This window comes from Cygnus olor, chromosome 4 (genome assembly GCF_009769625.2).
Source record: "Cygnus olor isolate bCygOlo1 chromosome 4, bCygOlo1.pri.v2, whole genome shotgun sequence".
Taxonomy (NCBI): domain Eukaryota; kingdom Metazoa; phylum Chordata; class Aves; order Anseriformes; family Anatidae; genus Cygnus; species Cygnus olor.
The window spans coordinates 50,732,238-51,020,595 of record NC_049172.1 but is presented as its reverse complement, the minus strand read 5'-3'; the positions used below and the strand labels follow the sequence as shown (position 1 = coordinate 51,020,595).

Here is a 288,358-nt window from a genome sequence, read left to right as displayed (position 1 = left end):
TGTATTTAAAACTTATGCATATCACAGGAACAAGATTAAAGACAAAAGACATAGGTTACAATACGTGAGAAATTCTGACTGAACGTAAGGATGAAGATTTTCCCCATGAGGGCAGCGAAACACCAAGACAGGTAGCCCAGAGAGGTTGTGGAGCTTCCATCCTTAGAAATACTCAAAACTCAACTTGTCAAGACCCTAGGAAACCTGATGTAATTTGACATGCTGTCAGCTGGAGGTGGTTCTGCGGAGGTTTCCTCCAACCTGTGTCATTCTGTGATTTACATATGAACTTGTAGGTATAGCTTATAAAGAAACTGAACACCCACATGCTTTGAAATGTTCAGATGGAACTTTGGGAAGGTCTTTCAGAACAGACGATTTTAAAAAAGAAAAGTTCATGAATTCTCATATTTTCTGCCATCTTTCAACCACTGTAGCATAAAAATTACTCTACATCAACAGTCTGATATATTGATTTTTTAAATGATGTTTTCCATTACATATTCGTCTATACTTAATTAACGATAAATTGTTGGGTGGGGAGTTTCTTTTAAAAAAGAAAAGTGAGGTGCCATTTGCTCAAAAATATTTAAGGGGGATTTTCATTTTAGCAAGAAAACTGAAGTTTTTAGTTTTGGGTGATTTAAAATTAATAGAAGTGAAAGGTTTGTAAAAAGGGACTCCACACTTGAAGTATTATTCAAGGAAGTGATTTCCTGAGCTGTCTTCTGATCCCTTCTGATCAGTTTTCTGATCTCTGAGGAGCCAGCCTTCACCTGATCCTTCACCCTCATGCCCCAGTACTTCAGATTCCACATCCTCTCCATGTTAAGCCGTATCCTTCCCCAGAAAAAAACATCATGAAGGTTTGGATGGTTGATGATGACAATTCCAATAAAACATCTACAGACTACCCTACTGTTCACCCTCTATCAAAGGGGGATATTTTCATCAGGCAATTTAAACCAAAATTGTCTCTTCCTGTCTGCAGGGAGCAGCACAGCCTAACCTCACAGCTTGTAGGCATTGCTGGAGTTGCCACGAATATCTTTGAAGCTGGGGGAGGGATGAGTTACTGTCCTACCTGAAGAACACGTCAGGAAACAGCCCACAGCTTTAGGAGGGGCAGATCCAGCATTCCCTGCTACTGTTTCAATGCTGACAGTAAAATAGAGTATTTGTCAGAAGTTAATTTTTAACAGTTAGTTCTCATCAGTGTGTAAAGCAAAGGCATAGCACTGAAAGTCAGAGCAGGTAGCCCAGTCAGTGTTGACTTGTGAAAGAGCTCTATCCACTGCACACAACTCTCTTCTCCTGGCTTCCCAAACTCATGTTAACCTGAGCAGCCAGAGCTGGAACTGACATTCAGAACCCTACTTCTTTACTCACCTGACCTTCTCTGCAACTGCCCCAGCTTGAATTAATTTCCTTGATGATATATTGGATGACACCCAGTGTTCCCAGCCCTGCTTGCTCATGGACAGCAGGGTTAGCACCTCCCTGACTCATCTGCAATACATGACAGTAGGATCATATTTCGCCTATTACATCTGCAAAAGGGTGGCGTATTAGACTGATAAATATCCAGCTCCTTTCTTCTTTTCTTTGTCCCATTCCCCAGTGAAGTCTCAGCTGGTAAAATAAATCCTTGTCATTACTCTCCTAGTCCATGACCTTGTCCTTTTGAGTATTGAATATAATCCTGCTTCTATTACCCCAACATTCAGGATAATCATTATGATATTCTTGTACTCCGTGATATTGACAGTGGCTCCCAGGTTAATATCAATTGCAAATCTGATTGACACAATTTGATTTTTTTGTGCCAAGTCATTAAAGACAAAATAAAAAATAGTCTCAAATCTGATCCTTGAAGATTGCCGGACGTATTCTCCCTTGGCATGTTTCTTTGATGTTCAGCACACACTACTGGGCCATCCCCTTTTTCCAATATCCTAACCATTCCACAGTTCTTGTAGAAGAACTTTAGTACAAGAACTTTGTTCTTGTGACTCCCATCTTCTCCAAATTAGCTTGCATAATCTCAAGTGATTCACTGAACACCACATAGTTGACATCCACCACATTTCTTTTATCTAGACGATCAGTTATCAGAGAAAAATATGAAGTGACATGATCTACACTCCCTGTCCAGATTCCCTTGTATGCCTGAGCCACAACTAGGAGCCATCTGCCAAGTGCAAAAGCATTATTTGTTCATATTCTCACATTAGTCTTGGCCTTGAGCAGAGCCCCCCATACTGCTGTGGCAGAGCTCAGGCATCTACATCCCCCCAAGCAGATCCTCTTTCAGTGAGGACACTGGGTGGTTGAAATGAGGCACAAGATTAAGTGAGTTATTGACCATGGCAGCACCAGTGCAAATCAACATACATCTCCTGCAGTGATTCAGCAGATTAAAACAACTGAAGATCAAGCAGAGATCTGCATGTTGATTTCAGTTCTGTGACAAACTTAATCTCACATCTAACTTTGCACACAGAAGTTGTCCTGTTGAAGTCAGCTTGCACACTTGCTGTCACACAGCAGTGGGCAACTCAACAGATCTCTGTGATTCTGATCCTTGGCCTCTCTGCTAGGGTTTTTAGTTGTGGTTGGCTTACAGGTGGATAACCACCTACTGCAGAGAACTGTGGTAGGTCAGCAATATCCACACACCCCCCTCCACCCCCCCACGAAGCAATTAGATTGAAATTAGGTACTAGTCAGGATGAGAGACCTTGATATAGCAAACACCAGCCAACTTGGCCATGAAAGTCATCTGCTGTAGCTTGCAGAAACTTCCATGCTTCATAATGTTCATAGCTCTCATAATGTCTAAAAGTGCCTCCCAGTGATGTCTTGGCAATATTTGCAGCTGGAAAGGAATTGGCTTTCAATCATTTTTTGGCAGACAGCATTGACACAGACTGCTAACCAGAGTGGTGACTAAGTCTGACTGAAAGATGTCTGACTGAAAAAAGAAACCAACATGCTTTGAACTGTGTTTTAAACTTGTGTGTATTCTTTCACTTCTTATGTAAGCAATCCATCTATAATAGCAGATCACTGTCTTGCAAGGAAAAGGTTGCAATGGAATTCTCCAGAACCAACAGTGTCTGTTTTAACACTTGCAAACACAATCCCAAATGTCTGGGAGTGTCTCAAATACATATTTTGTTAAAAGCAGTCAGGCTTAAATCTTGGGCTCATCGCTAGAACTGGGTGGTGTAACCATAGTGATTTTCCTTCAGTTGCTAGACTTTGGCTTGCCCTGAAACAGGGAAGGAAAAGGTCTGGGGAGAGATTTAAACAATTCAAGCGATATTGAACTGACACAGACTGCTGAACCTACATTGATATTGCAGAGGAACAAGGATATTTATGACAAACAATCTTTGCATACAGAACTTGAGGAAGTAAGGAATACAGTTAAAAACTGACCACGACTATATAATTGGAATGGTTCCTGGAAATACAAAAAAAAAAAAAAAAAAAAAAAAGAAGAGAGAGAAATAGAAGGCATTGTTCCCACACAGAATACTAGGAACACTAGTCGTAGTGATCTTTCCCACTATAGGAAAGCTTTTCCAAAATTTCAGGATGGTGATATAGGACAGGATATCAAAAAAAAAAAAAAAAAAAAAAAAAAAGTGCTGGGTGGGAATTAAGCTTACTGAGCTGCTCCCTGAGACAAGACATAAGTCAGAAGTGTTATCTATGTCTCAAAACTGCAGCAGCTGTCATTTAAGCTGGCAATTTCCAACGTTTCTCTAAGCCTATAGAATTTCATTTTACTACAGCCAAAGCCAGCTTATTCTCCCATCCAGCCCCCTACACATTCTAAGTAAGATTATGTATGTTAAATTAACTGTCAGAGTTCTTGCAGAAGCTACAGAGCTCTTCCTCATCTGATGCTATTTCACTGCTTGATGCACAGATATTTGTTTGCCTGTTTTAACGTCTGCAATCCAGGAGAGATCCATGAGTTAACATTCATACAGCTGTCTTAGAACAACAGGGCTGTTGTGCTACCCAAGACAGGAGGTCGTCTATAATCCTGTCTCCAGTAATGACCAGCATCAGATACTATGTGAAAAGATACAAGAACCCTCCCCATAGCTTTATGGGTCAGACTGAAAATAACAGGGAAGTTATTGTACCCTAAACCATGCTAATTTATATTCCTCTCAAGACTTTTTTATGACACATTTTCCTCAGCCTGTTTTTAAGACTGCAAATTAGGTGTCAGATTCACTTCTATCATTAAAAATAGCAAACTGAAAAGCATACCAGGAAAGTCATTGATTTCACTCATCTTAAATTATGAGGAATTATGGGAGAAGATTTCTCCCTGAAAGCAGTAGTGAGTGCTTGAATGAGACCTGCTGCTGGCTTTGTGCTCTAGAGCTCAGAGTGGTGGGGATGGAGGCAGGACTGTCCTTTTCTAGTGGTAACTCATATTGTTAGAGCAAGCTCATCCAAGTCCCAGAGTCACTACCTGATTTTCTATTCTGCCCCAAAGAAATTGCATGCGGCGAGTTTACTGTAGGACATTTTGGAAAGCCAGTCTAGTAAAAGGAATGAAATACTAGGATGAGAGTTAGCAAAGAGAGGCAGAATTGTCCCTAGCTGTTTCCTAAACACCATTCTCCACTCCATTTATTAGCTCTACAATTACTGTTTGTAAAGAGTCAATCTCCAGGAAACAGATGTTCATATTAACCTGAGATACCTAGAGATATTGTAATCAGCTGAAAGCAAGCAGGAAAACATACTATTTAGTAGTTTGGTAAATTTATTACTGTACTCTAACAGGTACCAAAGCCATTTGTGCTATAAATTGACAAACTAACCATCTACTCAGAACAACAACAACAAAAAAAATCCATCTGGAAAGTCCTGCAACTAGCTACTGTGTTTATCTCTAAGCCTTTCAGCAAACACTGATGTAAATCCATTAATTCTCTAATCAAGCTTTATGTGAGTTTGTAAGGCAAATAACAGGTGATATATACGGAAAAGGTTCACTCCACTAAGGCTATATCTGACTGCACCAGTAACCTTAACAGAAGCCATTTGCCATGTTCCTTCATAGCTTTTGTTACTGCATGGCATGGTGCTATGTCCTACTTTGTGATGGAGCATTAGTCACCTAGCCACCTGTAAGTGCCTTATCTCCATCTAGAAGTCACCAGGCAGAGCCATTTTATTCCAGTGAAGAATTAGAAATTGGAGACTTGCCACCAGAACCACAAAGAAGAACCTCCCCATCATCTCCATCACTGCTCATGTCACGAACAGCATCATGATTTGGTCACCAACTCAGCCATGCAGCAAAATTGACAAAGAGCTGGTTTCCTGTCCTAGCTTCAGTTTCTTACTACCATCTCCTCCTTGCCACAAGTCAGCTTTACAGGCGTAAAAGAAGAGCTACAGCTCTCCCATATTTTGCTTCTCTGCCAGTATGCTTCGCTGCCATTGCTTTTCCATTTATGTCCACAAATGCCCCATTTATCTTCAGAAAGGTCATGCCTTCTGAACCTTCACTTTTCATATGCCTCTGACTCCAATGCCTTTGATCAGCTCTGTAATAACTTAAGCAAGTCCTACCAAAGGCAGCTGTCGGGACAACATTACATTTTAACTTTAAACAACAGTGGCACAGACCTGCTCTTCACATAGCTTGGCCAGCTGCATGAAGAACATTTCTGGCTGAATACAAGTGGGTTTTAACAGAAAACATGTCTTTCTACTCAGTGGAGGCATTAAGGAAAAGAAACAGAAAAATAGTCATATTTGTAGAAGAAGGAATAAAAACATAGGCACAATTTGAAGTGCTTGTTTCACTCCTGAAAGCACACTGAATTTCTATTCCTCTATGGGATGGAAATTGTCTAATTTGCAAAGCAGTGAAAACTTACCAGGAGCAAGCAGCTGTTTGCTTGTTTTTAAATGAAAGAAATTCATGAGGGCTTTTAGCTGACATGGTTAAGGCACTGCAATGACTCCAGAATTAAAAACCCCAGAAGTAAACATTGCCTGGCCAACAAACTATGGATTTAGGAACCCTCAGCACTCATCAGATTCTCTGGCATGTATCATGTCAGTCACAATAAATTAAGGTCACACCAAATCTTCATCTTATGTGTCAGTGATCAACACATATGAGTCACCATGAGATGTTTTAACTTAACCATTCATACCATGACACAGCTGTCCATGAAAAACACTAAATGGAGTAAAGCTGTGTGCAAAAACACTGCTATATGTACTGCTGCTGCCATGTCAGGATGGACCAAGAAAACTAACATTTCAGTAGAATAATAATTATTATTATAGTAATAATAATGTCTCTCAGAAAGGTTTCCAGTCTACCCTTTTCAAAAATCACCATGCAGGACAAGCTTCAGAGCAGAGCCTCAACATTCAGCAACCATCTCTAGCAAGTAAGGAAAAGCTGAAGGGCCTGCCTGTCTTTCCTTTGGCAAACAGTTCAGATATTAATTTTTCTTTAACTTAATTTATCTTTTTAAGTACACACAAGACTTTTTTCTGCTGCTAATGAAGAAACAAATGCCAGATAATACTGACCAGTTTAATAAACAAACGTAACCAATGCAAGATAGCAGATAGGTCACCAGATACCAAGTCGCAGACTTTGGGTGCCACAGTCATTCAGCAAGTGTCAGCACAGCCCTAGCAGCAGACCTGAGCTTCTTCTATCACTCTGGCCTGGACGCTGTAGAAGGGCATTACAGAGCTAACATGACTGGCCTCTGACGTATCTACAAGCATGGCCCCAAACTGCTGACTTGTCCTGGTTACTCCTGGTCTCCTATGACAAACAATCAAAAACTTCAATGACATTTGCCTTCAGCTGAGAACAATAAGCATGCTCTACAAACTTTCACAAGTCCCTATATTTTCCTTGCCTCTTTTTTGAGGCTTTAAAACTGCTCTACACTATAGCTTCACGGCCACTCTGAGATGCTTTGCCTTCCCCCTTCACTGCAAGCTGTCTTCTCCTGCATTATCATTAGTATTTGGGTAGCCCTCATGGTGGTAGGATCAAGGAACATATTTACATTAGAAAATAATAATAATAAAAAAAACATAGTATTGACAACGTTCATTTTTAAACTGGAACAATTTTCCCTGCTTCCTAACTAGCTATTCCAATGTGTGCTGACCCACAGGAAAGGATGAGAATAGTGGTCATCTTGGACTTCAGTGAAGTGAAACCCTTCTGAGGCTTCATTCTCAGAGAGAGATTTTTCACCTTAAGCTGATTAAGGTGGTTGATTTTTGGTTTTGCTTTATCTTTAATCTTGTTTGCAAGACAACACTTTCCTAGGTTTTTGATGTATTGGTGCCAACTTTCCACATGAAGCTACTCAGTTTTCCAAATAATTACCTTTCCTATGTTCTCCCTAGTTACTTATTTTTCAGAAAAGAGACACTGTGCTTCCGTATCCTAGTCAGTACTCAGGGGTACTCACATGCCTTCAAACTGACTGATGGGTTATTATTGGTCTTGCTTGTTTTTCTCTCTCCTGAAATGCCTACACATACTATAAAATGTTTTGAAAAGTGGATTCCTATGAAGCTGGCAATGACACTGGATTTGTAGGGTTTTAATCAGATTAATCACATTAAATTGGCCAACTCAATTAGTTATCCAATTGGTTATGCTATTAGTAAGATAAAAATAAAATAAGGTCCTTTATTAACACTCTAAAAATATCCTGGATTCTGTTCTGAGGATTTAGTGTCAATGATGCATGCATCTAAAGGCAAACTGAGTCCCTGCAAAAGCCAAAAGCAAGTTTTCCACAAAAAATTTGCATCAGTATTATAAACTCATCAACTACGATGTTAGATCATCATGTAAGCAGCTTAATATTTAAATTATGCAGCTCATGAGAAATCACAGGGGGAAGAATTTTTCTCAAGCTGCCTTTTGTAGAAACATCCTGGATGCGAGCCTTCACAGCATGCTTGGTTTGCAGTGACCACAAGATGACAGATTCAGGATCTGGAGGACAGCTGGAAAAGCGGGCAACAGTGTTAAAACCCTGGACTTCAGGACAGTAAAATTTGGCTTGTATGGGTAATCGCTAGGTAAAATTCCCCAGCAAGCTGTCATAAAGGATTTTTTAAGAAAAAAATTCTGAAATCCAGAAACAATCCATCCTGTCATGCATGAAGACCAGGAATTTCAGCAGAAGGCCTATTTGTCTAAGACGTATGCTTCTTGATGTACTGTAACACAGAAGGGAGCGTACAAGAGATGAAAGCAAGGTAACAAAACTGGCAAGAAAAACAACAATAAAGTTTTTGTGGATGAACAGGCTATGTGGATTTGGATGAACAGCAAGGAGGGGCAGTTTTGCTTTATGTGAGAGAGCAGCTGGAATGCATGTAGTTTTGCCTTGGGATGGATCAGACACCAGTCAAGAGTTTGTGAATCAAGATTAACAGGCAGACACACATGGGTGTTGTTGTAGTTAGTATCTGCTATAGACCTCCTGATCAGAAGGATGATGATAAGGTCTTCTTCCAAAAGCTGGAAGAAGCTTTGTGTTCACAGGCCATGGTCCTCATGAAGGACTTTAACCACCCTGATACCTGCTAAAATGATGATACTGCAGGGCTCAGGTGCTCCAGGAAATTTCTTAAATTCATTGACAACAGCTTCCTGGCACTAGTAATTAAGAAGCCAACAAGGGAAGGTGCTCTGCTGGACCTGATAGTTACAAACAAGGGAGAACTGGTCCAAGACATGGAAGTCAGAGGCAGTCTTAGCTGTAGTGACCATGAGATGGTGGAGTTCAGGATCCCAAGGTGAGGTAACAGGACAAAAACCAGGACCCAGACCTGGATTTCAGGGGGACAGACTTCAACCTCTTTAAAGATCTGCTTGGAAGAATCCCATAGGATATGGCTCTGGAGTAAAGAGTGGTCTGGGAGAGCTGGCTGATATCCAAGGATCAGCTTCTCCAAGTTCAAGAATGATCCATCCTGACAAGCAGAAATTCAAGAAAAAGCAGCAGGAGATCAGCATGGATGATCATTTCTAATGAATTCAGAAATGAAAGGAAAAGTACCAGAGGTAGAAGCAAGGGCAGGTGACCCAAGAGAAGTACAGAGTTGCTGTTCTGTGTTGCAGGCATAGGGTTGGAAAAGTCAAGGCTGACCTGGAGTTGAATCTGGCAAGGGATGTGAATGGTAACAAAAGACAGTTCTGCAAGTACATAAATAGAAAAAGAAAGATCAGGGAAAATGTGGGCACACTGTTCTCTTGTGGGGTCATGTTCTCTTCAACTTTCTGTCCAGTGCTAATAAAATTAGCACGCAATGTGTTATGGCTTACACAGTAGTGTATAAGATAAAATTCAGCAAACAACTTCCATCTGCTCCCAGGCTAACAATCAGCTCAGCTTTGCCTGCAGCACTGTTCACTGACACCATGAGGAATTCTGAGCTCTTATTGCTGTGCCATCCTCCATAGACATGCAGTACACTTCCTAATGGGCTCATAGTTCACGCCTGCTGAGCTAACTGGAAATTACAAGAAAAACATCAAGTGCTTCAGAAACAACTGTTGTCATCAAAAAGGGCTCCTTTCCAATTCTCTTTCTTATTGGTACCAAGGGAAGTGGTGTTTGTTTAATTCTCCACTTTTCTGCAATGTTTTCACTTTACTGAAAATTTAACATGCTGCATCTTTCCAGCAACATTTTCTTAGTTTTATTCCTCATATCACACATCAAGTGGTAGACCCTCAGAGCTGATCTATGCCCACCCCTTTAAGAGTCATCCTTCCAGTCCCTAAGGAGCCACCTTCAAGTAGTTCAATGCTAGAACCTCAGAGGTACTGTTTCCTACCAAATGACCATCTTCACTCCTGTGTATTCATGCTTTCAGCCCAAGCTGGCTGGAATATGAAATATTTTGAAACATAAATTAAAGCTTGAAATTCCTTTACCTTGGAGTGCTTGCTCTGCAGAGAGGGTGAAGATAGCACTACTTGGGCAAAAAGTCACAGTCCTCAAATATCATTCCACTGTTCCCTTTCATACCTGCATATGAACATACACAAGGTTCTTCACTCAGAGGGTGGTCAGGCACTGGGACAGGCTCCCCAGGGAAGTGGTCATGGCACAGAGCCTGATGGAGTTCAAGAAGCATTTGGACAATGCTCTCAGACATATGGTGTGATTTTGGGGTGCCCCTGTGTGGAGCCAGGGGTTGGACTCGCTGATCCTTGCGAGACCCTTCTAGCTCGCGATATTCTATGATTCTGTGATCTCTTTTCTTCCCATACAACAAGCAGCATGTTCAGGCCTCCCAGGCTAGCAAAGCTCAAATAAGAGAGCAAAAGCAGAGGGCAATTAAATGGGAAACCAATCCCAAGTACAGAAGTACTAACTCTTCTTCTCCACATAACACAGAGTAGAAAAGAGAAGATTTTAAGAGGGGGATTTTAGCCTCCTCTAAGTTAAATAATGGCAGATCAATGAAGCACAACTATCATAACAGCCCATTTAAATCTCAGAAGCAGTAATAAATACATGCATCAAAACACTGAAAAAAAAATGCAACAAAATAGATGGTCTTCTTTCAAGAACTGAGAGATACTTTGCCTTCTGCTTTCCTTTTTTCAGTAATGATTGAAGACATTGGACATGATTCTAATCCCATTGTAGTTAAGGGGACTTCTGCCATTGACTGAAAAGAGTAATATTGGATCCCAATACAGTAATGATAAGTGCATTCATTTACAACATGCTACACTTATAATGAGCCTAATCTTGTTCCTGGCTGTGCTTTGAACAATAAAGGAAATCATCATTACAGCTATGCGGACTCCTGCCAGATCTCTGCTGCTTTCTGTAAGAAACAACTGTGATGCTACATACTTAATTTAATTGTGAGGTTATAAATGCCAACAAGGTTTATGAGACACTTCTCTGGAGAATTACCAGCACTTCTGAAAAAGTGCAGGGCACTTCACTATCAACTAGAACTACCAAATGGATCAAACAAAATAACAGTATCTTACACAACTTTTTCTCCTACAGAAATCTTGCATCTTCAAGCGATTGGCAATTTTCTGACAGAAAATGTGATTTCTGCAAAAGTGAAGCTTGCTTTGAGAAAATTCTAATCCTGTTAAAAAATATATAAAATAGTTTATCTCACCAAAAGATTTTTTTTTCTATCATCCTGTAGGCAGTGGAGCTTCCTATCTTGTTTCCCTGACAGAAATCTAATTCACAAGAACCATGTCCTGTGAAACAAGATAGCACATTGAATAATTTGAGTACATGCTTCCAACCTCCTTCCCCCTCCTCCTGCTACCTTAGGCTGAAGAGGGGAACGAGACAACATATGCTGCTTCAGTCTTCACTTACAAACAAAGCCAGAAGGAGCACTAACCTATGCCCTTGGAAAAAAAAAGGCAAATACAATCAATCACTACAACTCACCGACCTCCTTGCTCAGCTGGACTGCAGGCTTAATAGAAACATGTAGCTTCCCTGACGTTTTTAGAGAACAGAATGAATAGAACATGAATTTTCTTCCTCCATAATTTGGGTAAAAATGTTTTCCACTAATTTTTGTACCCTGTATGCAATTAAGCACAAAGTATGTATTGTAATTACACACAATTTACATTCCTTTGCCTTAAAATAGCTCTTTTGAAGGTTGAGGGCATGAATCTTCCCTAGGTTTCCAAGATGGACCAAAGGACAGCTGTTACTGAACAAACACTAACACCTTCCTCTGATGCCCTAGCATGCTTACAACATATGAATGAACGTGCCTTTTCCAATTTGCAAGTACAGCAATTACCTTGTCTTAAACTCTACCTTTCCCTTCTCTGTATCCAGCAAACATGGAAGGTAATCTTCCCTAATTAATCACAGCTTGCAATCACTGCAGGATTTACGTACATTGGTATTCTATATTTATGGCCTTTTTTCAGTCAGTATTAGTGTCCTGATCATCACTCCACATTTAATTTTAAATTGTGATTTCAGTTATGTTTGTCTTGATTAAGTTATACTGTATTTGAATTGCATTGCATCTCATTTTCTGTAGTGCTGCCAGATACTTGATTATTGGATGCTTCTCAAGGACGTGATTTAAATTTAAGTTTGTTTGGGTGTACAGTATGTATTCCACCGCTATCAATATACACTGTTATCTATTAAAAGTATGTAACATTGATGTGTTTCTCATATTTATTTTGCTGCACAGTGCCCTCATGCACAAACTCATCTAGAGTTCTAATCTTTGACGTTGAATTGAGCTAGAACAGCTATGGATTCACATAATATCCTTCCATTTACTATTTTCTGCTAAGAATTACATTCATAGTGTTAATTTTTTGCTGTTAAGACTTTTGGGATGTGTTTTGATATTCACTACTTAAACATATAAAACAGTAACAGAACTTAGACTGAGACAATCTTGGGAAGAGGGAAAACATTTTAGATCATACGGCTGAACACTGCAAGTTAAAAGATTCCCACTATTTTCCTCTTAAAACATGCATGCCTGCAGTCTGTTAAACACCAAAGTGTGTGCCAGTATAGCAGACATTTATACTGGTCTTTTATTCTACTGGAGTCTGTAAATTAGCAAATAAGCAGGGTGAGACCAGCGTGTCCCTCAGGAAGTTAGATTACAGTAAAGCAACATATTTCACATGTTCTGCTGTGCTGAACTAGTAAACCACACAGTGAAAATTACCAACAAGTGGAAATTACCTAGCCATTTTAATGCATCTCTACTGGTTTCAGAGAGATGCAGAGGTTTATCAGGAAAGAAAATATCCATTATTGCCCTTACATCATCTATACACATTGCACAATGAAACTATTCAAATATATAGTGAACAAAATAATAGAAATAAAAAGGGAATTAGCATTGTATGACAGATCTCCACTATATTATTTACTGGAACTACAAATTGCTTTTTTTAACTTCAAGTCCAAGAGGAATGAGTAGTCCATTCATTTTCTCTCATACAAGAAATTTATATTACCTAGGTGAAGAGTGAAGCTTGGTGCCAATGTTTATTTATGAGCCTGATTAAATTCAGATTAAGAAATAAATTTGCCAGTTAGAGGAAAATATGTTAGTTTCTCTTATTCACATTTTCACAGAATCTTTCTCTTACCTGAGACTAACATGTAAGCATGTGTCTTAACCTATTACACCTCATTAAAATGCCTCACACAAGCCAAGCTAATGAGAAATGTCTCCTGTTTCTATCAGTATTATGTTATGGAAATTAGCTCAGCAACCCATCCACTTGAAGTCTACCAATATTTTAACTTTAAAATGAATTCAACAGTGAAAACAAGAAAAAACTTGTTTATTGAGATATTTCTAAATATGTTGAGCATCTTTAGAAAGAGGGGAGACAAAGTTTTGTTTTTTCCGACTATTTCATTTCACTTTGGAGCTACAGGAAGGCTTCTTAACTTCCACTGCCCTACATGGAGCCATTTCAACCCACCAAATTAACTCCTAGTTTAGTTCATACTTGACAGTCGGTTTTGGTGCAAAATTGACCTGAGCTCATAATCCTGTCAGTTTTGAATGAAGCTCAGCTGAAGTTTGGGAAGCTTTTCTTAATCTTCCAAAACTGACAAAGGGTAATGTAAGATAGTGTTTCCAACTGGGTTACAGGGTACCATATGGAAGTTACTCCATGTAATCCAACCAGAAAAGTAATTACACACTCCAAACTCAGCAGGACCCCATCTAGGTGATGCCTCCTGTCACTCATCACATCCTACATCTGAAATCAATTTAGCTAAAATCAAAATGTGTTTATCGATAATGCGTATGTGTACCCATATGACAGCTTGTGTTCTTGCTCTAAGAAGTTTTAAACCCAAAAATGGAGATGCCAGAGGCATCCTGAAGTCCAGCAGGCATTCTCCTCTCACAGTTCATGTTACTGATACGCAGATTGACTTACATACTACAGTAGACATCCATACACACTTACTCACACCTTTTCAGTTTCATTAAAAAAAAAAAAAAGAAAAAAAAAGAAATTGCACGATTACTGAGTAAATAAAAAAATCATCTAATTTTAACACATCAGGCTTCATCACATACAAAAAAAAAATCACTATACATCAAAACAATGTTATCACTAGTGCTTAGGCATTTACCACTAGGAAGAAGACTATACTATAGAAAAATAGAGCAGCATTTCACAGAATCACAGGATGGTTTGGCTTGGAAGGGACTTTAAAGACCACCTAGTTCCGCCCTCCCTGCCATGGGCAAGGACACCTCCTACTAGGTCAGGTTGTCCTAGATCAGCTCCATCCAACCTGGACTTTTTGAGGAAATCATGGACAGCTCAATTATAGATACTGAAATATCATACATTTTCAGGAATATTCTAGCTTTTTTTTCTTTTGTTATAATAAGTACAGTTATGCAGAAACATTCAATGTGTTTCTCAAAACTGATTTTTTAAAGCTAAATTATTCAAATGAACAGTTATCTGCAGAAGCAGATTCATTTCTTTCTTTCTTTTTAGTTTTACATTGGGCTCTTCTTTTTAAATTCAGGATTAGAAATCCCTAAATGCAAACATTAAACATAGTCTGATTTATTTTCACATCTAGACAGATGCTTGAGATCTTAGGAAGTTGTCATATAAACTTAAAAAATTCTGCAGCCAACCACCACTATAGATATGGAAGATTCAGATATTATTCATATACCCTAGAGCTTGAAACTACAGAATCCTGAACAAATTGTACAGGCTAGAAAGTGGTTAGTCATTAAATTCTCACCTCACATACACTACTGTAAAATATAACAAATTGTGATAATAGAAAAAATCCCAAGGTGAAGCTAGCCATATGTTTTGCTGGTATTTCATTCCTCACTGATCAAATAGGAGAAAGGTAAGACTACATTCCATACAAATATATATATATATTGCACTATTATAGTTCAGATATATTTTTACATCAAAATAACCATTACATAAAATTACATTACCACTAACTTTAAACTTTTCTTTTTAAAATAAAAACTCACAATGAAATAAGATTCTCACAAACACAATATACAACTTATTTTCTTCATTAAAATATTGAAGAGTAACTCTCTTGGGTTCTAGAGAATGGAAAGAAAATACAACTCTTTCTGAGTTAAGAAACATTGACATTCCTTTAAGATAAAGCTCAGGTTTGCTCTTCCCACTAACACTTGTTGGTATGCCACATATTTCTATAGTACAACACAGCTGTGGGGCACAGGCTTATTGTCTCTCCTGCAGTGTCACCAACAGTAGTATTCTGTGTAAAGCACAGCTGGATGAAATAAAATTTCTGAGACAGACTGTGATGCTAAAAATAGCAATTTATTTTCTACCACTAGCCATAGCCAAGAGACTTTTTTTTTTTCCTGATCACATCCTTAAGATATCTTGTAGCCTATCTTGGCTATTTTTCTCTCTGATTGATCTTTGGGATCCATCACACACAGAAAATCCTCAATTTTTAGCCTTTTTCTCCAGGGTGACATGACAGCTTTACAAAAGCAGCTTTTAGACATGGTGAAAATATAAAGGAAAGCAGGAAGGGAAAAAAAGATAATTATGTGTAATTGGAATTCGTATTCCATCTGTACTGCAGACTGCATTGTCTCTGCTGAATTAGACAGAAGACAGAGGGTACCAAGCAAAGGGCTGAGCATTGAAAATTTAACTTGTATCAGACATTTATGAAACCTTTTCTATGTAAAATTGGTTGAAATAGGGCAGGATAGAAAAAAGATATATGAAAACTGCACGAGAATATTGATTTTTTTTTTCTCATTCAGCTCACATCTGGTCTCTGTGTATCTCTAAAACGAAGGAAAGGCAAGGATTTAACTTCTTTTTAAGTGCTTGCTTCTAACCCAAAGCTATCCAAATTGTACATCACATTCTCAAAAATTTGCTTCCTCAGGGTTCATGTTTCTCCATGCTTTTTCCACCATTTAAATTACAAATCACATATTCAGCAGAGTGTAGTGCACACCTCAGCACATTACTCCTGTCACATAAACCTGTCAGCGCAACAGCCCCTTCAGCAACAGCTGGCAGGGCAGCATCAGCACATGCACTGTGCCTTCCTTACACTTAAATTTCAGGAAGAAACACAAAAGGCGACAAAAGGGTTTATGTTGTTCTTTTTTATTATCATTATTGCTGTTGTTACTGTTTTTAAACCATGCTGTTGTAGAAGTGGCAATGGATACAGCTGTCCTTTCCCTCAGCAACCTTTGAAATAGAAAGTGAAATTGGGTGGTGACTTAAATTTGTACCACACTTGCTAACGATTGGTAACTCATCAGCAGCTGAGAAGCCAAATAGTCCGCCCATCCAGATATTTCTGCAGCAGTGACAGTTACCCATGACAAAGGTTTTGACCTCTTTGATTCTCCAGCTGGAAGATGGCTGTAGAGGCAAGGGTGGGTTGAAGCCTTTCCGCCTCAAGTTTCTACACACTGAGTCAAGCATACATGGTCAGAGTCCAGCCAGAGACTCCTTCGCAGATTAAATTAATCTGAGGCAAAGTTAGAAATAAACAGTTGCTTTGTCCCCAAGGAACTTTGTAGTTCTGTGCTTAATCAGCGTGCTGTGAAAAGGAAAAGTAGCTGTCCTGACCTCCTCCTACCTGCTCCTAGTTATGTGGTCAAGACTTACACCTTCTGCATACCACCTCTTGGCTCTGCCATGGGTAACCATCCACCTTGTAGTCCTGAAAAGGGCACATCTAGGAGATGCTTGAAAATTGATGCTCAGAACTGATGTAAATTACATAATGTATAAGTCTGCTGATCACCAAGTCACGGAATGTCCTCTACACAAGGCAACTACTGCAGGCCCAGAGCAAGCAATATTTTTATTAATATTAACTTATTTTATTAGTGATCAGCCTATAGTTTATAGCTCTACTAGGTGCAACATTCCAGGCAGAAAGTCTTTTTGAAAGGTAACAACAGTGCTTTGATTTTCATGGTAGTGGTACATTCTTAAGAAGCCAGTGAAGATGAAGAGAAGAAATCACAGACAGCTTTTATGCTATTTCTTCCAAAATTACAGTACAGGCTAGGGTTTGTAAGGATGACAGAGGTGAGGCCTTCTCTCACATAAAAGAAAATCTTACCCAACATCTATAATGTTACTGCTCTTTTATTGCTAAAAGTGTGACGAAGTGACCTGCCACTTGAAAAAGGGGGTGGGAGAGAAGATAAGGAAGATAAAACCAGCAGTCCACATACTGCTGTTCCAGACATGTTTAAGAACTCCATCAGACATAAAGTATGTGGGCTTTTCCACATCAAAAAATTGAGTACGTTTGAAACGACTAAATGCACAAAGTGAAAGACTTGAGGGAGTAAGTCAGACCAGAAGTCTTTTACAACAGTTTCTTTCCTGACCATGTGCAAAGCTGAAGGACTTCGTAAATGGTACTTCCCCTAAGCTACAGTGTAATAGTCAGGCAATGTTCATTTTCTATGCAGTAATGTTTGATTGCCAGTGCCAGAAAGCATCGCATTCTCTGGGCTCAGGTGAGATGCACCCAGCTACCAAAGGTCATTACACCTGGAAACTGCAGCACTCTCAGCATGAGAAATTGTTCATTATACTTTCTGCAGTCATTTTTGCTCTTTCTCAGACAGACTAGGGACTGCTGGCTTTCTGGATTGTGGGGGGAATCTTTCAGGATGAAGACAGCAAATATCAAAAGGTGTTTTCAATCGTGTTCAAGGCTATTTGACTGAGGTCAACAAAACCCTGTTTTTTTCATGTTAAAGAAAACCTATCAAAAGATGGCAAGCATGGTCTGTAGACTGGAGACCCTGTAGCCTATAGACTGGAGACCCAAACATACTATGCATTCCCCCTGGCACAAGAGTTTTTTTAAGCCCATGGCCAGGGGTGTTGGGGTGGTTGGTCACTGCCACTGGGGAGTAGTGTGAAGTTCAACATTAACACAAACAAGCCAAGACTCATGGTCATGGTTACTGACGACATTGCGATGAACCTTAAACTTCCTGGTGCTTTTCTGGTATTCAGCTACTGAGCAGAAAGTTATTTAAAACTAAATTTATGTTAAGTTATTCAGTATGCAAAATACAAAAAGCCTTTCTCATTTATTCTGTAGGATTACACCCTTACCATGTACTTCCAGCAGTCCTGGAGGGATAAAAGGCTTTCTTATTCTGGAATACCTCTGAACCTAACACTGGACAACAGAGTGGCTGACCAGCTCTGGGTGCCTGACACATATTTCCTAAATGACAAGAAATCATTTGTCCATGGGGTGACAGTGAAAAACCGAATGATTCGGCTCCATCCAGATGGGACAGTCCTTTACGGTCTACGGTATGTTGTGATTTTTTGGTTTTGGTTTTGCTTGTTGTTTGTTTGCTTGTTTTAAATCAGACATATGGCTAGTGGTTGGTAAGTGCAGGTGTTACCAATGCTCTCCTTTTTCTTGGTTTCTCACTGTGGCTTTAAAAGTCAGCAAATATACTATATACAGCATAAAAATACATCCAACTATTTTCCACAAGGCATCAAAATTACTTTTATTAGCTATAACTAAACAAAGTAAAGTGTCTTTTTCAGCTCTTCTGAGCATGTTAGTACTGTTCTTACCTGATAATCAGCCATAACTTAGGCAAACACTTCCTTCTGAAATCTTTCAGGCAGTTCTTTAGAATGATATAAAATGTAAAATTTGGGAGTCATCTGAAGAAATGCATCCAACATTTGGTAGGGAATAAAAAGAGTGAATTTGTAAATTTACATGAACTATTTAAGGATTACTGATGCTTGTGAATATAGATTTTCTTTAATCTGCCTTGGTTTATCATTGTCTCTTCACACCACCACTGCTACTTTATACAGTACAACCTATATTCACCCCTGTAGATAAAATATATTCTAAGATCTGAACAGACATGATCTAATGATAATGTTCAAAATGTATAATTAAAACCAAACCAAGCTGCATCTTATGCTGCAGAGCTTGAGTAGGCTTTGCATAATTTTTAAAGTTAAGGTAGCTTTGCTGAGGGGTGGGTGGAAGGGGAAAAGACATTGCTTGCTTGAAACAGCCTTTGATCACTGGTATCATTCAACACTGAAGATGCCTGGAGAGCATAAAACCAAAACCATACTTCAGTTAACAAGGAAAAAAAAAATCACATAAAGCATAAAACCTAGATGAAAATACCTTAAAATAATTCATAAAACAGGAGGCGAAAATGGAGGGGGGGGGGGGGAGCAGGGGAGGAACTGCTGTAGCAATTCAAAATGAAAGTAATATTTTGGGAAAGATAACTTAGAGTTTACTGAAAATAAAAGTTTAAAGGCACATGTTACCCTATAAAAGCACAACCTTCTATAAATATATCATTACCCATGCACTCAGAGAGAACTTTCCAACCCATCAACTCAAGCGTCACAAGAAACAAACAAAAAATCATTTAAAAATTATTACTTTGGTTTATCATAATTTTTCTTTTGAACTCATTAGATTCAAAGGTCATGCATCACTTGCCACCAAGGCACTTTGATACAGCCAGATCTGTCCTGTTACAGAAAAATTGCTGCTTCAGTTGTGAAAAGGAAAACAAGGAACCCATGAGGAAATAGCTGATAGACTACAGGCTGTCAATATGACCTGCTAAACAGAGCATGTAAAAAACACATCTTTCCCATTGCCTTCTGACCTCCTACAGTTCTTTTCAATCAAACTGAAAATCTATTTAGCAAAACCGTTATCATTAAAGGACACTTTGGCCTGAGAATTTTTCAAAATACTTTTTGTTTGTTTGTATAAGGCCAGGAAATAGATTTATTTCATTCCAGGGTTTGCATAGTGGCAAAAGAGTATATTAGACCCAAGTAGTCCTTCACAAGCAGTTGTGTACAACATAAACTACACCTAGCAGTATATGTTGTGCACATATTTCCATATATATGCTGCACATCTGATATCAATAACTGTCTTCTGCAGAATACAGCAAAAGAAGCTGTAGCATCTGGTGAATCTGCTGCAAGTCCTCTTACAGGCCTCATCCACAAAGTGTGAGCCTGGACAAGAAGCCGTGACACTGCTGAGCATAACAGTTTGTGCTCTTAGTCTCAGAGGTGCTCAGGCAAACCTCCAGTGCAACAGCAAAGATGGTATCCTTCACATAACAAGGCTCCTGGTTGGTGTGATTAAATAACCATTCGTATTGGGATGGTTAAGCATGAGCTCTGCAACTGATGCAGCTCTGCAGCTTAATACCCCATTCAATACCTCAACTATCTCAGTAGGAAAAAAAAAAAAAAAAAAAAAAAAAAAACACCACCTCACTGACATACAGGGCAATCTATATTCCACATGCATTCCAGAACATAAATGGCACAAGGGCAACCTAGGCCTCTCCTGGGCTTCTGCTTTTTCTCTCCTCACCTCAGAGAAGACAGCAAGGGCTCAGGAGAGCCAGGCATTGCCAGACGTGTCCCTGTCTCCACCAGCAGCCTCTTCACCTCTTTCTGCACATGGTTGGTGATGTTCAGCTGTTGGGTCTTGTTTGCAGCTCAAGCTGCTGTGCCATAATTTCTCCAAGAACAAAACAGCTGCTTAGATGCATCTGGTGAGCAGTATTTGATCTGCAGTCTGCCAGTGAAAACACATGTAATGTCCCAATCCCACATGAACGACCTAATCGAAGACAAAGAGCAGAAGGAAGAATTAAGTTAAGAGACATTGAAGCGGGTTTCATACTACAGATGGCAATTACTGCGCTGAACATTTTGTGTCTATTAGAGGTCACTTTCCTTATGGTAATAAACATGCCTCTGTCAGCCTACAGATTACCCTTAGTTCATACAAGCAACAATTTCTTCATATACAAGATGACACACATGCCTCATAAGAGAGAAGACATTGCAGAAAGTGTTTTGAGGTGAAATTAAACATCGCCTGTTCGAAAATTCAGCACAGCTCCAGTCTTAGCCTCGTGGGCAGAGAAGAAACTTTGCAGAGTCTTAGTTTGCATAGAGCTTCTACGCAGTAGAGAGTGCAAAGAGCGTATCACCAAACCTCACACAGAGGAGCCACAACCTGTGAGTTTCACTTCAGTTACTGACAATGGAGCATGAGCCTGGCATGGCTGGAACAAGGCAGACAGCACCAATTACGCTGCAGACTGGGGTCTGAGCTCCCAGCAGATCACCAGTCCTCTCAGACAGAGCCTAAAACCATCCCTCATGGATGATTTAAATGCTTGCTCTCCCCCATGGCTCCTATTCCCCATGTACATGTTCTCTTTTTCAGTCCAGAGTTAAATGCTTCTTTTTAGGTTTAGATATGAAATTTTACTGGCTTCCTTAAACAGGAACTGGAACAATCACAACAGCTCTAAAAACCTGCTCTGCTTGCATCCACGTGCCCAGCAGTTTGGCAGTGATGCAATGTTCAGTCCCAACACAGCTGAGGAAAAATAAAGCAAGGTTAATTGTTTGGCTTTACAGATGAATAAACAAAGGAAATACATACTGAATACACTGTGCTGGTTTTATCTCATATAGCAAAATATTATCACTTTCATATGTCTCCATTATAGTACAAATTCTATGAGGAAACAAACAGACCCTTTAGCTATTTTTTTCCAGTAACTTTCAGCTGCTATATCACAACAGATTGAAGAATGATGCATGCATATCAACTTGCACAGACACAGAATACTCCTAAGCCTTCTGCCCCCTAAAACTGTGAATTACTGTTATGTGTCCCATTGCAAATTCTACTTGTGTTTATTATTCATGGTATTGAATAATGTGCAGCATTACTTACCAAATAACTTTTTCATCCTATTGCCCAAGCAGGTAAACACACATAAACATATCTAACTCTATGTTAATATTTCCACTGAATTCCATTTCAAATATGCCAGGGAAGTTGAGTGCAGCTGTTAAGCATTATGTACCTGATGTGTGTGACTTCAGGTTCTATCAAATACTCCTTCCAGCAGCTATTATTATTTTCTATGATGTATTGGGATAGAGAAGCTACCTGCTTCCTCAGGCAGATTCCCTTTGAGCCAACATGCAAAACTGCAGCATGGGGAGGGTTGTGTCTGAGACAGCTCTAGCCTGGTCCAGCACAGCCTGTAAAATAGGGGATTCTTCTTCCACCTCCTCCACTCCCCCACCCCTCCATTTTTAATAAGCTATCAGACCACATTAGCTGTAGCCCTTTTGGTGCTAGCAGTCCCTCTCACTACTTTTATTGCCCTTTCAGCTAAGATTACCTACAAATCTCTCCCAAAGCTTTAGCTTCTCAAACAAGCATGTGATGTGGGTTTTTCTTTTGCTTGCCCTTTCTCTCCTTCGTTTGAGTATGATGCTAGAGATATAGCCTGTCTTTAAAAGGAATTATTTTTAATTTGTTGTACTGAACTCCAAACTCAAATTCTTATGTCATGATGTTATGAATGGAAGCTCTGATTTAAATCATCCTTTCCTAGTATTATTCTGCTATCTCTTAATTCTTCTCCACATTTCACTAGAAGAACAATGACATCTTATTTCTCCTGAGACATCTGTTCTGTTATCGTGACATTGCCTCAAAATAAATGACAGCAGAATTTCATCTGGTGTGTTGAAAGCAACAATGGGCTGCATACCCTTCAAAAAATATTAGCTAAGAGGAGCAACATGACTTCAATGATACCTTTACACAGATCTCCCTCCCTTCTGATGTTCAAATACAAACCCATCTGTCATCATTAAGAGTAGATCTTCATTCATTTCAAGGCAGAGGTACTGAGCATGCCTTGACAAGTAAAAGAAAGACTGGCTTACAGCACTGACAAATTTTGGTTTAGTGAGACCATGTTTTCATACTGCTGCAGCAACACTAGGCACCAGTATAACTGGAAAGGGGAAGGTGGATCTTTGCCTTCAAGGTAAGGACTTATTTCACCCTTTCTTACATGCAGAAGTTCTGCTATAACATAAATACTGTGGGACAGTCATTCATCTCCAACCAATTCACAAATGTGAATCAACCCATGCAACACTGGATTTACTAGCCATTTACTCATGCAATATCCATGGAAGTCAATCTAACGAATCCTAAGGGTGGAATACAAGAAAAGCTGTATTTAAATGCAGAACACTGTTTTAAATTACAATTTTAGATTGTAAATTTGATTATAAACTTTCCTTCATGACACTCTATTATGGCAATACATCTGAGAGTGTTACTAAATAAATTTGCTAGCCAAATCTTTTAGTACAGTGAAATTTCACTGTTTTGTGTATTGTTTTTATGTTGTCATGATCTGGGGCTATGCAGTTCTGGTTTTCCTCCAAACACTCTCATGGATTTGATTAAAGAGTCAGTTATCAGGTCCTTTTCAGGACTTGCCAACTTGCCATCATGGCAATGGGCAGCCTGCTCATGCTGGTAATCAATCTGTTGTCATCACCTGTGTTTCTAAACAGCTCCAGCCAAAAAAAAAAAATGCACTCATTCAGAATGATACAAAGCAACGTAATCTAAAAAGCTACTTTTTATCTCAGTCTACAGAAAACACAGAACAACTTACAAAGCATCTTTTTATCAAGAGATAGAATGGCTTTGGAAAAAATATGAGGTGCCTTTTTTTTCCATGTATCAATACCACAAGATTTAGCAATAGGTATATTTAAAAAAAAAATAAAATACTGAAGTAAAAAATTTGGGACTTTCTTTATATTTTTGAAACCACAAGATTTGCAAAATTTTTACAAAAATAAATCAGCCAAACATTTGTCATTTCTTCTACCTCCAAAAATCATTGCTGGTTTCCCTTTCAAATTCTGAGTGTCAGCTTTCAGGATTCACAGGTAAATGACTATACTCCTACATTTACAGCTATTAGGAGAAGGTAAGGGTGCATTGCAGATGCCAGTTCAGGCTGCTGCAGGTCACACTAGACTCCCTTTACAGGAGCAAAGACGCCTGATGGGCAACCAGCACAGCTCATAATCACAGGAGATGCTAGCACCAAGTGCACTGCTAGGAGCATTTGTTCGCCTCAGAAGGAAAAAGGAGCCAAGGCTCGACACCACAACCACACTCTGCTGTCCTGGGGAAACCATACTCGTGTCTGTATTCACAGAGGAAGCAGTCCCAAAGCAGAGAAAGATGCCTGACTAGTGGAAGAAAAATGCTATTTTTTCAGTTTGGGACCTTTCACTCTGTTCTTCTAGCTTTTTCAAAAGGGTTGAGTCATGTGTTTGAAGGAACAAAGAGAATCTTCCCACACCAGTCATGGAGCTGTGCAGCTAAGGAAGGGAATTTATGCATAGATCTAATATAGATTTAATGTAATTAATTATATTCAGACACACACACAAAAAAAAAAAATAGCAAGGATCTGCAACCTGGCTACTCCTAAGCTCACGACAAATAACCACTGCATTACTCTAGTTCAAATAAAAAGTACTTTTTGATTTTTTAATGGTTGTCTTTTCCCCAGACAGAGCATCCCCTGCATTGTTTAACCTGTCAGCCACGGGCAATGCTGTAGTAGCAGCACAAATCTCTAAGTCTCCACTGTGTATATTGCATTTCAGAAACATTATTCAGATCCAGACAGACTTTCCTCCAGCTTAGATGTTGAAACCTGCATTTACGCTGCCCATCAGCTCAGCTGCACCCTCCTGTCCTGGCACGAGTGCTTGTCCCCAAACCTGGCTCCTCCTGCTCTTGCAGGACTCTTCCCTGACCAAATCATTGCTTCTTACTACTCCACTTAATGTAAAAAGATTGGAAACAACATAGTGCTACTGGATGATAGGGATATAAATCTGTGGGTGAGCAGTACATTTAGTCCATTCGTCACATGAAGCTCAATTCAGCCTGGCTTTATTTCTCTGGTATTTAGCTGGGCACAGGAGGGAAAATCTCCATAACACATTGCTCCATACCCGTCCCAGAAGGCACTTCCCCGCCCTGCAGCTGTTGGATTTGTAACCTTTATGCTACATCTATAGATGGACTAACACCTATGAAATGCTATATGTACAAGGAAATGCAATCTCACTACTGCTTTATTCACACATTTGTTATACATATTGTGGCTTGTCAACCAACACAGGTTTTTATAATTTAATATCATTTGATGAAGAATACCCGTGACTGAGATCTCAGCAGTAATTTATAGCATACGGCCATAACCGAAGAAATTTAAGACAAAAGCAAGTGCACTCTTAAAACCACAATGGTGTTTTGAAAACGGTATTTTTGGTTTATACCTAGAAGCAGTTACAGGTTTTCTGTTTTACCTGCAGTAGTAAAGGTCTATATAAATCACACCCCATAAGTTTTATTTAATGTCAATCACAAAATGGAGCCTGGTAAAATGAAGTAGTAAATTGTTAGTTAATACATAGGACAAATGGAAATGGAAGACTGAAACCTATAAGCTATTTTAAAAACCTACAAGAAATGGGAAAAAACCCTAGCGCCTTCTCAGGTGTAATTCAGAGAAAGCCTTGCTATCTTCCATTAGCACAAATGTCCTCACAAACAACATAGGACAAGCCACCTCCACCCCAAAAAGAAGTGCTCCCCTTGCCACTGAGGGGACATGCACTGAATTCCCCCAGCTGGGTCTCCCCCCGCTCTTTGCCCCCATAGGCTTTATATACATACAGAGAAAGCGCAGCTCTGTGTGGAGCAGCTATTAATGAACTCGGACTGAATTAGCAAATAATACCCAATAATTGATTTCATAGAATCATAGAGCTTTTGGAGATTTTAACCTCCCATTTCAGCCAACTAATTCTTATTCTATTTATACTTATTTTGTTTGTTTGCTTGTTTGTTTTTTAATGTAAAAATAAATGAGGAAAAGTGGGGAAACACTTCAGGTGGAATGAGTCCTATAGAGAGTATTTAAAGGAAAAAAAAAAGTATTGGATATGGACTCAGCTGTAAATATGCAACCAGTAATGAAGTACATAAGCATTCTGGTGGACTCACAACAGGCTTCATGGGCTTGAATTTAAATACAAGCTTTAGAAGCTGTAATTGATCACAGCTTTCAAGCACAGCACTCCGCAGAACTGAATCATAGGAATTTTGTAGAGCAAAGCCCAGTAGGCCTTATTCAAAGACCTTTTAATTCAAGCATATTCTGGATCAAACTCAGATTACTGAAAATATTTGTCACCTACTTAATTATCTTAATATTGTTAAGATAATATTTAACTACATTAATACCATCCAAAGAATTAAAAAATAATAATAATTGGACAATACAAGAAGAGTAAAAAATGTTTAATTTTAAAGCTGAAGGACACTGTAAAGTATGTATTACATATTTTCAATGCAATATATCATCTCTTGCTTTCTTGGTATGAATTGGGTTTGGATTATTTTCTTCTCTCCTCTCTAATGAACTGTGTTCTGTCTATTTGAACAAGACTTCCCTTCTCTCCTATCAGAAGTGGAAACATCTTCTAATGCGTTGGAGTTATTACTCTGCCACTGTCAACACAATCTGCATCAAAATTCCATTTCTTAATATAATGGCCTTTAATATATAGATATAAAAAAAAAAAAAAAAAAAACTCCATTCAAATCATAGCTCATCCCTGGTGTGTAAAAATAATGCCTCAAACATACTGAGATACAGAAATTATGTAAAAATAAATGTTGTGGCAGAGATTAAGACCAAAGTACCTTTGATGAAGAAGAATTTCAAATAAATTTATAAACACTCTAAGAATCCCTTCTATAGAACAAGCATAGGCAGTTTTTAAGGAGTATTTCATTCTTTACTTGCTTTTGCAAGGTGAGAGGCAGGGGAGATCTGAAAAATAATACCCACAAGGAACCTTCATATATTTACCGTCACAGCTTTCTCCGTTCACAAACCATAAAAGTTCTTGCCTGATAACCTGTTAGTTGTACAGATAGCACAAAACTGGCCAACCGAGAAGAAGACCTTTCATCATGAGAAAGACATTTACTAAAAGCAAATCCATTTCCCTCTAACAATAATGAAATAAATTATTAAAATAAATAAATAAATAAATAAAGTTGTACTTTGCTGCAGATTTCCAGTTTGCATACTATTAATTTCTAGCACATTGAGAAGAACAATTATCACTGAGGGAGAAAATTATAAGTTCTTAGCTGCTTAAAACCCAGCCTCACTCTCATTGGATTTATATTGATGTTGATCAGTGGCATCAGTGAAGAAACAGTGCAACCAAAATCAGAGAGGCTGGAAGACAGGAGGGAAATCCCTACCTTTTATATACAATAGAAGTACTAGGTGGGTAAATAAAAGCCATAGGGAGGCAGTGAATATTTACCAGAGAGACTTACCCTAGACTAATGAACACACCTAGATGCACAAAAGGGCGAATTAAGGCATTCTAAGAGTAAAGAACTGTCCTGACATAAACCATCCAAAAGCTGCTGAAATGCTGCTTGGGTGCTGGGACAACAACTTTGGTAAAGGCACACAAAGTAAAAATGGAGAATGAATAAAACCTGCCAGTGTGGGGGGGCTGCTGTTTGTCAGAGACATCTCCTTTGCTAACAAGGCTCAGAGCAGCTCCGTGCTGCACAAGACAGAAGATTGGCTTGGACCCTCTCAGGTGTTCAGGGATATCAGCATCAACAGCAACCCTGCCTTGAGTAATTTACTAAGGCAATCACAAACAGTGTTTTCAGTAATCTCAGCACAGATGAAGTGTTTTCTGAGAATAATGCTAAGATGTAAGCAACCGTGTATATTAAAAGAAATGCTTTAAAGGTATTTTCTTCTTAACCCTCACTCCTCTACAAATCTCACTTAAAAGAAAAATTTAATTCTTCTCAAATATTGTTGACCTAATTTAGAAGTAGTGGCAAGAACAATTTACAGTCTAGAAAACAACTTTGTTTTTTATTGTTTTATATATATACACTTATATATATAAAGCACCTATCACCATGTTGATAAACACTCTTTGGAACCTCTCTGATGGCAGGGGCAAGAACAGGAGCTGGCCTGTTAGTACCTCATCACTTCTATTTCCAGCCAATGAAAAACAAAGAAACAAGTAATAATAATAATAATAAAAAGCCACAGAATTTTGTTGCCAGCCTGGCTGGTGTTTAATATTGCTACTCCATCAGGGTAGGAGGGAGACTTATTGTGAATGGCAACAGTTTGCACTGTGAGTCCTTGAGGATAATAAAATATAAAATGGCAGATGAATTACTCTATAAAATACAAGAGTGCATTTCTCTATTTAGCACATTTGCTTTAGTACCAACATTTGTGATCTCATAACTGCCAGGCCAAAACACCCTCATGTAATTTTCTAATAAAAAAAAAAAAAAGAGAGAGACAAAATGTGTGGAAACTAGAGGGTATAATTTATAAAGCCATTAACAAGGTGACATTACTAAGTAATGTAATGGCATTGGTAATACAATCCCACCTTAAAACACAGGTCTGATGATTTTTTCTTAGACTGAGAAACCAAGCCCTACAGACACGAGAATGTAGATACTACACATACATACTTAGGATGATGTATTTTTGGGGATTATGAATGCAACCAGACATTATCTTTCAGGGAAGAATCTAGAAACATCAGAAGCATTGGAGCTACCAGGAGCCTAAATCAAGAGTCAAAAGCACAGACAAATATAAAACAACTTAAAACTCACTCAGCAGTTGAACCTATGGTAAAGAGGTTTACTTAGCAGCAATCTACACAGCAATAACCACTTGGGACTCCAAGCTAACTGCAAACTATTTCTTGACCTCTGGGTAAATCATCATGGGGGAGTGGCTTTGTGGTACCAAGTATATTAAAAGCCTTTAGTATACATTACTACATTCAAATATATTTAATCAGGGGAACAGATCCTTTGCAAAACACAAGTCCATCCAAGATTTTGGGTGTGAGGAGGTTTTTTTTGCTTGTTTAGTTTTGTTTTTATAGAAAGCCCTAATTATTTGTATTTAGTTTTGAAAAATTGTGTATTTTGCACAGATGAGGTGTCCAATTATTCATGTTCTTGAAAAAATACCAAGGACAAATTTTTCAAAAACACATGAGCAGAAATAGGCTTAGCCCAACAAGATAGTGATACAGAGTATTTGTATCTTCCAAAAAGATACATATACTCTTTTACATGACCATCATTTTCATAAATCACACAGAAAAGTTTAGTCTCTGAAGATAAGTTACTTGCAAAGGGTAAGCTGACATCTCCCATGCATCATGGCACAGACAGAAGAAATTGGTGAGTTTCAGAGCCCTTGGCACTTCTCAGGCCTGCCACTTTACCTATCTGATGATCAGATGCGTGCTGTTGATGTCCCTTTCAGCACAGCCTCTCTAAAACCACCTCTGAGGGTATGGCAGGAGTTGGCAAATGAGGCATTTTCGTAATTGTTAGGTAGACGGATTTGTAAACTATGTAAGACAGGGTGATCAAGTGGTTTTATTGGGAGCATAAATTATGAGATCCATGTTCTGCTTCCAGCCCCGTTAGTAACATATTTGTGTAAATGAATAGCAAGTCTCCTGTGGAAATCTGTAATTTTGGGGTTTTATTAGGTGGTGTGGGGTGTTTTAAATTTGTCCTCAGGTTTTGATGATAAATTTTTCTACAGAAGAAAGACCATCCCTCTGTTTGTTTTTTTGTTGTTTTGTTGTTGTTGTTGTTGTTGTTTTTAGTAGAATGGGAGCCAATCTTTGTGAGTTTTTTAAAGGCCTAATAGTTCTTCAAGCAAATGCATCTATATGTCCCCTATGCTGTGACAATTAGCTTTAGTATGTTCTCACTGGTGATCAAGGGACAGAAAGAAACTCTTTACATGGATCTATTTTATTGGTAAGAATTTAATTAAAATAATATCTTCACCTATTTTCCGTAATTTTCTTTCATCAGAAAACATCTTTGGAACATACCTTCAGAGTCCAACTAAAAATAAATAAATAAATATCTCAATTGCTATTCTGTAGCTAACAAACTACCTACAAGAGATATTTCAGTACCTTAAAAAATATTTCTGAATAAATACTTTTGAAAATTTTCTAGTCAAACATTTGGCAAATGGAGCGAGAAATAAATTGTCGGACTATTTCCTAAGAATTATTTCATTGACCTCAGTTAGTACCATTTGAAATACAGTTGACTACTGGCCTACTTACATTACAAACTCTCCAAATATTGAGTCTGTCACTGAAAGAAATAAATGAAACAGTTATAAAATAGTTACAAAAAATAGCTGTTAAAAAAAAAAAAAAAAAACCAGCTCTAAAATTAGCCTTTTTTTATAGGAGGGAGTGGGATTCAAGGATGGTGGATCACAGTTTTTTTATTTTTTAAATTATTTCTTCACTTGAGAGTGCTAATTCTATTCTTAGTACAATTAATCCTGCTTCTTCTTTATACAGAGTACACATTTAATCCATTTGCAGAAAATTACTAAAATACAATCAAATTCTAAGATCTCTCGGAGATGTTAGGTAGTGTTAAACCTAAATTGGCACAAGACATCCATCAACCAGATTTTCAAAAGGGCTGAGGAAAAATTGTAGTTTTTCACTATCTGCCTTTGAATCCAAGGAACAGCAAGTTCCACTGAAACACTGCATGATGAGCCAAAGGATTTTAGCAACCAAAACATTTCCTAAGTAAAATGCTTTTAAAAATATTAATGCTAAGCGATAATTTAACTCAGATTCTAGGAAGTTTAAAAATACACAGCTATCATCCAAATGTGGGCAACTTGTATGCATTAATGCCTCCTAAAGATTTCTCAGTGTTACCTGGGAGCCCCCTGCTGGGACTCTGCAGTTAGAAAACGAGCAAAGTTTTGTTTTGAAGGTGTGTCACAGATGTTTTGGTAATATTTAATTACTCTAAATATGGTATATTATCATCCTTGGAGTCACTGAATGCTTAATTTCTCACAAGCAAATCACTACATAGGCAAAAAATAAATAATTTTGTCCTGCATAGAAAATGTATTTTCTCAGTATTAGTTAAATAATTCAAATGTTTAAAAATAGTCCTAATTCTAGGAAAGGCGTGAAGATTCAGATGGATGGCCTGTGTGCTGGATATAAAGGATACAAACCTGCAGATGGTCTCTGGTTGTCACTATAGATGCCATAAACAGAACTATGTTTATTCAGTTTCATTAACAAAAATAAAAAATAAAAATTAGAAAAAAAAATCACTAAACAATAACCTGAACCCAAAAAAAAAAAAGAAAGAAAGAAAAAACACTACAAGAACATTTTTAGGACTGCATAAGAAGAAAATGCCATAATATATCTTCACCTGTTTTGGAAGAGTAATCTTTTTATCACACCACCTGATTTAACTGCAAACACAAAACAGCTAAGTTTTCAGGTATGCAAACTGCTTTTTAAGGACAAACAGAAGCAACAGGGCTAAGTACAGAAAATTGCTCTGAACTGACAGATTCACCAGTATTTTCTTTCCAAGCAAAACTCGTATAAAAGGTTTCAACCCATAGTGCAGCCACTATCTCCTTGGTTCCAGCAAGTGCTGCTGGGCAGAGCACTGTGAACTTAAACTATGTGGGATTATAAACACCAGATTTTCCAGAAGTGTTTTACACTACAGCATTTCACTCTTCTCCTTATGAGCCGTACAGTCTGAAAGCTTAGTTTCTGGACTCATCTTTGAGGATCTTTTATAGGTCTCCCTGTAAACTGAAGATTGAGATCTCAGTTGTGGAGTGATTGTTTCATTAGAAGTATTTTTTTAATGGCAATGGGAATTTCTGTCTTTTATGAGCAATGAGCTGATGGCTGTTTGATATGTATATGAGCTTTCATTCACCAGTGATCTTTTATCCCATTTCTAATTCCTTTTTCCATTATTTTTCAATTGCAAAATGTCAGACTTATTTTTAAGATGTCATGAAAATATCAAAGCACATTCTTGAAATAATTCAAAGGCCTGCATGCACACAAGATTATAAGTAAAGCTGCCTGAACACAGCATAACACTGTCCATGAATTTCCACTTACATTGGGAATAAGTCTATCTTCTGCCATACTCAGTCACCTGTATAAATCTTTTTTATCAGTATAAGTATAATTTGCCAAATTGAACAGCTACTAGCATGCTTAAAGAGACAGCTCTGGCCATGGCAAAAGGAGTTAAATGACAATAGAAAAAAACTTACCATAGTTATTCCCATCAATGCCGAGCAAGCACTTGTTTCAAAGCAATAAGTAAAAAATTAGATGTAAATATTCCTCCTTCCAAAGGAGTCTTAAATTATACCCGGGAAGAATGCGTTGAACTAGTAGAATCTTCAACATATAAAGTTTCAAATACAACATTTCCAAACCAGTTTTCAGATCCTCTTCTGGAAGGGTTCCCAGCTCCTTCCTTCAGTACAAAAATAAGGTGTCCATTCAACCATTCTGTGAAACCACTGAGTAATGGGTTTAGAATTTGAGCACAGTGTAATAACTCCTTATAATGAACCATTTGCAGCCCATAAGAGAAGGCAAGAAGCAGCAAGAAACATTGAGCCTGTTCAACCAGAGAACTCATGATCTCTCAGATGATTCTGAAACAGGCGAAAAAAGAAGGGTGAGCTAAAGTGAGACGAAAATTGTTCTCTATCAGTTACATATTCCATTTGCATCTTAATCTTCTGGATGTACGAGAGGAATTTGTTTGCTTATTTCTGGCTTATATAAGCCATACATCTCTTTGAGAAAACACAGTTCATGATACCACTGAGCAGCCATCAGAACTGTAGATTATTAGAGCACCTTTTCTTTAAGCTTAACTGAACACTGACTCTTAGCAATAACAGGTGATTCAGCTACTAAACAGAATGAGAATAATAGCAAAAGAATTATACAGGATGGAAAGCGGAAGGCTGAGAGTTTCAAAGCAATACAGCTTGGCATAATGTCTTTCATATTTTCCTACATTTTTATTAGTTATCTTTATGAAAGAAGGCCCATGTGATTTATTATGTCTTCCCTCATTAAAACATTTCAGAGAAGAACTGCTGAACCATGAAATTCAGAAGAAAATACAATACAGTAAGTGAGCAGCAGTGTCTCACTTTGTATTTCTCTCTTGTCCCAGAAGAACAAACAAGTGAAATCATCCAAATGCCTCCTGGGGCTTCAAGCAGCCAGGCAACACAGCCAGGTTATGACAAAACAACAGAAAGGGAGAGTTAAACATCACAAACCACCTGATTTTATCTGAAAATTCTATTTAATGAGCCAGATAACTTGAGTGGAAAATAATAATCTATTTGTATAAGCTTCAACCTTAAGTCAGTATTTTTACATTATGATAAAGAGCATCTTCATCATCTAAGCATTATCATCTGTCACAAACACAGAAGAAACAGTCATGCATGCTATTTCCATCATGTTTAGTTGGGTATTTTTTGAAAGAGAAGTTTTACTGTACTTATTTGTTATATCATTGTCTTTATTGTTGGAATAACAAACAACCTATTGGAGGTAGAGGTCAATTTGGGCAAAGAAAAGGATCATAAAAGCCACAGCTGAATACTTGGGGAAAAAAAAAAAAAAAAAAAAAAAAAAGATTTTTGTTTATTCTGTCTTCATGAGCATTATATGAATATAGATACAATATCTTTTCATAGAGTCTATCATAGTGTGCTCTTAAAGGTAAATATGAAAGAAACAAGCACAACAATACGTTTTGGCTGTGAAGAACTATATGTCAACTATTTGTAGAAAACAAATTCAGATGTGTAGCAAGGAAAGAATGAAAACCTGAGGAGTCTAAGCCTGCAGTATATTAAACTTTAGTTGAAGCAGGAGAAAAAAGGTTACAGGAAGGCCTGATACAAGTCAACAGCAGAGCATGAGCCAGGAAACTCTCATGAACATCATCTGTCTTGATGTAAACAATTGTACTCATTCAGCTCCTGGCTTCATTTCGTAAAATGTGCTCATTTTGTTTCTTTCATCAAGGCTTTGACTCTCTGCCAGAAGAGCCAATAGCTAATACACACTCATATTCCTATAACATCCAGCTGGCACTATTAAAGTGCCAGTCCTCTAAAATGTTGTGTTGAAAAGTGTCTATACTGCATAGTGAAGCATGGAGTGGACAACCTGAACTTTAAGTACTCAGTGGAACCTCTTACTGTCCTACTTTAACAAGTCCCATATTGCCATCTGTTTGGAAAAGGTTCTCGTTCAAAACAAGGAGAAATCGCAATAGATAACTTAGATGACCAGGCAGTCTCAATATGAAACTATTAAAAGCAATGTGCATAGTTTGGAATAGGAAAAAAACAATACATTCAGATAAAATAAGATTGTCCTAGATACCTTGGGGGGAACATTCATATGAGTATATTATCTATAAGATATAACACATTTGTTTATGTTATGAGTTATGTTTTTAGCTCCTGAAACAAAAGTGTTTATAGTATGCCTGTGTTCTCTGTTTATGAGGGATGTTTGGTTTCCAGAGCAGTAGTGATAGATTACGTGCATTCAAGATGCTGCACAACTATTTGTCAGTCTTCTGGATCCCTGTTGCAAGCAGCATTCGGTGAATATAAGAAACAGATTTTTTTTTATTATTATTATAACTGAAGTCTAAAAACAAATAAAACAGGACAAAGCTTCAACATTGGAGCAAGTCACTCTTCTCCCCCAGTTCTGCACTAAAATATAAAGTTAAAAAATATTATATTTGTAAAACTGTAAAACAACTACCACTACTAAAGGACAAAAACAATAAAAACACCCCCCCACACACACACACAACACATTCAAATACATAATATCCGCCCCTACCAATTAAAAGTTATCAGTATATTTACCCTGAAAAACCTCCTAACTGAAAACAATATTTCATGGGCACAAATCTGATTTTTTCAGCAATGTGAAAACTCAAGGGAAATTTGCATATGACTCATCAGTGTTGGCAGTCAGGAGAAGCTAATGCTATAAGGAGGAGCTACACACTGTCTGGGGCTTGTTAACCTGCTCCATTTTACGGAAGTCCATCCAAAGAACTGGGTGAAAAGGACTAGCTCAAATAAAGCATGCACACAGGGGAGCTGCTCACATAAGTACACATATATTCTTCTAATCTACATTGTGCTGATTTAAGATGGGCTCTCCTAGTCCACTCCAAGTTACCCATCACTATCTCTCTGCTAGAGATTACAGCTCTCTCATAGATGCTAACTGAGGTTGCTTTGGTGAACACTTCTTAACCTATTTCAGACACTATGAGCTAGTTACTGTCTTACCCAATTTAACTACAAGTCAACAAAAAGAGATTCACAGAGGCTATTCAAGGTGTTTTCACTTTAGTAGCTCTGCTAGTAGATCAGAATGGATTTTAATTTCCAGGGAAGGGAGCTAAAAGTAATTAGAAAATATTAATCTCTTCATCTAATACTGTTGCAGCCAGGAAAGGACACAAGTCTGCTTAAGAATGACGGAGAAGTTTGTTTCACCCAGCAAAAGAGATACCAATAGGAGGTATGCTTATTGTCCAGAAAGGGGAGAAACACACTGTAGGGAGGAGTGCTGTGTAAGCCGAAGGACAATACTATCCTAAAGACAAATGTGTAGAGAGCAGCCATAAATAAATTCACACTGGAAATTAGAAAGCTAGCCATCACAAAAACATGTTTCCTAAAAACCTCACTATGTGATAGTTTACCCTACTACTCCCAAGTATTTTGAGACACGTTGGTCAGTTTATGAAAGAAATAGCATGAGGTGGTACTTGCAGTAGTAAGAACAGTGACCCAGACACCCTTTCCTTCCCCTTGTGTGACAAATCTTGTTTTTTAATTAAAATGGATGTTAGGGTACAATTCTTGTTCCTATGTTTGTTATACCTGACCTGACATAATTCATAAAGACAAATAAGGTGTAAGAAATACAAAAGAGCCATACCAAAATAACAGAAACACCCCACTGTCCTAAATTTACTTGAAAGTTATTGTTAATTTATGCTCATTCAAAGGGGTTATGAATTAATAAGCTGCTGTAGCTAGAAATTTATTTGATATAATACATGCCTTACACTGATTCATTATCACAGAGTAAGTCTTGGACCAAATACACTGAAAACATTCATTTCTTCTCTGCTTTGTTTTCCAATTAAGATCCATTGACAGGCCATAGTCATCGATCAGTTTTCCATATAAAAGTCACATCAGCTTTCCTCCCAGGTCAGGGGCCTGAAAGAAGACAATCTAATTTCTCTGTTCACACTTTACACTGCCAGAAGGGTCAACATTTTTGTGAAAGCAAAGATCTCCTCATTAAGCTCCTAGTGCAAGATTTTCATTTCACTTTCAGTTCTCCGATGAAATTAGTCACTGCACACGGTAGATTAACTGCAGCTCATTTTCTTCAGATGCGCTTGAGTTTTCCTCTCAACATATGAATCAAGACATAATTATTCTGCCAGCTTTGCTGGCTGGAGTTATTAGTTTTCACATTCAACTACCTGTCTGGTACAAATGGAGTGTGCTTACTATCTGTTCAGGATCACAGAGAGTAAGGATGGGAGAACTAGGGAAATTAGCAAATACTAGAGACCTGAGAAGAACTTTAGAAATTGATTACACTTAATATTAAAAATTATTTAAGTGGTCTGTAAAGGCTTGATAATTTAAGCTCTGCTCTATAAATGGTAAAAGCATACCTTGATTAGGTCTTGCAGTCACTTACAAGCATAAAACAGCACAATATCATATAGTAAAGAGCCATTTATTGCTGCTATTACAATCTCTCCTAGTTGATAAATGTTGGTAATAGATTTCATAGGTAAGTTCTTTATAAAGTGTGGCCATAAAAGCTAATCACAGAGTCTAGTGGAAACTCTCTGCCTTTGCATCAGGGTTTCTCCTGCTCTTTACCTTTCATCTTTTTTCTCCATGGGACCCCAATAAAAAATGCCACCCCCACTTTCTGTTGCACTCTCCTGGGTACAGGGGCAAGTTTCAAACCATGTTGGGCCATGATGTCCTAAAATCCTCACATCAAATTTCTTTGCACTTGAGTAGTTACTGTCTTCCTCTTCCTTCTGGGTTAAAAAGAAGCAGGGTTCATCAGTGTCAGGATAACCCATGTGCGATTTGCAAGTCATACATAATGCAGAGTCAGAGGACACCCTGCATTCAAAACCATTCTGTGTCCTACTGGTGTTTGGCAAAATCAAGAATGGATTAAGCTTTTCTACTATCAAAGAGTTTCCGTGCCACCCAAGAAAGCTTGTTATACCTCATTTCTCTTCGTTTAAAAAGACCAGTTGCCTCTGTCTCACTGTTGGAGTAATTTTAGTGCTGAAGCTACTGTTCTGGCTAATTTTTCCAGTGCATAGGTAAAACTACAGCCACAGAAAAAGAAGCAGACTCCTCCATCCTTGAAAATCCAACAGGCCAGGCATCAGAAGAAAGCAAGAAATAATTTCAGTCCTTGTCTTTGTGCATTTCCTCGGCGCTTCTGCTTCAGAGTACAGGTTTCAGTTTGAGACGTGCTGCAGTGGTTGAAGTTGATCTGGAGTAGCTATGTGAGAAGTCATAGAGGTGTTCCTGAAGAGTTACAGAGTACCTATGAGGAAATAGCAACAGTCTCTTTTAGCCCCATTCATTCTTTCAAAATCCAGGAAGACCTCCCATGGTTACAAGGAGGCAAGATAGCAGTGGGTCAATTTGAAGCATGTCTGCTGCCAGAAACAATCCATTTTTTTTTACCAATCCAAACAATCCAATTTTTACCAGTCATTTTGAGCAAGCAAGCTCTTAAGCCTTCCATTTGCAAGCTAGTCTGGGTGCGGAAGATGTTGCCTGGATTCCTCTTCTGTCAACACAAGGGGAAAACCTGAAAATGTCTTTCTTTCACACATATATATCTTGGTGTCTGGTTTGGTTTCATTCTGGAATAAACAGCAACAACAAAATTTAAAAAAACAACAACAAAAAAAATCAAGATATCAATCAGCAATGACACCACTACTACCATCTAGCAGATCTCTATTCTCTCCTGAATAGGCAGTTCAATCTGTGGACACTTCCTATGACTAGGAATTTCAGTAGTAACATGACTCTTCTTGCATTTAGTCAAGTTTAGAAGGGTTGTAGAGAGATACTGAAAAAGTTAGAGATTTAGAACCATTCTTTTTATTAAAACCGTTTTGAAAATCAGTTATCTAACTTTACTTTCCTCTTGGACCTTCCCTCATGTTAAGCACTTCCCATCTGTGTCTCTCTCTCTCTCTCTCTTTCTTTTTGGCTTGCAACATACTTGTGCTGTCAAACTGAACTACTTTTTGCAGTAAATTTCAGCTCCAATACTCAAGCACTTTTTATTGAAGTATCTTGTTTGCCCTGGTATAGCTATAGCTCTCTTGGGATTTATCTTATGAAATATATTTTCACGGGTTTATAGCTGTGCAGTAAAAATTCTCACTGCACTGAAATTTGGCTTACAAGCATCAAAAAGACCTTTTTGCTAATATTTAAAAAGTTACATTGTAACTTTTTAATGACTTTTTATATTTCTAGATCTTTACAAGCAAGTAATTCATCTTCACTCTAAGCTGAGTTATTTTCTATACACTCTGTGGAAGAGAAAAAGATCTCATATTACTTATTCAAAATGTATTTTGCTTAAGGTTTTGATTTTAGAAGCTTCTAACTCCACTCAGAGCAAAACGCTTTCTTACAGACCATTTCTTCCACCACTTTTATTCCCATATTTCCTGCACTTTAGAGCTCTCCCTTCCTCACTGCCTCCTACTCTGGTCACTGCCCTGCAGCTCCAGGCTGTCCTCTTGGGGAAGGCAGGAGTCAGAAAGCTTATTTGTCCCCATTTTGGGTTATCTCATCTCATCCTTGCTTTGTGTTAGTACCATACAACTGTTCCCTGAAGCATAGTTCTGGCAGAGAGAGAGAGAGGTTATTCAACAAGGATTTATTTCTTTAAACAAAATAACCATGATTAATTTACTGACAATTGCTTTGAGTACTAAGGTAAATAAATCTCTAAAGCCAACTAAAGCCTGATATCCCATTTCCCAAAATATCTTGCTGTTTATAGCACCCAAGTCGAAGATTATCTAACCTCCGAGACGCTTCTACTTAGCTACTTAGCACAGAAGAAGTCCTATTGAAGGACCTTGACAGTAGAAGTCCTATTGAAGAAAAAAAAAAAAAAACAGTTTGTAAAAGGCCAGAATGCATAAATAGTATAGCATAAGAAATCCTGAGTTTGTCCCAGGAATCAGATGCCTTGAAAAGGTAGAACCACCTCCTCACGTGGGTTATTGTATTATGTTACACCTTGTCATGTAGCAGGTCTAGTTCAGGGGCAAGTATGAGTTGAGCTAGTGTTTATAATATACTTGGTTTCCTTCTACTGAATCTAAGACTTACAATCAAATCAACCTAACCAGAAAAAATAGTCTGCATGCATCAACTGTCCACGTATTTAAAACAAAACAATTCTAAGTTTTAAAATCTATTTCAACATGTCTGTATACAAACCAGAATTATGGACATCTGAGAATAATTGGTGCCACTTAAAGACACCTGAATACTTGATTACCTTGAGGATCCAGAATGTTAAAGACCCCCCCAAGTAAATTTATCTGACACATATGTTCAAATTAACAATGTTCATTACTGTTACTTTCATTTACCAATAAAATACTGAAAGGTATGCCAGAAATTATTGACACATTTGAAATCACTACCTTGGACAATTTGGACAAGTGGTTCTTGAATCAGCAAAAAGAGAGAAATTCAGTGGTAAGTCAGTGTAAGCTCAGGCTCATATCTGAGATATATATATACCATATATATATATATATATACACCCATATACCTCTCCACTTTCCTCTCCCACCTACAAACATTACATTTCCAATGGTTAAAGATCAAGCTGCTTGCATGAGGCCAACCAGCTGCTAGCTAAAAACAAATTTTAAAGCATGATGTGATCACAAAGTGCTGGATTTCAGTGGGAACCACAAGATAAATCTGAAGAGAACACAAGGCAGCCTGTGAAGGAGAATAATGAATCCTTCCCATTTTGCTCTTACCTTGATGTCTGGCATGCCATAGTCTCAGCCACCCACACACTTGTTACTAATGAGGAGCTCTTACTCTGTATTTACAGAGTTTGAATGACAAGCTGCCTTTAATGAGACCTATTTTTAAAGGAGAACAGTGCCTGAGACTGTAGGTTCGTGAGCTTGGGAGGAGGAGGTCAGCAACAGGGCCAGAAAAAGAGGTGTTATTCTCCAGGACGTGTCCACTGTCTAGCCCCCACTCCCTGCAGCACACCTAGTCACTGAGACAAGCTGTGAACAGGATCAGGATATTCCTGTGGATTAAAAACGCAAATTTCCTGTGTAAAAGTGGATATTTGGCCCTGAATATCTCAGCAGTTCAGGTAACACTGCTGGCTCACAGACACCTCCGCCAGCAGAGTGGAGGGGCCAGCATGCAGCCCAGTGCTCAGGGTAGCAAAGGAGTTGGAATATCCAGGTCATCTGCTCATCACAGGCACTTCTTAGGCAGCACAGAGCACTTTCCTATAGATTGCAGCACCATGACTGCAAGGCAATACAGCTGCAAGCCGTTACAAAAAAAGCCATAAGCTTCAAAGTGCTTCAAGTCATTTCTGAACCTGGGATCCTTAAAGGAAGACCAGAAGTGACCTTCTCCAGCAAACAGACCTTCATTATTAAATGAAAAGAAAATTAAAAAGAGGTCACAGAAAGGAAAGAAAATAGGAAAGAAAGTAGATACAACAGGTAAGAGGGAAAAAAATAAATAGTAGATGGATAACAGGTTTCAAATTCAGTCACCTCTGTCTAACAAAAGAGTATTTACACTTGAGTAGATGGTAACACAAAGTTGATGATTCTCGTACTGTAGTCTTTAATAGTTTGCTCACCCTGAAATGGCTGGGATTGCCAGAAATAAAGACACAGCTTTGCTGCTCCTTTACTTTGTAGCGTGCTTTAGTTATTTACACTCGCTCCAGCTTGGCACAAAATGCCTGAGACTCAGGATGACAACATCACAGACTTGCTTACAAAGGCATAAATCAATCTACAATATGCAAGTCCAAGAGTGCTCCTTCTTAATTTTGTATGTCTTGCCACTTTGTGTAATATCTAAAGAATGAATGAGTTATGAATTTTTTAAGATATTTTGTGATAGCATCCACATCTCATCTCTCAGTCTACATGCTCTTGTCATTAAGGCTTTTTAAAGTATATGTTACTGTATACACTAAAGACGTTCAACACACTCACCCACTTCTGCTTGCCTTACTCCACAGAACCCACAATCTCCCCTGACAAAAGTTTAGGTCCCTTGAGTGACCACTCATATAATTAGGACTCTAAACATACATACATATATAAATACATACCTTTTCCAGAAAGCTGCATCACAGGATTTCCAAGTTTAAAAACCATTTGTACTTCTATGTGAGTTTTATTCCATTTTTACATTTTATTTTTCAAAAAAAAAAATGATGGAGGAGAGGCAAAGCAAACAAACTACTTACTGCTCAGGCATTCAATAAAACCCAGCAGAAAACTCATACTCTGACACATTTTTCCTGGTCTCATCTTTGTAAAACTGTATCCAGTATAATAAAGATTGTTGAACCCTTCTCACACTGGACCCTGTTCTCAGCTTCTTACAGCTTTGAGATGAATATTCTCTGTATGTGTCTTCCTCAAGATGTTTCTTTTTATTATTTTTTTCATGTTTAAGCAACTTTGCTTTTTTCTGTGAACAAAGATTAAAAGGAGATGTATTCATAGAATCATAGAAAATTTAAGGTTGAAAAAGACTTTCAAGATCATTGGGTCCAACGATCCCCCTACCACCAATGTCACCCACTAAACCATGTCCCTACACACCACGTCCAACCTTTCCTTGAACACCCTCAGGGATGGTGACTCGACCACCTCCCTGGGCAACCCATCCCAATGCCTGGCCACTCTTTCTGAGAAGAAATGTCTCCTAATTGTTTTAATTATTGAAGGGTAGTGCCCTTTGTTCAATTCTTTGTTTTACTTGTTGAAGAGTAGGGGCATGACATTTCCATTTTTCCCTTCACAAGGGACATCGCCCGAATGCCAAGACTTTTCAACTATGATGGAGAGAGGCTTGGCAACTACATCAGCCAGTTCCCTCAGGACCTTCATGTCATCAGGTCCCATGGACTTATACCTGTTTAGATTCATCAGGTGGTCTCAAACCTGCTCTTCACTTACAGTGGCTGGGACTTTGATCTCCCAGCCTCCATCTACAGGTTCAGGGAAATGAAAGACTTGGGAAGCCCATCTACCAGTGTAGATGGAGGCAAAAAAGTTGCTGAGTACCTCAGCCTTCTCCATGTCTGTCGTTACCAATTACTCAGATATAGAAACTCACTCCTAATAAAAGAAATTAGCCCCTATAATCGCTTACACACTACTATTTTCACTCCTCAGTCTATTTTCACAAATGTTAAAGGTGCATGGTGGCCCTCGGGGACTCCTGTCACCCCAGAGCAGCAGCCCGAAGGAAGCTGGGTCCTCTCTTGTGCTGTTCCTCAAGGCTCTGTGCAGAAGGGATGGCACCTCTCGCACAAGGGCTGGGCGATGGGAAAGAAGCACTCACACAACCCCTGAGAATCAGCAACAGAGTTCTTTATTGCTGGGGCACCTCGCAGGTAAGCCTGCGGGATGTCTGTGGTGTTCGGTGGCTCCAAGCTAATGCTTGGAGCCTGAGGGTTGAGTAGGGAGCTCGCCAGGCACTTCTGCGATGCTGTTTGTGCTCTCTGATGGCAGAGAGTGAAGACATGCCGGGGTAGTCCCAGGTCTGATCTGGCCTAGGTGAATCCACTTCCATTGGTTCCTCTGCCTCTTCTGGTGGACCCAGCTCCATGGGCTCCACGGTGTTTGGCAGAAGGACAAGCCAGTCCTTGCCTGGGACTGCCCAAATAGGATGCCTCCCATCAGGTATGTTTTCAGGCCAGGGTGCCGAACCAGGGAGTCGTCCATTTCCACACCTATGTCCCATGCCACTGTCCAGTTCACTTCCATGCATGGTTTCGACGCTGCCATTTGTTTTATGGCCATGGCTGGGTCCCTTGCTGTATTCTGGATGACAGGCACACGTCTGCTCCACACAGCTGTCCAACTGACACTCCTGCTTTTGCTCCATGCCACGTTTGTACCACTGGGAAGGCCCAGGCCCCCTGTTGCTGTATGGCTGAGGGGGCGGCCTATTCCCCACATCATTGCGATGCCAGTGGCACCGCTTATACATGTCTGTGGGCTGGACGCCAGAGGTCCCTCGGACACTGGTGTCTGTTGTGCCGCAGGCGCTACCCCTCTGCCCATGACACTTCTCCTTCCTTCTTGGTGCTTCCTTGGACTGCATTGCTGTCCTCTCACACTAAGGAGGGCTGCCTCTCGTTTCCCTGCCTCTGATCTTCCTCCTGCCGCACAAGCTGGCTGTCAGAGCACCTAGAAGCTCAGCGAGTGGTGGGGAGATGCAGGGGTCCTGTTTTATAGGGCCCGGAGCAAGGGCGGGGCAGTGGTGGCCGCTGTGACCTCAGCAAGCCTCTGTGATGGAGTGGCCCACGCATGGTCAAAGGTGGCTGTGTTGGGAGCGGCCTGGAAGATGCCCTCACGTGGGGGAAGGAGGAGGGTTGGTGGGGGCTAAGGGCCCCTTTTCTGGGGCTGGCTCCCCTGGGCCATTTGGCTTGCCAGAGAGAAAGGCTGCCCCTTGGCCACAGGGACTGCCCTCCACCTCCTGTCCTGTGCCCTGGGTTTATTTTTAACACTGGTTAAAAATAAAAATAAATAAATAAAAATAAAAAAGCCAAATTATAATCATTCTGTAATCTAGAAAAACTGTTTTCTATGTGGTCATGAACTCATCTCTAAAACTAAGTACATAAATCTTTTACTGTATCTGGCTCAGGAACCAAGAATCCAATTTTCTCTCAACTCCTAATGAGATCGTTAAAGGCACTAGCATGTCCTAATCTTACTAACACGTACAACTTCTTTTTTACTAGAATTTGATTAGACAGGCAATACACCGACCAATGAACATAGCTTTTGCAAGTACATACTATATTATATAAAAGACATGAAACCAACCCATGGTTAATGCTCAGATGTACCTCCTGTAAGTGGGCTTCTCCCAGCACTAGAAGTTGGGCATGTTTGCAGGTTCAGAGCTGACATTTTCTCCCAGGGCCAAGCACTCAGCTACTGATCACCCAGGCTTTGCTTGGAAATTTACAGTGTTGGTAGGCATAACAACCTTGTACACAGCATGAACAGAGAAGAAAAAAAATTGTATATCAAATGTATAGTTTTTCTTCCTTTGTCTACCCGTACAGTGTTTCTGCCTACAAGAAATCTTAAGCATAAACTTTCTTTGACATTCCTGAAAAATTAGGGCAATTACACCAGGGACATGTGACTGGATTCTGATGTCAAAAAGTTACTATGGAATTAAGTTCCCTGATATTACTGAAGTGAAATTAACACAGATTTAATAGAAGCAATGTGTTACCTGGGACGTGAAAGTCTATTTTCAGCGTGTACTACAAGCCCCAGCTCTGCAATGGTTAAGAGAAGCATGGCTACTTTTTATTTGTTTTGACGATTTCAGTCTGCCTTTAAAGAAAAAAAAATGAGTTCTTCCCAGCTCATATCCTCATATACATTCAAAATTTGTGCTCTGTTGACTGAGAGAAAAAGAACAAACCTATTAAAGTTTGATACCTTTTCTCCAACTGGGAGGAAACATTTCACAACATAATTCTCATTGTTTAGCACAGATCATCTCCACATTTACTTGCCCTTGCTGTATTAAATATTGCTTCTCTTCTTCAAGAACTAAGGAATAGCTTTTTTGACAACATTTTCATGAAATGTTCTAAGTACTGAAGCATAACTCCATTTTCTGTGCTCATTCTGAACTTACTTTAACTGCTCACTGCTGTTTTAACCAAAAATATTAAGCTTTAGCTTTTGTTCCTACAAGACCTACTGCCCTGCAGGGAAACCTCTGACAGTATTACACAAAGAAGTCTGCTTTGCAAATATTGGACAACAATGCTTTTCTTTCACATAGTTTTATTTTGGGCCAAAATAATTTTATTATATAGCAAGAATATGGTATTCAGAGAATCACACAGAAATAAAAGCAAAGCAATGGATTAGATAATTTCAAAGGCCAAAAGTTTTTTAAAAAAAACATTGTTTTCTTCTTCACAAATATGATGTACCTTGCCTGTTAGTGATTCAGACTTCATGCTTTCCCAGGATGTCTGAGTTTCACATGAGTGAAACTAAGTAACATAATGATATATGTCTACCTAACCATATCTTCTTTATTTAATCCTATTGTACAATTTGCCTTCAAAAGAATCAAAAGAATGTAAGGAAAGTAGGGTAAAAAACACTGTACAAACAGAATATGTTAGCCCCAACACTGAAAAAATACAGAACTTAAAACACAGTCAATAAACAGAAATCCTGGAAAAATCGTATCCTGCTCCGAGATATAAATAACTGTTTCAAGTACTGGATTAGTCCTCCCCTTCCACTTTTACAGTGCATCATCATATTCCACCATTTTCATAAAACACTTGTGCCCAGGGATTTTCAGGATTAAGCCCATGGAATACAGATTTATTGTAGTTTTGTCCTATCTTCGAACTATTGCATTCTCCTTCCTGCCATTACACTCTTGTATTTTGCATTTAAATATCTTTATTTTTAAGTGTCTGGTGCACGTGCAAGCCATCAACTGCTGTCTCCACTGAGAGAGTAAAAACAGTAACAGGTTTGCATTTTTTACTCTGCTTACAACAAAAGATCTGATTTTATTTTTTATCAAGACAGCAATTACTATGATTGCATATGGGTTTAATTTATCTCCTTAAACAAGTTTTACAGTTACCCAGAGCATAATATAATTAAAAATTTTACGCAGCTGAGATCTATCATGAGGGAGTAAGAAATGCTTGAAAGCCAGATTTATGAACTAAAGGTAACGAATGTTGCTGGATCCTGGAGCACTCCTACTGCAATCACAAGTAGCTCTTGTCAAGGAAGCCAGAGATTCCCAATAAGGGTTAAGAACCTTCAGCTTTAGGAGACACCACATTGGGTTGGCAGGTTTCTCCACTTTGGGGAGAGCTTCCAAAAACTACAACCTGCCTTTTCCAATCTAAATAGGCACTAGGTTCAGGTTCTGATAAATCCCTGGACAGATGCCATTCATCATCCCCAGTACCATGTCCAAAGCTGCAGGTCTACAAGTCAAGAGGGAAGTCATGAGCTTTCAGCCTTCCCCAGCTTAACAAGGATCTCCAATTTTCCTTCCCACCTTGCATTGTGTGGCTTTCATCTCTGCAAACTTCAGCTAAAACCCTGTCACTCCCCTCTTCATTTAGAAACAACTGCTTGCTATGGCATCAGAGAGCTAAGAGGTAGAAGAGCCATGAGATGGAAAGCTACTCCCCACCACCACCTTTAGGGACCCTTTCCCCAGACAGACTGACCCATACACAGTGCACTGCCTTACAGGTGTTACAGGGAATGTGAAACAGCCCTGAGGGAAACAGAGATCATAGAGTGCTTCTGTTTAACCTTTTCTTAGAGCATAAAGACAAGGAGTGATTTAACAAGAATGAAGGATGAGAAATTACTAAGAGACAGATTGGGCAAGTTTGGATTACTTTCTGCTGCAAGAAACCAGTACTAATAGTTTATTATCTCTCTTCTGCATAATCCAAGTATTCACTTCCAGACTGCACCTTCAATTAACAGTGAAGTGTCTTAGGGATACAGACATTTATTTTTGTTCTTGAATTATAGTAGTCAGACAGACCAAGCCAACTCAAGGACTATGCACAGTGAGGAGACAATGCATTTGAACAAAGACTTACCAGAATTACATCAGAAAAAAAAATGTGGAGCATTTAAATATCAGTTATACTACAAGTGTCTTACTTATTATTGAACCATGTGTCAACAAAAAATCCTTGATGTTATTAAGAATAACAGATTGCTACTGCTTAAATAGCATATTTAGAATATTCAAAGCTGCAGAAGTTAGGAGTACAGACAGACTGGCCATTAAGAAATAGTTGGCCACTCTAACCCTGTGGTCTAGGAAGCACTATCTCAACTTCTACTTCTGTAAACACTTAAATAAATCTGGTTGAAGATAAATGAATCTGGTGAACTAAATTATCTTAAAGGCTGATTTATTTATCAGGAACAAAACATTGTCCTGCGAAACCTTCATTAAAAATCATTTAACTGTGACTAGTGTTAGCATATGGATATGTATGATCTTAAGCCTTACTAAGTAGGAGTCTGACAAATCATTACTGCATGTCTTCTCAGTGTCTCTCAGTAAGGCATATTTAGCACAACACTAAACTAAATGAGGTCCTACCTCTCTTGAAGTCTTCAACATTTTCTATGACAAATGCAAAACCCATTAAGAAACATGCAAAACAATTCAATGTGCAACACGAGACAAAAATCAACCTCACAGGAAAAGCAGAAATATGGTATTTTACACAGTGTTATGCAGTAGTTTCATGGACTGGTTTCTCTGTCACATCATTTCGTAGACAGTGCAGGTAGATAGATGGATTTTGTGGATTTAGGAAATTTGAAATGTGTCAGAGTAAAGAAGCACGTGGCTTTTCTTTTTTCCTTTTATTTTTATCAGTTCCATGACAGCACAAATTATCATTCCCATACAGCATGTAAACGTGCTTGACTTCCAGCACATCAAAAAGAAAACCTCCAGATATGATCCTGTGGTATCAATTACCATGAAACAGGACCATATCTAGATCAAGAAAAAAGGCATTTCTTAGGTAGGAATTTTTAGAGAGAAAGAGAGAGAGGCCAATAAAATTCCAAGCCAAGTTTGCCCATTTATAACTTCAGAAGTTTTATAAGAAGGTAAGAACCCTTCTATCACACAAACACAAAAAAGACAACTGCAGATGCCAACTCACTTCTGTGAGTTTGAAAGCACTACTGCAAGTAACTTTCTTAATTAACCACAAGACAATGTTACATTTCATAAGTTTTTGATGTCATTCTGCCATTTTTATGAGGTGATGTTCAATTATTATAATGATAAACTGATTATGAAACCATAAAAATGATTCAGATATTACTAGTACTTCCACAGCATGAATGAAAACATGCATACATATTAGACAAATTTTAAAACGCAGTAGATGACAAAAAAATGAAAAAAGAGAGGTATGTAAATACTAGTTATTTAAAAACATATGCAAACCAATTTGAAGATATTGAATTGAGAACATTAAAAATGAGATGTCCAAAGAGAAATCTCAAAAAATATTCTTCAAGACACTACACTTTTGCCTGTAAAGTTTTCAGTCAAAATCCTGCTCTATGATATTCAGCATATCCTTCTATGCTTCATACTGTAACCAGTATGTTGTGCTGTAGAACTTATTTATTCATGAGTTACAAGCCATTTTGTATGCCAACAATCCTTGTGCACCACCATTCAGTATTTAAACAAATAAGAAAAGCTGCTACAGAAAAATTTACCTTCTCAAACAAGTCAAATGTGGTTTCAAGTTTCCTGATTTTTTTCACCCTCCTCTTGCAGGATCACGACAACAGCTGCTTGCATGATGGATCTACGCAGATATCCTCTGGATGAACAAAATTGCACACTAGAAATTGAAAGTTGTAAGTTATTGGAGGGAGAGGGTTGGCTAAATAACATCAGTGGATTGGAAGGCAATCATGGGTTAAACAAAGCAGGTGAAAGTTGTTCAACTATTTTACATCCAGTGAGCCTGCACATTGAACATAACTTTCTACAGTGTATAAGCTAAAACATGCTTATTTCACAATATTTTGTTGATCCAAACTTGTACGATGTCTTTCAAAACCTCTTGCTGAGTTAAGGGGGAGAGTACTTCTTGATGAGCAGATCAGAGGACAGCAGCAGAGCACTGCCCATCTTCAACGCCTACTCGCTCAGTGCTTCACCTCAGTGCAATCATCTCTAACATCAAGATTAACAACTGCCCCACATGATGTTGGGAGGATCGATCAATTGCTCTTATCAAAATGGTTGGAGGTTATAAAAGGAAACAACTTAATCCTTCTGCACTGAGGTTAATAAGAGCTTTGCCATTGTCTTCCATGAGTGTAAGATCAAGTCATGCAGTTGCAAATTTTTATTAATATAGTCTTCAGATCTTTTACGAGGCCAGCCTCTAGAGAAAAGCTTATTCAGGTTTTCGAAAAGAATCTTTATTCTGTCTTAGGTCAAGCCAACTACTGACACCAAGGACAGAGCGGTCTGCCTAAGCAAAGTTATTAAGACTACATAAAGTAGGGTCCAATGCAAAATAATGCAACAGTTTTCTAAGAATTTTAGTTTGCCACATTACAACCGTTACAAAATTACAGTTATAATTAACCAATCTTTTATTATAATAATACTATTTTCTAAGGTATCAGATTTTAGAACATATTAACAGATTTCCTCACATTCAGTGTTTTGTTTTAGCTCACTAGAAGAGAAATAACAGTTTTAGCATTTAAATCTGTTTGATGGATATTTTGAACAACTAAATAAATAGAAACATGCTGATCTAGGATTAAGGATTCTTCCTTGCCTAACAAAATTATTTCCTAACATTTATATCATCAATAACAGCAATTTTTTTATTGTTCATAGCACATCCTATTCAAAGATCTTAAGGCCCAGGAAGTACAGTTTCCATTTGCAGAAACTCATGATATAAGTTTTTGTGTAACTGAAAAGAGGTTAAATTCCCAAAAACTTCACAGTATGAATTTTCAGAGAGATTCCATTAGTCTTCAATCATTTAGATTTTGACAAATAAAAAGATTTCCATAGTGCCAAAACACTGGAATATTCAAGTATAAAATGCTTAATAGTATTGTAATACAACTATAAAATAAATTAGTCTAAACCAAAGAAGAAAAAAACACTTTGAGACACAGAAAATATTGCTGGGAAATAATTTATTTGGAAGTGCAGCCCCCAAAATAAAACTACAGAATTTTTTTATCAGTTGAATATACATACATGTTATGTATCTCAACATATCTGTGAAGTGGCTATTGTCAGGCACTGAGAAAAGCATATACCTGGTCTAGAGCACTGATTAGGCAAGATGGGCTGTCAGCCTATTGTTTACACTTCTTAATAATTTTTAATTGATAGCACCAGAAAGGTGTCTTATTTAAAGCATTTAAATGGGCATGTATCTACAAAATTATTCTCCATACTCAAGTAATTTTTTTCTTTGTAAGTGGATAATCAATATCAGCCTTAATATAATCAGCAGAGCAGCAGCTTTTGATTTAGATTTTAAATTGTTTGGTAAGAAACTTAAAATGTTTCCCCAAGAGTTATTTCCTTTTGCTGTTTTTCCCAGCATATGCTTTTATAGTGATTTTAGAAATTCTGTGCCAGGTTGAGAACAAATTTTTTATTCCACCAGCAAAAGATTATAATCAAGTAAACATTTCAAGCATGTTTAATGAAATTTTTTTTTTCCAGAGAGAGCACTGTCTGAACAGAATCAGTTAACTTATTTCCTTAGAAATTCAAAAAGAGCATCTATTATTTTTAAGACACTAGTGTTTTGGCTCTGCAGGCAGACATATCAGAAAGAGAAGCAGGGAGGCAATGTTGTCAAGGTTCCCATGAAGCACATCAGTACCTGCAGTCACAAGTCACCACAATTACATCTTCTCTATTCTCCATTCAATATGAGCATGGAAATCTCTGGAAGAACATAGTGGTTGTGCACCATAGTTAACCCCCCACAAGAGACAGTAGCAGAGCAAGCCGGGCAAGTTGATGAGCCTGTAGTGAATAAGACAAACATACATGAACCTTCCCTGTACTTCTGCTTTCAGTTAGCACTGTCCATATCTACATTGCTCTGAGTTTACTGAGGCACCACAAACCCACAGACCTGTATATGACCATGTATACAGATATTTTCTGCTCTTCTCTGGGAATCAGTCAGTAGTCAGACATTAACTTCCCTGTCCAGTGCTGCCCATCATCCTACTGTTCTCCCCACTTACTTTCTGCTGGAGCAAAACTCTGGCTGAACTTCATAATCCACCACATACAGAGCCGCTCATTAAGCTGCGTGGTTCTCATGCTTGTCCTTGGGCTTGGCAGTTCACTACTGCTTTTTTTGGCACAGAACAATTTTGTTGATGTTGCTTGCTGCTGCTTGGCTCATCTTCCAGCTTAAATTTAACAGGACATGCAACGAATGCATTTGGAAAATAAGTCATTTCTTGATTTTCAAAATAAAGTGCATAACACATCTCTTAAGTAGAGTTTCTAGCTGATCAGCAGAGGAAATTGATATATACGGTACCACAGACATCAAGTTGGTGACTTTGTGCTGAAGTCTCTTTCATACTGAATTCACACCTGAATTTATGTGCTGGAAGATAGTTGATTGGAAGTTTCCAGTCCAATTGTGACTAAAGCTGATCAAAGTACATGATCATGTATCAGCCAACAGCCTAAATAACTGGAAAAGGCTGGATCATACCTCTCCATTCACAAACTTTCACATAAATGAACTTTCGTAGGGACTCAGTGGGAATGGGCTTGATACTATCATTGAGACTTCATCAAAAATCAGCATTAGATCAAATAAGCAATTAAAATGCTAGCACAGTCAGGGATGAGAAAATACCACGTCACTCATGTGGCCAGTCACACATCTCCAAAAGAAAATTGTTTTCACACCTTTTGAACACTAGCTACAAATAATTCAAGCCTCCAAAGGTATATATGTTGATATGTTAATACTTGTTGAGCCAATTCAAAGAAATCAGCAAAATCTTTATTCATAATTTGCCAGCAGGTCAAAATTAGTATAATGCGTTACTTCTAATGAGTATCTAGATCAGTTCTACTAACAAAAGAATGATTGCACAAAAGCAGAAGCATGCATAACTACTACTGAAATTTTCAGGTATTGTATATACCAGGAACCCTGGAATCTATGACAATTCACCATCAAAAATATGTCTTTCTAATGCACCCCCAGCTTTTCTCTTATGCATCTCTAAAACTCTTGAAACTTATTGACGATGTACTTGGAAGAAGAACATTCTGGACACATTTCTGAAGACCAGGCTGCCTCATTCTCAGGCTTTTAAGCAGTAGAAAACCAGTCATCCTGAGTACTCAGCACTTAGTAGTCCCCATTAATCTCCATGAAAGCTACCAAGGGGCAGGATGGATGTGAATTAACAGGTAATAGCCATGACCACTGCCTCTCTGTTAGTGCCACACACACCAGAAATGTGACATTTTCTTCCATGACAGAACCAATTTGTGAGATTCCCATCTTCAACCTCTCACTCTAGTTCCTGCATTCCACTTCAGCTATCCAGCTTTCTACTGTGCCACTATATAAATCTTTGCAGAGCTAGGATGAAAATAAAATTGTTAGTATATTCTTGGTTAAATATATATATATATCTTTTTGAAGGAAAGTCTTATACATCTCAGGTTGGAGAGAGACAAGAATTAAAATAAGCTGTCCTTAAATAAAAGGGCCAGGGAAGGCAGTGCTGTAATCACTAAGCTATCGTGGATCTGCCTGTGTAGGATTAAGGAGCATTTCTTACCAATAGACAGATACTGTGCACCATGTGCACTGTTGAACCATCTCCAAAGCACTGGAAAGTGGTTGTGGTCATCTTTATATTGTGTTTACACTGTTGATATGCTTAACCCACAAGGCACCGTGTTCCAGAGCAGTGAGGAGGTGTCATCTATGTTGCAGTTGCCACCAACTTTCTTCTGCTGCTACCTACAGTCTTTTTGGTTTCAGCAGGAATTTAATAAGAGTTAACACTGACCTTTTTTTAATCCCAACTTTATTTCTTAACAACATTTTTTTCCTGAGTGCTGTCAGTAATCTTGCAAGCTTTGTGCATGCAGAAGGAAAACAATAAATGAAACTAAACACATAGACTGCAAAAAGACCTGTATAGATGTGTAAAACTATGCAATACTGATAGCCCTAAACCCAGTAGCTGGCAACAGCATGTAATCTGATATAGAAGAAATAGGTCTGATCTTCAGCTGGTGAAAACTGGCATGGCTCCATTTTTGTCGATTAAAGCACTGTAAGTTGCACTAAATAAGAATCTTCTCTTTCTTATTAGTTGTCTGAAATTTTTGTTCCAAGTGAATGATCCTTCCTCATCTCCACCCTTTAAATTATATCTGGTCAGGAGAGACTCTGTAAGTGAGCTCAGAAATGAAGAGAAATGTTTATAAGGAGAGTTCAGTGCCTGTAGAATATGCACACGACAATTAGGAAGTTAAGCAAAAAGTCAAAGGCAGAATATAAACTAAATCAAAGATCTGTATGAGCTGGTAAATTATCTATCCTACATTTAAAGAGAAGTAGTTGTTAAACTGACCTCCACTGACCTGCAGGTGTAAATGTACAGCTTGCATGAAGGTGCATGCCTGCAGATGCAATCACAAGCAATGCAACTCTGCAATAGAAACAGCAAGCAAAAGCCTGACAGATAAATAAATGCCAAGACACTTGACCATGCCCAAGAAGAATCATGTGTTCCTCACATTATTGTTAAATGTCTCTAAAAAATCCCTGAGTTTTATGAGCAGATCAGGACTGTTTCCTGTTCTTCTAGTCCCACACACAAGGAAAGTAGGGCTGCTACACTGTCCCCACTCCTTCCCACAGCTCTCCATCAAAATGAGAGCAGCAGGATTTCCTTCGTCCCAACAAGGTGGCAGGAAGTTGGCACCTGTGAGAGTCCTCTCCCTGTCTCAGTGTGCTTCCCCTCATCTAAACCAAGCAATCTGGAAATATATTTGGCCCTCCAAAAGTTCAGTGCTTCCCAGTGTGTTTACAGCACCTGTACAGCTCCAGCAATGACAGGGCACGCTAATATTGTTGCACACACCAACCGGCCGTCTTTTAAGTTTCCCTGTGTTTGCAGTGAGACTTACTCCTACTGTGGAAGAAGCATGCTCCAGAGGAATCAGGCAGTCTCATAGAAGAATTGCTCTTAAGTTACTCAAAGAATAGAACATATCTCGGTCAACACACTAGAAGAGGCTTCCTAGAGAGGTGATTGATGCCCCATGCCTGTCAGTGTTCAAGAGCATTTGGATAATGCCTTCATTTATATGCTTTAACTTTTGGTCAGCCCTTAAGAAGTCAGGTAGTTGGACTACATGAACTTTGAGGATCCCTTCCTACAGAACTATTTTATTCTATTCTATTCTATTCTATTCTATTCTATTCTATTCTATTCTGTTCTGTTCTGTTCTGTTCAGTTCTGTTCTATTCGTGAACTGAAGGGCAGAGTCATTGCATCTTTTAGGGATTTTGTGGGAGTTAGCCATAAACAATCCCTTGAAAATCTAAAGTGCTAAGAATTGGCCTTGATAATACTTACCAGTGAGTAGCATAAGGCACCGCCAAGAGCAGCAAAGCAATGGTGCTACACAGGAATGGGAGAAGAGCGCAAAGAACCAGAACACTGCCCTGTATCTAACCTCTCCAGATCAGCCAGAGCAGCGATAAGACATGCTTATATTGAGCCAGCAGATTATTTTCACTTAAAAAAAAAATACATTTCCAGCCTTCCTGAAGCTATCTTACAGGATGGCAGAAGCTATTTCTGCACAGTTGACAACCAGATAGATGTATACATTTAGGAGGAGGAGAGCATTTTGGCTGCACATGATCCTTCACACAAATTTTCACTGCTTTGCTCAAGCACTTCTCCTTACTCCAAATTTTGTGGAGGCAGATGGGAGACCATATCAGAGGCTTTAAACCTGTTTCAGTGTGTAATATCGTGATGGCCACTGGAAATTTGTCTGTGCAAAAGCAAGGGATTTTATAACTGGAATTGCTTTGTCAGCAGAGCTGGGATCTGTCACAATGCAGTTCTCATGGATTAACAGACCCTGGACGAGGAGGCTTAATACTTGATTGGAGGTTACCCAGGCTGCTTGGCATTCTCACATGAACTCTGATGGATGTCATCTTGACAGTTTAGGATGTTAAATCCTCCCACTGTTAGTTCTGCTTTACCACACAGCCTGTGGCAAGGGCTACTCCTGCACGTATCAAGCTGCTGCAGCTATATCAGCCAGAGCTGGTCTGGCAGAGACTTTTGACTGCACACAGCCACCCCACTCTAGCATCCTTCATTACAATACAAGTGCTGACCTCACTGCACCACCTAGGATGGGATACTGTTATTACTCTAATATTCTGTCTCTTTGAAGTTGCAAGTATCACAGTCACGGCATGACTTTGTGGTCTAAGCCTGCATCTGGCTTTCACTCAGCAGGAAAAATGATGTGCAGGCAGCACCACTCTAACAATAAATCATATCCCATTTGGGCCTGCCTTCCAGCATCTCCCAATCTCAAGTGAAGCTGGTTTCACTGTCACAGGAGAGAGAAAGCCAGGCTGTGCTCCAGCTTGGCAAAATTATTTACTTGCTGGCAATCTGCTATGTGTTTTACAAGAGGTCTGAGCAGATTAGCAAAACTCTCCCTTTGGCCTTAAAAATCTGTGTCTCTATGACAACAGTAATGCTGCAGCATGATTCAGGAATCTACATTGCAACACTGAACCATGCCTTGTCAGTAGCACTCTCCTAGTAACCACATCACTTGTGTGGGAGAAGTGAACAAGCCCAGAGAAGCCTGAAAAGACCAAGTTGGGGGAAGGTGGGAGATTTATTTAGTCAGTTACAGAATAGAAAATGACAATTTCATTTTGAATCCATTGTCTTTATGGCTGTCTTTGCTTCATATAAAAACAGACATAATACTAAATATACGTAATGCTTACATGAAAGAGCAACAAGCTCACAGTGGTATTGCAGTCAATCAATAAAATATTTCACTTGAACCTCTAGATGGTTTGTTGCAAGAAGAAACAACAACTGTGTTCATACCTAAACATTCATTATCACCTCTGTTGGCACAGAGAGGTCTGACAGGATGAGATTTGAACAGATTTATCACAGCTCCCTGCTTGAGACAAGACTGCATTGATCCAGAGTATGATTGCATTTGAACTACCATGGATGTAAGAACCTACACCTCAAACAAAAAGGGCTATTTTTATTAGAGATGAAAAGCCTGTCTTAAATCCAATCTTTCCCAGAGAGCTTTTCCTTTACCTGCCTGCAGGCAACAGATATCTAGTAATATTTTCATGCCTGACAATAAAAATTCACTGATGAATATGAGTGTGCTGGTACCTGAAGCAGCAGGAGCTTTGAGATGGATCCACTGGTGCCTTCTCCCTAAAGTATCAGGGGGGAAAAAAAAAAAAAAAAGATCTGGTCTCACCCTGCTTCTTCTCACCAAGCATATCATATCACTTCCAGAGAAGGCATGATTTCCCCTTCCCAAGGGGCTCTGCTTGATCCAGAGGGCAGCAGCCAGGACAGAGCGGGTGCTCTCCTCCAGCCTGCCCAGCCTCATCTTTGTGCTGGTGAAAGTCAGTGGAAAACTGTTTTTTTCCGTGGATTCCTAGGATCTAACAGGTGCATTTGGGTTGCCATCATTTACTCTGCACCTTGCTCTCAGCCCTCGTTCCTCAGGCACCCGTGGGTGTTATGGAGGATTTGGTTGCTCAGAGTATGCTAAAAACAAGTCACAAGTCTCCTTCTCAATTAACAACAAAGCTGGAAGGAAACTCATCTCTATGCCTTTTCCAAAACATTCAATCTTTCTGACATTTGTAATGAGGGCAACTCCCATTCCCCACAGAAACTTGGGTTCTGTCACATCCATAAATGAAGAGCTTCTCTCATTCGCTCACTTGTCAGACTCCCCCTGCTCCTCCGTGAGACGTGTCAGCCACAACCCCATGTCCCAGAATGTGCCACTTCCCATGGGCCCTGCCAGCCTTACAGAAAAAAAAAAAATTAAAAAAAATAAAAAAAATCTCATTTTCTCCTCTTTGACTGGTCTCCGTTTATTACAGCATAGAGCTGAGAATGAGAGCGGTCATCTGCTTCTGGCCAATCCCTTTAGCTGTTCTAAAATACCAAACCATCCTAAAATTAAGTTCAAACAGTGTAATATGAGAGAGTGTACTATGGTGTACAAAGAATGAGACATCTTTCCAGAAACTCAGGCCAATCAAACAGTGGCATCTTTTTGAGATTAAGTTTCCGAATGCAAAAGCCAGAAAAGTTCCTACCCGCTCATCTTTCTGAGAACTGTCTCTAAAGTCACTTAGCCCATCAATATCACTGCAAATCTGACATCTATAGAAACTGGAGCAAAGGCTATCATTGAGTTTTGTCTGCCAAAACTTAGTCAAAATTTGGTTTGTTTGGGTTTGTTAGTTTGGGGTTTTTGTTTGTTTGTTTGTTTTGTTTGTTTTATTACTTTTGGAAGAAATGTAATCTAAGTACAGAGGACTCATGGGACCACTTACCAAAAGAAAATAAACCATGTATGCAAGAGCAAGAGGAAATCTAAATTCAAAGATGCCATGCTGGAAGATGGGAGCCAAGTCCCTCTGTCTGCCGTACATATTCAGAGCTCTGGGACCCTGCTCCTTCATCCAAGCACAAGCCCCTCTCCCCAAATGCTGCAGGAGAAATAAGAATGCCAAATTACACATGAAGCATGATACTCTGAGATATGTGTCCACCAAAGAATAAAGCTTGATATATAATCAGGGTACAGCACTGTTCCAGAATAAGAAGAAAACAAAAAATCAATCGGATGAATCAAACCATTCACATCTTTCAGATTTTCTCAAATTATACTTAAATCTAGTGTGCATTTGAATTTAGATGCAAGTGCCAAACAGAAGGCTATGCCATTTCACAACCATTAGAAAATCATTGCCAGTAAGCACTGACATTTCCAAGTGTTCAGACTTCTATATTTACTTAGTCAGACCTGAAGTACGGTTTTAACAGACTTACCACCTCAGCTACATGCATGAACATGCTCTTCTTTCTGGTCAGTGCAGAGTACAATTATACAGAAACTTCACTTTTATGTCAAAGCTGGCTTAAGGAGTTGCCATTACTTTTTATCTCTTTGTTTATTTGATGCAAATGTTTGTGAAGCTTAACTAGATGCCTGAATCAGTGACAACAATACAGATGAAAAATACCATCCACCCCCAATGGCAAAGTATTTATATGTACATTGCACACATAAGCACGTTATTGACTTTTCCTGTCAGTGAATTATCTGGGAACGAGTGCACTTACTAGCTGTCCCCCCACATCTTCTACCTTTGTCTAGTAGCAGCTCCCCAGCCCCTCTGAGTGGAAGTAGGTGCCAGCAACACCTTTCCCAAAGCCCACACAGATTGAGATACCTTTATTCTCTTCTCTCCCACCTCCTTTTACACCAAGAAAGGTGAGGAACTCATCTTAAAAGCCTCATCTTAAAACCCCATCTTAAAAACAGCTCCCAAGAAAAGGAGTTCGAAGTCCTGGCGGCTGTTGCAGGACCATACATAGCTGAAGTAGATATTCTTGTTACACCAGATCACCCTCTGCCTCATCAGATTGGAACTAATAGAGCTACTAATAAACTGAATTATTTATAGTGATGACAGGTATTGACATGTCAATTGCATGAATGGCTTTTCTGCACATGCTCAAGAGCAGCTCCCCATGTTTTGCTGAGACCTAAGGCCATAGGGAAAAATAGAAAAAAAGCAACAAGAAAGTGGAACAGTTAATAATTGATACAGAATTCAAATTGTCTCGATATAATCAGGATAACAGAAAACAGACCTAAGAGAGAGCTAAAAATGGTCAGTTGGTGCTTAGAAGTGGGTTTACAGCAGTTACACAATGCATACAGCCTCAAGGAAGGCAGCACAAAGGTGTTAAATATGAAATACAGGAAGGGTGAAACAAAAGAAGGGAGTTACAATTGAACAAAATCTGGCCATTCATTAAATCTTTCAAACATTAATCTCCCCAGTTTTGATGTGCGCATTTTAAAATTAAAATTGACATACTTAATTTTGAGACAACCTTCTGCAAGCAAAAATAGCGGGAGGATAGGTTCTGACTTGTTAATTTGGCACATGCTGCAGAAATCACTCTTGCAGACATCTGTAGGAGCAATCTTACCAAGTGGGCAATTCTGCCAGCCTCTCTCTGACTTAATCTGCCTGCTATAAGGGATACAAGGATTTTAGCATTTCATCCCATTCACGGCAGTAACCAGCATGCATGTGTGCCTCCATCAGTTAACATATAATCCATGGCTGCTTTTGTACTCCCATTGCTTTCTGCTCCATGACATGCACAAAATGCCACATTTCACAAGGGTTTTGTCATGGTTCAAACGGCATATTCAAGCAAGTAGCTCCCACAAACCCTTGCAAAAGAACAGTTAAACATATTTTATCGCAGCATGCTCATAAAACAAGGAAGGTAGTGTATAGGAAACATCTCTGCAAGAGTTGCAAGGAAGTCAGCATGCTCGTGCTGCTGGTATTGCCCACTGGGACAACAAATTGACCACTCCCTGGGGAAGAGCACATTTAGCAATTCAAAACACACCATAATCATCTCTAAAGACATTTAGATAACATGTCCTGAGTCCCTCTGTATATCCTTTGCAGGATACACATGCTGAGCTTGTATCACTGTCTGTTCACTGCTGAACAATCGTCCACAGAGGCTCTGCACATACACAACAATGTGTAGATATACATTATCTCCTAACCTAGCTGAAATGCTGTCCTTCAAAGTTGCAGAGAATGCACTGGCAACAAAAAAAAGAGTGGCTTTAAAGATACAGCATGAGCACCCACAGCAACAAACACCAGTGGGGACAGAAAGCCCAGCAAGGGGAAGAGCTTGTAGAGCTGACCAAGTTGTTGCTATTTTTATTTTTTATTTTTTCCAGACATTCTGAGAGGCAGATTCACAAATACCTTGTTGATATTGATACTGAACACAAATGGGATTTTGTATTGTTTATTCATGACAAATTTTATTTTTTTTGTTGTTGTTTTTGTTGTTTTGTGTTGGTTTTGTTTGTTTTGGCTCAGTTTCAGTTATTACTTACCCTTCATAACTTAAGTCAGTCGCTAAATCAAAATAATCCATTCTTCACAGTACACTAGTATTAAGCAATGGAGACTGCTCTGTTCACACACTTTGGAAAGATTTCTTTCCCTAGAGGGTTAGAAACTAGTCATTTCACTTTCACCATGCATCTGTACGCTGCACGCAAATTTAGAAGTTACTCAGGAGCTGACAGTGTAGTTTAGGTATCTTTCCCTTTTTATTTTCAAAAGGATGGATAGCTATACAGATCCATAGATTTTGGTAGCAAACACTTGACACTCAGTACTTGCATGAGCACATGAAATTAGCCAAGCTAGTCACCTAGCCAGTGTATCTGAAGCCCTCTTCTGTTGCACACAGCAGAAGGCAGAGTCAATTACAGCGAGTGTTCTGCACATTTCTGCCCCTTCTTAGCAGCCTCAGAGCCACTGATGGGACCAGGCTGTCCCCCAGTGACCAGAAAGAGCCAAGCTGGGCTCACTTTTCAAAAATAGGGGCTCATTTAGAGGAGGAGTGGATTTCTCAGGAAACAGCTGTGCTTGTACATGAGCCTATATTTCTGTAGTCAGAGAAGCAGCAAAAATAATCTCCAAACCCGGTCATATCACATCTTTTGCAGAGCTCGCATATTGTGCTTTGAGATAACGCAGTTGTGCTAGGATATTACAGCCCTAAGTACGGTTTATGAATTTACTTGTCCTCTGCCAAGGTGTGAATTGCTGCATAAAATAAAACCCAGAACAAATTGGGAGATTCTGGTACTCATGGATTCACTTCAATTCGTGAGAATGAATTCTTGCCCCAAATGCATCTGAGTATACAGATGTAATAAATCTTGAGAAATTCTCTGTTCAGCGCCAGTACAGTCTGTCTTGAACTTCACCTATGGCTCCTTGACACTGCAATAATACAAATAAGCAAAACACAGTGCTTCAAGTCACTATGCTGAAAGACTGCTTACCCAACTTGGTGGAGCATGAGCACAAAGTAGTTAATTACTAATTGGGCTGTACATTCATGTACCAGACCTCCACTCGTCAGGAACCAGGTTGCAGAACTGAAAGCACAACTGAGTCCATCAGATAAAATTCTTAAATATTCCTCTATTAGCTTTCTGCTACCACTTCTAACAGCTTTTGCTGATGCAGATTCATCTTCTGCATAAATGTCAAGTAACAAACATGGCATGCAGAAGTAGACTGCACAAAGAAACATTGCTCATTATGAGCAAACCACTGTGTGTGGGAAATTTCAAGAAGAAAACATTGAGCATTTCAGTTTTGTTTGAAGAGTTCATTCATGGTTATATTATTTTTCATTGAATTCATGTTTTCTGGTGATTGGCAGCCTTCAATTCATCCTTAGAAATAGCAGCACTAAGTTTTCCCAATCACAAATCCAATCTCCCTGGCCACACAGGGAGCATGTTTCTGTAACTCAGTCTTATGAATATCTGTTAACACCGAAGTGCAAGGCTGTTTTGTACAATGAAAAACTGCCCATTAGCTTGTAGGTGGAAATGGAGCTAAGCAAAGATTCATTTCATATGAGGCACTGGATGCCAGGATCAGGTCTGCATAGCCATAGTGCTGATGGCCAGGGAAAACCTAAAGGCTGCACAATTACTCTAAGTATAGATATGGGCTAATGAAGCAGCACCTAAAGGCTATTGAATTGTTACCCAGCATCTCTATTCCCACTGGTGGGATGCAATTTTTGCTAATACCATCAATGACTGAGTTTTAACTCAGAATATATGGCTGATCATTTCAGCAATCTCTCTGTATTCTCATTCATTTGTATTCTGTAAGTGCCTCTGAACACTAAATTACCTATGGAGAGCTCTTCCTGAGAAAACACACGGTTATTTAACATATTACCATTTCTAATCCAAACCACACAGAGCATGACAGCCTTATTTGAATTCACATTTAGGGTCAAAGCAACAAAACCTTTAATTCAAATATTTCACACACTGTGGGCTGGAATTTGTATCAACAAGATTAAGCACACAAAAAATTACCCAGTGTCCTTTGATTACAAGACCTTGGACCTTCCCTCTCTATGGAGAGCTTGCCCCTCCATCATCACCCCCTATTAGTCCACTAACGAGTATGTGCTGCACATCTGCCTCCACAAAAAAAGGTAGATACCAAGCAGATTTTGTACATAACCCACCTAAAAGAGTCTGCTTCTCTACTTAAAATCATCAGATGAAGCCACTCACCTCCTGTACTCTCCTCCTGAATCCAGCCTGCTTTTTGTCCCGGGGAATTATTGATCCAGGCTGTCCAGACATATTGGGCTAGTAAGACCTAACATTTCTCTATATAACCCTGTATTCTTTGGCTTACCTTTCTTTTTTATTTATTTTTTTTTTTGAGGTGAAATGAATATAATATGTTGGTAAAGTTTGCTATGTTTGTTCTGCACTTCGAGTCTCCCTACAAAATGAAGATGGATTGGTTTTGTATCATATTTAATCTATGGATGAAAAATAGTGTATGTTTTGTGTGTATTTTCTTAACAGTAGCAGAATTTTGTTACTTTGTACTGAAATTTGCTATTTTTCTACCAATCATTGCTAGCACAAATTCAATCTCTGAACACAGGCAGTCACAAAAATGCTGGTAACCTGCACTTTTTAGCCCTGCTGTGACCTGCAGTATGCGCTAAGGTGTTTGAAATTATGCAGATGTATCTCCATGCTTTCATGGAGGTACATTTCCTCAGGAGAGGATGTCATATATGCTTCATAAGCAATGAGAGTAATTTTTGTAGAACAAAGACCAGAAACCAGTCTGACGTCTCATTTTCTTTTTTCTTTTCTTTTTTTTTTTTTGTTACAGTTATAAATCTATTTATCAAGAACACATCTAGATGTACTTTTCCTTAACTTTTGATTCTTTGTAGGACTTTCTTACTCCGTACCTGACAATACAGATTTAGTATTTACCTATGGCTACAATGGTAAAGTAGATGCATGAAAAGTTTTAGAACTGTCAAATCAATCTACATTTCATTTCATGGTCTTGTAACAACATCACAAAGAACAGCAGAGTGTTTTTCAGGCCAGGCTTTTTCCCCAGTGAAGTATCAATTCAGTAATGTGCAACAGTTTTCCCAAGATATGCATGCAGAAAAAGTGTAATACATGCACAATATGTGTGCATTATATATTTTTTTCTTTAAAAAAAAATACTTAATTTTCAAAGTCAAAATAGGTGGAATTTTTATTTGAAATGAATTTTATTTAGAAAAGTTCTTTTTTCATTCATTCTTAATTTTGGCTGAATGAAAATTTTCATGTAGCTCAATGTTACTTTAATTTCTTTTCTACAGTTGTTCATGAAATGAAAATTCAGCATCTTACATAGTCAGAACACTGAACAAGACCACCAGGAAAACTTCATTCTCATAGTTTATCTAAAAAGCCCAAGCTCATTGGCCTAGTACTTGCCTCAGTATTTACCTCTCTGAAAAAATTAAGAAACTGAATTAAGTAGTTAAAATTTTAAAAAGGTTTTCACTACCACATCCAGGGGGGCAAAAATATTGCACAGAAATATAAGGTGTACTTGCATGAACCATGCTGGCATAAGTAAAAAACATGCAGTGTCTTGATTCATATACAGTCAGAGGCTCTGCTGCCTTCAGCAAGCACAGGTTTTGGTCTGACACAATGGAGAACAAAACAGATGGACCTGGACTTCAAATGGTTTCTTCACAGAGCACAACAGCTGTACCCAAATTTGGGAGAATCTGCCTGGCAACAAAATGGGAGCACTTAGAAGTAGATCTTAATTAGTCAAATGAAATAAGTGCTCAAGGGCAGGATGTGTTTACAATACAAGCAGACAAAACTATGTACCATGCAATATTGACTGAACTAAATTAATTGAATGCTAAGCAGCTGGACCTCTGTTGCTAATGTTTACATAATATGCTTATATATATTGTTGTTCTCTTTTTAACTTTGTCAAGCAACTTGTCAGAAAAAAACTTCCAGGATTATAGCTCAGACTGACATAGCTATGCAGTGCATAGCAGTTCCAGACAAGAAATAAAGAGCAGCAAAGTAAGGGATGAAAAGAGTGGTTTACATCAGACAAAATCTCCACACAAAATGAGCTCCTGACAACACTGAAAGCAGGTTACCTTCATCTGATTAGCAAGATGGAGTGGAAGCCTTTTGAGATAGCACAAAAGGTGAAGGACTGCAACACTTGGCTTCTTAGGGGAGGTCGCACTGATGTCCCCTGTCCAGAGTCAGGAGCTCCCAGCTGGCACTGCCAGGATTGGAGTAGAACCAGTTTGTGGTGGCATTTTGCTGCTCCCAAATATGTCTTTTTTTCCTTCTCATCAAACCAGGGAGGGTTAAAGGGTAGAAGATAAAACAGAAAGCAGTAAGGAAAAAAAAAAAAAAAAAAAGCAGATTAACCTCACCAAAAGCAGCCAGGAGCTTTGGTTCAACTTTTTGCAGATTGAGATGTAGATTTTTGTAGATTGAGATGGTATCTTGTTTAAGTGTCCATTTCAAAGGAGAATAAGAAAGGAAGAAAGTGAAAGCTCAAAACAGATTCAGGAAAAAGGCATCTCAGAAAGAAAGCAAGGGAACAAGGCTGGGATTTCTGACACCTACAACTGTAAAGAAATATACTCTTTTTTTAGAGTGCCACACTCACAGGGCTATTCTGGTACCAGCAGAAGTCCATCTGGATGGAGGGCAAGGGGAGTTCATCTCTGCATGCATAGCTTCCGCTCTTATCGATTGCTGTATAGCCTTCAGACAAGAACATTAGGAATTAAGAAGTTTGCTGGTTTCAACCTCACAGCAGAATAGGATTCAGTCCAGGAAATGAGAAACATGGAAGCAGATAAACAAACAGATCAACAGCAGTTGTAACTACCAGAGTCACTAAAGCTCCATTTTAAAAGACCACATTTAAGAGCCACTAAAGTTAGATTATAAACTGAGAAACTGGCTAAAAGTGTGTAGAAACTAATGTATGAAGGCTATTCTTACCAGGGCTAATCTGTAAATAGCAGTTGGGCATCTGTGCAATTACACAAATATCCCGTCTGCACAAGTAGACACTGCTCAGTTGTTAACTAGTCTGGAGCACATATTGAATGCTAGCTCCATTTAAGAAGTTTGAAAAGCAATATCATTGCTGCTAGTTTTGAGACAAGTCATCAAAATGTCTCAAATCCCAAGTCATATCTCTGGCACTGAAGTCAGAAATAGTATCATTATATTTAATAACCTGTCAGATTTTTATTTTGTGAATATATGATAGCTTCTAAATAAGCATAAACTTTTGACATCACATCACCTTCTGCAAAGAGTTCTGCAGTTTATCTGCATATTTCCCTGTAGTTCTTTCAAACCAACCACTAGGCAATGCCATTTATTGCCTTCTTGATCTGGAAGTGTAAGAGATTGTGAATAATTGCTTCCTATTCAAGTTCATCATGCTAATTTGTGATCTCATAGACTGTTGTCATAACAATCCTTCAGTCCCTTCATACATCAGGCTGACGAATCATGCCTGAGCCAGTTCTGCCTTCAATGGAAGCAAGTCTGTCCTTAATCATCCCAGTTGCCCTTCTTTGCAGCCAATTTAGTATATCTGTCATGGAGAAAGAAAACTGCATGTAATAGTCAAGATATAGCACAACATGGATTGGAAAGCATATGAAAGTTTAAAGGATTTTGCTTATTTTTTCCTAATAATTCCTTGATTTGCTTGTTTATAGCCAATAAGAATTAAATTCTTACTAGTGAAAGGAAAAAAAATAAAATAAAAATACCAGTATGCCTTATAAGAGGTACTTTTGCACACAAAAGCCATACTAGATAAAGCATGTTATTGTGTTTTTCTGATTGTGAACAGTATTATCTATATTTTAGACTCAGTAGGTCCTCTGACATCACTGACATTACCCAGGAAACAAATAAACTGGTAAGGCATTTTTAGTACAAGTCTCACTACTCATATGACTCTTTCACAAACCTTCAAGAGGCTCTGAAATGTTTCCATTTATTGAGACTACAGTAATACCAAGAAGTCCTGCTGTGTTAGCCATTAAAGAGATATTAAGCAAAAACAAACACTTCCTCTCCCAAAGCACTTCCAACCTCGTATCAAGTCTTGATGGCAAATGAGATGTAAAAAGTTAAAGGGGCAAAACAAGATAACAAGGAAAAATAAACTGATACTAAAGGTGTTTGCAAAGTAAGGCAAGGTTATAATTCACTCCCTGAACTAGATTAGAATGCTGCAAGAGTAACTTTGTGCAGTAATAACATTTATTTTTTGCTTCTAATGGATAGGAAATGATGTCTCCAACTGGGATAGAACAGATTCCCCCATATGTTAGATTTATTTTTATTTGAGAAACCGTCTTAAATAACTGACAATTTGTTATACTGCAGCAATCTAACCAAGTATTCATTTGGGTCACTATTGCTTAGGCTAAATTCTGACTCATATCCCACATTACAATCTGCCATCTGCCTATAGAAAGTAAAAGGCTGCTTTCCTTTGGGTCAGCCTGTATTCCTCACTGAAAATAAATAAAGAAATAAAGAAATAAGTCACTTATAGATGTAAACACCCACTCTAACACAGTGACAGGGAGCCATTTCAAGCAATTCTACCACTTTAATGTTAACTAGTGACATTGTATTCCAATCAGACATTTGGCTCTGTGGTGCCCCAGTCCCACGTTGGGCTTCAGCTGAAACCATCAATTTACCACTGTACGGATCACCTCTGTAGTGTGCAGAAAAAATGTTTTATCGTCATAAATACTGTCAGAGGAATGGTAGCTATATGAAACAAGAAAAATGATGCTGTAAAACTACATTTAGCAATCACATTAAACTTCATGTCATTAGGAAAGGGATGAGCCAGTAAAAAAAGAGCTCCAGCTCCATGTCCTTAGACAAGGCAGGATGGTTTAGGGCACACAGACTGGAAATATTCTTTTGAAACGCCCTATTTAGACTCAGATCCCTAAGGAAGAGATCCTTTTGCTTGGTGTTCGGAGCTGCCTACCATGAAGAAGCAGATGGAAGAAAGGGGGCTCCATTTGTACATCTCTGTGGAATGGGTCCTAGGAATAGAACCATGACTTTGTTTGTAAGTTAATGTAATATGAATCTTTATTTATCCCGAAGGCATTTGAGGTGGCAAGAAAAAATGCAGTGGAAAATAAAGCAGTCTGGTGGCATTAACATCTAATACACTGTTAACGTCTGCTATATAACATTTCTAAAGCATTTTTTTCTGTGAACAGCAAGATTTATACATAACCAGTTCTTGCCATGTTCAAATCCAATTAGACCTGTGGCACTTCTGCCTAAGTATTTTCCCTTAAGCTTTCAGCTGCGGGTCCAGAAGCAAACAAAACGAAGTGTTGCCACATCAAGGACTGTATTACCATTCCTAGACATTATTTTCTTGGAAGCAGAAGCTTAATGTCTGGAGCTGAGCAATAAGACACATTTTAATGGTTTTGAAGATGGGAAAGAATCTAGAGAGCAAACAAAGGCTTACACATATCAAATAAGATTTATTAATAATAATAATAATAAATTCAAAAAAATCTTGGCAATCACGTAGTAATTGCGCGAGGGAGGGCGCGGGATCGAGGCAGCGCTCCGCGGTGCGTGGGCGCCCCCGCGTGGAAATCCGGCCCCCAAATCTTTGCAAGGACTGCCAAGGAAATCCTGTGTGCTGCCTGTTCAAAACCACAGGCAGTGTTCCTGCTCGATTACTCGTCTAAAAGCAGATTTAAGAAACGTGAATGATCCTGGATAAAAACCATCATCAGCTCTTTCTCATTATCAGTATATCTCTACACTGGCTGAGGAAGAGGCAGAATTGGTGCAAAATTGGAGGGAGGGGTGTGGAACAGGCCACAGCTGATGGCACAGGGCAGAAGAAGCAGGTTCATCACTTTCTTCCACACCCTGAAGCAGAAGCCCTGATTCTCACATCTAAGCCTTCCCCTGGTTCACTTTGCATCAAGCACTTCTGAAACTTTTGGGTAGTGCTCACACCGTTCTTCTTTCTGGTACCAGCCCCTAAAGACAAAGCGATAACTGCGACTGCTACCTCACGTAGCAGATGTCTGTGTGGTACCAAGCCAACAGATAATCAATACGCTTTCAGTGTGAGATAATAGCTTACCTTTTCCTCTATTGTGCTGCATCTTTCTAAAAAGAGGGAAATATTCAATATACTTTTATAATACAGATTTGCAAGAAAAGGAAGTTAAAATTTCCCTGACTTTTTAAAAAGATTCATCAGTTTTCAGTTCCTGCTTCTGCCCTTCAGTATTGCACCACGCATGTGGTTCACGTTGGCCCCATGTCTGTGTGCCGTGCCTTTAAAGCAGTTACTGAAGCCCCACCACCAAGCAGCTGTCTTGACTTTTTCCAATGAGAAGCTCCTGGGCTTCTACCTGAAAGCAATGAAAACCAGCCACGCAGAGCACCCGGCGTGACACCCCTGAGATGGGTTATTTCAAATCAATTGGTATAAGTAATGGAAAGCACCGAAGTTTAAGCAAACAGCAATGATCCATATTACACAGGTTAGTACAGTTTCAGCAGCAATTCAGACAGTTAGCAAACCATGGCACAGTTCACAAATAAGATGTGAACACTTAACCTTGTTCAATCCGTCACTGTATGTTTGCATCAAAAGATATCCGTTCAATAACTGCAGAATTTCTAAGTGGTCTCTCAAGCCCTGTGGCATGCTTTGAGAGCTCCTCCGACTGCCCCCAGGGGACCTGCAGATCCATTTTGCATGTAGTCAGCCTTCCTGAGACGAGCCTATTACCAAGCACTATCATAGGAACAGACATCTCCAGTCTAATATCCCTAGCTAGAAAATTCATCAGCAGTGCATGTAGAATGAAAAGTTCCTAGCTCTGCAGAGGCTTCTTCTGATGCTGTGGTTTGTTCAGTGGCAAAACCACTGTCCAGTTTTGAGTTCAAACTCATGTTTCTATTTGATCTGTGTTACATGATTTAAACCTGTGGTTTAACTCTCACGCCTGAAGGAAAAGTCTAAAATTGGATGAGCTCTTCTTTCTGTCAGTGGGCATCTGGAGAAAGTAGCAAAATGCAATAAACTGGAAGCAGCTTAAGCATTAGTTCAAAAATGACATCAATTGTGAGATTTTGAAATTCAACCACTTTTGAGCTTAATCAAAATGTATTTGAAATTGCTAACAATAATGTTTACATTCCCAATGGTAAAATGGCAGATTAATTTTTAATTACGTGAAAAATAGTCAACATCACTGTTAAAAGAAGGGAGAAGAAACACACTAGTTTTAAAGTAGACAGGAATTTTTTCTATGATAACAGAAGATCAATAATGGTGTGGTCTAATTAAAATATAAAACACTATGAATATCAAAGGGGTAACTACAGCTCAGCCAGATGGTGTCAGATTGTAGTACAGACTCCTGAATTCTTCTGGAATCATCTTTGCCTCTGCTGGATCCAAACTCTGTGTTTTGTCACAGGCTGCACAGGAAATCAAAAGCAAAGCTGGACGTGGAACCTGATTTTACTGTCAGAGCTCCTCCTAACCAGTTTAAAAGTTTTCCTAATGTTATCAGTCTATTAGTAAACTGAGCAACTCAAGCCTGAACTAAAAGCAGTATTATTAGAGCTAGCTAAAAATTGATTTTTAATCTTAAATTCTGTCCTTATTTTCTCTTTTCTCACTTTCTGCACTAAGAAGCTTCCCCTAGGCACAGAGAAGTGGAAGTGGCTTCTGTATAGCAGGAATTTCACAGAACAGCATTCAAGAGCAGCTCCTTCCACTTTAACAGCAACTGTTTAAGCTAAGTGATGAAACAAAAAGAAAAATCAATAGCCAAACTGTGCCTCTGTTTCAGATGGATACACAACTGATGATATTGAATTTTATTGGAATGGAGGAGAGTCTGCAGTAACCGGAGTTAGTAACATTGAGCTCCCACAATTTTCTATTGTTGATTACAAGATGGTATCAAAGAGAGTGGAGTTTACAACAGGTAAGCACCAGCTAGTTAAAAAAGCTCCCCCCCCCCCCCCCCCCCAACCCCAGAGATATCAATGTCTAACTTATCTTAGGCATTAGTCATTGTATGGCTTCTTTCTTTCAGGAGCATATCCTCGGTTATCACTTAGCTTCCGGCTCAAGAGAAATATTGGCTACTTCATTTTGCAGACCTATATGCCTTCCACATTGATCACTATTCTGTCGTGGGTATCTTTTTGGATCAATTATGATGCCTCTGCAGCCAGAGTTGCTCTAGGTAACTTATTTTCAAAATCACCGCAATACATGGATGCTTCTTGCCTTTGAACACAGTAGTGCCAATTCTGTGCAGCTGATTTCAGAAGTATTAACTGTGGTCTGATGCCGTTCAGTGTAGGGTCTTCACTGTTGGGAAGGCAGGCAGATGTCACCTTGCCTATGTCTGATGTTTGGCTCTGTGGTTAGTTTGGGATCCTGACTGACTTTTTTTCATTTTTTTTTCCAATTTTTTTTTTCATTTCATTGATGTTAAAAAGAGTTGCCTTCAGCTGGATGTGTAGCTTGAATGAATACACAAGGTCCTGTGGACAACGGTGGAAACCAATTTACACCAAATAAGCCTGTTTTACCCCCATGGTTGCTTATTTCCCATACCATGTTCTTTCCTACAATTTACCATAAGAACCAAGATCTTCTGCCACTGCTGGTGCTTTAAGGCAGATACCCTCTTCAAATTAGAATGTCAGACAGCCGTTTTCTCCCACCTCTATTTTGACTCACCTCTCTGTAAATTCAACTCATTGTGCCTGTGCATAGTGTTATTATCTAGATACATTAATGGCCTGTGATTAGACCAGACTAAAAATAATTTCATCCAGCTAAAAACAAAACAAAACAAAACAAAACAAAACAAAAAAAACAGAAGTGAGATAGAAATGTTTTAATTCAGAGCACTCCTTTAACAGGAAAAGGTCTTTGGCACAAGAATATCATCTTCTTTTCACCAAAGACCATCATTTTATCACAAAACTTCCCTTTCAGAAGGGAAAGGGAAGGTTTTCAGTCAAAAGTTAGATACTTATTCTGGTTCCCCAGGACAATAAAGGATACTCTATGGGTCAAGCAGGGTTACTGCTGTAAGTAAAGTGTTCCAGAAGTATTTAGGACCTGATCACATTATTAAGCTATCAGCATCAGAATTGCATAGTAGGTGAACAACGCCTTTACACTCATCTCTTCTTCACTGTCTTTTTAGTCAATGTCCACCTCTCTTGCAGGAATCACAACCGTGCTGACGATGACCACCATCAGCACCCACCTCAGGGAGACCTTGCCAAAGATTCCCTATGTCAAAGCAATAGATATTTACCTGATGGGATGCTTTGTGTTTGTGTTTCTGGCCTTGCTGGAGTATGCCTTTGTAAACTATATATTCTTTGGGAAAGGACCCCAACGTCAAAAAAAGACAGCAGACAGGACAGGACATGCTGCAGGCGAGAGGAACAGACTGGAAACAACTAGAGTCCAGGTAAAATGTTCAAATTAACTTTTCAAACATTACTTCTGCTGTGACAATGTTGATGAATATGATGATCGAGAGAAATACTGTTCAAACACATGCAAAAATCACTTAAGATTGTCTATAGAAAAAATATATTTTAAGGAGATTACAGTAACGTATTTTTTTCAGTCTTCAACTCAAAACAGAGTAGGAAACTACAGAATATGTGAATGGCTATTGAGAAGAAGCATTTATTTGCAGCACAGAAGAAAGAAAAGGGGAACAAGGAAGTTGAACATTTACCATTTCAACTGTAAAGATGGACTTTTCTATAGAAGTTGGTACAAAATAAATATTTAATATAGAGTTTCCTTTTATACACAGAAACCTCACCAAAAATAGAAAGCAAAGACAGATTCTGTTGCTACAGTGAGTCTTGAATGAAACCCACACCACTGAATTCTCAGAAATTCTCAGTGGAAAATACGTCGTAATGAGCCCAAAGAATTTTTGCTGCTCTCTTATTTTCTACAATATATTCCATCCAAGTATCTGGATGGATCTTATCCAGGCTACCTCTTAAAATTCTGTTCTGCTGTGGCCTGAGGTGGTAACTTTTGGACAAAAATCTATTTGAGCTCTCCGTTCAGCTTGAAGAAAAAGACTAACATATAAAACTCTTAAAAGGTAAGCCATTAGCTTGATGGATGGTTGCAGTTTCACATACATGTCAGGAAGTGCATTTCCAAAACTGTGGTGTTTTATTAGTGCTAGAGTTGTGTGTCCAACTAGATGTCTTGTGTTCCAGCAGCCACACCACTGCTGTTAGGCGTCATGCTCTCAGTCCCAGTGAACTCATGAGCCCATTAAAAGTCCTTACCTGCATTTGCCTCCTGTCCCAATATGTAGGAGATGCTTTATTACAGTGAATGCACAATTTCAGCTCAGACTTGCAGCAGTCTCCGAGGTCCCACAAATTGTCCTCCACAAAGCAGAGGAGATATGGATTGTTGTCGCCATTTTGGATTGCTGTGTGTAGATACTGTCTGTCTGATTCTGCGGAAAATAAGGAAGGAAAAAAAAAATCCACACACTGGGACCAGCTACTTCCACAGCTTCTGGGCTAATCCATCCTAAGTGAAAAAGCACAACAGGGGTTCATGATGAAGAGGAAAGCCTTGGCTACATAGGCCCCAGCGCACTCACCGGAGTCAGGATAAGAGAGTCAGAGTGGAGGTAAGCTCTTTTTCCTACACATTTGGCTAGTTTGATTGAATATCAAAAAGACCTAGCTCATATAAAAGAGCTTTGTCTAAATGTTATGTTGGTGAAGATTACCCAAAGAACAATAAGCAGAATGGGATGGAATAGATTTATTAACACACTTGAGCTTTTCAGAGCACAACATATATACACCAGCATTCTTCTGACAGCAAATGTAAAGAACACCTATTTTATATGAGGATTTGTAAGTGTTCACACTTTAGGTTGAAATTACATTTTGATACTGAGAACTCTTAAATTCAGTAGAATGCTTTCTGTCTGTACAGTGCAGGTTTGTGATTTTAGATATATGTATACACATAGACAGACACGCATATACATATAGAGACAGATGAACAGATATCAATGAAGTTAGTTATCGCACTGGAGACACATCAGTGTGTGACGTTGTGAGCACTCATTTTAGTCAGTGTGGAAATTATGATGTCCCACAGCAGTATGTCTGTCTTCAGCAGGCAGAATGCACATGATCAGAGCAGAGCAATTCAATAAGCTTGTGTGACCTCTAGCGAAGACAGCTCCCAGCCCTTCTTCATCATCTTTTCAGATATTTCATTGATATTATAATGGCTTGTACTGGAGCAGGGAAAAGCTTTTTTGGAACTCAAAAGAAGTACAGCTGTAAGTATGTGCAGCTACAGGAGATTTATTCCCTTTACAGGGAATCATGTAACCATACAGGGACCTATAACTAACAGGATGTATGTAACAGTGCTTCCTCTTTTTGTGCTAGGTGAAGATATTGCTTATTTCCATCTGACTTACAGCCCTCCCAACTAAAAGAGTTTGACTTCCTTCACCAGATAACAAGCTCATTAGATATGTGAGCAATACTCAGCAAAGTGACCATGATATTAAAACAGAGAAGACCAGACGGAAACTGATACCATCCTACTGTTTCATCTGTAGCTGTTCTCTGCTCTACAGACGGAAGAAAGTGAAAATAACGCCTCTTCAGTTTCACAATTTATGCCTTTCTAATTTTTTAATACATGAAAACAAAACAATGTAACAAACAAGATTTCTATTTCTCTGAATAAAATGTAAAAAAATGCTTATATGTCCTTGTCCATTTGTCAAAGCAAGATGTCACTGAGGAAATCGCCATAGTTATGTATTAATAGAACAAACAGTCCTTTAAGAAAATATTCAGGTGGTCCACATGTGCAGCAGCTTCTGTTTCCCTAGACAATTCTAATGTGAATAATCATTACACAGATGTGTCTTAAGCATGAAAACAGATAGGACGCAATCATAATGCAAGTGGGGAAGAGGATGAACCATTAAGGAGCCAATAAATTACATCACAAGGCAGGTGACAAGTGGTCTCTTGCCCTCTAATTCTGCACAACATCATACCTTCCTTCCAAATCTTCTGTGAACCTCAAAACATCTGTGATGGAGAGCCAGAGACCAGCCAGAGGATCCAAGGAAGGCATAATTTTCTGGCACTGTGGTAGTGGAAGGATAAAAAAGGAGGGAGCACACCACCACACAACTAGCTCAGCCTTCATGTAAATCCACACCTGAATAAGTTCATCCCTGTTGAGTATAACCTGTTTCTTTGAAGAGGAGATTGTGATACTTTTACTGCAGATAAAAGAATATCTGTTAATCAAGAAATTCTGTTTTCATCCCAGAAATGGCCAGTTTACATAATAAAATTTAGGGCAGGATTCATCTCTTTCCTGGTCAGTAACTTTATCCTTGAGTCTCCAGCACAGCCTTTCTCCACGAGCTTTCTGCCAACAAATGCCACCGTTGTGTTTCTAAACAATAGTCTGAGCACACTCAGCCACGCAGACCCAAGTCTGTGCTAAATCACCACAGATTGAGCATCACAGATACTTCATTTTCAAAAGGCAAAAATTACATGGTTTTTGATGCCCTTATGTTTTACAGGGAGAGAACTTGAGACTCCTTAATGCAGCACAGTCTTGAAGAAACAAGCAATGCCTTGCAAAATTTAAGCGTATGATAAAAGATATGATCCATCTAAACTGAAGATGTTCCAGGATAGCAATATAACAAAGAACATTTCCATTAAGAAACATAAAGGCAGTATTTGAAAGAATAAATGGGTTATATCCAAGCAAGGAAAAACTACTCAGGGTTTGTTATGGCTCATCTTTCCTACCTAAGAAGAAGGCTGAAATGCTCCACTCCAAAGCCAGCAGCCAGCCAGTGGGCCAGAAAACTAAGGAGTAGACAGAGCCTGGGTTCAGCCCACCCCTGATCTTCTTCAGCTGCACAAGTTTTAAGAACATTTTGGAGTGAACTTCAATAAATTCTGAAAGGGTTTTTTAAGACACAGAAGCTATGAGTCCAACTATTATTTGACTATTAGCCCAACTTCTTGTTGCATAAGCAGAGAATTTGACCCAGGTACATCAGAAGGACTTTTATACTTTCCTGAACTAATTTATTAGAGGTCCGTGTAAGGCCCTTTGCTCTTCAAAGCCTGCAATTCAAAGACTGAATTGTTTCATGATGTATATAAATCATCTCTCCTAAAATGATCTAAATAAAACTGAGTTAAAAAAATAATAGGATAATTCATAATACTTAACTTAGGAACTCATATGCTGCTTGGCTTGTAATAAACTGCCAGGACATATTAATTTGAGAAACATCCCTATGAATCAATTTAGGTTGTAAGCACTTATGTAGTTGTCTTCACAAAAGAGAAGCCATAATAACTGCTTAATGATGCTTGCAATACTGTTATTACTATTACAACATTAAAGTAAATTAGTTTAAATATTAGATTATACAATCAAAGACAGCTCAAGGAGTTATTCAGTAAAACTGAAAAGAAAATGTTGACCCATCAAAACTTCTGGTATTATTTTTTTTTTTTTTTTTTTTAATCTCATTTTACTTGGAGAGAAATCAAAGAATCATAGAATGGTTTGGGTTGGAATCTCCCACTAGATCAGGTTGTTCAAAGTCCCATCCAGCATGGCCTTGAACACTTCCAGGGATTGAGCTTCTCTGGGCAACCTGTTCCAGTACCTCACCACCCTTATAATAAATTTCTTCCTTATATCTAACCTAAATCTACCCTCTTTAAGTTTAAAACCACTACCCCTTGTCCTGTGAACTACACTCCCTGACAAAGAGTCCCTCTCCAGCTTTCTTGTAGGCCTCTTTATGTACTAGAAGGCCACTATAAGGCCCTTATAAAGACACTATAAGGCCACTATTAATCTGAGACCTTTACTTTTTCCACAGAAAACTTCATAATTTTCAGGCAATGATTAGTCCCATAGCTACAGCAGTCCTCTAGAGAGTAAGAAACCCTAGCTTAGATCTTCCTTCTGCACATATTAGAAGACTTGACCTAAAAAGTAGAACCTCAGTAGCCCATATCTCAAGTAAACATTGCAAACACCATGCTGGTCTGTGACCAGCTAGCCTCTCTAACCCAGAATATTTAAGCTTTTCCCACTAAAACGGAGGTGGAAACTGCGACATTCGCACTAAATGATCATTTCAGTATATAAAGAATCAGTTGCTAAACCTCACTAAGTGAATTCTGTGTCTGTGGTGACTCCATTACTCCTTTTAGAAGGCTTTTTTTCCCACTGCTCTCCTGAGAGGCTCCTGTACAAACAGTCCCTTCAAGTCTTTGTTTTCAGTTAGCAAATACTTAGTCTGGCAGAGTGTAAATGTGCCAGTCGTCATCACACATCCTTTTATCCCAGCAGCAATGGGAACAAACATCTTGCACACTGCCAGGTGGAATGGAGGCTTTCACTGGCTTCCTGCTTTCCTCCACTGCAGGCCCTGGAGACTGGATTTTCCCTGTGTGCTCTACTTGGAGATTTTCCTTGAATGTGCTTCAAACCCGATGTAGATTATTATACCAATTCCTCACTCTGCTATATATTTCTGAAGAGGTAAAGCCCAGAGTGTGAATAATGCATGGCATATCACTGCTGCTTCAATAGACAAGATATTGTCAATGGGTGATTTTTTTTATCTTTTGTATGAAGGCTTACACAGACAGCCTTGTATCAATTGTGGTATATTTGGAGCAGACATAAGGCCACAGTATATGAAAACCAATTTTAATAGTAAGCCTCAAGGCAAAGTCTTAAAAGTTTCATATAAGAGGTCTGTTTCCTGGTGTGTATTTCCCTCATTTAAGATACAGTGGAAGTTTAAATATCTGGGAATTTGAAATATCTAGGAAATCTTTATGGGAAAGTCAGAATTCATATTGGAAATACCAGAAACATCTTCTGAAAGAGGTTCTACTACAAACTGGTGGAAACCTAAAGATAAGTGAAAAAGTAAACCTCTGTAGTAATGCAGCCATTCATGTGTGATCACACTCATACATGAAAAAAGACAATGATACCAAAATGTTTATGTTTGTGTATATATATGTATATACCGGTTGCCTTTTCCAGTTCTTTACTCAAGTATTTTAAAACAGTGCCCTAACAGCACAAATAAACATGTTTGAAATAACTACTTCTGGTAACAATTTTAAAAAATGCAACTGCATTTAAAGTTTCCTTAAGTAAAATGGAATCACCTATCTGCAGATGAACAAGTTAATGGTATGCTGTGGGGAGCAGGGATTTCCATCTCTACAAGAGATTAATTCTCCAAAATTAATTATCACCACAAGATTTTTACAATAACTGATAAAATTTATTTGTACATACACATTCTTCATATGATGAATCCGTCATCACAAAACTTTTTGAAACTAACCCACAGCACTAAAACTGTACAAAACTGTATAAAAATGACAGAGACAGGAATGTTTTATTTTCACCTTGAGTACAAGAGTAGGGTGCCAGGTCACCAGACATTAAACCTCAGTATTTCATATAGATCATGATCTAAATGAAAGATAAAAGTAGAAGTGTTCCGTTATGGAGGATGTGATAACTGAGTTAAAAGGTCTCAGACCAAGAAGCTGGGTCAGGATGGAAGATATTTAGATGCTTAACAGCTGATTTCATACTAGTGAGGAAAGCATATTCAGCATCTTTTCACTTCTGTCAACAAGATGCAACCATCCCTGCAGTACCAGGAGCAGCTCAACAGTAGAGCCAGAAGGTACCTGCCCATCTGGGATGCAGCTTGTGCTGGCTGAGGAACTTAGCTAATTCACATTCCTTCCTTGTCACAGGTTGATCCCCATGGAAACATGCTGCTTAGCCCACTCGACATAAGAAATGACTTCAGCAGCTCAGGCGTGTTCACAAGCCTCCGTGACACCCAAGCCACCACGTATACATACGACAGCACCAGCCTGCAGTACAGAAGAGGCACTTCCAGCAGAGACCTCTACAGCAGGAGTGCTCTGGACAGGCACAGGCTTCATAAGAAAGGACGCTTACGAAGAAGGGCATCCCAAATCAAAGTCAAGATCCCTGACTTGACTGATGTTAACTCCATAGATAAGTGGTCCAGGATGGTCTTTCCCATCACATTTATTCTTTTCAATGTTGTTTACTGGCTGTATTATGTACACTAGTTTATACAATACACTACCATTACCATACACTAACACATCTGGACTTGTTTGTTTTCCTTCTCAATGTTGTTAACTACGAAGGACTGCAGTAACTGTGTTACATTTCCAAGGTAAAATACCCAGCCATTGACTACTTCTAGATTTAAACTTTCAAATCAAACAAAGAACAACAACAACAAAACACAAACAGACACCATATTCAGATCAGAATAGTACAAGACTGCTCTCAGAGAGTGAGCCTGGACACATGGCTCCTGAGATGTTGCTTCTGCCACCGTCAGAGCTCAGATTAGGCTATAGCCACTGCATATTGCCAGACATAACCCCAGCCAAGGAGCTGCAGGCAAGATGCCAGCAAGGTGCGTGCAGCTGAGGAGCAATTGGTCGGTCATCTATCTGTATCAAGTACCTTCCCCTTCCTTATGGTCAGCTTTTTCCTAATAGTGTTTATATTAATTTGCCTAACATAGCATTTTATTGAAACATAACTATTATAAGTTAAATTTTATTTTGCGTTGAAAGCGTTCATACTTTTAGGAGAGTCAAGGTATACAAGTCAATATGGCCTATGTAAGTAACAAGACTATCAATCATCTACAGAAAGAAACACTGATCAGGACAGTAGGCAGCAATACACACATGTAGGCATTAGTAGAGAATACCAATGTGCAGTCTGGAAAGCTTCTTAATCAGTTCCTCATTGACTGGTGTAAGGTCTACTGATGACCTTATCACCAGTTGACATACAACTTTGCCTCAGAATGTAATAATAAAAGAAACTATTGAATGTTAACATTTGTCACATCTCGCCAGAACTGAACCTCTTAACAGATCAGGACACACTGCCTCTTCCCTTTGCTTGTGCAGCAGGCCTCTACAGAAAGAGTCTAGAATGATAAATCACTAACCAAGAAAGGCAATATCTTTAATGCACTCATTACAAAGTATGTGAGGCTGCAAAACAGGTATTTGGCATTGCTTATTTAGGGGGATCCTCGAGTCTATCAGTTTTGTTGTGAGCTCCAAAGTCCCAGCCTCATCCCAGGTTCATTGGACATCAGGTCCAATGTGAGATGATTCAGAACAATATTAATACAGTCAAATGAGGGTACAAGTCATATGACTGTGCCCACTCTAAAATAATTCCAAATATTTTTTCAACATTTGCATTGCATCAGCAACCCTAAGTACTGCCCCACATCATCTGACTCAAACTGGGACAGTGTAATTAATTTTTTAGTCAAATTTTTAAAATGCTTAGACTGAGAATACTTTAATGACAACTAATAATAATACATTGATATCTTGAAATAAATAATACATAAAACATCGGCCAGTCTCGCATGCTAAGCAAGCTGAATGCTTCATAACTGCAAGAAATAGCCCCAGGAGAGCAACGGTAGTAAGACCATATTTGCTGTCCATTCAAAACACACACACCCCATTACATGGTTTTGAATTTAACAAACTGGCATTAGAGTTTATAAGCACATTAGAGTTTATAAGACTAAGTCAATGAGCCAGTGAACTTGCAGGCCTCTAAACCCCTCAGGCTGCAATCTCTCCCAGATGCATTTTTGGAGAGGTTTTCTTTGTTTGTTTTCTGATGTTTGTTTGTGGTGGGGTTTTTTGTTTTCTTTTTTTTTTTTAATAGATTGGTACTCATTACACATCATGTTGCCATACTTTGGCTCAGCATTAACTATCTCAGTATTTAGGAGAATAATAGCTGTAACACCTTAGAGATCACTGCATACTTCTCTTTTACAACAGTAGTTTCTCTATGTGCTACAGAACACCAGAAAAGGCTCCTCTGATGGTCTAAAAAACCTTCAGTGTAAGGTTGAACCTGGTTTCCTCTCAGCATTAAACAAAGCACCTAGTACAACCTCTACATAAAATCCACCAACAACTATAACTTTGCATACACATATACGCGTATCCACCTGCTGCTGTCAGTTATAAAGGTACCCAACCTCAAAGGCAGTCTGCAACCCACTCTTAAAAAATAGCTCCCGATTGTTACACTCAAGATCATCTAAATCAAAAGAGAAAATGGAAAAAAAAATAGCTTTCAGATGTTACCCCACTCCTGTTAACCTCTCTCCAGCCCAAGAATACAAGTTCAATGGATTGGACACCCTTAAGGGCAGAGGAGAAAAAAAAAGACCACAAAGATAGAAGTAATAACTAAAGTATAAAAGTATAACAGACTCAAGGCCAGTTTTGTGGTTATACCCAGAAATAAACTCAAAGAAGGCAATACATTCTGCACATTTGTAATGTAAGATGTGGAAGACAGCTGATAGTGACCCATGCTTTTGTACTAACTGATTTCCCAGAGATATTCTGAGAATAATTTAAATTACTGGGTCAGTAATTTAACCCAGCTATTCCAGTGGTGTGGAAACAGAGACATTACAATCCCTCCTTACTGCTACAGCCATGTGGACATTTAGGAAGAGCCAACATCCAACGCAATACTGAACAAGAATTTAAGTAATAAAAAAGGATACTTTGCCTTCTGTTTTAAGATTGAAGGTCTGCTCTAATGGTCTTCAACATATTTTCTTGTAGACTCCTAGCATCTAGATACACATAATTTCTAGCTTGTATACCATCTGGCTAGTTCATATACAGGTGCTAACACGTGGGCTAAAAGCAGTTACACATACAGTGCCAAGAAAGAAAGAAAGAAAGAAAGAAAGAAAGAAAGAAAGAAGAAAGAAAGAAAGAAAGAAGGAAGGAAGGAAGGAAGGAAGGAAGGAAGGAAGGAAGGAAGGAAGGAAGGAAGGAAGGAAGGAAGGATATGGAGCTGAGGAAAGGTCACTAACAAACTAGGAGCTGTGCAAATGCAATACTCCTTCAAAGTGGCATGTTCCAGAATAGCAGGGTCCAACCTAATGCATCGGGAGTCCCTCGGTGCACGGCACAGACAGGAACCCCAGCCCCGATGCAGGTTTTGTACAGCATGCACCAAGTCCTGGCTGTGCTGAGGGCTGGAAGCCACCATCCTGAGTGAGGAAACAGCTGCCGGCTCTCAGCAGTAAGATTTGGAGCAGGGGCTAAAAGCCACATCACACACATGGGCAAGCAATATCTTACCCCAGAGCCAGCATCTCCTGCCTCCTACTGAGCTCCTCTCGGCATATTTAACCACTAATTCTGGTAGGGAAAACAGAATTTGGTGTACAAGCTTGCAAGGCACATCTGATTTAAACAAAAACCTGTTTCTAGCCTTAAAAGAGAATTAAACCAAAACGGGGGAATAGGGTGCATAACCATAACTAGCACATTTCTTTTTTCCAACTGCTTTTAGAAAAAAAAGAAAAAAAAAAAAAGCAGAACACTTCTCACTTGAGAGCAATAGCTTGGCAGCAAGGAAAAGGCAGCGGTTATTAGAGGCACAGGATGGAAAAGAGGAGCTATAATAGGGTACCCCTGTACTTTGCCATCTGGTGTTAGAAGTTAGTGAGTACAAAAGAAACAGCCTCTTCCCATGAGTAGGCTGGAGTCATCTGAGTGGCTTTAAACAATAAAAGTGAATAACAGACACTTTAGTGCTAAGCTCCGTCACTGCTATATTTTGGGAGTTAGTTTGCATGCCCTCAGGAGCAGACTTCAAGCTCAGTGTAGATAAGGTGCTATTGCTAACTAGATTTCAGCTAGGCCCCCTTACAATTTGTGTTGCTGTTTCATGCAATTCATGAATTTGAATAGATTTAAATAGACTTGTACTGGAAGTCCTTTTTAGATAGCTTTCCCAAGGATATGATCTTCTGTCCCTGCGTGTGTGCATGACTGTGTGTCTACCTGGGAATATGCCAATAATATTTGACTCCACTAGCAGTTTCAACCAAAAGGTAACAGAAGAGTAAGCATCTGTGATGTATTATATTCTTACAAGTTTCATCTAAACAGGTAGCTGAGGAGAGGGCAAAGCTCCTGTTAAACCATCCCTCTTTTCCGGGAGAAAGGGAAGTGTAGCCTTATTAGCCATCAGAGAATCCACTTGGCGCTGCAGTTCACTACCCAGATCCACAGAAAAAATGGGGTTCATTGGTTCTCGTAGTGTTAAAACTATTTTTTTCAGAGTTATAACAATCTGTTAATCTCACTCTAATCTTACTTCTCTTCAGCACTATCCCACTTAATTATGAATGAAATGGCCAAGGGCTAACCCAGTAGGTAGCCTCTCTGAAGCACATAGCTCTCTGAGAGCAGAGCTGATTAATCTGATGGTTCACATCTCTGAAACATCATTGGCTCTGTTTTGACCTCGTTAACAACACATCACCTGATGCTAGGAATCTTTCCCCCCAAATAGTCCTCCACCAAAGCAGTCCCTGTGAACCTGGAGTAGTTTCTAGTTAGAAAAGGCTCCAGCCCTTCCAGTGCCTTTTATTGCTGTTAAATGATTAATCTGAAGGTAAAAAACAGCCAGAGCTTCTCTATGTTATGACTCCCACTGGTGCTAGCACATATGGTGAGTACCTTTGAGTAAAATTCCCAGCTATAGACACCATGAAGGGTTTAACACCCAGTATTATCCTCCAGAAACCAGCCTAAAATACAATCTTCTGCTCTTGCAATGACCTCTGCACAGACTGGCCTGGTCAGCCCTGGGCTGAGCTGTTTTGAAACCCACAGGCTTGTAAAAGTCCACAGGATGACTCTTTGTGAGATCTGTCAGCTTCTCCACTTTTGGCAGTGGTCTTTTTTTTTTTTGTCTGGAGAGGTCTTGAAGTAGGTATAAAGCACAAACTTGCAGAGGGAATGAAGTATACTGCCAAATGTAATTGAAGTAGATTCAAAGTAATAAAAAACTATAGACTAACGGTGCACTTATGGAAGCATGCTCTAGTAGCAGAAAAGGAAAAAGAATCACTTTTTTTTCTAATACTTTATTATGTATATTAATTCACAATTCAAAGTGTTACTAAAGTGTGTATACTTCAGAACAAGCTGTTACTGTTCCTTTCAAATAAAAGCAATTTTGTCAGCATGTTTCTTATCAGAAAGGCTTCCTCCAGATCTCAGATACTTTTTACAGGCTAATTGAGGTCTGGGTCTTCTAAAAATACATCATTTCGACATGCACAATTGCTTTGTTGCAAAAGCAGTTTTATTGTAGTAGTCACTTCCATGTTCACAGCTTGCTGGTCTGATCCATTTCTGATTTACTTCAGCGTGCCTGAAATGATTGATCAAGAAAACTATGTTTTTTTCTGAAATCAAAGAAAGGTTTCTGTCAAGTGGAGAGACATGCAGTGAATGCCACTGGGGGGCAAGTAACGTTCTTTTTATAATTCACTTTTATACTTCGTATCAAGATATGCTGCATTTTCTGATTCAAACTACAGGTCTGTGTATGCAATGTGAATTTCTGTGGGTGCTTTTTACATGCTGAAATTAAAACTACATACCGTGTGTGCATTAATTATATGTACCTTTTTGTTAGGGCCTTTGGTTCAAAGAGCCTACTGTACAAAGTTTTGTTTCTAGTCTTAATTGCATGTTTAATAGGTCTGCATATGGTACCTGAAAAAACGCAGAGGTTTTACCAAAAGATATTTATGACACATTTTTCTTTTTTTCCCCTTGAATGTAGTCTACATTTTTGAAGTGCCATTCTTCCATAAAGTCCTTAACACTGTGACTCTTACGTGTGATGATCAACTAAGCTAGAATGGACCAAATTGTGACTTCACTCAGAATCCCACTGACTTTGAAGCAAATTGAGTATGCTCTGAGAATCAAACAATGCCAAATCACACAACTGTCCAAGCAGTTACCAAATTAATGTGGACAGAATCAGGAATGAGTGAAGAGGAACGAGCTCAGTAAAGAGTTACGCTTTTGTCATGTGAGAATACAGCTGCACACTTTGCAGTAACCATGATTCTTTGTTGCCACAGGCAACTGCGGCCCCCAAAATGAGCTGCTCCCCAATGGGTACACACTGCACTAGAAGAGGTTTTGTCTTGAAGGAAGAATTTTTTTTACAGAGAGAACAATCAATCAGTGAAACAATCTTCCCAGGGGTGGTAGAACCCCCATCACTGGAGGTTTTCAAGATGCAGCTAGACTGGGCGCTGGATAATCTCATCTAGGCTTCCTTTTCACATGAAAGGCTGGACCTGATGATCTGTGGAGGTCCCTTCTAACCTGGGCTGTTCTATGATTCTAAGAGACAATATGAATGTATGTCGATGAAACGGGCTTAAAAGGTCAGTACCCTCTGGGAACAACAGTCGCAAATTAGCGTGGTGGGATATGCAAACACCAAAGCCATTCAACTGACCATAACCACCTAACTAGAGCACAGGCCTGGAAGCACACAGAAAAAACAACTAGGCAAAGACGAAATTAAGTTATTTCATGTTCATGGAGTCTCTTTAAATCCTTGCCCCTTGGTCTAATTCCTATACCTTCAAAAGGAATAGGATTGCTTCCTGATCGCCCCTTAGTGACAGACTCACATGACTCCTCACAATCACAGCCCCTCTACTGCTTTTCGCTTCCAGTGCAGTGCCTGTGTTTTACTCTGCTCACAGCATACAATTTCTCCAGGGTCTAGCACGTGCACTGCAGTGCTTTGCGTTACATGAAAACCTGAAGCATGGGAACGTAATGCCAACTTCTTCAACTAACCACCTGCTCCTTAGCCCAGAAGGGAGCACTGCTGGGCATACTTCATGCATAAACTCTCTTCTTACTGCCTTGACCCCACAAACTTGTCTTAGATGTTTCCATTACACATACATTCTTACTATTGTCTGCCTTTGCATTCCTACCTGCATTCATCGAAGTATATTTGAAGCTGAAAACAGCATAAGGGGTTTTGTGAAATCTCTAGCTTTTTGCATCAATTTGGCCTGGTGCAGTTTCCACAAAAGCTTTACTGTCACAACTGAAGACCTTTCTTGCTCCAAAAGTACCTACTTCTCAGAGCAGAGAGAACAAAACCATCTTCTGATAGATGGTGTGAAGCATCTTTTCTGTTTTGCCCATTTAATTTCAACCTACTGGAGGTCATTATGTTTTTTACGCAGGTTAGTTTGTTTCCCTGTAGAGCCACAAGGTCAGGATGCACGTTATCTTCAAATGCTCTCCCATCACCATATTGTAGCTCCTAGCTCTTGACTGTTCCACTGGTGTTCCTCTCTATCTTTAGCCATTCACACGTTAGTGCTCTTTGCTCACTGTCAAAAACATCATTTGTATGATTATATAAACAATACTCTGACTTTCAGTAAAACCCACCATTTATAAAAAAAAATAGCTCTTGCGCACTTATTGCTGTTATGTCATAACACAAACTATTTCGTCATTTAAATAATTGTGAAATGATTCTGCACCCTTTCCTGTTCAATGCCTCAGTAAAGGGCAGGACAAGTGTAAGATGATAGTAAAGATGAAACGCCACCCTGTATCCTTAGTCCTGGCTGATCAGGAGGGTTGGACCAGACAACCTCCAGAGGTCCCTTCCAACCTCAACCATTCCCTGACTCCATACCGCTTTTGTTGTAGTGCTGATTTTCTCTGAGCATGTAAAAATATGTCTGAGTTTAGTGACTAAATACATCAACAAACAATTTATTGCAACAATACACACACAATCAACTATTTATTCACTATTTACAAGTATAAATACATCACTGATACAAATATGATGTTGTGTTCTTCATTATCATGGCACTTTAGATATGAACAACATACTATGCAACTAAGACTCCTTAGTTGTACTAGGCACCTGCAGAGTCACCCCCCAAAATTTAACTGAAACAAATAGCACATTATAGCACAAAAGTTATACTTTTTCATATTTCTATAAACCTTTAGTACTAAAAGCAACTGCACACTGAATTTTGTATTTTTGGTTTAACAGAAAAAGATTTTGTTAGTTTCATAAGAGACTTAGTGTATTTGGTCACAAGTCATAACTGCCTTCTCAGTTCAGCATTTGACAGCATGAACAGCTTCTGACTTTGCAGAGAATGTTTCTTTTTTTTTCCCCAAGTCAATTGGGAAGCCATTGCCAGCAGACATTATCGATGATCTGAATTCTGTCATTTCATTTGCAAGACAACCTTCAAAAAGAAGAAAAGGGATGAGATCAAAGTTGGATGAGACAAAAACTTAATCAGTCCAGGAAATACACCTTTATGCTTTCTGTTACAGTATACATAACTGTATAAACATATCTTTTCCCTGGAAAATGTGCCATCCCTCTGCCAGCTCTCTTGTACAACCTCACAGTTACTACTTCCAGCCACTTTCTTTAGCGCTTACCGCTCACTAACCACTTCATAGTTCCCCAAAACCAAAAAAAGCAAAACGATTTTCAGGTCCACTAGAATTCCCTTTACATAAAGCAGACGGGGGCACCATTACTAGAATGAATTCCTCCTTGTCCTCACCTAGAAGTATGGACATGACAACCACCCATAGCTTCTATACAGACTTTCAAACAGACATGGGGAACATGGAGACTACTGAAGTCTGTTCTGGAAGAACATTTGAGGGCTCTCATTTCAAGAGACCAGCACTTGTATCTGGACTAACATTTATCTCACTGGGAACTTCGTAGTTATTCAGAGGTCTCACACCAGCAAATTCACAAGGACTCAGGAAGACAAGACATCAGTAAAAGCTACCTTATTAGCGGCTTCCAGTGCATTTATTAGGTTCTGCAGCTCTTCCTTATTCATTTCTATAGAAACTGGTTTAATTTCACCGTTTTCTCTCACATCCAAATCAAGATTGAGAAGTGGCATTTGCAGCATGGAGATCTTATCACTGGAAAGAGCAAGCTAGGAAGATCGATGAAAAAACAACAAAATGTAAGGTGGAGCCATTAAGTTTTTATGCTTTCACAGCATCAGATCTTTACTTTATATTGAATGGGTGCTACCAGAACAAACATCCACATGACAAAACTAACTGCTCACAATCCCTGCAGGCTTTTTTTTTAATTTGTCAAAATAATTTGTTAGAATTACTGGTTTGCTACATTTTTGTATTCTAGATGAAAATGAAAGATCATGGCTCTTTAAAAGTGAAGTATGTAAATTCTGAAGTCACTTTATAATGTTGACTAGCATAATTATTTTTGAAGGGGGCAGTAGGGAGAAAGAGGGCAACTCTGTGCAGTTTTCAACTCTCTACAGCTGATCAAATATTGTTTATCAGATACCCTACTTGACTGATACTGATGAAGATTATATACCAGTTGTGCTGGTGTCTTTTTTGTTTACTATTATACCCACTCTGGTATAAGTGGGCCTTTTATAAGGTATTAAGTAGAGGATCAGTTAATAATACTGTTCATCAGCACTGTACAGAACTATTTTATTACTCAGAGCACAGAAGGCGTTACAACAAAGGACAGACAATCTCCTTGGTAGGATTCAATTAGAGCAAGTGAAAAAAAAAAAAAACAAGTTCAAGGAAGGAAAAAAAGTTGTTTAAAGTAAAATTAATACAAGTTCAGACATGTACCAGAAATGTATGTCACGCAATAGGAAGAAAGTAAAAAAAACTTCCATGAGCAACAGTTAAAAGAAACCACAAGCAACTAAAAAGTTCACACGAGTCTGGTTTATATTTTTCTCAGCAGTAAATGCAGTTAGCAAGATCAATGATTAATAACAGCTCATCTGAAGCACAATACAATGCACATTTGCTCTCACAAAATCTTGTCTTTGGTTGGGCAATGTTCTTTAATTTCACAAGCTGTTTGCTACACAAATTATTTAACACTTGTCGAAATGGAAAACTATTCAACTACTCCCATGGACTAAGTAAACAACATTACTTATGCGGTTTACATTTTAGTCTTTGTCATAGTTTAATGTAAGCAGCAGTGGCTTTGTAACCCCAAAGCACCATTCAATTTTAGGTAGGGCAGTCATCTTACTTACTATCACAACAAATCTAAAGATAAATGATTCCAAACTAATTAAGTAGCTGTTTAATACAGGAATCTAGAAGTTTGAAAAAAAATCAGGGAACCACATCCTACATCAGTGTACTACTCTTTATTTTAAATAAATATTTCTTCTTCCTTTGAGTAAAAATACTGTCTATTCAAGTCTCTAAATCATGACAGCATACAAAACTCTGAACACTTCCTAGGAACACTTTTAACTCCTTTTAGGAGAGAGAAAGAGAGAGAAACTGCAGCATTAAAACACAGAATTTTACTTTCAGTTTATACAAGTGTCTGGTAAGTCTTTGGCTTGTTACTATGAATGTGGTTTTCTGTTACCTTTAAAAATTGAGCCATGCCCCAGAATCAGCTGGCCCTACTAAGGAGATATAAAGTTACTTCTACATTGCAGGACGCTTCTTTTATATTCAAGCAACATTAAAGAAAAATTCACACCTTTAATTGCCAGTCAAAATCCTGCAGCTGGGCACATGATATTGCATTTACTCTTTCTACCAGTGCATTCCTGATTTCTTCTTCTTTCTGCCTTTTAGACACTTTGTGATCGCTTCTTGATAGTTTTCATTTAACTCCTGTATCTGCTGAGCAGCCTACAAAAATCAAAACAAAAGTTATGACGGTTTAAATTACTAACTAAAGAAATGAGATGTTCCACCTGTAATAGTTCCATTTTTTAGGTACCCAAGCTTTTATCTAGATGTTATACTATGCTCCACAGCCTCAGCCTTCTCCATGTCTGATAGACAGTCAGTATTTATTACAGCAATGCAAAATAAATAAATAAAAAACACACCAAAATCAAAAACATCAACAATGTTCTTGTTTGGCAGTAATTCACAGTTGATGCACGTGGGCATTTATACTAAAAGAGACCAGAGAACGAGGCCTCCTTATGCCATTTCAAAATCAAAACATCATACACAACCAGTCAGGTTTAGCTCTGAAAGCTTCTGAACATCAGAGTGGGAACAAATACATTAGCTCAGCTGAAACACACTGATGTACACTTTTCCACAGTTTCACAAGTATCCTTGTTAGATCTAACTACTAGCAGGTAGTCAAAAGAATAACAACAGGCAAAAAATGAGAATCAAGATTCCTGATAATGGAAAAAGCTTTTGCAAAAGTTATACATATTGGAATGCCATTGAACGATTGTCTCTATGCTGCATGGTCTGCCCAGTCTAAGTATTTTGAAGATTTACATACAGTTTATTTACAACAAACAAGAGCATGAATTTTTATTTCTATTGAACAGTAATGACAGGTTATATATTTTAAGGAAAACATAGATTTAATTTATAGTACTTATCAATTTAAGAAACTAAAACAGTATTTTATCAAGTATTATTCAGCACTGTTTAATAAAAATGCCATCCATTTTTTCTTGTAAAAGACATCTCATTTTACCTCCAAACATTGCTTGCTTTCTACCTGTTTGAGGGTACTAAAATTTTGTCTGCTACTATTCAAATGCTACACTATAGAAATATTTTAGGGCTAAAAAAACTAGAAGGCTAATCACTGCAGAATGATTTCTCAAAGTCAAATCCAGCCAGTGATGAGCCCTTACCTCTTCATCAGACAAGTTCTTGCCAACTGCAGTTTTGAAATACCTCCTTGTTTCTCCCAAAACCTCCATCCACTCCGCCAAACTCCAAACACCGCCATAGTCCTGGTACCGAGGGTATGCCCGGCCACATATGCCATCGACTATCTTATGAAGGAACTGGAACAAGGTGACACATAAAGATATTGAATTTTAAAAAATACGTTAAAAACACGTCGCTATCACTGTTAACCTACACCAAATTCATCAGGCAATGCAGTTATCCCCCCTCAGCCCCTGGGTAGGGCCTCAGGCTCCCCAGAACCGCAGCATCCCTCTGGCAGCCCCTCTCCGAGCACCAGGGGGAAGCAATGGCGCCGAGGCCGCTGCCTCCCCAGCAGTCTCAGCTTCAGGCAGACCTTGGGCAGAAATGAGCAGGAGAAATCCCCGCTGCTCCGGGCTGAGAGAAGGGGAAAGAGCAAAGCACGCCCCAGCCTGGGCGCCCTCAGCGCCTCCCCATATTTTCGCTTTCGCTTTGGAGAGGCCCGCAGGGGTCAGAGCAAGAAGACAACCCCACGGAGAGGCGCGCTGAGGGGACAGGGCCCCGCTGCCGGCCCCAAGCCCCCCAAAAAGCAGGCGCCCCCCACCCGGGCCCGCGCCGGCGGTAGCTTCTCCAGCAGGCACAGCATTTCCCGGCCCTTCCCTCAGCGGTCCGCAGCCCGCCCTCGCCCCGGCGGCGCGCATGAGCGCGGGGCAAAGGCCCCGCCTTTCTCCCTAAGAGACCGGGGGTTCGAGGCCCAGGCCCGCTGCTAGGCCGAGCGCTTTCGATTGGCTGCCTCATGGAACCGTTGAATCGTTAAAGTTGGAAAAGAGCTCCGAGTTTATCTGGTCCAACCGTCCCTCAACCACCAATATCACCCATAAAACCACGTCCCTAAGCACCATGCCCAACCTTTCCTTAAACAACCCCAGGAAGGGAGTGTGCGAGCAGGTACCACATGAATACCCACCCTACTACTACACCTACCCTAACCTGCACGGCCTTGAGGCAGCCTGCAAATACAGCCAGAACCTTCAAAATTTCACAGATTTTTATCTGCAACAACATTTCAGCTATTTTGAAGTTCTCCCTGTTTTGCAGCTTTGCTTTTCACCTTTTATCAGCCTAGCTTTTTAGCCAATCTCAGAGGAGTGAGGTCAAGGCTTCCAGCACCGAACAAAAGGCTCAGACATTAAATGAAATTGAAGAAGTTAGGGGAAATACTAAGCACTAAAGCTCATGCTGCAAGTACAGTGTTCGCCAGGAACAGCTCGTTTCATGTCTCTGCTTTGCCAAACCAGGAGGAGAACGCCAGCCAGACTGGGACGGGGCATATGGAAGAGGTTTTAATATTAGCAACAAGCTTTCCGCACCTTAAGTTGATTTGAACATGAACATGAATAAGCAGGAACCCCCCGATCACTTGTGCAAGAAAAACAGTTCAAATTCAAGCTCCAGCAAAACACCGGGCACAGAAGCTGATGTACCTGTAGGCAGATCTTATTTCACTGAAATCACTTGGCTGATTCACAGGAAAGGATTATACAAGCGTAAGCATAAAACCAGGCCCTAAGAATGCAAAAAGAGCTACAAGTCTGTACTGGTGGATGCAAGGTCTGTGGAAAAAAAAACACAGGCTGGTTAAATCAGTTTGCAGCACGTCTTCTGTGACCGCCAGTATGAGAGGAACAGAGTGGTGTGTGGGAGTTTGGGGGAAGAAACAGATGGGGAGGAAGCAATTCCATGTTTTGCTGACTGCAAACTTTCAGATGCACCCAATTCCTCTCAGAGATTGCAAATGCTAATAGATTTTTAATAAAGGCTTCTGGAAAATGTATTTAAATTTATTATGGAGAAATTACTTCATGCTGCTATCGAATTCAGGAAAAGTTGAAATTGCAAAGGAAAAATTTTTTATTTTAGATCATTTTGAATAATAACTTCCTTTATTCTCCCAGAATGTGCTTTGTTAGATGAATGGAAAGCTATCCAGTTTCTAACTGTACGATGTTGCACACTACAAACGAGAGCAGAAGGGGGAGCTTCTGCTTCAAAGAAGACAGAGACAGAGAGGACACGAGTAATATAAAGGAAATCCAGATTTAGGGAGAAATAAGATAGGGGGATAAGGAGAAAGGTAGTGAGCGTCCCACTCAATTGAATAGGACCAAACAAGAGATAAATGCAACAGATTTACATAACACTTGAAAGACAGGAATGTGTAAAAGAGGACAGGGAACCACGCATCCTGACAAAATGTCAGTGAACACCTCTCAAAACAGGTTTTCATTTGTTTGTTTGATGGTTTTTCCAGGTCTTAGGAATAAAGAGTTTCACTTTTCATAGATGTATAGCTTTATTCTTATTATTATTATTTTATTTGATTTTTTTTTTTGGATCCACTGACATAGGAGGAGCAGAGTAGGACTGGGCAAGGAAATCAGAGCTGGGTTAGCTGAATGCATGTTTCTGAGCCCGTGTAAAATTACAAAGTAGTGCAGCAAACAAGACTGGCCTTGTCAGTTTGAAGTTTGTTTGGATTTGCATTATTTGGATCCACCATCAGGTCTTAGGCCTTGAAAATACCAACTTGTCATGGTTCTGTACCACAGCAGCAATAACCCACCCCACCCCTCTGAATCCAAGTTGTTGAGTAACCACAAAATCAGAGACAGGGAGGGAAACTTGTGGAAAGATAAGTAGGTAGACAAGAGACTCCAGGATGATTAGGAGCAGCTTCACAAGTGAGAAATGTGGAGAGAACTTTGAATTATAGTATCCACATTGCTACTGGCTCCTTGATGGTTTTGTTTGATTTTACAGATAACCCACAAGCTAAACTGCAATAATTAAACCTATTTTTAAAATGAATTCTTTTGTTGCCCTTGTTTTTAAAACATTTGGAAATAATCTAATAATCAGAATCTCTTATATTATAGAGTTAGATATTATAGCGTAGAAGTGGTTTATATTGCTCTAAGCATATCTAGTTGGAGGGAGCATCTGAAGACCAGTATAACTGTCCCACAAGGAACTATTAAACTGGTATATTAGTAGAAATAGATGACTATGTATTTTACCAACACAGAGGTACCCGTAATGCTTTTTAAGTGCAGAAGAAACATGAGGCTGCGGTTCAGATCAAGCTGAGTTAAATTCATGTTGGCCTGGAAAAGGGAGGTCCTGCTACTGTCTTTACTCCAGCTCTGCTTCCTTTTCCTTTAGGGTGCTTGTGGCTGCGGGATGAAACCGCAACTGCAGAACATAGCTGATACAGCTGAAAATGAATTGTTATTTTTTATTTCTGTATTTTGTCACAAAGTTATATTTCGGCCGGGTTGCAACAGAGCACCACTGCTGGCAGAAGAGAACTTGGTTAGGATGTGGTTAGGACTGAGGGGGAAGACAAAACTAACCCTTCTGGCAGCCCACGCTTAGAGCAGATGAAATTGGTCCTGAAATGAATATCAATCAGTGAACCACTTTAACTATTAAACCAGAAATATGAAAAGCTTTTGTAGAAGCTTACTTATAAACATACACATTGTGATATGCTACAGCTAAATGGAATCAAAAATAATGTATCTTCATTTAATTTTTACACTCTGACCACCCATTCAAGCTTATAATAAGCAAGGCTGGATAAACAATTTGACACTGATCTGCAGAACATTCTTTATTAGCTATTGCTCTTCATAATCTATCATCTGCATCATTATCCTTATTCTTCAACAGCTGAAATGTCTGCAGGTTCACTGAATTTAGCATTCAGTCTTATTTAATTTTACCCTGGAGGTGACTTACACTCTTGAGATTATAGTCAAATCAGAGTTTCCTCTCTTGAATGAGAAATCAGTTTCTCAAATAATTTCACTTGTAAAATTTAAGCACACAAAGCCATGGCAAGTTTTGGTCCACCAACTTCTGAAGCATAAGCTGTGGCACTGTGGCACACTCGTGTTTACTCTATGACACATGTTAAGTATGGTACACCATACATAGTGGATATTGACTATGTCCGTATTTCTATACTTGTCTCCATCTTCTCCAGATTTTCCAACAAAGAAATATAATGAGGGACTTTCTTAATTATTGCTTTCACTTCTCACTCTCTGCAGCAGTTCTGTCCTTCTAACAGACAGCACTAAAGATCTAGCAATAGCTGTGAGGGATGTTCTTGTTGCTCAAAATCACCTTAGAGACACATAATTAATACACTGAACTCTGTACCACCTTTCAAGAAAAGAACATACTAAGCACTTGCTACACTGCAAGATATTCAGAGAAGAACTGCTATTGCCAGTGACTCTCCAAGTGTAGACTGGACTGAAGTACCAGTGGATAAAATCTTGCAGATATTATTCAAAATCACATCAGTTTTGTCATAAGATTTTCAAGTATCTGTACTCAATACATCTTGACAACTTCCTGGCTGAGGTAGTAGAAGGGTCAGGAGCTGGTTTCACACCCTGTACAAAGAGGAATAACTTTGACCAGAAGAGCAACCTGCTGTAGGCCAAGGAGCCTGTAGTTGGCTTGAGCCATATACCCACTGGAGTAACAGCTCTTAAGACAAACCAGAGTCAGTAACTGGGGCTTTATGCTCACAAGTCCCACTTGTCAACATCAGTCCACAGATGGGCAGGCACAGACTTACTTTGGGACCTGGATATCTTGCCTTTCCTCTCCCATAACCACGATACTCTATTTTGCACAAGCTTCTTTGACAGTAGAAGGACGAGTCTTTGCCCTACTGCAGTCTCTATGAATATTCTCCTAACTCTCTCTGCAATTCTGGCCCCTCATTTCCTGTCTTGGGTTCAGGGAACATGCAGAAGAGTTTATTTTCATCTGATCTATTGCTACCATTTTATAAGGAAAAATCTATTGTTTCCATTTCTATTCTTCCACATTCCTGTTTTCATTTTTAAGAGTCCCAGGTGAACTGAAAACCAGGTACATGTCGGGACTGGAATTTTACTTGCCATAGTGCAGATTTAATGATTGCAATGGTTGGAATGCAAAAAGACAACAAAAATTAATAGTCACTTTTAGGTCAGATGCATTAAAAACATAAGCCAAATCTTCGTCTCCTCCTCTAATCCTAACCCTAAAACTGGAATATTAATAATGAATGGTAATAAAGTGTTGGTGCTTTTCAAAATTATTTGGACATCAGAAAAGATAAAAGAAAATGCCCTAAAGGTAGATTATGATGACTCTTCGCCCTATATATAAACAACAATTAGTAGACACTGGAATATGCTGCATAGCAAGTTGCACCAACATGTCATAATAGCAGTGGGGAGAAAGTATTCCTAAAATAATAAACACACTACTAGGTACATCTCCCCTCATCCACACAAGGAATTCATGGACTGTATTTATTATATGACTCTGATTTGAATGCCACTATATATTTTATTTTATCACATAATATTTTATGGTAGTGGAAACAGCAGTTGGTCAAATACTTATGCTGGCAAAGCTGTTTTTGCTGACAGAGGTTGTTTCAACAAGGGCATAAAAAGAGAAGGTAATTTTACTAGACTAAGTAGAAGCACAGTTTGCTGATATAACTACATCCATGGTGAGGGTGTTTTTGCCAGTACAGCACAACAGTGCTTTGTTGCCACTAACTCCCTTCCAGTGAAAATACAATCAACTTACTCCCAGGGCAAATGGCCTTGGGATTTACAAGACTTTCTCAGTCTTGTCAGTCTGTGTCCAGTTTGGCAGGACATCATGCTGGCCAGAAAGCCTGGACTTTCTTGGGGTCTATAGTTAATATAAGGGGCAGCTTTCCACATGTACATCCTACTTCTGTCCTTTCCTCTTCCATGGGAAATAAGAGTTATATAGACTTCACTGAAGACATTCCTAGGCTTCTATTAAAGAGTAAATCCTGTCTACCCATGCCTGTATCCAAGCTCAGGAAAATGGAGTCTGTTAGCGTACTCTAGATATATAAGTTTCTTTGAAGGATGTTTAACATCTGTTCCCATTGTTTATTTTTGTTTGTTTGTTTGTTTGACTCTTTGACTCTTTGACTAATGCACTTAGCACAGAACTAGGATAAGGAAAAAATCCCAACTCTGTCATATATTATTTCCTCGACACAGACAACCCACTTCATCTTCTTACATCTAAGTTTCCCCACCTGCAAAATTAAAACAGTAATGTCTTACTGTTCCTACAGGTGGTATAGGAATCCATTAAGTCTGTGGTTTTACATCATCGTGTTTATGAACTTTAATTAACATCTGATAAAAAACATCAGTTCCTCTGTATTTTGGAAAAGTATGACCGTGGCAGCAAGCCAGGTCAATGTGTCCAAAATGATGGAAATTCTTTTTTCTTGGGAAACGTGGTAATACAGTATCAAACAGGGCAAATATAGTGCTCTTGAGGAATACAAGGAATATATCACAGAGGAAAAGGAGGCCAGAAGAAATGCATTGAAAGCGAAGTTACCTCTTGTCTAAATATGCATATATTAATAAGAAAAGTAGATTTGAGGAAGCAGCTGTAAGAGTCCTGGACAACTTCCTTACAGTTACCAGCTTTTCAAATCTTGCCAACTATTGCAATGTTGCTGCAGTTTTATGACCTGCAAGACCTAGCATCCCATGACAAATTCTGCTTTGAATTATATTACTGCAGTTCCCCTTTCTCTTCAGTATGAGAGTGAAAACCCCAGCTGTTAGCTTCTGCTATCTCAGATTAGATACAAAAACAAGAGAGGCACTTTGCATACTTCTTTGCAATGGCAAATGATTTTCTCATGACTTAGTCATTGATAACTGCAAAAGTGTGAAATATCTATGGCTCATGAACAAATTCAAGATAGTTATCTGATATAATATCTGTTATACTGGTTCCTGCAGGTGGTGTAGGAATCCATTAAGTTTATGGCTTTACTCCGCCATGCTTACTAACTTCAACTAACATGATAAAAACCATCAGTTCTTCTGTACTTTGTGAAAAATATAATCATGGTAGGAATATGCATATAATTATAAATATATAAATATATTTATAGTGAGGTAATGAATCTCATTATGCAGGTGACAATAGCTTTGACTAGAATTTTTCAAACCAGATTTGCAATGGTTTAATACTATTGCATTAGTAGAGATATTGATTTTCAGTGAAGCAGCTGAGAGTAGATTTGCTGTTATTTAGAATTACTCTGGAGCAAATTCTGGAGTAGAGCTAACCACATAATTTCTCCTGCTGGACTTTGCCCTGTCAAGATATGATCTACTCTTTCTTCTACAAGCCACTGTAAGGAATGAAGTAAGAAATTTTCCTCTCATAGTTCAGAGAATATTCCTGAAACATTCTGATATATTCCTGAAATCCCGAGTAACTCAAAAGAGAAAATTTAGAATTACCTTAATTTTCCTCAAATAATTCCTCTATTTGTAGCAGGAAAATAAAAAGAAAATATAAATTGTTCACTAGAAGATGGTATGTTTTTTTTTCCATATGTTACTTACAATGTCTTATATGGCATAAAATCCTAGCAAAGAGCAGTTATTCAGATATTGTCACATATAGTACTAGTCAAAGTAAACACTAGGCTTACTTCCAAGCTTGAACTTGACCTACAGATACTTGTGAAAGTACGTCTCTCTTCTCTTCACCAAGGCCATGACTTTTCATTAATTAATCTCAGATCTGTAATGCACTGGGCTAGCTGAGCGGACCAGAAACAAGCATGTGATAACTTTTGGGCCAAGTTAGTTAAAGCCACACTTGTGCTTTATGTTGTTGTACTTGTTCTAGAAGATGAGGTAATCAGATAAAGAGTCTTGCTGGGGCAAAGTTCCCCTTTCAAAATTGTTTAACTACTTAAATCCCATGAAAATGAATTTGTATCAGTGTGGTGTCTTTTTTCAATGGCACTTTTGATTTGATGCTAGACTTCCTAAAATTAGATTAACCACCTCATGAAAAGCCAGCCTTGGGTTTTCCCTTGTGGAAAATACCCGAGAGAATCAAAGTCCAAAGTGGCACTTTCCTATCCATCTGCTGGATTACAAATAATTTCAATTTGTCCAACAAATGGGTATAGTAGTTGTGACATAAGTTACTATGTAAAAATAGTCAGTGAAGCCCAAATTTTGTTTAGCAAGCCTGATCTGTCTGTTCAGCAGAAATGATGACTGAGAAAAACTGTTAAATGAGCAGAAGAAAATCTTGAGAAAAAATGTAACCTAGACAACTTTCCACAAGCACAGAAAAATAACATTTAGTAAGTAGCTTGTTTGATATCACTGACTCAGCTCGTTTTATGGTTTGATATGCAGAAGATAGAGAATTAAGTTTATTTTGTGGACCAGATAAAATCAGCAAGTTAAATAACTTGCAGAAATATATACAATGCAGCTTATATATACAATGAAAAGGAAGGCACCTAAGTACATTCAGATTGTGTATCAAAGGAGTTCTGATGCACAATAAATTTGTAGCAGTGTAAACAAGCTAATAACAAGTTTACAGCTGTAGATAAGATAAGGCTGAAGATTAGCCATGGGAAATTGCCACACCACAGTAAACAGAAAAAGAAGGGATAAAGGAATTTATCCAAGTGCATCAAAGCCATCTGTGTATAATTCCACTTAGCTGGTACTACTTTCCAACCATACACACCTTCCTATTATCCCAGAAGTAGTAACATTAGACGATGTGTTTCTCTTCTTAAGAGATATAGTTTTGTGGCTCTTTATTCATTCAATAGGCAGTATTAATTCCTTAACACTGGAATTCAGAAGGGTAGTGAACACGTGCTCTTAGAATCCAATGAACTAAAGTTTCTTTATAGGTTACCAATTCATCTGTACTGTAGAAAGTAGCAATGCCAAGATAAGAAGCTGTAGGAAGATGATGAGATCTCATTTAAGATTTTTTTTCTGTTTGTCATGGTAATTCAGAGCTGCTTGAAAGTAAAAATATTTCCAGATTCCTTGCTAAATTCCAGTTGATAGTTAGTGATTTCCTGCAGAACAGGCAACAGAATGAAAATCTCTGAAACAATAATTCTCATCATCTTAATGACTTTCAGATGGAATTACATAACAAACTGATCAAGCCACAAGTAAGTGTTATATCAGCAATACTGCATCAATAATAACCACTATGGCTGCTAGTAACTGCCCCCCAAATGCCAGATTCTCAGCATTCTGCAATTGGCTGCAAACACTGGTATAAACCATAGGCAAAATGTGAGCACTGTACAAGTGAATAGTACAGTCATTTATTCCTTTAAAAGTTGTCTACACAAGCTACGTCATGGCACTTTATTCAATATTATTAAGGTCTGCATAGATGTGTTAAACTGCATTACACCTTTGGGTGGACACTTTTATACGCGAATTTAGTTAGCCTTCATTCAGTTTGATATAATTCATTCTTATCATGTTAACTTTAGCAAAACAAATGTAGATGGATAAACACCAGGAAGAAAAGAACAATTTAATACCATTAAAACGATGGTCACATGCTGGTACAAGGACCAAATGGTTATGGGTTTAATTTAGAAGCTTGAAGATAATTCTTAACCCTCACACAACCATATTCTGGACCAGTCTTCTCATACAGTAATAAGAACAAAACACCTAATTGTTTTAAGATAAGCTCAGCCAGCTTATGAACCAGATTACTTGGTATGCCTGCAATGACAAGGGTATAGATTCAATGACCCAGAAGGTACTTTCAGGGAAGTTCCCATGATAATATTTACATGCCTCCTCTACCTCACTAAAGATTTGCAAGGTGTACATATTATGCACAGAATATATCTTGCACTGTAAATATATATTCACAAAAGCAATGTTACATCTTTAAAGCTGAGCATGCATGTTCTGAATCACTAGCAAATACTTTCACAATATGGTGTTATTCTCCCTGTTTCAATTCTTCATTTTTAAAATGAAAGTAGCAATACCTTCTTGTCTCCGCAGGAAGCCATGAAGAAATTCATGAATATTTATAAATGCTTACTCAAGTGATGAAACACAATCTCTCCATGGGAGATCAATAACCCATTCCGCTTTAGACACTGTACAGTAAATAAAGGTTATAGCCCACACAGACTAGAACAAAGACCAAGACAGAACAGCTGTCTCATTCACTGTGCAATCCATCATCTGAGACTGAATCAGCTGAGCTCCCGTCAGGAAATGGATCTGAAGATCTTGTGGTAAGAGACTACTACCCCACACATCTGCTAGAGGGCAGCTGTACTTTGCACGGCAAACCGAGGGTTTTAAAACAATATCATTGATTAGGACTCTAAATGCATTATTTAGCCAATGATCTTGTAAATAATAATTCAATACAATTTACAATTTAAGTTTTCCGGTGAAATCTCTGCTACAGTTAAATTATTTGGGTTTACTGTAGAGCTAAGGAGAAGAAAGGTGATCAAATTATTGGGTGATAGTCAAGCCATTTTCTGGCTACAATTTATGAGTATGCTACTGTGTCTTCAAAGATATTTAAAGCAGATACGTCATAGTATGTCACTATTTATACTGTAAATACACACCAGATCTCTCAGGTACATCCATGGTCCTGACACTGACGCACCTTGTACTTGCTAAGCCAGTCCAGGAACATCAACACTGCAGTAATAATAACCATCTATGTCTATAAAGCCAAATCCCCACTGGCACTGCTATTTACGTGGATTTGGCACTAGAATGTCTGGGGAATCATATCCAGGTTCTTAGTATTTCATTAACTGGAGGTGCTCCAGGAAATGCTTGATGGCATGCTGTGACAAATTTCCATCCTCCTTCCAGGTGTTCATGGGAAAGTTTTCAATCTGCCAACACATTTAGTTAGCACGGTTCCCATGACGCACATTCCTCTCTGTTCATGTGTCCCTATCAGTGCCAATATGAGCACAGCTGGATGAGCTGTTCATGCTATAGCTTCCAGAGTTACTGCAGCCACAAACTTGATAGAGGGTTTGAAGAATACAGAAGACCAAAGAGCTCTCCAGCTATGCTGGAGCATCAGTCACTCTCTTGTGCCCATAGTTTTTTCCTTCCCATGTTCAGGAATTAATACGGAAACACACCTGCATCCTGCACAAGAAAAATAGAGATATATCCATGTGGGAGACGTTCAATGTCATTATCTCCACACACACAAAAACGTTATCAGGGAGATTTCTGAATCAAGTATTATCTCTGGTGTTTGTCTTCTCTGTATATACTCTTCCATAAGCTATTTGGGAGAAGACAGCTTAATTACACCTTAGAGACGCTGGATGGTCACTTTGCATGCTTGTGTCCAATACCATTTGTACTGACTGGACAGTAACACAAAAGGATAAAAGTGAAACCAGGTACTTGTAAACTCTAGTAAACCCACGCAGTCAGACCTACCTCTTGGAGCAGCTCATATACCCTACCTCTACAAGTACTAATTAAACTGCAAACAAGTGCCGCCTGAGGCAGCTGTGTTTCTTCTGGCAGCCAGCTAGCTCATTCAGGTTTGGCCAGGTATTCTTGCAGTACACTGATATGTAGGCCTAGCTCGGGCAATTGTTTTGCCAGGCAAACAGGGAAATAAACAATGCTTTTTGTAGTCGTAAGCTTACAGAATGGAATGACATGCATGAACAAATATGAATGGGGAAATGTGGGACTCGTGCGTAATCAATTATTTACAACTCCATGCGATTACAGGAGAGGTAGCTATTTTGTTAAAGCTTTGTGATGTTCTCTTCTTTCTCAAACACCGGAATGTTCCAATAAATCAGTACTTTAACCAATAAACAACATTAAAACACTCGCTTTCTGGCAGGCCTATCATCTTGTAGCAGCTCACTCTGCCTTCCTGTGTTGCATCCTCTTCCTATAGCACCTAGCCAACAAAGGTGGTGTATCCTGCCAGGGAAACAGAACATCTTATTTTTTCCAATCCCCAGAATAAAACCGCGTAATTCAAGGCAGCAGTTATGGACTTAACTTCATGTAGATGTATTTTTATTCCTTCCATATGCCAATATGTTTTGAAATTCTTGATTGCCATACAGGCAGTTCAAAGAACAGACTGCCAGGTGCCATTCACTGAAATATAATGTGAGGGTTTTTAGTGTGGGCTCAAGAGACAGGAGATGCTAAAATGCAGGCGAACACAGGAAAACCCTACCACAGACACAGAAAGGAGAGCCAACCAGCAGCCACTGCTCAGCACAGCCCCTCTCCATTTTCTGGTTAGGACTTCACTGTTCATACTGGGCAAGCACTTGTAACTCCATTTCAGTGAGGACGACAGGGTCTGCAAATAACTTTTTTTTTTTTCTTTCCTTTTTCAGCAGAGGATGACCCTTAGAATAGAAAACCTCTGACTTCATGTGGTGATTTCTTGTGAGTTCTTTGTAAACAGCAGCCTTCAAGAGTACTCTCACAGGCCTTAAGTGCATGAGGCTGGGTTGGGCTTCAGAAAGGTTATTGATGAAAAAGCTCACTGAGGTTCTGATGCCAGTGATTGTTTAAGATAATTAGGGCAGTTTCTCAATAGCCAGAGGCTTACTTCTTAGAAAACGAGGGAGAGTGTTTGCTAACCTCGATTAGCCCAGTGGCTAGAAAACTCCACGTTTAGACAGGCCGAGCTGCCTTCAGCGCCAGGCTGCGCTGGCAAAAGATCAACAACATCAATTTCCAGGCGAGCTTGTCCAAGCCCTGTCACAGCAGGGCTCCTGCCGTGGCCTCCACCGGCTGAGGCCTCAGGTCAAAAAAAGAAAAGTCCTTAAACCATAACAACCTTTGGGTTGCCAGCACTGAAGCCGAGTTTGTTGAGGGCAGCTTGCTTATTTATTTATTTATTATTTATTTCCACTTAGAGAACTCTGAGCACGGCCTGCTTGGAGCAGATAGGAGGAAAGCGAGCGAATTTAGTTCCAATTCGCAATTGCTTTTTTAGAAGACGGAGGCGATGAGGTGCGAAGGGCGCTGAAGGGAGCCGGGCTCCCGGCGGAACCAGTCGGCGGAGGGGCGCGGCGCTAGGCGGGGCTCGCCGGGGGAGGGGGAGGCCTGCCGGGGGCCGGGCAAAACCAGCGGGGCGGAGCGCAGCCGAGCGAGGCGGTGGAGCCCGAGCCGGAGGGAGAGTGGCAGCCGACAGGGGGGTCGCGGCCATTACGCTGGGATGTGCGCGGGACACGGGTAAGGCCGTCGGTGGGGGCGGGGAACCTGTGGCGGAGGAGAGGAGGAGAAAGAGGAGGGCGCCAGTGCCGGGAGCTGGCGGGGGGGAAAGGCGTCGAGGCGTGCAGCAGGGGCTGCGTGTGGCCGAGGGAGAGCCGCAGCCTTGCCGAGGTGCCCGCCGCCCTGCTGGGGGGCAGCGTCCTCCCAGGCCCCGCCGTGAGGCGCCGCGGCCCCCGGCGCAGCCTGCGCGGTGCCTTCGGAAGTTTTAGCGGGGAGGGGAAGATAAAGACCTGTCGGTTCTCGCCTCGGAATCGGATATGGGTCTGGTTTTTGTAACCCTGCCCTTCCGCAGTGAAGGTGATGTGCCGGTTTAAAGCAGGAGGTCTGGGGGACGCCGAAATGCCCCACGCCAAACCTGACAGGAGCGACCGTCCCTTTAGTTACTACCACTGAGTTAGGGCAGCTGCAGTTAGCAGTGGGAAAGGGTTGTCTTGTGTCTTGTTTGTGTGCTCTGATGTGTTCTGTGTGTTTCCAGGGCCATAAGGCCACCCCTGTTCATGTTAATATCATCGACTGAACTTCACGGGAAGCAGATTAGGGAAAAGACAAACAAAACAAAACAAAACACTAAAGCATAGTTAAGACCTTGACTCCAGAACAATAGTTTGTTGGGGGGGACATTTTAATAGTTCATGACAGTAACTGAAAGAAAGGGTGGAAGCTTTTACATAGTTTATGGGTTTATAGCAAGGTCTGGATAAGTCACACTGAAATCTCTGAAGCTTCAGGACAGTACAGAGGGTGCATGTGTGCACACAGTAAGCTACGCGATTAGGCCACAGCAATAATTACTTGCTTAGTAATGAAAAGTGTTCACGACAATGTGAAAGAGAAATCAGAGTTCCTGGAAGGAAATTGTTTTTCTGCCAAAAGTATGGCTACTGAAGAAGAAAAATGTACTTTTAATATTCAAATTGCCATTATTTTCATACTGAAATAATACTTACATTCATGTCTCAGCAATGACCATACGATTGAGAAATCTCTTATTTAAAAGCATGCATCCTCACATCATCGCTATAAGATACCAGAGGTGTCATTATCCCTATTTCATAAGTGATGGATTGCAGCAGAGAGGCACTAAATGATTTCTCCAAGATCAGAGTGGAATTTTATTCTCACAATACCTTTGCACATCCCCAAATCTGGTGCAACACCATTTTATATTATATTAAGCTGGATCTTTACAGTTTGTGGACAGGTATTATTTACAGTAGCAAAAGCTGTCGCACACAGACTAGGATCACATTCTTTTGTTAATTGCCACTGTTGTGGATGATTGGATTTCAAAGGCAATATCCACAGCTGATATGTCTTTCTAATGAAAACTAGACCAAAATCAGAACTGAATGCCCTACGTAAATACTCAAAGACACTCTTAATCTGACATTCCTGTCCCGCCTCCCTGTGCCAACAGGAGTACTTTCACAGCTGTAGGCTGGATCAGGAAATACATCTAATAGTTTTGTTGTCTTTGGCTTAGCGAAAGGTCTTATGGATCAGTGTATTGAACCGGGTTCAGTAAGTACCAGATGCATTATGACAAAGCCAGGAGCAGGAGGTAGGAGAAGCAAGACCCACTCCTTTCAGTGTCAGCTTTAGATCAGTTCACCTAGTCACAGCATTGTACCTTCAGTGTCTTATGCCTTAGTCTCTTAAAAAATGTTGAAGTTACTAGGCTCTTCTTTGAGCATTCTTAACTTCCTGCGTTTGTTTCCAGGCTACTATGTCTTTTGTCTTAATTTTAATATTAAAACCTTTAAAGATGCACAGTTGTAGTTGTATCATCCTGAATTGCTGGATAATACCTTTCCCTTTCAGGCCTGAAACATCCTGTCAGGCACATTTTTTAGGGTTGCAGAAGCTCTGTAGTGGTTCAAGTGGATTCACAGGTTGTTCCTGTCAAAATATTCCCAAGCAGTAGACAGGTTCATTGTTCTATGACAAATAACTGGTTGTATTCTTGAAGTTGTAAAAGACTCAGCATTATCAAAAATTTACTTGAGTGTTGGAAAACTATGTTCACAACTGTCATGAATTCTGTTGAACAGTGTTGTGGCTGATGACCACCTGTATCACACCTAATTGCGATTTCGTAATGGCTTTTAAAAGCCCTGTCTTATTCATGGAAACCCAGGAACTGTCAATATATTCTGAAATTCTGTTTTAAATGTACATAATACTGGCTTAATTTCTTTGTCGCATTAATGAAACAAAAATACATGTATATGTTCCAAGTACAGGGTGATACACAATTACTGCCTTGGACAACTAGCAGTTGAATAGTGGCATGTAATATTAAGTAAAGTCTGCAAGATCCGAGCCTAATTTTAGACTTAGATAAAATAAACAGTACTGAGAGGGAGAAAAAAAAAAGATGCAACAAGTGGAGACCAGTAAAAAAGGCAATGATGGAATCAGCAGTGCTAAATTAAGTAGAAGTGATTGCAAAGGATTTCATGAAGCTGAAAAGAGGAACCAGACATCTGCTTAGTTCAATTCTGACCCTCCAGCACTGCCTGTCTGAAGGGATCTGTCAGCAGTAGAATTGCCATCCTTTTGAAATATGCAGGTACATCACATCCATTGCAGCTGTTGTTTCAGCTTCTTAAAAATCAGAAGGCTATACGTAAATCGTTTGTACTTAAGATATACTTTTGGTAGTATGACTGCAGTATGCTTAAAGTAGGTTTATTCTGGCTGGCTAAAAACCAGAGAAGCTGTACTGGTGCAGGCCTTGACATGAACTGTGCAAGTCTCCACAGTGCTTGAAGGCCTTCATGGAAATTTGTGCTTGTTGGCTTTACTACTGTTAATATCTAGATAAAGTAGCTCAGGTCATGCTCACAGCTGTAGCATCCACACTTCTGTCTTCTGGTATTGTCTGAGAAGTCTGTTTAAAAACAGAAGATCTTTGAGATAAAAATAAAATCTAGTATTCACAGAAAGTGAGCTGTGGAGGATTTTTCAGATTTGAGTTGTCCTCTTTTTGTACCTGTATGTACAAAATTTTTGTACCTGCTTCCCCAGATCCTTCAAAGATCCCTAGAGGATTAAACTCTCTGGATGCCTTGTGAGAGATTGGAACTCTTAAGAAGCTGTTAACATAGATGTGTTAGAAACCAGAAGAAAAGAACAAGTCACTAGCTGGAGATTTAACCTGCAATTTTGGGAACTCAAGTAAAAGTTTGTGCCGTAACAGGCACTTGAGTATCAATTTGGAAAAGTAACTTCGGTCTTCTCTGCACAACAGTTTTGGCTCTTTAAAGAAATTGACGTGGTTAAAAAACAGTGGTACTGCCCATATGAATCAATTCCCTTCAGAACCAGTTACTGTAATTTAGGGAGCCTACACTGAATATAAAAATCACATCCTTTTGCATCATATGAACACCAGCATAACTTTTGTAACATGGCTCATGCCTTAGTCTTACTGTGAAAGTAAGGGGAATTTCACACATATCAAAGCTGCTGCTTTGATTAAATGCTGCATGACCACAAGTTTAAGATTGCTTATGAGAAAAGACAGTCACAAAGGAGTAAGACTTAACCTGGAAAGTTTTGCTTTGCAGTTCTGAGACACTTATATGACAGGTGAGAACAGGGCATAAAGCAGAACTTTGCTGATGAATGGAGAAGAGGGTGGAAAAGGTGTGCGCAAACCACAGCTCTCTGGCGGTCATTCAGGTTTATTTTGAAACTGATTGCCTGTAACAGAAGTACATAATTTCATCTGAGTTTTAAACCTAAAATTGGGTAGTGTGTGATTTATTTATGCCTGTAGGTGCAGAATCTAATTGGCATCCTAAGTAAGTTTACCCAGTGTGGAAGAGATTCCTGCTATATGTACTGCTCCCACACTGCAGCACATTAATCAGCAGTACTGCATGTATGCTTTGCTATTAAATTACCTTGCAATTGACCTTGTGTCAAGGCCTAGGCACTTCCTGGGATTCAGTGCATCCTGCTGATTGTTTTTTGGTTGTGAAGAGCTGCCGATGGCTAGCTTAACTTCTTCCCAAGCAAGAAATTTCCAAGGTAAGGCATTTCAAGGCTTGCAGGTTTTCTGTGTTCCTCGTGCAAGTCAGACTTTGTAGGTAGGATTGTATGTCAAAATACTGCCAGGCTGTATCACTTGTCATAGAAACATCTGCCTTCCACTCTTAATCCAAGAACATTTACTATTTTAAGAATATAAGTGAGAATATGTGGCTGCAAATAGTCACGTATTTCTCTCAGAATTGAAGTCTTGATTCCTGCAGGTTTTTGGCACTTTGTCTCATAAATTGACAGTACAGATCTCTTATCCAGATCTGTTTAGCATTCTAGGGTGTCTCTGCAGTTTATGAGCATGCAAAGATGTGTTAAAAACTTTTAAAATTGCATGTTCCAGAGAAGGTAACAAACTGTAGGGAAAAAAAAAATATATATATATATATATTTTTCAGATTAATCTTTAGGCCATGGATATTTTAAATTTCTCTGTGGTCTAGTAGCTTCTGAATTGTTGAAGATTCAGATGCTGTTCTGATTTTTAACAACCTGTGTAGTTCTGGCAGTGTACTCTGGTCATAATGTAGTGAAACAAGTGCTAGCGAACATGTGCAGTAACATTTTAAATGGGACTTTGCATGGATCAGGGGTTGTCCACTCTTCCATAGCTTTGTGTAGTGTGAGCTCTGACTGGGTTATATTTATTCTTCTTCCCTGCTTCTTTAATCTCCCCTCATCACCCAGAACCTCAGACCTACAGAACATCCTGAAGTATTCAGGTAGGGAGCTAAGAAAAGTGTTGCTACAGAGATGTGTTGTCTGAATCCCTTTCTTTTTTGGTTCTGTACAAGTTTTTCTGGTCAGAAAATGCAATTTTATTGATTGCATTTCTGTTTGCCAAGGATTGATTGACTGGAAGCAGGCCCAGAGGACACAGAAGGCCTCCTGCATACTATGGCCAAAGGCTGTGCCTGAGCAGGAATAGGATGGAAACAGGCACAATACGCATGCATGTGCCAAAGGTCTGAGGAATATTCTCGTGAAATATGTCATTTGCTGGGAGTATTTAACAAAGAATTTTCAGAAAAAAGAATGAGGGCTAACTATTTGGAAAGCATAGCAAAAGAAGGATGTTGTCAGAAGGGAGGAAGTGGTCAAGAGAAGCTGGAGGAAATGGTAGGTTACTTTACGTGACATGGAAGCAAACAACCACAGCATAATAGTAAGGTGCAGTACCAGAGCACTCTGTCTATTGACTAAATTATCCATGCATGTTTGACTAATAGTCTCCAGAAAAGAATCTGCTATAGGAAAGGTCAGTGATTGCCAAAAGCTACGCTGTAATGTAACTGGAACTGAGGGATTTTTAGTCTCAATTCCATCTCCCCGCAGGAAAGCTAGGAGTGAAGGTTTGCAACCAGTTACAAATGTGATACTTTACAAAAGTGGAAGCTGAAAGAGTTTACAAGAGACAAAGAAAGGCAAGTGATGGGAAACCAAAGCAATTTCTTGGCACAGGATGTACATACAAGAGAATGTTTATACTGAGCTTCATGGTGAAAGGTCCTTCTTTCAAGGTATGGACCACTTAAAGTAGGGATTTTCACAGTGCTGCCACTAGCAGAGAGTTATTAAAGGCTTTTTTATTGTGATATGGGATGGCCAAGCATGAATAGTATATAGTGTTTATCTGCTTTGTGATGAAAATGACACTGCTGTGCCTTGCTTTTACAGAGATTTGACAACCAGCTCTTGGATGTTAACCATATATAGTCCTTGCAGCTTTTCACTAGGATATCTCAAAAGCTTTGTAATAAGAGGAAAGAGTCAGAGTACATGAGGGAAGAGAAGCAGAGAGAAAGCAAAGAACATGTCCAGTGTCAGACAGTTCCCTTCCACGTTTCATCATTATCATGTGACATTAATGAGCTTGCTACAAAAGCTTGCCTTTCTGCATGTGAGATATACCTGGATTAACTCTACACCAGCGTTCCCATTTAGCAAGATCAAGTAATGTTCTCTTGAGTATACAGCATGAAGTTGAGAACAGAATCTACCTAGCATGGCACTGGCCTCAAACTAAGAATTAGATAGATTATTTGGGCTTCTTGTTTTTGAACACACAAAAATTGTTCTAGACTCCTTAAAAATAAACCTTTTATTTGTTTAAATATAATACTGCTTCAGAGTTAAGTTCTGTCTCACATCAATCTAAAAGTAACTTTTGTGGGTCTTTTGCAAGTGTTTAAATAAACATAAAGTTTTGTTTTGCTGCCTTAAATTTGGGTCAGGCTGGAGAACTCAAGAAGATGCTATGAAAAATTACAGGATGTGAGGGTCAAATAATGGTTTAAGAGAAGGGGGTTCTTAGTAAAATTGTTTAAAACAGCTTTTGTTTGATGTTCAGCAACTTCATCATTTTCAATATCTAACATGAAGCTGATGAAACTTTTTTTGACCTTATAGCTAACCAAATAAAAGGTGCTCGTTATTTTATGATCACAATTTAAAGAGGAAGAAGAAAAACGTTCAAAATAGGAAAAAATGCAAAAGAGATTTCTGAAGTTTTAAATAAATCCTATTTTAAAACGGAAATGCAAATGATTTTTTAAAAAATCATTTGCAAATACTAGCTCAGTTAAATCCCAGATGAATCAGAGGGCATTGTGACAGGGTGTGAGATCCCGATGCGTTTTTTCCCAAGATGCTGCTTGGGAAAGGTCTGATTCACCTTTTTGACCACTGGAAATTTCTCATTGCCTTCTATACTGTTTCCAGTGTGGTGTTGTGGTGGTTTTGTTTGATTTATTGTCCATACAATCTCCTTCAAAGTTCTCTTTAAAATATTACAGTAAAATGCTGGAGATACTGGCAGGAATATGCAGAATGTGCAGCGCATGCAGCTGAACCTCAGGTTTCTTGTTTCCTTTAAGCTCTGCCTTTCTGGAGGAGGGTGAGGAAGGGTGGGGCAGAGGTTTTGGAGCTGTGTCAGGAGTCAGGGATGCGTGTGCAGTGAGAGGTGACTGCTCTTCAGCGGCACTACGGGTGCAGCTTAAACCTTTGGCTCCAGATCCAGTGGTGAGGAATTCTGACCTAACATGTTGTCATTTTTAAATGTCCTTCTTTTTTTTTCTTTCTTTTTTTTTTTTTTTTTAAGCAAAGGTCACCAAGTATCGCATGCTACAAAAGGTAATAAATTATGAAAACCGAAAAGAGTTAGCTGCCTGTGCTTAAGAGGTTTTGAAATTTGTCAGGTTTCCTCTCTTTGTTTTCCTAACTCCCAACTCTCTTCCCACCTTTATTTAAGTGTGACTGATAAGTTAATTCTTCAGCTTTTCAAGGTGCTTTTTGCCTATGTAATTTGCACCGAGTAAAAATGATCTGCTATGTAAAGACTTTGCCTTTCTATTAGTCCTGGGAATTTACTTTGAGAAAGTGTCTATTTCTTGCTTCTAGTCACTGAAGTCACCAGTATGAGATGCTTGTTTTCTTAAGAGCAAATGTAAACATGATTTTTTTCTGCAAACATAACCTACTTTCAAACACCTGGCTCATATGGCATCCTGAAAAATTCTGTGTTGTTGTTTCCTTAGGTTTTCCATCAGGATATTTTACGTTATAACAGTACGTAGAGATATGGCAGGTTACTGCTTTTGGGCAAATAATTACCATTTCAAGCAAAAGTATGTTTAATTGACACACCTTGCATGATTCATGCTAAAGATGGATGCTTGGGAGAGATTGGTAAACTTAACAGGACAAAGAAGAAATCATGTTGACACTCTCCCTGATAATCCAGCACGTTGTTAATTCAATCAAACATTTCTTTAAAAAGGGCCCTCATTGGTTACAGGGACCACAGGATTTAGCACTGAGGAAGAGGGAAAGTCTCTTTCCCTTCCATGGCCTGGGAGTATACACTGCAGAAGGGCCTTGGGATATGGTAATTCATGTGGAAGCTGCTGGGGGATGCCAAGAGGAGATGCTGTATAAAGGTTTGTTTTTCTCTCCTGGTTTCTCTTCTCCCTTCATATGCAGATCATGGTTTCTAAAGGGAACCATGGGCTTCGTGTATGTAGTAATAGTCTTCCAAGACATCACGATTGTGACCGTTGATAACTGTACATATTATGAATTATACACATAATTATGAAAGGACAAAAATGTACCATCTTAATTTGATGAGAGGAATACCCGTTAGGAGAAAGCTTTCTAGTCAAAGGGTATCAAAGCAGTGAAACAGGCTTTTTAGGAAGTTTGGAGAATCTTTTGGAGTGTGACTTTAGAGCAGGATTTGTTTTGTACAACCCTCCCCATCTAAATATTACATGTCCAAACTAATCAGGCAGATTCTGTGATAAATGAGAGAGAGGCACATGCCAGAAGGTACCGCATATGCTCAAGCATCCCTTTTAGATCTAGATGGAGATGTCTCCACCCTCTGGAGATTTGCTGTCCTCCCAGACTAACTACAGAGGGACTTGTCTTGTTAGCATTATACATGGCTAATGTTAAATGAGTTAAATCTTAGCCTATCCAGATATTTTGCTGCTTAAAGTGTGCTAATAATAAATAAATAAATAAGTCTTTGTATTCAAAGTAGTAGAAGAGAGCTCCAAGTCAGGCTAACAGTGACTGTTGTGAAAACAGAAGTCTTTTTTCAGGCAGCTGAGTGTCAACAGTGGTCTTCATCTGTTGTATCAGCTGGGTTGCTGTTTCTGCCGAGTGATGAAAGCCCTGTGTTCCTGCTCCTGGCACTGGATTTCAAAACTGTACACAGCTCTGTAATGCACAGCCAGTGCATTTCACTGTGACTTCCACAACTAGTTAGCACATTGTCCTTTGATTTGGCTTGCCAAGGGATTGGCTAAAACCAGGAAATATTACGTTGTTACCTTCATATTTTTTGTGATGAAATATTTGCTCCCTGTCCCGCATTCACTGTTTAGTGAGTCTTACTGAAGCAAAGAAAGGAAGGAGTCCCTCTTCTGGCATCCAGCAAAGGGAATCTGAGTTGTGAATCACTGCTTCTGTCACTGACTTTTTTTTTTTTTTTTTAATTTATTTCAGCTAAAGTCTAAAAAAATTTAAATCTTTCTGCAATGGCTTAAAAATTTCCTCAATTACCAAGAATAAAACTGGCTGAGATGCTGGGATCATTAATCTTAGAAATAGTCAAAGATAATTTTGGTAACTAGCATTAAATTGTACTATTTGGTCTTTGTGAAATGGTGGTGGTTTGATACGTCAGTGGATAAGAATGTGTTACTGTTACATGGCAAGCAAATTTGGGTTATTTACATTTTTTCATCTATGGTAATCAGGAAGTTTTACACCTTCTCTGTCATCCATAAGCCTGCAACATATTTCTGTTAGTTTGTTACCTGCAAGTTATGGTTGGGCTTGAAATATTTGTCAGTCACACAGAAAGATTTATTATAGTGAAAAAGCTTATGGACAACTGCTCTCTTGAGGAGTAATTACAATTTTGGAAGAACGAAGTCCCTCTTACAGGAAGGAGATAGGAATATTTTTTTCTCAGTAGTTGTACAATTGTTTGATTTCATAATTGGTATGTTATTAACCCCTCCACATCTTCCCTTCCTTGTACGTCTGAAAGAGTTAACTGGAAAAGAGTGAAGGGAATGAAAAAATGATGAACAGCGAAGCAAATGGCTTTTGTGGGTTTTGTCTTGCATAAAAAAATAAAACATTTTGAAAGACAATGGATCATGAAGCAAGGCAGTTAAGGAAAAGGTACTTCAAAAGTCATATTCTCAACATTTTCATAAATACCAAGTGTCTTGGTATTGCCCATTCAAGTAGCTTATTAAGATTATAAATGGCTTATATAAATGGTTGAAATAAGGAAACTTTAAATAACTGTTTTTTTCCACACTAGATTGACTATAAAAATATTGCACCATATTTTTTCTAGCATGATAAGATTTTATACTTTTAGTAACAGTCAACAGTAAAAAATGGTATTTTCTCTATACTTTTAATTCTGAGAAATAGCTCAACAATCTTCTTCTCAATGAACACCTGTAAATCTGCTATTTTAAAAAGAATGGCTCATAAACTTTAGGTTGATTTCGTTAAAAGACAGTGGAGAGAGGAGAGTATGAGATGAAATATTTGGCAGAGTACACGAATCGAGAAATGGGACACGCAACAGTAGTGTACCTTGACTACTACATATAATCTAATCTTGCTACCAGGTGAAAAATTTCCTATGGCGATTTTTTGCTGTAATGCATGCAGACAGTAGGATGCCAGATGGAAGGAAAGTAATCTTGCACCCTGATGATAGCCTGCACTGATGTTCTGAGTTATAGTTTTAAACAAATTAAATGCAAGATGAGTTGTCCTATGGGAGAAATAGTGCAAGAAACATAGCAACTATTCATTGTAAACGTTTGTTAGAGATTGTAAAATGTTTTGAGCTTCTGTTAAAGTATACCTTGCGTTTCCTAAACCTCCTTTCTGAGTATCATGGGGTTTTATAAAATGAGTATTGCCTATACCTATGAACTTGGGCTTTCTTTAGGAAAATAAAAACCCCTGGGTAGATTGCTAGAGCTTAGCTAAGGTGAATGGAGAAGCATTGGCATGAAGTTTATTCACCCTCAGTCAGCTAGTAAGAATTGCCATAGCCTTTTCTAGTGCAGTAGGAAGAGGGATTTTTGATCACAGAAGCTACTTATGCCATTCACAGGCAATGCCTCACCTCGGGTGTGAGGTTGTTCCCAGGTGCTTGTTGCTACAGTGCTGACTCAAGGGTTTAATAAATGCCATTAACTATCAGCAAGGACTGCAGTTCCTGAGATAAGGATTCCTTTCAGAATGCTGTTCTGTGCAGTATTAGTAGCTTGTCTGCTTTTTCACTGTGTTACAGCACAAGACACCGGTGGGCAGTCTGCTTCCATGAGGTTCCATTCTATGGCTGGCGCAGATGCAGAGCAACTGTGGTAGGAAATGAACCGAAAAAAATCAGGTATAAATAAGGTAAGTTAGGATAGATGGCATCTGAATGCTGTATAATATTTCACTGTTTTGGAAATGCAACCTGTGGTGGTCATGTTGCTTTAGGGAAATTTTATTGCTGTTAGGTAGTGCAGGCTTTAGCTGCAGAAAAATAATACAATAAAGCGCAAAATAGTTGTGTGCAATGTACCATCCTTAAAATACAAGAGCCGTATCCTTGAGACATCTAAGGGTAGATGGAAATTCCCTACTGTTGTACACTCATGAAAACATCTGCTGAAATGGAGAACTTAATAGAAACCTATAACTAGAGACTAGTTGTGGCAGATATTCTTTTAGCAAAGGGGATTTTTGAAGTTCATTTCTGTGAACAGATCTTCCATTAGGTACAGGAAGCAATACTGCAGTCCCAGAACAGCTCTTAATTGTTGAATTGTCATTTTTGCTGTGGACTTTAGAGAACCAACAGGCTTTTAAATCTGTATAAGGCATTACGATGATACAGCATGTTGGCTACTGAGATTTGTAAAAAGAATTGAGTGGTTTGTTGCCTAAGTAGGGACTTCAGGAACATTGAAGAATGCATCGTATCATGCACAAAATCATCTTCTCTTGCAGTAAATGAGACATTTTATCCAGATCTAATTTTGTAGGCAAAATTACAAAGCATCACTTATTTTGTAATAGTCATTATATAGTCCTGCATAACATTCTAATTTGGATTTCTTAAGCTTCGGGTGACAGTTCGGTATGTGCTTTACCACATACAAGTTCAGAAATTACTGTAAATCTAAACTATTGCTATGTTCCTCTGGTATTGTAATATCACAAAATAATAGTGGTCTGCTGGAAAAAATAGGTCTGTAGATCAGTGGCAGAAAATTATTGGAGTCAGATTTGTTTTCTTTTATAAAACAATTACAGAAATATTATGTGTTGTAAATGGAAAAATCAATCTCTAGGGTCCTGAAAGGGAGGATGAAATTTGGGTAAATGCAGCCTTTGAAGCAGAGGGACCTGACATCATATAACCTCTTAATTCTTTTCCAAATCAGAATGTGGAAATGATCCTTTTCTTAGGTTTAAACCATTAGTTAAAAAAGCCTTTACAGAATTATTACTTAACCTGCTGTATTTTAACTTGTTTCTAAATAGCGGACACTCCTTGGATTATAAAGCATTTCAGGAACAATGGCAGATCCCATCCGCTGGGCCAGATACCGTTGGCAGCGACTGATCTCTACAGAAGGCAGAGAAGTTAGCAGCAGCAGCAACTCAAGTAGCAAGCGCTATCAGTCATCAAAAACTGCCAGCAAACACAGGATAGTGATACCCTGTTTGGGACATTTTAAGGAAGAGTATGAAAAGGTATCAAAACTGTACATGAACAACAAAATAAGGACTACTAAATATACTTTACTGAATTTTATACCACGGAATTTATTTGAACAATTTCACAGGTAAAGAACTGCTTTTATTTTGATTGTGGAAATTCTGCAGAAATTGAATCCTTTTATTTAAATGTGTGTATTAATATATAGATGGGTATTTTAAAAGTTATTATTCTTTCCCAACCTGCCTATCACTTCTGAAAAGATCTGTGTTACTTGACCAAACATTCTTGAGTATCATCAGTCTTGGGCTAATTCTTTTCTGCATACCTTTTGCCGTTTACACTCATTCTATTCTTTGGATTATTGAAATATTCAGTACTGTTGGAGCACTGACACCCAGTAATCTGAAGTAGGATTTTCAGCTTGTTTCCTGCAAATATATTTTATCTTCTTCCCTCTCATGCCTTTCTCTGTTGACGTTGTTGGTTTTTTTCTCCTCCTTGGAGGACGGCCAATTTGTAAAGTTATGCAGGGAGGTTGCAGGACAGCTTACTTTTAAAAATGTGTTGTATATACGTTCACTAAAGCCTCACTAGAAGACACATACATGGAGGACAGGGCTGGAAATACAGGAATAATATTGCTTTCTACACCTTCTTATCACACGTATTAAGCAGCTGTCCAGCCAAATAATCTTTCGACTGGAAAGTGAAAACAGAGTTGTGGATACTTAGTTCTTAAATAGTACTTGGAGTAAAGAAATGATAAATTACTGCTAAGTTAAGTCTCTATACAGTACGGGGTGGGGGAGTAAGGATGACTGCTAACACAGCTAACTCTTGTGTTTGCTCTTTGTTTCAGAGTTGCCAATTTGTATTTCCTATTTCTAGTTGTTCTAAACTGGGTTCCTCTGGTGGAAGCTTTCCAAAAAGAAATTACAATGCTACCTCTAGTAGTGGTTCTGACAATTATTGCAGTGAAGGATGGTCTGGAAGATTACTCAAAATACAAATTGGATAAACAGATAAACAACTTACTAACCAAAGTGTATAGCAGGTAAGAGACAACAGACTTTCTGGTTTATTGTTACTAAACTGCTTATGAGTACATGTAAGAAAAAAAAATTGATAGCTCTTCTGGTTTACTTTCTGGATGCTTAGAGAATCACAGAGTAACTTGGGTTGAAAGGGGTGTCTGGAGGTCATCTATCAAGTCATATCCCCTGCTCAAAGGAGGTCTAATTAGGTGAAGTTGCTCAGGGAGTTGTCTAGTTGATTCTTGATCACCTGTTTTGGTAAATAGATATCAAATTAGTGTAAAATTTGCTGGAAAAAATACTCTGGATGTGGCCAGAGTGTTCATGCTTGACTTTGTATTGTTTTAACCAAGGTAGTTTGACTACTATTTTAATATCTTAAAAATTGCTGTAGGGATCACAGAAATTCAAGGGTTGCTAATTTGTCAATATATTGGTGAAGCTCACTAATGCTATCAGCATTATAATATTTTATTCAAATGCAATAACATTTCCTTAAAAAGAATAAGATCATTTTCAATTTGTGTGGATCACATAGTTTGGTACAGATATTAGCAGCTCTTCCACAGTGCAGGACTTAAATATTACAGACTGTAGGTGCAGGTTAGGAGTGGAGTGTGCTCATGGTGAGAGGTTTGCTGTCAGGCATTTATAATGTGTGGACAATTTAAAAAAAAAAAAAAAAAAAAAGGAGGTGTCAGGAAAGTAGACAGGTCGTATTATAAATTAGCACTGGCAAAAAATTGATTTTAGTGCATGTCAGTGGGGCCTACATCCCTCATGTTTCTTCTACACCTGTCATAAAAGGCTATTGCAAGACTCACTCAAAGCCTGTAAAGTACAAAGATAAAGGAAGTGTAGTGGACTCTTCTTGCTCTGTGGTCATGGAGGGGAACCGAGTGCATACTTGTTATCTGCTGTAGTAGCTGTCACAACCAACAGCATTGCAGAAGAAAACAGATTTGCAATTAGACATTTTAATGAGAAGGAGCTTGAAATCAAGTTTGGCACTACAGCACCTCTATGTTTGTGCTCTGACGTTAATGAATTTGTAAAAGACATGCCTTTTCCTAGTGAAGTCAAAGCACAAACAGAAAATAAACTTTTTAAAAATCTTTATCTGTTAGCTGGGTTTGCCAAGCCCTAGACTTTCTTTGCTGTAGACATGACCTTAATCGGCCTATGGAGAAGGATTGCAGTCTAGTAATAACTAACTATTAAATATATTGTTATATTACTGAGAAGATGGAATCTTTAGCTTTCTGGCATTTGCTATGTATTTTAAGAGCAAGCTCATAACCACAGAAAGCATCATAGAATGGTTTGGGTTGGAGGAGACCTTAAGGACCATGCATGGGCCCACTTCTCAAGGCTGTGCACGTCCACCTCAACGGCATCCCCTCCCTCCGAAGTATCAGCTGCACCACTCAGCTTGGCGTCATCTGCAAACTTGCTGAGGGTGCACTCAGTCCCATGTCAATGTCACTAATGAAAATATTAAACAGTACTTGTCCTGATACAGACCCCGGAGGTCTTCACACTGGTCTCCACGTGGACATTGAGCCTTTGAAGAAACAACTTCATGTTCTGCAAACACAAATATTAACCTAAACCTCCTTGCTGCCCTTATGAGTTCTCAAATCCTTTCCATCGCATTTGGAGGGAGAGGTAAAAGAGTGCTGTTGTAGAGTGACCAGGGAATTCTGTGCCACTTGGCATTGTCCACTCTTTGGACTCACTTTACCTTAGCTGGGAAAATTGGCCTACACAAAAAATCGTGTTGATATAGTTTTCAATACCAGAGGGGTGCTTCCAAGCAGAGAAGGTTATTAGTTTTCAGTTCACTCAATCTCCTGAATTGAAAGGTGTGTCAGCACCTTTGCAGATATAAGAAAGCAATAGCAGAGGTAACGTCAGACCAGACTCAGTTTGATCAAAGCTTAAGTCATAGCTTCAGTAACTATGAATCACATCCCATTCTACAAGTCTTCCTTCCTTTTTCCTCTATACGTTTATTCTTAGATTGTTGGGGTTTTGTTTGTTTGTTTCTTGGGGTTTTGTTAATTTACTTTAGAAATCTTTCCTTTTTTTTCTTTGTTTTCAAGGCAATGTATTGGTATGAAAAGTTAATTCCTGGAGTGTTTTTGAATCCGTCCATCTTCTGATAGTCATGGCTGTAGCTTTAATTAAGTTTTACATGCTTTCCATTGTGCCAGTTTTCAATATGTGTAGAAAATTAGAGATGAGCATCTTGAGGAGAAGCAGATAACTTGGCTTATGTTGGTTTAATTTTACATCGGCTTTTGTTGCTTCCTGGTTTTGCTTTGCTTGCACTTGGAAAACAATATGCCAACCTCCACCTTATCTTCACTAGAGATATTGTAATCAATATACTGGTTAATTGTGTGGACTTTGTGTCATCTCTTTGTAGAAGAGCATTTTGAAAGGATACTGTCAGATAATGCAGGTCTGAAACGTATGGATGCAAAGCTTGACGTAGGGAATATTTTCCTGATACTTTGTTGTTAGAAGTGTCAGAAGCATTTTGTATAGCTAGCACTTTGATTAAAGCTGGTAGATCAGTGCCAGTCTATACAAAATTGCCATATCACGCAGTTTGTTAGCTTATGTCTGCACATGGAAGCTAGGTGCACTTCCCAGCTCCCTGGTGTGACTCTGCTTCTCAGCTAGGTAGGTCAGAATGAGATTCGGGAAAGGAAGCACAGCCTGAAAGACAGCCCTGGCACAGCCTGGACTATTCTCCAGTCTGGTTGACTGATAAACTGTGGAGAATACATGCTCCTCCCTTTAAACATAGCTCTAGGATAGTCTGTGCAAGGCAGAAAAGCCAGGCAACTACCAAGGGTAGTAGTACTTGGTACCAAAAATGTACTGCAGCTAGACATGTATGTACAGTGTTTGTAGTAGCAGCTGTATTTGTTTCATCCCCTTATTGCACTATCCTACTACTCTGTGCCTCTAGCTAGCTCCTTGTTGCTTGTTACCTCACATTCTATTCACCACTCTAAACCTGATTACGTTTGCAATAAGCTGCTGTGATTACATAAAAGGAAAATTGTTCATCTCTGAGGACAGAATAACAGATATAAATGGAAAGTTGAAGACAGCACAAACTTCTGTATGTCATGCCTGGATATTTCATAATAATAAATAATTTTGACTATGAATTCTGAGGGGCCTGAAGTCTTTTTGACTTCTCTGAGTGTGAGAAGTAAGGTCTTCATACCTTATGTTCAAAAATAATAGAAAATATCTTAAAAGCCTATAAATACAAATATTTATGTTCAGAACGTTAGTGAAGTGGTTGCTGAATATCCTTTGTTTACTGGTAGATGTTGGAATAATGAAAATATAGGAAGCAAGTGGGCTTGAATTTTGAATAGAGCTAAAATAATTCTGGGAGGGGGACTGGAATTAATTCCCAGCAAAACAGGGCTGGGACCTCAGAGCTGATTCTTTGTAATTATATTCACCTTGACCTGATAGACCATCTCATCAGAGTTTTTAATGACTTGGAAGCATAATTTAATAATGAGAGCCATTCTCTAGTTACAATTTGTTTCTCTGAGCTTTCACTTTGAGTTTATAAAAACAATTAATTAATTAATATTTTTATATGCATTTCAGGAAAGAGAAGAAATACATAGATGAATGCTGGAAAAATGTCAATGTTGGGGATTTCATCCGGCTTTCACGTAATGAAATAATTCCTGCTGACATGGTGCTGTTATATTCTAGTGACCTGGATGGGATCTGTTACATTGAAACTGCCAGCCTTGATGGAGAAACCAATCTAAAGCAGAGGCAGGTGGTGAGAGGATATTCAGAGCAGGTGATAATTGTGCATTTCTAGTGGCTTAAGCAAGTTGACATGACAGACAGACAACTAAAAAAAAGCAGCCCTCTAGATTGTATAGTGCTCATCAATCCCCATCTGAAAACAAAATAAGCAGGTAACATAGTTTTAATTTGTTGGTTGAGTTATTTTGGAGCAAATATTTGTCTGCTCACTTATTCCAGAGAAAGAGGGCCCAATTTCAAGTGATGCAAGACAGTAAAAATAACTATTCAGGTAAATGTCAAGTAGTCATTTATGGTGTATATCATTTAATGGATGTGAAATTGGAACTTTTTGGAAGGGAGTTCTGTGCTACATAAAGACCTACAGAGAGGGACGGGTATATTCTTTTTTCACTGTATTTCCAAATGTATTTTTAGCTTCAATTCTAGTCTTTCAAGGATTTATAAAATCTTTGGAACTCTTCTAATTTTTCTGCTACAAGCCTACTGTGAACAGCATTGACTAGCTCATCTCTCCCTTTCAAGACTGAACATCACCAGCTCTTAGAGTTTCCACAGACCATGTAGTGATGAGAAATTAGTGGATATGTGCTTTTTTGCCTTTTTTTAAGTTTTGGCAATTTAGAATAGCATTATTTATTTATTTATTTTTCTGGAAATGCTTCAGTGACAATAGAAGGAAAGAAATTAGGAAGATAACTCAAGGGGCTTTGTAGGTAACAGCTGGAAGGTAACAAGGCACAGAACAGTGTCTCCAACCATCTTGGCTTTCCTAGAGAAATACACAGAACAATTGAGGACCTGTTCCCTAAGGATAATGAGTTATTTAGTGAACAAACTGACATTGCTCTGCTGCATTCAATGCACTCAAATGTTGCTTCTTAATGCTTTAAGAAGGGATTAATCTCCTTTTTCCTCCACACCTTGTATGGTTAGGTGAACCATGCGCAGATTCACTAGGGTGAGGAAGCTAATCTGCTAAATCACTGTGAGCAGTGAGTGTTTCCTTTTATGTTGTAAGAGAGGTCACAAGACTTAACTGTTCGGTTCCTTCTTACATGTTCAATGACTGAATCCAGTCCTAGCTGCAGCATCCTCATAGCTAATGAAGAGGAAAGTGCTGTCCTTTTCTTCTAGACAGCCTAAGAAGCCAAGTTGATAAAAGGACTTGCAAGTTCTCCTTTTCTACCTTAGTTATACACCACATTCTTATGCTGTATTGTAAAGCCATACAGTTTGTCAGAAGTACTTCACAGCCAAAGCAGCAAACCTGGCCTTGGGAAGCTGCCTCTCTCCTTTTTTCCAGTGAGACAGCCTATTGCAGGGACATTCATTTAAAGCTACCTTACTCAGTTCTTGTCTTTATTGTCCCCTTTCTTTTTGATGCTGCTTTAGGGACCTTTATGCAAAATCTAAGTAACATTTCTTCTGCCATAAAAAGGCTTCTCTTTTGTGCCAGGAAGCATAAGAAAGTGTCTCATGAAATAAGGCACAACATTTTCTACTTGCACTGTGTGATGAAAAGAAGATTATAATGAAAAAATATAGACCATACTTTTCTTATAGTCTGGGAAGATTTGAGTGCCCATACCAATATGTCTCCTTTTGGGTGTAGTTTTAGTCACCTGTGTTTTATACTGGCAGAGTGTAGGCATAAATCCAGTGCCATCTATAAGTTACACTCTGAGGTTCTAGGGTTGCTGTTTCTTGGTATATTGCAGGAAGCTGCTACCAGCAGCTTCACTGGTATTAAGAATCGTTTGACCAAATCAAATGGTTTAGTTACTCCCCTCCCCCCCAAAAAAAAAAAAAAAAAATTACTGTTGTAACATATTACAGAAATTTTGTATTTCCTGTACAGATAAACATAAGAAAGATCAGTGAAGACAGAGAGATCTTTCATAGATAATAAAATTTACAGTGTCTCTAGGTATCTGTCTAAGGCTACGTTCATACTGATTTTCCTGACAGTGCAGGAAGTCAATACAGCAAAATATAGCAAAATTTTTGAATCAAGACAACAAAGTATGTGCTAACAATAATATGTCATCTGAGTTTCAAATTCAACTTAAGAAGCTGGGTCTTTTCCTCACAGTTGTTGTTGTCCCAATGTGAAATCACCCAGCTGTGGAGGTGGAGTCATCTCAGAGACCCATAACTATGTAGAAGACGTTTTCAATTAAACCTGTGAATTATAGACTTTTCCTTGGGAGTTTGGCACCTTAAAATTGGTCATTCTTTTTTTCTAAAGAGCAGAACCAATGAATTCCCAGAGTCAGTGGAAGGTACTCAGCTTGGAAACAACTCTGTTACACCAGAGGCTAGATTTCCGTGTGTCCTGACTGTACTTATAGGCCATTAATAACAAGTGCAATTGCAGGTAATTTTGAAGACCTGGTCTTTTGGTTTTTCACTCCAGGCCGGGTTTTATTCTTTATTAATGAGAAAATGTGTGTCACTTGGCCTTTCTTTTCATGGAAAAGCTCACCTGCTTTTCATTCACAACATAAGCTTCTACTGTTCCATGAAAGCCCTTTCTTCGGTATTGGTAAGGTTTAATCATTGTTAAGAAGTTCTACCTGCTTTTTTTGTGTTAGTACAGGTAGCATCCTAGCCATGTTATCAAAATCAGCAGCTCTTTGGAAGCAATTCTTAGAAGACAGTGCTTCTTTTTTCCTCATCATGAAAAAAAATGTGGAAATCTTTGCTTTTCAGATGTTCTTACTGCATTTTTTTGCTGCTTCCTCACTCTTCCACCCATTTCCTCCTCTCTGGTGTTCCTAAGATACCAGCCTCTCAGCTGATACTTGCCAGGGTTTGACATTTGCTAGAAAATCTTTCTGTGCTGCTTAAGTCCGATATACCTGGGTTGCAGATCATTCACATCATCAGCCACTTAAATTATAGAAACTAAATTGTTAGATGGTGATATCTGAACCTGTGAATTTTAAGTTACATCATATGCGGTCTGAGTTCTTTTGTTTGTTTTTTTTTTTTTTTTTTTTCTCCAATAACTATAGGTCTCTGAAATTGATCCAGAAAAATTTTCCAGTAGAATAGAATGTGAAAGTCCTAACAATGACCTCAGTCGCTTCCGAGGCTTTGTGTAAGTAGGCTTGGTGGCTCTTTAAACAAATGTCATTTGCTTTGGTGCTCTCACTAATTTTCAGAAAACTTGTAATGTTTACTTTAAAAAAAAAAATGACGATACGCATAGAAGTCAGTTTGCACCACTACATTTCTGAGTGCAGCCCAGCAGGCACTGCTCCAGTAGGGCTTCCTGAACAGCTGATTGTAAACTGGAAAACACCACTAGTGCTTTCTGTTTCATATTAAATATTGTCAACATCTTAGTTCAGGCTGTTTTGCAATTCTGTATTCCATATTTGAATTGTCTGTCCTAAGTCTGCTTTTAATGACATGTCATATCTGTACAGTACTCAGTCTAGACTGTGGCCTGACTGGCCAAGCTGCTTTGCTCAGGGTTGGAGATGAGAAGAACTGGCTTCCTCTCCTACTGTGATGTGTTTTGTGTAATCCCCAGTGATTTGATCAAATTCCTTTTGCGCAGTATTGCTATATGTCTCTTCTCTTCTCAGAGGTCTGTGATTTTGTGTAGACAGTAGGAAAACAATTCTATTTCATGGAATGGCTGATTTCCAGTTTTTGAGAGGTATAATGTCTACATTCTTCCCCATGGCAATGAAATGTTAGAAATATGAAAAGAAAAAGAGCTATATAAAAATCGTAGTCTGTGAGGAAAAACCTTGACAAAAAGTGGGCATACCTGCATTGGAAATCTGCCACAGGGGTAAAAATGCTCACAGCACTTTTAAAATGGGATTTCAAATTTTGTTTGATTTTTTTTTTCTCATGTTGGTAATTCAAATAGAAGTCATTTGCTTTCAAACTTAGTGTTTGTCTCAAGGTCATTTCAACAGTGTTGCCTACTTCCCATATGCTATCTGGCAAATGTCAGGCTTGTAAAAACATGGAAATTTTAATACAGTGCTTACATACCAAGATTTTCAGAGGTGTTCTGGATGCATGTTACCCACTTCTTTTGAAAGGTTCAATCAGAAGCGTCAGAATGGTAGTCAGTGAGTAGTCGATTCTCCATGTGATCTGCTCCATAATGCATTTTCAAAACCTGACTGATATTTACTGGAGTCCTACAGACAGAGTAATGTGTTTTTTCTGTTTTGGTTTGTTTTTTTTTTCAGTGAACATTCAAACAAGGACAGAGTGGGCCTCAGCAAGGAGAACTTACTGCTCCGAGGATGCACAGTAAGAAACACAGAAGCTGTTGTAGGCATTGTGGTATATGCAGGTTAGTGACCACCTTGGCTTTCACAGGTTTCATTGTAAACAAGATGGAATTAGGTACCTTAAGAAATAGTGTCACACAAAGGCAAGGTAGCAGATTGCAAGCTTGAATCCAGCAGAAGGCAACTGTAGCTAGAAGCATTTAAGACTGCATGTCTGAATTAAGTTTGTTTCTATTTTAAAAATGGGAAGGCTGATACATCTGATTATTCATGGAAGGCCAGCTCTGCAGTATGTCCTTGTCCTCAACTGTTAAGTGCAATGGCAAATCTGGGTTTTGAAATGAACATAGAGATACTTGCCTTTCTTAGAATTATTTTCTGGTCCAAAATTGAAGTTAATGCTGTTCTTTAATACTCCGTATCAAAGGGGAGATGTTTCATGACTAGACCCTGTGATTTACTCAGCTAGATAATTGTAATGCAGGTGCAGAATTTAGTAGAAAATGTTAGAAATAGTATAGAAAATGTCAAGAATAGGTTTGTTTCTCTAGGAAGAAAAATTATTGACAATATAAAAGGTAGCGTAGGTGAGAAATTTTGGTTTAGCTTGTTCAGTTTTCTTTAGGACATAATTACTGTAGGACAGAATTACTGTAGGAGCAGTTAGTTGACTCATTTATAACCTCTTTTCACGTATTAGTTAACAGAAACGTCCAGTTTCCCAGAGCTTTAGAAATATAAAGGGATTTTGGTTCTAATATCTGCTAATAGAGAATGTCAACGTTTGTTGTGCTTACAGGTCATGAAACCAAAGCCATGCTGAATAACAGTGGACCTCATTACAAGCGCAGTAAATTGGAAAGAAAAGTGAATTCTGACATTCTTTGGTGTGTTCTGCTTCTAATTTTAATGTGTTTAACTGGTGCAGTAGGTAAGTGAGAATCTGCAGAGTCCTGCTATTTTCCCATCTCAGCCTACATTGCTAAGTGTTTTATTTTGGGGCTGCTTCATTTTAATGGCCCATTTCAGAAACTGACTTCACCTATATCTAATACTGTATCAGCTGGGGATGCTGCCAAGCTTTAGTTCATGTTGTCATGTTTAATCTGGAGAATGATCAAGTGGTATGTTCCTTGTGCTAGGTCTGGAATCCATTTCTCCAATTTGTTTTCTTTTTTTGCTCATTAATTGCTCTGTAAAACTCATACTTTTTGTTAGGATTGCTCAGGTAAAATGAGATGCATGTACAATATTGCAGGGAGAGGCTGAGTTTGAGTAGTTACAAGGATTCATATTTTAGGTATTCATTAAACAGTGAGCTTGAGTGCTGACATTTGAACAGACTAAATTTTATGATAAATCAAAAAGGTGTTTAAAAGATGTTTAATAAAAATTCAGGCTACACTTAATAAACATGTCTGGCATCTCAAAATGTGTTAGCTGAAGCTGCTTTTACAGCTGAGGTTTGAGTTTCTTATCATAAACTAAGCTCTCGATTTATACTGGATCTCTTCTGGGTCAGTTTTTATCTCACAAAGCTATAAACTGGCCAGAGTGTCTTGATGACATGCTTTTCAGAGGTTAATTGAAACCTGAACAAGCGAAGATGGGACATTTAATAGTTAGAGGTTTTGTGTTGTTTTTTTAAAAAAAAAAAAAAAAAAAAAGTTTGTGACCTGTAGTTGGTATTCTCTTAGTTTTGAGATGTACTGTGTAGATGTGCTGTTGACACCAACGAAGTAAAGCTTTTATTCATGTGTGTACTGACACTTAATTCATTTTAATGGGGTTCCTGTTGAGAAAAAAAATGAGGAGAGAAAATAGTAGTTTAGAAAGAACTGCAGAGTATAACAGCTAACACCATGACCCTGAACTGTGGTACAGTCTACATAACTCATTCACTTTATCTTGTTCTTGTTTTCAAGGCCATGGAATTTGGTTAAGTAGGTACTCGGAAATACCTTTTTTTAACATCCCTGATCCAGATGGGAAATCGATTCCTCCAGCGTTAGCAGGGTTCAACATGTTCTGGACAATGATCATTTTATTACAGGTAACTTTGGTTGGCTTTGAGCATGGGCCATATCCTGATCTCATTTATGTCCTTGAAGTAACTGCCTGGCTTCAGTAAAATTACTTCATGTTTTTAACTAGCCAAAGAAGTTGTTTTCATTTAATCCCCTTGTTTTGTTTTGGTAGGTCTTGATCCCAATTTCTCTCTATGTTTCAATTGAGATTGTCAAGTTGGGACAAATTTATTTAATACAGAACGACATTGATTTTTACCATGAGAAAACAGACTCTACAATTCAGTGTCGATCACTGAATATTGCTGAAGACCTTGGCCAGATTCAGTATATCTTCTCTGATAAGACTGGAACACTCACTGAAAATAAGATGGTTTTTCGGCGATGCAGCATTGCAGGACAGGAGTATTGCCATGAGGAAAATGGTAAGATATTAAACCGATGCTCATGACATGTCCTTTTTCTGTTCTCAGAGAAGCTAAAAGTTTTGACGAGGTCAGATTTTTATGAAATTTGTGTGGCGATATGCACTCACGGAAGGTGTGAATTCAGACTGGTCCTACTTGCATCTTTCCTCATGGTTTGGATCATTTCATATACAGTGTTCCAAGAGGCTTGAAGGCATATGTAAGGTGCTGCTTTGCATATAGTTAGATTTGTGCATATTTGATACCACAAAAACAAATACTCCTTACTTGATCTGGAGAAAATCAATCCTATGGCATTTTGGTTCTCTTCTTGCAATATTCGGAAACAGACCACTGGAAAAGCGCCTATCTAGACTTTCCTCTTTCTTTTAAACAAGAGTGCCAATGCTTGCCCAACATCCTCTTCAGTGCTATAGCAGTATACCACCTTTATGTATTATATTTTAAAGCTCCAGTTTAACATGCTGTTTACTTTGAGAATACAGCAACCCAAGTCCATACATGTTGAAGTCAAAGCTTTAACAATAATATTAAGGTACAAGTCAAGCAGATGTGTGTGCATGTGCATGTTACGGCTACAAAGGTAAGTACGTCCTTCAAAAATAATGAATGTTGTATTCTCACTTAGATTTTTACAAACCTGTTTTAGCCCAAAAGTCAAAAAGCAGTGTTACTGGATAGTTGCTGCCTCATTGTCTAATTAATATCCCTCAATATATGTTTCATGGAAGCCTACTTTTGAAGCCTTCTGGGAGCCAGGAGAATATTCAAGTCCAGACACAGGAGAAAGTTATGGAGAGTTACATAAAGTATTTTATCCAATTACATGTTTTATTAACTAGACAAAAACAGATTTTATTACCATTACTGTATGTAAGTACTAGTGACTGCAGACATTTGCTCTTTCACGGGTGGGTAATGCAAGTATTCTTTCTGAGATCAAAGATGAAGTGCTGACAGGTGGGCACATGAATCATAACTGTGTATTAACCTTTCCCCTGTGGTTTTGGTGGTTTTGCTGCCAGATGGAACTGCTCACTTTCTGTAAGCAAAAGGCACACCCTGCTGGCCACCACAGTGAATCACTTCAGTCCTTCTTTTGTTTATTGTCACAGGAACAGATGATTACAAACCATTTTAATAATTTCCTCATGGATTTTGAAAATTATGTGGTATGGTTGTCCTGATGCTTCTTGGGCTTTGCGTAATTGTACTGGGAGGGATGACAAGAGCAAAGTGAGAAGAACTGTCCTTAATTTTCAAACTTGGTGAATGAATAACTTATATAAAAAAGTATATTTTCAGAGTATTTCCTAAAGGAACAAAAAGCATTTCAGAAAAGATACATCAAAGACTAGTGAGAATGATTTAGCTGTGGCTGCTCTAGGTCTCGTTGTGCCATGGGAAATATGCCTACCAAAAACTTCCCCTAGGAGTTCACTTCAGTTATCTTCCAAAAATACCAACGTGTTTATAATTATGTTTGTAATGATTTCCTGTTGTACCTTGGCTTTTACCTGGAAATGAAACATGTGCTTCTTCCTAACCAATCTAGAAATTATGTGCCCTGAAAATCATTCTAAAAAATGTTGGAGGTCCTGCATTTAGCTCTGATTTACACTTGTTCGGTTGCACAAAGCTGCCGTTTGTAAGGCTCCTTCTACATGCGATAAGAGTTGCACTACAAGACAGTGCAGTCTTTTGCATACAAATCACTTAGTCTGTAGAAATATTTCTGTATTTATATCTGTGTTGCCCAGGATAAAGGGATGCACATGAGGGAAGCATACAACAGCAATGATTACGATGTGGTATAATGCTCCGTATAAGTGCCCATATGCAGTGTTCTGTCCAAAGTAACACGTGCCTTTAGACCTTGGCAGCAGAACAGTGATGTTATAAGTGCCACATTTGTTACTTCAGACAGAAGTGCATAAGTGGATGTGTGTTGTCCAAACCTGTCTGTACAGACATGTTGTTATCATTCTTTTTGAAATTTTTTAACGTGTCTTCAGGACTCCCAGTCATGGCCAATTCATTACTTTCTCAGGCATTCTATTCTAGAGTTTCACATCTCTAGCAGAGTTTTACTGCTATCTAATCTGAGTTTGTCTTGCCACAATTTAGGCCCATTGTGTCTTCTATTGCTCACAGTATGCACAGAAAATAAGCTATTTCCTTTCTCTGTGCAATTGCACATTATGTACTTGAAAACTACTGTTTGGTTCCCATCAATGTTTCCTTCTGGAGGCTATGTAACTCCAGATTACTCTGGTGTTTCCATGTAGCACATTTTATCTAAAACCATGACCACTCATGACTACACATGACCACTTCCTCTTCTGGATTCTCTCCCATAGACTGTCCCTCTTGATGTGCAGTGTCCCAAACAGCAAGTCAGTGAGATAGCTTATTATGGTTTGATTTTTAATAAATGGTGGATTATTCTTAGCTATGTACTAAATGCCGTATTTTAAAATCAAGTTTTATTCAAGGAGCCTCCAGACTGTTTTAGACAAATTTCTTTTTGCTCATGGAACAATAATTTTCTTTCCATTTCTATAGCAAAGAGGTTGGAGTCCTATCAAGAGATGGATTCGGAAGATGAGGATTCAGCTGATGCGCAATATGCTTCCTTGAACCATATGTCAAAAAGGAGGGGTCACAACTGCAGAGCTGTGAATGAGTCTTTGAACAAAACGTCTTTGGATCAGTTATCTGGTAGTTACCCTGTGGAAGGAAGGGACAATTCAGCAAGTGATGTTCCCCATGCAGGACATGTTGCTTTCAGCAGCCGTATTGTAAGTAAAAGTTGTTGGTTTTGATACTGAATTTCTGAAGAAAATCATGAAGGAACATCTTTTTACCTCCATTTGAACAGAGTGTTTGTCATATAGGGGATCCTTTACCTTCCATCAAAATGAGAGCTCCAGTGATTGCTTGGCTGCAATCCCCTGTTTGCAGCTGACATTGCAGATGTTCATTGGGTTACAAAGACGTATGCTTTGATTCTTGCTGGTGTGATTCCATGATCACTCCAGCTAAAATGGCCAGTTTCATCTTCAATAACAGTTTGTTCTTCTGCCTTAAGAAGTTTCAGGATTTTGTTTTGATTTTAGTAAGAAAAATCCAGATAACCAATATTTATCATACTGCACTTAATGGAGATTACCAGGAGTAAAAACTCTGCTTCTTTGCCTGAAGGTGTTTATTAAATAGCATTGGTCTTAATCTCTGTTGGAGTGCCTATGAAGTAGGTCTCTACTGATTATTGTCCAGGCCTGTAGTTTGCTATTTGAAACAAACTAGCACAAGGCAGTGAAGAGGTCAGAGTATTGCTTTATTTCCTAGTATAACTAACTCAGCGTCTGACAGGAATGGCTCTTTACTTAGGAAGTTGTATGAACATCTAAACTTCATTTGTCTTTAACTGATTTTATCTCCAGAGACTGAGATTAATTTGAAAGCTTCTGCCATTGGTTTCTTGAATCAGCTGTCATTAGTGTCTGGGGAATGGGGAATGATTATTTTCTCCTGATATAGTACTTTTTAAATAAGTCTAAAAAAAATTCACAACACTGAAATTGTATGTGCAAAAATCAGTTGGGACTTCCAGGGTTTATATCCTAATTGACAGTTCTGTTTGTTTAATCAATAGGAAACGGATGTTGTACCAGACACACAACTGCTGGAGAAGTTCAGTCAGATTTCTTCTCATTCCTATCAACAATCAGAAGATGCCATCAGCAAGTTATCTTTGGAGACAACGTACATCATTGACTTCTTTCTTGCTCTGGCAATCTGTAATACTGTTGTAGTTTCAGTCCCCAATCAGCCACGTCAGAAGGTAAGAAAGTATATTCGTCTATATGGGCATATTTATAAGTAAATGAGTTCCCTTTTGGTTGATTACAAAAGGAAAAAAACAATTAACTGGCATTTAAATGCTGGCAAGTTTCTTCCAATGCAGAAAAACTTAGATTGAGTATTTTTTCTTCTGCATATAAATTGTAGAATCCTAGAATGGTTTGGGTTGGAAGAGACCTTAAAGACCATCCAGTTACAACCCCTGCCACGGGCAGGGACACCTCCCACTAGATCAGGTTGTTCAAAGTCCCATCCAACATGGCCTTGAACGCTTCCAGGGATGGGGCATCCACAGCTTCTCTGGGCAACCTGTTCCAGTGCCTCACCACCCTCTGAGTGAGTTACTTATATCCAATCAGAATCTACCCTCTTAATTCAAAACCACTACTCCTTGTCCTATGACTGCACTCCCTAATAAAGGGTTACTCCCCATCTTTCCTGTAGGCCCCCTTTAGGTACTGGAAGGCTGGAATAAGGTCTCCTTGGAGTTTTCTCTGGGTTGAACAATCCCAGCTCTCTCAGCCCCTCTTCATAGGAGAGGTGCTCCATCCCTCGCATCATCCTCGTGGCCCTCCTCTGGACTTGCTAAACTTGTTCAGTGATACCAGTGTGGCTAGAGCACTTGCAGTGAAGGCTGAGGCAAAAAAAATTGTTGTGTACCTCAGCCTTCTGATATATATAAATCATGTAATGATATATATCTGTTGACTTCATCTTTTGAAAAAAATAAATAAATCTGTGGCATGTACAGAACTAGATTTTGGTGTCCGTGTAGGTAGTGAACTTACACTCATGGCTGGAGACTTTTCCAAAATGTACCCTGTGTAGAAAAAAGTACCACGTAGGTATAAAGAAGCCTGGTATTCCCAGACAAGTCAGCATAGTAGGCAACCTACAGGTGCAAGTGTGGATGGGGCAGCTATTTGAAAAATACTGTACCCAATCTGCATTTAAGAGTGGTGTAGGAAGCTTTACAGGTGAGGTTTTCATTTTTTTTTAAATAAAATTTCTGGATGACTTGTTAGCAGGGGAAAAGATCTCCAAGTCAGTGGTAGCTGGACTGGGAGAAGTAATATGGCATAAGGTTTATGAGTTCGCAGTTAGGGAATGAAAAAAACAAAGCTCAAGGGAACAGAAGTTTTCAGTGTTCCCTGAGGGAGAGGCGATGAAAGGATGTTCCTAGCCTCTGTCCCCATGATGCTGAATAGAGACACGCTACAACTCGCATGCAGCTGGGAGAGAATTGAAGCCAGAGTCTAAGTCTTTCATTTCTTGATTCATTTCAGTGGCAAAGGATAACGTGCTTCTCAGTGATAACTCATGCTTAACCCTTCAACAGTAATGAGAAATGAATGTCAGCCATGCACACTTTGTTCCGCATTTGTAAGCTATTAGCTGCCAAAGTGCTTTGCATAACAGTAAACCCATTATTTTGTAACACTGATCGAGGGCAACTGACTTTTGTTTTAAATTCAGACACACACACACACAAAAAGTATTGGTAAGGTACTGTATTTTAACATTATTTGTAGCTAACTACTGTGAGGAGTGTGGAGTTGGTTTATTCTTCACAACTATCTTTCCAATTCAGAACAAGAATTAAAGTGTTTAGTTCCATTTGCCATAACTTTTAAAAGTAATAATGTCATACTGACTTAAGCATTTCTAAGGAGAAGTATTACATGGAATCACACTTGGAATACATGCAGGTGTCAGATCTGAAGTATTTCTACGGTTCATGTGGTTTCGATAGGTGAAGCTCATACAGAACCTGTTTTCTGTACTTACATGGTAATATGTGTAATTGAGCTAGCCATTTTTAATATAAGCAATCAAAATCATCCTAAATTTTAAATCACTACATTTGTTAAGAAACATACATACTTTGCTTACAAACTATGTATGTTTGTAAGAACTGTTCTTCTTTAATGAAATAACATATGAAGAGTTTAAGATCTATACTTTCTCTTTTCTGTTCCAGATGAGACACTCTTCACTGGGTAGGATGCCTATTAAATCCCTTGAGGAAATCAGGCAGATGTTCCAGCGGTTGTCAGTCCGGAGACTAAGTTCCTCCCCACTTCCAAGCATAAAAGAGTCGTCATCTGAAAGCCCAAATAGCTTTGTGAGCAAACTGTCTATTTTTAAAATGAAACTGGCTTCACCTGCTTTGGATGGGGCTGCTCAAAGGGCTGCTGAGCCTCACAACCCTGACAGCCCAGAAAATCCCCAACTATCCGAAGAACTAGATATGGTGAATGTAGCTGCGGGCAGTGAACACCACAGTGCTGGGTCATCTGTTAAAGGGTCATCTCCCTTATCCAAACTGTGTTACGAAGCTGAGAGTCCAGATGAAGCTGCCTTGGTTCATGCTGCTAGGGCTTATAAATGTGTTTTACAGTCTAGGACTCCTGATCAAGTAACTGTGGACTTCACAGGTCTGGGACCTTTAACATTTCAGCTCTTGCATATCCTGCCTTTTGACTCGGTGCGAAAAAGGATGTCAGTGGTGGTTCGGCATCCAGTCTCCAACAAAGTGGTGGTGTACACAAAAGGTGCAGACTCAGTCATGATGGATTTGTTGGGAACTGCATCTGAAGGTATTTGCAGAACTTTTAATTCTTTGCTCACCTTTGTCATTCTTCAGAACGGTTGAACAGTCTTTAGTTTCTAACTGAAGGTATTAAAGCAAAAGTATTATGTGTGTATGTAAGAAACGTACCTACATATATTTAAGTTCATGAGCTGTTCCAAGGGATTTTTTAATGTTTGGAAAATAATAGAATTGAATCTGTAAAGGTTCACAGTCTGCAGGAGGGAGTTTGGTTTCTATGTTCCATGGCTTATCTCAGTGAGGAAGAGGAATGTTCCCATTCCAAGAGCATATTTTAACTAACCCAATATTAGACATATAAGGTCTAGACAAAAAGCCTCTGCAGGCCATGGGGTGGAAAAAGAACCTCTAAAGTCTGTGTCATCTTATTAGGGGCATAATGTCATATCTGGAGCTATCCCTCCTTACTTTGACTTTCAAGGTAAACTTGGAATCTGACTTCTGCATGTCCAAAGTTAAATGAGTCAAATGGCTCTCTGAATAGTCCACTTGTTAATGGTAATTTTTTTTTAAAAAAAAAGCTTTTCCGTGGCTACCCTTTTATCTCCCTCCCACTACACCATTGAATACAAAGCTACTTTGATGTCTGTGGCCCAGTTCATTTTAGAAAATCATTTTATTTTAGAAAAACATTTTGATATGCTAGTGCGTACAAAGACATATCAGTACCAGACTGGTTCCCCCACTGCTTGTGCAAATAGGCACACTGCCTGCTTACTAAAGATACAGTCACAGTACATCATAACAGTACATCATAACATTTTGATATTTTTAAAGCACATTTAGACCTTCAAAATTTTCTAGTAAATTTAGTTTAAGAATGCAAATTTAATTTGCTTTCTTTGCTTTTTTTTATAACAGTAGGCACTAAGAATTCAGAAATGGAACAAAAGAAGATTAAAGAGAGAACTCAGAAGCATTTGGATGACTATGCCAGAAGGGGACTGCGCACTCTTTGTATTGCTAAAAAGGTATTGACTTTTTTTATATGTGTTTGTAAGAATGTTTATTTACAGTCCACGGCCAACAGGAGTGGTGTCACCAATGGAGCAGATCTTACAACTTCTGAACAGATGCTCCCATTGCCACATTTCATTTGTCCTGAAATTCTTTCAGCAGGAATTGTTAAGTTGGCACAAATCAGTTAGTTCAGTTAGGTTGGCTTAGCTGTTGTCAGTGTAAGATGTCAGATAGCTTAATAGTCTAATTCTAAAACTGGGGGTGTAAGGAGACCTGATTTTTTACAGGAGTCCTGAGCAGGTCTCCTCATATGAAACTTGCCCTGGTTGGAATTTTTTTTCCAGACAGAGAAAACAAATTAAGTCAAGCCTGTTTGGGTTTCACACAGTTTGTAGTGTTAAAAGATCTGGATGCAAAACCAAGTGATGTTTTGAGATTCCATTTTAAATTAAAGCTGCTCAGAAGTAAAAATCCATAGGAATTGAAAGAGGCAGGAAAACTCTTTACAAACCCTCATGCAAAGTGGAAGCACAGGCTGTGTAGCTGTACAGGCTGTATATAGCTGTGCAGTGATTCTGTGGCTGTGTCAGTGAGGCAATTAAAGAACAGTAGAGAGTATACTGTGATCCTTGGCCTCCCTGCCTTCCATCTAAATGGAAATATATCAAGCAGCTCCAGGTGCCTGCAAGTTTCTAGTATGCAGCCTGACCTGTGAAGCCTGGCAAAGTAATCTAACACTATGAACATCATCCTAAGTCTGTGGGCACCCTGGGGCACACACGTACTGCACTGTCGGGCTGCCTGGCTAGGTTTAGTATGTGGACAGCAGAGATGGCTCTGAGGATATTTTGCAGGCACATTTGAAAATGAAATGTAGGTACATCCTGTGTGTTTTCTTTCCCTCTGTAGGTGATGAGTGATGAGGAATATACAGAGTGGTTAAATCATCATTTTCTAGCAGAAACCAGCATTGACAATAGGGAGGAGCTGCTGCTCGAATCCGCCATCAGGCTTGAGACCAAACTAACTTTGCTTGGTAGGTAGGAAATGCTGTAACTCACGGGAAACCCCTTATGATGGTTATAATCTGAACTTACCTGCAGAGAGCTGTATGAACCTCAACTTGTGTAATACATAGCTTTCTACAGATCCTGAATTTATTGGCACTCCTGAATTTTCATAAATCTGGTAAGTTCATTTGAGTTGCAAAACGCACTGAAGGCAGCTGGTGGTCTTCTGTTGTTTATAAAGGATAATGTTTTGCTGATTTTTTTATTATTCTTTTTTTCTCTTGTGCTTACTAGACTCTCTGAGTGTCATCATAATAAGCATGTGAAATGGTAGTAAAAAAATCCCAGGCCTGCCAGGGTAAACACAGGGATCCCACTTCTGGGCATGTTTTCTATCATTGCATATCTACCATGCCCTAAATTTAAGATAGTGAAACTGTCTTCTGTTGGATTAAGAGATGGAATACCTCAGAATGGGAGTGTTAAGTGTATAGAGTGCCCAAGTTGAAACAACTACTTTTTTCTCTCTTCCCTTGACATCGACAGTGTCTGTCAGAGGAGCTTGCATCAAGTGAATTCCAGTGTCTTCCTTCCTACCTCTTGTTTTGACTTCTGACTTGCATCAAAATAAAAGCAGAGTGCAGAGCAAGGAGCTGGAGATTTTCATTTCCCAGGTGGCCCATGGGCATGAGCTCTATGCCCTTGTTGGCAGCTACCTATTGAAGAAATTGCTATAGCATCAGAAGTCTGCCTGACCTTTTGGCCTTTAGCCATCCAATGTGACAGTCAGCACTTGATATACTAATTGCTCACCAGAATCCTTCACTAGAAACACAGTTACAGGAGAGGCTTTGCTGAGGGTTTTTTTATTGTTTCTTTTCGGAATGAACCTAGCTGTAACTGGCTGGAGTTTCTTTCTGAGAAACTCTCTTAGCTTGAGTATGCTTCAAGCCAAACCATGTCTCCTGGTTATGATTTAGCACTGTTTGTACTGAAAACAATATCACTGTACCATACAATCAATATCACCTGTACCATATCATAGGCATCGCTGAGATGGTTTTGCTTTATGCTGATGTCATGTTACCTTATTGGTAACAACAGATTTTTTAAGCTCATTTTAGGGACATGGGTCTGCATGCTGTGCACACCAGAGAAGAGGATATCACTATTAAACATATTTTTGTCAGCAGTCTTTCTGTGACTGCTAAGACACAACACAGTACAGTTTTACGTATTATCAACTGCAAAGCTGATCCAAGATTCCATTCTCCAGTTGTTTTTTTGTCTTCCTCTGCATCGTTTTTGGAGGGATGAGTTTGTCAGTTTGTTTTTGCCCTTAGACACACATCCATTTCCTGTACTAGGAGACATGTCTGGGAGAATATTTTGCCAAGAACAGCTATTCACCAAGCTTATAAAATCCCTGCCAAAGCCAGGAACCTGGGAGGAGAACCAAGTGACAGGCAACTTGTCCTCTTCGAAGTGGGGCTTAACATAGGAAGAATCAAGATCGTACGTGAAAGAAAGTTTCATGTAGTCTGAAGCTGGAGGGAGTGGGAATAATGGTGTATATCTGTCAGAAGCAGCCTGGGAGTCTGCATCCCACAGCCACTGTGGGTTGAAACAACCATGAGAATCAGAAAGGTTGTATTAAGAGGGTCTTGTGAGGAGCTGGAGGCCACAGAGGATATGTGTCAACAAGCTCGCGTGTGATGGGCTTTGGGACAGAAAGGTGAGGAAGGGGGAGATTCCTAAGCATATCCCATTAGAGTCTGTTTGGGGTTATGGATACTCAAAGGGACCATCTTGTTCTGTCCCTCTTGCAGTCTTGGTTCTGGAAATACATCAGCACTAATCCTTCTGTTTGTCTAAATTAAGGTGCCACTGGCATTGAAGATCGGCTGCAGGACGGTGTTCCAGACACAATACAGGCATTACGGAAAGCGGGAATAAAAATATGGATGCTGACGGGTGACAAGAGAGAAACAGCTGTCAACATTGCCTATGCTTGTAAACTGCTGGAGCCAGATGACAAAATCTTCACTCTCAAATCACAAAGTAGAGTGTGTAGAAAATTGCACTTTTCTTCAATTTGTGGGGAGGGTGTTTGGTTTTCTTTGCCAAAAAAAAATGCAGTCAGATAATATTGCAGGACAAACAGAAAAATAACATGTTCTCTGTTTTTCCATCCCACAAAAGATAGCATGATTTCTTGGAAGATGAAAATATTAGAAAATTGACGGTTTGCTTCCTTGTGGGTAAAAGATAAAATAATTTACATGATATCTGTATCCTTACATAGTCCATAAATGGCCATTAATTATTTGAATTGACTGCTTAATTTCTGTTTGTGTTACGTGAGAGAGTGACGTGCTTCAAATTTTATTAGACGTTTCAGGTGGATGTAAGGTTGCAGCATATTAGCAATATAAGAGTTACTGTAATGCATATTGTATTAAATTAAGTTTTGTGCTGCTTTGTCATACACTCCCTCAACCCTACTTAACTTGCATAAATGTACTAGGAATTGTCTCATTAAAATGCATTGCACACAGTTTTCCAAAAAAAAAAATGCCAACAATTTTATTAGAGAAAAAGCCACCTTCTTTCCACCACCCAGTAGTTGAGCCATGTGATAAAGAGTGGTTAAAAATGCTGTTGTTTTGGGAGGCAAGTTTAATCCTACTTGCACCCTCTTTTGGATGGTCATAACTACCTGGTTTTCAAATCTTGATTTTTATCAATTTTGGATTTCTTAAGAGAGAAGTTACTAACTATAACTGGTAAAGTGGACATATGCCCACTGGTATGCCAACGGCTCAGAGCAGAGACATGAAATCTGAGAAAGCTCTAAGGAAGTGGAAGATTTTTAAGACCTGCTTTTCTTTTTTTCTAAGACCTTCTTCTTTTCTTTTTTTTCTTTACTTACGTTTCTTTAGAAATTGAATTGGTATCTGTCATGGGGAATGGTGTGGCACATGGTTAACTGTGGGAAAATAAACTGAAAAAGAAAGGAATTTAGTCCAATTATGTTTGATGAAAGCTTGTTTTCTTATTTCTGTTACTATTTTCTCCCTTCCATTTTTCCTATTGGGCAAAGAGGATCTTACTTAACAATGCGAATTAGCTCCTCTTGCAGAAGTGCTCATCTTCCCTCTAACTGGGCTTTGAAATAAAAGACAGACAGGATTTGACACTGTTGCATTTCAAAGTAAGATAACCAGCAGACTTAAGAATGTATTTTTTTCTATATAGTACATGCATTACATATATTTATATAAAAAATCTTTTGAGCATCTTATACTGACAAGGTAAAAAAAAGTTTCACAAGGCCAGTTCAATAACTCATTGCAGCTCACATATAATCTGATTTGAAATGCACTTTTGGCTTTACATGCCAGACAAAAGAAATGAAGAGAGCAAAAGTCTTACCCAAAGCTGTATTTATATAACAGAATCCTTAATGTTTGTTTGTTTGTTTCTGGTAGTCCTGGAACATTTTCTGATGTGTCTGAGTGTTTTCGCTTCTCCTAATACAATAACCAAACCAAAGCAAAGTTAAATCATGGTCTGTTTTATTAACAACAGACTGCATCCTTTGTGGTTTTAAAGAGTTGTTCACTTCATGTCTGAATCCTTCTGTATTCAAATGAAATGCTACACAAGGACAGCAACTGACCTTTTCTCCATATGTGTTTTATAAATTGGAAAGGGAGACAGAATACAAAACAGTGCTTAGTAAGTTGTCTTTCTCTTGTCTTTAGGATGCTTGTGCTTTGGTGATGAACAAAATTTTAGAAGGCATCCAGAAGAATACTTCTGTCAAAAAAACAAAAAGTCAGAAACTTGGGAATGTCTCTGCAAGTCCCTCTACTCAAGCTCCAGGGTTCAGTGCAGGTCTGGTTATTGACGGAAAGACTTTAGAGCATGTCCTTCATGACAGCCTGCAGAATATTTTCTTGGAGCTTACAGAAAAATGTCGAGCTGTAGTCTGCTGCCAAGCCACACCACTGCAGAAGAGTGTCCTGGTCAGACTGGTGCGAAATAAGCTAAAGGCAATGACATTAGCTGTAGGTGAGTCCCATGGTTTCTTTCTTTTCTCTGAAAAAAAGTAGAAGCCAGTTTCTTCTTTCCTTTATTTTCTTTAATATCTGTCACAAAATGTACTTACAAGGAAGATAATCCTTTGAATAACAGTTGTCTCTGGCATAAGATGATGTTAGTCTTCTAAGCTAGCAAATTTAGTCCATAAACACACTCATGGTAATCCAAAGCAACAAGGACAGCAGCAGTCATGTACAGTGACATGTCTGAAGGGGAAAGTGAGAGGATTTTCTCTGTTGTTCTTCATCACAACCCCCAAAATAATGAGGGAAAGAGATGACTGGGTGTGATTTAAAACACACATACTTTCTGTTCAAGCATACTGACTAAATCCTGACAAAAGGAGCAGCTAATATACCTTTGGAGAATATTGCTCAGTTCAGTCAGGCCTCCCACATACTAATCCTGCTTTCCACAGGGTTTTTCATAGGCTGCATTATTGGCTACAAAATTGTTTTTCTCTGAACTCTGTGGTGTTCTGATATATTTGCCTTTTCCTGCCACCTCCATGGCAATGTGATAGCCAGCAAAGCTGCCTCTAGGTCGCATTCCAAGTGAGAGAGCTTAGTTTTGATTTCTCCCCTTTTCTTTTCTCTGTAGGTGATGGTGCCAATGATGTCAGTATGATCCAGGTGGCTGACACTGGCGTAGGAATCTTGGGCCAAGAAGGCATGCAGGTAGTGTATACAAAGACAGCTGCAAGTGACATCTGAATCCATTTTAAATCTGTTCAGCTTACTCTGGAGGCCTAGCAGCTTCACAGCCCATTACCGTATCCAGGGGGGGCACAGTTTGCATCCTGAGCTCACACCCATGTCTCTGCGCTCATCAGGAGCACACAGAAGCTGAGGCTGCAGGGGTTCAAACTCCAAACAGCAGAGCTTGCTCTTTGAACTCCCCAGCATTAATTTCATGCCACAAAACAAGCACCAAGCATCAGTGATTTCTGTGAAGTTGTGTGGTAATAATAAAGACAGGCAGCCTCATACCTGCATATGTTGTGTTGGGCTGAGCTGTGTGTGTTAGTGTAAAATGTGGTACAGAGGGGTCAGATCTGAATGAGGCTACAGCCATATATATTATGTATAACAAATCACAAAATAAGAGTTTCCAGTAGTACATCAATTGCTTGTTTGACAGTACTTGAAGTTCATCTTTAACAGTTTGGATGTAACATATCTTTTTCTTCACTTGTATTGCAGGCTGTGATGGCAAGTGACTTTGCAATCTCTCAGTTTAGACACCTCAGGAAGCTGCTGCTTGTCCATGGTCACTGGTGTTATACCAGGCTTACCAACATGGTGCTCTACTTCTTCTACAAGAATGTGGTATGTAGCTGTCCCAACCTAGGCAAATCAGTTTTCTTTTTTGAAAGTGCTGCAGGGTCTAGTGTAGCTTCACATTATTTTTAAGTTTCTATTGTGAATGCGTTCAAAAAGACACAAAGAGCATATATCACAGTTCAGTTTCCCATTTACATCTGCAGAGACTAGACACTCCTATTCCTTGGACTGAGTTTTCCACTCAAAGCCATCATCTAATTCTATTAAAATCTGGGTAGCAGGCATTACTTAATGTAGTGGCAGCATGAATATTTAAACAAGCCATGGATACAGTTTTTAAATGCAAAGATGTGTTTTATCCAAATATAATTTCAAGTGTGGGGTTGGCAGGGGCTCTATAACAATTATACATAATTTTCCACAGATTACTGTAACCAGACCTATGATCTGCCTATTTTCCTCTTTTTTTTAAAACACTTGTCTCTATGGGTAACATTTATCATCTCATCATTAACTTTTCAGGCCTACGTGAACCTCTTGTTCTGGTACCAGTTCTTCTGTGGGTTTTCAGGCACATCAATGACTGACTATTGGATCTTGATTTTTTTCAATCTCCTTTTTACATCGGTGCCACCCATCGTTTATGGTGTCTTGGACAAAGATGTGTCTGCAGAGATACTCATGCAGATCCCGCAGCTGTACGTGATGAGCCAGAAATCTGTGGTAGGTTAAAGAATGTTTGGCCTGAAGCAATTTGAAATGGTCAGCATTTGAGCCATTTCTTTCTTTCCTTCATGGTTCACGTCAGGCAAACACGAAGTTTAAAACCACTTTCTTTGTTAGATCCAGACCTTTACAATGCATGCACAAACAAAAGCTGTTTTTTCTGCTCTGTGCTTTCTCAGTCACAGACTTTTGACTAAGTAAATGTTACAAGGCCTCAGGATTTGGCCCTTTATTTTGGTCTTCGGGATATATACAATGAGCTGAGCGGATGCTTTTGAGGCAACATAACCAAAATTGCTTCATTACACAGTTGTTTTTCTCTCTGTGTGCCTTTTTTCTTTTTTGTTTTTTCTTTTCTAAGGTTTTATCAGAGCTTTCTCTCTTTTGTCCAGCTCAGCATTGTCTTGCCCTGTGGTTGGAGTTGTTAAGCAGTATATCATTTCTTTTCTTGAATGAAAATGACAGTGAAATAGCTGCTTTGAATTAAGTGCAGTGTGAAAGAAAGAGAAATGCTTAAAAGATATTTGTCATAATATTGCACCATCATATCATAAGTGCACAGCTCTGTACAAGCTATAGAATGGACAGTAACTTGGATTCATCTTCAGTGATTTAAAGCACTTCTCTGACATGGGCAAATGAGAAGACTAGTTTTGCACGCCGAAGAGAAGGGCTGTGTGGCTTTTAATCTCTCTTTATTAATTGGAGAGGAAATCCTGTGTGACTAGACTGCTCCCATGTGTGCTTCAATGTAGTGCCTGAAGGAATGGTATATATCTGAGCCAGGGCAAATAAAGCTATAGTTTCATAAGCAGTTGAGCTGTCACAACAGTTTGCTGCCACTGAGTGGGTGGGGTAGGCTCGTTCCTCCTCGTTTTCTCCCTTCTCTTCTTCCTTCTAACCATTTTCACCCATGTGGTTAAACTGCCCCCCTTGTGCCAGCTCTGTTGTTCATCAGATCCTTTGAGGAGTCAATTAAACTCGCTAAACCAACAAAGTTTTAGTGAGTTTACCAGCGGAAAAGCAAATTGCTTTCTCACGTTCTAGTAAGATTAGTTAGCTCACATTACAGTCTGGTAAGTACAGAGGAGTCAACCAGCAGAAACTAAGAGGCAGAAGCATATGTGCAAAACAGAAGGAAGTGGATTTGGAAGGAAAGTGAGATTTGGCATCCAGTGATGGTAAGTTGCAAGGGTGTCCCCCTTGCAACACTGTCCCCTAGCTCTCTCCCTTCCTTATTACTCACTTAGGTTTGACTCTGGTAGGTCTGTTCTTGGAGAAACAGCTGTAAGATCAGAGTTCGCAGATTTAGCTGCTGATTTAAATCCTAGCGGTTAGCTACATATGCCGAGTGAGCTCTTTATTCTTATTATGGAATAAAAGATGCTTCTTTGTTGGGAAACTGGAGTTATTCTGCAGATAATCTTTCTCCAAATCCAAATGAATTCTAAATAAAGCTGCAGCAATTTGTTCAGTTTGTTTCAGTGACGTCCTGTTTTTTTTTCTTACAGGCCTACTTGCCTTCAACTTTCTGGATAACCTTGCTGGACGCTTTTTACCAAAGTCTTGTTTGCTTTTTTGTGCCTTACTTTGTAAGTGCTGGATATGAAATACTCCTATATACTTTGACATATTAAAAACTCAGGCAAATTAGAGAAAACAATACCATTTTTCATTGTACTTCATCATATATAAATTTGTACTAGCAGGATTGTATTTAAACTAATAATGCTGCTTTGCATATTAGGACTAGAGGTAAAGAATGTATTTAACTGACTGTCATCTTCCCTTACAGACTTACTATGGCTCAGACATAGACATTTTTTCTTTCGGAAATCCTATAAACACAGCAGCTCTCTTCATAATATTGTTGCACCTTCTCATTGAGTGCAAGTCTGTGGTGAGTACTTGGAGCCAACAGAATTATTTGTATGACTAAATTTGGTCTCTGAATTATTTGCAGCTAGTAAAGGATCCTGCCTTACCAAGATTCGGTGGGTTTGGGATGTCAGTTTGGTTTTGAAAATGGTAAAACCAACCAGTGATCTGCTTGAGCTTTCATAAGTTCCCAAAGCTTGCTTCTAGAATACAATGTCATCTGTTGATTTTGAATGCTTTAAACTGGTGGTCTGCTCTAGAGAAACATTATGTTATGAAAGCAACACCTTTATTCATTTATTCAGAATATATGCATAGCATGAGTGTATCCATGTTCTGAATAGGAAAAGATTACATAAATGGATTTTATTTGGCATTGTGTGTCGGCAAGCTGACAGACTATTGACTGTGTTGTTTCCATAGTAACTATTATAGCCATAACTCCAATGAAGAACACTTAATCAATGTCTCGAGCCAGATATATTAGGGGTAGTGGCATGGGAAGATCTGCCTCCATTGCTTGAAATCTTTCTGCGAAATCTTTCTGCGAAATCTTTCTGTGCTGCCAGTGAATAAGGTGGTCATATAAGGCAAGCGGCATTATAAAGGCTTCCACAAATGCATCAAAAACTATGCTTTTAGTAGAATTAAAAAATCAAAATTAAACAGCTGGTTACCTATGAACTGTAGGAATAAGGTTCATTTCTCCCTGGTAGTGTTTTGTATGGAATTAGGAATACTGTCTGAACAGATCTACCCTTTCTTACATTAATAAGCTGTCCTTGGAGGAAGAGTGCATGTGTGCATGTTCACACATGCATGTGCATACAGGAGTTATGGTTCTTTCTACTGACAGCTTAAATCTGACTTCTTTTCTTTTCTGAATTGCAGACTTGGATACATGCAGTAGTTATAGTTGGCAGCATCCTGTTTTACTTTGTCTTCACTCTGGCTTTTGGGGCAACGTGCAAAACCCATAACCCACCATCAAATCCATATTGGATCATGGAAAGGCACATGACAGACCCAGTATTTTACCTCGTCTGCCTCCTGACTGCTTGTGTTGCTCTGCTGCCAAGGTATGTTTCTGTTTTATAATCACAGGTTCCTGTTGCTAACAAATTAATTTTCATTGGGTCTTTGGTACTATAAATCTCTGCTTAGAAGTCATCTGTTCCCCCCAAAAAGCAAATAAAATTTTGTAATTCTACAAGAGAAATCATGCGAGGACAGCTTCTTAATGACAGGTCATCAAAGTAAACTTCAGTAAATATAAACTATATAATACTAGTAGCAAATGCTGTTCTAGGACCTTTTATGGAGCTGTAAACAGCCTAGGTAGGAGAAAGGTTTTGGGTTGCTGACTGCTTCCAATTTACAAGTATACCATTTTGAACAGTGGCAATGTTTTTCATGATGAATTAAATGCAAAGCATTCTCTGAATCACTTTCGCTCTCCCCATGCCAGTACCCCAGAACATTTATAGCTGTTCTAGCTGATTCAAGCTCTTCCCAGCTGATGATTTGATAGACTTGTAACAGAATGGCTGCTGTCACACGTACATTTTTTTCTTGCTTATTTCTGCTGTAATCTTTTGTAAGATGCTGAAAAGCCTTCACTTGGAACTATGAAGCTAGAGGGTGTTCTACACCTTCTCACCTAAGACTAGGACTTTCACTGGAGTTTTTAAGGAGTAGGTTTCCTACAGAGAGGTAGACGTTAAAGTCCTTGTTGAATCTGAAAACTCACTGCAGAAGTCTATGATTAAAACCTTAGCCCAACCTAAGCCACCAGGGAAGTTAGTTCCAATATGAATTAATCCTAGATTTTCTTTACGGAACATCACTTGTACTGCTATATTGCTGGTACTGCATGTGATGCTTTATTTCTTTGGTCTTTGCCTTCTTGTTCTTTCTTGCTTCTGTTCAATTCTCTGGCTCCTGGAAAAATTTAGAAAGATTTTAGAAAGGTGCTCTGACTACTGCCCCCAGCTTTCTAGGGCTGTATGAGTGCCGTATTATTAATGTGAACCAGCAGTGATAAACATCATCTCAGTTTGAAGCATGATTTTTTTCTAGGCCTGATACCTGATATATTTCTCTATATATTTGCACTGTTCCAGGGAAACTCTAAACTGAGCACTGACCTTGATGGCTTTTTTCGGGGGCCTGACATTTATCTGCAGAAAGCTCCATTTTCAGTGTAGTTGGGACCCTGGCTCTTCACCAAAGTTGCAAATGCACATTGCTGCAGTAACTAGAGAGGCTGAGAGAGCTGGGGTTGTTCACCATGAAGAAGAGAAGTCTCCAGGGAAACCTTATAGCAGCCTTCCAGTGCCTAAAGGGGGCCTACAAGAAAACTGGGGAGGGACTCTTGGTCAGGGAGTGTAGTGATAGGACAAGGGGTAAGATCTTTAAATTAAAAGAGGGTAGATACAGATTGGATATAAGGAAGAAATTCTTCACTCAGAGGGTGGTGAGGCACTGGAACAGGTTACCCAGAGAAGCTGTGGATGCCCCAACCCCGAAAGTGTTCAAGGCCAGGTTGGATGGGGCTTTGGGAAACCTGATGATTAGTTGCAGGGGGGTTGGAACTAGATGACCTTTAAGGTACCTTCCAATCCAAACCATTCTATGGTTCTATAAGTCTTTGTGCAGGACAGAAAAATGGAAGCATCAGCCTTTGAAAATGCTAGTTTTTCTGGTGCAGTTTCTGACCTGATAATTTATGCTCACAAAATGGCACCAGCAAAAGCATGTTTTAGAGGCTGCAGCCACCTCTAGGTTTACATGAATGGTGTTTGGTTTTCTTTAGTGATCCTGGAAACAGTTTTGAGTCTACTTCTAAACAGCTTATTTGAAACTGTGTTTATTTTGTAGATATTTGCTGAGAGTTCTCCAAGGAACGTTGTTTCCGTCTCCGGTGATGAGAGCCAAGCACCTTGACAAACTGATCCCTGAGGAGCAGAGGGAAGCAATTAAGAGATGGAAAGATGATTGCGTTGTAAACTGTAGAATGGAGTTCCAGATTACTTCTGGGTCTTCCAGCTCAGCCACAGGTGCTGTATCAGAGGAAGAAAGCATTGCCAGTGTTTTGCCAACTTCTAAAACACCTTTTCAGGCCTGTTCAAGAGGGGGGTTAGTGGAGGAAGTCTCCTTATCAGACATTCAGGATGAGTCTGGGAACACAAACAGCCTGAGCTCTGATAGGACTGTATTTCTGAATTTATCAAAGGAAACTAATTCAGACTCCTATGGAACTAGTAACTGCTGTGCCAAAGTCTCTCGGCGTACTTCTGAAGAGGGCAAAAGTGCCATTTCCCTAGCAGGTTTGAACACAAAGCAGGTTTGAATTGTTTTGTGTGCACAAGCTGGTTTAATGTGATTTACAAAGTTGGAATGTGAACTATTGAAAATCCAAGAATAATAACTGCTGATGTATGCTACATTGCGGTTTTGTTTTCTTCAGCCAAGGAAGATGATGCACCCATTTGCTTAAAAGCTTTTGTGTTTATAAAGCTTTTCAGTAATTTATTGAGACATTCAAGGCCTAAATGGCTGAATTTTGTTGTTTTTGTATGTAGTAGATTTCGCATACTGTTTCTGTCTTTCATGCAACGTTGCATAATGCCTCTTGGTGTTATAGACAGGACATTGTATGAATTACAGATCTGTGGGATCTAGTTCAGGTAAGATTCACTCTATAATAAGCCACGCTGCTCCCTTGCATTGCTGTCTTAAAATTGTCATATTGCCTGGGATTCATGGCATGCTGAAGTATGCAGTAAGCAGAAAGCCTGGGATGCTGTGTTTTTAGTTGGTTTGTTGCAAGACTTCTCAGTGTTTGTACATAGCAATTGTTTTAACCATTGTTGTCCTGCTCCTCCACCATCTATTGCTAAAACTGCCTCACTGCTGTCCAAACTCAACTTAAACCGTTAGGAAGGTATCCTGGATGAGACATATAGCTCCCATGTCTCCCTCACCTTCCTCTCCCTCAGGAGAAAATTCTTGTGCAGCTTTTTATTCTCCATGGTAGTTCATCCTCCTGCTACATCCTTTCTCTTTGTCTCCATGTTCCCTTTCATGTTATTCACACTGACTGGACTTCTTTTCCTCCTCATCCAACTTGTATGTTGGCTGCCTGAATTTTCTCTAGATTCTACCTCGTGCCTGCACTGGAAAATCGTCTGCAAGTGGCAGTGGGTAGCTCCCATGTGTCTACAGGCACAGCAACTTGTAGCTGATGACATTTCTCTTCTTGACTCTCAGGTGTTTTTACATTCTTCCAGACTTTTATAATAAACAACAGTAAGTATCTACAAAGGCTGCTCAAAAGTATAGCCATTTGCGAGCCCCACATTTGAGCTCTGTTGCATAAATATCTTGGAGGTGTCCTGTATCTGCCATTTCCCCACTGCTCTGCAAGCTGCACAAAAACTAGCTGTGTGTGGCTTATTTCTGGAGTTCTGGGTGTCAAAATATTGCCTCCTTTTTACTTCTCTGCCCAAAAATTTACATGGCCAATTTATGGAGGAATTTAGGAAATTGTTTGTATCCACTAGCACCTGTTGAAATAAACTATTTCCTCAAACTTTAGCAGTTAATGAATTATTATTACTGAGCCCATTTTTTGTTATGTTTCGTTCTAAAACTTTCAGCTTTCAAATTGCCAAGATTTGTCTGTTTATTTTTAGACACCATGTTTGGGGCAAGGGCTCTGCTTTTTAATTGAACCATGAGTTTTCCATGCCAATGATCAACATTACATATTCCACATCTTCTAAGATCTCTGAAAGAATTTAAACAAACGCTGTGAGGTCTAGGACAGCTGCTGCTATGTAGGGCAGATATTGAGGGCATGCTAAGTTCATTCAAACACAGGTCACCACATGTTGCCAAAAGTTTGAAACGGTTCTGTTTTCAAAAGGTAGAATGTAATTCGTGCTGACTCCGTCCGTACTGCTAGTGAGGAGAAAAATATCTTTTTGTTTAGCCTGTAGAGGAAGACCAGTGGAAGGAGCCAGTGAGACAGGCGTTTTTGCAAATATTTTTTAAATTTGATTCAACATATGACAAAATAATTTTTGATAAGTTCTAACATATGTTTAATGTGCACATTTGAAGTGAAAGCAGATGTTCAAATTCTGAGACAACGTGTCCAGGCTAAGTTGGTTCGCAGTTATGATTTCTAGGTGTTTGCCTGTAGTATACTTGCTTGTTACCCTTGTGTTTTTTGCAGTTGGGGAACATTATTTACAGGACCAGATTTGGAAAGACTTGAGGAAAAGAGAGAGGGACATAGCAGCTGGGGTTGACTTGCCAGGGGTGGACTCCAGGTGTCCTGACTGAAACATCTCAGCTTTCTCTGCAAACCATGGGAACCATGAGGTATCCTAGAAGATGCGAAGCAGCCAGCAGGTAGTGCAGGGAGGTGAGCTGGTACGAGGGCAGAATCACACAGGGGTGGACTTGCTGGGACATAATGAATGCCGGAGTGACCTGCTGTGCTCCAGCAGAGCTCCAGGGCAGGCTCAGCTCTACCCATGTCATTCCTAGCACAGGTTCTCCTGTTGTAAAGAGCTCCAGTGCTTTCCTGCCCTGGAAGTCAAATATTGGTGTTTCCAGTATCTCACCTGAATGTTTCTTCTGCACCTTAAATTTATTTCCTCTCTTCACTTGTGTGACAGAAAAGAGGTGGTTATCGTCTCATCACAATAACCAGTGATGCAAGACTGTTTCCACCATTTCATTCAGTCATTCTTTTCATCACTTTGGATTCTCTTGTTCTTTCTGTTGAGGTGCTAGCTGAGAGGATCTAGCGGAGAGCACGTTCTCTGAACTATGATATCCTGACCTGCTCACTGTCAGCAAACTGACACTGAGTCCAAAAGGCAGGTTTTGGCAGCTAAGTTTCAAGCGAGTTAGATATTTGAGAGGCAAAGAGTTAGATTTTAGCACCCAAAAGAATGGTGAAGTGTGCATTAGTGATGGAGAGGTTGTGCTGTTGTGTACTTTTGAAGAATCAGTAAAGGGACTAAGGTACGTTGCGCTCTCATGGGTGAGCTCTGCGACTCTCTGTGGTGACTTACAGGCATTCTGGGCTCGGCTTTCTTCCCTTCCTGTCACTGTAGAAGGGAGCTGGGTGACAGCATTGGACTGAGCTGCACTCCTTGAGCTTAAAGCACAGCGATCCGTCTGTTGCCTCTGCTGCAGGAGCAGTGCCTACAAGGAAATTCAATAGGTGGGTGATCTTTAAGTCTCAGGAGTTCACGTGTATCATATAAAAGCTGTAAGTACTCAAGAATATAAAAGCTGTAAGTACTCAAGATCTTTCCAATTCTGACTGTAAGCTGTGGCAGCTAAATAACTGCACCGAGAAGCACAAGTGGCCCTCTGCTGTTAGAACTAGGGCCGGCTTCATGCCCTCCAGCCGCCTTCCTGTGCCTCTGGGACATTGAATTGCTGTTGGTTGCCTTTTTACAAGCCCAGTCACCCCACTACTCAGTGCTTAGTTCTGGTGGGGCTTTCAAGATGTATTCACAAATTGAGTGGAGGATTATTTCATCAGTGTCTCAGAAGTTCCAGACCCTGTGGATCGCCTTGGAATTTCAGGTACTCTTAAAAACTTCCTCTCTACCGATGATACCACTGATGGTGAGTACTTTTATACCAGTCAAAGTGGTACAAAATAACGCACAGCATTTCATTTTTTTTATTGGTGTGTTGTTTCACTGATGGTGCACGTAGCTTAAAATTCTTCACTATAAACCTAGGTTATATGCTTTCAGAGGACTTTGACAAGCCATACGAATGCTAAAAATACATTGTGTAAAACCTGATCTTTTGTTTTTTTCTTTCATTTGGTGGACAAAGCAGAAAAATGTAATGGCTGTCTGCTGTGATCACTTGCTATTTTTACTGAACGGGAGATGAGGGTAGTGAGTCTTTAATAAAAGCTTCAAAATTTTAATTGGCCATATCTAAAGTGGTGCCAAATGAAGGGTGCAAGTGAAACGTTCTCCCCTTGCTTCTCAACAGTTGAATGTTTATTTTTTTTTTGCACTGGAGACATCACAATCCCCTGCTTGCTTCTGCAATCCTGCACTTAGGCACAACATGACCTGACTTTTCCATTTGGAAAACAAGCTTTTTAAGATCCTCTCACAGGTGTCTTGCAGATGTCATAAAGGAAAACACAGTGTCTAAAGTGTTGGTTGGAAAACAACCTTCAGGCTCCTATCCCAACTTTGTAGCTACACTTAGAGCAGCTTTAACTCACAGGTTGGTGTGCAATATTTGATCCACAGAAAAACACTTTTTTCTTTTTTTTTTTTTTAATTTCCCCAGCAGCAGCATGTGCACCAAGCATTTGCAGGTGGCAGTCAGCCCCAGCCTTTATTTAGTGAGTGTTTTTGCAGCCCAGCAAGCTCTGGCCCATACATGGGGCACAGTTTGAGCTGAGTGGCTGACCCAGGCTGTAGTTTTTCCCTTAGCGCCGCTGGCTGCAGCACAGGGCCACGGAGGAGCTAACACAGAGCACCCCCTGCTCCCGCCAGCCCTGGGTCTGCTGCTGGTCTGAGCAGCCCATGCTCTCTGCAGGAGTTAATGGTCAAGTTCTGGAGGTGACTGTATTAAGAACGTTCCTGTAGCTGAATTTCAGTGTGGTTTTTGTATTACTAGTTTTTGTTTTATCCTGGTTGTTTTACTCCCATCCTCATGGTTCTGCGTATCTTACTGCTGACTGCAGTTAAAAGCCAAATTTTAACTCTTTCATGTTTCTGCATGCTAATATTTTTATTTCAGCATGTGCACATGTTGAAGTACAGCGTACCGGTTATAAGGAGATGATAGATATTTATTTAAACTAACTGTATTCCTGAGGAAAGCCATAGAACAAAATGTGTTCAGAGAAATCTGATTTTAGTGTTTTTCAGATTTTTTGGTCTTGAATAGTTGTTGGCGGTGGTGTTCTTGGTAATGTTCTGTATACTGGAAGCACACATGCAGAAGAAGCCAGAAGTTGTACAGTGGTTGTAGTGCCAAAACCTCCCCAAATGCTGTAATGCTTAAAAAACTAGATAAGGGTATGCAAACACCATTTCAAAGCTATTTTTCGGCCTTATTGCTAAAGCTATAACTTTATCCTGAATCTCTTCACACCTCCGAATTGTCATAGAGTCTCTGGAAAAATTAAGACACATTTTGAACAGAGAAGTTACTTGGAAAATGATTGTAAATTTTTATTAGTACAGCTAGAGAGAAACACATCTGTTTGACAGTGAGGCATTGCTTCCATTTGGACGTACAGCTGTGTTAGAAGTAAAACCAACAAATGTGTTACCTTGCAGTGTGGCTACACTTGTAAGAGACACAGCATAGTTGTGATCATAACCATTATGTCAGCACGCGAGGAAAGGTTTGATACAGTGGAAGGAGGAATATATTTGCCTATTTCATGTGCACACATAGAAAAAAGCAGTATAAAAATACATTTATAAAATTACAAATTTCCTCTTTACATGGAATGTTGTGGCAGATAGAGGTGTGGGGAAGGAAAAGACCCTGCCAAGACCCTGCTGCTCCCTCCTAAAGCCATTGGGCTGGGGTAATATTTTCTGAGTGATCCAGAACAGGACAGGGCTGGAGTGTGAGTTTAAGCAGGACTCTCTCTTGTTTCCTGGGAGGAGGGACTGCTTGGAAACTGGTGACCAAACCCAGTTAATTAAAATGCACTATTACTTTATGTATTATCATTTGGCAGTGCCTGCCCTTGGCAGAATTCCAAGCAGCTAACCGCTTCACCTGGTGAAGGGCTGTCAGGCTGGGCTGCTCGTTTCACAGAGCACGTCCTGGCTTTTACCCATAGAAGGCAGACCTGGCTGAAATCTGTTACAACAGATCCTGGCCCCAGAGAAAAGCTAAAGCAGGGGACCAAGAGCTGCCATTTACGTACCCTTGAAACAAGGGCATCAGTAACCTGCTCCATATGCAGCCTACCTGCACTGGAAAAATATGGCCACAGCTGCTTTCTCCCTGGGGAAAACATTTATATGTTACAGTAAAGGCAAAATCTTTAATAGAGAAAGAAAAGAAAAGTAATAACTAGGAAAGTTTTCTTTCTGAGCATGAAACAGTGATACCATAGTCATTTAAATTATTTCAGAACCCATAACATAAATACCGATTATTTTTTAATAATGCTCTACAGAGTGCTGTCTAGTATGTCTAACATTAGGCATGTTAAAGGAAAAGATACGGAAATAAGAGGTAAAACTTTCACCAAAGCAATAGTCAGGTCTATGTAGGTTAGTTGTAATGTGATTAATAGTACCTGAAGTGTCCATTAGTTGGCTCTTCTGGTGCGTGTTTCCACACATGGCAGTCCTGGTATTTATTGACAAGGCCCTGCCATGCTGTCATGGGGACGTGCCAGAGGTAGCAGCGAGGGTAATTACATGCCTCAGGCTGAGTTCACAGGGGACTAGGCACAGCACTGAAAACATCCAGCTTTTAGACGCGTTGCTCCCCAGTGAAATTCATCCTGTAAGCCTCAGCTTCCTGACTCCTCCTACTCTGGCCTCCCAGAAAAAACATGAGATGTGCAGAGCATCACCTACAGCAGCCATAAGAAACACCTCCCCTCTAGCACCAGAAAGAGGTGCCAAGCTCCACTGTAGGTTTTTTACCAGACTCCTGGAGTCGAGGCTTAGCCTCTTGCCTGCTAGGCAGAGCCCTCTGCCATCGAGCACCTGAGCAGGGCTCTCTGAGCCTTTGCTGATGAAGCTATTGTACTTTGCTTACCATATTTCTGATTCTCATTTGAGCAGAAGCTGGGATCCAAGTCTTTTTTCATTCAGATTTCTTCTTGCCTTTTTCTCTCTCCAGATTGTTTAATCTTGCTCAGCAAAATGAAACTTTCAGTGGAAGATACTAAGATACTAGAAGAGACCTATCCAAAAATACTGTTTCCCAATACTATTTCCCAGTATTTGCTCACACTGTATCTTTTTTACTTTAAAATCTACATTTTCTGCATCTCACCAGATGCTCAAACTAGCTTACTCTTGGGACAAAAACTGTTGCAGTGACAGTGCCAACAGTATTGGTTTAGAGGGTTAGATTGTCAGTGCATGCTTTATAGACTGAACACACTATACAAAAAGGGGAAGAAAAGCCAAAGGGGCATAGGTTTGATAAATATGCTACTCCATGTAGTGCAGTCAAGACCAGGGCATTTCTGGGCACACTGAGACATGGAAGCTTCAGAAAATTAAGCAATAGAAACTTAAGTAGAATCCATCCAAAGAGGCTGAACAACAAAATTTTGGTCTCAGGTGCCTCAAGTAGTAGTTATAGGCCTTTTCGCCTACTGGTGCCACCCAACACCCTGCAGAGATGCCCAAGCTGGCAGTGGGAACAGGAGCTGTGGAGTCAGGACAGTAAGTGCCGTGCCCGTGTCAGCCACCCTGAGACAGGTGGTGTTGGCTCCGGCACACCAACAGCACAGGGCTGTGCCCCTTCGGAGACCTGCACTTGTACTGATATGCCCTGGGCGAGGTGGACACACAAGCTCAGCAATCTCTTCCACACCCTCCAGCCCGTGGTGTGGCCCTTGTGAATACGTATCCTGTCGGCAGCATCTGGCCGCACTGAGTTCATACCTCATGATAATGAGTGTGAACGCATGTGCTACTGAGTGAGTAGTATTAAAATAGGTTATTTAAAAAGTTTTGCTAGTCTGTGCTACTGCTAAGTTTGAATATCTGAAAGGCAGAAAGTGGCTCTTTCTTTTCTTTTAAGCCTTTTGCTGTGCTCAGAATAGCACCACAAAAGTTAAAAGAAAGTCAAAAAGGATTATTAATTCTACCCCAAAGTATATTCACCAGCAGAGGGTTGACCATTAACATACAATGCATATTCCATAGCTCCACAACAATAGAAGAGCCTGAAACTCCTTTTCACGGAGCTTCTGGACTGCAAAATCTTCAGTATTGAAGTGCTGTTTCCATTTTCCTTATGTCTGTCAGCACAATTCTTACCATCTGGAGTTAGTTTAGCAGAAAGGTGTGGATGTATATTTGTCTTTCAATCCACTCAATAAAATGTGACACGTTGCTGTAAACTCCTGGTCCCAAAACCTTGGAAAAGCAGACAGAGCCCCAAGATGTTAAACCAAACAAAGTCCAGCGCCCTGCAGGTTGCTCACATACAAGTGGTCCTCCGCTGTCACCCTGCAATATGAAAGAAAAAAAAAAGTCTATAGGGGCTACACATAGCCAGCAGTCATATGTTAAAGCTATGCCAGTTTCTAGGGTGATTTGCCTTTACTAAGTAACTAAACTTTAATCAGCTGTTAAGACTGGCTGCTCTGCTGAACTATGTAGCAGCATTCAGTGTTACTGGTATTTATTCCCCATTATAACCATACAAAAATGTATCTGCAAATGGCTCATACTAATTTTAAGATGTTAGCCTAATAGTTAGCTAATACAGATAAACCTTAGACTGTTCAAGCAGCATTTCATTACCACAAACTGAAGCTGATTTCAGATTCACAGAATCAGAGGTATTGAGGCTGGGACTCCTGGAAGTCATCTGGTCCAACCTCCCTGCTCAAGCAGGGCCACCTACTGGTTACACCAGTAATAATGAAAGTTGGGTTAAAATGTGTAAATAGACTGTTGTCATTTTTAGAGTAGATGAAGTATGCTGTACCTAGTAAATGTCACAGAGCTTTGATTTCTAAAAGCCTTTCTAGCTGTGAGTTTCTCCTTAGAGAGAAGCTTACCATGCAAGAGTCCACAGTGCCAGACTCAAAGCCGGCACACAGCATCCTGCTGGTGATGGTTTTCATGTCAAAGTATGACTGGCATTGTTCTAAGGAAATGATGCGAACTTCTCCCTCCTGAAGCTTAAAAGGCACTGAAAAACAGAATTAAGCATTAAACTATGTACCCATGGACACACAAATATTTATCTATGATGGATCTTTGAGATATGACAAATATTTCCATTAAGATAGATTTTAAGTATTACTTAATATATATATATTAAATGTAAGGAGAGAAGGTCTCCCCTCTAGCACAAAGCCCCGATGAAGGGAGGTGCTTTTTTGCACTGCTGCATTGCAGGATTCATGACTACTGCTCCTGAGCCAGGAGTATACATGCTGCTTTCTGGAGAAGGCCCAAGCACATGGGAACTGGTGTCACGCTTCCACTTTATTGTGCATTTTCAGTGAGACTGAGGAGGCAGAGCACCTTTGTGTGGGGTGTAACAGGACTTTTAAGATGGGGGTGGTATTGGCTGGAAAACAGTAATGAGAGGTGGAGGAGAGAGTCAACTCATCACTCCATGGCAGGATCCTGGTGTCTCTCATGGTCAAGCCTGGTATAAACACAAGCATTTTGAGTTACATTTGGGTAAATTTGACCTAGTGTATCAGGGAATCAGATTTCAAAGGTTACTGGAATTATTTTAGCATATCCAGGACTTCTTCCTACTGTGAACAGCTGACAGAGCTCAGATTCAAAGGAAACCTGTTAAACCTAGGGTATGAAGTACTAAATCCTGTGTAGCCAAGATGTTTTTTGCAGCTTCATAACATAAAATCTTTAAAAGCAAAGTTGAAACCATATTAGAGAGCAAAGAAACTTTTCCCACTTACCAGAGGTACAAAAGCATTCTGTGTTATTTTTTTTTCCTGCATTTACCTAAAAGATAGTTTTAGATGGGTAGAGCTGATTGTAAACAGCATATTCCTCACCAATGTAATACTGTTTTTGCCAAATGTAAGACCAGGCCACTAGGGGTGGAGCAATACTTAAAGGAAAAATTCCTTCTCCAGTGTACAGAAAAACACCCTTCCCTAATAATTGCAATAAGAGAGAAGGGAGAAACACAATGGACAGAGCGTAACAGCGTTGGGGCGAGGATACTTTGCATATGATGCATGCAGGATCATTTTGGCGAGACAAACATTTACTTAACGTAAATGTTGTTATAATGGGACCCGAGGATTTCAGTGGCAACAGAGCATGAAAAACAGAGCAACATTTCTGTTCAGAGAAACAAAAACAATTCTGATTTACCCACATGGAACAAATCATGCCACAAGCCTAAAATGTGACACAGAGCATTGAGTCAAGAAAACGTTCATTTGACCTATATGGAATTGCTTTCTGTGCCTTCAGCTTTCACTGAACAGTGTTACTCCCTGGTAATGAGCCGACACAGTTCTTATCTAAGTACAGTCCTAAATACAACCTAAGTGACTACAGTTATAACCAATTCAGGTCTTTTTTTTGATAGGAGTTTCTAGATGCTCTGCATTTAAAAAAAAAAAAAAAAATCAAGCCACTTGTCTAAATATGGATTGAGGAACATAAATTTAGACTACTTATTTGAAAAACCTAGTCTAGTAACAGCTGGCTTTCCTCCATGAGTAGTTACAGTTCCTTAGCATTTAATAAAGTCCAGCATTAGCATAAATGGATAAAGCATTGCAATGGGGTCACTTATTGGGTTAACCCAGTAGGTAGTTGATGTGGTTTTCCACAATTGCCAAAAGTATTCATCTTACTTTTGTTGCCCATGTGTCCCCAGCCTGTGATGTAGCAGTAGGTATCTGGCTGCACCAACTGTTCCTTGCTGGGCAGACAGACAGGTCTTACATAGCTTGTTTCATTGATATCTTCATCTAGTTCTACAATGCTGATATCATAGTCCACGACTGCTCTGTTGTAGCGCGGATGCAGGATAATCGTCTTCACTAGTCGGGTCTGCATGAAGCTTGAGGGATGATCAAGATTGCTTATCCCAAACACTACTTTCCAAACAGCTGCGTTTTCTCGCCTTTGTTAAAAAAAAAAAAAAAAAAAAAGGAAAATGGGAAATTTCAATTGAGTTCTTTTTAGTTTAAATACCTGGGATTTTTTTCTCTGACTTTTTTGATATTCTATTTTACAAAATTTTTTATATACAAGTGCTATAAGAAAACAAATACTTAGGCATCATTACTGGCAAAAAAAAAGGCAATGCTTTCCATTCCCTTCCTGCTTGCTACTGAAATAATGCAAGCTCACAGCCTAAGATATGAAACTACCTGTTATTTGCCACATTAAATGCCAAAGGTTCTCAAAATCATCCCTTGGATCCTGCCCAAGTTCTTAGGTGCTCACTGGTGGGCATGTACCAGTTTGGGGTGACAGTATTGTTCAGTAGTATGCTGCTCACAGCAGTAATTCAAGCTGAAGTCCCAAAGGAGTCTTAAAGATACAATTCAATTATGAAAAATAAATCTCTTTTATGATGGCATGTGAAAAGTCCCTTATTTATTGGGCATCCAGTCTGTGCTAAGCATACTCCCTATGCCTAAGATCAAAGGTTACTCTGACTCTTACACACAATTGTTTAAGACTCTGTTTGCAAATATCCATGATCCATAAATAAGTAAATAAATAAATAAAAGATGGATAGGCTATTAGTAGGAAAAACGAGGTCCATTAAGACACACAAGAAAACATTAGAGGTTTAGAGAATCTGGATTATAACTACTGGTAAGTCACGGGTTCCTAATTGGTCTGTGATTCTAAAAAAGAAAAAAAAAAAAAAAAAGGTCTCTTTTTTGGAATTGATGTAACTAAGTTCCCTCAAAGAGACTGAGGCTTAGTCAGAGCAATCTGAATGAAAACATGCAGAATTTCAGCTTTCTCACAGCATTCAACAGAATTGTCATTCCTATAATTTGGAAAGAGATTCAGTTGCTAAATAAAGACTTTTTATCTAAGAGTTCCATGAGAATTCTGGAATTTCAAACTATAATGGTCTTTCTACCATCATGACCGATTTGTGAGTTATTCTATGATGTTTCAAGTCAAAGTGCTAGGAATATTCACATTGTATTGTGTTTATGAGCATTGAGAAAGAGCATTGCTTGGAGCAATGAGAAGTCAGACAGAATGTGTTATCCTACTACAGTCAAGAAAAAAACTTTAATGTCTTGGATACTTTGGTGTTAAGCATTTCAAATTGATCTGGACAAAACTATACTAATAAAACCAGCAAAGGACTCTGTGTTTAAAGCAGCTTCTTTCCATTTGTAACCTCTACAGATATTCATAACTATTTGCATTAATATTGTCTGCTGCGTTACTGATGCATAGTCCTCATGTTTTCGATCCCAGACTTCACAAAATATTTTTTGTCTAATGCACCAGAGCACTTTAAAATTTGTTTTAATTGCCATCTTATCTTTTTGGTTTGCTAAATTTTTAAATACTCTGTATTTAGAAAACTTTTTGGCATCAGGAATGATTTTGCTGTGTCTGTAGGAAACTATACTAAGAAAGCATTTAAAGATTTCAGGCCCCTGGGAACATATCCTCAATCTCATCAGAGAGGCAGAAGAGAAGAAATATTCTTCATATAACTCCTCAAGGAATTATTAAAGCAAAGTATCGTAATACTTGAAAAACTTATTGCCTCAATTTTTTCTACTTTAGGGTATTTAGAATACAAATGTGAAAGAGACATTTACATAGAATCAGAGAATCATCTAGGTTGGAAAAGGCCTTCAAGATCACCAAGTCCAACCATAAACTTGGCCTACAGACTCCCATCAGTAAACCATGTCCCTTAGCGCTGTGTCCACACCTCTCTTAAATACCTCCAGGGATGGGCACTCCACCACTGCCCTGGGCAGCCCGTTCCAATGCTTGACTGCCCTCTCCATGAAGAAATTCTTCCTGATATGCAATCTAAACCTCCCCTGGCACAACTTGAAGCATTTCCCTGCATCCTGTCACTTGTCACCAGATAAAAGAGACCAACTCCTTGTTGCAAGCTCCTCATTGCTCTCTACAGCTACCTGAAAGGTCTCCCCTCAGCCTCCTCTTTTCCAGTTCCCTCAGTCGCTCCTCATAACTCGTTTTCTAGTCCCTTCACCAGCTTTGTTGCTCTTCTCAGAACATGCTTGAGCAAGTCAATATCCTCGCAGTGATGGGCCCAAAACTGAGCACAACATTCAAGATGAAGTCTCACCAGTGCATGTACAAGGGGACAATCCTTTCCCCAGTCCTGCTGGCCACACTATTGCTGATGCAGGCCAGGATGCCACAGGCCTTGCTGACCCCCTGGGCCCACTGCTGGCTCATCTCTGGCTGGCTGCTGACCAGTGCCCCCAGCTGCTTTTCGTCCTGGCAGCTTCCCAGCAACTCTTCCCCAACCCCTTACCGCTGCATGGGATTGCTGTGACCCAAGTGCAGCACCTGGCACTGAGCCTCACTGAATGCCATGCAACTGGACGTGGTTCATCGATCCAGCCTATCCAGAGCCCTCTGCTTTCCTACCCTCAAGCAGATAATGCTCCCACTCAACACGGTGTCATCTGCAAACCTACTGATGGGTGCACTTGATCCCCTCATCCAGATCATTGATAAAAATGCTAAACAAAACTGGCCCTAAAACTGAGCCCTGGGGAGCACCACTGGTAATACTCTGAGATCACACAGCCCACCTTTTAATTGAGATCACCAGAAAAAGTTCTTCCAAAGGTAGAGGAATATGCCAGACCCTGTTTAGCTGCATTTAAAAATAGACTGAAAAGAAGAGAAATTCCTTGCACTGGACCCAACATCTGGTGAATGCAATATTCTCGTTTTATTATACAGGTTTAGCATTCTTAGTTTAGAAGGGAAGTTACCTAACTTACTCTTTTAACCTTCTGGTTATTGCTTCTATTCTTAGTTCTTGAACATCCTTAGGGCATGATAAAATTAGCAGTTCATGATACTGATTTTGATAGCCAAAACTGCGATTTCTCCTGTGTTATTGCCCCTGGCATTTCCATAAATAACCTTACAGCTTGAGATACTCACACTATTGCCTATCTGACTTGTCTTCTGGCTTCGGACACAAAAGCCACAATCCACAATTTGCCCTTACCACAATTTATATCAAGAGCCAGGGGAAAAAAAATAAAATAAATATCAGTCAAGAGAAACCAAAGTACATCATCTTTTCCCATCCTTACCACAGAATTTCTACTGGCTTATTAAACAGAAAGAAAGGTGTTTAGCATAGTCCAAAAATTTCCAGTGAGCAAGTATCAGTTTTAAGCAGGATTAAGTACTGGTGACAACCATCTAGCACAAAAGTACTTGCTAACTAGAGCAGAAAACACATTTCAATTGTCTTTAGAAACATGATTAAACAACTCCCATACCAGAGAAAACAAATAAGGTAATGCACTTTCCTCTAAAGTCTGTGGTTCTTTAAAAAGAAATATTGGTTACCAAAAAGCTAACAATGACTAAGATAATTCCTACGCCACAAAAACCTCCTCTGCACTCCAGAGCATCCTCCACAGGACCTCCTATACCATGAAACACTCAGTAGTGGTTAATACCGACTGATTAATACTACTGATGGATTATCATAATCAAGCCATGGGGAGTTTATAAATCAGAAAAGAGAGTGAAATTCAGTATATCAATTGCAGTGTCATTAAATATTCATGTTTTAATGGCCACAGCATTTTTCCAGACATTTCTGTGCTGGTGCCCAAAATTGTATATTGTACAAGAGCTATGGAATTCAAGTTTTGATCATTTTTTTGGTTTCCTGATGAAAGTCAGAATACCTTTGTTTACCTTTCATCAGTAAAGATAGCAATAATAAAGCATGTCAGAACCTAACCTGATGCTGGTTTACACCATTTACTCTCTCTTGTAGTCTCTAAAAGCAGCCCTCTGTAACTGCTTTTTTCTGCAGAGGTCATCACCTGCTGCCAGTGTGTTTGGTAGTGGAGTTGGTAAACCTCAAGTTACATCTAATTTGTATACGAACAGCAAACTGTCTGAGCTCCTCTCACCCTTCGAAGCAGTGCGCTACCGTCAAGACCCATCTCTTTGCAATCAGAACACAGCCACATATGTGTCCACTCGGCTCACTCTGCAGAGAGCACTGCCACGGCCACCGGCCTGGGCGACTGGTCCTGCCGCCAAGGATCCTTTTGTTCATGCGTGCAGCTGGGCGACGGCCACAGTCTGGTGAGAAATAGATGCAGAAGGGAGTTACTCCTTACCACAGACACACAGCATGCAAGACCTGGAAGAAAACTGGGCACAGAAGACTATTAACAGAATCACAAAATTACACTGAACAATAAAATAACTGAAGTCATCAATAACCACACATTAATATCAAACACATTGAGCCATTCTCATTCTTCCTTTCCATCAAAGGATTTGCTCTCCTGAGATTAATTTTGACCTGCTTAGACTAAAATATCAACCAAGCTAAGCTTGGGAAGTTGACTTTCTTCAAGTAACAGTTACCTGGCTGCCCTTGGGAAGGCTTCCTGGTTTTATGTCATTGTCTTTCTGTCAGCTGCCAATGCGTTTGGGCTATTTTGTACTATCCATAACGAAAGCTTCTGGAAAATCAGTCCAGCAATAATGAGCACTTGCTTAAGCAAGTAATTCTTACTGTGTTCACCCCAAAAACTTCAGAGGGCAAGGGGTTTTACGTGTTCTTAAAGCAACATATGTCAGAAGCAAACACCTTTAACGGGCTCCTGTGAGGTGTTATTCTCTGGTAAGAGTAGTAAATATTTTGATTACTTTCCCAAACTTTCATGCTTTGTGATAAATTCTCCCCATGTCAAGCAAATTCATAACGTATATGTTCTTCAGCAAAACTCTCCTTGTTTGTAGAACATGATTTTATTCAAGATGAAGAATTTCTGCCGTTTTTCAAATTACTTAAATCTGCACAATCTGCTATGCCTGCAGATTTTTCTGTAGCTTTCTACTTTAGGTTCCCTTGAGATTCACAGCAAAACAGATCAAAGCTTCAACTTCCAGGTATGCAGCCTACTGACCCCTCTGGTGGAAAAGGATATTTTCAGCAGGAAGTTTTTTCATATTAATTTTTGGAACCTGACTGATGGCAAAATTCATTTTGTGGGAGCTGGACTGGGCTACTGCAATAGACAACCTCAGTGTCAAAAATAAGAAAAGCTGTTGAAATTGAACAGAGAAGGAAAAAAAAAATACAAAACTGGAGGTTGCAGAGGTCCAGTCAAATGTCAGAATGAATCCACACAAAGCATCTGCATTTTTTAAAGTATATTTAACATATCTTTATAAACAGCTTTGTCTATTTTTTCAGAAATATGCACTTCTCTTACCTTCTTTAGTGCAAAGGAGAGCCACTTTGCTTCTGCTTCGACATATCTGCCTAAATATTGAAACAAGAACATCATAAAAATCTCAACTAATTGATACAATTTTGGGTGATTTGGATATCAGCACAGGTATTGTATCCACTGTTTTGAATGAGCTGTTAAAAATTCCCCAAACCGTAAAAAGAAACACAAAGAGCTTCTCATGCCAGATGACTTCCAGCGTCTTTCTGGCAACAATTCAAAATATTAGTTCAGCTTTACAATGTGTTTCATGAGCAGATGCTACATATTTTGCAGACGACCTTGCTCTCTGGGCACTGATCCAGCCCTGAGCTCGGCTGGGATGTACAGTCTGTCAAGTCTTAATTTATGGCACCTGAAAGCACAGAGATTGCTATTCTCTGCATCCTTACAGGTGAAGGATGGGGTTTTCTTTGAAATATATTTGATGAAAATTTTTGCCCAAAAAGTTTTGGTATTTTGATGAAATCCCAGGAAGCAAGTATTAAGACAAAAAAAAAAAAAAAAAAAAATCCTGTTGAAAATTTTCAGATGAGAGAGCAAGGAAGTGACTCTTTGTCAAAGGAGTGGAGATCCTTGCTAAAACTGAGAGCACTGTTGCTCAGCTCTCTGACTGCTTATTTCCATGACTTTTTAATTCATACCGTATATGCATATGTGCTTTTTAGAGGCAGATCCAGAGCTGAATTAGACTGTATACATGGATTACGTATTCCCCAGGTTATTCTTTGAAGTAATTTCAGTAGGTGGGCTGTTACTATAAAGTTGCAACTATTTAAAAAGAGACTAAATTTAATTTTAGGTCATATATAAACGTGGGCACAACATCTGAGTGCCAACCATCACATTATCACCAAAGTCTCAGGCCCTGGTCAGTGATTTGACCAGGCCTCTGCTCCATTCACATGCTGTGCAGAACAGTCTACTTTCTGTTCTTCTTCAGGCTGAAAACACAGAACATAAATTTCTGTGCCTGGAGATATATGACTAATTTCAGGAATGGTGCTTGGCTTTGCACCATTTTTAGGGGTATTTACACTGCATAAAAATATACAGAATATAATTTAGACCAGCCACACTCATGAGAATCATGAGAAGGAGGACTAAGGAGAATCTCCATCCTTTACTGGATGCAGGGGGAAACTTAGTGACGAGAGATGAGGAAAAGGCTGAGATGCTTAATGCCTTCTTTGCCTCAGTCTTTACCAGAAGACTAGTTGTTATCTGGATACCCAGTTCCCTGAGCTGGTGGAAGAGGGTGGGGAGCGGGATGTGGCCCTCACAATCCACGAGGAAATGGTTGGTGACCTGCTACAGCACTTAGATGTACGCAAGTTGATGGGGCCGGATGGGATCCACCCGAGGGTACTGCGAGAACTGACAGAAGAGCTGACCAAGCCCCTTTCCATCATTTATCAACAGTCCTGACTATCAGGGGAGGTCCCAGTCGACTGGCGGCTAGCAAATGTGATGCCCATCTACAAGAAGGGCCGAAAGGTTGACCCAGGAAACTATAGGCCTGTTAGTTTGACCTCAGTGCCAGTGAAGCTCATGGAGCACATTATCTTGAGTGTCATCACGCGACACTTGCAGGGCCACCAGGTGGTCAGGCCCAGTCAGCATGGGTTTATGAAAGGCAGGTCCTGCTTGACTAACCTGATCTCCTTCTATGACAAAGTGACACGCTGGGTGGACAAGGGAAAGGCTGTGGATGTGGTCTACCTTGACTTCAGTAAGGCTTTTGACACTGTTTCCCACCGCATTCTCCTCAAGAAACTGGCTGCTCCTGGCTTGGACTGGCGTACACTTCGTTGGGTTAGAAACTGGCTGGATAGCCAGGCCCAAAGAGTTGTGGTGAATGGAGTCAAATCCAGTTGGAGGCCGGTCACTAGTGGCATCCCCCAGGGCTCAGTACTGGGGCCAGTTCTCTTTAATATCTTTATTGATGATCTGGATGAGGGGATCGAGTGCACCCTCGTTAAGTTTGCAGATGACACCAAGTTAGGTGCGTGTGTCGATCTGCTCGAAGGAAGGAAGGCTCTGCAGGAGGATCTGGATAGGCTGGACCGATGGGCTGAGGCCAACTGTATGAGGTTCAACAAGGCCAAGTGCTGGGTCCTGCACCTGGGGCACAACAACCCCAAGCAGCGCTACAGGCTGGGAGATGAGTGGTTAGAAAGCTGCCTGGCAGAGAAGGACCTGGGAGTTTTGGTTGATAGTCGACTGAATTTGAGGCAGCAGTGTGCTCGGGTGGCTAAGAAGGCCAACAGCATCCTGGCTCGCATAAGAAACAGTGTGGCCAGCAGGTATAGGGAAGTGATTGTCCCCCTGTACTCGGCTCTGGTGAGGCCACACCTCGAGTACTGTGTTCAGTTTTGGGCCCCTCGCTACAAGAAGGACATGGAGGTGCTCGAGCGAGTCCAGAGAAGGGCAACAAGACTGTTGAGGGGTCTGGAGAATAAGTCTTATGAGGAGCGGCTGAGGGAGCTCGGATTGTTCAGACTGGAGAAGAGGAGGCTCAGTGGCGACCTTATCGCTCTCTATAGGTACCTTAAAGGAGGCTGTAGCGAGGTAGGGGTTGGTCTATTCTCCCATGTGCCTGGTGACAGGACGAGGGGGAATGGGCTAAAGTTACGCCAGGGGAGGTTTAGGTTGGATATTAGGAAGAACTTCTTTACTGAAAGGGTTGTTAGGCATTGGAATGGGCTGCCCAGGGAAGTGGTTGAGTCACCATCCCTGGAGGTCTTTAAGAGACTTTTAGATGTAGAGCTTAGTGATACGGTTTAGTGGAGGACTTTTTAGTGTTAGGTCAGAGGCTGGACTAGGCGATCTTGGAGGTTTCTTCCAACCTAGATGATTCTGTGATTCTGAGAATAAATTACTACCCCCCCACACACACTGAGAAGTTTATTTGACGTGACCTCACTATGGGTGAGACTATATCTTTTGCTACTCTATCTTGTAGCTCAGAGGCTCCAATACATCCCTTCTCACATATTTCCTAGCAGACCACTTTCAAATATGGCAAAGCATCTTGAAAGTCCTTTGTACCTTAGTGACCAAACAGAACATGGTTTTGGACCTGCCTCTGCATCTTTTCACAACCCAAGATGTTTATTCTTGATTTAATCTGGAGAAAAGCATTTAGATAGAATCATAGAATCATTAAGGTTCGAAAAGACCTCCAAGATCATCTGGTCCAACCATCCCCCTACCACCAATGTCACCCACTAAACCATGTCCCTAAGCATCATGTCCAACCTTTCCTTGAACACCCCCAGGGATGGTGACTCCACCACCTCCCTGGGCAACCCATCCCTATGCCTGACTGCTCTTTCTGAGGAGAAATTTCTCCTAATTTCCAACCTGAACCTCCTCTGACACAACTTGAGGCAGTTCCCTCTTATCCTGTCACTGGTTATCTGTGAGAAGAGGCCAACCCCCCAGCTTCCCACACCTTTCTTTCAGGTAGTTGTATAGAGCAATAAGGTCTCCCCTGAGGCCCCTCTTCTCCAGACTAAACAACCCCAGTTCCCTCAGCCACTCCTCACGGGACTTGTGTTCCAGGCCCTTCACCAGCTTCGTAGCCCTGCTCCAGGGCCTTGATGTCCTTCTCGTAGTGAGGGGCCCAAAACTGAACACAGTACTCAAGGTGCGGCCTCACCAGAGCAGAGTACAGGGGTATGATCACCTCCCTGCTCCTGCTGGCTACACTAGTCCTGATAAAGGCCAGGATGCTGTTGGCCTTCTTGGCCACCTGGGCACACTGCCGGCTCATGTCCAGCTGAGCACCAATCAACACCTCCAGATCCTTTTGCTCTGCACAGCTTTCCAGAACCTGGATGCTGGATACTCTTAGGCTAGTGGAAAAGTACAGTGAGAAAGGAAAATAAGTAAAAATAAAAGTATCAGGCTCCATCTTGTAATGTCCCTTTTTCTAGATGAAGAAATAAAAATGGATTTAAATGAATGGGGAACATACTACTGTGGAACAGAACCAGCACAGAACGGAACTGTTGGAAAGCAAGAGTATGCACTTGTAGACACAATCCTTTTAGTATTCTTCTGCTGAAAGAATCAGCCATTACGGAAAAGCTTTCCTGCAGACAACAATGGAAAAGAAGGAATCTAGGTGCATTCCTCAGATTTGCTTCTTCACACATATATTCTACCTCTGCCCTCTGCATTTAGCCAAGTCAGTCTTCTCTTGTGAAACAGAAGAATGTTCTGTTGAAGAACAGTGTTATGAAATTTCCTTCTGGCTATTTGAAAGAGGAGTAGGGAAACAATGAATCTGTTTTTTGAAGATGGATTAGATGGCTCTCCAGTTTTTTGTCATGAATGTTTACGTTAATTGACTCTTTAGCCTTAAAAGTCACACTTTGAATGTTTCAACCACAACTGAGGCCTGGCTTCTTGTTACCAACTACATGTTTAGTAGAGCTAATTAAAAGAAATATACCACTGTATAAGGTCAGAGGAGCTGCTAAGTAAGCTTACTGTAAGAGGATATTGTTCTGCTGAAAAACCTGTGATCTCTCCAAACGTAGTGACTACCCACAACAGCGAAATAAATCTAATTTACCTATCACTTACCCATTCACTAGAAGTGCGTGTAAAGTTGATGCATTCTTATTCTTCCAGTCTGGGTGCAGATTCAGCCACTTTTGGTGCTGTATTTCCTCATCTTCTAGTACAATTTCTGTTGTAGGTGGTCCTCTGAAACAAATAAAAGACATTCATAGACTTTCCATTAAGTTCCTATGTTACAATTATGAAAGGAAGAGGCCCTAATACCTCCTGTTCACTACAAAAATAGAGAGTAGAATGTTATGTCAAAGCCACGTGTAACAGAATCATAGTTAGGGGAATGATATCACCCCAAGAAGCCAGGCCAGCTAATGTACTACTGTCACTCTCATTGTATTTTCTGATAAAAAACAGAATCAGAATCAGGAACAGCAAGAGCTTTCTGGTGGAATTGACTGTAGAGCATACATTGAAATGTTTCTACATTTTCCTGACTCCATAAGTACAGCAAATAGATCTTCATTTGTGGAAGAGGAAAAAGTAAAAAATATTTCCTTGCATTCCTGTCTTTGGAAATCCATTCAGATATAGCAGTAAAGAACAATCTGAGTCTTGTTAATAATACTTTGAACTATCTCTAAGTCCAGGGTGTTTGACTTTGTAAACAGAACAAATTACAGATGATGATGTCAAACCTGGCCTTCTGCAGCAAATTAACAAGAATATGAAAGCAAGTTAGAATGATTCCACCAGGAGATGTTTTCACACCTCCACTTTCTCAGTTTAGGTGTTGCCTGATAAACCACTGAAGAAACTGTTTTAGTAAATCTCAGCTGCCAAATGGAAAAAAAAAAAATGTATTTTTGAAATGGCTGTACTAGTCAGACAGCTTTCTAGCACAGAAACAGCCACGATTAGCTATCAATCCTCATCAAAGAGAAGGGCTTCCAAGGGCTGCTCCCCTGAACACTGGTTATGGGCCAAATTCTAAGCACTGGTTTGTGGAAAAGAGAATGAGAGATGTTCAGAAAAACTGAAATGTCCTAAAAATCACCTCTGAACTCAAGTCTCTCATGACAGTACCTAGCAATGCCAGCCAGATAATCAGTTTGTCTTAGAGTCTATCTTTTCTAGTATTACCTGTATTTGTTTTAAAATATTTACCAAAGTATGTTATCCTTTACCAGCTGATTACATAAATTAACAAATATCAAAGAATTAAGATTTATGATAAAGTTGTCAGTGCAACCACATGGAAATAATGTGGTCTGAAATAATTAACAAAGCTCTGAGATCCCACCCATAGGTCTTGCCTGTTACATGACTTATTTTTCAGAGCCTTCTCTGGTCATTATTAAGCAATCTCAGTCCATGAGCTACTACCCAGAATGTGCAGCCAGATAGTAACAAGTATTTTTAAAGTCTGTACTTTTTCTCATTGAGAGAAAGCTATTTTTGTAGCAAACATCTTTTTCCATCATTGCCTGCTTATGGAAAACACATAAAGCTCCCCCCCCCTTCATTTCCAGCAGTTGCGTAATTCGCACTCTTTCTCCCACCAGACAACACAAGCTTACTTTTCTCTTAAGATGACACGTACAGAGATATATTATATAGCTGTAAACAAGTGTCTGACCTATAAAATATGTAACTCAAAAGGTTCAAAAAAGTACAAATATCATTACCATCTGATGGATCCAAATCTATACTATCCCAACAACCACATTATTTTGTTGAAACCTACAGCTCATGATGCTGTAATCATTATTAAACAAACTCATTTCTAAACTAGGGCAACAACCTACAAGACACTTAAGCCTGTATGAAATTCTATAATTATGAACATAACATGTTTTATTTAATAAAATTATGGCTATGCTTTTTTTTCCCTTGGTGGTCAGAGCCTGATGTAATACACTCAAAACCAATATGCCCTAAATTATGTTTTCAGAATTCCTTCTAAAGTTTCTATCCTACCCCTCCTAGAGCTGTACCACAGAATTTCTTCTGTGGACATGCTCTAAAGAAAAGGGAAGATTCATTTTTCAGTGAACACTGCCACTTCATCTCATAGTGTATATTTTCTTCATAGGAATATTTTCTTTTACTGAGTTTCTTAGAGACTCCAACAATGTTTTTTAAGTTATTAATGAATGATTTAGAACAAAATAAGGATATAGCTGCTAATTACTTTAATACATCAAACTAAATTAGCTTTCTTTCCAAATTGAGGTTGAAATTAGCTGTCTTTCCAAATTTTTATTTTAATGGCTTTCTGAACTTGACCTAAATTGATTCAGTCTGCACAAAAATCATGTTTGTGGCCATATTTAATATCTCTCAAGTTTTCAGACAAGCCAAATAAGGAACCTTTTTCATAACATATTTTCAGAAAGCTCTTTCAATTCTTTGCAAAGTTTTCTCTTTTTTCCCCCTTTTGTTTACACATAACAGAATAGTTTGTTTTGTGTTTTTTTTCAGAAACTTGGTGCTGATTTTACACTAATGCGTTTAATTATTACCTACATTGCAACAATAAGCAAAATTGAAACCATATTTTTGTGACCGAAAGCATATTTATGTAGAATTCAGTGTGAGGTTTGGGGGCCCCTCAGTTCAAGAGAGGTATTCAGAAACTGGAGAGGGCCTTGTGATGGCTTCTGAAGTATCTAGGGGCCTCTGACACTGATGCACAAGGAGGTACTGAGGAAACTGGTCTTGCTTATTCTTGTGAGGATAAAGCTAAGAGCCCTTGGCACCTTACAACTACATGAAGAGGAGTTAAAGTGTGATGGGATCAAACTTTTCTCAGTAGTGCCACATAGTAAAACATGGGTAACAGCCTAGAGTGGCAGCTTTGGAGATTGATAGCAGATGAAAGGAAATACCTTTCCATCAGGAAGGCAGAGCAGCCCTGGAAAACACAGGCTGTGTCAGTCTCTCAAGGTTTTCAAGACTTGGCTAAACAGAGCAGTGACTAACCTGATCCAGTGTTGGTAATAGTCCTGCTTCGAGTGGTAGATGGACTAGGTGATCTCCAGATGTCTGTTACAATTGGGATTGTACAAACACAATGTAGTAGACAGTACCTATGCTGAAGAGCTTGATCTCAAAAGAACGTGAGAATTACTCACAAAGGTTTTTCCACACATTGGAGTATAACATTACAGCAGAGTCACTGATATATCACTTAAATTAGGCTTTAGTGATATATGCAAACACAAGACATTCATATCATGGTAACAATAATGCAGACCTTTTAAGAAGTGATTTTTGGACCAGATCCTCCACCAAACTTTAAAAGACAAATTACAAATCCTACCTGAATCCGTGTAACTTTCTAAAATCTCATGGTGATATTGTGATGGAACCATTTGGGTACTGAAACACTTCACTAGGCTTTTGTTGTTGTTTTTTGTTTGTTTTTGGTGGTGGTGGTGGTTTGTTGTTGTTGTTTTTAAGACTGATGGTGTTCTAAGAGTCCATTACTTTACAGACAACAAAATTTAACTGGCTGTCTCATACGGGTATTGAATATCTGTAGTAAATCTTTATATTCTAAAGAACTATAATAAGACTTCAAAACTGTCAACCACTCAGTGAACACACTTTCGGTTGCCTGTAGTCTTAGTCTACAGACTTCTCCAAGGCCATATCAAAAACATTATAGTAAAATAAATTTACAGTATACTCATTACAAACAGCAATATTTGTGTTTTTTTTCCCCTATGGATATGAACTGACTGATACACCAAGCTCTGTGGTAAAAGCTATCACATTCACTCAGATTTTTATGAGATCCTCTGCATTGTTTTCAACAACAAAATGGTATTAGGACCTCTGGAAAAAAAAAAAAATCCACGAGGCTTTCTTTCACTAAACAGTTGACCAAAGCAAAACTATCACAGAAAATTCAGCTGAAAGGAACCTTATGAGGCCATGTGATCCATTCCCCTACCCCAAAATAAGATCAGCTATATCTAAATTATCTCTGACAGATATTCGTTTACTCTGCTTATAAAAATGTCTAATGATGGAGATTCCTCAGCATTTCTAGGCAATGCATTCCAGGATTTACAGTTAGCAATTTTGTTCTAAATCTTCCTACCTGTCATTTAAGCTTATTACTTGTATCTTATTCCCCCTGGAATAGAGAACAGTTTATTCCTTGCTTCTTTGCAACAGCCTTGTACATATTTGAAGGCTCCCTTGCCTCCTTCACCCTGACTGACCACAGAGTTTTCAGCCTTTCTTCACAGAGCATGATCTCTAGGTTTCTGGTCATTCCTGATGACCTCATCTGGACTTTTCCCATCTAGTCCAAATCTCACACAAGCTGAACAAAACAGAGGAATTATACTGAGTGTTGTATATAAACATTCCTGACTATATACATAAATACCATGTTTGCTCTTCCTATAGAAGTAAGGTATTGTTTCCTTATGTTCATCTTCTGAGCCACAATATTTCCTAGTCCCTTCTTTACAGTATTCCTGTCTTGCCAACCATTCTCCATCCTGTACTTATTCAATGTGTTCCTACACATACTGTCTTGATCTTACTATTAGCATGATTTCAGGCTATTTCTCCAGTCTGTCAAGAAATTCTAATTTCAAATTCTAGTCCTGTCCTCCAAAATGCTTTCAGGGCCCCCCAGCTTGATACTGAATGAGAAGTTAGTAAGCATCCTCTTACTCCATCATCTGACTGACCCATGACAACACTAACATCACAGACACACAGGGATGTGTCTAGCACAACACCATACATCTTTAAGGTTTGACAATGAATCATCAACGGTGTCTTATTTCATCTTGGTCCATATCCCGTTACTTATTTCAAAAGTCATTTCACATGGCATGAAAGTTAAAAATACATCACTAAGTGAATTTGACATGATATGTTACTGATAAATACAGGTTGTCTGTCATTAAGACTTTATATTATACTTCTGTAATCATTTGTTGATAATTGAAGCAAGCCAACTAGTTCCTAAATCTCCTCTTTTTTCATTTTTAATGAAAGATGGCACATTAAACAGTTTTCAGCCTTATAAAGCCATTCTTTACAACTTCTCAAAGCTACTGGCTACCATTTGACAACCCTAATGTAGATCTGCCCTAGTCACGTATCTTAAATTCTCTTCAACACATTCCAGCAGACCCAGCTGCTTTGACGAGCACTGTATAGCCTATTCTTTTCTTATTCTAGCCCCAATTCTCAATACTTTGCTATCATAGAAACATTTTAATATATTTTATTGAGGTTATTTGTTTTATTTTGCCTTCTTAAATATATGTACATATATATTCTTGGGTTTTATGATTCCTTTTCTACATACTTACACTGTTCTTCTATACTGATATACTGAAGTCTGAACTACACCTCCACTGTCTAGAATTCCTCTTTCAGGTCACTGTACAGCTTGTGTCAGGTAACTAAATCTTGTTGCTTCAGAGGAGTTGTCTGCTAGATTAATAAAAGAGCAAATAATACTCCAAAATATATAATTACTTTAATCTATGAAGTTTCCTTTAATCTAAGACAATGTCCATAAATATTATTTGAAGATGCAACTACAAAATTAGTCACTTATAAAATCAGAAAGTCGAGACATTTTAATTTGCAGCAAAACATCTACCCAAGTGGGAAATTCTAACTTATGTTTTACTAATTTTTCAGATTTCATTTTGAAAAGCCTAATTAAAGTTCCTTTAATACATTTAATGTCAAGTTATGGATTCCCTTACATGTATTTAAGAGAGGGATTTTTTTTTTTTTAAAACTTAATAAGAAAACTAAAAGCCAGTTTGTCTTGTACATTATAAAGTTGCTTGCAGTGGGGGAGAAATAATGTTTAGGGTCATTTCATTACAAAAGTTACACAATAGAAATATTACAGAAATAATAAGTTTCAAAGTATTCTAGCGTGCTAACTGCTGATCACTGTGGTCAACAGACAAAGGTTATAGTATAGTTTATAGTGAAACACAAGGAACATTATGATTTGCATACTAAGTTACAATTAAAAATAAAAAAAACAGAAAGCAGGGACTAATTTTAGGTTATGAAATTAATATTCTGTTCATAATTAAAAGCAACATAAATCAAGATAATTCTGCACAACAATGGTTTTAATACCTCATTTTCCCTACTTCATTATGCAAATTTATCTCATGTACTAAAGTTTAGAATTAAGTATAATCCATAACTGGACTCCTTCTCTCTTCAAAGTAACAGTAACATTCTTCTGTTCAGCTTCTATTGTTTTTAGATGCATGTGACAACAGGCTTGAAAAAGGAAGTCTTGTGTTGTGCCAGAAGGTAATGAATAACATGTGTATAGGCACTAATATAAAACAAATTAGGCCTATTTCAGAGCTAGAACAGCATCTCTTTCCTGTCTGTACAGATTTAATATCTGTGTAGTTTTAAACTCAGCAAATTTGATTTGAAAGCCCCAGGGAAAAAAAAAATGTTTATTATAATGCCATTTGCAAAGCTGGGACATAACATAGTTTGGAAAAAGTATTTGTGATCAACCGTTAAAATAACAGCCTATGGTTGATAGTATCCACATATCTTTTTAATTTTTTTAGTCAGCACTAATAACAATTACCTTTTTACTAAAAGTATCCAATCATGCAGACAACAAGTGTTATAAGAGGCAATTGACCATACGATTAATGACTACTTGAAGCAATCATCACAATTTGCAAAGAATTATTAGTTTGAAATTTCTTCAAAAAAAGCCTTCGCCAAATAACTTTATATATTGTAAAATACATAAGTACGTGACAGATGAGACATAAACTATCAGATATAAACTAATACATCTCTAATATGCTGCTTAAAGTCTATGCATAACTGCATTTTAACATTGGTTCATCACTGCTCAAAATTATTAAAACAAAATCTTCCATGTCAACTACAACTTGTAATGTTATTTTCAGTAAATCTTATTTGATAATTATTTGCTGCTGCTCTTAATAAAATAAATGTAATCTAAAGAAATCTCTATATTTTTTAACCTCTAAAAATTTAAGAGAACACATTGCAGACAGGGACAATGTAAATATATTCAAGGTAGGTCAAGCACATTGTATATTCTGTTGAGAAAATATTAATTTCAGATCAATTAGCATGTTCCAATACTTCTCTCTCTGCATTTTATTTCCTAAATGTCATGTTTATTCTTGGAGAAAATAAAGTAGGTTAAATTCAGATATTTGAATTTCTACTATGGATAGGACATAAGCATTCAGTTTTTGGTTTCTGTGATGGTTTTAAGCATATAAGACATTACATACGCTCCACTTCCTTAATTTCTGATACAGAAATAATTAGCAAGTAATTAGAGAACATAGTAATTCATGTGAGGAAAAAAAAAAAGGGTTATTGTTCCAGCAACTTTACTGCATATATATGAGCATATATTATTAGAGAATGTTGTACCAAAGAGATAAAGTGAGAAAGCATTCAGAGGGAAAAGAGCCAGACAGGAGCAAGAGATCATCCTTCCCCTTCCATAAATACAAACAGTAGATGCTATAGCAGAGGAAAGAAGAAAAAGGAGCTATCTGTTTCAGTTGATCATCAGTGGTGCAGCCTCCAGGAAAAGGAGCAGTAGCAAGAGTAGGAGGTAGCAGAGCTTACGGCAGATTTGTATGAATGACTCACTTGGTAAACAGCTATGATTTTATGCTGATACAGCTATACTAGACCAGGCAGATCAGTTAAAATTCCCCTGTACTCTGCTGGGTACAGGCTGCTGAAGTTTATCATTATGACATTTGCTGTCATAATTATCCTAGTGCAAGAAAGAAAGAGAAACTATTCCACTCAAATGCCATAAAGTAACCAAACAATTCCACTAACTTCTCATTTTGTCAATTTTTAGATCTGAGCAGGCCATGTTTTTTATCATCACCATTTCATTAACAAAAAAGCAGACTTCAGAATATGTGAAAATGGCTTTCTTCAACTAAACATCAAGACAAGTCTCTGAACACAACAATATTCTGAACAAGCACAGTATGCACATTTTCAGCAACACAGTCTCTGTAGCACACACCATGATATAGCTAATGTTGACCTGAGAAACTGATGGCAATTGTTGTTTTGTTCTCTGTGTTACCAGGAAAACCAATTGCCAGAGACATGCTCTACTGTACATAAATGTGGGATTCAGTCTGTGAACAAAATCATCTGTCCTGAGATGAACGGATTGTCTTATCAGGTGACCTAATAGTCCTCCTAGGCTGTAAGCTTTACAAAACCTAAGATTTGAACTCTACAAATAGTTCCCCTTAGGCTCTCAGCATTATAAACAAAAGTTCACTTTGCACATAACACTCATTTTGCACTAGAGGAAAACAAAAGAACTGTTAAGAATGTGCGTTGCATAACTTGAACGACAGTCACCATCAGTCCAAAGCCTTTCACGCAATGCTTGGAACTTGCACAGGTTTTTTTTGTGATGTTGCATCACTCATCACACAACACATTGCATGTGCTGTGCTGTGAAAAACTGGAAAAAACACAGCATCTGTTGAAATAGAATTGGCCAACAGCCAGGAAATAGCTTGTGTTTTGTATAAGAGTCAGAACAGAATTACCTTTAATGTTGCTTCAGACTCAATGCTAATACCTCCCAAATAAACAAACATCTTGTTATTCTGTAAAATATGTTACAACTATCAGCTAAATTAATCTAACTTTAATTGCTGTCATTAAATTATCTTTATTTTTTTCAGATTAATATTGGCTGAAGAATTTAAAATATCTACAAGCTGTTAGAAAGACATTACTTTCATATTTTAAACATTACAACATTATATAGCAATCGAGATTTGTCATTTGGGAAAACACCAGACACAGTTATGAATAATATGTTGCAGATTTATACAAAAAATAAAAATACCATATGATACCATTCATTGCAATTCCAGGTCTGAGTTATTAAGAAGACTCAACTTTGCACTGTTTTTCTCTAAGAATAAAAAGAGAACTATTAAATCAAAATCAAGTATAATCTTAAGTCATTATTAAAGAAATTTGCATAGCCACACAACTGGTGGCATAATATGGACAGATTTTTTATATTCATGTCTATAATTTGCTGAAATGAAATATTTCCTATTGGGAATAACTGAAATAAAGCACTGTTTAAAATATGTTATCTTCATTTAAAAAAAAAAAAAAAAAGATAAAAAAGGAATTTTTTGATCTTTATTTGTACTCCATGGAACATGCAGTCCAATTTACCTGTAACCTTAGTGGTGACTGGAAATAACTTATTAAATACACCAGTGGTATGAACACCACATTCAGCCTTTCTTGCCATCTTAAATCAAATAAATAATGCAGGAGATAATGGCAAACAGATGAAATCTATGGCACTAGGTCAGAATTTACAATGACATGAATTATTATTATTATTGTTAATGTAGTATTCAATCTTCTCCCTTCCCCACATAGAAAATGTTACCTTCTGGGACACATTCACTGAACCCCCATGCAATGTTAAAAGAAGAGTTAACTAACTATATTAACTCACTCCTTTATGAAATTAGTTTTGGCGTATGCATTACAACCCACAACTTGCAGAACAGCTAAGAAAATCAAGCTTTAGATGACTGACAAAATCAGGCCCTAAGAAAGGGAAAGACAAACACTAGTTTGGTTTTCTGAACTACTGGAAGGAAGAATTAAATATTGAATATTAAAGTTAGACTGAAGATGTAGACTTCAGATCTGAATTGAAAATTCCCACTGCACTTCACATAATCACCTATAACCAAATAGAATTTGCAGAAAAATTATTATTAGTCTTCCCCTTTTAGAAAATGGATCTGTAAGATTTAAGAAATATTTGTCCCTCATACATTTGTTAGAAGAGATAGGATTGACAATTACTTCTGTTAGCAAGCTTCACTGAAGAAGCAGGAAAATATAAGTTTCTACTAATGCTAATTTCAGTCTAGACAAACCCTGGAAAAAAGGAAGGGATCAGAGGTCTTGTGATAATTTAATGCCTTTTTCATTTTCCTAACAGCAAGCATTATAAGAAAATTAAGAATATTTTATATTAATGTTTGAGTCCAAGATACTAAGAAATAAAAAAAATAAGTGATGTAAAGATCATCAGCTTATTTTTAGATAACAAAGTAGTTTCAAAAGCAATTAACTATTTTTGAACGTACCAAAGGAGCTTAAGCTTATTAGGAAGTTATATGAAGTTAAAGCATAAAGATAACATCAGTATTATTTAGATATACTAAATCAGTTAGGGCAATACAGAATTACTGTGTGTTAGAATGGCAGACACCCTGTTCGGTGCAGGTGGTCTTGAATTCAGGGGCATCTGTTAGAAATGATGTTAGGCATCCATGCAGTGCAAGGTAATACAGAGTAGATTAAGTGCAGACACTGTAAAGGGTCTTTATCCTCCTTTCTTTTCTGAGAAAGGTACAAACAACAAGATTGAATATCAATGTACGTAGTGGTAAACGGCAGATAGAAAAGAGATTTCTTATTCCAGTTTGGTGATTAGTCACTGGCAAAAATATCCTTCTATACCATCAGGCTTGTCTTTTCTTAGTAGAAGAGAGCTTTGGATGTCAAGCAGATGATAGTGTGCATGCAATAAGAAATATGCATATATTTTTTTCCCCAAGATCCACACAGAAAACACTAGCATTTCCAAATCTCTGTTCAGAGACACCTAAATTAAATATATCTGGTTGCCTATCTCACTGTATCTATTACAGAACCCAGAGAAATTTTCCTCTGTTTCATAAGACAAGACTGCATTGATTCTTTAGGGAGATACAGAATAACACACTTCCAAACAATTCTGAGCCTCAGAAATAACTGCAAGTTCAAACATTGAGGGTTGGCAAGACATTATCTTTTCAACAAACTGTTTTAACGACCACGCAGTGCTTACGAAATGGTGAAAGTGCCTAGTTTTTAGCCAGCTTTTGTTTCTGTAATATTTCATGACATGACAAAATTTCACTACTTCTTTTCCTTATATTAAGTATTTCCACACTAGGTCTACCATTGCATGGGTCACAGGGAGCAATGATCATTCATGTTTAACTCCATCACTCCCATTGTACTAAGAAATTCACCAGTGCTACAAACTACTGACCTTACCCTAAACCCATTTGATTGCAGGCCAGTTGACTCAAATTTTCTTGCCACTCATCAGCACAAACATGGTTATCATCAGCTGACCTGTGAATGGTCAGAAACATCAAGGAATTCATGTTTTTAGACAGGGTAACTGTGAAGAAAAAGAAAAATAACTTTACTGTTATGTCACATTGCTATTTTTATATATGGCACGCTGAAAATCCACAGATACGTTCTCCCAAGATGCTGGCACTTTTGCTGACTTTATATGCTCAACAACTATGTGATTTAAAATCAAGGCAACATCATTTGACCTCAGTAATGCATTGTTCCTGATTAACAATATGGGGCTCTAATTCGAGAAATGAAAAACAGCTACTTTTTACAAAAAAAGATTATGACCATTACTTCTCTCAATCTATGTTTAAAAGTGTGTGAACTGCTCTTATCACACAGTCATAAAAAGTATCTCAAAATGGCCCAAAATGCACAAGTGGGAATTTACATCCCTTCCCTTTCTAGGATTCTTCAAAAGATTGAGGGGTTGTATGCCTTTTTCCCCCAATACATGCAGTTTTAGGTAAACTGTTCTACTGACTTTTGCCTGGAGAGTAATAATCTTAATACAGCCATTAAGCATTTCTGCTACATGCTGAAGATGTTTTTGCTTCCCTCCCCTTTTTCCCAAGAAATGTATTCATATTAGATTAGGACTTTTCAAATACGCAATTCTAGAATATTTCTTCTTTCTCGCATAGGTTTTATTAAATTTTGTTGTATGTTAATGCTAACGATAAATATTTTAAAATGCTTATACAATTTAGTTCAATATGAATACAAAATATATGTGCTTCTATAAGCCATGGCATACCTTCTCTCTATATTTAAAGTAACATATAAAGCATCTCAAAACTTAGTAATATAAATTACTGTCATGTACAGAAATAATTGTTAACTAAGTGAAATTTCAGAGTTACTAGTTTCCAATATGCCTCTTTTCAGTTTTGTTGTTGTTGTTTTGTTTTGTTGAAATCCACCTTAATTTTTATGTAAAGAATAATGCTTGGAGCTATCTACACATTAAAGCATGACGCCTACTCTCTACATGGTCAGCATTGGCAGGTTACATTATTCTACAGATCTCTAAACAAGGCAAAGGGACCTACAAGAACTACCTTCTCATAAACTCTGAATCTGCACCACTGCATTCAGTGGGAATTTCACACTGAATTTTGTGAGTACAAAATCAGGGCTTAGAAGTTTTGTCCAAATTCTTATCTGTCCACAGCACTTTCCAGATTTCATACATCATTTAGAAGTTCTCTGCCTTTTCACTTCTCTTATATCTTTGTACTGTGACACCTAACACTGAGCCTTTCCTTTCTTTTTTGCCCACTTTCTTGCATGCTTCACCAACCTCAACCCAGTCTGCCTTGGTAACAGAGGAGAATTTCTCCACCACTGCAATTATATTCTAAATCAAATCACTATTGATTATTACCATTAATAATGCCATCACCCACACATCACTTCCAGTCAGAGTGCACCACAACAGAAACTTACCACAGTCCCATTCATCGGACCTGTCACTGCAGTCTGCTTGTCCATCACACCAGAGCTCACGTGGCACACATTCATGGTTGGCACACTCAAGCTCATGCTCCCCACAGAATGCTGCAAAGAGGAAAAACACAGTTCACTCAGAAGGAGATGATCAGCATGAAATGCACATTGAGACTGGGGGAAAAAAAAAAAGTGAAGGAGGGAGAAGGTAGACCCAGATCAGATTTACAGAGCAAGCGAGACAGATTTGTGACAAAACTCAGGATGGACCCCACTGATGCAGAAGGTGGTTGCCACCACACAGTTGCAGAGGGCATCACAACCCAAAGGGAAGGAAATGGCAAGATCTGTGCTGTATGTTCCAAATGATTTTTATTTACTTAATATCTTTCGTGGTCTTGTCATATGAAAGTAGTCTAAGCCTCTCACAAGCTTTAAGTAAAAATGTGGAGTTCCTTGCTTCTTAGTGCCCCACATTTGTTTATTTCTTCATATTCTTTGAAAAAGTTACTGTAACACAAATATATTTCCTTTAATCCACAGCAACTCTGCATTAACTTTCAGATCCTACTTGCCATCTAAAATTGTGGGATTATTTTTAACCCCACTTGGGACATGAGATGTACATTCAGACATCCTCCAGTCCACGGCAGGTTTCCAGCTGGCAGCATTGGACAGGGACTTCCTTTCTCCATCCAGTGCAGGAACCACAAGTACTTAGATCTTGAAGTGACTTTAAGCTTTCCTCCAAACACGGCAAATCCTCTCCCAAAAGGCAGGTGTTTAGCATTACAGCACCTTCCTCACTAACACACTTCTCTCCAACTTCTATGTAAACCTCATCACCAGGGAATTTTGAGCTGGAGGGAGGAGGGGAAGAAAGGTGCATTCAGCTGTGCCTACATCTGGCTGTTTGTATATTGCCACACAAATCAGGCATTTCTTTGCAACACTACTTCAAAAAATGTAATCCACAGTGAAAACCATATAGGTATAGTAGCCAACATTGCTTACTGTGACATAAGTGATCTTTTTGGCTCCAGCACAAAGCATGGAAAACCAGAAAAAGTTCTCTAACACTGCCTTCCAGAGACAGCATATTTCAAAACCTGGAAGCCCTCAGCTAAGGAAACCCTGCTACCATTTTGGGCTATTCAAGTCCTGACATGATAGCAGAGAGGAAATATAGCCTGATGATTATAGATTAGTTTAACTTTAGCTCTTGGAGAATCTTTTTCTCTGCCATGACCATAATGAGTGATCGTGAGCAAATCACTTGCTTTCTTTGTTTCCCAGATTGTGAGAACAGTATGTTAAAGAGTGTGATGCACTATTTAACTCATAAAATATATATGTGCTGTGCAGCTAAAGTCTCCCAGCTTTTCTGAGACAGCATGGCTTGTTCCTTTGGTCTACAGGGTTTCTCACTGTCTGGGTCTAAAATCACCCAGAACTACAGAACTTATATCAACTTTCACATAAAAGCCAGGAAAAAAAAAAAAAAAAAAAAAAAAAAAAGAAGCGGTGATGTGCTTTCTATAAGAGACAATTAGTTGTATATATCCTGACTGGAAATGGTAGAGGTCTTTAAAACCTCCTTCCATTTTTTAGATGGCAGCACATAGACTGCTTAGAAGACAACTGGCATAACCTTCACAGTGAACAGCAAATTAAGAAAAGTTCTGTGAGCTGCCTTTTCTCAAAGAAAAAGAGTCTCATATCCAGTGATATATGCAGGCTTTCAATCATTTTGGCAAATATATTCATCTGCTCCACATAGCACATAAAATATGCTCACCATCCTATCTCTGCCAACAGAATTCCAGAGGCTCAGGAACAATTTTTTGTTTGCTTGTTTTTGTTTTTTGTAAAATTATATCTTACAATCCCAGCAAAAGTGCTAAAATACTAGGATCACCAAGAGAAGTAAAATTTTGACTTTCAACCAACTTTACCAATCATTTCTTCTTTCTTGTGTAGGCTGAATCTCAACTCAGTATGTTTTTCCCAGTTTCTGTCTTTGAGAAAACACTATCTGTTTTTCTCAAAAGAAGACAATTCAGGGTACCACTAATACAGTCATGAAAGTGAAGCTAACATTTCACAGCATGCACTCTTGGTTTCATGTGCCGAGTGGGAGCCTGCAAAGCAGCTGCTGTTCACAGGTATTCCAGCTCTTCTCACCCCAGTAGTCAGTTGTGTTTTGGAAACAGACAAGGCAGCTCCAGCAGATCCCAAAAATGTGATCAGCACTTTACAGGATTAACAGACTGCACAAACCCTTACAGCAGTTCTTTTCATCCATCATGTCAGGGCAGTCTGGGAAACCATCACAGATCATCGTGTGTTTGATGCACAGCTTCTTCAAAGGACACTCCCAAAGACCCCTTTCTCCACAGCCTGGTGGCAGAGAATCACAGTTTTGAAATATTTGCATGCAACATAAAATCAACTGGTTTCTTCCTCCTTAATAATCTTGAAACATCCAAAATAGTTGTGCTATTAACTTTAAATTTACCATAAATAGTTAGTAATGAAGAAATGAAAGTAAGATTATCATTATCATGATAATTATCATTATCAGCATACTTGTTAAATGGGTATAAAATACATCACATTTCAATGCTTTTCAAAGAGTAATCCATATTGTGCTACACATGCTATAAATAATGATTTAGGCATTAGCTCAGTTTTCTCAAACCCCATAAACCACCACTCTTCAAATGCATTTACTATATATGTAATAAATGTAAATGCAAACATATACAAATTAAGTGGAAATGGAAAGACATTTTTATTTGATACATAAACTTTTATAATCCTGAAGTCTGTGGCATGTCCTTTAAAAACATACTACATGAAATAGTGTAGAAATATGTACTTTTGGTAGTGCTGATACAGAAACTAATGCAGATCACAATGAAAGGTCGAGAGACACTCTAAGTTTTGAGCATGAACACTTTTCTTGGTTCCATAATCTGTGACTAAACCAGTTTGAAAATAATAGAAAGCCCCTATAGATGTATAAATCTTCCAGAGTCATTGTTATGCAGGGAACACACAACATTATTGCCTCTTCAAAGTCCTGCAAACCAGCCTCACCAATTTCAAGAGGAATATTCATAAAACTCTGTCAAAGCGCTTTGACACTAAAATTCCTGTTTGTTAACTAGATGAAATTAAGAATGGCCTAATATACCTTTTAGAAAAAAAAAATCTCTTATTTCTTTACTTGCTTTTATCAACTAATAGAGCATGCTGCTGTGATACCAGTTTATGAACAGAATACTTTGATGTACTAATGTCAATGTCCTGCACATCTGACATTCAAATTTTAGAGGAAGCCATAAAAACTCCTAAATAAAATGGGTGGTTTGATTGCCTTGTTTGGCCTGTTCTGCAGCTTACAATACTAGCTTTCATTTTAATCCAAGCTCAAATTCAGGTGACAGCCCTGATGCCCACACACAAATAGTTTGGATCTCAGCTCACACAGTGTATTTGAAACAGCACCTCTATTTTCTTGGATCTGGAACAGCAGCAGCACATATCAGCAGTTAGTAAGTGATAAACTGTTTCAAAGTGTTATTTCAGAAGTGATTATTTTACAAACATGAACCAGAGAATCACTACTAGCTCATATGATTACTGGAAAAATCTAATCAGGTTTAACTGTAACTGGATGTACAGAGTGCTTAATTTGTTTAGATTGAATAAACCATGTGAAAAAAACATTAAACACACAGAGAAATAAACAGCCTTGAACCCACGAAACTAACTCCACATGATCAAAGAACTTTCTTGGGTATGGCCATTTTCCTGGTCTCCTTCTGGACAGTATTTTTGATAACCATTAATGAAAAATTAATTGAAACCAAACAAAACCTTTACTCTAGTAAAGAACAAAGAATGTCAGTGATGTTAGGAACTTGATATGAAAATAAAATAAAAAAGCTTTTAAAAAATCTCATTTATGAACCTTGCAATTTTTTAGCTGAAGTGTTTACAATTAATTAAATTCGTATTTGCTTTTTCCCTTCATCACACATTATAGTGTTATATTGTGAAATGTTCCATTACTCTCCAAAATTCATCTTTGAGGGAAACATAGGCAAACACAGAGACAACTCCCTAGGAAAAATTAATTATGTACTGAATTCAGCGTTCAAATATACTGTTTTGTTGGAAGAAGGCCATCTACCATTTAGAGTATTCTTATTGCTCCTCCATATATTTGGATAACATGTATTTTTAATTTAAAGATAATGAAATGGAAATGAAAATGGAGGTCAGAAAACTCATCCATATTTACCACACTCTCATCTCAAAAGTATGTTCTGACATGACTTTTGACATAGAGATTCACATTATTAAGGCCACCACATTTTTCTCTCACAGAGGAGACAGGGGTTGCTGAACACAGCTCTACTCTGCATGGCCAAAATATACCTTACTCCCTTTGGATGGTTCTATCCCACATTTTTGGGAACAACAGCTTGATTATCCAAACACTGCAGCTGGTCTGTGCCGGCCTCCTCCTCTCTGCACTGTGAAACCTAACAGAGCTTTGACTGTCATTTAAGATACTTCAATATTTTTAATTTAAATGTTTGCTGACTGTTATTTAATGGTATTTCAAAGGATAAAGCTAATAAAATGCAAGCTCGTCATTTACACACAGGAAGTTCAACAGGGTTTGATTTTTGTCCTGCACACATGGAATAAAAATGAGTCAGAAACTGTTACTTCTGGAGCTCTACAAGGACTGCCTGTTCTTCAGCAGCAGCATTACCCCTGCTCAATGTAATGTCACTGACAGCTGTAATTACCTAGCAGATACAGCTTTCCATATTTATAGAAGCTGATAAGAATTCTGCTGATTGCTACTGACATTCTGTCTAGACTATAGAGACAGACAGAGATCTACTGGAAAAAATAATGTTATATTTTAGAGCAGTATTTCACATGTTAATGTCTAGGAGAATAAAATTATCCTAAAAGACACATGGTAATTAGTGTTTTAAGTTGTTAAAAAAGGTGGCAACAAAGAATGTTGGTTGGGAGGATATTCAAGACAATTGATTCGAAGGTAAAAAGGTTATCAACTCTGAAAGAGTCACCTCGATCATCAGCTCTGCCCTTGTAATCCAGAATGACCTAGAATTAAACCCTATTTTTACAATTATTTTTTTTATCCTTCCTTTAACAGGGGTAAGAGGGTGGAGGGTGAATGGAACAGAAGAGCAGACAGAATGCAATCTTGATTTGAAAACTCCCAGAGAATGAGAATACATCACTCCTTACTGATAAATAATGCCTTGATTACTCCAATCATTAAAACAACCTGCTCCTAAAGAAAAAATAGAACTTTATAGAGATGACAAGCTTGAATTTTAATCTAGCTTCAGCTTTCAGGTATGAGATCTTATTGACAAGCTTGAATTTTAATCTAGCTTCACCTTTCAGCTGTTGGATCTTATTTTAATGTTTGTGCAGCAGAGTGGAAAATCTTTCATTGCTGCAATTTTGTTGCCCCCTTAATTGCTTCCATCACCTTTTAACCTGCTCTCTGTTAAACAAAAGAGGTTGTACGCTTTAGCCCTATGCTTCTAGAACATTCCAATCCTTTACTCGTATTCATGCATCGTCTCTAAATCCTTTATAATGATTTATAATTATTCCTTTTGCCTCTCATGATAGTAGGACAACACGCAGAATTCCATGGAGCCCACGCCCTAGTCACATAAGGAAACAGTACAAACTCCCTTCTCTTTCTCAGAATATTCCTGCCAGCACATACAAGGACATATAGTGACCAAGAGATTTGTTGGTTATTCTCAAGCTCAAGACATCCCCTTAAGTTGCGAGTCAAGAGCTCCTCTACCATAAATTAGCTCTGAAATGTACTGGAGAATAAATTTTGTGGTTACCACTTTATACTTGTACTGATTGCTAGCGGTTGACCAGAATTCACTTCAGTAAGCACAGATCTTCTGTCAATATATCATAATAAGAATGTTACTGTGCATACATTTAAAACTACATCAACAAATTCAAGATTTAAACTGCCAGGCAGCCACATTCTAGCTCATTAGAACCTCCATCAATACCAAAAGAATTAAATCTGCAGCATTTCTAATCTGGATTGCTAAATAAATACTCAAACATCCTGGAACACAGTTAGCAGAATCTCAGTTATCAAATATCATAAATTATATTGACGTTAATCAAGAAGAATTCTTGCTAAAGTATTTTAACTGCCACTAGTCTTAAAAAAAAAAAAACAATCACTTTCAATTACATTTTTCTGGCAGAAAATGGAGCTTATTCCACAGGCTGTCATGCTATGGTTGAATTAACTGAAGAAAACCAACATATTTTTCTAATGCTTCAGCTACTCTTTGTTTGGAGAGTACCCTCCCTTTATTTACCACAGCTGTCTTCATCACTATCATCCTCACAGTCAGCCTGACCATCACATCTTCTGGATGCAAGGACACACCTCCCAGAACGGCATTTGAAGTGACTGGGTGAGCACTCTGCCAATGACAAGGAAAGAGAGAAACAAGACTCCATAAGCTGAAAGGTTAATCGTCACATGAGCACTTACTTATTTATCACTGAGACAGGAATAGAAGCCTTTTGAAACACTAAATTGGAACTGTGTAGCAGATAGACTGTTCTTAACAATTGCACTGTGAATGGGGTGGAACATTTTCCAGAGCTCTGCCTCACATGCTACCCTCTGTCATATTTAAAACTATGACAGATTACCAACATACAACGTTTAGACTGTGGATGTGCATTTTCTAGCAACCTTTTTCACTCCTGTGATGTTGCATGAAGCAGAAATAAATCATCATTTAAAAATAACATTATGAAAACAACAAAATTTACACTGTATACTGTCTTGGCCAGCAGTATTCAGCACTGATTGGAGGAGAAGTTAAACAATTCAGCACATTGTAATAACTCTGTCAATTATAGATTAATTTGGAAAATCATTGATAGTTTGTAATCATTAATATTTTTATGTTCTTAAGATTCTTAATATCTTTTGTTATACATGCTTATTCAGAAATATTTCTATAAGATTTTAAATTTCCCAAGGAAGACTGATTCTAACCAGCAGTGTTAATTAGTAGAAATCTGCCATTGAATCAACATAACTTTTTAGTAGTAAGTGTGTCAAACCCAAAGACAATTCTGATAAGACCCCTTTATTAGTTACACTGTTTCTAAAAGAACACTAAAAACATCTCCTTTTTCATTCATTTTCCAGGATTATCTAGTTCAATGCTAAGATGAACAAAAAGCAATGAGTCAACCTAGTAGGCAGATTCTCTCTAGTTAAAGTGAAAATTTTTGAAATTCTATTTTTTTTAATAAGTGAACAAAAATTAACTCTAGATAGAAATGGAATATACTAGTCCTGTATACTGTAGTATATTTAAAATATAAGCATTATATGTTAGGTTTCAAAGCTGAATGATCTAACAACACAGGGAGGAAGACTGAAAGACATTTTATACCACAAAAAATTAAATCACATTATCTTTCTTATCTCACCTTGTTGTGTCAAGAATTTGCTTTTATGTTCCTACATACTCCTTTATAATAATGGTAATTCCTTTCCATTAGCCCTTCCCTGTAGAAGGAAATTATCTCATTGTCTCTCAGAGTCTCATGACAGAGGATCTCATTACTATGGTATTATACACCTTATTAAACTCTGAAAATTATATAAGTGCAAATGCACTTTGCTTGAAGAAATGGTACTTATTGCTACATATGCTTCAGTGGCTTCTCAGAATGCTTCACTACTCATTAGCAATTTATCTTCACTCAATGAACTACAGACCAATTAGCTTTCATCCATTGATTTCTCTAAGAAAGATTAAAAGAAAGATTGTGAAAAGATTATCATCACCACACAGGCGACAGGGAGGAGAAGAATAAGAACTAAACATGATCAGTATATTGTGGGCAGTCTAGCACACACCATTTTAATATTTTCCCAGAAACTTTACTGGCATTTTTGGCAAGGGAAAAAAAAAAAAAAAAGACATCAGAATCCTCAGACCTCACATTAGATGACCACTGGCAGAAGAAAAAGCTGCACAGCCACCTTCTTTATATATAACCATAGAACACGTAGAATCATTTAAGACAATTCCATTCTTTTGTTCCATGTTGACACCCACAATGAGTAGGAGTATGGTTGAACTCAAGAAACTGAAATTTGTCAGTTGCTGCTGAAGCTGGTTTGCACAGCTCTCTTAAAATACATAAATACATATATCACCAAAAAACAACAAAAAAGAACAAACAATAGCTGGCAAAGACACTAACATTAAAATATTTTTCTCAGAGATGTTATGGGGCTCAGCTTTTCTTCTTTTTTTAGTTTTTAAGATTGTCAGAAGTTTACCTCCTGTTAGAAAAGCATTATTATATAATCTAGATAGGTTTAAAAAAGTGAAGTAAAAGCACTAAACACAAGCAAGCAAGTTGTAGTTGTAATAATAGCAACAAATCTCAAACACTGACTTTCAAAGATTGAGCGTAATTGATCCTTTCTTCAAATAGATTTCTTGTTCTAGAAAAAAAAAATCCTCTTATCTGCAAATTGTGTCAAAATACTCTGCACTCTGATTTGGAATCATTCTCACAGTTACTCGACCAAAAAAGTCACCCTATGTGTCATATTACAATTTAAAGGGAAGGTATGAAAACAAAACAAACAAACAAAACACAAACCAGTGTCTTTGGGAAAACCATTAATCTTTAATTTCCTGTTACGTGTATTTGCAGGAGTTACCTTCTACACCTTCATCTGGTGTTAGACAAGTTTGGTTGTCTGAGTTCTCATCTGGAAACTGAGTGCAGTCAGTGTCCTCCGGCCACTGCAGACCTACAATCCCAAGCACAGACTCACAGCGTTCCTTAGACTGTACACATAATGTCCTGAGGAGACAAAGTGGAGTTAAACAAAATATCTGAGTAAAAGTCTTAGAAATTCCCAGGTTTTGAGAGCTAATAATCCTAGCCAAAGTTATAGACGGAAATCAAGGAAAAATCAGTTAATTGGATTATATAAAGATATATTGTTACAGTTGAAACATGAGTTTAAATTACAGTATACAAACTATAATCTGAATTATAATAGCCAAATATAACTACTTACACCTATCCTCTCCTCCATAAGGAGAGAAACACTAAGAAACACTAACTGTCCTCCCTCAGGAAGAAACAACAACAACAACAAAAAGCCAAATATATTTTGTACCAATAAAATTCTACCTCTTCTGATAATGCTACCTCAGAAACCACTGCACTACGCACATCATTTGAAGAGGCGGTGTAGTGCTGAAGAAAGTTTTGTCTCTGACATTTTAAGATCTATAAGAACAGGCAGTTTCTGACTATTTGGCTGTATTTTAGACTTTCACAGCGAATACAGTATAGAAACACTACAGGGCTGAGATACTCCTGGTCAGCCATTTCTGGAGATGTGGTTCCAGAAAGACAAAATATTTAAACCCACAAGCAAAAAAGTGAAGAACTCCCCTGTGATTTAAATAAAATTTAAAGTCTGGGGGAAATCAAAGCACAGATAAACTTAGTCTTGAAGTTACTGTCAGTTAGAGCAACAGAAGCTTCTATCACACCTAGAAAAAGGCATGAATATAGTCTTTCTTTTGAATACTTATTTTCTTACCACCAAAACACAGGACCTGCCACACAAAAGTAGTTGAGCCCATCTATATTTATGCCTCAAAATACTTAATGTCAAAGTATTGTCATGCGTATGCCTCAAATTTACAAATAGACAATGCATAATAGGATATTCCCTTCTTAGTTTAACCAGTATTTTAAACATTTAGCAACTACTTTTACCTGGCATCATTGCTGATATGCTGCTCAATCCGTCTTATATTTGTGATATTTTGAACTCCCGTTTGTTTCCACTGCCTCTTTTTTTGAGAGTTCGATAGTATCACCGTTAATGGTATCAGCTTAACCAGCTATGGTATCAATTTCAAATGTCGCTTTTCATTTTTGTGGAATATTAACTATGCAATATAGGAATAAGATCCTCAACATCCTTTTTGTCTCTCCCCCCAAGCAGAAACATTCAACATACTTGACATATTATTTGCATAAAATGTTCTTAAAAACTCGTAAGTTAGTAAGATTTCATATAGTTCCTTATCAATCATTCTCATACATGTATATGTATTATTATTGTTATATTTGGCCTGTAGCTCTCTCGATGTACTTTAAATCTATTGCTTCCTTGTTCAGCCACCATGAACATGATGAGCAATTTCTGTTATTTCCTAAGGTAGCTCGCTTTTACCTATTTGAAAGTTATGGTGCCTCTCCATAGCCCTGTCTTGTCTCTATAACTCAGCAAGTCATTCAGTTGTACCTTTTAGATCATATCTTCTAAACCTATAATCACTCACACTTTCTCCTACTGTTTCAAAGAAAGTTCTCCTTTGTTCTTTCATGTTAAAAATTATTCAGCTGCAGGATCCTATCTATTTCTATTTTATTTCAGTTTCCCTTGTGTCAATTTTAACTTGCCTTTTATCTAAATTGATTAAGTATTCCAGATCTTTCTTCTAGGAACAGAATATCCCTTCATGAAAGGGATTTTATTCCACTCATTTTCCTTAGATCTTTTGACCAATGCTGCACTACATTGTGATTGTTGTGTATTTATTTACCACATACTCTGCAGAGCAGAAAACATCAGTTTACTTGCAGCTGAAGTGCAACTAAAGCACTTAGTCTGTTGATACTTTCTAACACAGAGTACAGGATAAATTCTGTTAGGATTTCCACCTGAAATGAGACACAGTGTACCAAAGAAAAGAGGTTGATATGAATGAATTGATATTGATCAACTATGTTACAGTTACATAACTGTGTCGTTCCTTTTAGATCCTCCTCAATATCAAAAATGTCGACTCACACCATTTTATAACTTAAAGTTTCTGAATGGCAGCATTTTTTATTTGTTGACAAAAACCAAAACCAACATTAATATGATTAATACATTTAAAAAAAAAAAAATCAATTTTATTAGCTGAAACATCCAAGCCAATTCTGTCTTTCATGTGTTCTCTTTACATTCAAATCTCTGGTCAAAGATGACCCTTTCCAAAAGCTATTGCAAGCCATCCAGTTGTCAATTTATGGTGAAAGAGTAATGCCTATCCAAGGGCACATAGAAGCCTATTGCAATACTATTAGGAAAAAATGACAATTGGAAGAGCAACTGGTAACTTTTTTGTCTTAAAATCTTTCTCACATTCCCATACTGAGTCTCACAGTTGGGATATTAGAATACTGAGGACATGAATAACAAGTTTGTATTTACTTCTTGGTCAAAACTCATCTCAAACTGTGATGGCTGTGTTACTGTCTATGAATAAAACTAATTGTTTTAATTCTTGCTATCAATTAACAAGAGCACATACCACAAAGCAGAGAAATCACATGCTTCTCCGTAGGAGTAAAGAATAGAAGGTTTAAAAAAATGTAGCATAGAATTGTGCAATTTTCTGCAAGTTAACTAAAATATCTCTTTGTCCTCCCAGTTCAAATAGAATAATGTGATGCCTAAATTGATGCCAAAGCATAAGGGGCATGAGATTTGACCAGGATAATTCTTCATATATATCTGTCACTGTTTTGTAACAACAAAGTCAGCTGGAGACTTCTCAAATACACAGGTAGTGTAATTTCCATGTTATTAGAGGCTACCATGACAAGGAAAGCATTTACTGAAACATCTGATCTTCCCAAAATAAAGGACACTATTAGAACGTCATGAGCCACAGTATTCCCAGATTCTGCAAGATGCTGAGCAGTTTCAAGTCATAGCAAAGATAGCTTGTCATTATAAGGATACAAGAATTTATGAGCTTATTCCACATGTTCTTCATCTGTGAAACTCCATAGTTTCAAAGGGAACCTAGGACACACTTAGCTTCAAAGATTATTTCACCAGACCTGGACTAATATTACCAGTGCCTTCTAAGAGATGAAGAACACTGCTCAGAATTTGAAAACATGCTTGATAGATCAATTTAATAACAGCAAGTTCAGTTCTTTCAAAAAATCTCTTCATCTGTGCTCCTTACTTACAATAAACTTGGAAGACCTTCATAGCTAATGAAAAGAAAGCATGACAGTCAAACTTATAACACAAAGACAATGAGAAGCTTTACAAAACAGGGACAGATGTTTTATACAGGGGAAGTAGAATTAAAATCATTGAGTAACACCTCCTAGAATGAAAAGGACAGTGTGCCAGTATTGAAAAAACAATAGTAATCTAATACATCTCTGTAAGGAATATTTTTATAATGGATGTAGAATTATAACACAAATTTTCAATTCCTGGTTGGAAAGTGCATTTTCACTTCAAAAGCTTAGTGCAGAAAAACTGCATTAGCTGAGCTCCATTTCATATTTACAGAAAATACAAGTACATCCAGTTCAACTCAATTAACTACAGCTATCCTTGAACAAGAGGGCAGTTGTTTTGCAACGGCAGCAGCAGATTCTCAGAATACAGTTTCTGTACTCAGAATATAACATTTTGCCTTCTAGGATCTTCAACCTGTAGTTAAGTAGATGTATATTTATATTGATATATTGAATATTTTTTCTGCCCTACATTTACCAGTTACCTCAGAGTCTATTAGTATTATGAGTCTATTTGTTTTCATTTCTAAAATATTTTTATACTTTTACATTATTGTGTCTGAAAGTATTCCTAAAACATAATTGTAAATCAAAATAATTATACTTCCTTATATTATTTTATTACTTCTTTTATACCACTGAGGAGCACGTAAAGTGCTACAGATCTCAGTAGGGCCTCTACAAGGTATCCCTTCCTCACAAAGTCACTCTCAACTCGTGACCTAACATAGGAGCAAAACATATAAACAGTTATAAAAGTAAAGCTTTGAATCCTAGAATTTAAAAATTTATGTTGTATATTCAATATGATCTAAATGTGATATTAGTCCTGAGTAGAACCGGAAGTGGGGACTTCCAGAGAGGTACTTCAGACTAAATTTTCTATGGTTTCTATGAGTTCCTCTTCATGTTTCTGTTCAATTCCTTAAAGTTGAAGACTGTTCTTGTAGTTTAGCTGTATTGTGATACTTCCTAAAATTTGTTAGCTAGATATGTAACTAGCTGCTGAAGCCTGCAAGTTAATTTTTGTCCCTTTACATTAAAGAAAGACCATTGTTTTATATGTTATACTGCTTTCTTAAAAAAGAATAATAATAAAAATATAGACTTGGTTTTCAAACAAGCAAATCCAAAACAGAGCTTGCACTCTAACTTCCCACTATCTTATATGTGATATTCTAACTTCCCTAGTACGTCCCTATGGGAGAATTAAGCAATATATTAATAGATTTCCTTGTGACTCAACTTCAGTTTGCACTAATATCACTGGACTAGGAAAAGTTATCTATTTGTCAACCAATGCTACACAGTAGGTAACCTTAGAACATGTATTGCAATTTTCAATGCAGTTTTCTTTTAATGCAGTTTTCTTTCAACGAAGTAGGGGTTAATTGCACATACTTTCAGGGCAGGGCAGACCCAAGAAAAGAGAGAGAAACACAGCATGAGAAGGGTCTAGCTGGCAATAGGTCAAAGAGCTCTGCCTGCTAATCAGGTTTTATTAGCTCTCCTAATCTTCCACAACAGCTGCTGCCAAAGCCACATATTTACAGAATAGATCTCTTTTGAGCAAACATGGGCATAACCATGGGCATAGAAGTATGGTGATGTTAATTGATGAAGCTAGTAGAAAAGTTAAAGTATTTTATGCTTTCTGCTTGTCAGATTACATAAAGAATGATCTGGCAAAACTGCAACACATACTTTATGACACTCCTCTAATTTAGAAAGGTAATTTTGCATCAAAATCTTAGATTTTGTTAATATTATTTGGCTATGGCTTTGCACAGATAAATGATATATAAATGCAAAGAACATATACAAATGCTTATGTTCCAAGTCAAATTAATTGATCCTATGTTTAAACACCCTTTATAGTGTTGCAATTCTAATCAAAAAAAACAATGGAAAAATGCTTCATATAAGTACCACATCTATGCATTTTGAAAATTAATAGAACTGATGTTCCTCTCTTTGTTTTGAGAAACTAGACACACATAAAAATGGCATTTAACACTCATAAAATATGATTCTCTACCTCTTGATATGAAATTTCAAAACAAAATTTCTGGCATTTTCAGTGAAGACAGAAAATTGAGAAAGATGAATATGATAGACAAAGGCAGCTAAGAATTAAATCAGTATCATATAGTACCTGCAAGGTGGGATCCGCTGATTTGTATTGGGGTCACATTTTGGTACTAAGATTGTACAGGCAAAAAACATTAAGTACTTGTAGCAGTTGGTCTGAACCAAGGCTGGGAAGAGAGAAGACTCCCAGCTGACAGAGGCTTCCTTCTGAGTCCTGTGGCCCAGGTAGTTTGGGTAACTAGGTGTAGTTGTAAGGCAAGTTCATACAGAGTTCCAGGAGTAATTGGTTCACACCGACCTTTCACAAAAATAAATAAAAAATAAAATTTAAAAATTTATGTTTTTTCCCAAATCTGCAGTCAGAAATATTTTTCCATTTTCTATCACTATAGAAAACACTGTACAGAATTTATCTTCAATTTAGATTGAAATTCAATTTAGTACTGAGACTATATGACATTTTATTTACTTCACATTTCTAATGAAATTTAATTTACATTACTTTTAATTTTGGATATTAATTTTACTTACTTTCAAGTTTCCTTGAAAAAAGTATACTATTCAAAAAGACATTCGTTATCAAAAGACTGTATATATTGCTTACTCTGGAAGCAAATGCATCTTAACATGATTAATATTCTCTACCAGACAGCTGCTAATATCAGTTGCCAGCACAGTGTGTGATCCGATTAGCTGGATCTTTGAGAGGAAGTTGAAAGAAGATCCAACAGTCAGTCGTTCAGCTGATCAGCAGAATTGGCCAGTATTTCTTGGACTGACATTCACTATTATAATCTCTTTCAGTATTTACCTCTCTAATGTGAGGAACATGATGCTCATTTTGGATACAGCTCTTCCCCTCTGCTAAATTCTTGCATACTGCCAATACTGAACTGTTTCTGTTGTCTCAAACCACTTAGTCTCAGCTTTGGAATGAATGATTGTTCAAAGACATCATTCTTCAACAGTTCTACTCATACAGCACCCATTTCCTTTTCTTCATGATGAATTTCACAGTATCATAGAATATCCTGAGCCGGAAGTGACCCAGCATACTCAGATCAGTTCCTTTTTGTGTTTTGATTTTTCCCCAGTAAACATCTTTTCTTGATGTGTACATAATTAGTATTACATGTTCACCAGTTTGTCCATGATAAAACCCAAGTAAATGAACACGAAACTACATGCAATGATCTAGGTGCTTTTATAACACAATATTATTCAAGACTAAAGGGGAAATATACAAATATGTTTCTCTCTTTTTTATGCCTCACATTTATAGCGGTTAAGGTGAATTCTAGAAAAAAATCTAGTAGGATAGGTCTTTATATGTTCTCAATATCATTACAATTTTCACACTGTGTTTAGAAAGCTTCTATCACATTATTTGCAAGTGTAATTATAGGTTTGAAAAGAACTACCTTGAATCTTACACCCAATCTCGCACATCACCAACCAGTGTAACAAACAGAACATATACTACAGGTGAACATCTGACTGAATTTAAGTAACCCAAATATTAATCTTTCCTTCTGATATCTATCCTTACGGTTCCAGAGATATTGCTGCTCCATGTATAGTATATAAAGCACGATTTAGTCGGTGGGAAACGAGGGATAGAATCCATTGCATGTTATCCCGACTAACCAAGGTATGCCCATTTTTAATATCTCCTATTTTTATTATTGCCCTATCCTGCTCCACCTGCTATACAGGAATTAGTTCCAAACAGTAGCATCAGATTATACAAGATATGAGGATGTATTGTCTATCCACAGCAACTCTGAGATCTCCCAGCTACAGTTTAGACAGAATTTAGTGGGATATTTTGCTGAATCACATAATGGTTGAGGTTGGAAGGGACCTCTGGAGGCCATCTGGGCCAAAACCCAGCTCAAGCAGGTCCACCTAAAACTGTTTTTTGGCAGGACCATGGCTTTTGAATATCTCCAAGGATGAAGATTGCACAACCTCCCTGCGAAGGGAAGGCAACCTGTTCCAGTTACCCACACAGCCAGAAAGAGTTTCTTGATGTTTGGACAGAACTTCCTGTGTTTCAGTTTGTGCCCATTGGCTCTTGTCCTGTCACTGGATACCACTGGAAAGAGTCTGGATCTGTTGTCTTTACACACACACACACCTTCAGATATTTGTTCTGTTATCCTAAATATGTTCTAACTGCATTACAAAGCCAGCCTAAACTGATTAGAAATTATCACATATGGACAACATCCATTATACAACATGTATAACATGAGAAATGTGTCCTATGCCTAGCCAGGAATTTTCCAGCAAAATACTGATCTGGGCCAGAAGATGCTGCTTTGTCAAAACTGAGATTTTCCATAGGAATTCTCATCTCTTACTGAAGATGAAGTAACTCTGGTCTTACAGCAAAAGTAACATGAAAAAAGACAATAGTACTTCCAGATGTTGTACAAGAAAAATCTCTCCCAAATTCTCTTGCCATTCTATTTCATATAAACAATTACATATTTACTGGACTGAAAAGGGAAAAAGAGAGATGATCTAGCAGTCTAATTCAGATTATGCATTACTCTTGCTGAGAATTACAGACCGCTGCTCACAACATGATGAGGACATATTTCCGCTAAATATATTTGATTTCTCCTTAACTAGTGTATGTGTCCCAGGATAAATTGCTTCCTTTTCACCACAGGGGGACAATTTCTAGTGGGAGATAATATATCCATGAATTGCAAGACACGAGGAGAAAATGACTGCAATAATTCAATGAAGGTATCTGAGATTCCAAGCAAGAAAAATTAAATGATTAACCTTTTATTAAAAGTTTGTTTAAAAAAAATAAAAATGAAGTGGGTTGTTATTAATTTTGTCGTATATGGATACCTCCCTTCCCATTTCATAACCCTTTCTAAATATTTGTTGAAGGAAAACAGGCAAGATAAATAAATAAATATATCTATCTCAATCACTTTGGAAGGTTCTGTCTCACTTAGATGATTTGGTTAAGGATATGGATCAGAGCACAGAGCAACACAAGAGCAACACAAGTGATGTCAATAGTAGGCACTTGCTGCAGACCACCTTAGCAAAAATGGGAGAAGGTAGATGAAATCATCCTTAGGTAGCTGGAAGATGCTTCATGATATTGCAGTCCCTGGAACTTGTGGGGAGTTTCAGCTATACTGATATCTGCTTGAAGGACAGTGGTTTAATCTTAAAGGAGGGCCTCCTCAGAACACAAGAGCCCATTCCAATGTGAAGCAAGTGGGGCAGAAAAAGCCAGCATAGCTGAACATCGATCTCCTGAATGATATCAAAAAAAAAAAAAAAAAAAAAAAAAACACAGAAAAGGCAATAAAGAATTGAAGAGGAATGGAGAGACATTTCCAAGGCATACAAGGATGGAGTTTGGAGCTCAGCCAAAGCAATGAAACTACTGAGCAAGAAGAGCTCTTGTAAGTACACTGACAGCAAAAGGATAGGTAGGAAAAATATTGGTCTGCTGCTCAGTGGGGCGGGGGACCTAGTGACCAGGGCCATGGCTAAGGTACTCAATATCTTTTCTGTCTATGTTTTCACTGTCTAACCTCATTGGAAGGCTGCTTTTTATCATCTTAGAAAGGTCATGGAATCTCATTACTGAAAGAAGGCAAACATAATATCCATCTTTAACAATGGCAAGTAAAGGATCCACAGAACTACAGTCCACTCAGGCTAACTTCAGTCTCCAGAAAGATTATGGAGCAAAACCCTTCCAGAAGACATCTGCACATGAAGAAATAAAGGTGGCTTGGAACAACCGGCATGAATTTCTAATGGGAAAATCATGCCTGATAATCCTGATTGCTGTCTATGACAAGATATATGACTGTGATTCCCGTTTATTCAGCACTGGGGAGAGCATACCTGGAGAACTGTGTTTTTTGGCTCCCTGATTCATAAAAAAGATTGACATACTGGAATAAGGCCAGTAGAGGGCCACTGAGAAGGCTGGGGGACTTGAACATATGATATACAGGCAGAGGCTATGAAAATAGGGTTTGTTCAGCCATAAAAAGAGAAGGCTAAAGGGAGATCTCATTGCTGTTAACAATTACCTAATGGGATGGTGCAAAGAAGGTGGAGCCAGACTATTAGAAGTAGACAGGTGAGATGAGAGGTGAAAGGCACAAGCTGGAACCCATCAAATTCCAGTTTAACATAAGGAAAGAGGTTTTTACCATGAGGAAGGCCTAATGCTCTAAAAGGTTGATCAGGAAGACTGTGGAATCTCTGTCTTTGGAGATGCTCAAAATTCAACAGCACATGTCCTGGGCAATATTATCTAGTTGGCACTGCTTTGATCAGGAGTTTTGACAAGTTGACCTCCACATGTCCATTCCAACCTAATCCACTCTAGGATTCTACCTAATGTAATACAGCAACATGGTAATATTATCCAAACAATCTAGTAGTACCAAAACAAACCTTCCAGTAGGTATTGCTCAGGTCAACAAAGTAATTATAGGATATGTCTACCCATTCACATATAAGCAAAGGCAAGCTTGCTCTGCCCATGTGGTGAGGTATCTTGAACTGCTGACTCTATTAATATATCACCAAGTTTTAATTCATAAATCATTCTGAATACAGTTCTGCCCCAGTGTCAAAACCAAGTAAAATTGACTTCTCTTGAGTATCTGTTCATAGTGCTGCATTGCACGCTCAGAAGTAAGTGCACAGTGGGTACAGTAGGTTTGCATAGAGCGGTATAGCACAGGACATAGAAAGGAAGATGATACACAGCATGGAAGATCCTGATCCCCTACAATACATATTGGTCAGAAGAATAACTAGTTTAGCCAGATTGAATATCAGAATTCTTCCCTGGGAAAAGGGATGAAACTTCTCCAGACCACTAAACACAGTGTCATGCTTTCTTGTATTTTTTAAAATAAATCATTAGCTTACACTTACACTTTGTTGTTTACTTTATGTAAACCGTGAACTTGATTTAATATTAACAAAAAGTGTAAATGTAAACATTCATTAAGAACATATCAAAAATTCACAGAAGGCAAAAATATCTCAATGTCAAATATTATCTCTTAGTACACCTATAATCGAGATTTACGCATGATGCCTTGCCCTTTTAAACAGTTAACCATTATACATATGGCATTAAATAGTAAATGAAAGTATTACTCGGTCCTACCCTGCATCTTCATTGCACTCTAAAACACCCTAGAAGAGTGATAGTATGAAGCATGTGACCTACTTACTGCAGTTTATCTGGCTGTTTCTCATTTCACAGAGAGAAGTTCCACAGGTATCAGGACAGGAAGTACATCTCTGGTCTCCCTCCTGACAGAGGGTTTGACCTGAGGAAAATAGAAATTTACTATTCTGATGTACCAGACTAATAAAAATGACTGTGGCGATGAGAAAATACAGAGAGACTCATAACAATTTGTTATTTCCTTTACATAATTGAATAAGTACCCTACAGCATTTCTAGTACAGTAAAGAAGTGTTGTAAGGAAGAAAAGCGTGCAGAAATGTCCAGATGTCACTTCTTTGCCCCTCTGCTTAATATGAGAATTTATATTCCCAAACCCTGAAGAACTATGAATCTCTGAAAGCCATCTACCATGATCTTGCCTGTGGCAGAGTATGAAAAGTCACAGAAATTGGATTTCAAAGGGAATAAGATCCTAGTTAAAAGAGAATATCCTCTGGGAATTATCCTCCAGTGCCATACAGCTGATCTGCTTCTCATTTCAGGATTGTTTTGGTGGACAATAAAAACTATCCTAAACGTTTGTCAGAGCTGAAGCTTTATTGCCCATCTTTGGTTAGTGAAAAAACAAAAAACAACACACACGCACCCTCCCCAAACTCTATGATCTTGAAGATGGATGTTAGAATAACCAAAAACAGCACTTCATCAAAAAGTTTATGAACAGATTACCTGGATAGCTAGTTTCTTTGACAAACCTCTGACCTTTTGTCTTTCTCATAGTGGTACTAACTTCCTTCCAAACAGTTAAATTCTCTCTTTCACACGACTTTTGCAAAATTAGTAATTTAATTTATTATTCCTGTACACAGAGACTGAATAGTTTGTATTTTATCATCTCATCCTATTTGAAATTATTTATTTTAAATTATTTATTGAAATTATTTATTTTATTTTTAATATTTAATTTATTTTTATTGCAGTACTGTCCACGAACATTGATCAGTCAGTCATGACATCCTTATATTGGGCATACAAAAGATGCTGAAGAAACAAGGACCTTGTTCCAAAGAACTAATGAAGATGTAGCCATATTTTTCCTAATTATGTGTGTTTACTTCCCTTCATACATGGTATCTATTGAAGCAATGCAGATATTTTCTTTTGTTGCAGTATTTGACCATCCTATTTTACAGGAGCTTTTGATTGCAAAATCAAACTGGAAAGGTAGGAACAACTTTTTGACTTCTAAAGCTATCACGAGTCTTCACATTAAAATTCTTTTTTCAATTTTGCTCCATCTCTTTCTTATCCTGCAGTGGAAGAGCTTCGCAACTCCTTAAAACTCCCTGTAGATTATTCTGATCCTAACATAGACAATACTGAACTTCTATAACCACACTCTACCCTGTCTCAGATTACTTTAGCCCTAACTTTGCTGCCTCTGCTAAGCATATTCAAATATTTTACCTTGCAGAGCAGAGAAGTCTTTGTACTTAGTGTACGTCCTATGACATTTTCTGTACTTGTTGAAATCAGCTACACATATACACAAGAAATACAAAAGAAAGTTACAAGCTGGAATTCTGTCTTCCTTTTCAAGAACTGTGCAAGGAACTAAAGAGGCATAACCAAAATGAAGTCCAAATTCTGTCTACATATTCTCAGGTAATTTTGGAACAAACAGGATACAGTTGCTGAAAGGAAGATTTCTGCTTATGGAATATTGCAAAATATTAGAAAGGGGTTTTTCATTTTGAGAGGATGAATAATAAACAAGCCAAATTTTTGTGTTAAAAATTTTTGCAGTTTAATGCTAAGTGTTTTGCAGTTTAATGCTAACTGGAAAATTCCTTTAGTATATAGTGAGATCATTGTCAACATAATTATCACCCCTTCCTACTCCTCTGCATTTAGTATCCTTCAATTTGCATCTGTTCATTATATCCCCCCCCCAAAAAAAAAAAAAAAAAAAAGATCTTTTAAAAATATTTCTTCAGTATTCATAGAGACAAAAGGCAGTGAGAAACGCATTACTGGTTTCTACCCCTCATGCATCACAGTGCCAATGAAATTCTCTTTTAGTAGGGATAAATAAATTTAAGAATCTTACATTGCATGAATTTTTAAAATGAAATGGCTGCTTCTAGAATGCTCTGAATAGTTTTTTACTTTCCAATTTATCTCATTCTCCTTCCTCATTTCTTTCACATTAAAAATGAACACTTCATTATCAGCCAAGAGAAACAGAGGGTCATAGAATTCATAGAATAAAACTGTGGATGGGCCTCAGGAAGGAAGGAAAATTATTCCAAGCAGTTTGTGAGATTAGGTGGTCAGAAATAAAGACAAAACTTCGTCCTCAGTTTTTAGATTGTGACAGTCAGTTCTGAAAGAAATTCCCTGAAAGACCTTTTTTTCAACAACTTCATTAATTGCAGAGAAGAATGATGGTAATTTATGTTTCAACTTCTTTTGGAATGCAGATGTTTAAACTGGAGTAAGAAGATCCAAAGAACTTTCCTAAGGAAAGGAGGCTTATGTAATCACACCATGTATGTATCTTTTGAATACATTGTCCTATAACCACTGTGTCTGACAGCACTAGAGTTTTCTAAATGAACTGAATTCCTTTATGTTTCTTAAAAATAGCAGTCATTATAGAAATACTTGAAAAATTCTCTCACTGAAAGGCTGCGATCTGAACCTGTCCTTCACCAGAAGCAAAAGAATTATATATGAAAAACCTTCAAATGTTGAAAACATGACAATCAAGTCTATTTCAGGACAAACGTATTTGGAAAAACATGGTCTGGGGTTCACGAAATTCTTGGTTTCCTTTTTTTTCCCCACACACAATCCATCGTAAGACAACTAGTAAAGTAGCTGTGAAAACTTACATTCTCACATGCTTTCTTTCAGTCACACTAAATAATCAGTTAACTTACAAAAACCTCTTTTCTATGACTCACAAGTTCTTATGCAAACAGCATTTTCTTGAGAAAATTTCTCCTCAGATGACACCAATTCCTATAACAGCAGTCTCTAACACTGTAGACAATGTAAGTATGTATTTATTTATTTCAAGTAACAGCTGATCAGTCAGATAACCCAATGCTATGGTAAATATCACCTCCATTTCTCCAACTTTTTTTTAAGGACTAGTAAAACTCGCCTTACAATTTCCTTTGTGAATGCAAAGACCTGCCAGCCTTAGCAAGTGTTATTTGAAAAGCAAGGCACGTCTATTTGACAAACAGTTTTAGCTAAAGGCACTTCAGAATAAAGCAGTCAATGGTAAGTTCTGTAAGAAGAGTAAAATGCAAAATTTTCTTACTTTCACTGCAGTTTTCTTCATCACTTCCATCTTTACAGTCATTATCTCCATCACACTGGAATGCACTAGGAATGCATTGTCCATTTTTGCACTCTACCAGACCCTGACTATGACAAGCTGGGGAAAAAATGATATCTTCATCAATGTTGGTTAATAAAGGTCTCAGTTATTTTTGAGCATCATAATGAAGTTATTTTAGGAGAAGCTGATAACACTGCTTAGTACTGAAGGTCACAAGACATTCTTCATTATATGTAAAATATGCATTCAATAGCCTACAGCTGTGCTGATCTTTAACTGCAAGGACTGAAACTGTATATGTCAGGTATTAGTAGCAGGCTGAGATGAAGGTTCAGCTGTTTTCAAGGAAAAGAAAAAAGTTACACTCATAAAAATTCTGTCACCTTTTCTTTGCCCACATGTTTACATTCCCTTATTTAGATTACGTTCTTAAATTTCAGGGGGAATTGTAGGATAGCAGTTGCAAGATCAGGCACTAAAAGGCAGCAAGATACTAGAATCAAAGCTGCATGATAGATTTTGCAATTTCAACCATTATTCTAGTGTAGTTCTAGTGCAAGTATACATCATCACTGTTGAAACAGACAGAAGTCCAAACCCTAACAAGGTGTGATAAGTAGCATACAAACGCATCAGAAAGCTGTCACAAACTCCAAATGCCTACGGTTTAAGAGGGTATATACATTCATTCATCACACTTTAACAGAAACACTACAATTAACAGAAAGCTAATCTGCTATTAACAAAAGACTGAAACACAGACCAGCGTTGGTACTTCTCAACAATGACAACAAACATTTAATTTGCTACAACCACAAGGAACATCTGCTAATTGCAAACTTCTGAAATCAAATGAGCTTATGATTTTGCTTTACAAGCAGTATGTATGTGTACTTCTTATCTTAAATTTTGGTTTTGATTCTTAAAGAAAGAAAAAAAAAACATTTAGAGATTAAGGGAACTTACAGCAATTGATTTCATCTGATTTGTCTATACAGTCATGGTCACCATCACATACCCAATCAGCTGTTATACATCTCCCATCTCCACATTGATGGTGTGTCAATGGATTACAATCTAAATACAATGTAAAAGTAAGTCCAAAAGAAGCACACAAACAAACAACACAGCTGGATAAAAAACTACCAAATGTATAATTTCTATTAATGATCAGTTGTGCTATGCCTATAAACTGATCATTCTTACTACTTAGCCATTATGTATTAGTAAATTACAATAAGCTTTTTTATATACCTGCTGATTTTGGGAGCGGATAGCGGTTACACATGTTCTGAATTCTACTTAGTGATTTCTACTTAGATAGTGATGCATTAATTCTATCTCTCAGGTGCACAGATGTTTCCATTTGCAAGTAAACAAGATTCTAAGATTTATCAAGTGGATTAAAACATCTTCTGGTTTCCCATCTCATGAGAAGATTTTCAGTTATCCAGTGTTTTCAGTTGCCACCGAAGAAAATCATTCCTTACATTTATTTTTTTAACAAAAAAGTTAAAAAAAAAAAAGTTTTCAATTAATATTTGGCACTTACTCAAAAACTGCTATGTTTTTGCATACACACAGAATTTTCCATAAGAATGATCTAAAAAGAAAGTATTCCAATCTTCTTGTTCCTTCTACCCAAATGCTTCCACAAATAAAGAAAAGCATTCTACTGAGTAGGCTGTGTAAAGGAAATACACATAGTTGAAAATGTTTGACAGGCTTAAGGGAGTAATAATTATCTAACTATACCTGCACTTTAGCTTCGGTGTAGCGTTTCTTAAAGGATTAGTAGTGGGAGGAGAAGGAGGGTGTGGGTTGATGATTTCTGACATTTCCATTTCTCTCCAATCTGATTCACAGCTATACTAAGCATGAAGCATAAAGCGTGGACCACACTGACAGTTAGGATTTCAAAAATGTTATAAAAATCTAGCATAGGTCAAGAAGGAAATGCTCACAACATATATTACAAGCAGAAGTAACTGCCTCCACTCAGAACCTGGTGGAAGCTTAATAAACATGGTTAACATGGCTCTGACTGTACTAGTATATTATTTTACTAATGTCACCATGCTAGCCTTGATCACTAAATTTTTAATATGCTTGGAGCATGAGCAGAGTAAGTTCGTGCTTGTCTGCAGTTTGCCATGGAGACATACTTAATGAATTGTTCACAAAGTGCCTGAATGGTAATATTTAAGGATAAAGGTAAACCCCATGGCTTGGCCATACACATAAAGTATTGTAAATTACAGTGTGTTCATAAATTATACAAGTTCAAAATGTCTTGCAAATACAGATAAATTGGTAGGGAAAAAGATTTGTACCATGGTCCAGCATTAACTCCAGGAACAGCTGCTCTAGTCTGTGATTAATTCACTCCCTCCCACTCAGGGCCAAATCAGCTGGGTTCATTTATACAGTCTTCTTCAGCCAGTTAAGCCAATTCTGTCTGACTTTACATCAAAATAGATAGGGAACATAGACCCAGTCCAGTCTGCCAAATCTGCTCTGAAACTCTTTTATAGTCTGTACAAAATGTTAGATCTTTAATTTTATATAGAAAATTTATCTCAACATAGGAATGCTAGGAGTCAGATTAAGCAAAGTCTTTCAGGAAAGCAAGTTTATGAAAGAAAACACAAAACGACTAACACCAACTGAAAGTAATGAAAAACCTTTGAGTATTTTTTATTTGGAGAAGAAACGTAAAATAAATCTCTGAAAAAAAATATGTTCTGATTTTTAGTCTTGAAATTCTCTGTGTGTTTTCTTTAAAAAGCAAAAGAAAAAATGTGAAAAATAATATTTTAACTTTTAAAAAATCATTTTAAAGTTAACAATTATTCTCGGGTACTATACTAGGAGGAAAAGTTAGAAAAAAAAATAAGGCTTTCAGAGTTTCCAAATATTTGCACAAGATGATAATTCTTTTTTATGGCAAAACTTCATTTTTCTTCTATGAAAACAAATACAGGCAGGACAAATATAGTAAGGCAGAATTTACAAAGTCAATTGAAAACAGAATTTGAAAGAAACAGAATTGAATCATCAAAACATGCAAGTTTTCAATGAAGCTAACGTAAAAACAATTCAGTTGTGAAACTGTTGGCATCACAAGTGTAATCCCTCTTATGATTTACTTTAGTCTCAGTCAAATTCGGTCAAGCTAGCAAAAAAAGTAACCATAACATCTTGAATAAGTTCAAAAGAGATTTCAGTCCCTTCAGGGTCTTGAGTTGATTGGTTAAGGGATCAGGAGCACAGGTAGTATTTTCCTTTGTCCTTCCAGTTGCAGGGAACAATATGGAAGAAAGAGATCCAGCTTATCTATACGTGGCTCCAAGGCCGGTGTCACTGGCAGAATTGGGTTGTTTTGTTTTGTTTTGTTTTAATCACAGGATGGTATACACAACACCAGGCCTGACAGTGCCTGCTGGGATACGCTTTTCTCAAAGGGGTGCTACCAAGGTCCTTCAGTCTGCTCCACAATGTGCTGAGTACACTGGAGCACATTTGAAATGTTTCTGCACTAGTGCATACAGCATAAGGAATAAGCAAGAAGCTTTGGCTCAGTCCCAGAGCTGCAAAATCACTGGTGTAAGTGAGAGCTGGTGGGAAGAGTCCTGTGACTGGTGTTCTGTGATGGACAGTCATGGGCTTTTCAGAAGGGGTAGGCAGGGCAGGCAAGGGCAGGCAAGGGGTGGCACTGTATGTAATGGAGAGGCTTGATTGCACCAAAACTTTGACATTGGATATGGGAAGAGCAGAATTCAGGCTGCTTAAGGAACTATTTAGTGAGGTCTTCTAGTAATCTGCTTCTGAAGATATTTCTGAAGGACCTTTTGAAAAATTCATCAATGCTGATCACTTTTAAAGAGTCATCTCTTAAAAGCGCAGGAGAAGACAATTCCAAAGTTTCAGAAGTCAAGCAAGCAGGGCAGAAGGCTGCCTTGGCTGAGCAGGGATCTTCTTTTAGAATTTAGGCAGAAAAGGAAATGTATGCACAGCGGAAACAAGGCCAGGCAACAGGAGGACTACAGAGATGCTGTTCACCATTGTATAGAGATGCTGAACACCATTGGCTGTTTGCCATGATTACCATCTTAGACAATATTGCTATTGCCATTGAGGGAATGGCTCAACTAGAGCTGAAGCTGGCCAGTACTGTAGGGGACAACAAAAAGGGCTTTTCAAGTATGTTAACAGCAAGAAGAGGATCAGAGGTATCATTGGTCTATTACTTGGTGAGGTCAGTCACTTCACAAACAGGGATGTAGACAAAGCAGAGACATTTAATGCCTTCTTCACCTCTGTCTTCAACACTGATAATGGGCCCTGAGACTCCTGAGTTGGAGGACTTTGACTGGGGAAATGATAAACTCCCAGACGACTCTGAACTTGTGTGGGATTTGATGCTCCAGCTGAATGCACATAAATTTATGACGCCCACTGGGATTCATCCAAGGGTACTCAAAGAGCTGGCTGATGTTATCTGGAGACCTCTCAACTATTTTTCAATGGTCTTGGGAATCTGGAGAAGTCCCAGTCGACTGGAAGCTGCCAAACGCTATCCCAATTCTCAAGAAGGGTAAGTAAGAAGACCCCAGTAATTATAGGCCTATGAATCTCACTTCAGTGCCTGGTAAAATTATGGACAAGATTGTTGTGGGAGTTATTGAAAAACACTTGAAAGACAATGCAGTCATTGGTCATAGCCAACATGGGTTCACGAGGGGAAAGTCCTGCTTAACTAACTTAATTCCCTTTAATGACAAGGTTACCCACATAGTTGACCAAGGGAAGCCAGTTGTTGTAATCTTTTTGGATTGCAGCAAAGTTTTAGTGCTGTCTCTCACAGTATTCTTCTGGACAAAATGTCCAGCGTAACAGCTAGACAAGTACATAATACAATGGATGAACAATTGGCTGACAGATTGGGCTCAAAGGGTTATAGTAAGTGGGGTGCATCTGTCTGGAGGCCAGTCACTAGTGGGGTCCCCCAGGGCTCAATTTTAGGACCAGTTCTTTTCAATGTTTTTATAAATGATCTGGACATAGGAACTGAATGGACACTAAGTAAGTTTGCAGATGATACTAAATTAGGAGGAGCTGTTGGCTCCCTTGAGGGTAGACAGAGAGATCTTGACAAATTATAGTGCTGGGCAATCACCAACTGTATGAGACTTAACAAGAGCAAATGCTGGATTCTGCACCTGGGAGAGGGTAGTCCTGGCTATACATATTGGCTGGGGGGATGAGAGCCTGGAGAGCAGGCGACGGAAAGGGATCTGGGGGTTTTGTTCGCTGGCAAAATGAAAATAAGTCAACAGTGTGCCCTGGCAGACAAAATGGCCAACTGTATACTGTGCATTAAGCACAGTATAGCTTATGGTTAAGGGATGTTCTGTTCTATTTAAGAACATGCATCAAGAGTTAACTAACTTGCTCATGATTTAATAATGGCATTGTAAGCAAGAGAGATACATCTAGATGAAGTTGTAATTGCACCTTTATCTTATGAATATTGGTTTAATAGATACAAAACACCATTAAACTTCTTGGTCAGGTTGATGGTTGGACTTGATGATCCTAAAGGTCATTTCCAACCTAAATGAAATTATTCTAAGAATGATTCTAAAGCAAATTACAAACCAGAATATTTCTTCAAAGTACCATTAGTTCCAAAGTTTGGATTAACCCAGAACTCTACAGTTAAAGCTTTCCAAATTGCATATAAAAAACTGTGAACTGTTTTTGCTTTTCCCAAAGAGAGTAACATCAGGGTATACTACTCTTGTAGTAGTTTAAGGAAAATTATAACCGTCTTAGACAATAGTGCTATCTTAAAGACTTTAGAAAAGTGTAAAGCTTTTATTTACCACAGTTCTGTTCATCACTAAGGTCTCCACAGTCATCATATCCATCACATACAAAGGTATAATTGAGGCATTTTCCTGTGTTACAACGAAATACATCATCACTGCAGTCTGCAAAACAAATTTTTGTAAAACGTTAACATGACATTGGGCTGGTTTCTTATAAAATATGAACACTGGAATTTACTGACTTAAACAACATTAGCTAGAGAAAACATACAATTTATAGGTCTGAAATAATATTCAATGTGTACCAGTTTATTAGAATCTAACACAGAAGAAAAAGAAAAATCAAAAGCAATTTTTAGACATTTTTTTTCTATCAATTGTTTTCTGTCTATATGATCAATACTAAGAGGTGGTTGAAATCCCTGTACCATAAAAAGTATGTTTGATTTCTCTTGCTCTCCTTTTATCTTCCACACACTAATAAACGCAAGTCAGTCATCTGGGAGAAATTTCTTGAGACAGTAAAGACAGCGCTCAAAATTTATTCAAGCTGTGGAAGGAAATGAATAATGAAAGATATACTAAGGAAGTGGAACATTTCATTCTGCTTACAGATTACTACTTGGTAAATAAGCAAGGAATTAGATGAGTTGTGAGAAAACAGAATGTCATTTCAATCTTGCTGACCAAGATGTTCGTGAGAAGATTTCAAGGCACAGATGATTTGATCCCAGGTTATGTCTATGGTAGAAACACAGAATGCCTTTTCCAGTAATAGATGTGTTGCTTGGAAAGACTAAGAAATTAAGAATGAGAACATGTTGTAAGGTGGAAGGAAATCAGCGGCTGCATTGTTTCCAGAATGAAAAATATACCCAGAATCTCACCATGATCACATATTCAAGGCTAAAATACTGTTCAACTGTTTTGGAATTCAAGTTGAACAACCTTATGAAGAAAGACATTAATCCTCATCGACATCTTATATGTCATCATCATATGGCTTGTGCACAAAAGTGACATGAATTATTTAAGATCTTATTTTTTAAGTAAAGCTTTTCCTAGTCAAGTAAGAGACCTTGTTTACTCACGTTATCAACCACATCCAGACATAGTACTGTGAGTCAAAGACTAGTGAGTCAGCCAGAATAACCCATTTTCATATAAATAACATTAATTTCTCTGATCTCAGTGATTATTTTTTCCAGCTGCCTTTCATAATTGAAATATATTTTTCCAAACAAGTAAAAAATATGGTAAACAGTTCTAACTTCCTAACACTGGCTGAAGAGAAAGTGCCCTGGTTAACGTACAGAACAAAATATTTAATTACTTTATACATACAAAGTTAATAAGGAAGGTTGTGGGTGTCATGGGGTAAATTACTGGGAGAGTCCTGAGCACCTGAGGTGGGTATTAGGTGGAGCTGAAGCTTCTAACAGCAAAATCAAGATCCCCAGACCCTGCTTTTGAGCCTGCTTTTGATCTTACAGTGGTTTCAAAGGATTAACTGTTCCTGACACAGTTTTGAGCTTGGAAGACGGCCTGATGCCTTCTTATCAAGGTATTCTTAGCACTGACAACCCTAACCAGGTTTAGCCTTTCTTTCCGTGGCTGAGGCCTGCAATAACACTCTGAAAAATATTTTCTGAAAATACCTAAAACGTGTAAATAATATCAGGTTCAGTAAAAAAAACCGGACCTACTTTGTAGTTAGGAAACTGGAGAGAAGAGAAAGTAGAATTGGTGGTGCCTGGTCCTGTGAGTAAAACTTTTGATTACAAATACACAGTTGGAAAATGACTGGCCTGGTTTCACTGCCCTCCTATAGGATTTTCCTTTGCCTCTGGCTTTCAAAGGGAGAATCCTAAGCTATATAACAACTGGGTGGACAATCCCTCCTTCCCATTGAAGCTATGCCACTGCAGCCAAGGAAGTTCTTTGTGTCCCTTTTTACTGGGACACCTAGATATTTTACAAGAGCTCTTTCCTGGACTGCACACGGAAATTGCTCAGAGAACAGGGACTGGAACCCAGGTTTCTCCCCTCAGCTGAGATGCTCAAACACTAAGCAACAGAATCAAGCTACCACTTGTTAAGCTCTTGGCTTGAGACTCCTGCGTTCATGATTCCATGGTGATCCAGCTTTGAAAGAAATATGTGCTTCTAAGTATACTATACACCGACAGGTGCAGCACTCTCCCAGAAGGTATGCAGTGGGGTTTCTAACCCTCCACATGAATGTAGGCCAAGTCTTCCATCTCTTAAGTGAGTGCTCTAACTGCTGTGTTTCTCAAGGCTTTTCCAAACTCAGCTCTAGAACATGAACACAAGCATCACTTCAAGCCCTCTGCCACAGAAGCATTTATGCTTTCTACTAGTTTCACATCATCTGAGAAAGTCCAAACATAATTTGTAGGACAATGCTTCAGGGGATGAAGCACAATACTATGGCTAGACCATGAGTTTTGTAGTCAATAGTTAGTTTGGCTTTAAAAGAATAAAAGGCATGAAACAGTAAATACCAAAAACTCCAAACTAAATTAAAATATGTATGTTCTAGTTTCATGTGAGAAGAAGAATAGCCATCTGAGAGTAAAAATCTAAACATTATTTGTTTTGAATATGAAACAGCATGAAGTACTCTGGCAACCTTTATCCTTATTGATCAGTTCACAACTCTGACAGTTTCTGTCCTTCTATTCCTCCTCCTGCAAATGAAAAAAAGCTGTTTTTACTATGATGTTTCCTCTCGTTAAATTCACTGTTTAATTTCCATTCATACCCCCATTCATGTTTACATTCATACCTCTGCAGCTGCAGCAGTGACACTTAAAATCACAGAATCACAGCGTCATAGAATGGCTTGGGTTGGAAGGCATCTTAAAGACCATCCAGCTCCAGCCCCTGCCATGGGCAGGGACACCTCCCACTAGACCAGGCTGCCCAAAGCCCCATCCAGCCTGGCCTTGAACACTGCCAGAGATGGGGCATCCACGGCTCCTCTGGGCAACCTGTTCCAGCACCTCACCACCCTCATAGTAAGATCATCTAGTCCAATCCCCCTGACGGAGCAGCAATACCTAGATCAGCTCACACAGGAGCGCATGAGAGTTCTCTCATTGTGAGTGAGAACTCTCAATGAGTTCTTCTCCCAGTTGGCCCTCATGTCTGGGATTGCACTAACCCAGGTGCAGCATCTTGCACTTCACCTTGCTGAACTTCATTAGATTCACATGGACCCAATTTTCAAGCTTGTCCAGGTCCCTTTGGATGGCATCCCTTCCTTCTGTTGTATCAACTGCAACACTCAGCTTGGTGTCATCTGCAAACTTGCTGAGGGCATACTCGATCCTATTGTCTATGTCATTGATAAAGATACTGAATAGCACTGGTTCCAAGACAGACTCCTGAGGGACACCATTCATTAACAGCCTCTGCCTAGACACAGTTCCATTGACCACAACTCTCTGGGTACAGCCATCCAGCCAATTCCTTATCCACCAAATGGTCCACCCTTTAAATCCATCTCTCACCAATTTAGAGATCAGGATGTCATGTGGGACCATGTCAAAGACCTTATAGAAGTTCAGATAGGTGTCATCAGTCGGTATTCCCTTGTCGACTGATGCAGTCACATGATAGAAGGCCGTGAGACTGGTCAGGTGTGATTTGCCCTTGGTGAAGCCATGCTGGCTATCCCAGATCATTTCCTTGTCTTGCATGTGCCTTAATGGCAACTCTCAGGCCCACACAGGGTGAAGAAAAAGAATACAGATTTCTTTTCAAAGAAATAAGATTCACTTTGAATAAGGGAATATGAATCATAGAACGTGCTGGGTTGGAAGGGACCTTAAAGATCATCTAGTTTCAGAAAGTCTAACAGTCTTAACATACTTTTCCATTAAGGTATTAGCAATAATATATAGACAGCTACTTACTTCCATCAGAAAAAGAGCACTTTGCATTTGTAACAGGCTCAACTTAAACTTTGTTCATGATGGGACAAGCCATGATAAAACACAAATTTCTATTCCATATTCCACTAAACCCAAGTATATTTTGAAGCCTAGACAATCTTTTGCATTCAACAACCCTTAGATCTCTGTTCACACATACCCAGCTTTCAGCATTTCACTACTGCATCATATAACCTCTTGAGGGATGGAGAGATGTAAGAGAGACTGTTGCATTTGCTATATTATGTGTCAGACTTACTCATTAAGATCTTTCTGAGAGTTCCAGGTTTCGGCACTGATAATTTATGCATTTGTAGATCAGTGTTACAGCTTCTTTCCTGTTCACTTTCCTACGTGATAGCTGGCTGACCTGAATTCTGATTCCTCAGCTGGTTCCTTCCATTGCACAAGGTCACAGAATAAATGGCATAAGCAACATGCTGAAAGCCTAAGTATCAGATTTGAGATGCAGCTGTGTAAAAAGGTGACATTTCTAAGTCATAATAAATGAAACTGTACTTTCAAAATGAGGGACTGATTCTGCTAAAGCCTAACTATTGCTTGCATAATACTTATGACCCACCACAGAAAAGAAGAGAAAAATGCATATCAAGAGCCAGGAGTAGAAAAGTAATCAATTTATTGATGTGGAATCTTAAAAAGCAGAATCCAGCAAGAACTATTGATGTAAAAAAGATGAAAACTAGAGGCTTGTACATTTCATAATATATATAATTTTCAACATTAAGACTAAGGAGGCACAACTGTTAGATTCACCTCACACAACTTTATAGACATCTACATAATTTAGTTTCTAAAGCATACAGTCCACAATATCTGCTTCAGATCAGATGAATCATACATTAGAAGTCTCTATTTCTCCCAGCTGATTCTCTGCATATAGTTTTGGACATTTAGCTCAAAAGAAGTCTACTGCACAGGGACGGATGAGTCCCTCACTAAAGCATGTATCTTCATAACTAGAAACCAGAGACATCTCTTCAGATTGGTGCATCTAAAAAAAATGTAAGAATTCCTATATTTTGGGATTGCAGATTAGGGAAGCTTCAACAGGAAACTGCATGTTCCAGGGGGAATGCATCTGGTTACACTTGCATTTGTAACCAGATTTTTACGTGGAAATTATAATTCAAACATGACTGAGCAGTACCTTTAAGACCAAAGGTATTGAGGTGAATGGGCTTCATCTCGTCATGTGGTCCCAATATCATGAACTGATCAGGGCACTAAAACCAAATATCAATGCACCTATCAGGTGCATTGGAGTTAGCCCTAAAGTAGCAAACAAGCAAACTGCTGTGCTGTCACTGCAGCTGTCTTTTCTTTAACAAAATTGTGGGAGGAAATGTAGAGATGGGTAACAGAAATATTAAGATCAGCATGAATTAACTATGAAACAAAATGTGTGTATGTGTGACAACATCAAAAGAAAGAGCAGAACAAGTGTGAAAGGAATGCTATTTGTTAATTGCTACAGAGCAGTGTAAATGTAATCTCATTTAAATGACCTGACAGCAAAAAGATAAAGAACAGCTTGACCTAAAGATAAGGAAACAAGATCAAGACCAACCCTGGAGAAACAAGGAAAGGGAAAAAAAAAAAAAAAAAAGGTGAGTTTCAGGAATATTTTCCAAAAAGCGCTCACTCCCTAGGACTGTAAAATGCTTATCTGAAGATTAACTTCTCTTTGCCAATCAAGAAGAAACCAAAATGACACTAAGAAGACACAAAAGCAAGTGTTTTTCATCCTCCCTATCAAACACAAGAGACCCTGGCCAGACCACCTGAATACACACTGGAGGTGAGAAAATTAAATCAATGAGAATGACTGCAAATGAATGACAGAAGTTTGGTTTAGGATAAATACTGCCTTTCTTAACAATAAGATCTCCTCACTAAGTTTTTCCACACTAATTTCCTTCAGAAATAACGATTAACTTGAATGGTTTGATTTTCGTACAAAGCATAAAGGTAAATCATTTATGATAGAAAAAGAAGCTTCCCAGGAGCAAAAGAGGACAGAGCAGAATTGGCTGAGGAAAAGAGTTCCTGAGTTGGCTGGACTCAAGCTTGTATAAAGAACCCAACCTGAAGGCCACAGTAGGCAAAGGCAGTTTTGTTTGTAAATCCTTTTCATTTCTATTCTGCTTTATCATGTTTCTTTCAGTTTTCTGTTTTAAATAATTAATTATTATTCTTTACCTTCTAATAAAACTTGACCATTTGATTTTTAAAAGCCTCTTAATCTCATTTGTGAAGTAACTGTGAAAGACTCTCCTTACAGTTCTAATTGACTCAGGATCTCCTAACAATCATGTAAATTGTGAGGAGTCTCGTGTGCTCTTCACAAGAGTAGTAGAAATAGTTGTACTTCTGGGTAATTTCTGCTCCTTATCAGTCAGCTGTTGCAAAAGTTTGTTTGCTAGAGCAAAGAGTCCAAATATTCTTCTCCATCTATATTCCCAACCCTTGTTGGTTACCTTCCTTATGCGGACAAAACAGCTCCTCAGCAATTAATGGAGCAGAAATATGCCTAGAACTGATCCATGTGCTTATACCCAGTTATCCTCTTCAGTACGTTTACTCTAAACCAAACCTGCTGATAGTTTCATATGCTCCTTTTGCTCCATCCCCCAGAGTTAACAACAAATTTTTAAATAAATTTTATGTTAGATAAAACTTTCCTATAAAGCAAATAAAGTTCGGACATAATAACCAGGAATAAAACACTGCTGTGCACAAATCATAATTTTAGGGTTAGTATTGGCAATACAAATAACTAATACAAGGTAACAGTAATGTTGTCCTGAATGTCTTAATGGTGTATTTCCATACTTTAGTAAGTTTTGGTGAAAATGTTCCTCTAATTGTAGCGACTTCAGGATTTGAGAGGGGCATGGACTAAAGAAAAGAATCTTTTACCAGAGAAACTTTCAGACAAATAAATCCTCCTTCATTGTTACTGTTTCTGCTGTGTAAATGCTGCTTATCTGACAAAAGTTTTTCTCCACCCCTACTTCCCAACTCTTACCAGGTGATCAAATAAAAGACATCCTCTACCTATAAACCCTGTGTCATTTTAAAGACACACTTTCTTTTAAAGGTAGTCTTAACTCATGTCATTGATGCTTGTTTTTTCAAGGCATGTAATGTTTTTATTCTTACATTACTAATTTCTTACTTTCCCATTTCTAATGGAACTTGGGACTGACAGGCAATTTTGAATTTTTTAGCTTACATTACAAACTACAAAATTAATGCCAAGGACTAGGAAAAAGATATACCTAACAATTTTCAGTTCATTATCAGAAGTGTTCTTTTTGGCATGTCACCGACCCATTTTTAAAAAGTTGCCCCAAAATATTTCCATGTGGCTCCTTTCAGAAATCTTAGCAGTTCTAAACTGCTAATGAAATCTGCTTCCAAGCATAAACTTTTATGGATTGAAATACAATCTGCAGCAAGAGTGAGCAAAGGTAAACAATGGCAACTGAGAAAGACCAAATGTCAATATATGCAAATACTGTGCAAAGCTCTTATCCCGTTCCGATAGCCTACTTTAGCTTTTGGGCTTCCCTGAATGGATTCAGTGCTTTAAGAGAGCACTGCAGGATATAAGAAACTTACTGCAATGGACCTCATCACTCCAGTCATCACAGTCATTGTAGCCATTACACTGCAGTTTCCCCGGGATGCAGATCCCACTGGCACACAAGAAACTCTCCTCTCCTCCACACAGTGCTGGAAAAGAGGAAAGGAAGAATATATGTTAAACTTTAGATATATGTTAAAGAAATGAGCAGAAATGAAAGATACTTAGAAGATTGAGTCTTAATCGGTACACTTAAGCAACAAACCTCAAATTAATCAAATTCAAGCAAGTTCAAGCTGGCATTTTCATCTAACTTTTGTTATTTAAAAAAACAGGTATCTAGACTGAGTTAATCAGTAAGATTCAATCTATCTTTGTCTCTAAAACGCACCTCTTCAGATTAACTCTTTTAATACTGATCTTAGGATAGGATTAAACAAACTCTTTCCATTAAATAGATGCATTGGATGAAATATCCAACTACAGTTACAACAAATAAATCTTCCCAGCCTAGGCATTCAGGCACAAAGTTATTAAGTAAAGACTTAACAATGTCATAGCACAGATGCTTTCTATAGGGAAGGATTCTTCAAATATCCTTATAATTCCCAGAATGCTAGAAGACTATCATCAGTGTTATTCAATATATGGGGAATTGAGATACTTAAAGAGATGAAAAAGAACCACCCCAGAGCTTAGCATATCCAGCAGGAGATGCCTTTGCAGAGCCACAATGTTCAGAGAGAGGAAACTCATAACACCTTCAGAATCAAGTCCTTCAAGGTTCCTAGAATATATAGACACAGATTACCAATAATTTGTCTGTACCCTAGTCCTTGTAATAGAGACCAAAATTCCAAGCCTTTCCTTTAAAAAAACTTTGTCTGAGACGATTCCTATTAAGCACACATGTAGGGAAAGATATTAAGTGAAAATTATATGATGATGCAAAATAAAGATGTCAAGTAAAAAAAAAAAAATATTCAGTATGGAATCTCTTTTCAAAAGCAACAGTTAGCAATAAGGCTACTCAACAAAGCTAAGCAAAATAGAAAGTTTTACATTCAGTAAAAAAATCATCGGAAAAAAAAAAAGACAACTTTAGTTTAGGTATACATATCTGAAATGAGAAATAGCTTATGTATCCCTGTGTAAAAACTTCAAGTTTAAACAGGAAAATCACAGGAAAGTTCAAAATTCTACTCAGAGAAGTTCCACTGTAATTCATGCTAAGTACAACAAAAATCTGTGATTGTAGCTTTCAAACTTTACCACAAAGCAAATCACAAGTATGACAAACCAGCAGTTTCAGCAGCAGCAATTAGAGAATCTCTTCCTCTGTTAACATCATTTTGCACCTAATCAAAACATAGCTCCGTATTTCCTATTTAAAAAAATATAAATTTGCATTTTTCCCTGGATTGCAGTTCTTATTTCCTTTCATTTTACACTCTGAACCTGAAGCTTAACAGAGTCTGGAAAATATATTTTTAATCTACATCTCAAAAGAAAAAAAAAAAGAAGTCTTACTGAGTGTTTTTAGCATAATTTTGTTTTCCTCAAAAAATGCTTGCCTACAAGCATATTCATTCAGAATACACATTAAAATCAAATTAAGTAAAAATAATTGAATATCCAAGTACTTAATTTTTAGTAGCATAAGCTTTTGTGGCCTCAGTTTAGCAATGCAGTTAATGATGAAAGAAAAAGCACAAAGGTAACACACTGCATATATTACAGAAGGCATTAATAAATCAATGACAATCACGATGTTTGTGTCAACACTTTACTTAGTGCTGCACTCAGTGGAATTCCTAATGCAGGAACCTTTATCCTGAAAAGCAAAGTACTAACCACGATAACATGTTCATTAAGCACATTTGTAGGCAAACAAAAACTAAGCTCAAGTGAAAGGTCAGTCCCCAAGCTCACACACTGCTAACATCTCATTTTAACTCCTCTTCCTGGAACCAACATTTCATTTACAAAATGAGAGAAAGTTCTCTCTTCATAACAGGCTGTTATGAAGTAACTTAGAGCATACTTTTAATCCTATTTTATATATCTTCAGAAGATGCAAATATAAAAATGAAACAAAATGAGAAGCAAAATGATGCTGATGAAATCTGGGAATGTTTCACAAAGTATGCAGATACAATTTAAGGGTGTAAAAGATGAAAGGTAGAAAGAGATGAAAAACACAAAGTAGTAAATATTGACTCTCCATGATGACATCAATTTTTATCTGCTTTTTTCAGTTTTTAAGCCATACCATTTCATAGAATTTCAAGAATTCATTCTCTTGTGATGTTCCTTTTGATTTTAGTAAATGTATTTGCCTGAGTAATGGAACAGCTCGCCCAGAGAGGCTGTGGAGTCCCCCTCCTTGAAGATATTCAAAAGCCACCTGGACGTGGACCTCGGCAACCTGCAGTGGGAGGCCCTGCTTGAGCATGGGGTTGGACCAGATGGCCTCCAGAGGCCCCTTCCCAACCTCAACCATTCTGTGGTTCTGTACCAAAAAAAAATATATTTTTTTTTCTTAAATTCTCAAGCATATGGCTTTTATTTAAAGATCTTATAGCGCTTTAGATTGGAGGATAGCAGGTGTTACGCCATTTTCTTTTTTTCAGATGTGAAAAGCTGTAAGATTAGAGAAAACTCATTAGCCTTGGTACTATGAAGCTTATGCTGCAGGAGTCTTATGAACTTATTTTTACACAAATGAATTGATATTCAAGATTTCCTATAGGGACTGAAATGTATTTCCACTTTGGAAAAAAAAAGCTCTCAGAGGAACACCACTGAATGCAAGAAAACCACAAGAAAAACCTGAAAGATAAATCTCAATGGAAATAATAAAATTGTTGAGATAGAACAAATCCTTTTAAAATTGTCATCAATGAATGATCCATTTTAGAAAACAGGTAGTCATGAAAAGACTATTACACCTGTTAAATCTGCCCTTGAGATTAAAGAAGGAGCCTTTAATGTGCATACAAAAAATAAAATCATTTCTGCTCATGATCAGCCTTTCTGTATAACAATTTGATATTCTTCACACTTTGTTGAACCACGAGTTGCACAGTGGATGCTGCGAAGTACCACTGAGCATTTGACATTCAGAATATGGTTTTCAAAAACGATGAAATATTTCCAGCTTGCACTGACTGCAAGTGCCATTAATTATCCAGATTTCCAATTTTATTTGTGGTTCTAGTATAACTGTCCTTTCTATTGCATTATGGCAATAGATACACATGCACACACACAGCACTTTCATTTTTACTCCTGATTTTTGGCAAAGAGGATTATTTTCTTTCAACATATTTGCATGTTTTTCTAAGCCTGAAATATTGTTTAATCATCCCCAAGAAATGGGGCAATCTTTTGTCAACAGACACACACACCCTTGTACAAAAATGTGTTTGTAAAAAAAAACGTATATGAATACTTTCAAAATCTTTTCTATTACATTCCCAGGTACACTCTCCACCTGGGCAGCATACGATCTTGACTTTGTTATAAAAATATTATTTTCTAGTTGTGTAATGGAGCCATGCAGTGGAAGCTACATATGCAAGTTATTTTACAGAAAGTTTCTAATTTCACAGAAATGTGTCCAAAGTACATTATAGATTTCAAAACAACTTTTTTCTACTTGTTTGTGCTATTTAACATTTATGTCTCTTAATCAGATGCAAGGTGGGGAAAAACCAACAGCACCATCCTTTTTTTTTTTTCTTTATAATGTGCTTTTCAGTAGGTTCCTCTCACTACTCACTGTGTGATTGGACATGTTTCCTGACTTTTACCTGAAGTGTTACAGGCTCACCTCTTTTCTTCCAGTTTTGGAAGGGTGTTACAAACTGCAAAATACATTAGACTTAACAGCAACATAATATTAGATAGCATCCACATTTTTATTTTACAAGGGGAAAAAAGAGGCACTGAGAAATTAAGGTCAAAATTATATGAAATAATGAATAATAATTTCCATTTTCCAATCTAAGACATTTTCAGTACGTTATTTTTTCTGTAAAGACTCATATTACATTCAGTTGTAACTTCAAGAACATACTTCAGTTGCAAATGAACCCCAGATATACACATTGCCTTACACATTGTGCTTTCCAGTCTCTACAATTAGTAAGCTCTACAGTGAGCCAGCATGAACTCTAATTCTCTGTAGACCAGCGTTTATCTCATAGACAGTGACGTCAGGTAAAAATAGAAGATCAAATAATCAAAATATTGTAATTCATCATACAAGAAAGTTATTTTAGGTTGGAAAGGAAACTTTAACTGACTTGGAAATCTTATATTCTTCTAAATTGGGTTTTTATGCAATTTCCTGCATGTTCAAAAAAGAATACAGCATAGATAGATCAAAAGGAACTATTAGAGGAACCATCTTGATTTGCTTATTGATCTCTGCCATCAGTATGGATCTTCATTTGTAGTAAGGTAGCAACAATAACAGGCTTCTTTGTCGCATGTGAATGTGCCAGTATGGCTTGGGAGAACAAAGGTAAAAAACAGCAAGGATATTTATCTGACTGTTTTTCTTAGACATCAGAAGAACAAAGTCTGGAATCCACATTCACTTCTAGTTTTTTTTCATGTTCTTATAAACCATTCTGACTCTTTCTTCCTAATTCCTCCCTACCCTGTTCTGCTTCTATCCGTTCTGATTTCCATCACAGTCTACCCCATTTCTTTAGAAGCATCTTAGCATGCTTTTTAATGTGAACATCTTCTTTTTCTTATGTGAACATAAGAAAATTCATCTCACATATTGCAGTCTCCTAACTGACCATGACTGGATATATTTGGTGCAGTCTGGGCAGAGCTCAGGTCAAGGAGAGCACGCACACTGTGAACTGTAGCTCCAATGAAATTAATTTATGTTTTCCACTAAGCTTGTCCAAGAGGACGTTTCCAGAAGGTTAACAACTTGATCATATCTCCAAATATCAGATTTTAATGGAAATGATAAAAGCCTTGTCTTGTGTACCAAAACAAACACTTCTCCTGAAGAAGACACAGTGTTAGATGAAAGGGACACAAAGAAAATGGAAGCAATCCTTGCTGACAGATAAACAATTTGCAGGTGTTTATTTCAGACCTTTGCCAGAAAGGTTTACAGTCTGGAAAAGTTTCCAAAAATACCTGACTAAACACCACTGGTGGCAAAAAAAAAAAAAAAAAAAAAAAAAAAAAAAAGTGCTTTATTTTACCTCCAGCTACTATAGTATCAAAAATGTCTCCAAGGTGCCAAGATCATTTGTGCACTCTACTTCTCAGCCAGATTATTGGAATGCCTTCTAGAGGATTATGCAGGCACATCCCTGGATAACTGCAGATAGCACAAACTGAAACAAATATATTATCTGGTTGCATTTCAAGGCATAGTAATAGCTAAAGCATTGTATATCTGTGAAAATGTCCATGAAAAGTGCTATTTTTTTTTCAAAGTGAAGAAGAGACACCATTCACTGTCTAGTGCTATGAAGAATGCTATCAAATAAAATAGCCTTAAAAATAATCAGTTAGTAGTACTTCATACAATGCAGAAATACGTTGTAACACCTTACAACAGGATACTGTGGATACTAAAATAGATGTAGATTCATGAAACAAAGGGACAAAACAATAGAATAAAAAAATTATGGTGCGTCAAAAATTACAGAAATGTCCTTGAATTTCAAATAAATGGTAAATGCAGGAGGATTTTGAACAAGTATTGCCCCAGAGTCTTGCCCTGTTCTGTTTCTCTGTTGGCATATAATTTTAAAGCAGCTTTTGGAAACAGTATTACAAGCTAGATGGATTTCTGTTCTGATTCAAATACAGTCATTCACACAGTTACAACAACACAGTAGGACTCAGAGGAATCCATGTATTCTCTTGCCTGCAGATTTTCATCACCTGCTCTCTGTATTCTGTGTACCCTGAGGCACAGTGTCTGCATCTTGTAGCTGTCAGCTGTATAAAGTTTTGATACTAAGATCACGATCACTGAGTTAGGAAAATTGGCAACTCCTTCCCCTTAAGAAACTGTTCATTTCTTTAATTCCCTATGATGCAAAACCCCATGGTGGAAGAACACGAGACCTTTCTCTTCCAATCAAGTGAAGTGGCCTAAAAAGGCCACATGAGAGACTCCATGCTGGAATTGAAGTAGGCAAAGAGTAGGAAAGTAGGCAGATGGTGCGGGAGGCACAATGGGAGAAAAAAATTAACTTGATGGACATAATAAAATAAAATGTTAAGTCAACAGACGTAAAGAATGAGTGCTTGGGAAAAAAGAGTTCCTTCAACTGTAAATGTTTCCACACATGGAACACCATCACAATTCTGAAAAAAATACTTTGCCTCAAAAAAAGGTCTCCCTATTGCTGGTCTTCCAGCTGGTCAGTGTCAGTGTTACAGATACACATATCACCTCTGTCATCTTTTCACTGCATTAAGTGAATGCAAGGGCACAGAAGAAAGATAATGTCTTCCTGATTTTAAAAGTTTTCTCTCAAATCAATTCTGTATTGTATAATTAGCCTCTCATTGCCTAGAAATAAAATAAAATAAAATAAAATAAAATAAAATAAAATAAAATAAAATAATAAAATCTGGTTGTAACCAGATAATGCCTTGAGTCTCTACTAGCTGAGTCTCTGTCCAAAGCTGTTTCTCAAAGCAATTTCTCTAAATTCATATCAGGGTGAAGAGTCCTGAAAGATAAACAGGGCACAATAGAGAAAGAAAAATTAAATAATAAGTGTCAGAACAATTTTTATTGGTGTTTGATGCTTGGAACAAACAAAGCAAAGCAAGATTTGCATTAGTTCAGCATATTTGGTCAAGAAAATTGGCAGCTTTTTTGCATACATTATATTCATTCTCTTAAGTATTTTCTGTATTGTTTCCACTGTAGCAGTTTATGCAGGACAAAGTAATGTATGATGACAGCCACTACAAGAATGTTCGAACTCTTCAGCTAAGTTACTGCAAAACACAAAGGTAAACCTAGGTAAAAGCAATGTTATAAACAAATTCTGCTGAAGTCTGTAGTTGTGGCATTAATAAATCTATTAACTATTTGTTTTTACAGCACCTTAAAATGGCATGCATAAGCAGTAAATTACTATTACTAATATTCTTAATGTGGTGCTCCAATTAAATGCTTCTTATCCAGATTAAAACAGGCTAAGAACTCCTGGGGTGTCATCTCTGAACAGCTGAAAAAGAGCTCACGCCAATAATTCATGCATTTAGCTCTTTCTTGCCATTGCAGGGCATTTATCAACATGTACAATAATTAATTTCTATGTTTTTCCCAAGAAGGGAGATTATCTGGGATATCAGCAATGGCTTTCCCAATCACCAAATATTGTAACTTTTCTAACCAGAAAAACTTAATTAAAAGACCGCATCCAACTGAACAACTACTGCAATAACCAGTGTGTAAAAGTTCACAAAAATTTGTCTTAAAGAATGTAAAGGTTATATGAGTTATTTATAATTGCATGTGTTACTTATAATTTCATAGCATTCATTTTTTTATCATTTCTTTTCACAACTTTTTTATTATTATTTATTCTTTACTTTTTACAGATTTAAAGTTTAAATCTTAAGAGGAAGGGATATGCCTTTTTAGTATGTAGGGATGATTAGAATACCCAGAAACCATCACAGTATGTAAACTCACTTTCTTACATTGAACAAAAGGTAAAGAAACAAAAACAGCCAATGAAGACAAAAATATATATTTTAAAGAACTAACATAAAGAAAGTCAATGTCCCCATTAAATCTGAGTCAAGGTTAAGACCAATAGCATTCACTCCAATAAGAATGAAATAGTGATTCAGGAGGATTTGCAATAAGAGGTGCATGAAGAAAATGTGCTTTCATATATTTAACTTTCACTACTTTACAGATTCATAGAATCACTAAGGTTGGAAAAGACATCCAAGATCATCTGGTCCAACCATCCCCCTACCACCAATGTCACCCACTAAACCATGTCCCATAAGCACCACGCCCAACCTTTCCTTGAACACCCCCAGGGACGGTGACCACCACCTCCCTGGGCAACCCATCCCAATGCCTGACTGCTCTTTCTGAGAAGAAATGTCTCCTCGTTTCCAACCTGAACCTCCCCTGGTGCAACTGGAGGCCATTCCCTCTAGTCCTATCACTAGTTACCTGTGAGAAGATGCCAACCCCCAGCTCCCCACACCTTCCTTTCAGGTAGTTGCGTAGAGCAATAAGGTCTCCCCTGAGCCTCCTCTTCTCCAGACTAAACCACCCCAGTTCCCTCAGCTGCTCCTCACAGGACTCGTGTTCCAGGCCCTTCACCAGCTTCGTAGCCCTTCTCTGGACATGCTCCAGGGCCTCGATGTCCTTGTGGTGAGGGGCCCAGAACTGAACACAGTACTCGAGGTGCAGCCTCACCAGAGCAGAGTACAGGGGGACGATCACCTCCCTGGTCCTGCTGACTACACTACTCCTGACACAAGCCAGGATGCCATTGGCCTTCTTGGCCACCTGGGCACACTGCTGGCTCGTGTTCAGAAACACTGCAAAATATATCTGTGGAGAGATAAAATCTCATAAGACAAAACTGTAACTTTGTTCTTGAAAAAAAATGCTATGAAAAATATTTTCATAGTTTGGCACAACCTTTAGCTATTTTAAAGCATTTTTTAATTAGAAATAAGCTCTTGGCATTTTTTGTTATATACTTTTTTGTACCTTTCAGAACTAACAGTGTAAATAATATGCAACGTAACAATGCAGTGGAATTTATATTCTGTATTTAAATTTTAATGCACTATGTCTTTTATATAGCTTGGATAGTATTACTTATTCCAGTTCTCATAGCTATGAAGAGCAGTTCATACCTCTTGGGCATCATTTTTTAACAGAATAACCAAAACAGACTTAACGTCTCTTCAGTGTAATGCAAAAGTGAACATTGACTGACAGCTCCATACTGTTTCTTAGAAAAATTCACTGTATAAAGAGCCAGAAACCTCACTGCTGCTTTTGAAAGAATTTTGGCATTTAGATTCATTAAAACATAATGTCAGGGCTTTCCTAGAGCTCCACGTTAGTATAAGTCTGCTCATTGTGTTCCTTTATTTCTCATTCAAGCTACTCTGCTTTTTTCTACACAGTTCTAACAGCACCAGCTGTGTTGGCTGGTCAAAGCACATAAAATACACAAAAACACTGTAACAGTTAAAAGCAGGAAAAACAGAGCTGGAATATTTCTGTGATTAGTGATATGCATAGCAGCCCCCAGGAATGCTTCTGAGATTTTTTTTGCCCCCAAGAACACATTATTGGACTAGTGCAGAATGAATGCCTGATGATGCTTCCCCATCATTGCCCCACTACACATCAGAACTGTGGAACCAGTTCAACTATCTATCTTAAATCGCAAGAGCTGGATTCCTAGAACTTTAATTCTCATAGTAGCTGATTGTCAGCTATTGGGTATTCTTTTGTCATTTGTGTGAAATGATATCAACATGACTGATGCAACCCTGTCTAGGTTATTGAACCTTTTTCTCTGCAATTCATTTCAAACACAGATGGTTTTACTATAAAGGTATTCAGTTCAAATTTTCCAATACATTCAGTACTTCTGTGACCACATCACGTATGTATTCTATAACAGTTCACTGCCTGGGAGAAACTACTTTTTTTTCAGACAAGCATGAATCACGTTACAAACATTCTTTTATATGAAAGATGTCAAAATATTCTCTATAGTTTATCATTCTATACGAAAGGTATATCCAAGCATCGTGCACATTAGTTCATGAATAAATTAAATTAAAATGCCTTTTATTTTATACCACAGGATGTCAGAGCTGCCAATAAGCAGCCTGGGTCTCCAGTATGCCAGATAGGACATTGAATTTCACAGCTGGCTCTAGATGTTTTCCTCTAGTGAGAAATAGCAAGCATCCACTGTGTACTTTTCTGTAATTTATACAGTTTACTGTCACAGACATAAATTCTGACATAAAAAATACGGAAGAATAATCAGTCAGGCACTAGTCTAACATATTCTTTTCTAGCATTATGAAATACTAAATATATCATTGTAGTCTGAAACTTGAAAGTTTCAGAAGTCAGCAATCTCTTCCAGCTTGATCTAAAAGTTCAATTACCTAGATTTACTGGGGCTTTTGAAAAGTTCAGCGATCTATAATTTGTCCAAATTTAAAAGGCATACTTATATCATACCTTGTATTCAGTAGGTGTACCACATATGCATGAAACCCAGGTTTCTAACATCCTGCTTTTTCAGAATTATACCTCATTCTATGCTGAGAACTAGTGTAACCAATTACTGATATGCTAGTCATTTATTGAGTATTGCTAGCTACTCCCATTGCTCAGTGTACAACCACTTACCATCCTTATATATTTACACAACAGCCTCTTATCTTACTTGTTATTGAGGATGACATGAAGACAAAATTATTATATTCCTAGCCTGTAGGATGTTCAACCTCTACAATATCAAAGGCATAACACATGTAGTTACAACATCCCTCTAAGCTAAAAGGACAGTTTTATTCCCATTTCACAAAAAGGAAGATGAGGCATGGAAAAAAAAAAATGCTTCCTATTTGTAGAGGCCCATGAGACTTAATTTTTCAGTATATTTAGCATATATTTATTTCATATCAAAACACTATTCCCAGTGGCTTTCACTACAGTAACTTGCCCAGAAGCCCATAGGAACCTATGGAGCAAGAGACTTGTGGATAGTGTTCAGTTTTTCCAGAAAGCACTCAGCTACCTTCAAGAAAACACTATCCTTCTTTACCTATTTTGTCACCGCAGCCATTACAAATGTTCCCACAGGCAAGGGTACATATTGCACAACAGCGTCCTTTACTTCATTAACCCTCAAAACATGCCCTAACAGATGCAGAGAACTTCTCTAGAAAAATGACTTGATCTAATTATTAAAGGCTATGTCACTATGCATATTCAGAAAGTGCAGGGAGATATATGCCAGGCTATACAAATCTTAATTGCAGCATTAACTAACATTTGAAGATACACGATGTAGGTAACAAGTAACCTCACTGATTTTTTAAGCTCGTGTGTATAACCTCGCTTTTTTCAAAACAAAAATGAAAAGTAATTTTCATCATATCATTTCTTCCTGCCAGTTGTCACCCAAAAGTCATTAACAAAATTGAAACCTACTGATGGGCAGTACAAGCTTCTGTCACATAGGCTCACATGATTATGAATATCAGCAGTAAAGTCTCAGATGCCAGCAAGAGCTTGAACTCCAGCAATGGGGCCAATAGGAAAAAAGAGTCAGGCTTGCTTCTGTCAGGTCTAATCTCACCTATATTGCATCTAGAGAGAACAGACCAGCAGCTCTGGGGAGAAGGAAATACCATGTATTTAGGTAGGCTTCCAGAGACTTTTATTCCCAAAAGTCTAAGAAGCCTCTAGCGGATGTATACGAACCCAACCTTTTGAAAAATTTAAATCTTGATCAGCTCTGGACTCGTTTTTACAGCAAGGACAAAGGAGAAACATTTGAAATTTGGCCGTGTATTGAGTTCCTGCTCCAAATACCAAACCTATTACTACTAGAGCTCAGTAAAGAGAAAGTCAGCAGAACATCTTTAAAGGGTCTATTATTTTTCTCCTGCCTTCTTTCCCAGAAACAGCTCAGAATTTTTAATGCAAAAGAAAACAAAGAAAACAACCTCAAATCAATACAAGTCTTTAAAATAAAATAAAATAAAATAAAATAAAATAAAATAAAATAAAATAAAATAAATCAGCCTAACCAGTTAAAGCATGACAAAACTATAAGCTCCTGACAATCAGTCCTTATCACGGTAATGTGAGCTAACATAACAACAGAACCAGAAACAATAATTTCATCCCAGAGCTTATGCTACAGAATTAAATAATACGTTATTAAATAGGAACTCTTGAACATGGTATAAAAGTTGAGAATGGAAACATACATTGCTTTCCTTTTTCTTGGTATGGTGAGAAGCATACCCTTGCAGTTGTGTCATTTTCAGTTTGGTTGTGAAATTGAGAGCACTTGAGGAATTCTGGCCAAGAAGCATTTACCATCCCCAGGACAGGTTCACACCCTTCTTTTGCTGCCTCGCAAAATGTCCTGCACGGCAAGAGGCCTCGACTGGAGAAAAGAGACAGAGAACGAAGATAAAAAGGATTATCACTCTTGCAGATAGCGAAAAATTTTATTTTTTTTTTAAGAAAAAAAAAGTAGTAATTAGTACGTTTGAAAAATTTCACTTTCTACAGAGCTGCACCAAAAGGGTACGTAAAAACTATTCACTGAAGGTAACATCAGCTCTGGCTTTCAGGCTGCATTTAAGCCCCTGTCAAGCTCAGAACAGTTTCTAAGTCCAAATCTGCACAAGCTGAAGCTGATGTTTCAACAACAGTTTAAGCAATGTAATAGTGCACTGACACAAGAGAAGAGGGATTGCTTCCTCATCCTCTCCTTCTTTCCCCAAATTGTGCAGACCTACCCACTCAGACTTTTGTCAAGCACTTTCATGAGCTGATAAAAAATCACTAACTTGGAAAAAACTGTATATGTTTTTGATTGGGTAAGCTTTCTGGCAACTTAGGTGTGCTGAATCTGCTCATGGAGAGAACCAATAACTGCCAGATGTACACTATAGGAACCCTTAATGCAAAGCACCAAGCCACCCCATCTTTTGGCTTTTAGAGCTCTTCCCATCTTTCCCTTCAGGAGTCAAACATAGTGTCAGGAGCAGATAAAATGCAATAAATATTAACATGATTTGAGAATTGTATTTTTAAAAAAGGCAATGTAAAATAGTAATTTTAGAAGTATAACAAGTTTAAATGCAATATACTTGTCTATTCCTTATTCTGATATATATACCTGCTTATATAGTTTTTCTTTAGTCTTCCTCTACGCATACAGAGGAAAAGTAATTAAAATAGATAGCTATGAGCTGTCTCCAGGTCTACGTAAGTAGAGTCAATGAAGTCAGTAAAAACTGCCTAGGAATCTATTAATATGTTAACCGTACATCTGGACAAGTATAAAAACAGTAAAGTTACCAGATTACAGCTGATACAATGATAGCCAAGTTAGTCAAGATTTGAGCAGACAAGAAATTTCAAAGCAGCCTCAGCCAAGTTAGGTGATACGTGGCAGACATAATTTACAATAGACTACTGCAGCATAATGCATACAGGAAGGAATATCTGAATGTCAACAATACAGTTCTCTGCTTTACTGCCAGCTACCACCTGAAAACCATTCTGGTGGAGAAGAAGAAAAGCTCTTGCACAGCCAGTGTTAATCTTAGCTATAAAGAACTGTTCAACGCCTTTCTCAGCAGCAGTCAGCTCTATCTGTGCGAGCACATTATTACTGCTGTCAAACAGACTAACCCTAAGCTGTTGCTGGAGCACAGTGGAGGCAAACCTCTCAGTAAGCAGGTGCAATTGCATCTGAAAGACCCATAACACAGCCCAAATGAGACACATTTCCTGCCCATGCAAACACTTTAATCTATATGACGGTTACATATGGAACAACATGTAAGGCAAATACCCACTGGCTGGAAAGTGGAAGCACTAACGTGGCTAGATGGTGGCACCCAATAAATAAACCTGTTCACACTGAATAAATAACTAAACTTCAACTTGACAGTATCCCATAACCTCTAGAGAAAAAAAAAATCATATTATAGACATCAACGAATTAGGAAGAAAAGAGGCCTAGACATATAGCAGGAAAAACAAGACCTCTGAGTGGACTTTGTCAGAAGACTATGTCAGCCTTCTGGCTGAGGTAACAGAAATAAGGTGTGTAAATGTCATAAAAGATCTCTCAATAATACCTAATGCCTTATCACTACATTTTCTCAGTGTGTGGATATCTCCCTAGGATTCACTCTAGTGTTCTTTGCATTTCTTAAAATATTCTAAAAAAAGTTACCAGTGAAAGACTGGGAAGCTAATATACATTTGTAATTTATGAATTAATAGCCAAGAGCAGAAATTGCATAAAAATCGTAAGCAAAAAAAAAAAATCTCAGTCACATTTAAAACAGTTCAAATTTTCTCAGGCATAATTAGAGTTGGGACACATATTCCTGAGAATATAATGAAAAATGTACCTCTGGGTCTGAAGTACAAGTAAATTTTATTTTTTTTTAAAGCATTATTAGTCTTTGCTGGCTTTATTTTATTAAAAAGCTACTATGTAAATTGTAATTTTATATTTAACTTGAAATCAATGTTTTGTCATTCAGAAAACAAGAATAATGACTTCCTAACATATCTGTTTAAAATGTGATTCGCACATTGTTTTTATTCATTTTCTTATCCAATTTAGAAATATGGCTGCAAGAGTCTACTGTCTTCACTGTCTGATTTCAGGGTCATGTGCTGAAAATGCTCTGTATTTACAGCTCTGTAAATAAAAGATAATTAGACTGTTACTTGTACCTAAACAATTATATTTTTCCATCATAATCATGAGCTGCCACAACTGTTACCACAGCTGATTTTCTTATCACAACAAATTCTGGAGAGATTCCATACAGAAAGTGATGTAATTAAAGTGAATTTCATCTAAAAAAAAATATTACGTTGCCCATGAAGGTTATTTGTCACCGAATTTTGAAAGGAAACAACACTGCTTCAAGTAGAAAATGTCATCTCTCGATGGAAGTAGCAACATTTACAGAGACCTACAATACATTTAATTAAACATGCTTCCCCTACAAAACCAGCTGATACATTCAGAAATGCTTTACTCACACAAGTCCATGGGACCCAAGGGTGCTGAGAGAACTGGCCAGTGCTCTTGCAAGGCCAGTCTTTGAAAGGTCATGGAAATCAAGGGAGGTTGCTCATGACTGGAAAACAGCAAGTGTTGCACCCATCTTCAAAAAAAAGGCCAAAAATATCAAGCTGGGTATCTTCAAGATGGTCAGCCTTAATTTAGTCCCTACAAAAATCATGAAGCAAGTCCTCCTTGAACACACTTCTGGTCACAGCAAGATGATGATGACTGGGAAAAGTCAGCATAAATTTATCATGGGTAAACCACGGCTGACCAACCTGATTGTCTGTTATGATAAAATAACTAGATGTGTAGTACTGGGATTGTCCCGTTCAACATATTTATCAAGGGCCTAGAGGTGGTGACCAAGTGCATTCTTGTAAAGTTTGCAGATGACACCAAAATGAGGAAAGTAATCAATATGCTTGATGGCAGAGCTGCCATTCAGAGGTACCTGGACAGGCTGGAGGAACGGGCCAGCCGGAACATCATGAAATTCAACCAGGATGAGTGCAAATTCCTGCATTTGGGAAGAAAGAATTCACTATAATGATACAGGTTAGATACTGACTGGCTGGGGAGAAGCTCTGCTGGGGCCTTGGTAGAAAGCAAGCTGGGCATAAAGCCAGCAGTGCAGCCTTGCAGCAAAGAGGGCCAACAGGGCCCCAGTAGGTTGAGCAACCTCAAGCCCTGAGGACCTGTGGGAAGGCTGTGGAATCAAGTTCACAGTGGTGGATGACAGGGGCGTGAGAGGCAGGTGGCATAAGTTGAAAAAAGAGATGTTCGGGAATTAAAATTATCTAGCCAATAACAATTCAGTATTCAGTATTCTTTTTTTTTTTTTTTTGACATTTCAGAAATAAATACACAAACACACATACACATGCATGCATACAGACACTTCAAATTATCATTTTTTCTTTCTTTAAGTAGATTATAGTAAGTTTAGTCATTAATGAAAGCTGCCATATTTGAAATAGTTTATTGCAAAAATATAAACACATGAAACTGAATACTCACCATATTCTTTATTGTAAGGATAAACATTTGCCTCAGAGTTTGAGAAGGAACAAAAGGCTCTTTCCAGAAATAAATCAGTCTGTCACAGACTTGCATCTTGGGGATCATTTTCAAACTGCATTTCGTTCTGTGCCTTTACATCCAGGCCACATTTAGATTCCACATGCCTCATCTAATGTATCATACAATCATAGAATGGTTTGGGCTGGAAGGGACCTTAAAGATCATCTAATTCTAACCCATTAGATCAGGTTTTCCAGGGCCCCATCCAGCCTGGTCTTGAGCACTGCCAGGGATGGGGCATCCACAGTTTCTCAGGACAACCTGTTCCAGTGCTTCACCACATCCATCGGAAAGAATTTCTTCTTTATATCTAATTCAAATCTACCCTCTTTCAGTGTGAAGTCATTACCCCTTGTCCCACTACTATACTCCCCGATAAAGAGTCCTGTTTTCTCCTGTACACCTATGCTGATTAAATTTTCAACACAACTTGTTGCAGTTTATATCTAAATTACTGCAAAACCTTTTGGGCTTTTGCAAGTACAATTTTGCTTCATTCATACCCATTCATAATGAAAAAGATCTTTCTCCAAGTATACCACTTAAATTGTATTTCTCTTTGTATCTGACTCATGGTTCTACCTCCTCATCCCAAAAACGTTGCTAGAACTCCACATTCAGAGATGAATAAGTGGCTTGAATTGAAAGGTCTTCAGTACCCGACAGTTTCCTTACTTAACTCCAGTGTTTTATTTTACAGTAATAGAAAAAACACAGTACCATTAGCAACTGTGTGATATCGTGGCAGCAAACCCCACAGGCAGGGAATAAAAAGCTGCCAGAGGTGCCTCACTATCCGTGCTAATGTGGAGAAATCAGGGAAAAGCAAAATACTCACTTGCATGAGTATTCTGACATCAGTGTGGTTGCTTTCCTCTGCTCAGTATCTAACAGGAGGAATGTTCTGCCATTGTTGTTGCTGAGTTTATTACATACAGTAGCTGGAACCACTGATTCAAAATAGATACCTTTAGAGATATATTCTCCAAATAACTTTAGATACATTTACACAATACTAGATGCTCTTTATAATTGAAATTATCAGATACAAGACAACAGCCTTTATGTCTAGAACTGTCTCTTTGCATCTCCCTTGTTGGCAGCTTACTTGTTGCCTGGAAAGACGCGCATATATTCTAAAATAGTACTTTTCACCACCAGATTATGATGTGTAGAAAGGCACAGAATTCAGCACCAGAAAGCATGTAGTTGGTTGTGTACAAACCCAGGAACAAATGGTCCCTCTTGCTGACAGGAAGAGCTGCTGCTTATTAGTTCTGCACCTTGTACTGTCAAATTAAAGGTTTACTATCTGACCTGAAATGTTTCTTCAGATAAAGACATTCCAAAATACTCCTTTTTTTCACAGAATCTATTTTGATAAGGAGAGAATGAAAGGGCACAGCGAGAGCGCCACAGTAGCCATCACTGCCTCTTGACTGGGGCTTGAGAAACTCCCTAAATGAAGGGCATTTGACAAGGCAAGTGACTGGAAACAGTCATTTAGGGCTTTGGAATTTGTTAGCTTTTCATTTTTAATTAATTAATTTCTTCAAAAAGTTTTATTAACAGAGTTACATTTGGGCAAAGGTATTAACTGGTTTAACTGAGGCTCCTTAACACAGAAAACACCAGAAACAAACCCACTACTTCCTACGGAGGGTGTTTAAGCTGCCAAAGTATCTCTAAAAATCTGTAAGATGCCACATAGGTAAATCGATACTCCATTTTAGTTATTTGTTGATGTTAGCCATTTAATTTATTCAGACTGATGCTTAGAGTTAACTTCTCATTTACTTTCTAAGAAAACACACAATACACTATAAAATTATATTACATTGAAAAGTAACATAAGCAGTGATTCTATCTCATTAGCTTTAAATTACTCCCACTGGTCCAATGAAGCATACATGATTACCTCACATTGTAATTGAAAGCAATATGTTTTGCTGACTTGTTTTTTAAAGGAAATGATAGCAGGGTCACTAATTGAATTTAACAAGTCTGTGACTGAGATCTACTTGAGCTAACCATGGCTAAACAAATTTATGCTGTTGTTATGATTTGTACAAGTGTGACTGCCATTTAAAAAAATAAAAATAAACAGCTCTTGAGGACTTTCAGATGAAGTTTTATACAAATGTGAACTATTCAGTTTGATCTCTGTATTCCCTAACCCACATCTAAATCATTAATTTCCTAAGCACCCCACTGTAGCTATAGCCTGATATATAGCCATCAGGTAATAGTAGTACAAGTATGTTAATTTCTGCAAATGTAACTATAGCAAAGTTCAATATATGGTTCATCGTTTCCAAAGGTGTTTCAACATACTAATTATTCATTACAATTTAAATTTTACAAATAATAGTTTAAAAAAATAAAATATAACTGTACATTTATATTTACCCATATAAACAGCAGTTTAAAAGTTTCTAAAAATGTTAGAGATGAGTAATCTGTTCAGTAGATTCATCTGCATATTAAATGATTTACATTTATATGAAATAACACAAATATAAATTCACCTCACTTGCTTAGTGTAGGTAATCCTCCATTTGAACATTTACAGTGTAAATGTTTGTATATATACACAGAACAGCAATAATTTAGCAATTAATAGGCTTCTAAAAGACAACTGCATACTGATTTTAAAAAGCTAAGGAGAATTTATAGAATTTATAGGATTACCCAGCAATTACTGCAATATTTGGCCCAGTTTCAATATTCAGTCGTGTGTGCTCTATAAATTAAATATTTCTGGATAATGATCAAGTTTAGTATGGACATGTTGCTTAATCTACTGAAGGATGAGAAGATGATTAAAAATCTCCGTCTTGATTAGTCTTTATTTACTGCTACTCAGAGACCAATTATGTTAAAAATAAACGGGCAGGTCTATGGCTCTCTTACCATAATTTATCTGGTGCCAGCAGCAGGCATGGAAGGAGGCAATGTATTAAGGCACAGTTCTGCTCTTTAGGATATTTATGGAATAAACTCTTGCTGAAGGTGCAGTTTGATGGAAGAACAGATGTGTGATATATTTTTAATTCTATGGGTATTTTCTCCACACTTAGAAGTTCATACCTCAAAAAAAAGCGCAATGCTGAGTTAGAGAAGAACAAGTAGAGAAATGGGGTAAAACTGATTCTTTCAGCAGCATTGCCAAATTATAGCAACTTGAAATCTAACATGTGGTCCAGAACATGTTCACCAGAGAGGTTGTGGAACCTCTGGAAATGGCCCTGAGCAATCTGATCTATCTTTAAAGTTGGCCCTGATCTAAATAGAGGTTGCAGAAGAGCTCCAGAGGGGCCATCCCACCTGCATGATCCTGTGACTAACTTGCCTGTGCTGCTCAGCCTGCAGGTAGCATGGTGCTTTACCACTGCAGGCTCCAGCAGAGGAACAATTACCTCTCGTGGGAGAGGCAAAAATACAAAAAACTTAGTATGTCTCTCTAGCTGAACTCTCATTACTTTTTTTTTTTTACTGCAGATAGTTTTAAAAGTATTTGTGAATAAGCTGAGCATTAAAAGAGATTAAGCATGAGCTGAAAAGCATATGAATTCTCAGAGAATCCTTTAAACACTGTTCAATCCAAAACCTTTTTGTTTATTAACTTCTGCACAAATGGTGTACTCATACCTACTAGAAGGGTAGAGATAAAATGTTCCCTCAACTACATTTTTGTGGTTTTGAGTCCACATGCAAAAGTCTCATAGGAAACTACCAGTCTTAATTCTCCCACAATGTTTGTGAAAATGCAAGGTTTTACTGAAAGCTCATGTGTTACAGTTACTCCATTTTATTAAATGAAATAAATCTCATTTTGTAAAAACAAAGTCTGTTTTTCTATAATAAATTGTCAAATAAATATTAAAAAAAGGCCACGTCCACTTTATGATTTGTTGTAAATAATAATTTCAATTACTTGAATGATCACCATTTATTTATCCATAATAATATATTGTATACATAGGAGAAAGTAAGGAAGACCTGTGATCCCTAGTTAACAAACCAGCTAAGAGACCAGACATCACAGCTTATAATAGACAATACACACAGAAAATAGTTAGGCCAACTAGGCTGGAGGCAATCAATCAGTAAAATACGCATTCATAAATTAACCAATCCCGTGATTTCCTCTTCTGCCTCCTTCCCTTAACTCCCCTGAGTAGTGTTGTGAAATGTTTTCAAAGGGACATTCCCATGCGCAGACTGTTCTGAAAAATATTTCTCTGCTTGATAAACTTTTAACTCTGTTCCATCCTTAATTCCTCCCAACACACTTTGACAGAAGATTATTTTGTGATTTGGGAAAGTTTTCATGTACATTAGATCCATGGAGAGAGTGAAACACTGCAGACAGATTTGGTGGTGCCTGCTGTGGTAAAAGTTAGCCTCACACCCACTGAACCACCAATGTCATTTTGGTCAATGCAGGATGCCATTGCCTATCTCTAGATTACTTTTCTAGCTTTTAATTTTTAAATTAATTTCTTAAGTAATCACTTTCTGTACATTGAGTTGTCCTCTGCAAACTATACATATCAGTAGTTGTGTACAGCCACTGTGTATGGGCAGGAAAATGACAGTTCTCTGAATGGGTGAAAACATTCTCTCCAGCTTCTAATTTCTGACCAGCTTTCCCTATATTTTGTCCCTGATCTGTCCTTCCCCTACACTGCATCTGCCATCTACTGGCACATTACTGTAAAAGAGTTTGAGATGAGAGACTATTTCAGACCCTTTTATGCAAGAGCCTGCAACCTGGCACCAGTGCCACCCCCAGCTACCAGGAGGGTCAATGCCACGGAGAGTCTTTCATGGGCCCTCCAACACTAGCTGAGCCATGTCCCTGATGGAAAAGCTTTCAGAGTTCTCTATCACTCTTTTGTCAACACATAACACGTGAGCTACAATTTTTCAGACTTGTAAGTCCATATTTGGGGGTTAATTTATATGCATATGTCCATAAACTTTATAACAACAATAAATTGCAGAGGTTACCCTAAAGTAAATAAATTTTCCATTTTACTTCCCTTTTCTTCTTAGCCTGCAAGAGCCATGATGCAGAGCCTACCACTTATGAGAGCAACCTCCCTGCCAAATTTCAAGTTCCACTACTCAAATACTTGAAGATACTAGAAATTCCTGGTGATTATAGAAATGCTTTAATAAGCAAACCACCTTTTCTTCCTGTTTGTGCCCAGGACAGATATTAGGCATAAAAAATTGTAACTAGTGCACTTTTTTTTTTTTAATTATACACATCTGGGGTAACGGTCTTCTATGAAAACATGTCAATGAACTTTAAATATAGGCATTTTGACCAATCCCACATCATTACCTGTACTTTCCCTTGCACCCTTTGCAAGGATGAACTTCGTGTTTCTCACCTCTACGCTGTCTCAGCCTTGGACGAAGTAACAATGGGTCCTAAGATGAGTACCACATGTTGACTTCAAGGTCTGAGTTCTGAGGGACGATGCCAATTGTAGTCTTCTCATTAGCACATTTTTTTGTCTGCCTTATATGAAACAATTACACAATACTAATGAAATAACTCATGAAGGACAGAATTATGAGTAATACAAGTTATATATATGCAACACTGATTTCAACTGCATTATAACAGTTGTGACATTTTATTTCTTTGTTTTAAAGTTTCTTCATGTATTTCTTTGGAATACAGTCAATGTCAATCTTTCAGACATGTGTGAGTATTCCTTTCTTTGAAGTCATGTGTAAACCAGCTGGTTGTCGACTCAATGTCTCATTTGTATCTCATGAAGAACATGTTCTGGTTGTGGGACAGTAAAAATAACATTTTTTTCTTGATCAATTAGCTTTAAGCAGAGCTGGAGTTGGGGCTTGAGGGTGTGTTTTCTTGTAATTCATGTTGTAACTCATTTCCCTGTGCAATGTCACTTTCTGAATCTGCATGTTGTAGATTTTCTTTTTTCATATACATCCATTTATTACTTACTAAATTTTCTGTTTGAACTAAAAGTTGTTTCATTGCCCTTTTATTTAGAAAAATAATTCAGGTATGTTCAGCACAGTTAGTGCAACATGGTTTCAACCACGACTTTGTATTTGACATCTGTTATTGTACATAAATATTTCCAAAAGTACACAGACACTATTTAGTACTATTTGACAGATATCTTAGACAGTGTTGCTACTTTGAATCTCTCCCCTGTGCATTACACCTGCCAGCCATTTCACTTTCTTCTTGCTGTAAGTCAGTTCTATTTCACCTAGAATTAGTGCATAATCAGTTTGAGGAGGGACTGGAGCTGAAACTGGTTACGTACATTGCGCAGGCAACACATTATTAAATGTTTCTCTTAATACATGGCATGTTGACTATCTGCCATTAGCAGCTCTATCCTCAACAGTTTATTTATGAAAGAATTAGACCATGCCATTACAATTACTATAACTATTGGTGAAATTACAGCTATCAGAAGGCGTATTGACTGCTACAAAGGGCCCAAGGAGAAGGGAAAAAAAAAAAAGTATGCAGTCGTTCTACTTGTCTGGGCTTTCTCAGGTAACACACCCTGTGTGTCCTTCAGATTTTCTGCTAAACAGTACAAGTTACATTAATTTACTTTGTAGAATGCTTTAAATCAGCAATGAAGGACACAAAATTGAATAACAGTGGCAGAGCATATTATCTGTGTGGGCAAGCATTCACAACTTTATCACACTCCTTCTTTCTAATTTTTATTTTCATTATTTAACAGGATTTGACAATGCATGTTCATTAGCTGGATCTCCAAGGTTGTGTGGTCACAATTGTGCTTACTTGAACCACAACTAGATTTTAAAACTGAGGGCTGGATTATAACTTGGTTATCTATTTACAGAAAGATTTTACAACAGTGTGTTTTCTTGTACTTAATCAGCCCATCAGGTTCCTGAGGGCTTAAAAACAAGATATGGCAACATTTAAAACAAAACATGTGATTTCAAACATTCTGCTTAGAAAGCACTTCATCCACTGAAAACCACCTCTGATTTACGCATGATATGAAAGTTGAAGTTTATAGTCTTCTGTTTCAAGACTGATGAACAGAGTAGATGGATCTCCTTGACAGAAAACCATTGCCAAAAATCTAGCTGGAATAATCTCTTTGAGTCACGTTAACTGCTTGGTCTAAATAGCCACCATCAAAAAGAAAGCATATAAAAAGGATGAAGCCATTCCCATGGTGTGTAAAGAGGCAGACTGCAAACTCAGGAAATGTCTGGTAGCGACTTTATAAACATCTGAAAACAGCCTCCACCGACATGCTTGGGTCACGGCATGAAAAATGGTGATAGAGCCAGGAGAAGAAAGTAAAAGGACAAAACTGTGGGGAGTAGGAGGAAATCATCCCACCTTCTTCCTCAGAGCACTGTTACGTTATCGTCACCAATGCTGTAGCTGAACTCTTTAAATCGGGTTGCAGCAATTCCAATGAAACCAGTGCAAATTTGATAGGGATTCTGACAGGGGATTCTAAATGTCCTTCCAGGAGGGTTTCTCAATACAGTTACTTCAAAAGTGACTCTGAAACTGCGTCATCACAAGCAATGAAATTTAAATATTTCTTACAAGCTGTAGAATTGCAAAATTTTGCAACTACAATTTCACATCTCTGCACAAATACATTACAAAAAGCTAGTGTAGCAGCTATGTCACAGGTTACCTATCAGACTGCTTATCCAGAGCTCCTAACAGCTGCTATTTTGACTTGACATATTTATGTGTTTTTCTTACCAAAATTAGGTAGAATAAAACAAGACTGAAACGTGCCAGTGTAGGATTACCTATCAAAATGTAAACATATTCATACACAGTTCATACAAAACTGAACACATTATGGACTTTGAAAAACAGATATTGACTTAAACGTATGCTGATAGTTTCCTACTCAAAGTCTTAAAATAAAAATTCTCTTTAGCTACATGAACAAGTTCTACACGAATATGTTAACATTTGCTACTAAATACTCTAAAAGCATCAATCAATTCTAAGAAATGATTTTTATATAATGTCTTATTATTTTTAAAATTCTAATTGTGCACTGCAATTAAAGAAAAACAAATAAAAATCAATTTCACTGTAAGCAGGAGGAACAAAGACCATGAATAAGCTTAGAGTGCAGTTCACAAAGGCAAGAGAAGGAAAATAGCCCCATCACTGATCATATTCATGTGTTACACAAAAAATGACAGAGATCCCTTGCTCTGTGAATTTTGATTCTTTTCCATATTCTAAGAGGACTTGAAAGAAATTTTCTTTATTTCAAATTTGTTTTAAACTGTTGTCAGCTTCTAATAGAAGACACCATGCATTTCTGGATTTGCTTTCTGGACCTAATATAGCATCCTAGTTTATGTCCATATTGAAAATGAAACATTCTACTTTGTCCCTTTTTACAAATTACAGAAAAGCAATGAAGACAATGAACACACACACACACACAAAAAATTAAATAAAAGAAAAAAAAATTTTCCACTGAGCTATTTCCCACTATCCTTGCCTCTTCAAAGGATATTTTTCCTATTAACCTAATTTTCACTATTAATTTCCGCACAACCCTAACATATCATGCAGCCCCCTTTGGCTTTCAATGACTCTAGCTGACTACTCTTATTGTACCATGGAGGTTACTGCACACCAAAAAAATTTGTAGATACAGATACTGACATGACAAACTGCTTTTCAAGAGAGAGTCAGAAAATCATAGAGAAACATTTTCTCTTCATTATACAGCTTTCTACTTTAGAATGAAGCTGAGAGAAAAAAATAATGCAGGACTACACGAGTGAAGTAGTTTTGCAGATTTTAATCAAGATAACAAGCAATGATCTCAGATGGACTCTTTCACCCCTAACTTAAGACCAGCCATTTCACAACTTTGTTTTCAAAGATGTCTGACATGAAAAAAAGCATCTAGTGTATAAACAGATGCAGAAATGAAAGGTGCACGAGAATTTTCCCTTGAGAGCATATTACCCTATTTGATTTGCTTTGCTCAAATACTATTTTCTTGGCAGAGCTTAAATTAAGTTTGACCTCCACAGATTTAACACTCTAGGGATCTGTCAATGGAAGGTATTTCCTCTGCTTTCTGGAAAACACAGAAAAATCCTCTACACAGAAGATTAGTGGAATTACTCCACTTTTTTGTTTCTGCTTTAGAAGACAGCATGACAATGAAGAGGTATTATAAGAATCCATAATCTTCAAATTTATTCCTAACACTCCAAGTCTGAAATAAGCCATGTATGTAGGTCTTCAGGATCTTACATAGCTTGCTGATTTTACCAAGCCTTTTTGATAAAGCATATGTATTCACATAACGCAAGCACTATTAGAAAGTATCATTCAAGGAGTGTTTGCATTATGCGCTTACAGGCTGACCTACTATGAACTTCTCTATTAATTTTGAAACTTTAAATTTTACAGGCATTTTGACTTTACAATTTCTTTCAAAAATCTGAAAACATTGTACTTTTTTTTCAGATTTTCTTTGTCTTCTTGAATGCAATATCTAAATTCTGCAGACCTTGCAGAATCCAATGCAAATGAGTTGCTATAAAGAAATAAACAAGAACTGCATTGCAGTTACTGACCTTTTGCCCATTCCTAGTGTCTCCCACTGGTAAACTAAAACTCATTAGCTTAAATCCTTAATGATAACCAACATATCTGAGAAGATTTTTCTTACAACAAATGAAGTACCAGTGTTTGGAGGCAATAGGTTGCAGACTACTACCCAACAGGACAAAGTTACTACACTGAACATTTCAGAAGTCATTAGGTAAGCACAGCAACAAATTTAAGATGTCAATTTTCACTATAGTCATCTTCTCTTAGAAATGCTGCTGGACAGTGTTAAGAAAGGTTTTGTACATCTGATTTTGAAGTCATGTTGGAAATATCTCCTCCATTCACCCAAGGAGAAGTTTCATAATCCCTTTAAATAAAGAGCTCTTTACTATCCAAATTATGAGCAAATAAAAGCTTTGTCTTAATTCACTTCAACTTCCCATGTATTTTCACACACAGATTTTAGTTGGACTTTCAAACTTCAACTTGGAAAGTAGCATTTTAAAGGTACTAGTATATGTTTTCTTAGAACAGTAGGGCTAACAATTACATCCAGTTGCTAGAATGAAATATAAGTTTTTATATAATTTTTTGACTGCCACACCTCATTTTTATTGTAGTAAGATACAGAAGAATGATTTTTAAGAGCAATAGTATAGTGGCAGTATTCAGAAATTCCAGTACCTAACTACACTGGGTGTTACACAAACACTGAAGCTGCTCCCTGCCCAGAAACTTAATCTCCTTCAAGTGTTAATGAAAACAATGTTTACAAACACATGAAAGATAAATGTGAAACAGACATAAATTAAAACATCAGAGCAAAGCTGTGTAATGACAGCGCATTGGATGCCAAAGATCAGTGTTTGGAACTTCCCTTCTTGTTGCTTCTTGTAACACATTGTTGTAATTATTGCTCCCATGGCTGAAGCTGCCAACAGATTCTCTCAACAATACCTAAGAATAAACATCTGAGCATCACAGAAGTTTCATTTATTTTCTACTGTGTAGGCAGCATTTGTCACTTATGCTCTACATAAATTTGAAGCAATTGCACTAAGAAACAAGGAAGTATCAATAGATAATGTTATCAGGGACGTGCTGCCAGTTAGAATGAGACAGCAGGAATTCACTGGAGGAATTACAGACAACGTCAGTAACAACTGTTCTGCCTATTAGTGTACGTTTTTGTGATACTATGTTAAAAGCAACCATATTTCCGAAAAAGGCCTACAGCACAGGGACCTACCCCTATTCACTATCCTTGGGGTCTTTCCACTGTTGCTCTTCTGCTTCTCCAGATTCCTTGAGTATTTTCTAATACTTGCCAAATGCCCCTGTTCAACAGGCCTGTCTCCTCTTTTTGTATTTGTGCTCAACACATACAAAGCGATTGTCCCTCATTATTCCAAGAGCCTTTCATACCAACAAAGGCCCTTCTCCAGAGTCACCCCAGAGTTGCTGACAGAATTCCCCAATTTCATCTACTTTTGACTCGTCTCATCAGGATGAATTATCACTGGGGACTAGGAGAAGGTGTTAAATAACATCTTTATGCAGTTACTATATCTGTTTCACTTAAAGTTGCCTAGACTGAATTCACATTCTGAAAATGTAATGCACTTATTTTGTCATCTCATCTTTTGGATCATACAGTAATAAATCCTAATGAACTTCAAAGTTTCTGACACGACTTATTTACTTTGAATATTCCCTGTTTATTCTGAGATAGTAAAGTCTGTGCAGCTTCCCAAACACAAATAGGAAACAAATTGAAAGGAAATCAATTGAAATAAAATAAAACATATTCTGATTCCATAAATACTTTGTAAAGGCAAAACCTCTTGCTACAGGTTCATTGTTCACTGAGTATTGACTCTAGGATGGCTCCACAAAACATTTAAATATTTGTAAAAAGTGAACACAGAAACAAATCACGAGACAGGAACTACAGCCTTCAGGTTTCTGTATAAACAGATAATTCAAAACTGAATAAAAAACAATTGTACTTAAATTCAGTCGTGTTTTAAAAACTAAGATCAGTGGGCAGAAATATAGGAAGTCACACCCCAAATAAAGATATGACACTTCTTTAAATCATTATTCTTGGCTTTGAAAGACACTTATTTGCCTGGAATATTTAGGTTCTACAAGAAAAACAGTAATCACTAAAACCAGCCAGTCAATGTCTAAAGGAAAAAAAAATGCAGAAGGTAAACTACAGCAGCTCAGGTTTAGTAAACTAGATTTTACAAACCAGCACTCTGTCAATCCACCCTTAAAGATATTCCTGTGATTGCCACTCAGCCTACATTTTCAGTGTCACTTATGACACACTCCAGACAGTTATGATTACTTAAAGTGAAGTCAGATTTTAATGTAATCCTGCATCATTTTCACTCTCACATTGGATTTTCTTCCCTATCAGCCTGAAGCATCCAGAACAGTTTCCAGACAAAAAGGTTTTAAAATAAGAATCAAAGGAGACATTGTGACCTCCAGAACATGGGGGGTGGAAATCCAGTCCCAGCTTTGACATTAAAAACAAATGGGAGAAAGTTGCTATTGTAGAAAACACATACACAAACACACACAAAAATAAAAACCCTGACTCTTGAATTTCAAAATATTTTGGTTGCTACCCAAAACCAGAGCAAAACTCAGAATGTTCCAAACTTCACTGTTAAATTTTTTTTTCTTTTTAAATTAGCAAAGCAGTTGTCATAATGTAAGCCCTACAATAAAGGTATCTTCAGCAAAGAAATGGAAAAGGAAAGCTAAAACTTTTAGCCTTTCCCTACTCCATTTATTTGATTGAGTTATAAGCTTTGTACCCTTGACACACACCCTTCACTTTCAAAAGGCTTGCGAAAGTCAAATTCCAAACAGGACTGAATAAGTGACAGAGAAACGGCTATTTCTGTTTTTTAACCTGTACGTGTATCAATTTAGTACCTGAAGCCATTTTTCTGATTTGGCTTTATGATTTCCTGCAATAGCAGTTAGCTTAGGCTGTATGTTAACTGAAACAATTGTATTATTGGATTACTGGGGGTGGGAACTATAATTAATCATGCAATGAGTTACAGAGGGTTAATAGAAAATATTTGTCAGTAGTCTGATATACATGGGCACACAGGTGTATTTGGATTAAACAGCTCAGCCAGTCTACTGGTCATTCTGATTGCACTCTTTCCCATGCTGCCTTACCTTCACCCAATCCTATCCATATAATCACCTATTCACCTTTTTTTTTTTCCTGGGTTAATCTTCTTCAGTTTAGGGAGCTTAACCGACTGATCCAGGAATCATTCCATTGTGATGGAAATGGCAGGCATATGTTGCCTGGACTGGGACTGTACCTATCAGTAGCAACTACATTACAAATCACCTTACCTCTTCACATAAAACTGCTTTTTCATAAATATCCTATCCCTTCTAAACTGCACAGCGTTCCGCTTCTTGGTTCTTGTTATGCTAACTGAATCACTTGCTCAAGTGCCATATTCTCTTCCACTGAATTTTACAGGTAATAAAATGAGGAGAAAGAACTTTCCCCTCACTCTTACCCCCTTCAGAAACAACAGAAAGATTGTTTAAATAATAATAATAATAATAATAATAATAATAATTAATAATAATAATCTGTTTGCACTATATGTTGATTTTAGCAGTGTTAAACTCATTGATGTTATTTCAAATCAAACTCAATGAAAAAAGTGCATGCACATGATAGTAATGCTGTGTAATTATGTAAATGCAGAAATCAAACTGGAAAGTTTAAAAAACATGTCTCTGAATACATCCTGCTAATCCATTCATAACATGGATTTAAAACAAACTTTTCTTAGGGAAAAGATCAAAACGAATTGAAATGACTGACTGTTGCCTTAAAAATCTGCTTTACCCAGTTGTTGAATTTTAATTTAACTGAGATCCACCACACTTTATGTCAATGTTTTAAATATCCAATGCATTTAAATTGTTATAAAGCATTCCATTTTGGACCATTCAGATTGCAGAGATAAGGTACAAGAATTCTGGACCCCTTGCTGAGAAAACAAACCTGACTATCCCAGTATCACAATTTCATTCTGTACACTGGCAATACTTTTTCTAAAAGAACTTTACTGCCGTTGGCTTATCCTGGCAGAAATGTTGTGAATAGCTTTGACAGACAGCAGTTTTGTAATTAGATGGACATAGGCTTAGTTGGGATCTGCCCTTGTCTGATTAGACAGAGAGTATTTTACCACAATTGGCTCTAGTCACTGACTGATTTTTGTTTCCAAATACCTGTCATCACCGTCACTGATGCATTCAGGAAGAGCAAGACTACAGCCAAACAGCATGATGTGTTGATAGCAGCTGAGACGACTGAGATAACTGAAGAACTTCAGGAACTTTTCCATTTCAATACTTTTGACAATGGAAAGAACTGAAGTTAGAGTGGTGTAGTTATATGGCAGCATTTGGCACTGGATGTTGGTGATATTTATGCAGGCACCTGTGAAATCAAAACAATATATTTAGAACAGAAGTATCACCATTTAACAGTTACTTCAAAGTATATATTGAATTGAGTAGTCAATACATATATAAGCAATGCCCGTACCTCATGGATAAGATGGCATTCCATAATGCTATCATAACACTGTCCAAAAATAATTATCTAAGAACAAAAGGAATCTGAAGAAGCTTGGTAGGTTAGCTTGGAAAAGCAACTAATCTCAGATATTTTTGTAATTCTCTAACCCTTTACAAAACTGTACCAGAAATAACACAAAATCATTTCTTTCTGATATTGGTTGGATAAACACACCATAAGAATAGCCTGAACACGGCCAAATTTGGATGAAACTAATTATGGAAGTTTTACAAAAAATTAAGTCCAGTTGGGCTTTAAAGCTGCTATTTTTGATGTTTCCACAAAGTTTCTCTTTTTGCTCTTCTGGTACCACATTACTTTGCAGCTTTCCTGCCAAAATCATCAACTTGCTTACCTATTTTCCCACCGTGATGCTTTTCCCTTCTCAGTCTTTCTTCTTTACCCTACTAGTGTAGAATTATCTTGTTTTACTGGTTGAACACCTCCGCTGTCCTAAACTGTCATTGTCCCATTCTCGATCTACCATAGCAACCTTTCTCTGCTTGTGCCCTGTCATATGCAGCAGGCCACCTCAGCTATGCATGATCACCAGGCTAACTTACTACATGAAGTTCTTTTGAGTGAGTTTCACAAACCTACATCAGTTTCAGAATTTTCATCAAAAACAAACTAATAGACCTAATATTTATGACAGCTCCCTGATTTGATGAAGGCCTTTCTAGGCCGTCTGGTCAGACTCTGGCATAATTTTTTTCAAACTCTGAGAGTATTCACCCTGTACAATAAGCAGGCACCTCAACCCATTCTCAAGACCAGACTCTGCCACTAATCCCATTGAAAAACATCGTGTTCATGCTAAATGACCATCCCAACTCTAGTTTTCTGAAGGAGGAAAACTCTTGAGAGCATCAAGCTTTAGTACTACTGTTCTCTTTATTTGAGCAAACTGGGCATAGGCACCAACCAGGGTAGAATCTTTCCATCATCAGACAAATTGGGACTGGCTTCTTCTAAGCATTGTCTGGGACATCTGCACCTCACTTCCAGTGTTGATAAAACTTGGGGATGTAAAGCACACAGGATGAAGCTCTAACAGCTCAGCAAGTCTGCCTCTTCCTCATCTTACAGTCTAGACAAAGTCTTCACTGTCCAAATGAATTTGTGGCAAATTCTGCTATCTACAGACTAATCTCTAGTACATCCTCACACAACAGTAGGGGAAGCAAAGCACAGTGAAGAAAAAAATATTTCGAGCTTCTTCAAATTGCAATGTTTTTGATGAACAAAAAAGTTAGGTTTCAAATTTTATCAAGACTTCGTAAAAAACAATTGCTATTTTTCTGATGAATATACTCATGAAGTTTCTTCCTATGTATTCTCCCACTCCGGAAGTCTCAACAAAAACTGAGGAATTGAATTTTGCTCCACTGCAATAACAGCAAGTCTCTCCCCTTATTCTTATCTAACTAAAATTATGTCCACAAATTCCCATTTTAAGATTTTCCCACCCTCAATACTGCCAACATCATCCCTTAGCACCAGTGTACACCCATTTTCTACCACAGTCTCTTCTCACTCCCACAGTCCAGCGAGTAGTTGATCTGTTCATCCAGGAATCACATTTTTTCTATATAACTCATAGAATCACAGAACCGTTCATGTTGGAAAAGACCTCTAAGATCATCCAGTCCAACTTTTAACCTATCACTGCCAAGCCCACCATTAAACCATGTCACTAAGCTCTATATCTAGATGTTTTTTGAAAACCTCCAGTAATGGTGACTCAACTATTTCTCTGGGCAGCCTGTTCCAATACTTCACAACCCTTTCAGTGAAGACTTTTTTCCTAATATTCAACCTAAACCTCCCCTGATGCAACTTAAGGCCATTTCCCCTCATCTTATCATTTGGTGCTTGGGAGAAGAGACCAACCCTCACCTCACTATAGCCTCCTTTAAAGTACCTCTTTTAAACTTAGAGCCAGATTCTCCATTGACAATTAACAGTAAAAGCTGGAAGATCAACAAAAAAGTGATGAGTTTCCAAATTAAGAGAACTTTCAAAACTGCAGAGTGCAGTTTTCAAATGTGACTGTATGAGTTGGTACCACATGACAATGATTTTCAGTGCTACTCCAGCTCTGAAGTTGTACAGGTATTTTGCAAAAATACCACCAGGATAATCATCAAAGCTGCATGTTAGGCTGTCAGATCAAAACCTGGAGATACAGAAATAGCTTTCACAGATCTAGAGTAAAAAATACGGAAAAAAAAAAAAAAAGTGGAGGGAAGGGAAGGGAATTCACTTCAGAATCACAAACAGCTTCTTTTAAAAAGACACTAGAGATCCATCATTGCTTCAAGGACAACTCACTTTGTGACTTTTGCAACGTATCTTGATCTGCTATAAAAACTTAAAAACCTCTCTCCATTTTTTTGCATTCTATTTAGAACTTTAACAAACTCATTGCCATTTACTAGTATTGTAAAGATTATTTTTCTGATAACATTTTTATTGCCTGGAAAAACTTAACATGAAAACAAAAATGTTCTGATTTAAAGATTAAAAATATTGAAGCACTTACAGCAAACATTCTCTAAACCGCTAACATCCTCAGTCATCTCTTGCCTACATTCTTTTGTTGAGGCTGGGACTACATTTTCAGTAACTGCTGTGGCAATACGAAAACATACTGATGCAAAATTCTGAGTCTCCTTCACCCACAAAAAATTCACACTAACGTTATTTAAATAAATTAAATTATCCTAAACTAGGGGTAAGGGGAGCACATAGTGCTTACACAAGTGGAATTTCAGCAGAATTATTCACAAAATCACCACCTATCTCCTGAGGTACAATGGCAAAATAGTCCCTGCCATGGTGTTTTTCATGAAGCTGACACTTTGGCTGAGATCATGTACATGGGCTACTGTGGATCTTTTAAAATTCACACAAACCTGACACAGAAAAGCTAAAGTTCCTTTGAGCTGTCTGACCTTTTACGAGTGCTCTGTGGCTGGATAACACAGTACTGAATTCAACATTCTTGGCCAAGAAAATGAAACTTTATAGTAATTATAGAAGACCTTTTAAAAATAAGAGAGATGGAAGAAGGGACTAAACCCAGGACCTGCCCTTGTAACAGAATCATTCGTGTTCCATCTTCAGTTCCATGAATCTATCATTCCTGCCAAACATCACTTCAGTATTCGCCCAGGCATGCCTGTGTCCTAGAATGCTCTCCTGGAAAGGAGGTGCCTGGCTTAAAACCTGGTCTTTTAAACACTGGTGCTCAGTCTACCTCTTCTACTTCTTACATCTTTCACCCAGTGTATAAATTGTAGTGCAACTGTAACTACATAAAGTCCATACCCTCCACAACTCTGAGTCAAAAAGTGTAATTTCAGGGCAACAGCAATTGTTTTATCACAGTGTCACCATATGCATCCCAGATTCTCACTGCAGTAGGAACAATGTGCTACACTCTCAAGAACCTTCTCTGGCAAATTCAGGGAAGCCTTCTCAGACATTTAGTTCTGTGCACGACTAATTAGCTCAGGAGCAGCACCCCACTGGCTCACTTACACTGCACAGAGCTGCAGAGAACAGATGCCTCAGCCCTTGCCAAGGCAGCCACAGACCTCTAATCCAACAGCCAGCAGCCGTTGCCTTACAGCTTTATAGGGGACCTTGCGAAATTTGCTAGTTTTCCCTCAAGTACTGCACAGCTGCCTAAGTTGGTCACACTTTGAGTAACTCACTATTTTACAGCAAGGTTATTTCCCCTAAACAGAGACCAAAAGAGAACTCAGTGATTCTCTATTCTGATCATTTGCATCAAACAAGTCCCTCCATTAATTCTTGCATCAAGCCTGATAGCTTATGATAGGTAGAAGACATCTTTCAGACAGGCAAGCCTGCTGAGTTCCAGAATTGCTCAGTATGTTGGCAAACACTGGTGTAGACACAACACTCTACAGAGCAAGGAATATTTTATGTTAAAGGTCATTAAAAGTAGATGAAAAGCCATTTAAAATACAAACAAAAGGAACAGCTTATTTAATGAGGAGTAGGTACTTAAATAAAAAGGTTAAACAGATAATGAAAAAAATACATATTTTAGTATGAATAGCAGTATTCCTTTTCTAAATAAACTTGAAAATTTGAATAATTAAAAAAATCTTGCACTGACAAACAGCCACAGAAATAAGAAAAGAATGTAGTAAACCTCAAAATGCATTAACTATCCTGCCAAATTGCTAAATTCTGCTCCATATGTACAGGCTAAGTGCATTCTATAAACAACACTTCTCTTCAGTGCCAGAATACTAATCACATACATGACTGGATCTGACTGGTGGTAAAACATACTAACATGAAACATGTTCCCAACCAAGCAGGTAATAGACCAGAAAATAAGAGAAATGCCAAAGAGGTGTCTGAAAGCCTCCACCTATTTGCTTACTTTCTCCAGTAAAGATTTGTTAATTACGGGGAATACAAGGTACATGAACCACTTTTGGCATTACCTAGGCAGGAAAAAAAAAAGAGCAGTGAATGGAAATAACAACATGTGAACAAGCTGTTGATCAGAGCAGCGTGGTTCCTAATTATATGGGTCATTTCTGACATTCATCTAAATTAAGAGCTTTCTGCTTATCACCGGCTATTGCCAAATGGACTGAACTGGTAACAAAAGGGCTTCCTTCTACAACAACTGCAATACAAGTCCATGGTTTCACATTCAGGACTGCTTAAACTAATTTAAACAATGTATTTTCTCTTTCCCTCTCCCCTCTTTGGATTGTTCGAGAACTGGACAGGAGAACTGAGCTGCCTGAAAATAACCACCTGCATTCTTTCCCAAAAAGCAATGTTTATGGCAGCCTCAAAGAAATGCCACTGGAACTGCAGCTTATGCCTGATTGATTGTTTTCCTTTTAGAGCACTCAGCCTTCCCTGTAGCAGTCAGGTTGTAGTTCCTCACTCATTTTTTTGAGACCATGCAGTGAACCAGCTCTGGGTTTTAGCAAAACTGGAATACAAAATTGTTCCTCTCCCTAGACTTCCTCCACTTTTTTTCTTTTTTTTTTTTCTGACATGCAACGGAGAAAAATAACTAGCTTATTCAGATTAGACCATTGAGTTGAATAGCTTTTTGGCAACAAAAACATTTTGTCTAGGACCAGAGAAGGGGTTAGTTACCAGTGGTTAACAGAGCCTGCTCACAGCCTCTGAAGCAGTGCATTTGCAGAATGTGCCATCATTGCCCAGCACCACAAAGCAGCTTGCAAGGGCTAGGAAAATTTGAATTGCACCATAAGAGTCAATTCCTGACTAATAAGAATGAAAGAACATTTTAACTTTAAAAATGGATGTATAAATTTTGTGCAACTCAGCATTCTGCATGCATCTATTTTCTAACTTGCAGTACAAAGGAAAACTGGAATCTCTCCTCCTGGCATCAGCAATTATAAATGCAGCACAATTACAAATAATGCCTTCAGTTAAAGCTACTTCGAACTGGCCCAGATCTTGGCTATGGCGTTTCTTTAACTAGGATTGCCATAGCAGATCTGCAAAACAAACCTGTCTCAGGTACGCGAACCATAACAAGGTACATGAGAGTGCTTGAAGATGAAAGTAAGCAGCCTGATTCTTGTGTCCCAGGTCAAGCTTGCTGATACTTCCCTTAGAAAATAATCTTTTTAATCAGAGCAACTTTCACAGAACATCTTTAAGAAGCTTATGGAAAATGCGACAGTGTTCAATGCAGCAGAAATCATCAGCTGCTTTGCTAAAGAACTTAGTTTAGTATACTTAAGTACCAAGTTCCACAGTTGCAGTCCACAAATTCATTGCCTCAGGGAGTGAATTCACCTCTGCTGAAACCAGGAAAAAATGGCAACACTCACCTAGCTCTTTCATACCAAAAGCTCTACTAACATAGAATGAAATCTCATCTTTAAGTGTCCTGAAAATCTCTAAGAATCCCATTAAAAAGAGCAAAACCAAACCAACCTCATACATTCTGACTTAGAAACCTAACTTGCCTATAACAGCAATTTGTAGACTTCTTGATATTGGAATGACCCTCATCAAATCTTTTTTTTTTTTCTGTCCCAGACTGCCATGTTCTTCCGACATTAAAAGGGTCTTGTGATTCTGCTTGATTTCACAATCTCAAATTCGATATATGAAGCTACATAATGCTTTTTTTCCCTCCTCTGTCCTGTTGCTATTGCATATGCAGACTGTCATGGACTTTTGCTGCAGGTGAAAGGAGCGCAGCATCCCACCTAGAATCTGGTCTTTTCAGCAGAACTTCTTTCCAAAATTCATTACTGTCTGCAAAAATGTTAATACCTCTTTTAATTCACTATGACATCTTGGTACATTTTTCATTTCAATTAAAACAGAAGACAGATTTTCTTAGCCTCCTTCCAGTTATGAATTTCTCTTGTACACTCCACTTGGGACTGAACATCTGATATTGTATTTCAGATGTTTTTCCCATAACTCAGGAAAAGTGCCCCAACAAGTGACTTTCTTCTGGCCCATTTCAGCAGATGCCAGGAACTATAATCTGTCCTTTGGAATCAGCCCAGCAGGGAAATCTACACATTGTTTTCTCCTTAGTACAAATATCAACAGTTTAAATCAACAATTTCACAACAGAAGCATAGTCACTGCATTTTTTTCCCATTTTTTTCACATTAACATTGGTTTGAAAACATGATTTCCACAACTCACAGCAGTCTCCATTTCCTGACAGGAGGTAGAGCTTGGCTGCTGAGGGTGTACATCAGGTTTCTGTTGCAGTCTGAACACATTCTCAGACCCTTCCTCGCATTTTTTCCACACTCATAGAAAAGTTGCATATTTGTTCTCCTCCAGCACATGTTGTACATAATGGAAGACGCCAACTGATCCTAACAGAACAGCACATTTCCATATATAACACTATTGAAGAAAACAAAAAGGATACACACGTGTTCTGGAGGGAATAACACCAACATTTTTACTACTAGAAACAGCACTGTTGGCAAGGATGAATATGCCTGTTTTCCCCAGCTTTCTCAACATTAGGCATAGGTGGCAAGGTGTTGGCGATGGGGGGCTGCCAGGGGCTTCTGTGAGGAGTTGCCAGAGCTCCCCACACCAGACACAGTCAGATCCAGCCATCTCCAACAGCCCCACCACAGGGCATGGCTGGGCCCAGCAGCCAAGGTTGTGGCACTTCTGGGTAAATGTGTTTAAGAGAGGGCAAAAAGCTGCGCATGAGAGCAATTAAAAAAAAAAAAAAAGTGAGAAATAATTCTGCAAACACCAAGGTCAGAGAAGAATGAATGAGAGGAGGTGCTCCAGACAGTGGAGCAGAGATTCCCCTGCAGCCCATGGCAGAGACAACTGTGGAGCTGGAATTTCCCTGCAGTGCACAGTGGAGCAGATGCCCACACTGCAGCCCATGGGTGACTCCATGCCAAAGCAGACAGATGAGCCCTGAAGGAATTGCAGCCCACGGAGGAGCTGCACTGGAGCAGGCTTCCCCTAAGGGACTGCAGCCCAGAGAGAACCCACACAAGAGCTGTTCTGGATGGCCAGACCCCCATAGGAGGGATCCCATGCTGGGGCTGGGTAGAGGTGTGAGGAGGAAGGAGCTGCTCAGGACTGACAGCAGCGTCCGTTCACCACCCCTCTGTGAGGACAAAGAGGGGTCGCATGAGAGGGAGTAAAGTTGAGCCTAGGAAGAAACGTGTTGGGAAGAGGGAAACAGGCTTTTGAACAGCAGATCCGAAATGGAAGTCAAACTCCAAGGCTAGCTGAAAACAATCACTCTGCATATAACTTAGCTCAGCTAATGACTTATACAATTTGAGAGGAACGAGTGACTGGACTCTTCAGCAAGCCACCTCATTTTTGGAGCACCACTTTTTTCACCTGGATGCTTTCAGACACTGCCTTTCTTGTGCTGAGGCACATACTTGCTTCTTTAATCCTTTAGGCAGGAACAGCTGAGAGCAGGCAAGTTCATCAGCCAAAAGTGATGCTGAATACCTATCCCCATGAGGTCTGAGCTGGCCTATATTCTTGATCTGGTATTTTGATTAGCTGTTTCCTAATGAACACTTCCTAATTACAGGATTCCTTAGTGAAATTGGAGACTTATTTCAAATAACCTACCATTAAATAAGCAAAAGGTACAAAATTAAATTAATTTTAGGATTAGATCAATCATTACAGACTATTTTCCATGGCACATTAGGTTGGATTGCATTTTGCTGTTGTTTGGAGATATGCATTACTTTGCTATTATTAACAGGCTTTATTAAAAGGAATAAGGGGAAGGGGGGCAAAAAAATGGTAGCTTCCACAGGACCAAGTTATCTAGATGATTCTTTTTTAACAAAAGCATTTTCAATAAATGAAAACAAATGCTAGCTTGAATGACAACATGTAATTATGTGCCAATGCTGTTCAAAAAAAATCAGTGCTTTGTAAAAGACGTACAGTGGTTGAGATATTCAACAGGCTCTGAATAGGACAGCATAGTAATAAGGTGTACTTGAGCTGTCCCAGTTGTCTCTGGTTAATTACCTTTCAAGAACAGACAGATTGCTTTTCTGATCTCTTTGGTAGGAGATTAGGATCCTTTTTTCCAACTATATCCCACAGTGGTAACTGATGTTCATCTCACTTTCAGACAAAACTAATGCAGCATACCCTATGTAAGCCTCCTCCCTGTGAAATCTGTCTAGAAACTAGGACAGAACACAGCACCTCACTTGCTAAGCAAAACACTGCAAGTATGTGAAACCTATGCTTTGCAAACTGCAATTTCCTGCTTGGCAGTTTGCAGGTGGAACTTAAGATCCTGGTGTACTAAGGATCTGGCTTAGGAAAGACTAAACTTAACAGGCTAACAAAGGACTGATCAGTCTAACAGATTACTGTTGGTTTTCCCACAGCTGGAAAACAAATTTCTATACAAAAGTTGTATGGAAAATTCCCACAGCTATGCTTTGTAAAAGTACGTCTGCGATTGTTTCGTTACAGCATAGGTAGCCGTTGTCTGTAAAAGACAATTTGCTTTAGACAGAAATACTGCAGCCTAGATCTTTTGAATTTGATTGCACATTTGGCAAAGTGAGTGTTGCAGAAAATGATATATGACTTCCTGGGCCCTTTCTTTATTCTGAGGGGCTGCTACTCACTCTCTTGTCTGTATTGATGGAACTTTCTTTTGAGCATCACATTTTAAAAATATTTAGGGACGGCCCAGTTCTGTTTCTACTATTAGAGTTCAAATGCTTCTGTTAACAGGTTAGTTTAGCTGTCTACATCAATGGAGCTTTCCTTAAGGGTTCCAGTTCTATTTATATGAAAACAGAAGGAGGCTGACAAACCTTCACAGCCTGAAGAATTAGTGATCAAAAACACCCTGTTTTTTGGTTTGTTTTTTTGTGTGTAAAAGAAGTACATTAATACACAGGTATCTAAGAGCTTAACATAACTATCATGAAGTTTCCCATAACTGCATACAGGTTCAGTTGCATTTAAACCTTATGAACATCATGCTTCCAAGTTGCTTGTGCAAACTGAGATTTTAACATACTTGTGTTTCAGCTGCTCTTCCTAGGATGAAAAGACTCTTTCTTTTATATAATTCCACTAATAAATACGGATAGTTTCCCTCAATGCTGTGTCTTATAGCTCTTTGTTTACTTCTCTATGTTAGTTACATAGAGAGCAATGACAAGCTTCCCTATAAAAATTAGGGCAAATTATCTCAAATGTAGTCAGACAGGATGCTATGTTAAACTTCTTTCAGCCATGCAAAATGTGTTCCACTTCCTATGTGCAAATACATTTTTTAAACCTCATAATCATAGAAATACCAGCTGGAAGAACTCTCTGGAGGTCTCTAGCCAACCTGCTTCTCTAAGTGAGATTGTCATCAGCACACTGGCAGCCATGGCTTTGCCTGGCTATGTCTTGGAAACACCCAAGGACGGAGATCCCACAGCTTCTGTGGGTAAATGGGTTCCACTGGAACCCATCCAATACCCATATGGTGAAAAAGTTTTTCCCAGTTTCTAGTCTGAACTTCTACTATTTTATTTCATTGGAGAGTATTAGGATTTTTAAATTGTCAGTTGCAATAAAGGGGAGGCAAACATATTTTGTGTACATATTAGTAGCCAAATTATTTATTGGGCAATTTATCACTTTTTCAAATTCCCATCCTCATTACCTTTTCAAATCATGTTATTCATTATGTTATTCTTGGATTTCACATGATTGTGAAGCATGACAGTGACTGTAAATCTCTCTGTTGTATCAGTGCTTTGACCTTCCTTTTGGACAGTAGCTTGGATCTTACCATTTTATATTAATGATTGCTCTATCTCCACATCTGGCTGCACCATAATGCAATCCATAATGGACCATGCAGAAACGTAAAGGAGATCAACTTTAATCAAAAAGAAAAGCACACATGGCTACCAGCTGTTAAGGTGTATCTTCTGAAACTACGTGATCAACAATCACAATATAGAACCAACCATGCATCAACAACATCTTTTTTGCCAAAGTAACCACATAATTGACTTTTGGAAAGGTCTTAGAGAAGGTTATAGGCCTATAAAGGAAGTCAGTGGCTGTAATTCTCAGACAATTATCTTAAGATACACCTTGCGTTCATTGTTCCCATCCTTGGAACTTTCATGCCAGGCTGGCATGAGACTCCTTGTTTAGCCTCTTGCTCAGCTGGACAACAAACTGCTTAAACTACAAGCAATGATAAAGTATAAAAAACTGCAATGGATGCATAAAAGTGAAAGGTATAAAGCTGAAACTACTTCTGTTCTTTACATGTAAATGTTTTAAAGGTACACACATCAACTCTAAAAACACATGCATGTCATTTAAAGACTGGAACAAAGCTGACTTTGTTGTTATTTCCAACAAGGGAATTTCCCACTTTAAAGTAAAGCACGTGGATGAGAGGTTGAAGAGTAAGGATACATAAGTAAGTGAAAATGGAATTGTAGGGTGGATGTGATAGCAATTCATAGTACTCATTACAGTGTTAATTCCAACAGATATTTGAGATCTCTTTGACACCTTATACAGAGCACTGTTTCATCAGAGTGTATTTGGACAGACGATCATCTACAAACAAAATACTTGCAATAAGTAGCCATTAATTTATTGAGGGGAATTAAAGTCACAAGCTTAGCTGGAGGTAAATGTATGAAAGTATTAGCAACCTCATTAAAATTCTCACAAATGTATTTAAAGTTTCTGGCAAGCTTCCAGTTACCTGCGAGTGGCAATACACCAGGTGTTAAAAGCTTGTTAGTTTTTTTCTTCCTTATGCACATAAGTTGCAATGAAAAATCTATAGAAATTCTACATCAACAGTAATCTCATCTAAGAACCTTTTGGATTACACTGCCAGATAATATATCTTGTAAACCAGAAACTTAATGGTTTGCTTGCCAAGCTATGCCCATACACCCATATGAAATAACAGTGGTGGAACAGGCAAACTGATGAAAACCAGGTTCTTGCTGTTGGATTCAGTGGAAATTCACCATGTGTTTGTCTTGTAAGTCACTAATTTTTCCATGTTAACTGAAAATTTAGTTTTGAATTTTTGCTAGACAAGAAAACCTGAATGGTTCTAGTGATTATTTTGACAAGGGGAAAAATGTATTTTTTAATGAGGACCACAATGGAAAAATTCTGAAGGAGCTTTTTTTCCACTTTGTTTCTTTAATTTTGAGAGAAAAACAGGTATAGGGGAGATAAAGAAACAAAAGCCACTGCCAGAAGATAAAACATCCTGAAGCATGAACTCAAGCACCAACAAAATCAATAACTACCATATTAGTTTACTCATGCTTGAATTTGTATGAAAAAAAAAAAAGAAAAAAGAAAATAAACACAGATGAGTTGACTGGCCTGGGACTTAGAAGACCACAGTTTTTTTTCTTCTATGCCAATTTGAAAGACCAAACCCATTTTCGCTTCAGGAGAAGAACATGATTTAACAACATTTTGAATTTTTTTGTTGAGAAAAAGATAAATATCTCTGAACATCTACCATGGGTCTATTTCTATTATTACATTTAATATAATTTGGTCTGCTCCAACCTACTTGAATAATTAAATATAAATTGAGATAGAAGACATAGTGATTTATCAGATCACTGTTTGAGATACTAGGGATTGGGAAGATGCAAACCCATGGTCTGACTTGGGAAGCAGTTACTGGATACCTTAGCTTCAGTAGAAAAAAAAAAAATGAAAAAAAAACATCTTTGGAATGAGCAGCACAAGGCAGGGAGAGGCAGGGAATTGCTTGTTTCTGTGCCATATGTGACATATCCCTTCCAGTTATCCCCAAAGTGGTTCTCATATTGCTCTTTTCTACCAAACAGAAAGCTGGGCCAGCCTTGTTCTCTATAGATTTTAGTAGTGGCAGAACACCAAATACAGCAAAAGAGTGCTGGGGAGAGAGAAAAATATTTATTTAGGTATAGTTAAAAGATAATAGAGAGGATTAGGAAGACCTCTAGGCAGAGCAGAGGGTTGCAAATAAATTGCTCAAAGATGTTCATGAAATATATAGAGGACCCTTGGGTCTTTTCATACTAAGAGTATTTGTTATTTAGAAGAGTAGAAGATGCAAAGAAGAAAACATGAATTACATGTTTTTTCAAATGCTGTCCTCTGATACATCTGATACAGTGCCATGCTTTTGCAAATGCACTTTCCCACTTTGGTCCTACAAGCAACCATTTAGGGTTTGTGTTTTTTATCATCCTTCTGTACACTTGGGCAAGTGCAGAGAGAAATTGAACAGGAACCAAATCCACATTCATCTGGGACACATGCCTTTTCCTAGCTTTCTGTCAAGTATATTCAGAATAAGCCAGGGCTGGAAAAACACATCCTTTATTTCTACCCACCTTGCTTTTACTCAGTTCTTTCCCTAATGAAAGGTCTAAAAGGCTGGTGCTCGCCCTTGACCCCCCAGTGCAGCCAGGAGTTGTGCAGCCAGTCTGCCCCTTGGGTGAAATGCTTCTGTCGACATCTTCTGCCACCAGCGCCGCCTCCCACCCATATTCTGGGCTACGTCCCTCTCCTTCCTGTCCCCTCAGAGCAGAGGAAGCCTGGGGCTATCCTGTATGTCCCCAAGGTCCTGCTCCCCAACCTCTAAGGTGCCCGCAGGCCACAATTCCCACCAGTGGCAGCACCCTTTCACGGCAGCCAGGGGCGGCCAGAAAATAAGGTTGCAGCCAGGCCCTGCTCAGCGCCTTTCGCCCCTTGGGGCAGCAGCATTGCGCCCTCCACTCCCTCAGTGCCAGGGCCTGCCAGGGTGCCATGCCGGGCACAGGAAGGGGCGGTAGGATATCACGCTTGGAGCACTTGGTCATATTACTTTGCATCTTAGGAGGTGGATGTTGCCACAGTTTTCCACTAAATGGGGGTGTGGGTGTGTAGCTAAGATTTGGGGAAAAAAAAAAAAAAAAAAGGATATACATCTTCATAAGCAACAGTGACTGGAAGAAACAAAAGTAGATACTAATACCTCTTGTCCCAGTGCATATTCCGTTAGTTCTACGGGATGTTTTTCTAGGAAGAATGCCCTCTCTCCTTCTTCCTGTCTCCCCAAATCAGCAGTATTACAAAATAGGGAGTCTGCTTCATTTGAAATGAAAACATCCCTCTCAAGCTGATACACTTGAGATGTCTCCTGGTCAGTCGCCCAATGTACTACATAATTACAGACTACTTTTGTTTCAAAGAGAAGAAAAGTACTGATAAAATTGTACTGATATTTATCTTGGAAAAACATCCTTTCTTTAAGATAATGACTATCTAGTATATGGTCCTTTTCCTGTTGTGCATTGATTGACAGATGAACAAAATATTATCGCATATACCTCAAATTCCATGAATACACACTACTGAACCTTGTGGTTCACCTAAAACTCCCTTCCTGATGTTTTTGCTATCAGGAAACTCTCCAATGAACCATCCTAGTGACTTAAGACCATGGGCCATGCCTTCAAAACAACACTTTTAAATCTGAACTTACACAAACTCAAATCACTCAACAGGAAAAATGTATTCCTTCACTTTGTTTCCAACAGAGAGGTAACACATGAGGGGCCACAAGAAAAATTGTAAGAATTTAGAGCAAATAAGGAACAACTGCAAGTGTAACAACTTCTGGCAACTTAAAGTCTTGAGACTTCTTCAGTCAGGGGCTGAAACTGGGCTGCTGTGTTTAAAAGCCTGCAACAGACCAACCCATCATGAAGTTTTCCAAGCATTTTCATACTTTCTGCTTTTTTCATCATCCTGTGGCAATCAGTTCCATGATGTAGCTATGTTTTCTGTGAAGATGTCCCTGTCTCATTTGTTTAAGTCTGACAACCAAAAAACACTGGGCACCTACTTACAGACTGAAAAACAGTAACTGCTGCCTGTTCATCTCCAGGCCACTCAAAATTGTATGGTCATCTACTATAACCACTTAGCCCTTAGCCACCTGTTTTCCAGGAAGAAAAGCGTGTCTGCTTCAAACTTAGTGTTTCCTCACATCTAAGCTATTCTATACCTCTACTGGTCTGGTTGCCTGCTATTTGCCTTTGCCAATTCTACTATTACCTTTCTGAACTTATACGCTGATGTAATGAGATTTTCTCTTTTGTTCTCTGCAGTCTTATGACAACACCTAACACTCAGAGTGGCCTTTTTAACCATCACCAAGACAGAGTGCTGTCTACAGCAAATGTTTTTGTTGTTGTTTGTTTTGTCTTGTTTGTTGGTTGGTTTTTTTTTTGGCTGCAAAGCTAGGTGAAAATGCACTGCTGTATTATATGGGGTTAGGGTTGTTCCCCACTCTCCAGCATTCTTTTTCACGTATTGACATAAATATTTCTAAACATTTTATCACTTTCTCTCTCTACTATGAGACCTTTACATGATTTCCAGATATTCATTTCAGACAGGTAATTCTGCAGTAGCAGAAATGTTGTTACCTGACTGTTCACTACTTTCCCAGATTGTTTTTCTTGTTTTGTTTTGTTTTTGTTTTTGTTTTTAATGTAGTGTAAACACTACATTCACAGAAAACCCTGTGAGACTCCACTGGCAAGCTTCATTGTGGAACCTAACCATCAATTCATATATTTCGCCATCTTTTAATGGGCAATTAGTTTGTCAGACAGTTCTCTTTAAGACTTCTCAGTGAAGTTAAAGAACAAATATGCTGCATTAACCAGCAATGTCACTGACTCCTTCAGAGAACTTTCTAGTAGACTTGTGAGCCATTGCTTCCTCTTGCAAAAGGAAAAGAAACTTCTTTGTCTCTTCCTTATTGTACCATGCATTCCCACTTACCTACTAACTTATTCTTTACTAGGATTTCTGACAAAGCACCTCTTTATGCTTCAAGGACTTTTAACATAACTGATGTCATATGTGGGAAATTTCATTCCTCTTCTGTTAAAAACTCAGGAATGTCATATTTGTGTTACTTTAAATATGTCTTGAGTGAATACCATATGGTCACAATGTTTATCATTTCTCTTATTAATGTTTTCTAATGCCTTTAACTGAAGCTGCAGTTCAACTTTAAAACAAATCCAGTGCTAATGATACCAACAGCAAAACAAAAATATTACCGCCACTTTACTGCCATTTCATATGTGCTCAGAGAATTTTGTCTGGCTGCTTTTACACCGGTGGTCTCTATGCTGTATGACCTATCATTTGCCTTCCAACACCCTACATAAAATGAGCATAAAGTCCAAGTTATGCTCTCTTACTAAATCATCAGAAATAAGTGCACTCACCTGCCCACATTTGAACCAGATGAAACCTGTACTGATGGATGATCTGCTAGTGTGTGTTGATGACTGTGGAACATCAGCCCCACACTTCATTTGGAGATTAATTTTCTTATGAGTTGTGCCTAAGAAATTCAGACCTCTATTTTACATTGGTCCAAAAGTGATTACATCAATTAATGGAAGAACGTTCATCAGGACTCACTACAGGTCACTGGAATCTGCTACCATATAATGTTGAGGTGTCTCTGTATGTTAGCCTTATTTTACTTGTCTTTTGGCATGTTCTAATGGTGACAACTGGATCAAGACACAAAGCAAGAGAGATTTATTTTGATCTGCTAACACCATTCCCACATAGTCAGTAAGTTTTACTTATCTCAAAAAATCCTTTGTACTCCAAAAGACTATTCCAGCCTCACTATGCAAAAAATTATTTTATATCTCTGGTCCTGTTTTTTCCCCATCTCCCTCCACGACAGAATACACAAGAACTCCTTTGGACATCAAAATAAGTTTTCTGTTACCTTAGAATTCTCTCCAGGAAGCAAAGCTTAGTGGGAAAGGAGAGATTAAAGAGACCAAGGAGAAGTGTAAAGAGAATTTGCAAAGGACAGTACAAGAGTGAGACAGTGAGAAGCCCTGTGTACTCATCACAGTCTCCTGATTTCTAGACCTCAGTGCCTTGGACAAGTATGGGAATACATAGTTATTCTGAGTACAAATTCTTCTAGACCCCCCAAATATACATATATATATATACACACACACATATATATACACACAGAATTTATATATATATATACAGACTGAATGTATATATATGCATACTGAATTTATATTTATATATCTACACATGCACACACAGTTTTAAGGCAACTTCCACGTAAATATAAATAAAAAAAGCACATCTACACCGTAACTACCTAGTTACTAAGACTGCAATACAAAGACATCATCTTCCAGAAAAGAAACAATTTGACCCCACAGCACACGTCAAAAAAGTTCAAGTGAAGAAAAACAGGCCCCATAGTTCTGCTCAACATTAACCAACAGGCTAATAACTTCAAGGTATCTTTTACAGTCATAATCATTGAAAACACTAAGAGTTGGAAATATCTATAGCGTAGCACGCTGTGCTTCTGAGCTGTTCCTCAGCACAGTGATAACTAGCCAAGTTACCACATAAGGTAAATAAATGAATCACTGAGGGGATACAAGTGTGCATTTACATGCATTTGTTCTGAGTTTGGGGTGTGAGGAGAAAAAACAAGATACCAGCCAATTTAAGAAAATCACGTAGCAAACTGAATGTACAGACAGCCTGGACCATTCAAATGGCTACAGAATCACTACAGTGTTGGAGACAGAAAGAACAAAATAACAAAACATTGATTCACAATAAGTTATTATTTTTGAGGGCTAATTTGTGAATAAGAAAATAAGTTATCACTGAAATGGCCTCACAAGGATTCTGTTCCACGTTACAAGTTAAAAATAAATAAAAAATAAATTAAAAAAAAAAATCAAAGGTTTTCCTCTTTCACTTCACTCCAGAAAGAACAAGAAAGAGCGTAACAGAGCTCTTTCCTTACTTTTACCTGCTTCAGGGTGGGGTGGAGGGGGGTATGAATGAAGCAAGGGACAACCTCTTGAAGGCAGAATGCATTAGAAGAAAACAGCAGAGCAAAAAACTTGTGACCTACCATCAATTTGATCACTCACACCTGAGTAATAGATTCATTAGGTAGGCAACTAATATCAGGTTTTAGTATTTAACTAAGCATGTAATCCAAGAGAGGAATGACACAGAGATTCTCCACAAAACAATGCATAATTCAATGGCTGAAGTGATCACCTCTGTCAGACACCATCTCTTCATTTCATAGAAATTTCAAATATACAGTTAATAGAGTGTGCCACTTTCAGGTCACAGTCTATCTCTTTGTATGTATTTCAGTTCTCCCTATAACTCCTGGAATAAGTTTTGCTCCATGCTCTCATGAGACCAACAGCAAAAGAATGATATGTAGTTAAAGAGAAACAAATTCATTTTAATATGTCACCCTAGTGTTCCATGTGTTAGCAAAACAATACAAAGAAACCTTTCAATACCACTGGCATGATGAATCAATAAAATTACCATGGCACTAATGAAATGCGCCTCCTTGTATAGTCAGACCAATGAAAACTGATCACAGTTAATCATTATTGTTCTTTTTGACATTTTGATTATAGTCCTCAGAAATTGAATTTTATCGCTGCATGGAGAAACAACTTCAAATTAGAGAACAATTTATCCATTAACATAGAAAATGTTTTAACTGTAATTATATCCCCAGTTCAAGAAGGTACTTACCACATATATAATTTTAACAGAACATAGAAAATTCAATCTACAAACTGAATACAGTCTGCAATAATTAATTTTCAGACTTGGTAAGCATGCATGATTTGAAGAATGTACTGTAAGCATTCATACCTGAAAGAACTTAGTGCATCTTCCTCAATGGGGTCAATCAAATGTTCTGATAAGATACTGATTGCTTGCAACATGGAATGTGCAAGACAAAATAAATTATCAAAAAAAACACTAATCCCTCAGAACTCATGGGAACTCATGAGGAAGCAGCCAGCAGTGTGTTCTGTACTTTTGAGTCATAACTATAAAACTAAAAAAAATATAAACTTACTTTTTTTCTGATCCACTTTTTGTGGCACAGATGGATAGGTAGGGCTTAATACAGGCAGAGTGGTCATCCTCTCTGTGATGTTGAAGGATGCATCTATGGACCACGAAGTCTCTTCCTCTGCAGTGGCAAACAGCTGGGTGCTATATTCAGAGCCCTCTGCCAAAGCAGCATCATTTGTAGGATCAGGATTGAGGACTGAGGCTTGAGATGTAGGGACAAATGAGTTTTCCTGGAAAGTCTCTCTAAATATATTTGAGTTCTTGTTCATTTGGCCAGTGTGGGATAAAGGTGTGGTGGTCCAGGTGGGAGTCCATGTGCTGAGATCTACTTTGGGATTAGTCGTGGAACTGTTTTCAACCATGTTTGGCAAAAGAATGTCAGATGTTTCAATGTCACCATTAACTGTGAGGACCTCACTCCCATTTGAATAAAAGCAAGTTTTTTCTAACACCCCTGGAAGAAAGGGAAAAAAAATATAAAAAAGAATTATATTAGCTCGTTGGTACAGTTGACTCTTGAGTACAAACAACACCCACTACCACCTCTACCGAACTTCATTTTCAGTTTGATTACTGCATTTACCAAAATGCCCAGTCTCATGACCGCACTTAGCCAGCACCTTGGCTCTGCCAGCTCCAGGCACCACGCACAGCCTGCACCCACTAAGATATCCTGAACCCCTACCTCCTGCTCTTACAGAATCCCTCTCCTCACCCCTTCATCCACTTTGCAGCTAGATTGAACCAGCTCACTCAGTGTGAAATTCAATGACTGGACAGGAAGGAATCTTTATTAATCACAGCTGCAAATAACTAACAATGCCAGAAGACCCTAATTCCAGTTACTGTCTGAAAAGATTTGGGGTTGGGAAGTTTAATATGTAAAAAGAAAAGGGAACCAGGAGAGTAGAAAAGGAAGAATTTTCCTTTTTCATTGAGTAACATCTAACTGTGGCAACTGGAACTAGAAAGTTAAACTTGTAAGGGGTTCAATGAAACAGCTACCCTTTGAGATTTACCATGTACTTGTTTATCCATACTGGGTTGTTTTGGCTCAATTGCCACTGACTGTGAGTAAAACTTGGTGTCTGACTTTCACTAGCAGAACCCAAGGGAACTTTATATCTATGTATGTGAAAGTTTCTGTTTCTCTACCAGCAAATGTGCATAATTCATTGGGATTTGGAGGAGTATGCTGTGGGTATTTTACAGAAGCATCAGAAAATCTCCCACCCACAAATTATTTCAGCAGCGATATCTCTTTCTTGAGTCCTCTGGTCAGGCCAAATGAGAAGACTGAACGTGCTTTGACTTCACAATGGGGACCAACAGTAATATGATTTGCTAAAATCTTAGGAATTGTAACTAAGCATGCACAGAAATCGTGCTCACTCATATGTAGCTTTACTTGGATCCTGTGTTTCCAAATAGAGCTTTGAATCTCTGTGAGTGGGAAACCTACTTTGTTTCAAGTTTCAAACTTCAGTCATTTTTGCTGTAGCTTTCAAAAAGTTAATTTTAACTTCTTTTCCTCCCTTGGAAAAGTGTGTACTTTTTCCTTAACTCAAGAATAACCTTAACTCAGGAACTTGAGGGTGTTTTTTTTTAATCTCATTCTCTGTCCTCCTCCCTCAGCTACTGTCTTCTCCACTCGACATAAAAATAGAAAAAGCCTGAAAAATGTCAGTCCCAAAGAGCTATGAATAATGATTGAAGTAAAAATGATTAGCTATTTATAAATCATTCAGCAGAATAGTAGGAAATACATTACAAGTCAGGTAAAAGCTTGAAAGAAGCTTAAACATTTTTTTTCTGTTGTTTAACACAGTGGACCAATAAATACTGTTAAGGAAAATATGCATGTTACCCACTGGATTCTATCCTATCCCCACTCAGCCTTATTTCATTCTCTTTCTGGAACTAGAACAATAGCTGTCGCTACCCATAAGGTCATTTATTTCTTCCACTGAGATCTCCAGATGCCTGTTTGCTTCTTCAACCCATCTTTCCAACAATAACATTTTTGTTCTATTTTCAGTTTCCTAGTGATAACAACTCCCCTTCTTTTTCTTGACAGGGGGACCACATAATGAACCTCTTCCAGACAACAGACCTTCCCAATTGTATCTCAGCTGACAATGAGTATCATTAAATTTCTTTTAAGACCTTTTGCCTACAAAATAACCTTTACAGACAGCACGGGAAGAGAGGGGAAACAAGAAGTTGATATTACCAGTAGGGAGGCTTATGGAATCTGGGTACATGTAAATTTTGTGTTTCTGTTTTCTCAGATCTTTAAGTTTTACCTTAACTTTACAGGTTTCCAAACAAACATTTTAAGGCTGAAGAAGTTTGAAGAATCCAGCTTTTCCACCTTCTAGATGTGTGCTCCAGCCACTGTTTTACTATGTGTTGGCAGGCACCATCACTATTAGGAAGCTTTAAAAGACTAAGTGTAGCAGTGTTCTTTTAAATAATGCTCTTAGGTAATATTAGGAGATGGCTCTAGGCTCTGTTCCAACCAGCTAGTTGCAGTTGCTTGGGCTCTGCTGCATATGCTCTTGAGAGAGGTAGGCATAACCCTCTGCTTGGCTTTCACTGCTGGCCAGCTCTAGATGACAACTCTGTTTCCAGATAGCATGTGATGTTTTTGGATCACCTTCCTGAGGCACTTTGTTCTCCCCCTTTCCTCCTATCCTCTCATCCTCCTAGTCCACAGAGTAGAGAATTCAGAAAATTAATTCCAGGGTATAGTCTCCACTCTCTTTCTGAGTTAGGCTTGTATTTTCATTGATTATAGTCCTTTTCCCCCTTAAATAATATTGTACATCTTCAATCTTAAATTTAATTTACGAGAGATTTTTTTGCAGCATCAAAAGTCCTGCAGGAACTATTTAAATTTCAATACAGAGCTGAAGATAGTAATTCATAGCCTAGATAGCTAATTAGTTGAGAAATAGCTGTAACCATTTTGGAATTGTGTTTTCAGCTGCAGCTGGACATGTCCAGATGACGAGAATATACAGCATGATGGATCTCATTGTGCATGGTACAAAACCAAGGAACTGGCTTAAGATTCATTTGGTTCAAAGCGATGCCTTGCCAAGAGTCTTACTGATCACCTTCCAGTTGCTCTTCACTATTGGGGAATTAATGTTTTATTTAAAGATCTGAAATGGACAGTTAAAAGATCTAAGGAATAAGTCACACTGTTCAGACTACTAAAGTGAGATTTTGGCAGTTCACTGTGAGTGATTTCTAGTAGTTCACAGCAGGAAATCCCAAGAAGACCACATTTGTTTAAAAAGCTAACCAAACAGAGCAAAGCAGCCTACCAAAGCATGTGTAATGGATTAGGCAGTTACACAGAATAGAATGATGCATCACTGCTGTAACTAGCCAGCACATACCCACTGAGATTTCCTCTGCAGGGTTTGCCCTATGAATCTGTGCACTCTGAAGGCATTGGCACATCGCTGATAACCAGAGAATCATAGAATCACAGAATGGCTTGGGTTGGAAGGGACCTTAAGGGCCATCTAGTCCAATCCCCTGCCACGGACAGGGACATCTTCCCCTAGACCAGGTTTCCCAAAGCCCCATCCAGCCTGGCCTTGAGCACTGCCAGGGACGGGGCATCCACAGCTTCTCTGGACAACCTGTTACAGTGCATCACCACCCTCTGAGTGAAGAATTTCTTCCTTATATCTAATCAAAATCTACCCTCTCTTTCAGTTTAGAACTGTTACCCCTTGCCCTACCAGTACCTTGTAAAAGTCTCTCTCCATCTTTCTAAGCCCTCTTTCAGTATTCAAAGGCTGCAATAAGGTCTCCCTGGAGACTCTTTTTCTGGAAGCTCTCTATTTATGTTTTAATACTTGGAGCTCTCTATTTGTGACTTAATCAGCAGTGAAACATACTAGAATGACAACCACAGAACTTAGCTCCTCCATTTGGTGATAAGATGATAATTTCCTATAGAGAGGGTAATTTGTGAGTCAGTCAGTACCATCAACTCATTTCTTACACTGTAAATCATCATACCAATATCAGAGTGTTAACAGCATTAATTTATTACTGATCTGAAGTGAATATGAACTACTATTCTGGATATAATGTGTTCTCAATAAATAGAACTGAATACATTATTTTACACACATTTTAAAGACATCCATAGAATTTGTTCATTTAATTACTGACATCAAATATATTTGTTTCTAGGCTATCAATGCACATCAAGCAGAAGCTGAAAACTGAAAGTGAAGAATAGTAAATTGTAATCATGAAAATTTAAGATATGTTTAAGGGAGCTTTGCCAGTTTTAGACATGAGTAATAACACCAAGTCTTATTCTTCACCCCACAGTAATTACATTGACCTAATAGACGATAGTCCTGATTTTTGCTGTGTAAGTAGAATCAGAACAAGTCCCATTTCCCCAGAGGATTTCATACATTTTAATGAGTATTATGTCGACACATGCCTCAGAGGAGGAGAATGAGTAGATCTGACAAATACACCTGCTTTTTTATCTGCTTTCTGACCAAAGAATGAAAATCTAGGGCAGAGGATGTGAAGGATACAAATGGAATGATAAACATAAGGAAAGTAAATTGAATGGCGTCATATTTCCTAATTGCTAGACTTACTAGTCTTAGTCCACTACAGCCTGTTCTCAATTTAAAGATACATCCCAAGACTCAGTTGTCAATCATAGCATTCATTAGCTTTGTTATTTTGACTTGCCTAACCTAAGTTAAATGAAAAGAACAGGTCTACAACATATTATTGCAAATACTTTACAGACTGAATTGAGAAAATAGATTTAAGTTGTCTTGGTTTTGACAGAAGTGAAGGTGCTAATGAAACATGTTTGTTTCCTTCCTGTGCTTGCTGTTTGGTTGTATGGTATGTAAGCTGGGGGTTTTAAAGGGAAATATAGATTTTTATATATATATATATATCCATATATATATATAAAGATACACACACATTACCACAGTTGTTAAAGATGTGCTCCTGAATTACTCAAGGAAGCACAACAAGAAAATATTTTCTTTACCAAAAACTGAAGTAAAAATGCCACATCCTCTCAGCATTGAAAGCAAAACAATCATTTTTTTTACTTTTTTTTTTCAAAAAAAATTTTATGTTTTAACCCAGCGTTACTGCCTTTCTCATGTTGTAGTTGAAGAGATTTAATGACGAGACATGTCAGCTTCTCTGTAGTGGCAATAAAAGGAAGGCTTCTTAAAGTTTTATTGGTAATAAATTATTAGCTCGTTAATTCTGTAACAGACACAGAGTTAACAGACTAAGCCATGTAAATTCTAATATTTCTGCAACAAGTTTCCACAAAGCATACTTGGGGTTTTGCATTGATATATATTTCATACTTAGTAGAAAGAAACGTATTTTCCTTAGTTGAACAGTAATATTTTGTAGACTGTTCAGAAAGATTTGTCGATACTTATAAAATTAACCTTCACCTGAAAATAAAAAACAGATTTACACATCAATGTGTGACATAAAGGTACAAATATTCTATTCCACTGACAGTTATCTGAATGTCTAACATAAATATATTTTATAGTTTTAAAACGACTGCCGAAAACCATCTACATGCTATCTATTCAAGGTAGTCAGATCATCAAAAATCTACCTTCAGAAATTCAGAAAAAGAATTGTTACATAAATTTATTTGTTACATAAATAAATTTTAAATATATAAATCCAAATATCATATTTATTTCTCTGAAACAAACATTATTATTTCACTAGGCAGTTTAGATTGTTAGGTAGATGTGCTAAGATACATCTTTAATGTCCACATTAGCACTTGAAAAGGAGACTAAAATTGAGACAGAAATGCATTAATTGAAAACAGGCCAATTTACTCTGTTAGCACTCACCTACAAAGGTAAGCAGAATAACCAGCAAAAGGATAAGGGCACAGATGCATGGAATTAGTATTAGGAGCAAAAGTCGAAGGAACTTGGCAGAAGCCAGTTTTTGAGAGCAACCATCCCCCATATTATCCTCATCTGCTCCTAAGACCTGAAAAACAAAAGAGCACAGTTTTATCATTCCAGTGTCAGTTAATAAATCCTATGTTTTCAAGGGCAGTCCCACCCATTTCACAAAACAGCTAGATTATTTAAATGTACAAATTGTTTTAAATTCTTACCGAAAAGTCGTATATAATCTTCCTTTTTGGTGGACAGCCTAGTGCAATCATACCATTAATTTTAGTTCATCCAACATCCACAAACCTACAATTTCACTGAAATTTCCAAACCTTTTACCTGATGAACTAGAAGTCGGATAGGTATTGCATTTGAAAAAAAAAAAAAAAAAGTAAAATACATAATACACTTCAGTAGTAAGGCTAAATACATCTTATTTTCTAATTAAAAATAATCATTTACCAATTATATAAAAAGCTCCCTGTTCTTTTTTTTAAAAAAAAGGAACCAAGAAATTATTATAACCTTTGTTTTAAGTGACAATAACAGTGACAAGGAGCATTCCACTTATTATTTACAATAATGTTTATTTTCGAGTACTTTACAAAGCTTTAACTTATCACAGTATTCAGTGGTGTTTACAAGTAGTGTTTTCTGTTCTACAAATGGAATATGCAATAATAAAGAAAAATAATTTTCTGATTTCAGCTGAGTTGCGCAAACTTCTGCCAAAGGCTAAACAGGTATATATAATAAAAATAATCAAAATATATACAGTAGTCTTGGGGGAAAAAAAAAATTAAAAACATAACTCTATTAAGGCTATAATTTCATATATTAGAAACATATCATATTCTTTAAATAAAAACAAAACAAAAACAAAATTCCGAATATATATTTAATAGCAAAATTGAAACTGTCATTATGAAGTTAATAATGATAGTTATTAATTAATTCTTTTTTAATCAAAATTAACTAAAAATAATTAACATTTTCCCTATAGTAAGGCAAAATAGAACAATTAACTCCGGACAAAGTCTTCCAAAAGGATGAGTCATGAGTTAAAGCCTACAAATAACAGTTTAGCCTCTTCGTCAGGAAAATCAGTCACATTGAAGTTGATCGGGACAGGACACAAGAGTGTAAATGCATCCATTATGCTGACAGACTCTTTCTGAAGATCATCAAGAGGTGGACGTCTATCACATTCATCGGTAGTCTTGTAAATGGCAGTCTCTGCATGTTAACCCTTTGATTGGTTCTGTTCTAAGTGTTTTTCTGTGAGGAACAGGTTACCAGAGTGACTAGCACGAATGAAAACTGGACTGCTTCTTAAGGAACTAGAGACTAGATTTATTCCTGCCTAATCTCACTGCCTATTTTACTCCCTTGACTGTGAAAACTTGCACTGTTTAAAGACCAGGTAGCACTGAAAACAGGTATGGTGCCAGCATGGTGTGAGATATGAGCAGTATCTCACTTCATAACCACTGTGCCTTCTATTGTGGTGATTCAGTCTCAACACTGTCCTACTACAGGATGTAGGTTGATGGTCAGCTTAAAGATGGTAGCGTTCTCTGAACATCTGAAACGGCCAGCTCAGGGTCACTTTGTCTGCTCATAAGGTACAGCCTGGGTGAGTTGGCAAGGTCTGTAATCAAATCATCACCGTTTTCCACCATAAGGAAAATACAAAGAATGCTGAGAGAGCCAACTGCTTGTCTCAAGCGTTTTTTCTTCACACCTTATTCAGAAGTGGCAAATGCTGCAATTCAAGATTTTGGGATATGTCAGCTAAATTTCCACCTTTACTTGCAACTAACACTTCAAATACCCAGGCACACAAAAAAAAAATAAAAAAAAAAAAAATTGGGTGAGTTTTTGGGTGAGTTTCAGTTTCAGAAACCTAACTCCAAGTAACAGACAACCCTTACTTGACAACATGACATCTTGAAGTCCACACTTGCTTACATTTTAAAATATTAAACTCTTCGAAGTCTGCCTCAAGTATTGCTTCTGGTCATGATGGAGCATAGCAGCTTAGCAGCCACCTTCACTGAATCCCATAACCTTGTTTTGCTCAGTCTATATTAGATCCCTTTGGGAGGTCTGAGTGCAGGTAGCATAGGAATAACACAGCTCTGTTGTGAACACAGCTCTCCCAAAACACAGCTGCTGTAACTTCAACTTTCAACTACTTATGAAAGCATGGCCAAAAAAAAAAAAAAAGAGAAAATGACATTAAATTGCCTTTTCTGACAGTACAGTGGTTACAGTGCTCCCTCAGGAAATGGTGCTGTTGAGTTCAATCCCCTGTTCAGCCCAAAAATTAGATCTACAACTCAGTAGAGTACCACAGCCATCTGAACATCTGAACGTAGACTCCTCATGAATCAGAGCACACTATCCCTTCAAGTCGTGATATTCTGTGAAAAAGAGCATGGTTCTGCTGCACCAGGTAATGGGGAGCAGGACCATCACTACACAAACCAGTAAGCTTCTGAAATACCTTGCTTTTTCATTCCTGTTTTTGTGAGGAATTTATTTTAAGTCTGTTGGCACTGTGAATAGTAGATACTTTAATCAGATGTTTATAATAAAGAAGGACCTCAAATATTTACCTTCTTATCAACACCTAAAAGTAACAAAAAATCCCAGTCTTTGCATTGGCAACTTATTACCAAAGATTTAAAAGGAATCTGTTGTATCCAAATTTGCTTTCAGTGACTGCTCAAGAAAAGAATGTTAGATTGGGAAAGACATCCTTCTCTAAACACCCTGAATTGCTTGTTTGGTATAACAGCAAAGTAAATATTTACAGGCAACTAAACAGCATGTCATATTTTTCCCTTCTACAGGAAAAGATATCATGAAAAACACTAAACATATTTAAAATCATCATCGGTGACTCAGCAAGCATAGCCTTAATAAATGCTAATTTTCCATCACTTGAACATCTATATGAGTTTTTTTTCCATCAATTTCTGTGGTGAATATGAAAAAAAAATGTTAATGGCTCCTATGTCATCAATGAGAATTTAATGAAAAGTCCTAGATATAAATATAAATACATTATACCAACTTTTACATATTCCCTGATACTGTTTCTTTTCCTCTTGCCACCAAATATTACAATACAAAAAGAACACATGCACCACTTTTAAGTGCTACAGTATGCCAATGGTGTCTGGAAAAACTTCAGACATGCTTTGTCCTCCCAGTTCTTCTAGTCTAGCACTTTGTATCTTCCTGGTAGCCCATTTTTAGATCAGTAAGAAGTAAGAAAAGAAGGGCGCGCTTCTAATTTCATTAAAAAATTGAAACTTGCGATCCCCAGCAAAGAAAGACTTCAAAAGAGTAATATCCCTAAGGGACTATGAATCCAAAACCAGTCATAAATAACAGAACTGTCAGAGGAAAACGGGACTGTAGAAGGAAACATGCTTATTCATTTTGTGCTACATGCTTATTCATTTGGCCCACTTTAGGCCTCCAAGAAAAGAAACATCTCCCTCAACTCTCTCGGTAGTCTATATTCTGAGTCATTCTCTAAGTACACAAAACTGAAGTATTTTCTACATATACATTTTTATCTCTTTCCAAAGGAAGGGCAAGAAGACTTAGAAGCAGAATCCTTGAGGACAGACAGAAATAAACCAATCCTAAATACTAGAGGTTTGGGCATAGAATAGATTTATCTGGACGAAAACATATCCTCAGTTCCTGAAGAATACTGGTACGAGTTCCCTTCCTACCACTGATGTTAGACAGCTTGATTCGAAAAAGACTTTTTTTTCAGTTAAATGCTGTGTACACTGTAGGTAGGAAAGGTCAGTGTCTGGTTTTTGAGGCAACAAGTCATTTGCTTTTAATACAATCAGTTTTTGTATTAAACAGTCAGAATACTGGGTGCTTAAAAAGATCAGATAATTTCTTATGACAGCCAAAACATTCTGTCTCTGGTGAAACACTATTAACTGCTACTTAATACCCAAATGCTGTTCTGTAAGTATTGATTTCAATAAAGGAAATACACCATGACGTAACTCTGAGGTAATTTCAGTTCAGATTTTTGAGAAAATCCTACTCTTATTTAGGACTGCTGTATCAGACTGCTCACACTTGATTTTCTGAGTCCACAGAGGCAAAAAATAGATGGGGGAAAAAAAGTACAGTCCTGTCTGACTACTGAAAGACTAACAATTCATTGGACCAAAATTCACAGCTTGTCTTCTGCAAGTTGTGGGGGGAAAAAAAATAAATAAATAAAATCTTATGGGTGTCATTTCAATAACATGCTTGTGATATGAAGGCCCAGAAATAACAAATTACATTAAGATTTATGGATGAAAAGCCCGTGGTAGCATGCAATTTTCCTTTTAGACCCCAAAATTATCTAAGCTATTAGACTATAAAACAACCTTAATCGTGGTGTAAGCATGTGACATATATATGTCCTGCTGTTCTCATCGCAAACCTAACAAATGATCTCCCTGTAAGGAAATACCACTAGGGCTAACAGGCTATGGCCAGTATCGTCTGATAGAGCATGCTGGGTCTCTACAAAGAAACATGGAAGACAACTGCTGGGTCCCAAACATCAAAATATCTTGAGCAAGCCATGCACCAAAGTACTACGCAGTATTTATACTGGAAAGCAGTGGAAAGAAGACAAGAAAGGAGTACAACCATGACATGCAGAATGTCACTAGGGGACAGTAAACAGGTGGCCTTGTAAAAGTCACAGTGCCATTGGGGAATCCAGCCAAGCTGGATAGCACATAGTTTTCATAATCTAACATATTTTCCAAACATGAACTATCTGCAGTTCTTTACATATCTTTGATATTGTTCCTATTCCAGTGCACTGCTGGCACCTTTTGTGATTTTATCAACTGTCATGATATTTGTCTTAAAGCTCTAGATATGGGACTCACATGACTGTGTCCGCGATGACAGCTTTCCCTTCCATGCAAGGGAATATGGTTCCAATTCTCACTGTCACGGAGCAAAAACTGAACATGTGAAGTGTCAGTGTTTAAATACATGGTAGCATATAAAAATAAATTTAAACTTACTTGTTCTTAGATCCTCTTTTAACCTACTCACAATATTCAAAAGCCTGGGAGTGAGTAACAAAAGCTGCAAGTATTCTACATTTCTGTATCAGTGCTGTCCTGTTCACACGAAAATCTGGGAGTCAGCAATGCACTTGTGTTTGACAACTATTCCATCCAAAAAATGTAATGCCATGCTTTAACGGTCAATGTAACAAGTAGAAAGTGTAAGATAAATCATCCAAAGGACGAGGAAAAGTCACACGCTAAAAACAGGAATGGGCAAAAAGTCACTGAGAACAAAAGTCACTGGTTTTGCATAATCTTCCATTGAAAATGTTAGAGGAATCAGAGTGCCAAGCTGAAATGGACCAACTAAAGAATGGATCTTAAGGAAGCAACAGAAATTGGCTATTAAGCAACTTTGCCTGCAAACACAATACTCAGACTTGAGAGCACACCACTAATTTAAGAACAAAAGTGTCATAGTTATTCTAAAAGGAAATGGTGTGGTTTAGGGAAGAAAAAAAGGAAACACACAAACAAACAAAAAATTTTTTCATACAGCAAGGCAGCAAACATCAGAAGCATGTTGTTGTCACATGAATTGTTATCTGCACAATGAATTGCTTCAGGTTTTTTGGTAGTTCAAGTTCACTGCAATCCTGTAACTTCTCCCAGGAAATGCCATAGCCTCAGACAAATTACAAATTGCTGACGTAATTCATTCAGAGTTCATTGAGATGATCAGGCCTCCTTTCCCATCCATGAAATAAAATACTCTGACTTACCCTTGTGCTAACCACTGGAATATAAACATACTGAGTCATCACACCAATCTGAAAGACAGACTATTTAAGTAGAGGAGCTGTCATATAAAGCCGGGAACATCCTTCCGAAATAAATGTTTAGTTGGTGCTAGATGCTATGTCCAGCTGGATTCTTTTGGCTGAAGCAAAAACCTGAAGCACCTTTAATCTCCCCAACTTACATTTTCACTTAAAGTTAGGAGAGATGATCATGTGTCAGAGATGGTTCTTACAGAAGACACAAGGTGTGAAGTAAGGTGATTGTTTGCACTTCAGACTACCACAGAGACCCACTGGTCACTTGTGCTGTTCAGGAGACCTTTGAAGCTGTTATTAACCCAGCATGAGACAGCACAGTAAAAATCCAAAGTGGGCATCACCAGACATCACTGATAAACAAAATTGATGTGGTATTTTTCTTTCATTTCTGGAGCACAACTTTGGGATCCTTTATTCCTGACATATAACTTCAGCAGTTTTTCAGCCACTGAGACAACTTTGGAATTAAGAAATCTGTGAGATGTGCATGAGAAGCTCAGAAAAGACAAGGTGACATTCCAGTATGTCTCACCCTGCTCGGTGACAACACAGATCTGGTGCTGCTCCAGCTTCAGTTCAAGAAATATCCAGGGGTAAGTTTACTGAGACAAATCCAAACGTAACAATGGTGTTCCAGTATCTGTGTGCTTGATACCCTGCACTTGTGTCTGCCAAGCTTCTCCTTTGTAGTATGCCTGCAGTGCAGTTCAAACAACGTGACTGAAGGCTCCTTAGACAAACCTACCCTTGCCTTGAACTGTCCAGTTCAGGCACTAAGAGCTAACAGAGACACCAACACAAAGATCCAGATCTGAGTTTTTATCCAGGAAAACTGATGACCACCATGCTGCCAGTGGTGTCCAAGTCACTGTCTTACAGCGCACGCTCATTTTAAAAGAAAGCCAGCTCCTGGTACACCATCTCTTTCACAACTCATTCTTCCCTTTCTGAAGGCTTTGATGGAGGTGGAAATGAGTTGGTCACTCAGACATAAGCACTGCAGCAGGAGAGCTGTAGCTCGGAGGAGTTTATTCCCATTTCATATATTTTCGGGGTGGGAAGACTCCTGCGTTCTATAGGGTCAGCGTAGTGGACTACAAAGGCACTTTAAAAAGCACCTGTTTGATACTGAAATAAATCTAAATAAATAATATAATAATTGGTCTCCCTGAGAAGATTTGATTTAGAAATCAGAAAAGTATTCACATGCAAAATACTGTCCTTGGTTCTTGATTACACATGATTACACATTCTCTTGGAAAGCAGAGGAGGTGGAAAAGAAAGGATTTTTGGGGGGATTCCATGGATTTATTTTTTTTTTTTGGATTAGCTTGATACCAATAACTGCCTTCTGCCTCGTTTAAAACAAGAATTAGACACACCATTTAGCCATCATATAAAGTCAGTACCAATCCTGCTTCAAAATATGAATTAGAGGAGAGAATAAAGGGTATTTATCACTACCAGAGAATAGTAGTATCGCCTCTACAATAGTAATGCCTTTGAATCCCTTCATTTTTCAAAAGAAGTGCTGCTGAGTAACGACTCCACTTTGTGGTACATATTTATATATTGCACATACTTACAATTGTTTATAAATTTCACTGATATAAACTTGCAACTACAATGGATGTTTCCCATGTTTACAATGGAACTGTTGAATTTTCAGGGATATTAAAATTAAGAAACAGCTGAGCTTACAGCAAACTACAGTTCCAAGCTCTCACTTCTTTATTAATAACAGCTGGTGGCAAAGATGTGTGATGTTGCCATGCCACACAACCAAAGCAAGATTCAGTAAACATATGGAGGATATCAAAGATTTCTAAAAACTAAAGCAGAAGACATTCATTTTAAGAACCAGAGTATGGTTAGCATTATCTGGTATTTCTCAATACCAAAACATGAATATCCATTCAGCCTACCTCAGCAGGCAACAGCAAAATTAATCTTTAATTAATGCAGAATTTATGCTTTGGGATTTATTCATTTTCAGGTTCCTAGGGCTTCCAGAGATTACCCATGTGAAGGTTTAAACAATGGCATGTTGTTTTTCTGAACACACACAGAGACCACCTTAATGCCTTCCTGGATACCTACATGTTCACTGCATAGTGTCTTGCTAAGCAAGTAGAGCAGCAATGGAAAGCCATAACCTTGCTGAAAATCACGATTCAATGGGCAGTGGAGAAGCTGACAATACTGCTTTCAGGTTCTTGTTTTGCTGAGAATTCAATAAGTAGGTGCACAAGAGCCATTAGCACCAGAAAGCAAAAATGGAAGCCATGAGAAAAGAAAAGAAAAAAATCTTAATGGCCTAAATTGTGCGAATAAAAAGTTTCTGGAAAAAAAAATCAGGGTGTAGAGGGATACTGTTAGAGGAAAACCTTCTCCTGAAAGCAGTTTTCAAGCCTGGAAAACTAGAAAGGGGCAAAAAGAAACCCTGTCTGCCCTGTGGCTCACATTCAGCGATTAATCACTGCCTGCATTGAAAACCTGCCAGACACCCCATCCCGAAAAAGACAACTAGACCTCATTAGTGGACACACCTCTTTTTTTTTTTTTTCCTATTAATACCTGATCAGTAGGTTCAGACTTCTGAACTTGAAGGAGACCAGTATGTGATATATCTACCATGCCTGTTGCTCATTATACAATTACTTAACCTACTTAAATCATAAGCTTTCAGTGATCTGATTTTAATTGGACACTAAGCTGGGACACAAGGTAGAGAGATGGCAGGAATTTTCTTCAAAGCATTTGTCTCCTTATGTTCCATGTATTTCTTATTCATTTTTTCTCTAAAATGTATAAGTTATTCTCACACTTTAAACTTCTGTTTTGAAGAAATTAAAATTTTAGATTTTAATGAGTAAAGTTAACTTTACACTACTGACTTTTTTCCAAATAGTGAATAGAAAGATATTGACTCTTGGACCAAAGATAAGAGCAGCAGCGTTAATCAAAGGAAGGACATGGTTTAGAGTCAAAGCAAAGCATCATCTGTTCATTGTAGCTAGATACTTATTTGTCCTCTTCACAAAGATGAAAATGGAATCACACAATGTCTCAAAGGTCGATAATCTACTATGTATAAATGTAGAGGTGACTCAGTCATTTTTCAATGGGATGCCACTTTGTTCAGAAACATGTTCACCTTTGAACATTTTGCTTCATTGTGGGGAAAATACAGAAAGAGAAGGATGTTTTCTGAAATTACCACAGTATCTTGACAGAAATAACCAAAGAGATGACTAGGGATTAAAACTATTTGTTATTGTCTAAATTACAAAACAATAAACTGAAACTGAAAACTCAAGATTAAGTGGGTTAACAAGGCACTTACGTTGGTGTAAGCTTTGGGCTATGGCTTTCATATAGAATCAAAGATAAAGGATTTATGGAATAAAAACTTCCATCTAAGTCACTGAATCGATAACAATCTGGTGAATTATTTTGTCAAAAGAGAAACATTCTACTGTATTTATGGCTAGGACTATTCGGTTTAATGTCATCCCTAGAATACATACCATTTTTCCTCCCATTCGCATTTTCTTTGGAAATCTACAGGAGTCACATAATAATCCTATCTAAGATGAGGCAAAAGCAGATCAAAACTATCTGGGTTCCTAGCCTTTCCAGGCCGCTAGCAACACTATTCCATATACTCTTGCTTCGTAAGGAAAAGGATAATTGCTAATAACTTCTAAGCACATTCAGCCATCATTTGACACTTCTTTTCCAGCCTTGTCTTCATTCAGTATGAATTACTTAAACTTACACCTTTAAAATGGCTGAGCAGGAACACACCTATGCTTGAAAAAAGGCATTTACTACTGAATTCTTTTGTTACACAGTTGCCACAAAACAACTAGCAAGGAAAAAGAAAAAAAAAAAAAAGGAAAGATAGCTACACACTCTACTGTTTCCAATACTCTTTCAGATATATTATCCATTCATACAGTATTCATACGTGCACAGAACTAACATCTTCCAAACAGTAACCTGTATCTCAGCACAGGCTACTAAGGCAAGGTGGGCTCAGCTGCCTGTATTTCTTCCTGAAAATGGGAAAATGCTGGGGAAAGCCTGTCAACTGCTAGCATGTTCTGCATCTATAATCTCCACATCCTACTGGTTCTGGTTCTGTGACCACTCTAACAGAGAAGAAATAATCCGCCCAGCAAAAAGTGTGGCACTGGAAGCAGGAGCAATGGACAACTGTCCATGTCACACCATTGGACTAGAGAATTCCAGAGAAGATATCACTGTACTTTACACATATACACCATGTGTTACATGAATACAGCGCTGCAGGTCTGAGAGACCTGGGATGCAAAGCTCCTCAGTGGGCTTATTTCCAAGAGAATGCCCTGACTGTTTTCTGAAGCCTAAGGAGAAGAACAATGCAAGGAGCAAGTAAGTGATTCATTTTTTTACTGCTTAATTCAGGAGCAGAAAGGGAAAAAAAATGAAAGTCTTGCCTCCTAGAAATGCTGCCTGAGTCTGAGATGCTTCCAAGTAACTGTCAGTACTATTGAAGTTACAGTATAGGCTGGCTTGAAACTAGGAGCAATCTGAGCTGAAGAGCAATGCCAATCTGGGCAATTGCTACTACTGTTAAATGACCGATAAGTTAAATCTCTTTGGTATCAAAAAGATTAGGACATTAGCTTTTAAAACCCTAGGTCCTATATATTGCAGAACAAAGTGTTGCAGCTTTGAGGAACAGAGGAAGGGAAAAACATGTTGACAATGACTGACCAGCCAGTCCCAAAGCACGAGCACCATCCACTGAGAGTCAAGCTTGAACTCTCTCTTAGCTATGAAACATGAATTGGAATAAATGCAGTCTGATGCATTCCTGAAGAACGATACTTGTATCTACCCTCACTTCCTTTCCTCTAAAGATTGGGTGAAGATGACTTAAATGTCCAATATAAAAAATTATTCTTTTCTGAGAAAAGGTGAGCCTTGAAATTCAGAAAGAGCAGTAGCTTGCAGGAGCACCTGCAATGATGCAACCTGACAGTCTTCTTTCCCACAAGTTTATAGGAGCTGTGCACCATTCTATGAGGAAAAGATTTGAAAATTTCCTCAATTTGTGTCTTCTCTTAAAAAAAAAAATAAAAAGGCAATAAACATATATTTAGCACGTAGGCAAAAACTGGGATCCCACAGAATGCTTACTGTTGTGGGAAACATTTTATTTGTGAAGAGGGGCAGGGCTTGAATCATCAAAAGATAAACATCATCGCTCCAGTGTAGCTCTGGCAGTATCTGTTTTCAGCCTCTTTTCATTACAGGACAACAAGCTGAAAACTACCTTATGCTGGCAACAACACTAATAAAGAAAAAATTATAAACTGCACAATACGCAAAGCAGCAGATGCTGCAATGGTTCCACTGCAATGACACAGATGGTGAAAAGGAACTGATGGATAGCTGGATTCAGTTCATCCCTTCTTAATTTGAGGATCAAGGAAGATGGGCAGGGGAGGAGACATCCATGGAATAATGCTGCCACTTAGGTCAGTTTTGAGTGAACATACTTTCCCAAGCTGATGTTATAGATGAGGTGGCCACTACCTCATCAAAAAGAGAGAAACAGCAGTGTGAATACCAAGTTCAGAGGAGGCTGAGGTGCTCCATGGCAGAGCAGATATTCCTGAAGGGCCTGCAGCCTGTGGAAGATGTGCTGGAGCTAAGGGAAAGAGTAGGAAGGAAGGAGCAGCAGTGAGAAACCACTATGTTATGACCACAGACCTCCCATGCGCTTCTCACTGCCTCACTGAATGGACTGAGTGAAACCTGCAGCAGTAATAAGGTGGGAGAGGAGTCTGGAGGGAAGGTGAGATGGGGAATGGAGGAGGAGAGGTGTTTTCTCTAAGTGTTTTAACATTTGCATCTTTTTGTTTGTTTGTTTCTGTTTCCCAGTATCTGAACCAGTAATTAAGTATTTATATAAACTGATAATAAATTAATTTCCACAAGTCTGTTTTGCCCACAATGGTAATTGGTGAGTGATCTCCCAGTCTTTATCTTGACCATGAGCTTTCTCACTCTTGTTCTTCCTACTTTCTCCCCCTTCTCACTGGACAATGGAGGCAGCGGGCAAGTGGGTTTTTGGGTGTCTGGCTGTGAGCCCAGGTCACCCCAGCACAATATCCCAAGGAGGCTGTGCTCCCATGGGCACTGTAGGCCAGGAGATTGAAACACGGACACTCCAAAGCAGAAGGCACAGCAATGGTCAAATAACGCATCCTGGTATCTACTGCTGCTTTTAACCACCAAATATTCAGACTTTGCATGTAGAACTACCAGAAATAACACCATATTAATTATATGCATAAATAAATAATGACAAGCATCTCTTTAAATTACAGTGGCTTCAAAGCACAACTGAGGAGAATCTGTCCCTTCAGGGAAAGTCTTCTGCTCAAGGTAGACATGAGCTGCAACCAAATGCAGTACTTCAGAGGCAGCAAGATTCTCGCCTCTTTCTGAAACAGCGAGTCCTTGCTTGATTGTTGTCTCATTACTATTTTTACATTTAGGATATTAAATCATTATCTCTATTTCTTTCACATTTGCTGATCAGAAAGACAAGCTGAAATTAAAAGCATCGCTGGGAAGGGAACTAGCTGTTCCACAACAGAATAGCAGAAATTAAATGTTTCTCTCTGACAGTTAAAAAAGAGACAGAAAAAAAAAAAATTAAAAAAATTAAAGAGATGAGGGTATTAAAGCAGGTGGGGAAAGTTCTCCATGTCCCACAGGGCCGAGGCAGGGTGCCTGAGGGTCAGTGCGGCACTGGGAGTCACTGGGCCCCGGCGCTAGGACCTGCCGGCGGGGCTGCCCAGCTGCACTATTTTTATTATGGTATTTTTTGCATTCAGACTTTCCACTGCAAGCAGCCCGGGTCAGGGGATCCACTCTGCCGGGGTAATCTGGCAGGTCAGCCCAGCAGGAGTTATTTATAGAGGGGTGGGGGACAGAGGGAAGGGATGCAATCAGAATCATCCCAGGGCTGCGAGCCAGGAGAGGCATGGCCAGGCGAGGGGAAACCCCAAGCACTGTGGTATGGTGTGGTGTGTCACCCAGCACTCTACATGGCCTGGGCCCAGCACCCTACACAGCCTGGGACAAGGTCGCAGCCCAGGCCAGCCAAAGCACCAAGGGTGCAGAGAACCTAGGTAAGGCCCAGGCATTCTTCCTTCCCTCTTCTCGCATTTTTCCTCATGCAGCCCATGGGGAGGTGAGGACGCAGCTCACCCTTATTCATTCCCTCAGTTAGAGACACTGGCGAGTGGAGGAGGACTGCTGTGCCCTGGCATTCAGACCTGGACTCTGGAGAGTTCCAGGCAGAACTACATAGCCTCACGTGACAAAAAAATTACCCTAACTAGGAATTAAAAATACGTAGGGAATGAGTGTAGTCAAGCTGGAACCTGTCTGGACACAGCCTTTAGAGAAACTCCTGCTCCCCCCCCACTTCTGTTCTGTGTGTGAAGACCTTTTTGAGGAAGATTTAAGCTTTCTGTGTCTTACTCTGACAACCAGTCACTTCACAAGGGGATATAATCAGCCTTTTTTCCATGGTGCTGGAGAATTGTACTTACATAGCCTGTCATTTATGAGGTCCATTTCTTTTTGGTAGGGAAAGAAACTGGAACAGAGTAGAAACATAAGTATTGCAAATTGCAATCAGACTGCCCCTGCCTTGTCCTGAAGGCAGTTAAAAATCAGGAGGTGGCCAGCTGTTAACGCTGGAAGGGCCTAGGCTGTATGCAAGTGCATGAGTAGGACTGCCCTGCTGCAAGGGGCCTGACACCCACCCCTGCCAAACCCCGGCTGACATTCAGAATCAAGGCGTTCCTCTGGCCCTGTAAACGTTTGCCAGCGATACCTGACACGCTGACAGGATTCAGCTCTTCCCACACAATGTCACAGTGGTTGCCATCTTTTAGAGCCATTGTGCGTAAGTGCCTCACAGCTCATGTTGTTCAGCCTGAAAGCAGAAGATCTGATGTCTATGGCCTCCTGATTCTGGTCGGGGTCACAGCTGCATCTCTTAAGGAAGTGCCTCGGTGCCTGTATTGTGCCTGCTGTACTGGGATGGCCTGACCCTGCTGCAGCTGGGCCTTAGCGCGGCAACAACTCTGAGAGCCCCACAGGCCATGGCCACACCGATGGCAGCACGGGCTTCTGCTTGGGTACAAAGGGCTTGTTTAGAGCTCAGCGTTTGTTGGTTAGCAAGTCTGAGAGGTGGGGGGAGCAGGAGTTGCTGGGACTCCTTAGCAGGTCTAATGCCCCTGACATTACCTTGCCTATCCCTCCTTCCCTGCGAAGGCCCCTTCCCCAGCTGGTAAATGAGTTGTCGGGGTGTTTATCCACCTCAGCTCCTAAAAGCACCCCTCTCTTGGCCATGCAAATGAGAAGAAATTATGTGTCTGGCAATACGTAGACAGTATAACGGCAGGACGCTAATGTTCCTCGAGGGAGCAGGGTGCTAAGACCTAAACATCTATATCAGCTTAGCAAAAAAATAAAAAGCTCCTACATTCAAGTAAGTCTGCATTTTTAAATAATTACTGGCACAGTTTACAGTCCTGGCTTTCATTTGTATCTGCAGAAATCATATATAAGTAACAGCTAAACAATACAGATGTATTAAACTGCCCGGTATGCATTGCATGTTTTATAGAACGCCTCCAATTGTGACGCATTTGAAACTATTTTATGCTTTTGATTCGCTACATGCTCAAGTTATCTACCACAGGCACACAGCAGAGTGCCAACAAAGACGTTTGGAGGGGAAGTAAATGCTTTCTTTAACACTTTATAGTTCCAGGCTCCAAAAGACTAAGGAAAACAATGTTTTGCCCTGATGGGCCGATCAGATACCAATAGAGCACAAGAAGATTCCTCTAATCTACAAGACTGAGCTGTGCAGCCTGGCTCACCACCCCCTCATCAAGAGTTGGGGTGGTGAAGCCAACCAAGAGTTGGGGTAGTGAAGCCAACCAAGAGTTGGTTTCACTAAAAATGCGTGTGGAGTGAAGATGATGAGTGAGGCTGAAGGACTCAGCTTCATCACTTCCCTCCAGGCAGGAGAGCCAGGCTGTGGGGGTACCCCCATTAATGGCTGCAGGGGAAGGGGAAAACAATCGCAAGCATTTTCTTTCTAAGTTTTGGACAGTGTTTGGGACTCTCCTGTCCACCAGAGGAGCATACAGCTTCCTACAGAACTTGCTTGTCTAGACATCCAGGCAATGCCACCAACTTTTCCAGCCACAAATTAAGCACAATGGGTCCATGACTCTTTGTAGCCTAAACAACTTTACAGGTGTTTAGGTGACCTCCCTGATATATTCCTTCAGTGGTGCCTATACCCCAAAAGTCACACTACCTGAGAGGTGTACAACGGGACCTCAAACTAAGGAAAACATTACAAAAACCAAACTAAGAATGACAATTGATTGTACGTTAATGGTCCATCTTTTAGGAACACGGGAAGGATGTAAGCAGCCATATGGAAAAATCCATTCCCATATTTTTACTGCTGAAAGTTAAGCCTTCCCGAGAGACCCCACGAACGCATTAAAAGCTCTGGATACACGATTTCGCGAGTTTCACCACCTCAGCCAGACTGCTAATATATTTATTAAAAAAAAAAAAAGTTAATTAATTAATCGTCTGCCACGAAATGCATTCAAGGACTCTGAATCAAGTGGAGAAACGCTACCGCTGAGCTCCACTGCCGCATGCAGAAACTTTTAAACACCGCTGCCGCACCGCCTGGGTCACAGCGCAGCCGGCTCCGGAGCCGGGGGCGGACGGGGAGCGGGACCGAGCCCGTCCCGTCCCGTCCCGGGGGGCACCAGCCGCCCCCCCCTTACCTCCCGGGCCTCCGGCAGCACGACCCCCGCCGGGGCAGGCACCTGCTGGGGGGCAGGAGGACGGGAGGGCCGGCCGGTGCCGGCTCTCACGCAGCTCTCCGCGCACCCGTGGGTGGCGGCGGGCGGGTGCGTGTGTGTGTGTGTGTCGGGGGGGTGTCCTTACGGATGTGGATCCCAAACTTTGCTGCCGCAGATCCCAAACGGACCTGTTGCCGCCGGGCTGGGCGCTGCTCCTCCCGGCTCCGAGGGAACGAAGGGGAGCATCAGCGCCGCCGGCCTTTGCGAGAGGGCTCCGCTGAGGTGATGGCACGGAGCTGGCGACCCCGCCAGCCCCCAACCCTCCTCTCGCACGGCCCCTGCACCCCTGCACCGGAGCGGGCAGCAGCAGGCTGTCACCTGTCGCCGGCTGTCCTGCGGGGTGGCACCGCCACCGGCACCGTGCCTGGCTCCCAGCGCTGCCCCTTCCCCTCGCTGCGGCACAGCGCTGCGCTGGCAGCGGGGCTCGCCCCTTCCCCGCTCTCCTCAGCTCCCCGACCCCCCCGGCTTCCCCTCCTGCCCTCCCCCGGTCCCCGCGGTAGGGGAGCGCCCCCGGGGGCTCGTCTTACCCGGCTGCCGGCGAGGACCTGCCGGTAGCGCTCCTCCTCCGCCGGCAGGGCAGGAAACTGTTGCATGGAGAGCATGCCGGGGCTCCTGCTGCTGCTGATGGGGCTTCTCCACTTTCTCCTGCCCCCTGCGCTTCCCTTCCTCAGCCGCACACAACACACACACACACACACACTTGCCGGGCTCGGGGTGGGGGGGCTCCGCATTTTGTCTGCTCGGCCCCCTGCCCCCTCCCGCCTCCTCCGCCCAATAATAACAAACCTCGGCGAGAAAGCCGCCGCATCCCCACCCCTTTCCCACACAAAGGCTCTACCCCTTGGGGACAAGCCGGGGGACAGCCCGCGGGGCACGTATCGCCCCTACGAGCCCTCCCCGGGGGGCTGTGGGCACGGTGTGTGTCCCCCCCCCGGCCCCTCTCAGGACAACCTTCAGGTGGTGAGAGCAGCCCGAGCCGGGCCGGGAGGCCGCCGAGCTCGCCCCTCGCCTCGACCCCAATAAACAAAAGGGACAAAATGTCCCTTCCCCAGCCTTCCTGTCCCAAAACGAGGAACCCGCAGCCCGCTCCTTCCCCCCCGGGAGCTGCACCTGTACCGCTCATGTACACACAGAGACACGCACTTCAAGGCAAACGCTTCCCCCTAGCTCTTCTCCAGCTTCTTTTCCAGCTGTCTACTGCTTTACCTTTGGATTTCGGTCACGTCACTTTGCATTCGTGTGTGAAGTTTAAAGGGGGCATTTCGTGCTTCTGGAG

At 38.6% G+C, this 288,358-nt stretch overlaps 4 protein-coding genes and 1 long non-coding RNA gene across 9 annotated transcripts in view; 2 read left to right on the top strand and 3 right to left on the bottom strand.

The window, feature by feature from the left end:
* Window positions 1–79,512, top strand: part of GABRB1 (gamma-aminobutyric acid type A receptor subunit beta1) — a 125,410-nt gene extending 45,898 nt beyond the window's left edge. Inside the window, exons 4-10 of one of the 3 annotated variants that reach the window (XR_005819569.1) lie at window positions 18,210–18,430; window positions 48,805–48,887; window positions 70,239–70,376; window positions 70,488–70,640; window positions 71,641–73,100; window positions 73,601–73,769; window positions 73,882–73,951. Coding sequence is in view for 1 of the 3 variants with exons in the window: in XM_040556146.1 (XP_040412080.1) it covers window positions 18,210–18,430; window positions 48,805–48,887; window positions 70,239–70,376; window positions 70,488–70,640; window positions 71,641–71,891; window positions 78,301–78,648 (1,194 nt within the window). In the remaining 2 variants the exon portion in view is untranslated. Of the gene's footprint in view, window positions 1–18,209; window positions 18,431–48,804; window positions 48,888–70,238; window positions 70,377–70,487; window positions 70,641–71,640; window positions 73,770–73,881; window positions 73,952–78,300 lie in introns of those variants that run through there. The other 2 variants (XR_005819568.1, XM_040556146.1) reach the window with 2 other exon arrangements.
* On the bottom strand, window positions 35,572–48,874 carry LOC121069711. Of its 3 annotated transcripts, none has more exons than XR_005819572.1 (4): window positions 48,744–48,874; window positions 39,215–39,284; window positions 37,870–38,027; window positions 35,572–37,702 (listed from the first exon to the last, which is right to left on the bottom strand). It is a non-coding gene; the product is annotated as an uncharacterized LOC121069711 (long non-coding RNA). The 3 variants fall into 3 exon arrangements; XR_005819570.1 differs by lacking the exon at window positions 48,744–48,874 and adding an exon at window positions 40,194–40,251; XR_005819571.1 differs by lacking the exon at window positions 48,744–48,874 and adding an exon at window positions 39,846–39,944.
* Window positions 79,513–86,246: 6,734 nt separating the features above from the next.
* On the bottom strand, window positions 86,247–90,937 carry COMMD8 (COMM domain containing 8). The gene is given in 6 exon segments (XM_040556099.1): window positions 86,247–86,741; window positions 87,309–87,464; window positions 89,039–89,119; window positions 89,122–89,193; window positions 90,177–90,334; window positions 90,799–90,937. Coding segments are annotated over 6 exon segments (531 nt in total). The 5' UTR covers window positions 90,842–90,937; the 3' UTR covers window positions 86,247–86,720.
* Window positions 90,938–103,266: 12,329 nt separating this feature from the next.
* ATP10D (ATPase phospholipid transporting 10D (putative)) lies at window positions 103,267–148,347 on the top strand. The gene is made up of 24 exons (XM_040554939.1): window positions 103,267–103,376; window positions 114,307–114,416; window positions 115,551–115,855; window positions 116,591–116,785; window positions 120,414–120,618; window positions 123,608–123,693; window positions 124,811–124,917; window positions 125,655–125,786; window positions 126,781–126,908; window positions 127,055–127,307; window positions 129,876–130,111; window positions 130,969–131,157; window positions 133,159–133,777; window positions 134,653–134,762; window positions 135,661–135,787; window positions 137,643–137,827; window positions 139,529–139,838; window positions 140,469–140,545; window positions 141,071–141,196; window positions 141,674–141,874; window positions 143,389–143,469; window positions 143,673–143,777; window positions 144,647–144,834; window positions 146,636–148,347. Exons 3-24 carry the CDS (start codon window positions 115,587–115,589, stop codon window positions 147,105–147,107), a joined length of 4,401 nt encoding a protein of 1,466 aa, XP_040410873.1. The 5' UTR covers window positions 103,267–103,376; window positions 114,307–114,416; window positions 115,551–115,586; the 3' UTR covers window positions 147,108–148,347.
* Window positions 148,348–150,997: 2,650 nt separating this feature from the next.
* On the bottom strand, window positions 150,998–287,988 carry CORIN (corin, serine peptidase). Its single transcript, XM_040554938.1, is given in 24 exon segments — window positions 150,998–154,989; window positions 155,547–155,680; window positions 157,341–157,612; window positions 161,631–161,805; window positions 162,951–163,000; window positions 167,565–167,687; window positions 178,662–178,791; window positions 180,204–180,314; window positions 182,490–182,603; window positions 186,635–186,742; window positions 189,025–189,170; window positions 194,584–194,759; window positions 194,761–194,796; window positions 194,798–194,817; window positions 199,769–199,867; window positions 203,063–203,179; window positions 204,050–204,160; window positions 208,972–209,079; window positions 216,525–216,638; window positions 228,514–228,695; window positions 246,355–246,565; window positions 265,233–265,685; window positions 271,144–271,288; window positions 287,610–287,988. Coding segments are annotated over 24 exon segments (3,522 nt in total). The 5' UTR covers window positions 287,814–287,988; the 3' UTR covers window positions 150,998–154,806.
* Window positions 287,989–288,358: the final 370 nt, after the last annotated feature.

Bases quoted from the DNA above. Each gene is read 5' to 3' on its own strand.
- ATP10D (XM_040554939.1), top strand. From the start codon at position 115,587: ATGGCAGATCCCATCCGCTGGGCCAGATACCGTTGGCAGCGACTGATC. The intron at 115,856-116,590 runs GTAAAGAACTGC...TCTTTGTTTCAG, and splicing joins TTATTTGAACAATTTCACAG to AGTTGCCAATTTGTATTTCC. The intron at 131,158-133,158 runs GTAAGAAAGTAT...TTTCTGTTCCAG, and splicing joins CCAATCAGCCACGTCAGAAG to ATGAGACACTCTTCACTGGG.